This window comes from Notechis scutatus, chromosome 3 (assembly GCF_049901735.1).
Source record: "Notechis scutatus isolate UNSWTSFEM ecotype Mainland chromosome 3, rNotScu1.2, whole genome shotgun sequence".
Lineage (NCBI taxonomy): Eukaryota > Metazoa > Chordata > Lepidosauria > Squamata > Elapidae > Notechis > Notechis scutatus.
This window is the reverse complement of record NC_142011.1, coordinates 200,942,058-201,211,772: the sequence shown is the minus strand read 5'-3', so window position 1 is coordinate 201,211,772 and position 269,715 is coordinate 200,942,058. Positions and strand designations below refer to the sequence as shown.

Below are 269,715 nucleotides of genomic sequence, written 5' to 3'. Positions count from 1 at the left end.
AGCATGACTGGAGGAGGAATTCTGGGAGTTGAAGTCCACAAGTCTTAAAGCTGTCAAGTTTGAAGACCCCTGGCCTAGTGTAACATTTTTAACAGATTTAACACAACTAAACAGTTTAAAACACAGCCCTGGTCCTCCAAAATTTAAGACTTGAGAATCTTGGTAAAAAGAAAGACAAAGAGTTCAGATATTTACCTCAATAAGCTGTTTCTGTGTTTAATTCACCTGAATAAAGATGGGCCTGGCTTAGCAAGGAAGAACCCTGAACACATTTTGACACTCACATTTGTATGTTTGGTATATTGTCCACTTCTTCCAGAAGCAGTGGCACATTCCACCAGGACAAACTGACACACTCACGATAAAGAAGCACAGACCTTAAAGGACATTTGGTTGTCATCTCAGGGACTTTGGGTGTTTCCTGAGGAGCTTTCCATGACTTTGAAGGCCCGCAGAGGCAATGGTGACTTTGGCACATATGCTCCCTCAAGAGTTTCAATAGAAACATTGGATTCCTCGTCAACAGACTGACCTTGTTATTACAATGGTTTAACACCAGTTGCATTAAAATTCATTCACACGTGCCTTAATTGACCTTGATCCTTCTCAAGAAAGAGAAATGAAATAAAGCACAACTGCACGTACGATTTTCCTCTCCTTTCTGCTTCACATAACTCTTATTTATTTTTTGTATCCCGGCACATTAAAAACACACACATTAGCTGAAAACGTGGGTTACGTTTCTCCTTGTGATACTTAAGATAAAAAGGGCGAGGCATTGGGGTGATAAGGGGGTGTCAACACTCTTAGAATATTTTCCAAGTCTGTGTGAGTTCCTAACCCCCTGGCTTCGACATTTTTATAACCTTTTACTGTTAGTGGGAATGACTAAACAGGGCCAATCCTCGTGTATAATTTGGCAAATTTCAGTTAACTAAAAGGTTTATGTTGGCATTGAATCTTAGCTCTCCAGTGATTCAAAACAATGGCTTGGGGAGATAGAGAAGGAAAAGCAGGAATTCCATTACTTTCAGATAATTTCTAATGTATTGATCGAGCATTAAGTGCGTCCCTTGTTTTGGCATGCTTTTCTTATACAAGTAGACCTTGGGTTACGAACGTGATTGAGGGATCCAATCTGAATTGGTCCCTGGGACCAGAGGTTTATTCTTCCAAGCTTTTGGGTAAGTGCTAGGACTCAACGTCATTGGGTTAATGTCATTGCCCTCTCCCCTCTTTGGAAGAGCTTTATAGCTCCCACTGCTTTAAGAAAGTTCAAAAAATTCTCAAAGATCCATCTCATCCTGGGCACCTTTTTTTTAAAAAAAAAAAAACTATTACCATCTGGCAGACGGTACAGAATAATAAAAACAAGGACAAATAGGCTGAAAAACAGCTTCTATCCCAGGGCAGTAGCTTTTTTTGAATTCTGCTGTATAGTGCAGTGTTGGTGTGGTGTCGGGGGTTTTCGGTTCAATGTGTGGAGGATGAACGATGTGTGTGTTTATGGTCATGGTCATGATGTGCACTCAAGATGCTGTTTGATTTTGTTGTACGAGGTGCAATGGCAATAAACTAAACTAAACTAAGTTTCTGGGACAGTTTTGGTACAATTTTGGTTTCCCAGACCTTGATGCGTTGGGCAAAATTCTTGTTGCTGTTAGGTGATCTGTGTAATCTTGGCATCATTGGCATAATCCCATCACTGGGAATAAACTTGGTTTCAGTTGAAGCTCCATTCAAATTCCAAGAAAGAAAACCATGGACTCCATTGTTATAGAGAAAAGGACTTTTACTGGAAATTGAAGTGGTAGCACCAGAAGAAATACAAGATCTGAAGCAATAGGCGCAAAAATCACATATAGAAAGTTATCCCATGTTCCCACCCCCGATAGTTCAAACTGGCCATCCAATCTGAGGTGTGTATAATGCCATGTGGGTGCATCTTCAGGTGGCATTTCACACATCTGGTATGCCAAGACGTTTGGTCTTGGCCTAGAGCAGGGTGGGCAAACTTTTTGGCTCGGGGCCTCATTGACTTTTAAAATTTGACAGACAGGCCGCCACCTGGTGTCAAAATGCCTGTCATTACAAGTCAAAATCAAATGAATGCAATCATTCAATCATTCACATCAAACCTTAATTCTGTACCAATCTTCGGCGGGCGATTAAAAGACCAACGGGCCGGATGTGGCCCGCGGGCCGTAGTTTTCCCACCCCTGGCCTAGAGAGATAAGAGGCTACATCTGTGAAGTAAGCATAGTGAAGAAAACATCCCAACTTTTACATTTCACCAACTTAAACCTCCAGCACCCTTCCCCCGACTGGAGCCCAATTATTCTCCCCCCCTGTTTCTATGGCAGCCGGAAAGACAAGCAGAAGAAGGATTCTTGGAGGCCGACACTTGGTCTCCATCGTAATAGGCTATCGGAAATAATGAACTATCCAATTTGGTCTATTAAATTAAGATTTCACTTGTGCTTCTCTGTATTGGACTTGAGGTAATCATGGTGAGAAATGTTATTTTGCAAAGGGTGTGCGGGGGAAAAAAAAGAAACCAAGCCCCCAAAGAATTTATAGCCTCTGGCAAGAGTGGAGACAGGTATGAGATAACATTGAGATATGGACTTTTATCTCAGTATTGCCTTCATCTACCATTTATTAATATTTCATTAAAGTCTAAGATAGTTCGTGTTTGTTGCAGAGCCAATCAGGTTAGCTTTAGCTGTAAGTGATGACAGGCATATTTGAAATCGCCAATTTGTGGAATATAATAAAAATCAATCTAGTTGTCCAGGTTGGTAGAACGTAGGACGCTTTTTGGTGTTGATCAAATGTGCATGCTTGAGGAACGACTTTGGATGTAATAACAAACGGTCTGAGTCAAATAAAGATTAAATCAGCTAGGCCTATTTATCTAAGTGGAAGTGAAAGTTAGACAATGAAAGGAAAAGAAAATATTAATAAGAAGTGTCCTAGGGTAGCATTGTGGCTGTTACATCTGAAATTTCCTCTGAGCTGTTTCTGAATTGTCCTGGAGGGTGGAGTCAGTCTGTTTTTGTGTAATTTTTGATATCCTTTTGAGGTAGAAAGAGCAAATGAAACCCAGCTGAATTGGGGGGAGAGCGGGAAATAGAGTTGGTAATCTATTTGATTCAGATCTTATTTTTCTATTCTGATGAGGACTAGTGATGACTCAGGCTGAATGGCTACATGTCATTCTTTTTTTCATATGGGATGATTGCTTTTCACTGTCATAAATAAGAGCACCATTATAATAAAGACTAAAGGCATTAGCTCCCACCATGATCTTGGGTGTTGTGGCTGAATCATGTAACCTTCTAATGTTTGCAAACTTTGTCCTCTGAGCATCAAGACTTGATTTATGGTATCTGTTGGGTCCTTCTTCATGCTCCTGTATCAAGCTGCCTTTGAGGATATAGCAACAGCAGACCATGATCTAGTTTGTCTGTTTTAAAAGATCAAAGGGTTGGATGAAGCCCATTTGTCTGTAAGCTTCAAAGTAGTTGTTATGTTTATATCTCTGTAAAAACAAGATGGAAGACCTAAGAAAAATAATAAGAGGTACAAGACCAAAGAGTTGTGATAGGGGTCTTTATTATAGTGTTGGGACATCTACAAATATTCCAGAGGTGAAGATAATCTCTCTCATCCCAATCTGGAACTTCTTTGGGGACAATTACTAGTCCATTATTATACTGTTCCTTGTCTAATGTTGCTGTTTGGTTTTAAGTCTTTCCTACATTAACAGTATCAAGAAAGGTGTTAATCAAATAGTTTGAATTTCCTTTCTGTATAGAAACATAAATGCACTGCAGGGAACAAATATTTTATTGATGGTGTATTATTCCATAAAAAGAAAAAGTCTTAACCTGTATACATTATCTTAGACATATTGTCTTGATCTCTGGTCAATACGTAGACATACTAGGCAACAAACAGTTTTGCTAAATGCCTACTTTGGTCATTTTTGATTGAGACCCCAGTGTTAATTTTTGGAATGTCCTAGTAGTGTTTGAGTACCCTGATCAAGCCTCTCCTTGCTTATTTTCAACACCATCTGATTGCTATCACCTATGTGGGGCTCAGACATGCAAGGCCATGAATTAAACTGATGTATTGCTAAACAGCCTATGCACAGGAATCTTCTCAATTAATGGTAGAACCTGCCTGGAATTAGATAAGGGTCAGTGGAATTCAGGAGAGGTTGGACTTTTAGTCCTGTTTGTGGCTACGTAAGGATTCTAGGCTGATCCCTCTTTTAAAGCCGCCCTCAGTTTCTGCCACTCCTGTTCCTATACTATGTTTTGTTAACGTCCTTATTCCTGTGCCTCAGTCCTCTTTAAGAGCATACTATAGCCTCTAGTAGAAATTTATTTACTTCCATTTTGCCATTGCCTGACTCCAGAATATCTCTAAGCAGTTCATTATATAAAACAGAATATAGAAACGGTACAGGCAGAGTTTGCTTGCCAACCACCTGGTTCAGTGACTATTTGGGCCTCATCCTGGAGGGAGGGGGCCATGAGAGAGAAGTCTTGCTTTATGGGTCCTGAAAGGTGTGTTTGTTTGTTGGAGCACACCTACTCCATGGGTTCTTACCAGCTGGGCAGAAACCACAGGAGGTAGGTAGTCCTTCAAATGACAGGGGCCCATGGCTTGGTGGGTGTGGCAGGGGAAGGATACTGCAAAATCCCCATTTCCACCCCACTCCAGGGGAAAGATACTGTAAAATCCCCATTCCCTCCCCACCCCAGTAACCTGCTTTCCAGCTCCATTCTCCTGTGCAGGGCAACAAAAGAAGACCCAGCCGATCAGCTGGGACTCGGGAGGCAGAGAATAGATGGGGGCAGGGCCAACCAGAAGTTGCCCCGGCCACCAAGCCACGCCGACAGAAGTGGTAGTAAAAATTTTTTGAATCCCACCACTGCTTTGTGCCCATACACCTGAGAAATTGTATATGCATCAGAAAAACCCACACAATCCAGTCAGGAAAAACATGTCCTTTTTATTTGCTTAGCCTGTATTATAAATGCACCTCTGTAAGAAATGTCATTTTCCTGAAATATATATTTCCATCAATTTTCAGAGTGGCCTAAATCCAGGCAAAGTTAAGGGTAGAAGGACTGGGTTATAAACATTTTCTCCCGTCTTGGAAACTTTTCTTGCTTCTCTTAAACTGGACCAAGGGGTGGTGGTGGTGGTGTGTGACATGAAATTATTTAAGGATTGTACTACAAGGACCTTCTCAGCTGGAGATGGATGGCTTTACACAGCTTTTTTTCTGTGACCTTGGAGATCAAAGCAAAGATATCCTGTTTTCTCTTAGGTAGATATTCAGTTGTTGTGCACTGAATTCCCAGAAGAGGCTTTTTAGAAGCACACAGTCTTCAATATATTACTTTCCTTTTATCTGTCTGGTAGGATGCTGACCGTTCCTGGCTGGTACCGTAATTATTGCTGCCAGCAAGTTTCAGAGTGGAAGAGTCTAATTTTAAAGACGTTGGATGGAAGTTTATATTTTCTTCAAAGGGTTAGAGCAGCAATAGACGATAAGCTAACAGAAAACAGTTAATGCTCACTAATCCCGATGAAATTGTGTCAAGAAAGGACAACATCTTTGCGCTAATAATTTACACTCCTCACCAAGGAATCTAGTTTTGTGTCATTGTTTAGTGACGAAGACACATAGACTTTGGAAATAGTTTGGGCCATTTAAAGTTTAAATACAGGTAGTCTTCGACTTGAGAAGCTGCTAAGAGAGGAGTGGGGTCAAGCTATTTTCTAAAGCACCCGAAAGCCAGACAAGGAACAATGGATGGAAACTGATCAAGGATAGATTCAACCTGGAAATAAGGAGAAACTTTCTGACAGTGAGAACAATCAATCAATTGGAACAGCTTGCTGTAGGAAGTTGTGGGAGTGCCATCACTTGAGAATTTCAAGAAGAGATTGGACTGTCCTTTGTCAGAAATGGTGTAGGGCGGAGGGGTTGGACTAGATGACCTACAAGGTCCCTTCCAACTCTGATTATCTGTTATCTGACTTGCAATAGTCCGCTTAGTGACCGTTCGAAGTTACAACGGCACTGAAAAAAGCGACCCATGACAGTTTTTCACACTTATGACCATTGCAGCATCCCCATGGTCGTGTGATTTACATTTGGATGCTTGACAACTGACTCACATTTATGACGGTTGTCGTGTCCCAAGGGCACGGGATCCCCTTCTGCGACCTTCTGGCAAGCAAAGTCAACGGGGAAGTCAAAATTCACTTAAGAACCGTGTTACTAATTTAACAACTGCAGTGACTCACTTGACAAGTGCGAAAAGTCGTAAAATGGGGCAAATCTCGCTTTTACAACATAAATTTTGGGCTCAATTATGGTCGTAAGTTGAGGACTACCTGTATATCTTGGAGTCTTTCATAAGCAGGAAATATTTTTTTCTTTTTAAGAAAACCGTGCTGCTTGATTGAACTAAGTATAGAAAGTTAGCACCCACCCTTCTCCTAGAAGTACGAAATAGTCCAGGAAATATTTAAAAAGGCAGAATATTATATTTTCCCTAAAGGAGAAACACATTTCTAAAGGCATAAACTCAGAGCTTCAGCTCCCTGCTCTCCCGAGCAGATATTTTGGAGCCATCTTATCTACAAGACAAAAGACTGGCCAGCTTATGTACAAAACAAAATTATGTCACCCTCAGGACATAATAGGATTAGCCCTCTCCCCATCTCACCACGTAGCACCTGGGAAGATTGCATCACTCAGCAAGTTTCAGCCAAGCCTGGGATTCAAGACAACCTACAAGGTTACCCCTGCATGACCCCACAGGAGTCCGACGACTAATCAAAATACATGCTCTTCCCAAAGAAACAGGAAGCAGGTTCAAAGCTCAAGAGTGGGTATAAATCAGTCTCTCTCTGTCTCTGTCTCTGTCTCTGTCTCTCTCTCTCTCTCTCTCTCCCCTCCCTCCCTCCCTCCCTCCCTCCATCTTGTCCTGTCCACCATTAAACCATCTTTCCAATCAGCCTCCATGTTTCCAGTGTCTTTCTCCCCACTTGGAATTGAACCCAGATGGACATTTCTTCCAACACAAGAAACCCTGCGTATATTTGTTTTCCTCATTGTTCTCTCAGGTCGAATGAAGGTAGGATGGTTACAATCTTCCATAACGGTTGGATGTTTTCTAGAAATCGACTTTCTAAACTGCGTCTGCGGGCTGATTCATCCATCACAGAAGACTTCCAACCTCCCTGTCCCGAATTGACTCATCTCTCATCTAAGAATAAAATAATTGTATGCATCCATGAAGTTTGCCTTTTAATGTCAGGTGAGGAATCTGTTGATGCTAAATGTCAACACCGTGTGGAGAGCCATCAGGGCGAACGTTCACTGCCTCCTATCCGAAGATTAAAGAGTTGGTGTCAGAAATAGGACATAGGATTCTTTTTGCACATGAATCATCCTTTCTTGCACCTTGTTGCTGTCCCCCCCACTACATAAAGAAATCCTCTAAAATGTACACCTTTGACTTCTTTTAAAGAAACAGGAGTTGGAATATCTGCCAAGGAGAGACTGTGTATAGATCTTCCGTCTAAACCAGCTCTTCGGATGACTCAGAGGTCAGAATAGTTTTATTAAAGAGCACGTTCGTTGCGTTTATGTGCTGCTGGGTTCCACGTCAAGTCCCAGCAGTTGACAGGGATAATTTTTTAAAAATTGGAAAAATATAAAGTGGAAATCAGAATATTCAGGTGAGCAACATGCGCATTGATGTCCATCTGCTGAATGCCCGTTGGAACAACTCAAGCCTTTGGTAGCTTCTGAAAAGCCATCCACAACGGTACACATCTATATTCCAGAAGAAATTTCCAATTGGAAAGGGTTTTTATTGTTGTTGTTATTTTGCATCCATCCATACAACATTCTTGCAATAGCCTTCTGCCTTCTCCAGGTCCCTTCCAACTCTTCTTAATCTGAATTTTAACAGTGAGGACAATTAACCAGTGGAACAGATTGCCATCAGAAGTTGTGGGTGCTCCATCACTGGAGGTTTTTAAGAAGAGACTGGACAGTCACTTGTCTGAAATGGTATAGGGTCTTCTGCTTGAGCAGGGGGCTGGACTAGAAGACCTCCAAGGTCCCTTCGAGCTCTATTCTGAGTCACAGGTGACCTTTCTAAAGGGTAGATGGGTAGCAGTGTTCTTTTTTGGAGAGTAGAGTCTTCTTGCAACTCTGCCAGGAACACCATTGGTGTTAGGTATTCTGCTGATGGTAGTCTGACACTGACATAAGCCAATGCAAGAGAGGCCTTTTATTTATTTATTTATTTATTTATTTATTCATTCATTCATTCATTCATTCATTCATTCATTCATTTATTTGATTTCATTTCTATAGCCGCCCATCTCAGGAAGCAATTCTGGATGGCTCACAATTCAAGTTCCTTAGAGTGGCCTTGGGATTCTTTAAGAGGCTTTGGTCTTGGTATGTTCTTGGTTGGTTGGTTGGTTGGTTGACCACTCTCAAGGAGGATACAGTAAATAAATCCTCAACTTACCACCATCTCTTTCGTGACCATTCGAAGTTACAATGGTACTAAAAAAAAAGTGACATGACTGTTTTTAAGAGCTGTAGAGGCGCAGTGGTTAGAGTGCAGTACTGCAGGCTACTTCTGCCTGCCAGCTGCCTGCAATTTGGCAGTTTGAATCTCCCCAGGCTCAAGGTAGACTCAGCCTTCCATCCTTCCGAGGTCAGTAAAAGGAGGACCCAGATTGTTGGGGGCAATAGGCTGACTCTGTAAACCACTTAGAGGGGGCTGGAAAACAGTATGAAGTGGTATAGAAGTCTAAGTGCTATTACTATTGCTATTTTCACACGACAGTTGCAGCATCCTGGTAGTCATGTGATCAGAATTCGGCTGCTTGACAACTGATGTGTATTTATAACGGTTGCAGTGTCCCGGAGTCATGTGATCAGCTTTGGCGGCCTTCTGACAAGCAGTGTCCATGGGGCAGCCAGATTCACTTCACAACGGTGTTACTAACTTAGCTACCGTGAATAACAATTGTGGGAAGTATGGTTGTAAAATGAGCAAAACTCACTTTACAACTGTTTTACTTAGCAACGGAAGTTCTGGGCTCAATTGTGGGCACAAGTCAAGAACTGAAGGACACTTACCATATTTTGGTAAAAGAATGAATAAGTACCTTTGTTTCCATGTGGAAACCGTTTCTGAACTTTGTGCTTGAGGTGGAAACAAATGAAACTCTGATTTGGGGTTTTACAGATTAGATTGATAGATGCTTATAGAAGTGGCTAGTTTATATTATTATGAAAAAGCAAAAAAGTTGTGGTTTGATGCTGATGCATTCTTTTACTGCAACAGAGGGAGTCAGAAATCAACACTTTTTTTTTTCTTTTTCCCAGCCCTTCCTCATTTTTCTTCCTCCCCCTTTCCCCCTTGTGCCTTCCTATTTACTTTTGCATTTTGTACCTTGTCTTATAACCCAATAAAATGCTTAAAAGGAAAAGAACTATCTGTAAAAACAGTGTAGAATTTCCTCCATGTGTACAGAGTCTTGCAGGGCAGTGGACTTGCGGAGTGCAAACTCTTCGGAAATAGTTTTGGAATCCTTTCCAGCCTGTTCAACATCAAGCCCTGTTTTTTCTGAGGTCTTCAGGCATTTCCTTTGTTCAAGCCGTGACTTGCTTCCGTATAATTGTGTTGTGAAGATCAGACTTTTCTAGTGAACCCTCAGAATTATGTTCTTTAAATAAGGCAGGACTTCTCTCATACTCAACACTCATTGTTGACGCCATGTTTTTTGTGGTAGCCCTTCAAATATTGGAACACTGCTATTAAAGGTAAAGGTTCCTCTCGCACATACATGCTAGTTGTTTCTGGCTCTAGGGGGCGGTGTTCATCTCTGTTACAAAGCCGAAGAGCCAGTGCTGTCTGAAGGTGTCTCTGTGGTCATGTGGCCGGCATGACTAAACGCCGAAGGCGCACGGAAGGCTGTTACCTTCCCACCAAAGTAGTCCCTATTTTTCTTGCATTTTTACATGCTTTCGAACTGCTAGGTTGACAGAAGCTGGGACAAGTAACGGGTGCTCACTCCATTATGCGGCACTAGGGATTCGAACTGCCGAACTTTCTGATCGACAAGCACAGCGTTTTAGCCACTGAGCCACCGTGTCCCTACACTGCTATTATGTCAATAATAATTCTTTTTTCCCAGCAACTGTTCTTCATATGTTTTAGCCTTCAGCCCCCCCAATTATCTTTGTCGCTCTTATCTGCACTCTTTCCAGAGTCTCAACATCTTTTTTATATTGTGATGAGCAAAACTTGAATGCAGTATTCCAAGTGTGGTCTTACCAAGGCATTGTAAAGCGATAGTATCACTTCTCGTGACCTTGATTTCTATCCCACTGTTAATACAGCCCAGGATTGTGCAAAGTATTTCAGTGAAATTGCTAGCTTCAATTTTGCTCCCTTTAAAACCGTCTAGACAAAGAGCACTTGGGAACGGAAGTTTGCAGGATTATTTTTGTTTTTGTAAACCCCAAATTAATCCTGACCGTTTTTCTAACACAGAACAAAAGTATTTTAATCTTGACAGACAATATGTCTGTTGATCTCAGCTTGCCTTCTCCTTGTAGAATCGAGATGCCTTTTCCTATTTGTGTAACAGTTGTAAAGAACATTAATTTTCAGAACACCCTTGGAATCACTTGCCAGTCATCAAAACCATTTGTCATCTCGCAGATCATCCTTTGATAGAGTATCTTTAGTTTCTGTCTCACCTCCCTTTGTCCATTGCAGCTGTTGTTGTTGGCACTCCCTGAGTTTTGTCCTTCAGCCTCAGCTGTTTGTGTCGGCATCTTTTCGGCATTTCCCTATGATCTTTTCAGCAAACATAGTCCGTTGCAGGAAGGACTGCTTGAGGGAACATCGTACTGACTTGAAAATATTCAGTTAAATTCCTTGTAACTCAGGAGCTCAGAAATCCTATTGGGAATCTGTATACCAGAGGTCTTCAAACTTGGCAACTTTAAGATTGGTGGACTTCAACTCCCACAATTCTCTAGCTGGAGCTATGCTGGGAGTTGAATTCTACCAGTCTTAAAGTTGCCAGGTTTGGGGACCCCTCCTGTATACACCTGGAGACCTACCTTTGATCCCCCTACATCTAACTATCTCAACAGTTCTCCGTGCCTTACGTGCAAAGATCAGATAGTTGCTGAGATAGCTAGAAGGCGTCCCCAAACAGGAAGCTTTATGGTAGCATTTGCCAAGTTTTCCACACTTGTAAACCACTCTTAGCCATTGTAGCCGGCCAGCAGGATGTCATAGTTGATGGAATCAAGCCAACTGAGATTCCAGGGCACCAGGAGAATTGTAGTTCCTCTATCCTGGTCTGTCTCAAGAGCAACCAGCATATTTTCCTTCCCATCCCAAACTTGAACTCCAATGAAAAAGGGTCGCATTTCCTACTTTCTACTGGGCAAGGGAGGATCACTTGGTCATGTGACTTAGAATTTAGCGTTGGGAGAAATATCCTTCTGGGTTCAGTTCCAAGTGGGGAAGAAAGACATGGTGACTGCTTGGAAAGATGGTTTAATGGTGGCCAGGACCACATGGCTTGGAGCTCCAAAGTGGAAAGGACGGTCCCATGCTTCAAGATGTTGGGTGAAGGAAAAGAAAGAAGGGACAAGATGCTACGAGACCCTTAGTTATATACCCTCCGTTGGGCCCCACCTTACTGTTTCCTGTTCCTGTGCAAAAAATGTATCCCATTGGCTGTCAGACTCCCAGGGGCGGGGGTCTTAGCTAACTTTGTAGGCTTTGCCTGGACCACCTGAGTGCTGGCTGATGCAATCTTCCCAAGCCATGTGGTGAGGTGGGTAAAGGGCTTTGTTATGTGGAATACTCTGGCCCAGGCCTTAATGGCCCCCCTATTAACAAAGGTGGTGCTGGGGGGTGAGTTTTTGCTTCTGAGTTTCTACTTCTCTTTTAAGGGAAATATTCTGCCTTTTTAATATATCTTAAGTATTTCATTTTTCTACGAGTGGGGTAGGTTTTAACTTCCAACAGTAGAACACAGAATAATTAGAGTTGGAAGGGACCCTGGAGGTCTTTTAGTCCAACCCCCTGCTTGAGCAGGAAACTCTACACCATTTCAGACCAATGGCTTGTCCAGTGTCTTCTTAAAAGCCTCCAGTGATGGAGCACGCACGACTTCTGAAGGCAACTTCTGTTCCATTGGTTGAATGGTCTCACTGTTAGGAAATTTCTCCTTAGTTCTAGGATGTTTCTCTGCTTCATTAGTTTCCATCCATTGCTTCTTGTCCTGCCTTCAGGTGCTTTGGAAAATAATATGACCGCCTTGTCTTTGTAGGAGCCCCTCCCATATTGGAACAAAGCTATCCTGTGTCCCCTAGTCCTTCTTTTCATTAGACTAGAGATACTCAATTCCTGTAACCGTTCTTCGTATTCTCCAGCCCCTCAATCATTCTTGTTGCTCTTCTCTGCTCCTGATAATTGTTTGTATCTTTTGTCAGAACAATCCTTTGGCTTTCCAGCTTGAGACGGGGTTACCCAAGAACAAATCAAAATGAAATCCAGATAGATAGGTTGTGAAGAAAGGAGATTTATTTATTCCCCAAAACCAAAGAGGTTTGCTAGTGGGGGTAGCTACAGAGAAAATGAGGCCCAAAGGGATTGTTTTATAAAAGAGCTTGGTCTTGGTGGGTCTTGAGGGGTGTGTGTGTGTGTGTATGTGTACACATACTGGTTCTAATGTGTGGCTCTGTCACAAGGTCAATCTTAATTGGCCTTCCTTTGTCGGCTTGCCTTTGTTGTGTAGATCAGCGGTCCCCAACCTTTGCGGTTTGGCAGCCTGGTTTGGGGTGGGTGGGGAGGGAACGGGGCTGCATGAGTGGCACGCCAGTATGCACATCCATGCACACACAGCTGGACTGTAAGTTGAGCTGTGTGCATGTGCGCCAGCCTGCCACTTGCATGAGTCAAGCTGCGGCCGGTTGTGAATCGGTCGTGCCCTGGTTGCGGGCCACGACCTGGGGGTTGGGGACTCCCGATGTAGATGGTATCTGGGCAGTCTACTTGTGGGTTTAGGAAAGTGTGAATGAACAGGGTTTTTTGTCTGCTTATTTATTCTTGCTCAGGTAATTGGTTTTACTGTTTATCAGTTGATTGAGCAATCTTAGCACCTAATCTTTGTTAAAACGTACCTTTTTGATTGCACCAAAGGTGCTTTTACAAGAGGCAACTGGACTCTGGTTTTTCTTTGAAGATGTTTCGCTTTTCATCCAACTAATCTTCTTTTCCATAATGTTTTGGTTTTGCATAGAAAAAGTGAACAATCCTGTTCTAAAGACCCACGAAACCTTCACGCTCAGGCAGATTTGCTCCATACCATCTGCTTTCTTTTGTGTGAAAAATCCCTTTAACTTCCCAGGTTCTCAGTTCTAAAAATACCTTTGGGGATTCCTTCTTTGTCTTGAAAAGCTAATAAAAGTCAGTTTCTTATCCGTAACTGCGTGTAGTTTTCTTCTCCTAACCACAGCTTGGTTTCTTGTAAGAATTACAGGTGGGAGATGCTTTTAAAACAAATGTCTCTCTTTTTTATTAGAGGAATGCCAGGTGAGTCAGTGAAGGCGTCTAGCAAAACATCAGCATATGTTCCCTATCTCACATTCCATTACTCAAAATGCCATTCTAAATATTCCACACCAGGGGTGTCAAACTCGATTTTTTTGAGGGCCCCATCAAGGTTGTGTTGGACCTCGGGGCAGGCGTGGGGGTGCCAGTGGTGGCCCGAGTAGCGAAAATGGGCTCACAAGCTCCTTTTTTGGCTGTAACGGCTTCCTGCAACCCTCTGCCAGCAAAAATGGGAGCTCTGTTTTCTCTGGCAGAGGCACCACGGGCCAGTCCTTCGCTGTTTTCAGGGCAGCACCGCGTGCCAGATCTAAATATCCCACCGTCAAGTCATAAAATATTTCTATGGTCGTTTTAGAGTTGCCAACAGAAAGGGAGGGGGGAGCAGTGCAGCAGCTTGCAAACCGAAAGTGCATTCCGTAAATGTTTTCAAAGATAGTAACTAGGTGACCGAAGTTTTTTGCTGCACAAAATTCTAACTGGAGAGCATGATCGATGACTCTTGGCTATGGATGTGTCCCATTGGAGAATATGAATTATGATACACCCAGGAGGTGGGGGAAAATCAGGGTCAAGGGTGACAATGAATGATGTATCTCAGAGTTGACTACACCCAGGCAGTGCCGGACCTTGTAACTCCCATAAATCCTTTTGAAGTTTTGGAAGTTTGGCTTGAGACTCATGATTTAACTGGGGTTACGTGCCGGAATCCTGACACCCACAGGCCGGAACCAGTCCCTGGGCCTTGAGTTTGACACCCCTGGTCTATACTCAATGACTAAAATCTTTATTTAAATAAACCACCGTGCTTTATTATTTAGGCAAGGACAAATAATGGGTTCTGTTCCATAAGTTTGATTCGAGTTTTTAAAATATTATTTTTCTTGCATTTGTTAATAAGCCATCGTGTTAATGGAGATGCATCACCTGCTTAACCTTCTGGTTTTTTTTTAAAGATGATCTTGAAAATTAATACATCTGATATGAGTTCCGCCTCTTTTCCATATAGGTTTTGCACTGTACTTAACTGGCTCAATAAAGTGATGGCGACTTATTGAAATGTATTTATTTAATTCAATTTAGGCATCTTCCAAATCCGACTCCAGGCTGGTCACAATATAACACCATAAAAAACCAATACAGACCAATACCAGATGGGCTCCGGTCACCATATGGAGACAAATTGCAGGATTCAGGTATTTGTGATCAGATAATCCTGATAAAAGCTTTCCAGAAAATGCTGGATTATTTTTTCTTGGACATATTATTTGCTGTTATTTGTCTTTTATGTCTGAGGTAATAACATACTCTTGATTCAATGTGCACCATAAAAAAATCACTTTAACTTTGGAAACTTTTGGAGTAACGAAGATCTTATTTAACCAGTCCAAAGTCTTAGTGACCCAGTTCCTTCCCATCTCCCACGGGGAACACACCTGCCTTTAAAATGTTCTAAGTTGCTCTTAAGAGTCTTTGGATATATAAAATTTCCCTAGTTAAATATCATGTCCCTCAACCAAGACCATAAATTGAGTGGTGCGTTCAATATCATATCAATAACAACCACTTCCATAAATTCCATATAGGTAGTCCTCGACTTACAACAGTTCATTTAACGAACTGTTTAAATATGTTCTTTAGCATTAAATAAGTAATAAATATTTCAAGGAAGAAAAAAGGCGCCGTACCCATTTTTTTCACTGTTCAGAAAAATGTCTTCTGCTTTAAACGTACGGCAGCAGTTCATTTAATGAACGTTTAAAGTTACAACTGCACTGAAAAAAAAGTGACTTAGGACTTAGTTTTTCACACTTAGTTTACTTTATTGTCATTGCACCTCATACAACGAAATCAAACACCAACATCAGTGCACATCATGACCATGAAAATAAACACAAACACACATCCTTCACCCTTCACACACTGAACCGAAAACCCCCGACACCACACCAACACTGCATTATACAGCAGAATTCAAAAGAGCTACTGCCCTGGGATAGAAGCTCTTTTTCAGCCTATTTGTCCTTGTTTTTATTATTCTGTACCGTCTGCCAGATGGTAATAGTTCAAAAAAAGGGTTCCCAGGATAAGATGGATCTTTGAAAATGTTTTGAACTTTCTTAAGGCAGCGGGAGTTATAAAGCTCTTCCAAAGAGGGGAGAGGGCAACCAATGATCCTCTGGGCAATGACATTAACCCTCTGGAGTGCTGTCCTATCTGCCCCTGTGCAATTGGCAAACCATACAGAGGTACAGTAAGTTAAGATACTCTCTATGGTGCAGCGGTAGAAGGTCACCAGCAGTTTTTCATTCAGTTGTTGTTTTCTGAGAAGCCTCAGGTAGTATAATCTCTGCTGGGTCCTTTTGACCAGTGCTGCCATGTGGGCACCCCAGGTCAGGTCCTCTTTTAGGGTAACACCCGTTTTTCACACTTACGACCACCGCAGCATTTCCATGGTCACATAATCAAAATTCAGGCACTTGGCAACTGACTTATTTATGACAGTTGCAGTATCCTAGAATCACCTTTTGATAAGTCAGTGGAGAAGCCAGATTCACTTAACAACCAACTGAACCGCTGCAGCGATTCACTTAACAACTGTTGCAAGAAAAATTGTCAGATGGGGCAAAATTCGCTTAATAGCTGTCTCACTTAGCGACAGAAATGTTGGGCTCAGTTGTGGCCATACGCAGAGGACTGCCTGTACCAACCATTTATGCTTCCCTCGCATAGGGTAGTTGTGTTATACAGCAGTTCGATTGTGGCTGACTCTGACTGCCAGCAGTTCGATCCTGACTGGCTCAGGGTTGACTTAGCCTTCCATCCTTCAGAGGTCGATAAAACGAGGACTCAGAATTTTGGGGGCAATATGCTTATTTTGTAAACCACTTCAGAGAGTGCTGTAAAGCCCTATGGGCTATATATGAATTTAGGTGCTATTGCTATACTGTTATCAGTATGTGAGCTGAAGGAGACCTTGAAATTATGTTTTTCACCCACCTTTAATTTTCTCTTTTTCCAGATGGACCTCCCCTGCACTCCAAAGAAATTGTAGTCTGTTGTTGTAAACATCCCCGACTGGAAGCTGGAAAATGTAGCTTTCAGTCCGATGTTTGCTGCCGCCGGCTACTCATAGACAACACTGGAAAGGGAAAGATCCATCATCAAGAGGCTTTGTTTTTAAAGCTGGCAGGTACTGGGCTGCTGCCTCTAGGACCCATAACAAAGGCTTTTGGTTGAGAGGAGGAGGAAAAAAAATGTATCTGGCAAATCCTTTGAAGTTTTTCAAGCTTGGCTCGAGGCTCATGATTTAATTAGGGCAGCTGCCGGAATCCTGACAGTATGGATGATAAAAGCCTCCAGTTGACCTTAAAACAGAGGTGGGGGACGATAGCCCCTTTTATGACTTGTGGACTTCAATTCCCAGTTTAATTTATTTTAGTTTGTTGTCATTGCACCTCATACAATGAAATTAAATACCATCTTCAGTGTACATTATGACTATGAAAATAAACAAAACACACATCCTTCACATTCTATACATTGAATTGAAAACCCCTGCTATTGCATTCATATTGCACGATACAGTAGAATTCAAAAGAGCTACTGCCCTGGGATAGAAGCTGTTTTTCAGCCTATTTGTGCTTGTTTTTAATGTTCTGTACCGTCTGCCAGATGGTAATAGTTCAAAAAAAGGGTTCCCAGGATGAGATGGATCTTTGAAAATCTTTTGAACTTTCTTAAGGCAGCGGGAGCTCTAAAGCTCTTCCAAAGAGGGGAGAGGGCAACCAATGATCCTCTGGTCAATGACATTAACCCTCTGGAGTGCTTTCCTATCTGCCACTGTGCAATTGGCAAACCATACAGAGGTGCAGTAAGTTAAAATGCTGTCTATAGTGCAGCGGTAGAAGGTCACCAGCAGTTCTTCATTCAGTTGTTTTTCTGAGAAGTCTCAGGTAGTATAATCTCTGCTGGGCCCTTTTGACCAGCCAGCATGGCTGGCTCAGAGATTCTGGGAGTTGAACTCCACAAGTCATAAAGGGGCCACCGTTCCCTTAACCCTGCCTTAAAAGGCATGTCAGTTTTTCTGGACAAGTTCATGAGTGATCAATCCATTTTTCCCTGATTCCCAATATCAGTAAATGTTAACACACACACAGGTAGTTCTCAACTTAAGACAGTTCGTTTAGTGACCGTTCCAAGTTTACAACAGCACTGGAAATAGTGACTTACAAGCGTTTTTCAAGCTTACGACCATTGCACCATCCCCTTGCAGCGTCACGTGATGAAAATTCAGATGCTCGGCAACTGTCATGTTTACGGCGGTCGCAGCGTCAAGTGATCAAAATTTGGATGCTTGGCAATTGACTCGTGACAGTTGCAGTGTCCCAGGGGGTCATGCGATCTCCTTTTGCGACCTCCTGACAAGCAAAGTCAATGGGGAAGCCAGATTCACTTAACAACCACCTTACTGACCTAACAGTTGCCGTAATTCACTTAACGCCCCTGTCCAGAAAGATGATAAAATTGAGCAGAACCTGCTTGACAGACATCTCACTTAGCAGTGGAAATTTTGGGGCTCAATTGTTGTCATAAGTGGAGGACTACCTGTGTAGAGTTAGGCCATTGGTCATGATGGGCAGCCAAAGCTCACTGCAATGCTACTAGACTTGAGCCCGAGATTCCTCTTAAGGTCTGTCCATTTGTTTCTTTTCCTCTTTTTTTTTCCATGATTTTTTGCTTTAATATGTTCCCTCTCGGACTGAGCGGTGCTGTTTGTTTATTTTCTCAAATAGGGGCTCTTCAGCATTTCTGCTTCTTAAGACTACAATTTTGGACAGCTTGAGAAATATTCACCCACACGCATTCATACATTCATTTAAGTGTCTTGGCATTCCGTTGAGAACGGAACGGTTAAGGATGATGAGACATAAAAGAAGAAACATTTCAAGGTGCCTCTCTGGCATCTGTAACCCACACTCTATGCTCTTGAATGTTGGGGTGTGTCCTATGTTTTCCTCCATTTGTTTTATGTTGTCACACTTGCAGGCTGCCAACTCTTTTATAAGTTGGCTTTAGTCAGCTGTGTTACTGTCAAGAGCAGACTGAAAGGACATCTCTCTCAAATCGGTGCATCTCATCTCAGCTTAACCCCATCAAGTTTTCGTAGTAGGGGAAACAGAGAAAAATAGAAAGTGGCAACTGTCGTTGGCTCACAGCGAAAGGGAGATAATAAACGGAACAAATAAATAACGAGCCCTGTGCACGTTTGTCCAAAGGCAAAATGTTCTAGTTGCAGAAAGGTGCAATCAAGTGCATCTGAAATCCAAATTTGGAAGAACTGGTGATGACCAATTGCAAATCAGATTTGATATAAATTCAAAAGGTTAATATTTTGGGGCAGCTCCAACAGAGCCTTACTTAAATACCGTTATCATTATCCTCGTTTAGTTGGAAGGACAAAATATCATTAATATTATTCATTATTAAAGTTATAGCTCATCTTTGGGTACTTTGGAGACTCCGAGTAGCCCAAGGAAAGACCCACCGAGTTAATCATGTCTTGGCTTATCCTCATGCTTCTGTTAGCTCTACTAAATCTTTGGTTTACAGAAACCTACTTGTTTTATTTAGTGGCTGAGTTCAATTACTATTCCTTTGTTCTTGCTGTGATGTTGTTTTTTAAATATGTTCTTCGGCGTTAAAAAAACCTAATAAATAATTAAAGGAAGAAAAAAGTACAGAACCCATTTTTGCCCCGCTATTTGCAGAAGTACGTCATGACCCTGTCGGAGTTCGAATCTGAGGAGGAAGACGAACAGCTGACGGAGTGGGAGTGTGGCTCTGTTGGCTGTAGAGGAAACTGGGGAAGGGCAAAGTCTGGCTGGACAGAGCAGGGAAGAGGTAGAACAAGGGAGGGAGTTCAGAGGAAGACTCAGGCCCACCCCCTCTTCTTCCTAGGGCACGCAGGGAGGAATGAAGGAGAGAGCAACATGGGTTGCGTGGCTTACGGGGGAGGAAAGGGCCCTGATTCCCTTCATTAGCCACACCTGGGAATGAGAGTTGACACATGCTGAGTGCGGCAGCTGCTGGGAGCAAATGTGAGTTTATCTTATGTTGACTTTAGTTATCTGTGTTCCTGGCATCTTCCTGACCATGTTGAGTTATTGCCGTGTCTTCACCTCTGGAATTCCTTCTGTTGCCCTGCCAGACTAATTACCTCATTTTGCCTTGATTGGACTTATAGTTACAGTTTTTTTTTACCACATTTTGGACTTGACCACATTTCTGCAGCCACAGGCTGTTCCTGGGAGAGTTTTTCTCCAGCCTGAAGATAACCAGGACATTAGGGGCAAAGTTAGAGCTAATAAAGGGACTCCTACTGATTATCTGACTGTGTTGCCTTTTTGCCGTGCCCCGGGTCATCACAAAAGTATTTGTTGCTTTAAACATCCTCGACTTACAAGAGCGCAACCAGTGACTGTTCAAATTCTCAATGGCACTGAAAAATGTGACTTGCGGCCATTTTTCAATTACAACCTTTGCAGCATCTCCATGATCATGTGATCAAAATTCAGATGCTTGGCAACTGGTTCATACTTAACGACTGTTGCTGTGTCCTAAGGTCACGTGACACCCCTTTCATGACCTTCTTGATTGTATCCCTCTGTTAATGCAACTTAGGATTGCTAAGGATAGCATTGGCTTTTTTGGCTGCCACTGCACATTAACGGCTCATTTAATTGGCTGTCCACTAAGACTCCAAGATCCCTCTCACAGTCACTGCTATTAAACCTGATTTCTTCCAGTCTGTGTACTTTTGTTTTTTCTTGCCTAAGTGTAAGACTTCACTTTTGTCTACATCAAATTTCATTTTGTTAGTTCATGTAAACATCCTACACTCAGCTTTTATCCCATGAAATGGCTGGGGGATGGAAGTTTACTTCAACTGATTTGGAAAGACAGGCCTTGCTGAGTAGCTCATGTTGGGGACAAGGGAGAACAGCCATCTGTTTGATTCCATTCCATTTAAATGAGGGAAACCAACTACAGAAGTGATATCTCTGGCCTGGTAAAAGCAGCCATTTTGATTCTATGGATCAACTCAGAATGTGTTATGTAGGCCTTCAAACATTCCAGCTCAGAACAGTTTTAGCATTAGCATTAGATCCTCTCATGCTATGTAGCGTACCAGGCAGCAAGGGATCTCTTGGATGAATACTTCAGCGTCTTGTCTTTCCTTGAAGACGTTTCGCTTCTCACCTGACATTTCTGTCAGAAATGAAGAAGTTTCTTGGATGAGAAGCCAAACATCTTCAAGGAAAAACAAAGGAAATCCAGTTGCCTCTTGAAAAACCACCTTTGGGGCAACCATGACCTGGATGATTGGGAATCTCCATAGACACTTCCCACGTCATGTTTAGAGTCTTTAGGTCTTCTGTGAACATCCCTCGCCACATATTTTGAGAACGTCCTCTTGGCCGTTTGGCATCAGTGAGGTCCATCTCACCGCCATCTTGGGGATTCAATTGTTTTCCATCGGAGAATATGACCAGCCAGCTGGAATCTTCTGCGTGCGACTGTTATGTAGTTCGCAGGAGAAACTCTTTTGGAGCACTTCTTCGTTAGAAACAGTCAAAATAGTGAATCTTTAGGATTCGGCAAAGGCATCTTAATTGGAAGACATCATGTCTCTTGCTGATGCCCTCCAAGTCTCACTGGCACAAGTCTCAGAAAAAAATAGTATTGAATACAGATAGTATTCACTAGAGGTGCAGAAAGTAACCATAGGGTTACTATAGCTGGATTGCAACAATCCAAATGGCTGCTAGATGGCAGTCAAGAGATAAAAAAATTGGGCTGTTGGTTAATATTCAAATACATTTCAGATTTCTTTTTTTGTCTTTTAATGACCCCATAATCTCTTGCATCGGTGTGGAGTCTGCGCAGCTGAATGGAGCTGAGTGTTTACGGCCAAATGCCCTTCCTGTCACCAATGTGGTGTTTGCAGCAGATATATTCTCTTTGCGCCCAGAGAGAGAAATATCTGTCGCCATCTAGGATTGAAACTTGCAGCCTTCCGATTGTGAGGTGAGAGCTCCATCTTTAGGCTATCGCACCACTCATTCAAACATATTTCAGATACTGGTACAAAAATCTCCATACTTTGCTATGCTAACTGACTGCATGGATCGTTGCATACCAGAATGGGGTAGCCCTTATCCACACAATCAGGAATGTTGATAGTGAAAACATCAAGGTCTTCCAGTATTAAGTTGCTGCTTTTCCAATTTCTTCAAAGATGGGGTGTAGCCTTTATTCTCAAAAGGGCTCAAATGAAGGGGGTAGGGAGAGAAGCGTGACTAAAGCTTAATAGTCAATCAGTACAAACCTGTGTTCAGAACAATTGTTGAGTAATGTGCGGGCAATTCTTGCCATCGACATAGGACACTGGTCAGTTTGTTCCCTTTGAGGCTTCCTGAGTAGAATAAATTGTCCATAACCCTTTTAAATGTTTGGCTGAACCCTTTTCATATAGAAATCGATGGTGATAAATGATGATTAACTGAGGATTGAATTAGTAATCACTGGCCACATGCATGACTATCCGCATACTATGTGCTAGCAACATGAGCACACTGATTCATCAGTTATCTGCTCTCGTGTGGAGTGCATATTTGCAAGCTGCTAATCTTTGTGTCCCAAAATAGTATATTGTTTCACAGTCAACGGGATGGGTATAGAAAATGGTTTGAAATCATGCTCCTCCAGTTGAGATTCCTGTAAAATATACTCTCTCCCACTGAGTTGACTTTATCTTAAAAGATAAAGCCTTCCGCTTGACTTTGGCAAATATAGTGTTGTGCATTAATCCAGTGTGGTAGCTTGGTCGGCAAAGCAAGTTTAAGGAGAACATGACTTTGAGGTGGCTCCAGACAGTTTCTGATGGTGGATCCTGCTGTGTCAAAGTGGAGTTACAAAGAAGAGAGACTTTGTGCCCTGGGAATGGAGGTGGCATCCGTTCTGGTTGGAGGTGTTTCATAGAAGCTCTGTAGATCTGCCTATTAAAAGCAGACTTTCCTTGGAGTGCCTGTACTGAGTGCCTGTAATATGCAAAGTCTGGGAGGCTGGAGAAAAACCCAGGTAGATCTCTATAGGTAAGTTATATCTCAACAACATGCTTCTTCTTGTGCCATATCCGTCATTGGACGTTGGCGATCATGTTGACGATCCTATTTTTATCAACAGCCGCATGAAAAAAGTGCTGTTGAGATTTGTACGAATCAGTCCCTTAGATTTTGAAGCCATGATGTTGTTCTTCTACCTGGATCTTGTTTGCCTTCAGTCTTTCCTTGGATGTTTAAGTATGCCATATTTTTCCGGGTGTCTCATAAGATGTCCGAAATATTCTAACTTTTGCTTTTTTATGGTTTTGATGATTTCCCTTGGCTTTCCCAGGTGGCTTATCACCTCCTCATTTCTGATTTTGTCAACCCAGCTTATACATAAGAGCCGCCTGTAAATCCACGTTTCAAATACTTCTAGTCTCTTCAAGTGGCTTTCTGTCAGAGACCAACTCTCCACTCCATAGAGAAGGATAGAAAAGATGTAGCATCTGACAAGCCTGATTTTCAATCTTAGGCTTATGTTGTGACTGCAGAAGACCTTTTTCATTTTGAAGAATGCTGTTGGAGCTTTCTCTATCCTTGCCTTTACTTCAGTGGTCATAGTCCAGCTTTCACGTAAATTAGAACTGAGGTACATGATCCAACTTTTTCTAATGGTATTCCTTCCAAAGTTATTGGTGGTAAATTAATGGGTTGTTTGTGGACGACCATGATCTTGGTTTTTGAGGTATTAAACTTCAAGCTGTATTTTTCAGATATTTCTGTGACTGTTGATGAACTGAAGGTCTTCATGCTTACTGGCAAGCAGAATGCTTAGATCAAGGGTCTTCAAACTTGGCAAGTTTAAGACTTGTGGACTTCAACAGAATTCCTGAGCTAACATGACTGGAGGAGGAATGCTGGGAGTTGAAGTCCACAAGTCTTAAAAGTTATCAAGTTTGAAGACCCCTGGCTTAGATTCTTTAAAAGAACACTGGCTCATGATAAAACCTAGAGACAGTGGAAGCTGAAACTGAGGACAAAATAGGTCACCAGAGAGGAAGAAATAGTGAAGGTTAATTAGTAATGTCTAGAATCAACCATTGGTGTGTGATTGTGTGTGTATGTGTGTATACTCGCTTGCATGCACAAAGGATGCCAGTCTTGAAAAACTGCTGAAAAAGCCACGTTGGTCTTTGTGAAAACAGTTCCTGGTGATGTCCATTTGTCCGAGCACAGATGCCTAATTCCGTGTATTAAGAGCCGGCCTACGGAAGTTAATTACAGCCTGGGGTTGGCTCTAGCATCTTAAGGAGCCATCCTTGAACTCTGCATCCTGAATCTGGGGTGTTGGACAGACAATCCTAATGTGCTAAGAGATGGGATTTGTTGGTGGAAGAAAGGTTTTTAACATCACTGGCCTGCTTTCAACAATATTATAACAGCCTACACGCTAGTAAATACCGAGGGAGGGGCAAAATGTTTCATGGCACGACCATTCTGTGCAAGGAATAGCTGATTTGGGAGGATTCACAATTTAAGCACCTCTCTTTCATCAGCAGCCATCTGTTTGGTACTGTGGTTTCTCAACACAGTCACAACAGCTAAATAGTGTATGAATTTATTATCCTTAGCAAGGGAGAAATCACGTTGATTTGCAGTGAGGTATTGATGCTGTGCTATCAAAACCTCTTTCAATGATTGCTTGCTCTGGTCTAAACCACTGTTTTTCAACTTTGACCATTTTAAGAGGTCTGGTCTTCAACTCCCAAGAATTCCCCGGCCAGCCATTCCCCAATTCTAGGAGTTGAAATCCAGACCTCTTAAAGTGGCCAAGGTTGAGAAACACTGCTCCAAATTCTTGTTTTCGCTTTGAATTTGGGGGTTTTTTGGTTTTGTTTTGAGTAGCTTTTTCTGAGCAGGGAATTTCCCGTTAAATATGAGAACTGCTTGTCTTGCAGGCCAAAGACTTTTGGTCAGCAGAAATCAGAATCCTCAGTGTCTCTATAGTCTGGTCTCAGTGAAGCCCACATGTTGCAAAGTATGTTAAGCTAACTTCCAGCTGTAAGCTTTTATTGGAAAATTCATGAACTTGCAAAAAAAAAATAAAAAAAAAATGGCCAAACTCTTAATGTTTTTCAAACTTGGCAACTTTAAAGATGTATGGACTTCAGTGCCCAGCTGGAGAATCCTGGGCATTGAAATCTACTCATCTTAAAAGTTGCCAAGTTTGAAAAACACTGCTCTAGAGGAAGGATTAAAAAAAACAACTCTCAACCAGATCACAGTGCTATTCAGAATTGGGTTATGTTGTTGATGTACAAATTCTGTATTGCTCCTTATTTGTGTCTCAAGTAAATTTAAGAGGCTCAATAATTTGAACCTTGAACCTAGTCATTTGAACCTCAGTTTAGAGGAGCCTTAAATTTATTTTCCTTTATTTGTATCCTGTTTATATCTAAAACTGTTCTGAAAACTTTTTGTTCCTTAAGGCAGAATTTCTAATCACATAGATCAGGCATATCCAATCCGCAGCCTGCGGACCACATGGAGGCCTAGCTTGCAATAAAAGTAAAGTTTAAAATAAGAATATTTTAAAAATAAAGGAAGTTTGTTATTTATATACATTAACTATATTTCATATGCTGCTCAGGCAAGCCAAAAGGTTAGACACCCATCATGTACAAAAAGCCCTTCAGTCTTGCACTGAAACACCTTTGTGCTGGGATTGGCATGTCCAGATTTGCAGCTTAAGGAGAGAAGTTGTTCCATGTGATTCTGTCGTAAACTGTTGTAAACTATTCATCTTATCATTCTGTAGTTTTCCTTTATTAGCCTATATATTCTGGAGAATGCCATTCAGATTTCAAGTTGCTTTGAGCTTTTTCATTGAAAAGCACAGAGTTCAACTCGACTCCTGGTGCCCCACAAGGACATACATAAAATGAACCATGATCTGCATATAAATTTAATAAATGAGTATACTACATGCTGTTTCTACATAAACATTTCCAAGGCAACTCAGCTTCTGAAAGCTTGCTGAACATTTGAACGTGGGCGGTTTTTTTTGACAGTACAGAAAGGTGAAAATCCACTATATACAACAACATATAGTTGTTGTTTTGATTAAAACTACAGCCCATTCAAAGAGAGTTTGGCTCCTGGTAACTACAGAGACTCTTCCATGCAGTTTTCTTGGCATTAAGAAAGTTGGCTTGACAGATTCCTGGGAATTTCTGCTTATCACACAACCTTTGGGTCTCCTGGTGGTCCCCCATCCAAGCTTTGGGACTTGGTTCTTTTGGGAAACATGGTCAACTAGCTGCTGCCACCTGTTGTGGCCTCTACACCCTTCCTATGCCCATACATGTATTCCAAGAGTCACGTTCAGCATTCAGAGGTTTGGGGATCCCAATCCGTAGATTGAGCGCAACTTCCCTCGGGCTGAAAGCCTGTAAATCCTTCCATTCCTCCACTATCCTGTCAGAGCTGAAGAAGCTCCTTGGATGAGAAGCGAAACGTCTTCAAAAGAAAAGAAAAGTCCAGTTGCCTCCTGGAAAAAAAAAAAAAAGTACCTTTTGGGTTTCCCTCCGGCTGCTTTGAAACTTTCCAGCAGCCACTAGGTGGCGTAGCCGCGCAGGCGCACGGGGAAGGAAGAACTGGCTCCGCCCAATGACGCTAGATAAAGGGGACAACTCCTCCCTTCCCGCTCCCCCTCCGCGCGCGACTCTGACGTCACTCGAGGAAGCGCAAGCCCGTCGCCATGTCGGTCGCCGCAGATTCGCCATAATCCCCGTCCGGCAGCTTCTCCCGCCGCCATTCCAGAGCGGCCGCAATTAATATTTATAGAGGTCGGGGCCGGCTTTTTTTCTCCCCCTTTCTTTTTTTAAAGGCTCTTTCCCGCCCTTCCAGGGACTCAGGAAAGGCGCATCGGCGGACGGCGCTTTCTCGAAGGGACGGAAGTGCGCCAGTCTTCCTTTTTTTTTTCCCCTTCTCTTTCTCGCAATTCAAAAAGAAATACCGGGATCTTTTTTTTTAAAATCCGCAATCCCGGGCTGCCATGGAGTCTCCTTCGGCCGGTGAGTTGGGGGGGGGAGGGGCGGCTCGGGCCCCGTCCGCGCCAGAACCGAAGGGGGGAAAGAAGGCACGCGGCGGAGGGATCCCGTGCGGATTTTGGTGGATCCGCCACGCACTTCCGGTTCTCCGTCGACCGTGCGGGGCAAGTTGTTGAGTGGCGGGCAGATTAGACGCTGGCGTCGAAGGGGAACCGGAAGTATCCATATCCCTCCCTCCTCCCCCTCTAGTGCGCTTCTTGCCCAGACCTCTTTGGGAGGGGGAAAAAAAAAACTATTTTTCCTCAGTTCAAAAAAAAAATAACACTTGGGACTCCCGTGCCCATCATTCCCAGCCTCCTTAGTCCATATTCAGGAATATGTCCAGCCCTGCAGACGTCCCATGCCCTCCCCTCAAAGCCAGACGACACGCAGATACGTGATTTAAATCCGCCTCCCTTTCTCTGGTGTCCTTATTTAGCGGGCGACGAGCGCAGCGAAGGGGATTCCTCCCCCCTCCTTTTTTTGTGGCGCGCGGATTGTCGGGAGTTGAAGTCCATCGCGTGGCATGCTGGGGCTTGAAGTCCTGAGGCTCACCTGGACTGCAGGATGCCTCCTTCCTTCCCTCCCTCCCTCCCTGGTATAGTTAGAACATCAGTGTTGGAAGGGACCTTGGAGGTCTTCTAGTCCAACCTCCCCCCCCAAGCAAGAGATTCTACACTATTTCAGACATAGTATATATATGCATATAATGTCAGAGCTGAAGAAGCTCCTTGAATGAGAAGCAAAAGATTGGGCGATTGGACTAGATGACTTACAAGGTCCCTTCCAACTCTATTAATCTGTAATCTTAAATAAAAAAGTATAGTATAGTATACTATACATTCTTGACGAATGTATCTTTTCTTTTATGTACACTGAGAGTATTTGCACCAAGATAAATTCCTTGTGTGTCCAACCACACTTGGCCAATAAAGAATTCTATTCTATTCTAATTCTATTCTAATTCAATTCTAATTCTATTCTAATTCTAATTCTATTCTAATTCTAATTCTATTCTAATCCTATTCTATTCTATTTACTATACTATTTAACAGATAACAGATAATCTGTTGGAAGGCACCCTATAGGTCATCTAGTCCAACCGGGAGACCCTACACCATTTCTGACAAATGGCAGTCCTTCTTGAAAGTCTCAAGTAATGGCCCTCCCACAACTTCTGAAGGCAACTTCTGTTCCATTGGTTGGTTGTTCTCACTGTCAGAAGGTTTCTCCTTATTTCCAGGTTAAATCTCTCCTTGTTCAGTTTCCATCCATTATTCCTTGTCTGGCCTACAGGTGCTTTAAAAAATAGATTGACCCCCTCCTCATTTCAGATATTTTGTCCAATCTCTTCTTAAAAACTTCCAGTGTTGGAGCATTCACAACTTCTGGAGGCAAGTTGTTCCACTGATTGTTTTTCACTCATCAGGAAATGTCTCCTTAATTCTAGGTTGCTTCTCTCCTTGATTAGTTTCCACCCATTGCTTCTTGTCTTTCTTTCTAGAGCTTTAGAGCAGGGGTCTTCAAACTTGGCAAGTTTAAGAATTGTGGACTTCAACTCCCAGAATTCCTCCTCCAGTCATGTTAGCTCATTTTTGCCATTCACATTTCATTTTGTTCCCTTAATGATTCTGTTTCACCATTTTTTTCAAAATGTATAACTCTTGTCCCCTAGCAAGTTGTCCCAGATTGGACTAGAAGACCTCCAAGGTCCATTCCAACTCTTCTCATCTTCTGAACCATTATATAAATTGGAAATTAATATGATTTTTTAAAATTTCCTCACATTTTCCTATCTTTTATTTATCCTGCTGCCTGTGTCTTGTCTGAATATTTATTTATCTTACTCATCCAACTCAAACAAGTGACTCTTGATGGCTTATAACAGGCGGCTTCAAACTTGACAGCTTTAAGATTTGTGGACTTCAACTCCCAGAATTCCTCTTCCAGTCATGTTAGCTCAGGAAATCTGCGAGTTGAAGTCCACAAGTCTTAAGCTTGCCAAGTTTGAAGACCCTTGGCTTATAAGATTATATCAAACAAACACCCTCTCAAACACCTAAGACAGGAGTGCTATATTAGGGGACTGGAGACTAAAACATATGAAGAACAATTGCTGGAATTGGGTATATCTAGTTCAGTGAAAAGAAGGACTAGCAGGTGACATGAGAGCAGTCTTCCAATATCTCAGGGGTTGCCATAAAGAAGAGGGCAGTCAATCTATTGTCCAAAACACCTGAAGTCAAGAAGCAATGGGTGGAAACTAATCAAGGAGAGAAGCAACCTAGAGCTAAGGAGAAATTTCCTGATAGTTAGAACAATTAATCAGATCAATTGCCTCCAGAAGTTGTGAATGCTCCAACACTGGAAGTTTTTAAGAAGAGATTGGACAACCATTTGTCTCGAATGGTATAGGGTTTCCTGCCTAAGCAGAGAGCTGGACTAGAAGACCTCCAAGGTCCCTTCCAACTCTACAGTCAGGTAAATTACCACGGGTAAATATCCACGGAATAGTGCCACACGACTGGTACCGCAGCACCACTGTTCCGATCTGGAAGGAAAGGGCAGCCCAGCGGACTGCTCCAACTACAGACCGGTCAGGTTACTGTCACACACTATGAAGATCTTGACAACGTCCTCGATAAGCGCATTCGGGACATCGTCGACATCAGCGTCAACCAGGCGGATTCATCAAGAACTGCGGCACCACCGATGCCATCTTCGGTGTGCGGATGCTGATGGAGGCTCACAGAGAGAAGAAAATCCCGCTCCACACCGCCTTCTTGGACTTGGAAAAGGCCTTCGACCGAGTCCCGCACGATCTCATCTGGTACGCACTGCGAGATCACGGCGTGCCCGAGCTACTCGTACAATGGGTCCAACTCCTATACAGATGTCACAAAAGCCGTGTAAAAGCGGCAGCTGGGATATCAGAGGAGTTCAATATCACCGTCGGGCGTACACCAGGGCTCTGCTCTCTCACCACTGCTGTTCATTCTGGTGATGGACACAATTACACACGACCTGCACACGCCCGCCCCATGGACGCTGCTCTACGCCGATGATGTGTTCCTGGCCAACCTGCGCAAGGCTGAACTCGAGCACCTAGTCCAACAGTGGCACGACCGCCTTGAGCAGTTCGGGCTCCGGTTGAACCTAAAGAAGTCCGAATACCTGACCACTGACAACGAAACGACAGGCTCCATCCACGTGAACGGGCAGGAGCTACGCGCGCCTCCACCTTCAAGTACCTGGGAACTACTCTTGGGGAAGAAGGCCTACTACAAACTGAGGTGGCAGCCAGGATCAACGCAGCGTGGGGCAAATGGAAGTCCGTCACGGGCGCCCTCTGTGACAAGAAGATGCCGTGCGCCTGAAGGCGAAAATCTATAACTCTGTGGTGCGCCCGTGGCCATATACGGCGCAGAGTGCTGGCCGACGACCAAAGAAGTCGAAAGCAGACTCCAGGCAATGGAGATGCGAATGCTCCGATGGTCGGTAGGCCTCACCCTACTCGATCGCGTCAGGAATGAAGAAGTGCGCAGACGGTTCAACGTCGTGCCCATCCCCACGGTCATGAGGCAGTCCCGGCTAAGATGGTTCGGCCATGTGAGTCGCGCCAAGGAAGAATCCATCATCAAATCTACGATGAAGGTGATTGTCGGAGGAGCGAGACCGCGTGGTAGACCTAAGCAACGCTGGATGGACACGATCAAGGCCGATCTAGAGACCGCGAAGGCAGACCCGACATACGTGGCAGACAGAGAGGCGTGGAAGCAGTACTCAAGGACATTAGCGGACCTCGCCAGAGCGCGAGACAAACGCTGAAGAAAAAGAAGAAGAAGAAGAAGAAGTCAGGTAAATTACACTGAGCTCCATTTGACTGGTTTAATCCTCTTGAAACTCATTACCTGTAGATCCCATGGTCCCAACATATCACTTTGTGCCACCTGGTGGGCAACGTACCTGGAAACATCCCACAGACTATACATTGGCTAAAAATTGAGAGATTTGAGTTATGACATACTTTAATCTCTCTGCTCTGACAGCTTAAGGAAGCCGGCCCATTAAATGCCATTTGGATAGAACCAGAAAAATACCTGCTTTGAATGTGCATCCCTTGCTTTCTTCTTCTCCTCATAATTCCTATTATCAGAACCCACCAAAGTTATTGTAGGACACTTTTCAGAGCTTCTGGAAATAAAAAAAAATACCCCTTTCTTCCTTTCCTTCCATTTTCCCAAGCTAGTCTAGGTCTGTGGTTTTTCTCCACTTTACTAACTCCAACAGATCCTGATTTCAACTCCCAGAATTTCCCAGCCAGCATGAGAATTCTGGGAGTTGAACTCCAGACCTCTTAAAAGTTAACAGTGCCAAAGTTGAAAAGCACTGTTCCAGGTTAGCATTTCCACTTTGTTTCTTTTTGAAACGTTTTTGTTGTTGCAGTGGAGTTTTCTAATGCAGTGGCCACTAGAGGCCGCTGTTAACATTCTGAAGAGATTTCAGTTTAAAAAATCAAGACTGTTTAACCAGCTAGACTGTTTTAAACTCTTTTGTCAGGGGGTAAAATAGATGATAAGGAATTATGCTTGAAATAAGTTTGCAATATTCCAGAAATTTCAGGGTTAAGTGCATTTTTTTTAAAAAAAGATGATCCTTGTGTTAATTCTACCAATGGCTGCAGTAATAAAGTATGTAGTTTGGTGTAGTGGTTGGGCTAGAAACTGGGAGTCCGGGAGTTATAACTCCCGCGCCTTGGACACAAAGCCAGCTGAGTGACCTTGAGCCAATCATTTTTTCTCAGCCCTAGGAAGATAGCAATGGCAAACCACTTGGAGCGGTGGGTAGGTGGGTGGGTGGGACTTGCCAAGGGACTTATCACCCTGAAAATTGGACTTCACTGAATGGAAGAAGAAGAAAAAAACAAACCCAAAGAACTCACTGTCCTAATACTGCATTCATACATGCCAAAATAAATCTCGTATCAATTTATTGAAGAAAAGAAAGCACAAAGAAACACTTTTAACACTGGTATCTTTCCTGAATTAGGAAACTGCATGTAGCACAGGCAGCTTTAAGGAATGAAGGCTACTGCCTGCTTAGCAAAGCGGAAATGGGACACTTGTCAGACAGGATTTGTGCATCGTTCTCTTGGGTTTGATGGAGACAAGGCTGAAAAAATAGCTGCCCTTAAGGCCAAAAATGAAGGGTCTTGCCTGGGATCCTAAGCATTGCATTAGAACAGTGTTTCTCAAACATGGGAAAGGGATGGACTTCAACTCCCAGAATCCCCCAGCCAGCATGGGGAAATCATTGGCCTAAAATCACCTAGCTGGCTTTCACAGCTAAGGTGGGGCTAGAACTCATGGTTTCCTGGGGATTGGCCCATAGTTACCCATTTTTCACGCCTAAGACGAAACTAGAATTCACAGACTCAGGGTGACTGGTCCAAAGTCAATCAGACGGCTTTCGTGCCTAAAATGAAACTAGAACTCACAGATTCTTGGTGATTGACCCCAAAATCACCCAGTTGGCTTTCATGCCTGAGACGGAACTAGAACTCACCGTCTCCCATCTTCTAACGAAATACCTTAGCGACTAAACTGTGTCCTAGGGAGCCACAATGAAAGAAGGTTGTCAATTCATATCCTGCTTGTGAATAGTCTACTGCCCAGATGCCCTTGGATCGCCACTATATGATACAATACACTAGACTGGGTAGATCTTTGGCCTGATCCTGCAAAATCCCCAACTTTTCCGGTCTATCAGTTTGGAGTAAGAATGGCTACTTTCTACTTTAGAAGGTTATCAAAGGCTATCAAAAACAGGACGGTCACATTATTGTAATAGGTTCACAACGTTGTGAAGTCCCAGCTGACCGTTCTTTAGCTGGTGATGGCCTTCATATTCATCACGTTGTTCCCAAGAACCTGCGATGTTGTAATGACCGGTGGTTGGGGACCCCTGTTGTAATGTATCAGCGTAGTATATGTACAGATCCAATCAGTGTGTCCTCTTCAGAGGTGGCATTCAGCAGGTTCTGACCAGTTCTGGAGAACCAGTAGTGGAAATTTTCATTAGTTTGGAGAACCGGAAAATACCACCTCTGACTGGAGATTTTGCGGTATCCTTCCCCTGCCAGGTCCACCAAGCCACGCCCACAGAACTGGTAGTAAATAAAATTTGAATCCACTCCTTTTGCAACCGAAGATGAACATTTTGTCAAAGCTGGATAGCCGTGCTTTGCTATGAAACTATGTGGTTGGGCTTAGATTTGGGGAGGAAAATAAGGGGGGAAAATTATGCCTCTACCTACCAGCATCCATCGGTATTCATCTGGCTAGCATCCTATCAGTGTGTGAGAGAGTTGAGGGCTGTTTGGAAACTGAAAGAGTATTTGCTGTGTGAGCAAGAAGGAGACAGCAAGGAGCCTGGGTGTGGCTTAGCTCAACTGTTCTGTACTAAAGCTGCTTGCTGCTCTGAAACTGAAGCTCCTCTGCTTGTGTTTTGCATTTGGCACAGATTTCTTTTCAGGTGGGGAGAGGGAGTAAAACTCTTTAGCATCAGAGCGTGTTAATACTAACATACAAAATACTAATGCTCTGATGGTCATTTCGAAAAATCCGTTCTTAGTGAGCACCTAGAAGCCAAGAGGAACATATGTGCCAAATTTTAAGTTTGTAGGCTTTACGGTTCTAGAGATTTTGTGATGATGCGTGAGTGGTATTTCACATATATCCACTTTTAGAATCTCTCCCAAAGTAGGACATATGTTATTTTCTTTTACTTTTTTTTTTTTTGTCACACAGTCAGCCAGATGTTTTGGCTGGATTTGGCACTTTTGTCCACCTATTGAGTCTTTCCCAAAGAAGGACCTGGAATAGGCAGATATGGATGCATGATGGTGTTAGAAGTATGATCACAGGATTTAAGGCTATTCCAAGTAAAGTTGCCTTTTGCAATTGACTGTTGGCAAATTTGTCAATGCTGATGATGTTCAAGAGGTGCTCCAGTTGTTTTGGGATTGCACCAAATGCACCTGTTACTTTTGGTACTGCCCTTGCTTGCTTTTTCCACAGTCATTCTATTTCTATTTGTAGGTATTTGTATTTTGTTAGCTTCTCCAGTTCTCTCTCTTCTCTTCTGCCGTCTCCAGGTACTGTCACGTCCAGAATCTTATTGACAGTTGTTAAGTGTGGTGTGTTATGTGGCAGATGCTTCTCTGTTTGAATTCAAAAGTCCCAGAGCAAAGCAAAAAAAAAAAGCATTTTATCAAGGAGATGGTCAAGTCTTTGTAAAGAGGGTAACACACATTTGATAGATGTGAAAAAAATACATTTGATAGATGTGAAAAAATGCATTTGATAGATGTGAAAAATGGCGAGACACCCTTAATATATCCTGTATCTCTTCCTTTCCCACCTGGGTTTATTTCTTTCTTAACAATTGCACATTAATCAAGGACTTGGATACAGCCCTATTTTTCCTGAAAAGACTATTACTATTGATACTACCTTTGCTTTCTTTTGCCACAGTTGTTCTATTTCTATTTGCAAGTCTGTGTATATTGTTATTTTCTCTTGTCTTGTGCTTTCTCCGGGTACTGCCACATCCAGTACCCAGACTTTTTTTTTGGGGTCTTTCTTATCAACAGTTTGTCTTTTTTTTACCAATAATTTTTATTAGTGTAATTATCTTTATTGTTTCAGTAGTCATTGTGAAATTAATCTGATATTAATCTTGGTTCGGTGGCTACAGCTTCCCTGAGGTAGCAGTGTTCCAATATTTGAGGGGCTGCCACAAAAGAGTGGCTGTAAATTTATTTTCCAAAGCACCAGAGGGCAGAGAAGTAACAACCTGGAATTAAGGAGAAACTTCCTAACAGAACAATTAACCAGTGGAACAGCTTGCCTTCAGAAGTTGTGGGTACTCCAACACTGGAAGTTTTCAAAAAGAGACTGGACAGCCCTTTATCTGGAATAATGTAGAGTCTCTGCTTGAACAGGAGGTTGGACTAGAGGACCTCCAAGGTCCCTTCCAACTCTGTTATTCTATTACTCTGTATGAGGTGAACAGGGCAACTGTGTCCATCTTTACACAGAAGCGAGTGACACTCTGCTTCTTCTCTAACAAGTTTCCCTCAGGTTGTGGCTCTAGTAGAGAAAACATTACAATAATACAGAGATAGAGATAGCAAATAATTCGATTTGTTTTCCCCAAGCTTTCATGTCGTAAGGAAGTTGTCTGGAATTGTAAATAAGGCCGTATGTTTGTAGGCTATAAGAAGATTGTGTACAGCCAGGCGAAATATTTCACCGGTTCTATGTCTCCTTAGCATGTCTGTATACTTAATTGATTAACAGCTTCTTGGATCCTCTGCATATTTAATTCTTTGTCTAGTTAATTGCTCTGTTGACTTCCCTCCTAATTAATTACCCGCAGCCTCCTCATCAATTCCATTCATGCTTAATTTGGAATACTGCTTATTTGATTCTTTACCTTTCATTGGCTCTTTCAGTTATTGTCCTGTAGGTTCCCAGCCTAATTATCAGCGGATTTATCCCTTACAGTTCACATATTTATTAGGATGCTAGAGAGATCGGCAGCAACTTTATTAGTAGCAGCAATGATTATTTATGCAGTGTGTAGCAAGATTTCACTTTTTAGTTACTGTTCATCCTTGCAGCAAATCTGTAAAGTGTTCTGGCTTTTCTTTTTTCTTTTGGAATTTAGAGGCAGGGCACTAAATAGACTGAAGATGGGATACACTTCCGTGGGATAACAAGTAAACAATAATAATAATCTAGTTTTGACAGGTGATGTCTTGACTTCACTCATGCACTGAAACTGAATTTCCTTTTGGTTTTCTTCTGCTTGTTTACTCATCATTACAATCTTTAAAATCAAAATGTCTAGCAGGCAAACTGTGTTGTTTCATTCTTCCAATCCAAGGGTCTTCACACTTGGCAAGTTTAAGACTTGTGGACTTCAGCTCCCAGAATTCCTGAGCTAACATGACTGGAGGAGGAATTCTGGGAGTTGAAGTCCACAAGTCTTAAAGCTGTCAAGTTTGAAGGCCCCTGTTCTAATCAATCAGAATACAGCTGAAAGGGACCTTGGAGGTCTTCTAGTCCAACCCCCTGCTAAAACAGGAAACCGTATACCATTTCAGGCTGCCCAGTGTTGGAGCATCCACAACTTCTGGAGACCAGCTGTTCCGCTGGTTAATTGTCCTCACTGTTAGGAAATTTCTCCTTAGTTCTAGGTTGCTTCTCTCTTTGATGAGTTTCCATCCATTGTTTCTTGTCCTGCCTTCTGGTGCTTTGGAAAATAAATTAACCCCCTCTTCTTTGTGGCAGTCCTCAATTTATGGCCCTAATTGCCAGCCTCAATTATGATAGTAGGTCAACCACTACCTGCATTCCTATTTATTCAATTAGTGGAATAATTGAGTCCAGCAATAATGGTCATAAGACTGTATCACCTTCCATGTTTGCTTGGCAGCAACCAGCTTGCATTTATGACCGGTTGTAGTATACTCCTGTTATTACATTTTGTGACTTTTGGGAGCATTTTCTGGCAAAAATCGCCTATTCAGTAAGCTGGTGTAAAACTCATTATAAAACTGAGTGCCGTCACAACTTTGCAACCAGAATTCTGAGCTCAGTTGTGGCCATAAGTCAAGGACTACCTGTATCGCCATCATCATTTAACCACCCTATCATCCCTTGCGGGGTGGAGTCAAGGCAACTGAATGGAGCTAGCAGAGTGTTTTAATGGCCGGATGCCCTCCCCTGTTGCCAGTGTGGAGTTTTGTTCGGCAGATATATTCTCAGTGTGCTCAGAGAGAGAAATATCTGCCTCTACCTAGGATCGAACTCACAGCCTCCTGATTATGAGGGGAGAGCTCCACCTTTAGGCTACTGCACCACTCTAATGAGGACTACCTGTATAACTTTATAGATTCCCCAAGAGTCCCAATTAAAAATAATAATACTAATAACCAGCTTTATTTATTTCTTTTTTCTTTTGTTTTCCAGGCAACAGATCCATCTTCATGTGTAAGCTGTGTAATCTCTTTTCCCCCAACCAGTCCGAATTGCTGTCTCATGCCTCTGAGAAGCACTCAGAAGATGGGACGAAGGTGGACGAAATCATCGTTCTGCTCAGGCCTCTCACGACGCCCGCCGATCTGAATAAAAACGGAGAAGGTACCAGCCGAAGATGTGAACCCTGATTGCACTCTGGGTTGTCCTAAATTGCTTCAGCCTTCAAACAACCCAAGCTTCTGCTTAATTCATAACAGCAGCGAGCCCTTGCGTAATTCATGTGATTAAAGGTTCTCTGCGTGAGGCGAGAGGCAGCCTTCGGTGGTCTCCTGAGCGCGCCAGAATATTTGTCTTCTTTCATGAGTTAGAAGTACAGTTTGATGTCTACAGTGCCACACGTTTATCATCCCTGTCCTTTAAGGAGGGAGCGCGTACGTGCGTGAATTTAGCCATCTTTAAAAATTCAGCTGTGCGTTAGGGCAGAAGTAACAAAGCTGAGCATTCATGGTTTAATAATGGATTTTATTTCCTGCCTTTGTTACTTTTGTAAATAACTAGCTTGATACCTGTGCTTCGCTACGAAGCTATGTGGTCGGGCTGAGTTTTTGGGGAGGAAAATAAGGGGGGGGGGATGGAAATCTGCCTCTACCTACCAGCATCCATCGGTATTCATCTGGCTAGTGTCCTGTCAGTGTGTGAGAGAGTTGAGGGCTGTTTGGAAACTGAAAGAGTATTTGTTGTGGGAGCAAGAAGGAGATAGCAAGGAGTCTTGGCATGGCTTAGCTCAGCTGTTCTGTAGTAAAGCTGCTTGGTGCTATGAAACTAAAACTGAAACTCCTCTCCTCTGCTTGTGTTTTGCATTTGGAACAGATTTCTTTTCAGGCGGGGAGGGGGAGTAGAACTCCTCAACATCAGAGCGTGTTAATAATAATATACAAAATACTAATGTTCTGATGGTCATTTTGAAAAATCCTTTCTTCGTGAGCACCTAGAAGCCAAGAGGAACATACATGCCAAATTTCAAGTTTGCAGGCTTTACGGTTATGGAGATTTTATGATGATGCGTGAGTGGTATTTCGCTTTTATATATATAGGTTTAAGGCAGCAAACTTGCCTGATACTCCTTCCTCCTCCTATTTTCTCTACATCAACTCTGTCACCCAGCTGGCTTTCCACCTAAGGTGGGACTAGAACTCACAGACTCCTGGTGATTGGCCCTACATCACCTGTCGAGTTTTCATGTTTAAGGCGGGATTAGAAATCACTACACCTCCAGTTGCCTTTCATGCCTAAGGCAGGACTAGAACTCCCAGTCTCCTGGCGTGGCTTTCATGCCTATATCTTCTTCTAGAAGATTTTATATCTTCTATCTTCTTATAAAAACGTAGCCTTTGAATGTTATCACTTCTCTTATATACAAGGCATATGTTCTGATCAAGACTTCCTGAGACAGTAACAATCACACGCTATTCCCATCAATCTTTTTTTTTTAAATTTCGATGGCTGTGAATTATATGCATTCACAGCCTGTAATGAGTCCCGAACACTTTATGAATAGTCCAACAGAAGCCTGCCACAGCCTTTCGGGATTAGGCTGATAAGCTCCCACCTTTTATCTCCCTTGAAATGCTGCCAAAGACTAAATTGCCAATTAACTGTACAAGGCCAAATAAAGAACGAAATCAACACGGAGCTTCAGAGTTTAAACCGACCAGAACGAACAAAGTTGCTTCCTGCAAAGGCTCACGTCCCTTTGCTCTTCCTTTATGTCTTATGGTAGGGGCCAATCATCTCCAAGCCTTACTCCCAAATCGCCCTTTTTGTCTTAACTGTTCTTGCCTTCTGGCAGCTCTGCGCAAGCGCACACTGGGAACAGGCTCTCCCTGTTCGTCTGCCTCGCTGATGTCAGATTCTGGAGGCTCCGGAGTCAGCACATAACTCTCAGATGGCCCTGGCCCCATCTCTGTGTCAGGTGCAGATCCCTCGTCCGAGCCCTCCCCAGACTCCAGGACTGGCCCATGTCCCTCCCCACTGTCCGACTCTGCGGCCAGCTCCGCCGGCCGCCGGTGGACCACAACACCATAACGGTAGAACAAGTGTGCCATGCGGTAGCTGCCCCCTGCAAAGCAGCATGCCTTGGGATGGGATTCAATCTTGAGAGCAATACGGAGCCTCTCTTTGTAATGATAATTATCACCTCCGAGACTACAAACACATTACCAGGAACGATCGTTTGCTTCCCGTTGGTGTTAAATGTAAGCAGAGCTCTGGTTTGTTTCTAAAGCCTTTATTTTGGTGCTCCACGGTTAACTAGCTCTTAGAGAGCCATTAGGGAAATTTCCTTTGGAAAGCATCCACTGTATCAAATAAGAGGCCGCTATCATTCGGCAAATCAATTGGCCGAATGCTAACTTGGCATTTGTTTAAAAAAAAAAAAAACAATAATAATAATACTTGTGATTCATTTTATATAATAGCCCTCATTTTCTGTAAATGCAGGACTGGGGACCGTTCATAATTTATAATGGCAAATTAACACTGATGTATTAGCCCAAAAGCCATACAGCACAAAGGTTGAGTGGCTTAGCCGGTGATTGTTGTCCTAGCTAAACAGGATGACAAATACAATTTTCCTTTCACTTCTAAGAACGGTATTGTCCCCGGCACTAAAATGATCAGAGGCTGGATGGCAGCTGCTAAGCCCTTTTCTGATGTTCGGTTTTAATATTACAGCTGGGTCGAAGGGAAGGACAAAGCCAAAAAAAATAAAATAAAAGTTGCACAACTGATAAGCAAAGCCTTCTGCAGCTCAACTGTAGTGAGAGAGACAACCGATGTTATAAATCAAGCACCTCCATTATTGCAGAGCAGGTAGCCAGACAGCATCTAGCATATGTCTTGTAAGTTTTATAGACCGGCATAGAATCATACACTAGAATCGTACAATAAAGGGCCTTGGGGGTCTTCTGTGTTGTGGTTCGCTGGAAGCCAGTGCAGACGGCAGCGGAATCGGACAGTGGGGAAGAACGGGGATCAGTCTGGGGAGGACTCGGAAGAGGGTCCTGTGTCCAATGCAGAGACGGGGCCAGAACCATCTGGAAGTGGGGTGCTGCCTTCACAGCCTTCAAAGTCTGGCAGCAGTGAGGCAGAGGACCCAGGGGAGCCTGTTCCCAGTGTGCAGGTGCGCAGAGCTGCTAGAAGGTGAGAGAAGCTGAAACAAAAGGGGCAAATTAGGAGTAAGGCTGGGAGGTGATTGCCCCTCCCATAAAGGGCTAAAAGTCAGGCCTAGATGATGAAACCTTTGCAGGAAGCAAAGTAGTTTGATCGGTTCCGAGTCATCCTTGAAGCTCTGCGTGGACTTTGTACTTCGTTTGGCTTTTTATAGTTCATTTGGCTCTTCTGTTGGCAGCAATTCAAAGGAAAGAAAGGTGGGTGCTTATTTAGAGGGACTATTTGGGATTCATTATAGGCTGGGAATGAACATAATTCCCAGTGTTGAAATAAAACAAGAGTTGTTTTAACTAAGCATGTGCTTAATTACGGTCTCAGGAAGCCTTGGTCAGAACATTCTAGTCCAACCACTCGATGCAGTGCAGGAGTCTACATTTCTAAAAGCTGATTTTATTTGCCATTATTGCTAACTTACTGTACATTTAAGGAATAGATATTATAATACCGCAACACTTCTTCAGACATACATTATTATTATTATTAAACTGAGACAGGCTGTGGATCACAAGTGGCAATTGGTTATGTTTTCCATATACTGGAGGTTACAGCGTTGCTGGGTTCACCCAGTGTGTAAAATTAGGCTAAATCTAACTGAAAAGTTAAAGTTGACCACAAGTGAGAAACGCAAGCACTGTTTCTTAATGGTTGCATGGCAGCTGAACTGCCAGCTTTGCTAATTAACACTGTGCACCATTGTGGCAGGAATTGATGCAATAAATCTGTCTGGCCATTGATATGTTCAAAAGATTAGCTGTTGGAGGTCTAATTAATGTATTATAAAACTCTCAGTGGTTTTCTTTGCACAAATCAGATGGAAACTTCTATACTGTGAACATCCTGGCGGAGCCAAGCAAGGCTACGAAAGTGTATTTTAACTTCCATTTCAACTTTCTTCATATATTCTCCCATATACACTAAACTCTTGTGCTGAACGCTGCCTCTTATGAGCACAGTTGAGCCCAAAATTTCTATGTGGTAAGAGAAACACTTGTTAAGTGAGTTTCCCCCCTCCCCATTTTACAAACTTCCTTGCCACAGTTGTTAAGCGAATCGCTGCAGCTGTTGAAGTTAGTAACATGGTCATGGAGTGAATCAGGTTTCCTCATTGACTTTGCTCGTCAAAAGATTGCAAAAGGGAATCACATGACCCCAGGACCCTGCAAATGTCATAAATATGAGTCAGTTGCCAGTCATATGAACTTTTTTCATATGGAAAAAGAAAGGAATTCCTAGTGAAGTTGAAGTAATAAATAACATTTTGACCTGTGCTGCAATGGATAGGCTAACGCTAGAGATGAAAAATAAGGATGAATCGAAATATTATATAATTTGGAATAGATCGTACTATGGGTGGGGACAGAAAGGAAGGGTTGAAGTTTGAAAAGAATTGTTAAGGGGACATTTGTGATCACAAGACTTAAATTATATCAAGAGTATTGAAAGATATAAATAAGGCCAGTCCAGGGGAGGGATTCAAAATTTTTAACAACCGGTTCTGTGGGTGTGGCTAGGTGGGTGTAGTCATGTGACTGGGTGGGTGTGGCTTTTTCTGTTTTCTTTTTTTTTTTTCAACAACCCTCCCCCCGCCCAGTTTTTAAGCCTCCTGGGGGGTCGCTTTTGCTCCCAGGAGGCTTCCCTGGGGCCCAGGAAGGTAAAAAACGGAGCGCAGGGAGGGCATGTAGCACAAACTGTGCTCCGTTTTTGGGCCTTCTGGGCCTCAGGGAAGCCGCCTGGGCAAAACAGTAAGACAGCGAGCGGGATAACAACTGATCATTGGAACAGCTGATTGTTGGGAGGAGAAAAAAGAAATACCTTAAGGAGTGATTGGGCGGGGGAGAACGCAATCAGCGACGTCGCGCATGTGCGATAAGGACTGGGTGGAAAGGGGAAAGGCGGGTGGAGAGGGGCGGGGCCAGCCAGGGGCAGGATTTGCCGGTTCTCCAAACTGCAGAATCATAACAACCGGTTCTATAGAACCAGTCAGAACCGGTAGAATCCCACCCTTGGGCCTGTCATATGAATTTTTGGGGATGCTGCAGTGGTCATAGGTGTGAAAAACAGTCATAAGACACTTTTTGTCAGTGCCGTTGTAACTTCAAAGGGTCACTAAATGAACTGTTGTAAGTCGAGGACTGCGTGTATGAGAAGTATGTCTGCTGCCGCAAAAAAAGGAGGCTGTGACTTCTCTTTTGTGTGCTTTTCCACTGGCAAAAAATTGTTTTGCATGCTCTTTGTATAGGAAGGCATGCCAAATTAAATACTAATAAAATGGAATGAGGTAATTTAGCTCCTCATGTTGAAGCTTATGGGACTGTCTCTGTCTGGTTGTTTCTGCCCAGCCGTTAACATTAACGTGGGAATGTTGGTTTGCTTCATTGGATAAGCTCTGCCATCTTACATCATCTTGGAGACAATGCATTTTTGGTGGCCCCTCCAGCTTTCTGGCATAACACCCTTCTGAAATCAATACAACCCCAGCCCTATTGTGTTTTTAAAAGCCTTGAAGATAAGGTTTTTTTCAATAGGTCCTGGGACGAATGGATTGTGATCTCTTTGTGATGGATGCTTTGTATGGTTTTGTAAATTATACATGCTGTTTTTCCTGATATGGATGTTTTATCCTTATGATTGTTGCTGTATGTGTATGTGTGTTTGCTTGTTTTAATTACTACACTCTGTAAACTATCTAGAGTTTCAAAAGTGATTGAGGCAGCCTCTAGGTTTGATTTCACTTATAAATAAAATGAAATCTGGCCATCATTGGTTGTGTGAACAAGCCATCATACAAGTAGGACACATTTGTTTGAGTGTACCATGTTATGCAAATATAGCAATTGTATTTTACTAACTAGGATTTAGGGTTTAGTGTGCAGGGTCTGTTCTGGTCTGTGAAAAAATTCCTAGGTTCATGCAACACTTTTTAATTCTTAACTCCTGGTTAACAAAGCATAGTTTTTTTGTATTTATTCAGTTATGTTCCAAGAGGAGAATTATTCTCCAAGAAATAAATAATACTATGATATAATGCAATGGGCTTGATGTATATACCATATGATAATTCAATGGGTATCCATTTCCTTTTAGCCCAATCTACTGTGTGGTGCAATTCAGCCAATATTTGTCTTATCAAGAGTAAAAGTCAGTTCCTGCAAAGTGGCTGCATTAATAAACAACAGTAACAACTTCAGCCAAAATCTTTTTTTTTTTTTTTAATTTGTCTGAAAAGAAAAAAAGATGCATATACACCTTCCTTATATCCATTCTTGGAATATCCATTCAATGGAAGTCTCTGTGTGACTATGGAGAAAAATAGAAGGAGTGATTGCTAGCAGTGTTGCCCAGGCTACTGCCAGAAAGATGGGATAAAAATTTCATCAAATAAACGTCTGTGTTTGGAAGTGGCCATCATGGGCTCCAGCTTACTACTAGTCTGTTGAACATGCATAAAAATAGCTGAATCTGCTGGGGTTACGTATGATTCTGCCTGAAGGGTAACCTCAGTATGATTTTGCTATTCATGAATTGTTAGCTTGCTCTTTCAGCTTCCTCCTTCACCGTAGTTGAGGTGATATTTCTTCTTTGAGGGTGTGCTGGCTACGGTCAAGACCTTGCACCTCTCTTCTTGCACCCCCTGAGCCCCTTCTGCAACCCTGCATCTCTTCCAGGCACCATCTTAATTCCTAGGTTGCCACCAGTGGTTGTATGCTACCGGTTCGGACCGGTTTAGCTAAACCGGTAGTAAAAAAAAAAAAGAAAGCCTCCCACGATCAGCTGAGAGGAGGAAAAAAAAACATCCGACAATCAGCTTGAGAGGAGAAAGAAGAGAAAAGCGCAAGATTGGCCCCCTCCCACCCACTTTTGCACTTTTCTCCTTTATCCTCTCAACTGATTGGTGCTGCGGGCCTCCGCTGGTGTGGGGAAAGCTGCGGGCGCATGTTAGGTGCATGCATGTTAGGTGCGCGCGCATGCACAGGTGATCACTGAACTGGGAGTGGAACAGGTAAGGATCCCAATCCTGGTTGGGAAGATGCCACAGCAGAGTTGGAAAGAGTCCTACACGGGACCTCACCTCCATGCTTTGCTGCAGGGTGTCACCCTCTTGTTTGTGGACCCACGTGGAGGATTAAGTCTCTTCCATCGGGGACCTGCAGTTGGGCTAAGTCAGAAAACACCCGTCATTCTCAACTACCAAGGAGAGAAGCAACCAGAAACTAAGGAGAAATATCTTGACAGATAGAACAATTAGTCAGTGGAACCGGTTGCCTTCAGGCATTGGAGGATTTTAAGAAGAGATTGCACAGCCATTTGTCTGAAAGAAGAGACTGGGCTGTCACTTGTCTGAAATGGTATAGGAGCTCCTGCTTGAGCAGGGGGGTGGACTAGAAGACCTCCAAGGTCCCTTCCAGCTCTATTCTGATCTGATGAATGAATGAAAGGGGATAGGGCAAGGTTTCAAAGCAGGATGTCAAACCCAGTTGTATTGCGGGCCATATCACAACATATCGGGATGTTTTTTTGCCTTTGCAGAGCCGGGGTGTTAGGTGCCAGTTTGATAGGCCTGGTATAAGGTTTTCTGCTTGAACAGGGTTGGACTAGAAGACCTTCCAAGGTCCCTTCCAACTCTTATTCTACAACTCTGGGATGTCCTGCAAACTCAACTGGCGAGTCAGACTTCCCTGTTAGAAGGGAATCTAACTGGTTTGTTTAGCGGCCTTCCCCTACGCGAGATCCAGTGCTTATACGGAACCATAGTTTCCACCTCAAGGAATTCATAGAAGTGTAGTTGCTGTTTCTCTGGCAAATTTGAAGTAGCTTTTTTAAAAAAATAATTTAAAAAAATTTTTTAATTTTTTTTTTTTTACTTTTTAAAAAGTAACTTTTTTAAAGTAACTTTTACTGTACCAACAGTAAAAATTGGTGCCTCGGGGGTTGAAATGAGGGCTCTTTGGTGCTCTTTTTGAGCTTTCTTCTTGCAGATGTTTCATGTCCCAACTAGGTAACATCATCAGTGATTGTTGAAGTTGCATCTTTGAACCATACAGTTTTCCCCTCCCAAATACACAGTATAAGTTCCTAGTCTTCAGATTGAAGACCCAGTGAAATCACATTCTGCTAAGATATTTTATTTAATAGCTGGAACGGTAAAATAAATAATGGGCCAGAAGACACTGAGGTGGTTTGATTGATTGGAGAGCGCGGGGTTCTGCATGAGACAATCTACATTATGATTGGTTGCTTGGTGTAATGGGGGAGTTTCCCTTTTTCCCTGCCTTTTTTCTTCTGTGTGCTCTGTGATGATTTTACCTCATGATGTATTGATGTGTCTGATTACAATAGAAGCTCTGGTTGCGAATGCTTCTGTTCACGACCCAATCGGGCGACAACCAAATTTTTTTACCTCTGGTTGCAAACGGATGCTCGTGTGGCGACCAAACACAGCCACCGCGAATTCCCCTTCCACGTCGATTTCCCCTTCCACGTCATTTTTTTTTTTTTTAAACATGTATGCACTTCCAGTGACAAATCAGGTGATGACTGAATTTTCGGAAACGGATTACGGTCTTCACCTGAGGTTCTACTGTACTGTATCTTGTTTGATGTAAATATAGATGTGAAATATATTTATTATTTATATAAAACTACAAGTTTGGGTCAGCCTTTCTGACTCCATTTGGACACCGGCTACACAATTCCCTGACACATTCCTTAAATTATTGTGAATTTGCACAATGGCCATTCAGAGTGGCATACTAATACCGAGCCTTATAAAAATTAAAACTTTGGCAGGGTTGCAACTTTTTTGATGTTAGCAAAGCAGGTAATGTTATAGTGAGAAGCACAGCCTGCCAGTAATTCAGCAAAACTTGCTGCTCTGTGTGAGGCTCTGTGTCTGAATACACACACACACACACACACACACACACATTTCAGTCATTTATTTCCCTTTATACATTCTGAATAAATTATTGATGAAGTTCAGTGTTCCAAAAAGCAAGCATGTCTTGATAAATCACCAGGGAATAATAAAAGCCTTTAATGCAACGTCCATTATTTTGCAGTTAACAACATTTAATTCCTCACCCAACTCACCCCTTGCCAGTGTATGCATGCTAAAATAATGTAAGTTATTAGCAAATGGTTGGTTGATGCTTGAATGGAAAAAAAGTATATTTAAGGGAAAAACAGCATAATAGCTTTCTGCTTAGGGTAACTCATTCATTTTTCTGATCCCTTCATTTAAAAAAAAAAAAGTCATTTCAATGAATTGCCCAGAAAGGGATGTTTTTCTCAAATTTTTGAGAGAAGAGGCAGTGTAGCAGGACACTGAGTGAGTCAGTTTTCCTAGCAGGCAGACCAATTTTGGATGAGGATCTTTCTTCTAAGCCTCATCATGAACAAACAGTAAAAACTATTTTATTAAAAAAATGAGGGAGTCTTAAGCTAGACTGATAATGAGACGAAGACTAGCCAGGGAAGTCATAGATTGGGACTGAAAAACAGGAAGGCTGAGGTATCTCTCTTCCTTTTTTTTTAAATAATACTTTTTGTTGAAGTTTAAAATCACAAAGATAAAAAAAAAACCAATACAAACCAAGAAAACATAAGCAAGAAAATACAGTGCAAAAAGGAGAAAAGAGAGGAGGTGGGGGATGGATGGATGAAAAACCAGTACAAACCAAGAAAAACATAAATAAGACAATGTAGTGCAAAAAGGAAAAAAAATGGGCAAGAAGGGGGATGGATGGCTGGATAGATGGATGGATGGATGGATAGAACTTCCCTCTTCATCAAGAATAAGTCTAAACATTTTTTTATTTTTGATATATGTTCTGGATAACCTCTGTCCCCTTCGTATGACAGCACAACAGGCATTCAGGGTATGTGTGTATGTGTGAAGAGTTTTTAGACTCACACTGGATTTTTTGTATTTTTGTATTTTTTGAATTTTTGAGTTTATTTCTGTTGAATTTTTCTTATAACCTTGGATTGAAATATAGAGGAAAACGTATCTTCTTTGTTCCCTGATCAAGTTTCAAATTAAAATGGCTGAACACTGGCTGAAACCTAAGAAAGGAGCATGGGGGAATATACAGCTCCTAGCTAAATTTCTCTTTTAAAAATCTTGATAAGATGATAGTGATTTTGCAAGAATACAATAAGCCTAAACATTTCCAATAGTTTAACTTTAAACAAATAAATGAGTTTCATAATTCTTTTCCTTTACACCTTACTGTAATATTTTCCTCTAAATATTATATATATATAATATATTTAGCGGAAAATGTTACGGTAAGGTGTAAAGGAAAAGATACACACACACGAGACTTCCGGTTTGAGCTTCTTCAGCGACAGACCGAAACCTCGTCTCTGCGAGGCTTCGATCTGTGCTCGCCACTGGAGCGCCCCGAGCCAGCTGGTTTTGGGGCTAAGGCACCCCGTAGAGGTGGTGAAGAAGGGGGAGACTGCCTGCAGGGTTGAGGAGAGCCGCATGTCTTCTCCCCAGCTGACCATTACTCCCTTTCCCGAAGGCGGTTGCAGCGGTGGTCAGAAATGGCCACCACAAAGAAGAACTCGACCGGAAAAGAATGTGCAGGGGGAAGATAAGAGGAGAAAGTTTTGATTGACCGGGTCAAACAGCAAAAGCAACAAATAAGGTACCCTGGAATTGAAACTATTAAAAAACAATAACATTGTTCCCTAAGAAGATTTTTAAGCTGCGAAGGAGAGAGAAAATGGAAAAGATTTGTTTTTTTTTTTCTCCTTTTCCTATACTGGCAGCTAAGAGACTTAAGTAAGAAATTGGGAAAAAAATCCACTTTGACATCAATAGGCATTTAATGCTGAAAATAAAAAGTCAAAGGGATAATAAAGATTTCTGGATAATTAAAAGCTTTTGAAAATAGGAAAGGGGAGAAAAAGAATAAAAGGGTAGGATCTGGAAGGGAGGAGACTGCCTGGAATTAAAAAGAACTTACAGCAAAATCTCAACAAGACTTCCAAAAGATACATTCTAACTGAAATATCGCAACAAAAACCCCAGGAAGAGAAAGTCAAAAAAGAAATAAGAAGATATAACTCGGGACTATCTGGATTACTTGATGATTTCTGGATTCTTGGTTATTGTTTTGAATGACTAAAATCAATCGGGTGGTTGTTTAAAACTGTTTAAAATGGCTCCACTTTTAGAAGAACTGAAAATGGAACTTAAAAAGTACAAAGAAGATGCACAAGAAGGGAGAGGTTCTTTTGGCTTCGTATTTCAGTTTTTAGAAATGGAGATTTGGAATTATGAGAAACAACAAGAAATGCCTGCAGAACAAGAAGATTGCGACAAAGAAGGAACCATCTTTAATGAACAAGTAATGTTAGATGGGGGGAAAAAGGAAAGGGGGGAAAGAGAATGGAAAGTTTAAGATTGGGAAAAACAATTCCAAAAAAAAAAAAAAAATAGAGTGAAAAATAAGTATAAAATTAGAAAGCAACAGAAGAAGGAAATGCAGAAGAGAGAATTAGAAGTAGAGAGACAAAGGGAGGGAGGGAGAAGATGAGAGGAAGAAAGAAAGGAAAAGAAGTTATAAAGGACAGAAGCAAAATATAGAGAAACGGCCTATTTAGAGATAATGGGTGAAAACTTAATGGAAAAAGGGATTCTGCAAAGGTACATAAGAAAGTATGGTTATATTAGAAACAGAAATAATTTTAGAAAATATGAAACAATGTATGATTAAAATGTCTGATAAAATAGCTATCGTAATTCAGTGGAATGCTTGTCAATAAATAAATGTAATAAAAGGTATATTTAAATGATTTATAAAACATATGTGAAGAGAAATAAGGGAAAAATTAATTATGGAGATCATATGTGTTTTTAAGGAAGTATATTTAATTGAAAAGAAATGTTAAAGATTTTAAGATTTTAATGATTATTAATGATAGAACTGAGCTGGAATGGAATGAGGGTTTATAATTACATATATTTACAATTTTTTTTAAAGAATATAGTGTGTATTATAAGAATGTACCGAGCAGAATTTGATTGGAAGTTATGTATTAGGTATTATATTGAAGGTCATAACCTTAAAGTATATATTGAAGTTTAAATAAGAGTTGAATGGATGTAATTTAAAGATATAAAGGTGTCATACTCCAATTAGTAACTACAGGAGAAAATTTGTTTAATGAGAAAAGATAATATGAAATTGAAACAGAACAGACAAAAGTATAAATATAATGATTTGAATTGAGATGAGATAATCAAAATAAAATTGAGAAAATTAAAAGAGGGGAAAAACTATATAGAAAATGTAAACTAGTATAAGATATGGAATAGAACACAAAAAGCATGAAATTGAGTTTTGTGTCTGTATAAAGAAGTTCAACCCGGGACCATGCTATTTTCAAAAAAGATGTTTTACTTGTATTTTGTATGTGTGACAACCCAAATAAAACTTTATTAAAAAAGGAAAAAGAAAAGATATACACACACACACAAAACTCTTCCTCTCATGTCTTATAAACAAATCTTTAAACTTCATCTGTCAAAGTTAATCAAGAAAAAATCCATTAAGAGCCACTCGAAAGAATAAATTGAAAATATTAATCTTTAATCCCTTCAAATAATACACCACAAATTAATTTCTGATCATCTTCTTTTCATCTCCTCTGAGCTATAATATCATAGCTTTTCACTTTCTCTATCAATACAGTGAAACTCTTTTTCCTATATCTTATCTATAAACAAGTCTCATTCACTCCTATTCAAAGAAATCCCATTAAAACTGCTAGAAAAAAGAGAGGCTCATATATAGTTTAACCTCAAATAGGCCCACTTTGTAAACCTTAATTTATGTTTTAAGGGTTTTAATTATTCCTTTTAGGTAATATCCTAAAAGCTGGTATTTTTTTTATTTTCTCCTGAATTCCTTCATAATATGTATAACACATCTTTTCGTAAATCCAAAGTAAGGAAATTATCATAGCCAAGTCATTTTTCTGAGTTAAAATCCACATATCCAAGTCATTATTCTGGTTTATTATTTGCAAGTCCTTTTTGACTATGGAAATCTCAGCTAGTTTCATTTGTTAAGCTTTGTCAATATGCACGTAGCTTATTAGTTTTAAATCCATATCCAAAACACCTTGATATTCAACTATGCCCCTTCTATCCCTTTTAAGCCATTTTTATTGTATCAGTCTAAAGAGTAACTTCTGAGTACATTGTTGCCAAATATCCTTAAATTCCTCCAGTGTTAAAATAGTTTTTCTCCATTCTGTATTAGTGGCAGTTTTCTTTTAATTATAATCTTTAATTCTTTCTGGTTGCCTCTAGTAACGCAACCTCAAGGTCTGTTCTTACCATGTTTTGTTTTCAAAGAGAATATTTCTCAGGAAGATATTTCTGACTCTTAAGCTCAGATATTTTAATAAGATTTTAAAAACAACAACAACAACAGGAAATATGCTTACAACTTTTTCAAAATCTTATTTCCAGTCACTGGCCCCTTAGTTTGTTTAAACTTTAAGACATTTCTGGCTAAGAAATGCTTAGGCAGAGTTCCACTTTCAACCCCAAATGTCTGCTTCACTAAAACCTAAGCCATCTTAATCCATCATTTTTCTCCACACGTCTCCCTGAGATATCGCTTTTCCATACACTGATGGGTTCACGTGTTGCACCAAGCCTTGTTTTTTGGGGGTGTATTTTGCAAGCTCAGGTGATGAGGTTCACATAAATCACAGCTCACAGTTCTAGATCGTAGGTTGGGTTAACTCGAGATGCTTAAGCCAAACCAAACCAAACTCTGATTTTGGCTTCCTGCATTGTGTGTGAATCCAGTTGGTTTGGCTTCCAATTGTTTCTTTTTTGAAAAATCTGTTCCTGAAAGAAACCTTAGATGGGTAGTTTTGGAATAAGTGAAATATCAGCCAATGTCCCAGTTCATTCACAAGGCCTGCAACATTTTCACCATATTTTTCATTCTTTAAATAGAATTAACAGAGTTGGAAGCTTGGAGGCCTTCCAGTCCAATCCCCTACATAGCAGAAGATCCTATATTATTTCAGACAAGTGACTGTCCAGTCTCTTCTAAAAAGCCCCCAGTGATGGGGCACCCACAGCTTCTAAAGGCGAGGCATTCTGCTGATTAATCATTCTCACCTTCTCCTTAGTTCTAGGTTGGTTCTCTCCTTGATTAGTTTCCATCCATTGTTTCTTGTCTTGTGGTCCTTTGGAAAATAGGTTGATACCCTCCCCATCTTTGTGCTAGCCCCTCAAAGATTGGTACATTCTCTTACAAATCTTTATTCTTCCAGATGCAAGTGGCATATTTTTCTTAGCCATTTCCAGCCTTCACTGGTATTTGAGTCTCCATCTTCCCTTAAAGTGGTAATTGTTAAACACTAATGCTGATTCATAAGGAAGAAGCTCAGTTATTTAGATTTTACTGTGACTTGTCACTAATATAACAAATGTCTAGAATGTATAATGAGTCTTTGAGTGAAGTTGGGAAATAGTTTGGCTTGCTTCATAATTTAAGTGGCCACCCTGTAATAAATATAATCTGAAAACACTTGGCCGTATAAAATCATTCGTAGTGAGAATCTCCTGCAATATCTTTGCGGTGAGTTCATTCAATAAACACTCATTAAAGCTCAGAATAACCCTCTAAGGTGGTTAATGTTAATGTCTCTCTTGTTCCCTACTCCAACAGAACTGCTTGTAGTAAAGAGGAAGAGAGGAAGACCCAAAGGATCAACCAAGAAATGTTATGCTGAAGAAGAATCAGCTGAATGCACTACCTCTGCTCCCAGTGAAGGTGTCCAACCCGGACCTGAAGGAGGAGGAGAACTGGTGGATGTTCCTGCAGACAACTTAGAATGCCGGAAGTGCAACCGGAAGTTCTCTAATTCTCGACAGCTACGAAAGCACATCTGTATTCTTGTTAAGAATGAAGACTTGGAAGAAGAAGGAGATTCAGGTGAGCACAAGTGTGTTAAGGTGCATGATTTAAAGACAAGTGAAAAAGTAGACGCATAGAAAGCCACCTTGTTGGATTTATGTATTTATTAAGGGGATTGATATGGCTACCCAACTCAGTCACGCTGACTCTGTGCAACTTATAAAAATAAATCCCCTGTACAAAAACCTAACTCCCCTGGCAACAAAATCAAACCACCCACTTGATGGGCTTTGTATGGGGTCCCCTTGGCCCAGTGGAAAAACCATATCTTCAGGACCTTTTGAAAGAGTACCAAGGTGGGCACGAATCCTATTTCTGTTGAGATGATGTTCCACAGTGAGGGAGCCACCACAGAGAAAGCCCTTCTCCTTGGTCCTGTCATGCCCCTGTCAGAATCTGACTCGGAGGGGGAAGCTGAACAGCTGACAGGGAGTGGGAGTGTGGCTCCGTTGGCTATGGAAGAAACTGGGGAAGGGCAAAATCCAGCTGGCCAAAGCAGGGGAGAGGTGGAGCAAGGGAGAGGGAAGTCAGAGGAAGACTCAGGCCCGCCCACCCTCTTCATCCTAGGGCACGCAGGGAGGAACGGAGAAGGGATCAACGTGAGTTGCATGGCTTACAGGGGAGGAAAGGGCCCTGATTGCCTTCATTATCTGCAGCTGGGAACACCAGTGTATAAAAGAGGAAGCTACGCACAGCAAGTTGTTGGGAGCAAACATGACTTTATATTGTATTGCCATGGCTTATCTGTGTTCCTGGCGTCTTCCCAACTGTGTGAGTTTTGCCATGTTTTCAAGTCTGAAATTCCTTCTCCTGCCCTATTAAGTTAATTACTTCAACTTGGTTTGTTTGGATTTTTAGTTACAGTTTGTGTGTACCTTGTTTTGGACTGAATTTTCTACAGTCAAAGGCTGTTCCTGGGAGAATTTTTCTCCAGCTGAACCTGGACATTGGGGGCAAAGTTGGAGATAATAAAGGGACTCTTATTGCTTATCTGACTGTGTTGCCTTTGTGCCATGCCCCGGGTCATCACAGTCCCATTAGATGGATCTTTTTAGGAGAGGATCCATAACATAGCCTCCCTTCCCATTCTGATGGGTCAATTAGATATAACTGGGAAAAGATGATCCTTCAAATAATGTGCCCCCCTGTTTTGGAGCAGCTGGCCAGCTAATAAAGTAAAGTTTTCCCTGTCAGTTGTGTTCAACTCTAGGGCATGTTGCACACCTGTTTCTTGCCCAAGAGAGCTCCCAGCATTGACTCTAAGCCGAAGCTCACAAAACTCTGTTAGCTTCCCACGGAAGTGGTACCTATTAATCTACTCGCATTTGCATGCTTTCAAACTGCGAGACCAGCTAATACTTTATGCTTTTTCATCAAGACCTTTTAGTTACTAATGAGTAACTAAAAGTAGTCATTAGGAACAAAAGTTACATAGTACAAATGGCTTGATAGTTTTCAGAGCCATCATTCCCTTCTCTTTCTCTTTCTCTCTTTTTCTCTCTGTCTCTGCATGTGTGTATATGAGTATGTAACTTTTTCCCACTCCTTTGTTCTTTAGTTCATCCCCTAAACTGGCCCACGTTGAGACTTATCCCATTTTTATTTCTTTTACCTGGAAGAGCAAATGCATCATTGATAAACCAGCATTCCCTCTTGAGTTTGGATCAGATATGGCACTCTGATCTGGAATGATTTCTACAACAGGCTTTGGAGCATGTCAGCGCATTGATGTAATGCAAGTCTCCAGCTGTTTACAGATGCATCTATGCCCAGGATCACACGGCAGCACGAAGGCAGACGTGTGCTCTGTCCCTACCCCTGTCTGCTCTTATCACTTTTGGGAAATCAGATCTGAAGCCCTGCACAGCCTTAGTATATGCAGGTAGTCCTCAACTTACAACCACAATTGAGCCCAACATTTCCGTTGTTAAGTGAGACATTTGCTAAAAGTGAGTTTTGCCTGAATTCATGATATTTCTTATAAGTGAATCAGTTGCTAAGCATCTTAATTTTGATCACGTGATCATGGGGTGATGAAAAGGTCACAACTGTGAAAAACGGTCATAAGTCACTTTTTTCAGGGCCGTTGTAAATTCGAATGGTCACTAAATGAACTGTTGCAAGTCAAGGACTATCTATATCAGGTCATCTGGTTTTTTTTCATTTATGACAGCTAAGAGGCTGTGCCCCTTGTCGCTTCTGAATGCTTCCTACGAGTAACACATATAATGCTTTTTTACTTCTAATTGGGTTTAGTGCCTTCGTTTTAAAAATAAATACTCTGTGCATTAATAAAATTAGGTGTATCTTATCCCAAGTGCTTGTTAAAAACACAAAAAGTCTGAAGTAGTGACTGGGAAGGGAAACCCTGTTGTTTTGTTGTGTTTGTGTGAGTGTGGGTTTGTGGGTTTTTTTTCCTTTTGTTTCAAAAAAAGATGGTTAGCAGGTTTTTCCAGCCAAAATAAGGTTTCTCCTTTGCTAAAAGTATCAGCATCTCTCTTCCCTAGTAAAAGGAAGGGGGAAACTGCTCATCGGACAAAAGCCAACACATGATTGTGTTGTAGGGTGGGAAATTGTTAGTTTCCTTCTTCTCTCCAACGCGACAAAAATGCTTTGGCAAGGAAGACCGGAGGTTGGAAAGAACTGGTGTAAGAAAGAACTCGACTCTGTCCATGAGCAGGATAAACCTCCAACAGCTGGACAGAACTGGATGGAATTCGGTGTGTATGGTTGGGTGAGGAACCTGACAAAACAAAGACCAAGTGTGAAAATGGGCCAGATCTAGCTAGTAATTGTGAAGAAACAAACAAACGGATCAAAAAAAAGCCAGACAGGAAAGATATCCCAGAAGGAGAGGTGATCCCAGAAGTAGCTTGGAAGGTTGTTGAATGCTGAACTCTAAAATCATCTCCTCCTCCTCCTCCTCCTCCTCCTCCTCCTCCTCCCTCCTCCTCCTCCTCCTCCTCCTCCTCCTCCCTCCTCCTCCTCCTCCTCTTTTCCTTTTTCTTTTTTCTTCCTGGCCACCTGTTTCAGAATAGGGCCCACCCACTGCCCACCCATTGTGCTCATAACACAAATACAGATACACATAGACGTATCGTCAGGTGAGATGATCAGAAACACATCCAGGAATGTGATCCTTGCAATTAAAAAAAAAAAAAAAAAAGCAGCCGTAATGAAGTGCCTCCCTTTACAGAGTTTGGTGCCAACCTCTGGATTTCACCTCGTGGTTTAATAGCATGGAAGAGCGTGCAAAACATCAAGACAATTAAATGCAGAAATTTGATTGAACTCTCATGATTCCCATCTAGTGCTTCACGGCTGTATTCACATGGTAGAGAAATCCTACAGGTCTGGTTTCTGAAATTATTTCTGACCTCTTTCCCAGCAGTGGCTATAGGAGATTCTGCATTTGCTTCTGGATAGCAAGCACACACACACACACACACACACACACAAAAAACAAAAAAAAAACAAACATGCATGCATAAACATACACACTTTCTCCCTAGGGGCTAATCAGTATGCTTAGGTATTTATCTGTATAGGTAGTCTTCGACTTACGACTATAGTGGAGCCTGCCCATCCAGTGGTGGGATTCAAATTTTTTTTACTACTGGTTCTGTGGGCATGGCTTGGTGGCTGTGGCGTGACTTGGTGGGCATGGTGTGGCTTGGTGGGTGTGGCAGGGGAAGCATACTACAAAATCCCCATTCCCTCCCCACCCCACTAACCTGCTTTCCAGCTCAGTTCTCCTGTGCAGGGCAACCAAGGGAGACTCAGCCGATCAGCTGGGACTCAATGGGAGGCGGAGAATGGATGGGGGCGGGGCCAGTCAGGGGTGGCATTTGACGGTTCTCCAAACGACTCAAAATTTCCGCTACCAGTTCTCCAGAACCTGCTGAATACAACCTCCGTGCCCGTCATGGTTGTAAATCATTCTAGCCATAGGATGGGTCAATCATGTGACTGATCATTCGTACAGCCTTTCATAACGGCAGTCATTAAGCAAATGTTTGCTACGAGACAATTTTGCCAAATATCAGAAGTAAATGCTGGGTTTCCGCAAAAATATCCTAAAATATGGTCAGGTAATCCACAGGACACTGTAAAGGGCCATAAATGCAGGCTGGTTCCTGGGTGGCCAAAATGTAGTCATGTGACTGCAGGGACGGTGGCCATCAAATCTTCAGCACTGGGTCCTTAGTACCTTTTGAGGAGAGGTCCATTGTAACTTCAGACAGTTGCTAAGCAACCAATCATGTCAAGTTCTATCAATACAGGCCTTAAGCCCATCTCCTTGGCTCCCTACACCTACAAATATAACTGACAGGTAAATGCCCTGGAGTTACCACATGCATACCTTGAAATACAATCCTGCAGAGTTTTAAGGTTCAGAAGTTGTTTTGGAATGCGAAGCTTTTGTCCTTCATTAAACTCAGTCGCGTGTAAAGCTGTGCTTTACATTCTTAGGCTAGTTAAGTTTAAGCCATGTTATGAGCATATATGCTGGCTTTATAAATCTTTTATTTTAATTCCTAAGCCTTGAACGCCAGAACCTGCCAGCACTTCTCCTTCACGTGCTGAAAAATTGGCCTTGAAGGAAAGTGCGGAAGTTTAAAAATGGAAGTTATTATGTATGTATGTATGTATGTATGTACGTATGTATGTATGTATATGTATGTATGTACGTATGTATAATACATGCGTGTCTGTCTGTCTATCCACTTACCTATACATTCATCCACATCTGTCTGTCTGTCTGTCTGTCTATCTATCTACCTATCCACCCACCCACCATGTCTGCCTGTCTCTCTCTCTATCTATCATCATTTATATCCATCCATCTCTCTCTCTCCCTATCCATCCATCCATCTCTCTATCTCTGTCACTATCTCAATCCATCCATCCATCTTTCCATCTCTGTGACTATCTCAATCCATCCATCCATCTATCTTTGTCTGTCTGTCTTGTCTGTCCGTCCATCTCTCTAGATCTTTCTGTCTGTCTGTCTATCTATCTATCTATCTATCTATCTATCTATCTATCTATCTATCTATCTATCGCTTGCCCATTAGAGTCATGGTAGTCATTAAATGAGGTTCCCAAAAGATGACCTTGTTTAATGGCCACAATCTCTGTTCTCCTGCTTGTGGTCATTAAGCAGAGCACAGAAGACCTAGTGCAGGACAGGGTTCATACTGCAGCACCTCCTCAGCTCACACGTAGCTTGCCCTGAGCCTCCTAAAATTTCCTCCACCCCCCCTGAGGCATCCATTCTCCGCCTCCCACCCCCAAGGCCCCATAGGTAGCAAGTCCAAGGCCTGCAGGAACCAAGCAGGGTGGAATTGTGCGAGAAGATAACAGAGGGGTTTCTGCAGAAGGTCATAAGGGTGAGCAGATTGCCAAGATACATGACTACCTAAATTATCCATGAATTGAAATATTGGTGTAAGAAACCCTATATGTCCAACTTATAATTCCCTAGCAACATTTTGAACATGGATGTACTTACAGTCCGGCCAAGCAACTTAAATCTCTTTTCAAAATGCACTGCTTCAATTTTTCTCCTAATACTTGACAATGATGCCTACAGTTGGCAATCCAATTACAGTCAAGAGCCTGGGGGATTTGCACCTGACTACAAATTAATTTGGAGAATTAAATGTGAACTTTTGGTGTTGCGTTGACTCTCAGAGTGAACATTTAAAACTTAAGCTTGGGACCTGGGTTTTCTTTGGGGTTCCTTTTGTCAGTGTTTCAGCAGGACTAATGCATGTCTGAATGGGAAATATATTTGCTTGTAAGATAACATGTAGAATGGATCCGATATAAGAACTTCTGGGTGAGGCCAGTACATACCTCTATGTCCCCTCAATGTGCATCATTTCTTAAGTATAAGCCCACTCCTAGTTCTGGTCACCCACAGCTTTCCTTTGTGGGTTTTTGTTGTTGTTGATTCATAGAGGTGAACTGTGAAATATGTACTAATAGCCAGTTTCATCTTAAAGGTTAATCTGCTGGCTTAGAAAGTGTGAATCCGTGAGTTCTAGTCCCACCTTTGGCACGAAAGCTGGCTAGGTGACTTTGGGCCAATCACTAGGAGCCTGTGAGTTCTAGTCCCACCTTAGGCATGAAAGCCAGCTGTGTGAATTTGAGCTAGTCATACTGTCAGAGTTCTTGTCACAAAAAGAGGAGGAGGAAGTAGTATTAGACATTTACGCCATCTTGAGTTATAAAGCAACAAAAGCGGGATAAAAATCTAATGAAGAATCAAAGGAAAATCAGATCCTTGTTGTATGCCCCATAGCACAAGATAATAATTTAGCAGAGTGTCAAGAATACAACTTAGAAACATCTAGCTGATAGTCTATTTGTCTCCCGTAAAACAGATAATTAGGGAAGACAACATGTATTGTTCTCTTATCAGTAGATGGATTAGATAGAGAGTGCCTTGATTTTGCACACTAACCCAACAAAAAACATCTCCCCTGCTGCCTCATAGTTCACTCCAAGGGGCTTGAGCGGAGTTGCTCAACAGCTGTAACAGCAGGAGCGCCATTAACAGCCATTGGTAACATCTGTGTTTGTTGAAGAGGTAAGATAGACAAGCTTTGACTCTGCAGTTTTGGCCCCTGAGGAGGCAGTGCTAACAGAGGATGCTTTAGTCTTTCCTGGAAATACTGCTATGCAGGTAGTCCTCGGCTTAAGACCATAACCAAGCCCAAAATGTCTCTTGATAAGCAAGTCTAGCTACTATAATCTACTTCATGTTCTTTGCTTGCAGGGTCAGCAAAATGATTGATTTGTCTGATCGGAGTCATTTTTGGTTATGTGGTTAAAGTGGTTATGGCACCAGACTAGAAATCAGGAGACATTGAGTGCAAGTAAGACCTCTGATTTACTGATCGAGTCATTTTTGGTTCTGTGGTTAAAGTGGTTATGGCACCAGACTAGAAATCCAGGAGACATTGAGTGCTAATCCCACTTTACACATGAAAGCTTGCTGGGTGACTTTAGGCCAATTACCAGGAGACTGTGAGTTCTAGTCCTGCCTTAGGCATGAAAGCCAGCTGGGTCACTTTGGGCCAATCACCAGGAGATTGAATTCAAGTCCTGCCTTAGGCATGAAAGCCAGCTGGGTCACTTTGGACCAATCACCAGGAGACTTGTGAGTTCTAGCCTAACATTAGGTATCAAAAGCAGCTGGATGAGTTTTGGTCAGTCTCAGTCAGACCTCAAAGGGTTGTTGTTATTGGAAAAATAGAAAGAGAAAGGAGTATTAGGTATGTTCACTGCTTTGAGTTTTTTTTATAGAGCATTGAAGGTGGGATAAAAATCTGGGGGAAAAATTCTAGAAGAGGGAAAAAAAACAGCAAATATCATCTAGGTGCCCAACACCTAATTGTCATTTACCTTAAAAGGGAGCAAAGCAAATGATTCATTGAAACAGAAATCTCTTGAGTCATCACTCAGTGTGCTTTTAAAACAATCTTTGGGTTTGTACAAACCTGATCCAAAAAACTTTCCCCTGTTTAAATCGAGATGATGATCATGATGAAAACCAGTGCCATTTTTATTTTTTTAAAAAGTTAAAATCTACAAACGCACCCAAAAAGGGCATGTTGGAATCATGACAATTAAAGAGGCCAATATATGTCCTAAACATTCAGCTGGGACCTTCTCCAATTAAGAATGCATGCTAAGCAGCTGGGTTTCTAATTAGGAACCCCAAAGAGAAAACCTTGATGGCTTGATGAACAGTCTAGCTTGAAATGAAAACCGTGATTCATGTCTTTGACAGCTAGCTGCCTTTATCATCAGTAGCAATGCAGGCATCCTGCAAATGCCATCTGAATATACAGGCAGCCCAGCATCAAATTACTCTGTGCATGCTGCATTGGATTTAAATCACCTAAATCTGGGTACATGAGGTCAGTTTATTAGTTTGCCAAATCAAAGTGCCAGCTGTTCAAACTGATTGCTTAATGTTCCTTTGCAAAAGGGAGCAGAAGTGAAGACTATTCGTCTCAATCAGGCTCCTGCAAGAGGAAGAATAAAATGCGATTGCAAAACATTTATTTGAGTCCAAGCTTTCCTGATGCTGTATAAAAGCTTTGGGATTTTCCTGGCCATGTTAGCTGGAAATTATGGGTGTTTAAGACTGTCACAGCTGGTTATCCCCCAAAAAAGTTTGCTCGGGAGATAGAAGTTAGGAGACAGGAGCACAACTTTTTTTTTTTTTTTGAACAATAGGGCTTATTTTCAGGGACGTGTAAATATATGCACATAAACCACATGCTATTAGATGCCCTTTTCAGTCCAGTGTATAAACTGGTTAACAACAGAATGAAATGATTATAAAAAAGATGCTAAGACTCTAATAAGAATGCAGAGAAGAGCAACAAAAATGATTATGGGACTGGAGTCTAAAACATAATGCATTTTTATGAATGATTGCAAGAACTAGATATGTCCAGCTTAATGAAGAAAAGGACTAGAAGTGACATAATAGCAGCCTTCCAATCAGTGGTGGGAATTTTTTTACTACTGGTTATGTGGGTGTGGCTTGGTGGTCATGGCAGGGGAAGGATACTGCAAAATCCCCATTCCCTCCCTACCCCACTAACCTGCTTTCCAGCCCCATTCTCCTGTGCAGAGCAACCAAAGAAGACCCAGCCGATCAGTTGGGACTTGGGAGGCAGAGAATAGATGGGGGCTGGGCCAGTCAGAGGTGGCATTTGCCGGTTCCCCGAACTACTCAAAATTTCCGCTACCGGTTTTCCAGAACTGGTCAGAACCTGCTGAATATCACCTCTGCTTCCAATGTTTGAGAGGCTCTTAACAGACAGTGTGTGTGTGTGTGTGTGTGTGAGATCTATTCTCCAAAGCACCTGTGGACAAGACAAGAAATAAGGGATGGAAAAATTATCAAAGAGAGATCCAACCTAGAATTAAGGAGAAATTTCTTGACGGTGAGAACAATTGTTCAGATGATTGTTCAGAAATGTTAGGTGCTATATCATTGGAGGTCTTTAAGAACAGATTGGACAGCCACTTGTCTGGAATGGTATAGTGCAGCAGTAGGTTTCCAAAATTTTAACAATGGGTTCTCTGCCCGGTTGCTGGGTGGGTGTGGCTTAGATGGCCTCCTGCACCACAGCAGTGGGGGGGCAGGCGTTTTTGCCCTCCCTGGGCTCCGGAGGCTATCTGGAAACTGGAAATAGGCCCATTTCCATCCTTCCCAAACTTCCGGAAGGCCTGTTTCTCACCCTCCTCGAGCCTCCGTGTGAGCCCTGCACTTACCTGCATCCAAAACAGGCCATGTGGGGACTCCGGGGAGGGGAGGGGAGTGGTGGGCGGTGCCTGCCAGGAGTGGGATTTGGGGGTTCTCCAAACTGCACAGAATCTTAGCTAGGGGCTCTCCCGAACCCCCAGCAGCCCACCCTGGTATAGTGTCCCCCTGTTTGAGCTGAGAGTTGGATTAGAAGTCTTCCAAGGACCCTTCCAACTCTTTTTTTCTGGAATTGTGTAATCTACTACTAAAAATCGATTTTATATAGATTATTCTCGACTTAACAATGGATCTGGGAAAGGGAATTTGCAACTTAGGTTAAAGTTCCAACAATTGGCACCCCCTCCGTGGTCATGTGACCAAACTTGGGCTTCTCAACAACATGGCTGCATTTAGGGCTGCTTGGAGCATCCTGTGGCAATGTAGCCACTGTTAGAATTCCGACACTTAACCTCATTTAAATCATGAGTCTCTAGCCAAACTCCAAAAAGATTTATTGGGAGTTAGAAGATGCGGCATTGCCTGGCTGTAGCCGACTCTGAGACACATCATTCATTGTCATCCTTGACCCTGGTTTCCCCCCACCCCCCTGGGTGTATCATAATTCATATTCTCCAGTGGGACACATCCATAGTCAAGAGTCATCAATCGTGCTCTCCAGTTAGAATTTTGCGCGACAAAAACCTCGGTCACCTAGAAATTATATTTGAAAACATGGAATGAAAGCTGCCCACTGTTTCCCCTTCCCTTTCTGTTGACAACTCTAAAAAGGTCATAGAAATATTTTACGAGTTGACAGCCACATTGTACGATTGGCAAAACCTGTTCTGACCCAAACCCTTGTCCAATAAAACAAACACGAACCAAAGGGAACAGAAACCTTTTAATGATTCTTACGAATCCCCGGTTAAAAGGCTGCTGCACACTAATGAATTTTGATAAGCATGAGCCTTGCCGGAACTGTGCGAGGCTGCCAAGAATAACAGATAAGGTTACCTAGAGATATTTTACAACACAAGAGTCTTCAAATACCAACTAAGATATTGCAATGTCCACGAGGCTTGAGTTTCAAAACACCTTTGCTTCCTGCAAAGAATGTCTGCTTCACAGCTGGCTTTTATCTTCTTGAAGGAGGGGCCATTATCTTGCAGCCTCCCGAGTCACCCGTGCTGCTGTAACTGCTCCTACGAGCAATCCTGCACACACGCGCACTTAGCACAGGCTCCTTGGGAACCTCCTCATCGCTGCTGCCAGCCCCCACAATCTCTGAAGGCAGCAGTCCACTCCCTAATGGTCCTGGCCCCTCATCTGAGTCCTTGCTCTCCTCAGCTGTCTGCACCTGCTCCCGGCTAACCACAACAAAACCACAGCTACAGCAAACCATTGGTTCAATGAATGACCACAACACAAAGGGTTATAAAAGACTCTGCACAGCACTGACAGCTGCCATCTTTGCAGTGCCAACCCATTTTACAGCCATTATGGTATATGATTGTAATGGGCAGGCTTCATTACGGTCATAAGTTGAGAAGATAGTCCTCTTATGTCCAAAATTCAGCCCAAAATTCCGATTGCTAAGTGAAATATTTGTCACGTGAGTTTTTCCCCATTTTACGACCTTTCTTGCCCAGGGGAAAAAAATGTACAGGTAGTCCTTTATGTATGTCCAAAATTCAACCCAAAATTACTGCTGCTAAGTGAGATATTTGTTATGTGAGTTTCCCCCCATTTTACGACCTTTTCTGCCTCTGAAAGAAGGAACCGTCTTGTCATTTCATAAAACCGAACAAACAAATAAGTAACTTGCTTTTGTGCTTAATCTGTACAATTTCTTAAACCTTTCAAACACACTAATTAGGCATGCACTGACTACCACGTTGTCAACACCTTCACGAATCTCGGCAGACTGTACTTGCTGACTAATTTTGTCTTTGAGCTGCATTGCCAAATAGATTTGTCCCATATGTCGAATTAAAGCAATTTCTTTACGTTGGCACAGCAGTTGCACATTTATCCTGGTCTACCTAAAAAAACAACAACTGAATTTCACCTCTAGAATTCGCTATCTTGTACAAATAATCAATTATGCATACGAGATGTCAGTATTCAACTACCTCTGTCCATTCTGGCCCGTTTGTGTCACATCCTTAGAAGTACTTAATTAAAAAGGAATTAAAACAAAAGGAATGATAAGAACAAGCTATGAAATCCTTCACACAGTAATTGCTTTAACACCGTTGCACGTTGCCAATGAATGCCTTCCACAAATTAATGGACATTATTGATCTGAGGAGAGGTCCAGCATGAACACCTGATTAGTGAGAAGAGAAGCAAAGAAGGACCATTTAGGGGAAGAGATCAGGCATATCAAAAATGAAAGGATAATCCTGTGCGTAGCATAACATAGCATAACATAGCATAGCATAGAATTCTTTATTGGCCAAGTGTGGTTGGACACACAAGGAATTTGTCTTGGTGCAAATGCTCTCAGTGTACATAAAAGAAAAGATACATTCGTCAAGAGTCAAGAATCATAAGGCACAACACTTAATAGTCATAGGGTACAATAAGCAATCAAATCCATACTAGGAAACAGTCAATATAAACCGTAAGGATACAAGCGACAAAGTTACAGTCATAAGTCACAAGTGGGAGGGGATAGGTGATAAGGAGTGATGAGGAGATTAATAATAGTAGTAGTGCAGAATTTGTAAGTAGTTGGACTGTAAATTGTAAATAGATCGTACTGAGAATCATTTAGTTTCCCCTGCTAGGGATAACATTGTTTACCCTAACTGGTTTGGGTAAAAATAATAAATAAGGTATCATGGTTTGTCAGATAAAGTGTATGTGACTTTAAGCTAAAGGAATGTAATTAAGGGTGCAGCTGTAAAAGTACTATATAAGCAGCAAGGCACTCTCTGACTCTTACTGGCTGGCTTATTGAAGACTGCGTTCTTGCTGGATCGGGGAGGAGAAGAAGTGTTGGATTACTTTGAAGATATTTCTCAATGGAGAGAAGATAAGTTTTGGACAGATTTATTATATGTGTACTGACACTGGCTATTCGACACGGACTTTGCAATTAGAGTATCCTCGACAAGACTTGACTGAAATGATATATGACTAATGGACCGTTTATTTGACTATGCTATAATTCTTAAATGGAATAAACAATATTTTTGATAGCACAAGCGTATCTGTATTTTTACTGTGTGTTAACTAGAAAACTTATCTCACACATTTACCTGTCTTCCTATCTGACTTCGCTGTACGTTCTGTTTAGTTTGTTTTCCTTAACACCCGTTGGGGAATCCAGGCTTAACATCCCCAATCTCTTATATTTGTGGAAGTGGATTGTCTTCTGTGTTTGTTTGTTTGTTTGTTTATTAATTTATGAAAATTTCTATGGCCGCCCAACTCACTCTTAGTGAATCTGGGCGGCCTACAGGGATTAAAAAAAAAAAAATTCCAATATTAAAATCCTTCATTAAAAGCAATAACTTGTTATCCTCCGGCAGCAACAATCGCCTAAGCCATTTGATGGGCTTCATAAGGAGTCCAGTGGCGCTCATGGTTAAGAGGCTGGTTTGGAGGTTAGCGAACCTGTGTTTGAGACCCAAGTGCTGCCATGGGGTGGGGTAAGCTCCCGTCATTCGCTCCAGCTCCTGCCAGAAACCTGAAAGGAGCCCTCAACTGGGCATCTCCTGGGCCTTTCAACACAAGACACACCTCAGGGCTTTTGACAAGAGTGTGATGTGATGGCATCTCTGCGCTAGATGGACCTCCCTAGGAGAGGGGACCCCTGCCTCCCTTTTTGCAAAGTTTTCCTTTTGCAACAGAGCAAGGGTGAAACCTCACCATCCTGTGGATGGTAAATAGGAAGGAGAAAAAAAACTACTCATCATTCTCTTTATGTTCTTTTTTTATTTGTATTTGCCCTTTAGGTAATGATTCTGATGTTGACCTTGACAGGAGGGAAGATGAGCGAGAAAAACCGTCCAAGAGGCAGCGGGTACAAAGAACTGAGAAAAGTCTTTCTTCAAAAGAAGCAGACTCGGGAGCTAAGAATCCTATCATAAGTGTGGTTTTGACAGCCCACGAAGCAATTCCAGGTAACCATAGTTATTTCTGGGGGGAAGGGGGGTTCTTTCTTTCTTTCTTTCTTTCTTTCTTTCTTTCTTTCTTTCTTTCTTTCTTTCTTTCTTTCTTTCTTTCTTTCTTTCTTTCTTCCTTTTTCTCTCATACCTTCCTTCTCTTTTCTCTATCTCCCTTTCCTCCCTCCCACTTTCTGCTCCCTCCCTCTCTTTCTTTCTTTCTTTCTTTCTTTCTTTCTTTCTTTCTTTCTTTCTTTCTTTCTTTCTTTCTTTCTTTCTTTCTTTCTTTCTTTCTTCCTTTTTCTCTTCTTCCTTCTCTTTCTTTCTCCCTTTCTTTCTTTCTTTTCTGCTCCCTCCCTCTCTTTCTGACTTTCTTTCTGACTTTCTTTCTTTCTTCCTTTTTCTCTCATACCTTCCTTCTCTTTCTCTATCTCCCTTTCCTCCTTCCCACTTTCTGCTCCCTCCTCTCTTTCTGACTTTCTTTGACTTTCTTTCTTTCTTTCTTTCTTTCTTTCTTTCTTTCTTTTCTTTCTTTCTTTCTTTCTTTCTTTCTTTCTTTCTTTCTTTCTTCCTTCCTTCCTTCCTTCCTTCCTTCCTTCCTTCCTTCCTTCCTTCCTTCCTTTTTCTCTCCCCTTCCTTCTCTTTCTCTTCTCCCTTTCCTCCCTCCACTTTCTGCTCCCTCCTCTCTTTCTGACTTTCTTTCTGACTTTCTTTCTTTCTTCCTTTTTCTCTCATACCTTCCCTCTTTTTCTCTATCTCCCTTCCTCCCTCCCACTTTCTGCTCCTCCCTCACTTTCTTTCTTTCTTTCTTTCTTTCTTTCTTTCTTTCTTTCTTTCTTTCTTTCTTTCTTTCTTTCTTTCTTTCTTTCTTTCTTTCTTTCTTTCTTTCTTTTCTTCCTTTTTCTCTCATACCTTCCTTCTCTTTTCTCTATCTCCCTTTCCTCCCTCCCACTTTCTGCTCTCTTTCTTTCTTTCTTTCTTTCTTTCTTTCTTTCTTTCTTTCTTTCTTTCTTTCTTTCTTTCTTTCTTTCTTTCTCTTCTCTCTCTCTCTCTCTCTCTCTCTCTCTCTCTCTCTCTCTCTCTCCCCTCCATCCATCCATCCATCCATCTATCTATCTATCTATCTATCTATCTATCTATCTATCTATCTATCTATCTCTATCTCTATCTCTATCTCTATCTCTATCTCTCAAACCTTCCTTCCCTTTTCTCTGTCTCCCTTCCTTCCCTCCCTCCCTTTCTTCTTTTTCTTTCTTTTTCCTTCCTTCCTTCCTTTATTGTTTTTACAATTAACTCAAGGCACCGAGCCTATCCAACCTATCTTCCTCCTCCAATTTTACCCCCAACAACAACCCTGCGAGGTGAGTTGGGCTGAGAGAGAGTAACTGGCCCAAAGTCACCCATTGGTTTTCATGGCTAAGGTGGGAGTAGAATTGATGGCCTTCCATTTTCTAGCCTGGTGCTTTAACCCCTAGCCCATATGGTATCTCGTTCAATGACACATTTCTTTCACCTTTCCATAAAGATGATACAGATAGGCCCCCCTCATGTACTATGCAATTATGGATGTGAAAGAATCTGCATCCCTATAGTTGCATTTCAGTATAAAATATACAGCTTTTGACCCAAGAGCTAGAAGATTTTTGCCAAATCATGGAAAAAAACAGGGGCTCGCTTCTTGCCGGCTCATTAGACTTGCAAAGTGGAAAAAAATATGAAATTATGGATGACAAAAACTTAGTTGCCTATAAATAATGCAGAATTCTAGATGGCTGAGCCTCGGAGCTCGACTGTCAGCTGTAAAATAAGGGTTTGAGGGGCCCGAAAGGGTGACCCACATATAAGCATTTAATTCTTAGAGGAAGCATCTTAACTTCCGCTAATGGGCTCATGTGCATTTAGGTTAATTGCGCAGAGCATAGGAATTACATGGGTGACCTGGTCTAGGAAGGGACTTAAACTTTTGCCAGAAAGGAAGGACGGGGTGTCTCATGCTAACAGCAAGTCCTTCCTTTCAGTGTTGTGCAAATTTTGCCTTTTGACTGCACAAAATAACATCATTCCAGTATTCAACTAATTACAAAGTCTGCACTACTATTACTGTTAACCTTCTCATCGCTCCTTATCACCCATCCCCTCCCACTTGTGACTATATGACTGTAACTTTGTCGCTTGTATCCTTACAATTTATATTGACTGTTTCCTAGTATGATTTGATTGCTGATTGTACCCTATGACTATCATTAAGTGTTGTACCTGATGATTCTTGACTCTTGATGAATGTATCTTTTCTTTTATGTACATTGAGAGCATTTGCACTAAGACAAATTCCTTGTATGTCCAACCACACTTGCCCAATAAAGATAACAGATAATCAGAGTTGGAAGGGACCTTGTAGGTCATCTAGTCCAACCCCCTCCCCAAGCAGGAGACCCTACACCATTTCTGACAAATGGCAGTCCAGTCTCTTCTTGAAAGTCTCAACTGATGGCGCTCCCACAACTTCCGAGGGCAACTTCTGTTCCATTGGTTGATTGTTCTCACTGTCAGAAAGTTTCTCCTTGTTTCCAGGTTAAATCTCTCCTTGTTCAGTTTCCATCCATTATCCCTTGTTTGGCCTACAGGCACTTTAAAAAATAGATTAACCCCTTCCTCCCTGTGGCAGCCCCTCAAATATTGGAAGACTGCTATCCTGTCTATTCTATTGGAATACTCTGGATTTGAATTATAGATATGGACTTCTTTTTAATCAACTCTTACCGGTAGTGCTCGACTTACAACAGTTCATTTACTAACCGTTCAAAGCTACAACAGCAGTTAAAAAGAGTGACTTTTGACTGTTTTTCACAGTTAACGACCATGGGTGGGCTTCAAAAATGTTAGTAAGGGGTTCTCTGTTGCTGGGTGGGGCATGGCCTAGTCGACCTCCTGCACCACGGCGGGGGAGGGGGGCGTTCTCACTCTCCCCGGGTTCCAGAGGCTTTTTTCCCGAACTTCCGTGGGGCCTGTTTTTCACCCTCCCTGAGCCTCCAGGCGCACCCTGCACTTGCCTGCATCCAAAATGGGCCACGTGGGGACTCCTGGGAGGGGCGGAGCAGAGTGGGCGGGGCCAGCCAGGAGTGGGATTTGGGGGTTCTCCGAACTGCACAGAATCTTATCTGGGGGCTCTCCCGAACCCCCAGCAGCGAACCCCTATTAATGACCCTTGCAACATTCCCCACGATCCCTTGATTCAGGCAACTGACTCATATTTATGATGGTTGCAGTGTCCTGGAGGGGGTCGTATGACCTTTTGTGACCTTCAGACCAGCAAAATCCACAAAGTAGCCAGGTTCACCAAGCAACCTTGTTACTAACTTAACAACTGCAGTGATTTACTTAATAACAAGAAAGGTCTTAAAATGGGGCAAAACTTATCTAACAAATGTTCCACTTAGCAACCGAAATTTTGGGCGCTGTTGTGGTCCTAAGTCAAGGATTACCTGTATAGATACGGACATTTTAAATCAACTGTTATTCCATGAATGCAATGGAAAGATTGATAAATACCATTTCATGTGGTTAATGTATTGTTCGTTTGTTTATTGGGTTTTTATCCCACCTTCGTTACTTTATAAATAACTCAAGGCAGCAAATGTACCTACCAATCTTTCCTCCTTCTTATTTCTCCTACAATAGCTGTGTGAGGTAGGTTGGGCTGAGCAGGAGTGACTAGCCCAAAGTTACCCAGCCAGTGTATAATGATGAAAACTAGGCTGAATATTTTTGTACTTGTAATACATCTATCATAATTTTATCTTCTTCTATGTCATTTCACAATACAATGACATTAAAATGTCATCAACCTTCACTTGACCTGTGTGCAGTGATAGTTTTTAAACTTTTTGGACTGATGCATTTTGGTTTGGTTTGTTTTTCCAGCAATTTCAAAACAGATTTTTGAACAACAAATGTTTTCCTTCAGGCCAGTTATAGCCCCATAGAGACATCGCTTAAGTCAGGGGTCGCCAACCTTTTGGATCTCAGGGACTACCAAACTCATAATTTATTTTAAATCCCGCGGACCAGAAACCCTGGAAAAATCCCCCAAAAAGTCTGTGAGAGAGTGGGGGGTGGGGAGAGAAAGAGACAGACAGACAGACAGACATTTTTGGCTTCATGCAAGGAAAGCAGCAGAAACAGCAGAAGTCTTTCTTTCTCTCCCCCAAACTCCGCCAGAAAGGAGTCTTTGCCAGTGCAGCCTCTTGGAGCAGGATGCCTTGCAGGGTCCCAAAGACTCATTTCTGGTGGAGTTTGGGGGAGAGAAAGAAAGACTTTTGCTGCTTTCCTTGCGTGCAGCCAAAAGCAGAAGAAAGAAAGAAGCGGAAAGAAGCAGCCCAGTGGCCAGGCCAGGAGCATGGGGTGAGTGGGGCAAGTTCTCCCCCTCCTCCCTTTTCCCCCTCCCCTCACTACCTCGTTTTGTTTGCAATGCAAACGATGCAAGTCTTGTGTTCCCGCAGGCCATGTGGGCGGCGCAGCCTTGTGTTCCCCCACAGCCTGGATTAATTTAAGACACAGGTTAGGACTTGACCTTCAGAAAAAGATGTGTGGATACGTAACAAGTCTATAACCACATACTGTAGTTCAAGATACCTAATCTACCTTTGTTTGAGTGTATGAGTGAAACCGATTTAGTTGCATTGGTCCTTCTTTGAGTTGTACCCTGGGGCAAGCTTGAAAGTTTGCCCATTTGGGGGTACGGCAGTGTGATGCTTGCAGGCTTTTATCATTTTATGTAGCAGTCCCGCGTGTAGGTGTAGCCTGATTTGTTCATCCTCCAAAAAGAGACCTGGAAAAAGGGAGAAAAAAACGAACAACTTCAAGAACACAGCAGGAGAAAAAAAATTATCTTGTGGATTTTATGTTTTATGGTTTGGTTATGTTAAATCTTGTAAATGCAACCTCAGCATCCTTCCTGTTGCAACATTATTCTCTTGTGTATAATCCCTTTAATTTCACGCTTCTGTAATTTCTCCATTTATGTTTTGTGTTGTCTGTGTTCTTCTACATGTAACTATCTGTGCATCTGTGGGACAAAAGCTATGCCTTTTTACCAGACCCATAGTCCCTTTTAACTAGTCCCACAGAATAACAGAGTTATAAGGGACCTTGGACGTATTCTGGTCCAACCCCCTGCTTAAGCAGGAAGCCCCTATACCAGTGATGGCGAACCTATGACACGCACGCCAGAGGTGGCACACAGAGCCCTCTCTCTGGGCACGCAAGCAGTTGCCACAACGCCATTTCTCTGTGCATACGTGCCTCCCGCCGGCCAGCTGGTCTTCGTGTCTCTGCCATGCATGTGTGTGGGGGTACCCATATGGGGGTTGCATGTGCAGGGAGGGCACATGGGGGGGCACACATGCACGCGAGGGGGCGGGGCTCACACGCGAGAAGTGCGTGCATGTTGCATTTTGGGGATGCGTGCATGTGCGCTTTGGGCACTTGGTGCCAAAAAGATTAGCTATCACTGTCCTATACCATTTCAGACAAATGGTTGTCCAATCTCTTCTTAAAAACATCCAGTTGCTACTTCTTTGTCTCCAAGCAACCAAGGGCAGGGTAGTTCTTGATTTACGACCACAATTGAGCCCAAAATTTTATGTTGCTAAGTGAGACTTCTATTGAGTTCTGCCCCATTTTCTGGAGTGGGATTCTACCGGTTCAGAGCGGTTCTATAGAACCGGTTGTTATGATTCTGCACAGTTCAGAGAACCCGGCAAATCGTGCCCCTGGCTGGCCCCGCCCCTCTCCACCTGTCCCTCCCTGCCCAGTCAGTCCTTTTCACGCATGCACAACATCGCTGACTGCATTGTCCCCCGCCCAGTCACTCCTTAAGTTATTTTTCCCCCGTCCCAACAATCAACTGTTCCGATGATAAGCTGTGCCGGGATCTCCCTCGCTGTCTTACTGCTTCACCCAGGAGGCTTCCCTGAGGCCCAGACAGTGATCACATGACCCCGGGACATTGCAAACCATTCATAAATGCATGCCAGTTGCCCAGGTGTCTGGATTTTGATCATGTGACCATGAGGATGCTATAACGGTCATAAGTGTGAAAAAGACAGGTCATAAGTCACTTTTTCTGGTGCTGTTACAACCTCGAATGTTCATTAAACAAGTTGTTGTAAGCTGAGAGCTACCTCTATCCTCCACTGATTTTTTTTTTTAAATCTGTCTTTTCAAAAAAAAAAAAAAATTTTTTTTTGCCATTCTCCATATTTGCCCCGTACTCCATTGTTAACACGGAACACTTAAATATATGTTATTTCTCTAAATAAAAATGAGTAAAACTGCTTGATGGGCAATAAAGGGAAAAAATGAGATGAGCTATGGAGGGAAAAAGCACTCATTATTGTTTATCAAACAGCTTCCCATTCTGTTCTAAATGTCAGCTTTTAGCTTTATCTTTTTTTTTTCCAGGTAGTCTCTTTTTTCTTAGGTTGTCTTCTTAATTGTTTGCTACTCATTTCTCTTTGCTCTGTTTTTTCCCCATGGCCTTTGTAGATAAGCTCTTACATTGAAATTAAAATATGAAGCCCTATTGTTCACATCTCAAGATTGTTCATCTACTGCTGCACAAAAGCAGTGTTATTCTTTAAAAACAAAAACCAGAAAGTTGCTCATTAACTAAGAGAAGATGTTAGAGCTGAGCCAAAACTCAGCAGGGATATTTCAGAATTCGGGTGATAATACCGAGATGAGAAACTAGCAAAAAACGGAATTGGTGAATGATTGGATGAGAAGAAGCGATGTTTAACCGTTCCTTGGCTTGCCATTTCTTACCACTGGATGTTTCTTCCTTCTCTCTAGGTTAGATTTGCTTCTAGATTCAGAGTAGGGCTGTTTATAGGGGAACGTTAGGGATCAATCTAGATTTTCAGATTCAGAAGTTGAAGAATTGATCACTTTGAATCTCAGTTTATATATGGAGATGTTCGTTAAGCTGGTGGAGGAGTGAAGCTGGGAATTAGTCTGGAATCATTACATGGGCTAAAGAGGACAAGGTCTGAACCTCCCCTTGAATACCCGTGAATCTCAACTAGTCTTGCCCAGATACAAACTGCCAGGCATTGAGCAATAAAGTACTGATAGGTCATTTGAACTCTTCACATATGGCACTGCTTTTTCGTACCTGAAAGGAATTAGCTACAGAAAGTGTTCTTGAAGAGACTCATCTGTCTCAACCTATTGTTCAAGCTGATGTCCACTTACAAAAGAGATGACTTTTGTAGTGGTCTTCTGATGGCAACAAATGTTCAAATTCCCTCCTCATGGCTCTGACCAGATGCTTCTTGATGGCTGGGAATCTTGGACTGGAAATGGACGTTGCTTGCATTTTGACAATCTTGAGTTTTGTGCAAGGGTGGGATCCTACTGGCATAACAACCGGTTCGCTTCGCACACATGCGCACTGTGTGCGCATGCACACCACATACGCATGCGCACTACTTACAAATTACCGGGTCCAACAAACATTCCCTGCTCCAGCTGACGAGCGGCACTCAGCCGTGCCGCGCAAAGCAGCTGAGGAGGAAAACGCAGAGACTAAAGGACAACCTAGAGCCTGGGCGGGTAGGTAGACCAAACAGACGACCAGACCATCGTTGCAGTGAACCGGTTCGGGGTCAGCTGCTCTTCGGAGTTACCGGTTCTATAGAACTGGGCCAAACCGGTAGAATCCCACCCCTGGATTTGTGGTCTTCAGGCTCTTTTTTCTAAAGTAAGCTTTTGAGTTTTAGTATGCCTTGTTGTAAGATATATTACTGCAATAAATATCTTGAGTTTGTTATCAGAAGCTGGTGTGTAGCTTAGAATGCTACAAGGGTAACTTTCAAAAATTGTTTATGATGACTAGAGTAGAGAGGCCACAGTAGTGGCCTTGAAAGGCTAGGAGGAAGCTCCATTGCCAAGACAACAGTCAGATAAACAAGGCTTGAGCCCAGAGCAATAAAATGGCTTGTGAAAATGCCTTATGATCCAAATTCAGATCGTGTGACCATGGTTAACGCTGCAACAGTCACAACTGTGACTAGCAACTATTCATCAGTTGCTTTTTTTTCTCCAACGCTGCTGCAATTTCAAATGGTCACTAAACAAATTGTTGTAAATTGAGGACTACCTGTATTCTGCTTATCCTGTATAGTATTTTAGAGGCCTTTAGGTGAATTGCATTTCTGTTTTTGCTGCAGGTGCCACAAAGATAGTCCCTGTGGAAGCAGCTTCTCCCCAAAATGAGCCACCCGTCAACTCAGAAACCTCTGTGGCAGACTCATCTCAGCGAAGAGGTTATCAGGAATATGCCATTCAGCAAACTCCTTACGAGCAACCAATGAAATCAAGCAGGTAATCTCCATTTACAAATCTTAAGTACAGAAAGCAACCTTCTCTAACTTAAATTACTGAGAAGGAGCAATCATGGCATTTTTGGAAAGATGCTTGGGAGACCTGCGTTGAAGCTAAATGTATTATAGGCATCCTTTTAAAATTCCAGGACTTTTAATTCATGCTAAGGATGTTTCATCGTTCAGGGAATGCTACAGCTTTCTTGGTAAAAGTTGGGTAGCAATTAGCACATGAGAAGGCTGTTATTTGGAACATTGCATTGTTGTTTTTTTCCCTATTTAGCTAACGGCATATATAAAATTGTGTGCTTGTCAGGTGACCTAATTTCAAGAAGCTATTAGCATAATTGAGGGAGCTGTATGATGTGGTGGAATGTACTCTGGAGTCCCAGGAACGAGGGGCCACTTCCTAGAGAGCAAAGAGGCAGCTGTAGTTGGAATGTCTGGTAAGCAGGAAGATGGCTAGGATGACCCTTCCCCAGCAGTTCACAGAGTGTATCTGTAGTTATGTAGATAGTCCCTTTATTCTGGCAAGATTCTGTCTGTAGGCGAACAACAATAAAGAAAGTGCTCAGAAGGAACCCCCATGTTGCTCTGGATCCTTGGGGCCTGACATCGATCTTGTCAGACTAAAGCAACTATTTGCACAACTGTAAGATCTATTTCAAGCTACTAGGGAGTAGCCATCTTAGCTATATTTCTACCGACTAGAGATTACAAGCTCCGCTGCCTCTTTGCCTCTTCTGGAAAGGAGCCAAACGGAATTTCAAACTACCTTCCACTACAGATGATCTCTGCTGATATAGTCTGCAAGAAGAAGGCAATGAGGAATCCAAAGGAAAAAAGAAATACAAAATAGAGTAAAATGCAGTGAGTAAGTCAGCCACTACCACATGGCATCAAAATGCCAGTTGGATAGCCAGAACACTTTTACTTATCCAAGGAATGATCATATAAGCTCTCAATCAGAATTCTGGCTGAGGATTTAATTAGAATATCACTGTGTTTGTTCTGTCTTTGAATCCATTCCATATTGCCTGAATACCTCTTTCTGTTTTAGCTAGTAAGGAGGTTTATTGAAGAAAATGTAGCCTTCAGCGCTTCATCGGTGAGGGATTATATTTGAGAAACTTTACTATAAAATACATTCTGAAATTTCATGTCCATAACTCTAAAGGATGATAGCAATGCTAACATTATTAGCACTCTATTTAACATAATTTGTGTTAAACCTAACAGTAGATATAGGCCCCTAGTTTCTTTTCTGTTTCTCAGCCCAAGCCTCCATCACTGCTGGGAAGCATGGGTCAGAGTAGACTGGAAGAGTAGTCCTCATGGAAGAGAATATTTGTAGCTCAAGGCTGAATTGTGAGACCCTTGGTACTGTCTGAGCATGGTTGTTTTCTTTCAGACATTTCATCACCCAATGAGGTGACATCATCAGTGCTAGATAGGAGTGGGGGTCAAATACAATGGCTTGCCTTGTCAGTATTGGTGGAAACATTCTTGACAGTTCCTTGATTAGGCTGTTGTGTACTGTTCAATTTGGTTGGTCATTTCTTGATTAGGGTATTGTTTAGATCAGGGGTCTCCAACCTTGGCACATTCAGACTTGTGGACTTCAACTCCCAGAATTTCTCAGACAGAGGAATTCTGGGAGTTGAAGTCCACAAGACTTAAAGTTGCCAAGGTTGGAGACCCCTGGTTTAGATTGTTGGTCAAATATTAATCCTAGTGTTAATCTTTGCTTATCCAAGAGTTCAGGGTGGTGCAGTGGTTAAAGTGCAATATTGCAAGCAAACTCTGCCCAAAGTCTGGAGTTCGATCCTGATCTCAAGGTAGATTCAGCCTTCCATGCAGAGGTAGGATTCAAAGTGCTTTACCACCGGTTCGGTGGGTGTGGCTTGGAGGGCGCCCTTTGCACTCGCGCAGATGCGTTCCTACTTACCTTCTCCTGCACTGTCCCTGTCTCTTCAACAGCTGACGTGCGGCAATCTGCTGTGCCGCGCAAAGCAGCTGAGCGTCAAAAGCAGGAAATAAAGGTCAGCGTGGAGCCTGGGCAGGTGAGCCCAGCAGCTGATTGTCGGAGCAAATCGGTTCACTCCCAGATGATCTTCGGAGCTACCGGTTCGGCCAAACCGGGCCGAACCGGTAGAATCCTACCCCTGCTTCCATCCTTCTGAGGTCGGTAAAATGAGGACCCAGATTGTTGGGGGCAATATGTAAATAATGCTTACATTGTAAACTGTCCAGAGAGTGCTATAAAACGCTATGGGGCAGTAAATGCTATTGCTATTGCTACCTGGATGTTGATTGCTGGTGAGGAGCTCAGGACCAACCTGGTCTATTGGAATGGCTCTTATTCTCATGTCTGCTTTCGTGATTTATGATTCTTTTTTTTTCTCCTTAGGTTGGGAGCCACTCAGCTGAAGATTTTCACCTGTGAGTATTGCAACAAGGTGTTCAAGTTCAAGCACTCCCTTCAGGCCCACCTGAGGATCCACACCAACGAGAAGCCCTACAAGTGCTCCTTCTGCAGCTACGCCAGCGCCATCAAAGCCAACCTGAACGTCCACCTGCGGAAGCACACGGGAGAGAAGTTCTCCTGCGATTACTGCCCCTTCACCTGCCTGAGCAAGGGCCACCTTAAGGTCCACGTGGAGAGGGTCCACAAGAAGATCAAGCAGCACTGCCGCTTCTGCAAGAAAAAATACTCGGATGTCAAAAACCTGATCAAGCACATCAAGGAAGCTCACGACCTGCAGGACAAAAAGGTGAAGAACGTCTTTGACCAGCTCCGCTTGATGACCCGGGAAGGCAAGAGGCAACTTTTGTACGACTGCCAGATCTGTGAACGCAAGTTCAAGAACGAACTGGATCGCGACCGGCACATGCTGGTCCACGGGGATCAGAGACCCTTCGCTTGCGAGCTCTGCGGCCACGGAGCCACCAAGTACCAAGCTCTGGAGCTCCACGTCCGCAAGCACCCTTTTGTGTACATTTGCAGCGAGTGCTCCAAGAAATTCGTCAGCTCCATCAGGCTCCGCTCGCACATCAAAGACGCACACGGGGAATTGCCGGAGACGTCCGTTTTTAATAATTCCATCAATCAGAGCTTCTGCCTGCTGGAACCCGGAGGAGACATCCAGCAGGAAGCCCTCGGAGAGGAACTGTCCCAGACGGCTGCTGAACTGTCGCTTCTAAACTCCAACGCACTCTGTGTAGTCAAATCTATTTGCATGGGAGAAGGAGATGCCATTGAGGGAAGCTGTGAAAATAATAACCCAGCGGAGAGTTTGGGGACACCTCCTGCTCTCCTTTTGGATTTTGAAAGCCCACCAGCAGCGGCAAACACACCGGATCCCATGTGTGAGCCGCTCACCGAATTGCTGTCCCCACCCGCTAGCTTGGTCAATGCGTCAGATAGCTTTTTACAGAAAAACACTCCACCAGATCCAGATGGAGAAAAAACCTGTTTGGCCAAAGACCAGCTGCCACTTGACTCTTCAGTGAACGTCCAGTGTGACGTTGGACAACTTTTGGGAGACGAAAACTCCACATTGAACCAGAAATGCCAAGGTCCAGAGAGTGTTCCTGACACCCAAGAAGAGAGCCAGTCCGTTTGTCTTGATCATCAGGTAGTCAACGACTCAACCCTTGAAAAGAAAGAGACCTCCAGTTCCCTTCCCCTTCTAGAATCCAGTGTAGAGTCTCACCAGAATCCAGGGTCTGGTCCTCAACCTTCAGAGGATCAAACTGGAGCTGCGGCCTTTATGCAGATTTTGGACAACCTGCAGAAACAACAAATGAATACTGCCTTGTGTGAGAAGATCAGGAAGGTCTACGGAGACTTGGAATGCGAATACTGTGGTGAGCAGGATGTTGATGGCCTGTTTTCACCCAGGGCCATGAATAGCAGATGTTGGTTTCCATAGTAATCGCCAGGACAATAGGATTAAGGATCCATTTCTTAAGGCCGCCCAAGGAAGGAGTGTAGCTATTCTTCTGAAATTAATTATTTGTAGCTCTCTTGGAGAAGCAGAGTTCAGGATTCGACTCCTTCTCAAATGCGTCAGTCTGCCCTGTGAGAGGAACCTAGAGAGGGATCTGGGATTTAGAACCTTGAGGCTGTTCCTAGTCCTGCCTTAAGTAAAAAGTGACAATGTGGAGTCTGGAAAAAGCAAGAGTAGGGCACATCGGATAAAGAAGCAGCAGACCTGGTTAGACAAAAAGAATTAGGGAAAGGCATGAATGAACTATGGTACTCTCTGAGCTTGGAATAGAGGTAGTACTAGCAGCTCAAACACTTCAAACACAGTGCTGTCTGAGGAATTCTGGGAGTTGAAGTCCACAAGTCTTAAAAGGTGCCAAGTTTGGAGACCCATTTTATGCCACGCAATAAGATCTTTTGGGGCATACGTTTGTAAACCCCATTAATCTCTTTGTCACTTATTAGTTTTTCATGCTTTGGGAGTTTGGAGACCCCTGGCATAAAATAATACCAAGTGGGTAAGAAGAGAGTTAAACATACTGGAAAGTATCTGTTCTGTTGTGCTCAGTTGCTGATTGGGTGGAGCAGAATGGTAGAGTCACCAGATGATTGATGCCTCATTGAGAAAGGATAAGGGAGTTTTACTCCATTCTGCCCTACCAAATCCACCACACAGGCCAACAGAAGTGTTTGAACTTCTAGTACTGGATGGATGGATGGATGGATGGATGGATGGACAGATAGATAGATAGATAGATGATAGATAGATAGATAGATAGATAGATAGATGATAGATAGATAGATAGATAAAGAACATGATAGAGAAAAGTTTCAAGAGGCTGCAAAGACTACCATTCAACCAACCAAAGAATTAAAAGTTGGACTCTTGATTCCTAAACTCTTGAACATGATCCTATTCCAGTGCACTGGCAGTGACAGCTTATCTTTGACTGGCATTAACTGTCAGATAGAGAAACCAAGCTGTCCTTTGTTTTGATTGAAGAAGGCAACATTTTACCCTTGGAATTTTGTGCTTCTCCTTGTGGTAAACAACTGGGAAAAGCTATCTAAGAACTTGAACCTACAAAGGTTCAGCCTTAATATTAAACCTATGTTCATCTATTAACCCGGAAACCATGTTTCGTGGGATCCTTGGTGCTTTCTGTGTTGGTTATTTTACTTGATGTCCGCTATAAATATTCCCTTCTGTTGAAACCATGTGTCAACTAAAAAAAAAAAAAAATACTCCTTTAGTCTTTTTAGTTGTCAGCAGAAAGGGAGTGGGGGAAAACAGTGCATTCCTTAAATGCCTTAGATAATCGCCTTGGCAGCCCAAAGCTGTCGGCACGCAACAATACTACTGGAGACCATGATTGATGACTCTTGGCTATGGATGTGTCTCATTGTAGAATATACATCCAGGGGGTGGGGTGGAAGACCAGGATCAAAGGGGAAATGAATAATGTATTTTAGTCTCGGCTGCACCCAGCTAACGCCAACATGGCTACTCCTAGTAAATCATTTTTTTTTACTCTTGAGAAATGCGGCTAGAGACTTATGTTTGAATAGGGATGGATTTGTTTTGTCCCCATTCTTTAACTTCTCACCGCGAGACCTGCATATTACTTTATCAATTCCCCTCTTAATTTAAATCTGAGCCAACTAAACTCCTTGCTTCCTGCAGCTGTTACAGCAAAAATGCTTTCTCCTAAAATATGCCTCCCTAGGTAGTCATCACCTGATCTCCTGATACACTAATAAGGCTCCCTGATGCAAGGACTGTCTGAAAAGCGCATGTGATAATTCTGTGCATTAAGAACAGTTCAATTAGCAGAATACCTTTTGGAAATGTTTGTCATTAGGGACACAATTGGCAGAGGAATGCCAGTTAACTATGTCCAGATGAGGTTCCTGTCTTTCTGGAAGTAATTAAATCCATTTCATCAAGTCTTTTCAAATTCATTTACTGGAGAAAAAGTATATTTAAAAGGATTTTTTTTTTGCTTTGCTTCCAACAGCTGTTTTTTTTTTTCCCCTCACAACATGTTAACTTAGGATAGCTGCTATCCAAACCAAAATCCCTATCCTGTTTCTCTGAAAAACCCTATTATCCCATAAGAAGGACTAGAGGTGACATGATATCCCTCTGCCAATATTTGAGGGGCTGCCACAAAGAACAGGCGGGGATCTCAACCTATTCTCCAAAGCACCTGAAGGCAGGACAAGAAGCAATGGATGGAAACTTATCAAGGAGAGAAGCAACCTAGAATTAAGGAGAAATTTCCTGACAGAACAATAAGTGGAGCAACTTACCTCCAGAAGTTGTGGATGTTCCAACACTGGAGGTTTTTAAGAAAAGACTGGACAACCATTTGTCTGAAATGGCACAGGGCTTCCTGCTTGAGCAAGGAGTTGGACTAGAAGACCTCCAAGGTCCCTTCCAACTCTGCTAATCTGTTATTAAGGGTTATTTTGAGGGGGGACACTAGATATGCCAAAATGGATTCAATTCGGTAGGATTAGATATTTTCAGGACAGGATTAGACTGTATTCGTTGAACCAATTTAGATTTTTTTGCGGGGCTAATTTACTCTGTATGCATTAATGGACTGGGGCCTGGTGATGTTTTTTGGTGTTCCTGCAACACATCAGTCTTATGGTTAAACCAGGACACCGAGTTGTGGGAACAGGGCCATCAACTTATTAATGTTTCTCTGTATTGTTTTCAGGCAAGTTGTTTTGGTACCAGGTACATTTCGACATGCACGTCCGCACGCACACACGAGAGCATCTTCATTACTGTTCTCAGTGCAACTACTCCTCCATCACCAAAAACTGTCTTAAGCGCCATGTCATCCAGAAGCATAGCAACATTTTGCTGAAATGTCCCACCGAAGATTGCGATTATTCAACCCCGGATAAGTACAAACTCCAGGCCCATCTCAAAGTACACTCGGAATTGGTAAGCCTGGAATCTTGATAGTACCTTTGTTTAAACTTTCAATTCATTGACATATTTATCAGCTTCTAAAACTATAGGTAGTGTGATGACTATTTTTTATGTATTACGCTTAGGTCAGACTGAAGGCGGCTGTGATGACCTGGGGCATGGCACAAAGGCAACACAGTCAGATAATCAATAAGAGTCCCTTTAATAGCTCCAACTTTGCCCCCAATGTTCAGGTTACCTTCTGGCTGGAGAAAAATTCTCCCAGGAACAGCCTTTGGCTGCAGAGAATCAAGTCCAAAACATGGTCAACACAAACTGTAACTTAAAGTCCAAAGAAACCAAGCAGAAGTAATTAGTTTGGCAAGGCAGGAACAAGAATTCCAGACATGAAGGCACAGCAAAACTCACACGTTTGGGAAGATGCCAGGAACACAGATAAGCAAAGTCAACACAAGATAAAGTCACTTTTGTTCCCAGCAGGTGCCACACACATTCTGCCTTTCTTATAAATTGTCTTCCCAACTGTGGCTAATGAAGGGAATCAGGGCCTTTTCCTCCCCCTAAGCCACACAACCTACATTGTTCTCTTCTCCGTTCCTCCCTGTGTGCCCTAGGATGAAGGGGGTTGGGCCTGGTTCTTCTTCTGAACTCCCTCTCCCTTGTTCTCCCTCTCCCCTGATCTACCCAGCCGGACTTTGCCCTTCCCCAGTTTCCTCCACTGCCAACGGAGCCACACACCCATTTCCTGTCAGCTGTCTGGCTTCCTCCTCAAATTCAGACTCTGACGGGCATGACAGGCAGTCCTTGACTTTCAACAGTTCGTTGAGTGACCGTTCAAAGTTACCACAGCATTGGAAAAAAGTGACTGACAGCCATTTTTCACAGTTACAACCTTGAGGGTCACATGATCAAAATTGACACTTGGCAACTGACTCATACTTATGACGGTTGCGATGTCCAGGGGTCATGTGATCCTCTTTTGTGACCTTCTGGCAAGCAAAGTTGATGAGGAAGCCAGATTCATGTTATTAACAACTGCAGTGTTCACTTAACAACTGTGGCAACAATGGTTATAAAATGAGGCAAAACTCACTAAACAACTGTCTCACTTAGAAACACAAAGTTTGGGCTCCATTGTCATAAGTAAAGGACTACCTGTACCCATCTTCTCCCTAGGGGGATTCTGGGTGATGTCCAAATAAAATAGTAAAAACATAAAAACTATATAAAATTTGAAAGATGTAAGCAATGTTAAAAAATCAATTAACAAAAAGGGGATTTAAAACAAAATTTGCCACATTTTCTGCAGGGTGAAGCTCAAATGGAAATTCTACCATTATTTATAATTTTTGGCATTTGCTCTATAAATAGCTGTTATCAGCTTTCTAAACGTCTCCAGCTAAATAGTACTATACTACCTTATTTGTTTTTCAGTTCAGGTGTGGGAAAGTCTGCATTTGGAGACTATGTTGATTGATTGGTTAAATAAAGAGGGGGGGGGAAAGTTGTGTGCCATTGGAGCACGACAACCTCTGACTGAGTTCCCTAACTAAATACTAGGCATTTTATGTCTGGATGAATTGGTTGCATTTGGATTATTCTGCATAACTTAATTTTGGGCTCATTTTGCATAAGTAATCAAGAGAACCCAGAACCTGGGGAACATTTCTTGGCTTGACCATTGACGCATCAAAACAAGTACAGCTTATGGGAAAAGCTCCTTACTGTTAATAATTTCATTCCTTAATGATTTTTACACTAGGTGGCATGCCTGTATGGAAATAACATCTCAGTAAAGCACATTAAATCGGACAAAAATATTGAAAGATTATGAAAATTTCCTTCCTTCCTTCCTTCCTTCCTTCCTTCCTTCCTTCCTTCCTTCCTTCCTTTCTTTTCTATCGTTCTCCTTCCTTCCTTCCTTTCTTTTCTATCGTTCTCCTTCCTTCCTTCCTTCCTTCCTTCCTTCCTTCCTTCCTTCCTTCCTTCCTTCCTTCCTTCCTTTCTTTCTTTCTTTCTTTCTTTCTTTCTTTCTTTCTTTCTTTCTTTCTTTCTTTCTTTCTTTCTTTCTTTCCTTACTGTTAATAATTTCATTCCTTAATGATTTTTACACTAGGTGGCATGCCTGTATGGAAATAACATCTCACTTATACACATTAAATTGGACAAAAATATTGAAAGATTATGAAAATTTCCTTCCGTCATTCCTTCCTTCCTTACTTTCCTTACTGTTAATAATTTCATTCCTTAATGATTTTTACACTAGGTGGCATGCCTGTATGGAAATAACATTTCAGTTATACACATTAAATTGGACAAAAATATTGAAAGATTATGAAAATTTCCTTCCTTCTTTCCTTTCTTTTCTATTGTTCTCCTTCCTTCCTTCCTTCCTTCCTTCCTTCCTTCCTTCCTTCCTTCCTTCCTTCCTTCCTTCCTTCCTTCCTTCCTTCCTTCTTTACTTTCTTACTTACATACTTTTTCTTCCTTCTTTCTTTCTGTTTTTCTTTCCTTCCTTGTTTCCTTCCTTCCTTTTCTTTTTATATTTTTCCTTCCTTCCTTACATACCTCTTTTTCTTCTTTCCTTCTTTCCTTCCTTACATACATCTTCCTTCCTTGTCTCCTTCCCTCCTTCCTTCCTTCCTTCCTTCCTTACTTACTTACTTACTTACTTACTTTCCTGTTAATAATTTCATTCCTTAATGATTTTTACACTAGGTGGCATGCCTGTATGGAAATAACATTTCAGTTATACACATTAAATTGGACAAAAATATTGAAAGATTATGAAAATTTCCTTCCTTCCTTTCTTCTTTCCTTTCTTTTCTATCATTCTCCTTCCTTCCTTCCTTCCTTCCTTCCTTCCTTCCTTCCTTCCTTCCTTCCTTCCTTCCTTCCTTCCTTATTTACTTTCTTACTTACATACTTTTTCTTCTTTCTTTCTGTCTTTCTTTCCTTCCTTCTTTCCTTCTTTCCTTCCTTACATACATCTTCCTTCCTTCTCTCCTTCCTTCCTTCCTTCCTTCCTTCCTTCCTTCCTTCCTTCCTTCCTTCCTTCCTTCCTTCCTTCCTTCCTTCCTTCCTTTTCGTTCTATCTTTCTCCTTCCTTCCTTCCTTCCTCAATTGAGTTGAGGTGAATTTATTCAGCAATACATATAACCTTCCTCTCCTTACTTTTCTAAGAAAGAAGAACTGTATATAAAATTGCCTCCATGGACTGCTAATTGCCTGGCCTTATCTAGGAGCAAGAGTGCCTCCGGCCATGTCCCAGCATCCTTGACTAAATCCTTTGGCACACCAGCCATATGCCCTTCAGTGGTGCTTATCAAAGTCCTCCCCCTTGCCTTCGGCCTTAATTATCTTTTCATCTTCTCTCCTTGATACATTGGCCAAAGTCTCAGTAAGCCCATGGACAGCAGAAGGCCTGAAAAATGATGTTTTTTACTTGACTTGGCAGCTTCCTTGCACATGAGTCTTGTACAGGATTTATGTAGAGAGGAAGGTGGCTGGGACAAATTTGCTTGTGCTCTTTGTTTGCAGATATAATCAGGGAAGGAGAAGTGAGAGCCATGGGAAAATGCAACAAGAAATCCTTTTGTTGCATAGAACATACAATCATAGGGCTGGAAGGGACCTCAGAGCAGGGGTGGGATTCAGCCGGTTCGGACCGGTTCAGGGAAACCGGTAGTTCCACCGATTAGTTGGCCCCGCCCACCCGCCCCTGCCCTAGTCTGTCCTATATTTCCGTGATTTGCATTGATTTGTGTGGCACAGAAGATTGCCGTGCCTCCGCTGTTTTACTTACTGGTGCTACAGCAGAAGATAAGTTTTAGAGCTGAAAATGGGTGGTTACCAAACACTGCGCGCGCATGCGTAAAGCATACGATTGGCACAACGCGCACTTACCAAACCGGTTGTTACACCGGTTGAATCCAACCACTGCCTCAGAGGTCTTCTAGTCCCACCCCCTTTTCAAGGCAGGAGATCTCATATCACCCGGATCAAATGGCTATTCAACCTCTTCTTAAAACCCTCCAGTGTTGGAGCACCCACAACTTCCAGAGACAAGCCGTTCCATTGATTAATCGTTCTCGTTGTCAAAAAAATAGATAAGATAACAGATAATCAGAGTTGGAAGGGACTTTGTAGGTCATCTAGTCCAACCCCCTCCCCAAGCAGGAGACCCTACACCATTTCTGACAAATGGCAGTCCAATCTCTTCTTGAACGTCTCAAGTGATGGCGCTCCCACAACTTCCAAGGACAAGCTGTTCCATTGGTTGATTGTTCTCACTATCAGAAAGTTTCTCCTTATTTCCAGGTTAAATCTTTCCTTGTTCAGTTTCCATCCATTATTCCTTGTCTGACCTTCAGGTGCTTTGGAAAATAGCTTGACCCCCTCCTCTCTGTGGCAGCCCCTCAAATATTGGAAGACTGCTATCATGTCTCCCCTGGTCCTTCTCTTCACTAGACCAGCCATGCCCAGCTCCTGCAACCGTTCATGGTAGGTTTTAGTCTCCAGTCCCCTAATCATCCTGGTTGCTCTTCTCTGCACTTTTTCTCCTAGGTTGGTTCTCTCTTGACCATATATAAAAAGTGAGGAAACGTAGAATTGTCATAACCCAGGCAGCCAACTGGGAATTTGCCGGAAATATTCTGTCCCCTTCCACCTATCAGGTATTACTGAGAAAAGCCAATTTGGGAGTCTTTGAATCTACTTTACTATACCGTGTTTTAGTTATGTCATATTTCAGAAGTGGCTGACTTCTGTTTCAAAACCCTGAAAGAAGCCAGGACCAGCTAAGCCACTGTAAGCCTCCTTACAGGTTAAAATTTTTGATGCCTATATTGTAGAAGAACATAAGGAAAATTTACCAATACTATTCCCTCCCCCCCGCCCTCTGATGCCTAATTGTGTTTATGTATTTTTTTTCCCTTAAAAAGAAATGGTCAGCATGATGCATCTGATGTTTCTAGAGCTCTTCTACACTGACAGGAGATCGGCTGTTGGCCGATATCTCCAACAGGTTGAATCCCTTTGGAAAAAAAAAATGGTAACATTCAGAAGAGCCAATTTCCTACTCTAAGTGCTGTGTCTCTGAAAAACCTCAGGTTGGTTTTTCAGAAAGCAGCATGAAATTCTGACCAAATTGGGGAGTCTTTCTATAAATGCACCATAGTGTTTACAGGTATTTATTAGGATGATAAAAGCCTGAATTAGAATTCTCATCTGAATTCATTTTGCATGGAAAGCCTGGGCTTGTTTTCAACACGGTCTCGGTTTTTATTTGTAGCAATTGATCTCTTGCAAACTGCTGTGCTCTGTGTGCGTTTGTGTCTATCGCAAAGGTACCTACAGCTTCCGCAGTGCTTAAGGGCCTAGCTCATTGATTGAGTAGCAGGGTTTTCAAGAGATGCCTGAGGAAAAACAAGAGAAAAATCTAGGTAAAACTTCCAGTTACCTTTTGCCCAAATTGGATGCTACTCACTTTCTACCTCTCTTTCTACCTCTCTTGTTTTGTTTTTTTAAATAAAGTACAATACAGATGGTCCTCAGGACCATCATGGTGTCTGTCCATTATGGCTATAAGTTAAGGGCCTTCAAACTTAGCAAGTTTAAGACTTGTGGACTTCCAACTCACTGAATTCCTAAGCTAACCTGACTGGAGGAGGAATTCTGGGAGTTGAAGTCCACAAGTCTTAAAGCTGTCAAGTTTGAAGACCCCTGCTGTAAGTCATGAAGTGTGTCACCCACATGAACAACTTGGTTTTATGACCTTTTGCAGTAGTCATTAAGCGAACCAATTGTTGGCTATGGGCTTGCTTTGCCCCAAAATGCTGGTTTTCAGTAAAAACATGGTAAACCACAGTCACATGAGTGTGGACTTGTCATGCCCCTGTCAGAGTCTGAATACGAGGAGGAAGCTGGACAGCTGACAGGGAATGGGAATGTGGCTCCATTGGCTATGGAGGAAGCCGGGGAAGGGCAAAGTCCGGCTGGACAGAGCAGAGGAGAGATAGAACAAGGGAGAGGGAATTCAGAGGAAGAACCAGGCCCACCCCCGCTCTTCATCCTAAGGCACCTGGGGAGAAACGGAGAAGAGAGCAAGATGGGTTGTGTGGCTTATGGGGGAGGAAAGGGCCCTGATTCCCTTAATTAGCTACAGCTGGGAAGACAGTTGATAAGAAAGGCAGACTGCGTGCCAGGCTGTTGGGAGCAAATGTGGCTTTATCCTGTGTTGTCTTTGCTTATCTATGTTCCTGGCACGTCTGACATTCTTGCTTCTGTCCTGCCAAACTAATTACTTCAGTTTGGTTTCTTTGGACTTTAAGTTACAGTTTTTGTTGACCATGTTTTGGACTTAATTTTCTGCAGTCAAAGGCTGTTCCTGGGAGAGTTTTTCTCCAGCCAGAAGGTAACGTGGCCATTGGGAGCAAAGCTGGCGATAATAAAAGGACTCCTATTGATTATTTGACTGTGTTACTTTTGTGCCACCCCGCGGGTCATCACAGGACTGCCAGTTGTAAATGCAGGCCCCCAGAATATTGTGACGTGACCATGGCAGGGAATGAGGCCATTGGAACTTTGAAACTGGGTCATAAGTACCCTCGGGGAGGTCTGCTGTAACTTTGAAAGGTCGGTCAACAACCGGCCGTAAATCAAAAACTACCTATAAGTAACTGTGCTTAGAGAGCTACTACATGTCAATTTAATTTTGACAGAAAATGAACATTTCACACAAAGGCTATGTGGCAATAACTTTGGGTTGCCGCAGGGCTGAGACTCCGGTCTACTTATCCTAGCCCCACTTCGTTGCTGTGCTATAGTGGGTTGGTACTTACTTCTGCTATCATCTAACTTGTAGCAGATGGCTCTTTCTGCACTTTTCTCCCCCACCCCCCAAAAAAAGTCCCAGCATGTCGACTGATAATATCAAAAAGCTACTAAAACAGAAGTATCCAACCTTGGCAAGTTTTAGACTAATGGACTTCAAGTCCCAGAAAAGAGTTATCTCCCCATGGCTGGCTGGGGAATTCTGGGTATTGAAGTCCACAGGTCATAAAGTTGCCAAGGTTGGACCCTCTTGCATCAAGAGATCCAACAAGTCTAGGAGAGTCACATTGGCCCAGAACTGAAGAAGCTTCTTGGAGGAGAAGCGACACATCTTCAAAGAAAAACAAGTAAGTCCAGTTGCCTCTTGAAAAAAGCATCTTTGGGACAACCATGACATGGATGACTGAGAATCTCCATAGATGAGAGTTACATTAACACATCAGTATGATTGATGCTCTCTGTGTGCTGAAATCAGGCCTGAAATCAGACTTGAATGGTCTAGGTCAGCGATCCCCAACCTTTTTTACGCCGCGGCCCGGTATCCCCAACCTTTTTTATGGCGCGGCCCGGTACCGACATCAGCTGGGCGCCGACATCTTGTTTTGATGAAAAAGTGCTTCCGGTGAGCTTTCTACCTGGAAAAGCTCACCAGAAGCACTTTTCATCAAAACAAGATGGCGGCGCCTGGCAAGCCAGCGCCCGGTAGGACTTGTTCCACGGACGGTACCGGTCCGCGGACCGGTGGTTGGGGACCCCTGGTCTAGGTCATTCATTTATTCCTAGGATGTTGCAACCACTTTCCAGAATGTATGACATCCCGGGAGAATTTCTGCCATAAAATGTCCCAGACAGTTTGGCTTCATAGAACGTGCTAAACTCCAAAGAAAGGAGTTTTAGAAGAGTTAACTTGATTTTGGCACTTTGTTGATGCAGTCTTAAATATCATAAATATTTATCTTTATTATTATTATTATGTGTGTGTGTGTGTGTAGCATAAATATCATAAATAAAGAGCCTCGGTGGCGCAGTGGTTAGAGTGCAGTACTGCAAGCTACTTCTGCTGATTGCTGGCTGCCTGTAATTTGGCAGATCGAATCCCACCAGGCTCAAGGTTGACTCAGCCTTCGATCCTTCCGAGGTGGGTAAAATGAGGACCCAGATTGTTGAGGGACAATATGCCGACTCTGTAAACCACTTAGAGAGGGTTGCAAAGCACTATAAAGCGGTATATAAGCCTAAGGGCTACTGCTATTGCTATCATGAGAAGTTAGCATTGCTTTATATCACACTAGTGAGGCCACACAGAACATACAGTTCTGATCGCCATGTTGCAAAAAAAAGATGTTGAGACGCTAGAAAGAGCACAGTGAAGAACAACAAAGGTGATTAGGGGACCGGAGGCTAAAACATACGAAGAACTTGCAGGAATTGGGCATGTCTAGTCTGTTGAAGAGAAGGTTTAGAGGGGATATGATAACTGTCTTCTGGTACTTGAAGGGCTGTCACAGAGAAGAGATATTGACTTATTCTCCAAAGCCCCAGAGAGCAGGACAAGAAATAACAAGTGGAAGCTTCTTAAAAAGACATCCAATCTAGAAATGAGGAATTTTCTGACAGTGAGAACAATTAATCAGTGAAATAGCTTGCCTTCTGGGATTTTAGTTGCTCCATCACTGAAGTTTTTCGAAAATAGACAATTTGATCTGGATGTTATACGGTCTCCTGCCTTGAGCAGGTGGTTGGACTAGAAGACCCCTGAGGCGCCTTCTAGTCTTATGATGTTATATTCTATATGTTCTATTCATACTAGAAAATGCGTTCATATTATGCTTTTTTCCCCTTATAATATTGACATTTTTTGATAGTGAACATATCTAAATATTTTATGTCATAGCCAAAATGCCTGGAGATGTTGAAAGTCAAATTCCAAATTCTAATCTCTCCTTGACAGAAGAATTGCAGATCCATAGATACTTAAAAAAAAAATGATTGGTTGTCATTGAGATTTGCTCCTCCTGATGAATCTCAGCCCTGAAAAAAGTTTTCTAATGAGCACATATTCCAACAAGATATAAATTTTAAACTTGTTCATATTGTACTTATTACTTCGGAAAGGTGAAGGTCTCACATATAGCGATGATAATTTTTTGATTTTCTCTTTGCGGCTGGAATTTTTCTTGGCAGACCGCTCTGACTGCAAGAAAATCTAATTTTTATCTCTGAGTCTCATGTAGCATTTGGCTTTTTCCAGGAAGCAAATCTTGGCATTCGTTAGAAGTGGAACAGTCTGTCTCTTCCACGCTGTAAAAGATCCCAGGAGCCTTTATGGAGCTGGCTGCATATGTTTAGAATTGAATTAGAGCCTCCAACTCATCAACTTGGCTTCAAAATTATTAGCTTTGGAATGATAATGTACTTAAAGTTCTGCGTATTTATTTTCTGATTTCAATTCCCATAGAGCAGATATTCAAACATTGATAGAAATAATAGTTAAGGGGATTGGAATCCATTCTCATTTAGTTTTTCGTTTTCCCTACGTGGGATAAAATGGTCCCAAACATCATTTACACATAACATTTGCGGAAGAAAGCAATTTCAGTCTAGCAGAGGTAGTGTCAGTCTTCTTAAAACCTGCCATTTCTAAAGCCAGTTTTAATTTTGAATCCCATGATCTGTTAAATTCAAGGAGATTGGTCTGCCAGACTGCATCTGTCCTTTGTGAGAACTGGTTTGTAATATGTCTGTACAGTATCGGTAAACAAATTGTCGCTCACAACATGATGTTGAACTCCCAAAATTTCCAGCCATGCTTGACATAGAAATAAAAGACCTACCTACCTACCTTCCTTCCTTCCCTCCCTCCCTCCTTCCCTCCCGCCCTCCCTCGTGGTGTAATGGTTAGATTGCAGTATTGCAGGCAAATTCTGCCCAGTGCTAGCAGTTCAATCCTGACCAGCTCAAGATAGACTCAGCCTTCCATTTTTCCAAGGTGAGTAAAATGGGGACTCAGATTGTTGAGGGCAATATGCTGACTCTCTAAACTGCTTAGAAAGGGCTGTAAAGCACAGTGAAGTGGTATAGAAGTCTAATTTCTATTTCTTCCTTCCTCCCTCCTTTATCGATCTAAAGCTGGGGCATCCAACCAGGACAATTTCAAGATCTGTGGACCAACCTGTGGAATTGAAGTCCGCAGATCTTTCAAGTTGCCAAGATTGCTCCAGTCTAAACCAAAGCTCTGAATTATTTGGAAATTACCCGTGTGCTTACAAGTCTTTTTTTTTAAAATCCTTTCCATGTGGCTCATTGTGATAATGATAACTGTTTTGTCTTTTCATCCGCCAACTAAAATCCACCTTTGAGCCTTATTTTGTTGGAAGCCAGACATTATTCATTGTGTAATGAGTTTAGCAAACAGTTCAGTGAACCGATACCGTCTTCTTTTCTCTTTTCTTTCCTTTAAAGGACAAAAAGAGTTATTCCTGCCCTGTGTGTGAGAAATCATTTTCTGAAGACCGACTTATAAAAGCTCATATAAAGACAAACCATCCAGGTAAGATAAGCCACACTGATGGGTCTGAATGCAATGTAATCGTGGAGGCAAAGCGCCAGCTGAATAACATTCTGCTTTTATATTATGCCTTCTTGCTATTAGGCTTTCATTGTTGCTGCTATTATTGTCATTATCATCATGAAGAAGATATTTTTTTTTAAAAAAAGAAATCATTTGGGTGATCAAATTATTTCGTGTCCCAGCACCTATACTATGAATAGTAATTTGCCAGGCTGAAATGGTGGAGGCAAATCTTTCTTCTAAAATTGAAGATGTGGAGCATACAAGTAGTTAACAAGGGCTCCTAAGCTGGGGTGGGTCGGCCGGTACGGACTGGTTTGGGCGAACTGGTAGTTCCAGCGATTAGTTGTCCCCCCAACCCACCTCGGCCCTAGTCTGTCCTATATTTCTGTATTTTTCAGCCCAGCACAGCGGATTGCCGGGTGTTAGCTGTTCTTACTCACCGGGGCTACAACAAAAGATAACTTTTAGAGCTGAAAATGGGTGGTTTTGAAACGCTACGCATGCCGAACCAGTTGTTACGCCGGTTTGAATCCCACCACTGCTCCTAAGTGCTTCTATAACAGTGGTGGCTAACCTTTTTGGGCTCCTGTGCCAAAAATTGTGTGTGTGCTTGCATGCTCGCAGCTCACACTCACGTGCCAGCACCCAGAAGGCAATGTGTGCCCCCCCACATCCCCTACACATGCGTGCGCAATCCCCACACCCACCCACCGCCACCCCCTTACCTGCACTGCACCTCACAGCTGCTTTTCAGCCTCCCAAAGGCTTGAGGAAGGCTTCTGCAGGCTTCTACAAGGTTTGTAGGCCGAAATCTAGCCCCGTTTCATCACTTCCGTTTTTTTTTGGAAAAACAGGAAGTGACAAAACGGGGCTAGAATTCGGCCTACAAAGCTTGTAGAAGCCTGCAGAAGTCTTCCTCAAGCCTTTGGGAGGCGGAAAAAGGCCTCAAACCAGCCAAAAATCAGTTGTGAGGCGCACACATGCGCAGTGAGATAAGTTTGCCTGCAACTCTCGTGTCGGCACAAATGGCTCTGTGTGCCGCCTGTGTCACGCATGCTATAGGTTCGCCATCACAGTTCTATAGCCTTCCCGTCTCCCATCTGCCAGGCTGTTTAAAGGGCTTCTGGTTTCCAGCAAACAATTGAATAGATTTTTGGAGGCATTAGCAGAGGGGGAAGGAAATTGTGACTTGCCAGCTTCTGTCTGCAGAGGGAAAGTGGGTGTGTGAACACACATCATCTCCTTTCTCACTTCTCAAGCTGTTTCAGAGAATTTTCTTGTGGGTGGGACTCTCTTTTCTCTCTCTCTCTCTCTCGTATAGCCAATGACCCGAAGAGCGGTCTGCAAAGTGAGAAGAGAGTCTTTCAATTGGTCAGTGTTTGAATCCATCAAAAGTCACTGGGGGTCCACTCCTCGGTCTGCTTGAAAGGGTGACATAAGAGTTTAGGATGCAAGTCAACCTGGAAATTATTTTTGTTTCAAGTAGTTGTAACCAGGTCCGTATGGCATCCAAAGACATATAGTAGTCCTCAACTTATAACCATTCATTTACTGATCCTACAGAGTAACAATGACTGGGCAGCATGATGGGCCATCATCCCGATATAGGTGACTGTAAATTACGTATGCCAGAGTTGGCTTGCTGTCAGGATTCCAGCAATTGCCCTAATTAAATCATGATTCTTGAGCCAAACTTCAAAGGATTTAATTGAGGCGACATACTGGCACTGCCCTGTATGAAGCCAACTTTGGCATACGTAATTTACAGTCACCTGTGAGCCTGTTTGAGTGAGAACAATCAACCAATGGAACAGAAGTTGCCCTCGAAAATTGTGGGAGCGCCATCACTTGAGACCTTCAAGAAGAGTTTGGACTGCCATTTGTCAGAAATGGTGTAGGGTCTCCCGCTTGGGCGGGGGTTGGACTAGATGACCTACAAGGTCCCTTCCAACCCTGATTATCTGTTAATCTGTTTCCCCCTCCCCCCTGGGTGTCTCACAAACCAGATTCTCCAATTGAGCACGTTCAAGGACTGGGTGTCATCATTCACGTTCTCCAATTAAATATATTCGCAGGCAAAACCTCTGGTACTTTAGTTATAATCTTTTAAAGATAAGAGTTGGAATGTACTTCCGCTTTCAAACTGCTACACTGCTCTTCCAGATTTTCTTACTCCCCCCACTTTCTTTTTTATGGCAACTACTAAAACAGGCATAGGAATGTTTTATGAGTTGACAGTGATGCTGGAAAAAGTGACTTCAAATCGTTGTGGGAATTTGCGTCCCTTGTATGAACTCCCTATGATTGAACAGGCAGTCCTTGACTTACAACCATTCATTTAGTGACTGTTTGAAGTTACAGTGGAATTGAAAAAATGTTTTATGACCATTGTTCACACTTACAGTGACCATTGCAGCATCCCCACAGTCACATGAATTCAGAGGCTTGACCACTGGTTCATATTTGTGATGCTTACAGTGTCCCGGGGTCATGTAATCCCCTTTTGTGACCATGTGACAAGCAAAGTCAGTCAGTGGGGAAGCCAGATTCACGTAATGATGGTGTTAATAACAATTGCAGTGATTCAGTTAGCAACTTTGACAAGAAAGGTCATAAAAAGGGACTATCAGATGAGCCTTCATTCAAAATCCAAGAAATAATCCTTAGACGGCATTTTTATAGAGCAAAGTAATTTTACTGAAGTGATAGCAACAAAGGAAAAACAAGATCTGAGGCAAAAGGCATGGAAATTACATATAGAAAGTTATCCCAAGTCCCCACCCCCAAACTGGACATCCAATCTGAGGTGTGTGTAATGTCACGTGGGTTACATCTTCAGGTGGCGTCTCATACACCTGGTATGCCGAGGCGGTTGACCTTGGCCGAGAAAAGACAAGTGGCTGCATTTGCGCAGTAAGCAAAAAAGCATCCCAGCTTTTACAATTCACACAACTTCAATCTCCAGCACCCTTCCCCCCATGAGGCCCAATTATCCCTCCCCCCATTTCCATGGCAGCCGACAAGAGCCAAGCAGTCAAAGATGTCAGGAAGAATTCTGGGAGGCTGACAGGGACAAAACTCACTTAACCGCTTTCTTACTAGCTACAGAAATTTTGGGCTGAGTTGTGTTCGTAGTCAAGGACTACTTGTAAAGGTAATTCTCGACTTACGATGGGTTGCTTAGCAACAGACCCCAGAAAAGCTCCTTACGACCTATGTTCAAAGTGTTGATACCGAGCTCCGATGGCTGCCCTTTCCCACCCCCAGATCACACATACCTAACAACCAGCCTTGCAGTTATGGCTGTTTGCAGCATCCCATGGTCATGTAACTGGATTTTACAATGGTTTTGCCAAAAACCCAGCATTTCCTTCCAGTTTTTGGCATTGGTTAGCTTAACGCCCATGCTGTTGACTTGACAATTGCCACAAAACATAATGGGCGACCCGATTATGACTATCACGACTTTCAACCATAAGGGGTGGGATTCTACTGGTTCGGCCCGGTTCAGCCGAACCGGTAGCACCCAAAATCATCTGGGAGCGAACTGGTTCACTCCGACTATCAGCTGCTGGGTCCATCCACCTACCCCGGCTCCATTATTTCCTACTTTTGACACTCAGCTGCATTGTGCGGCACAGCGGATTGCCGCGCGTCAGCTGTTGAAGACACAGGGAGAACGCAGGAGTGCAGGAGAAGGTCAGTAGGAAAGACTCTGTGCACGCAGAAAGCATGCCCACCAAGCCACACCCACCAAGCCGGTGGTAAACTAATTTGAATCCCACGCCTGGCCAAGCTCCATTATAGTTGTAACTGGAGGACTACCTGTATATGCGTCCTTGTCAAGGTAGGGCACGTGCTTACGTTTGGTTATTCTCCCTCACTGAGTCGGAATAATGCATCCTTCTTTTTCTGGCAATTATACCATCCCATCTGGGTTTTTAGGCCTTTTGCAGTTGTTAACAAGGTATTTATTTAGAATTCCCATCCCTTCCGGAAATCCTGGGTGAAACCTTGAGCAAATGTTAGCAGCTCTCGGAGACTATTAAAGCTCATAAATATTTGGTTAGTGAAGCTGCCCTTGCTTAGGTGTTTACTGTTTGAGAAGGCTTCCTGCGAGAGAACACAGAGAGAGAGAGAGACAAAAAAAGCCAATTTCTGCACCAACAGCCCAACCAGTCTCTAATTTGTCGCTCAAAGAGTAGAGAAAACAGCATAATACACAAATGGATTGACCAATGCTGGGAAGAAAAAAAACCTCCATTAATGAGGCTCTTTCTTTCAAGTTCAGATCTTACCTGGGGAAAACAAAACCCACGAAAAGGAAAACTCCTGAAAAGATTCAACAAGCAGCAGTCAAAACAATCTATATTTTATTGGTTTCTGAAAGCATCTTCCCTAATGGCAAGTGCTTACCTTCTTTTTTTTTTTCCTTCCCCTTTTCTGCTTTTTTCTTTCCTTCCCCAACTCCACCTCCCCTCTCATTCTCAGAGGTGTCTATGCACACGATTTCCAAGATTGTTGGCAGGAGAGTTCAGCTCAAAGGACTTATCGGAAAACGAGCTGTGAAATGCCCTTATTGCAATTTTTATTTCATGAAGAACGGATCGGATCTCCAGCGTCATATTTGGGCTCATGAAGGTAAATGGGATGTAGCGAGGGCCTGTCTGTCCATAATTGCAGTAATTTGCCAGTGAGAAAGGCAAAAACCTGGGGAGCAAACATGACATATTCTGATAGAAATGCATACAATGAAGCTGTTCCTATTTCAGCCCTTTTATTTCAGCCCTTCAACCAGTATATAAATTAGGGTGTCAACCTTGGCAACTTTAAGACTTGTGGACTTCAACTCCCAGAATTCCTCAGCCAGCATAGCTGGCTGAGGAATTCTGGGAGTTGAAGTCCACAAGTCTTAAAGTTGCCAAGGTTGACACCCTGATATAAATGATAAACAAAATCACATCAAATCCTGCCTCAGCCATAAAAGCTGAGGTGATTTGGGACCAATAACCAGGAGTTGGTAAGTTGTAGTCCCGCCTTAGGGGAAAAAAAGCTGACTTTGGGCCAATCAACTAGGAGATGGTGAGTTCTAGTCCTGTCTTAGACATGAAAGCCACCTGGGTGACTTTGGGCCAATCACTCCCTCTCAGCTCAGTCCACTTCACAGAGTTATTGTGGGGAAAATAAGAGGAGGAAGATGTTGGATATGTTCACTGCAGCTCTGGTGGCCTAGAGGTGGAGCTCTCGCCTCACGATCAGGAGGCTATGTGTTCAGTCCTAGGGTAGAGGCGAATATTTGGAATAGACTCCCCTGCTCGAGCAGGGGGTTGGACTAGATGACCTCCAAGGTCCCTTCCAACTCTTGTTATTCTATGCCAGGGGTTCCCAACCTGGGGTGCAAGACGATATTCCAGGGGGTGCGAGAAAAGTCCAGGTAAATAATAGGATATTGGCTATATGTTGGCATTTTTATTTATTATGCAATGGATTAACTTTGTTTTCATTTTAGAGTTAAGTATCGTTATTTAGTGGCCGTCACATACATAGCTGAAAAGATTCAATCCTACCATATATTTAACGCGTTCAGTAGTTCCTAAAGTCTAAATTTCAGGGGGTGCGAGGTTCGAGTGAAATTTCTTTAGGGGTGCGGGGCGAAAAAAAGGTTGGGAACCACTGTTCTATGCTATCTATGCCTTGTGTTATTTATAAAAATAATCAAGGTAGGATATCAGTGTCACAAAGTCAACTGAAGCACGGAGAATTCAAAGCACAGTCCACATCAGGGTTCATTGGATAACTATTATCATCTGCTGAATTTGTTTTTCTTTCATATTGCATCATATAGTCAATAGCAACAGCGCGTAGACTTGGCTTATATACCACTTCACAGAACTTTGCAGATATAAACATATTTTAACTATAACAACACTTCTACATTATTTAAAAGGCTGTCTGATCTGATGCAAAATCTAGCAGGCAGCTCAGTAGCACAGGGTTAATCTTTAATTCCCAACATTGATGTTGTGTAATGCATTCTTCATTTACAGTACAGTATTTATAATACAATGTCTTCCCTAGCTCTATTTTATTGCTTCAGTATGTCATATCATCAGTTTTCAGAACTCCTTCCTGTATCCTATTTTGGAATTAACACTCTATAAATCAGTTGTTTGTGGCTCATCTCATTCAGGCTATACGTTTTGTGGTTTTCTGTCTCAGCAGCTGAAGTCCACAGTTATTCAGGAATCAATACGCTGAATCTCTTTTATTGCTAAATTAATGAATCAAGATTAGACCAGCAAGTGATTTTTTTCTTGATATGTACCTACAAACAAAATGTTAAATTAGCATATTGCCATTTGCGAAGGATTTTTAATATTCTCACATTTTTCAAAGCTGCTGGCCACACAAAAAAGGCAACAAAATTCAGTGTGCTTAGCTATTACTTCTCCCTCCCTCCCTCTCTGCATAAAAGTGCATGGCACTCTACAAATCGCAAAACAATGCACTCTTATTCAAGGAACTTGAAATCTATAATTACAGCTCAAAGAAAAAGAGATGGGTAAGAGAGAACGGTAAAGCAGAAAAGAATGACTTGAATTCACGTAGCATTTAAGTCCTATACTTAAATAAACAGAACACAATATCTGTTTATTTATCCAATTTATGTGGCTGCCCACTTGAACAAGGGACTCTGAGCAAGGAACAGAAGTAAAATAAAATAAAACTTAAAACCACTTGCATGAGTTTACATGAGTTTACATGAGTTACAATATGTCCAGAAAAATAAGCCATGATTGTTACTTTATGCTCTAGATCAGGTATGTCCAGCCAGCAGTTCACAAGCCAAAGCCCTGGATAGCAGCCACACAATATCATAAACTTTTCACATTATGTTATTTATATATGTACATTAACTATATTATATACTTTATATGTGACCCAGGCAAGCCAAAAGTTTTGACACCCGTGTTTTAGATGCTAGGATGCACAGAATCATTTAGCCTACTCAAGGATTCTGATAGAAAATAATATTTGTAGCTCAAGGTTAAACTGTGGGGTCCTCGGTGCTCTCTGAGCTTGGTTGCTTTCTTGCAGACATTTCATTACCAAGCTAGGTAACATCATCAGTGTTAGTAGGGAGTGGGGTTTGCTTTCATTTTATATGCTAGTGTTTTGCCCTGTCAAGGGTTGGTGGGAGTGATTTTGTTGGTTCTTTCTTTGGGCTGTTTACTGTTAGTTTGTTGGCACTTCCTTGATTTGCTGGAGCAACAATACTCAAAGATGTTATGCAAACCCAACCATTAAGCATCGCTCTAGAATCATTAAAGGTTGGTGTGAATGGGAGAGGATTGAGACAGGTCAAGGTGGTGAAATCAGCAGGTACAAATTATTTCTCTTCTGGCACAATCCGAAATAGAATTTTTCTTCCCCATTTTGTCTGATATTGTAGTGGTGGCAACACTATCTAATCCATGGCTTATAGCCATCAGCCTCTGTACATACATATGCATATGCTACCGTGGAGTTCCACGGTACAATTTTGCTTATTTGTTTTTTGTAAGGAGATGAAGTCCTAAAATAGTCCTCCACAATTTGATGTCTCCCCCCAAAAAAAATACATTGTAAATGCAGCCCCCAAATTGTCAACCAGCTGGATGGAATGTCCCCTGAAAACATTCTCTGTCATCCTGTTCGAGCTGGAAAAAGACTGACTGCCTAAAACGGTTTCTCTCCCTGTAGGCATCAAGCCATTCAAATGCTCTCTATGCGAATACGCTACTCGCAGCAAAAGCAACCTCAAAGCTCACATGAATCGCCACAGCACCGAGAAGACACACCTGTGCGACAGGTGCGGGAAGAAGTTCAAATCGAAAGGCACCTTGAAGAGCCATAAACTCCTTCACACTACTGATGGTGAGTAGCTCTGGGTCAGGTTTGGAAACGTTGTTCCAGATGGCAAACGAAGGTGTAATTAAAGGATGCGCATGGAAAGGCCTTGTTTAGTCTTAATTTAGCAGATGGGCCGACGCTTAGGGCCAACCACACAAGCATACTTTGAGGGACAAATGTTCTCAGTAAGACATTTCTGTCATTCTTTTGACTCGTATGAAAGGTCCTTGCACTGGCAGGTTCATAGAAAGCTTCTGTGACAATATTCATGCACCATTTGTAGAATTTGACTGCAACAGGCAGAGTCTGACAAGTTCCAGAGGGTTTGTGATGATCTGGGGCGTGGCACAAGGCAACACAGTCACATAAGTAAGAAAAGTCCCTTTAATACCTCCAGTTTTGCCCCCAATGTCCAGTTACCTTTGGCTGGAGAAAAAAACCTCTCCCAAGAACAGCCTTTAAGTGGAGGAAATTCAGTCCTAAAACAAAGTACATATAAACTGTAAATAAAAATCCACACAAACCACACTGGAGCAATTAACTGGGTAGGGTTGGATAAGGAATTGCAGAATTCAAAGGTCAACAAAACACACACAGTTGGGAAGATGCCAGATAAGCCTCAACAATAAAAGATAACTCACTATTTGCTTCCAACAAGTTGCTGTGCGCAATCTCCCTTTTTAAACAGTGTGTTCCCAGCTGCAGCTAATGAAGGGAATCAGGGCCCTTTCCTCCCCTGTAAGCCACACAACTCACATTGCTCCCTTCTCCGTTCCTCCCTGCGTGCCCTAGGATGAAGAGGAGGTGGGCCTGGGTCTTCGTCTGAATTCCCTCTGCCCTGCTCTACCTCTCCCCTGCTCTGCCAACTGAACTGTGCCCTTCCCCAGTTTCTTCCACAGCCAACGGAGCCACATTCCCACTCCCTGTCAGCTGCTCGGCCTCCCGCTCGGAATCAGATTCCGACAGGGGCATGACAGGGTTGTTGTTGGGTTTTTTTTTAAAAAAATATTCAATATATAGAGACAGAAAAGAGCAGTCAAAGTATCAGCCAAGCTTCCTCAGAGCAGACAGGTGCTTTTATTTTTTTATTTTATTTTTTTCAGTTTCACATTATAGGGAGTCCTCAACTTGCGACCAGAATTGAGGCCCAAATTTGTGTTGCCAAGGGAAACAGTTGTTAAGTGAGTTTCCCAACCTTTTTTGCCCCTGTTGTTTTTAATGAATCTCTACCGTTAAGTTAGGAACATGGTTGTTAAAGTGAATGTCATAAATGTGTGCAAATTGCCAAGAGTGAATTTTGATTACATGACCACAGGGATGCTACAATGATTGTTTAAGTGTGAAAAATGGTCATAAGTTACTTTTTTCAGGGCTGTTGTAACTTTGACTGACCACTAAAAGAATTGTTGCAAGTCAAGGACTACCTGTATTTTGTCGGTGGTTTGCCCTACTCTAATTAACTACTGGTACTCCTTGGCTTACAACTAGTTGCTTAATGACCATTCAAAGTTGCAACCTATGACCCTATTCCAAAGTTCCAACGGTTCCCCACCATGGTCATATGACCGTAATTTGGGTGCTTAGCAACACAGGCATGTTTATGGTCATTGACAGCACCTTGCAGTCACGTGACCAGGTTTTATCATTGTATGGAAAGGAACAGCGATGGAGTTTGCATAATAATGATTACAGGTCATAAAATCAGGCACAGTTACTTAATGGCTGGTACAACTTAACAACCATAATTCCAGATTCAATTAACAATAGTAAGTCAAGGACTATACTGTATACTAATAGTATACAGTAGATAGTCCTATATCTACATACCCTCACATCCTGGACATAAACTGTTTCAACTCCTTCCCTCAAAACGACGCTATAGAGCACTGCACACCAGAACAACTAGACACAAGGGGAGTTTTTTCCCGAATGCCCTCACTCTGCTAACCAAATAATTCCCTCAACACTGTCCAACTATTTACAAATTCTGCACTACTATTACTATTAATCTTCTCATCACTCCTTATCACCCATCCCCTCACACTTGTGACTGTATGACTGTAACTTGGTCGCTTGTATCCTTATGATTTATATTGACTGTTTCCTAGTATGATTGGATTGCTTATGGTACCCTATGACTATCATTAAGTGTTGTACCTTATGATTCTTGACTTTTGAAGAATGTATCTTTACTTTTATGTACACTGAGAATATTTGCACCAAGAGAAATTCCTTGTGTGTCCAACCACACTTGGCCAATAAAGAATTATATTCTATTCTGTTCTGTTCTGCTCTGCTCTGCTCTGCTCTGCTCTACTCTACTCTACTCTACTTTACTCTACTGTGTACTTGACTTACTTCACTCACTTCGATATTCTAAGCCAGAAGCATCTCCTGACATAACACCTCACTGCCTGACTTCATTACGGCTCACAACAATAGTGATGTTCAACAAAACCTGACTTTTTCTCTCTTCAGAAGGATCAAGAATATTTAAGCATCAAATTTTGTTGGGTTTTGTATAATAGGAAAACTGTCATCTTCTGCATAAGCTGCTCCCAACTTTCTGCAGCAATTTCAAATTTAGGAAGTAGTTTTCTTCACATTAGTGGAAATCTGCCTTTTTTTTTTTTCTTGCACAAGTTTTTGACAGCTCTTTCTGAAAGGATTTCAAACAGCATTTCTCCCTCCTGGTTCTATAGGAAGAGTGGGAGTAGATCAGATCTCTGTGTGGGTTTAAATATGCTCTCTAAATACTAAACCATTCTTATTCTGCCAAAAAAAAAAAAAAGAAAGAATGCTGAAAATGATGAGTGAAGAGGAACAAATTTACTTTGTGTCATAGTAGTATTGGACGCTGCTATACAGTCGAGGACTTTTTGACATAAAAGTTTTAACATATATATATATATTTGCTGGAGGGAAGAATATTAAAAATATCCATGCAGTGGAGAACCAATCTCAAAACTTGTAGTTTGGCCAACATTTCTCTTCTGTCCCCTGTTGTGCAGCTTTCGACAAATCAGGTCACTTTTTTTGGTGCATGAAAAGATGTATGTAAAATAACAGTTAAGCAGTTCAGCCTCCTCCCTGTTGCTTATCACCATCTGTCCATCTTCTCCAGCAAGCAGGTCAAACCATTTCCTTGACTTCTTTCTTGTTTTGCACATGCAAATTTGTTTCCAGCTCAAAGTGCAGGTGTGGGGGAAAAAAAACCAGTTCTTGGATGAGTGGAATCGATTACATCAACTTGATTTAATTGTTTCCACTCATGCAAGAACTGGGTATTTTTTCTTGTTTTTATCGGCATACAAGAAGTCCTTGATTTACTACAATTCGAGCCCAGATTTTTTTTTTCTCGTTTCCCCTTTATTTTTCTCAGTTTATGGAGACCTCTTTGAGAGTCTAATCCTTTATGCCTGAGAGAAATTGCTCCTCAACCGTCAACAAGTTCACTTCAGCGTATTATATTCTTTTCCCTGTTGGGATCTCAACTTCTCCACCTTTTTGTTTCAGGAAAACAGTTCAAGTGCACAGTGTGTGATTATACGGCGGCCCAAAAGCCACAGCTTCTGAGGCACATGGAACAGCACGCCTCCTTCAAGGTAAGATGCCTGTCACCGGGTCTTGTTTGGTAAATGTGATTCACTGAACTGCTGCTATGCCCGAGAGCCCAAGGTTTCAGGGTTACAATTCAACAGCCTCTCAATCAATTCTGGAACTGAAGCAGAGCAGTTTTAACTTTTAGCCAACCTGCTGGAACGAGGTAGGAATTTGCATTCTTTCATTTTGATATAGGGAGTCCTCTACTTACGACTGTAATCAGTGGTGGGTTTCCAAATTATGTCCTACCAGTTTTATGAGTGGTTCTATGCATGTGCGCTTCGCTGAGCTGTTTTTTTACCTCAGCTGAGGTGCAGCAATCTGCTCTGCCACGCGAATCAGCTGAGCTAAAAAAACAAGGGAATATAGGAGAGGTAACGGCGGGTGCGGGTGGGCGGGGCCACTCAGAGCTAGTGTTTGTCGGTTTTCTGAACTCCTCAAAATTTCTGCTACCGGTACGCCAGAACTGGTCCGAATCCGACTGAATACCACCTTTGATTGTAATGGACCTGCCCGTTATGATTAAGGATTGTAATGTGGGTCACCAGACCTTTTTTGTTTTATTATTATTATATTATTTTTATTATTACCTTTTTTGTGATGGTGGTTACCGTATATGCCGGTGTATAAGACCGACCGGCGTATAAGGCGACCCCCAACATTTCCACTCAAAATAGTTTGTTATATACTCGCCCCTCTTCCGCACGCCTTCCACTTTTGCACTTTTTTTTTTTTTTTGAGGCACTTTTGTCTACCGTGGAAAGCGAATCCGTGAAGCTGAAAGGAGCAGCCAGCCTTCTCCCAGCTCCCAAGGAAACTAGGCTCGCACCGCCCGGGCTCCGCTGAGGTATCCAGCTGGGACTGTCAGGAGTTGTTACCGCTGGCGCGGCTCAGCGCGGCTCCAGTCCGCATTGCCTCGGGAAGGAAAGGCAAAACCAGGAGCCGCTGCTGCCATTGCAAGCGCCGCCGCGGCTCTTCCTTTTGCCTTTCCTTCCCGAGGCAACGCGGGACTGGGCCGCCTGAGCCACGCCAGCAAACTCCTGACAGCCCCAGCCGGATACCTCAGCGGAGCCCCGGCGTGGGAGCCTGAGAAAAGCTGAAGAAGCTCCACTCAGCTCACGGATCCATTCCACGATGCTAAAGATGCCTCAGCCCGTGGCAGCCACAGTGCTTCCCAATTACTATTTGCCGGCGTATAAGGCGACCCGGCATATAAGGACCCCCAATTGGAGGCATCTTTTTCAGGGCAAAAAAGTCATCTTATACGCCGGCAAATACGGTAAGTAAATGGGGATGATCTTAAAGCAAACCCACAGTTTGCTAGAGGCCGCTGACGATGAACCTATGGCACACGTGCCGGAAGTGGCACGCAGAGCCATTTCTGCCAGCATGAGAGAGGTCACCCGGAAGAGCCCCACTGCGCATGCGTGCATGCCCCCTGCCAGCCAGCTGACTGTTGGGTATCTGCTGCACATGCATGGGGGGGAGACATGCATGTGGAAGATGCGTGCACATGCGCAGAGGTTTACGCCGTGCCGAGGGGATTGTGTGCGCATGCACAAGAGGCCGGGGGATTGCGTGTGCATGCACCATGTATGCATGCACGCACGCTTTTGGCACGTAACGTGGAAAAGGTTAGCCATCGCTGCTATAGGCTATTTTTACCGAAAAACGGAAGCAAATGTCACTTTTCAGCAAAAGGTCGTAAAAATGTCGTGTGACCACAAGTGCCCATAAATGTAGGCTGGTTGACAAATGCTCAATATATACGGTCATATGACCACGGAGAAGCAACTGCCAAAACCAGGTTGTAAATACTTCTGAGGGGAGGCAGTTGCACCATTGAACAGTCGCCAAGCAACAGGTCATAAGTCGAAAACTACTTGTACAGTGTTCACATTATGTTTTATATTTTAATAAAAAGGTAAAGTTGGATCCAGGCTATGATACAGGGGAGTCTGAGATACTTTGAGAATTCAAAATCCAAGAAATGTCTTTATAGTAAGTAAGAGAACTTGTGGGATGGCATTAGGAAGCTCACACCAACTGTGAACCTCTTTTCGGCTTACTATGGTACTGTTGTTAGCCAGCTTTACTGTCTAATGGAATTAAGAGTTTTTAGATATTTATTTTAAAGAATCTTCCTTTTTTGGCTGACATCCTTTCTCCAAAGGTTCAGTTGAGATCTTCACATCTATCTTCCAACTGGGAAGGTTAGAAACTTGAGGTGCTTGCTCATTTCTCTAGGGGCAAATCTGAGAATGTTTGGAAAGGAAAAACATAGCAAAAACTATTTTTACGAAGGCAACAGATAGGAGCAAGGCAGTTTATTTCATTTGGTAAATAGATCAAGGAATGTCTGTCTTACAAGCTGATCTGTGACACTTTAAAGTGCCTTTACAAAGCTACACAAGATGAAATTAAACCGCATCAAAGAAATGCATACATATATATTTATATACATATTGATAAATCTGTCAGAAGCATTTCTAAATCACACTCAGAATCACAGCTATATTCCTGGTGAAATAAGTAAGCTATTAATAGTAGAGTGTGGAGTGGCTACTACTATCAAAAGGATCCTTGTTTGAAGTCATCACTTAAATATTTTAGCAAAGGGAAAGATAGGGCCTCGATTGCTAATTTCAGCATCAGAGCAAGATTTCATTTATAATCTATTACTTATTACTTATTTATTTTAAATGTTTATATGCTTTCCTTCAAACCCAAAGTTTCCTGGGGCAGGTCGCGCCGTGTTAATGGGCACCAAGTACAATTATGAAAAATGAAAATAAAACATTAAAGCACAATAATTAAAGTAGATAACCGTAAAACGATTATAGCAACAGCCAGCATAGTTAATACATTTCTAAGCAGCAAATATGTTTAATGGATTAAACATTAATAGATTAAACATTAAACATTAATTGATTAAAAAGCCTGAGAGAATGAAAAACATCTTGACTGTCTTGTCAGCATTATGGAAAGTTTAATTCTAGGGGCACTTTACTACAAAGAATAACCCAGGATCAGGGTCTGCTACGGAATAATCTTGTGGCCATTCAGCAGAGCAGAAGGCTGTTCCCCAATATGAGATGACCGTCAAGACTTGAAACCATAATGGGCAGGCTCCGTTAGGGTTTTAAGTTGAGGGTTACCTATACACTAATAACCACTAATAAAAAAAATGTTATTTTCATCCCAAACCCTTCCTACATAGGTGCTCTTACCTAAATTATTTTCAGTTATGAATTCTATCATCTATCCCAGGGTCCCCAACCGCCGGTCCGCGGACCGATACCGGTCCGCGGAACAACTCTTACCGGGCCGCTGGTTGCTGGGCGCCGCCATCTTTTGGTAAAAAGTGCTTCCGGTGAGCTTTTCCGGGTAGAAAGCCATTTTGCCCAAAAGCTCACTGGAGCGCTGGCGCCGCCATCTTTTGCGAAAAGTGCTTCCAGTGAGGTCACCGGGCACTTTTTCGCCAAAAGATGGCGGCACCCAGTTGATGCCGGTACTGGGCGCGGCGCCCAGCTGATGCCGGTACCGGGCTGCGGCGTCAAAAGGTTGGTCTATCCTATTGCAATTGTATGGCTCCATATCACGGTGATTTTATTATGGTTTTATTTTAATTTAATGTATTATGCCCTATATTATATTGTCATCTTATATAAAAATAATATTCAATTCTCCTAGGTGGAGACTTAAAAAAATGTTAACAGAAAGAAGCAAGAGTGGAGGATTGTAAGCAATTAAAAAACCATTTTATTTATGGCTTCTACAGAGGTCATGCTTTGATACACAAATTTAGTTTAAATAAAGTGTCAGCAAATATATATATATATATATATTGGTCTCAACAGCATTTAGACTTATATACTGCTTCATAATGTTTTACAGCATTATGGTTTACAACAGCGGTCTCCGACTTTTCCAGTTTGGTACACTGATGAGGGGGGAAGAGAGGGGATGGTTTCACACTCACGCATTCACAAACGCAGGTGCGCACACTTGCCCATCACCTCCATGGCCTGGTTCTGAATGGTGCCATGGGCCAGCACCAGGGTTGGGGACCCCTTCTTTAGAGCACTCTTTCAGCATTTTACAGAGTCAGCATATTGCCCCCAACTATCTGGGTCCTCATTTTAGCAACCTTGGAAGGATGGAAAGCTGAGTGAACCATGAGCTGGTCAGGAGGCGAACTGGCAGTGGGCAGAATTACCCTGCAATACTGCATTCTAACCATAGCTCTGTGGTACCTATTTATCTACTCATGTTTTCATGCTTTCGAACTGCTAGGTGGGCAGGAGCTAGGGGGACTCACCCAGCCGAGTGATGCTCGGGTCTCGAACTTGGGCTATCAGTTTTCCAGCTAATAAGCCTAAGGTCTTAATCATTGAGCCATTGTGCTCCCCCCAAAGTGGGCTTAAACACACCAGAATCCTCTTACCTTACGACTTCTCCCATTTGTTCATTTTGTGTTCCTTGCTAATAAAATGGGAACACGAATGTCTAATATTTAGAGTTCTTGTGCACCCAGGTCATGTTTTAGAAAAGTTAAAACATGCTCAGTTTTCTCATCAGCAAACATGGATTTATTTGGGGCCTTCAAAGGGAATTTTGTAGGACATCTGCACTAATTGATTTCTGTGCAGTGATTATTTTTACAAAGTAAAAATAATTCATTTCATTTCATCTGGATTAGCTCTGAAATGAATGCCTTTATTTAGTTAGGGAGTGGGGATATTTTCAAACTTCAGACTGCTTCGCCAGTTCTAGGCAAGATGACTAAACATGTGACAATAATGAAAACAAAAATTCTGACAAATTATCTGTCTATCTATCTATCTATCTATCTAGAATTAATGGAATTGACCAAGATTTTTTTAAGATATCTTCCTCCCTCCCTCCCTCCTCCTTCCATTCTTTATCATCTATAATCTATCTATAATCTATCTATCTATCTATCTATCTATCTATCTATCTATCTCACTTACCTACTTACCTACTGGAATCCTTCCTCCTTCCTTCCTTCCTTCCTTCCTTCCTTCCTTCCTTCCTTCCTTCCTTCCTTCCTTCCTTCCTCCTTCTTCCTTCTTCTTCCCTTTATCATCTATAATCTAATCTGTCTGTCTATTTATACCAGTATGTGTCTGTCTGTCTGTCTGTCTGTCTGTCTGTCTATCTGTCTATCTATCTATCTATCTATCTATCTATCTATCTATCTATCTATCTATCTATCTATCTATCTATCTATCTACCTACCTATCTATCTACCTACTTACCTACCTGGTATCAATGGAATTGACCAAGATTTTCTTAAGATATCTTCCTTCCTTCCTTCCTTCCTTCCTTCCTTCCTTCCTTCCTTCCTTCCTTCCTTCCTTCCTTCCTTCCTTCCTTCCTTCCTTCCTTCCTTCCTTCCTTCCTTCCTCCCACCTTCTTCCCTTTATCATCTATAATCTAATCTGTCTGTCTATTTATGTGTGTGTCTGTCTATCTATCTATCTATCTATCTATCTATCTATCTATCTATCTATCTATCTATCTATCTATCTATCTATCTATCTGATCTATCACATTTTTAAACCGCTCATCTCCCTCACGGATTCATTTAGTGATCATTTGAAGTTTCAGTGGCACTGAAAAAAGCGACTTATTTATGACCTTTTCAACATCCCCATGATCATATTATCAAAATTTGGGTGCTTGGCAATGGGTTCGTATTTATGACCTTTGCAGTGTCCCAGAGTTCATGCGATCACTTTTTGCGACCTTCTGACAAGCAAAGTCAATGGGGGAGTCGGATTTACTTAACCAACTGTGTTACTAATTTAGCAGCTGCAGTGATTCACTTAACAATTGTGGCCAGACAGGTTGAAAAATGGGGCAAAACTCATTTAACAACTGCCTTGCTTAGCAATGGAAGTTTTGGAGTTCAATTGTGGTTGTGGACCATAAGGCTAGTTTGCCTCTAAGATAATTGCAGAACTTCAAACAATTGTGTTCTTCAGGAATTGAGTAAAGGGCCTGACCGCACAGCCAACTTTCACTCAAGTTCAGCTTCTAAAAGGCTAATTACTGGAACATTTAATTGCAATTAGGTTAGCCAAATAGGAAGCCGTTATTTGTAGCTCTAGATAAAGGCTGGTCATAGTTTCTAATAGCATTTCAGAATCATTAGCTGGCGGCATGCAAGAGATGAAAGAATTGCCTCTGAAATTGTTTGAAAACTCTTTGATTTGAAAGAGTCTTCAGACATTGTAATCTATCTTAAGCCCATCTTTTATCTGTTTATCTCTTCGGATGAATTCTGAACAGGTTAAAAAAAAAAAAAGTAATTTTCCAACACAATATAGAGTGCTTCGATTATTATCCCATCTTTTTTTTTCAAAAGGTGCAAATATCGGAAATTAAATACATGAATTTTTAATGAAATTAAAAGCTTAGATGGAAGACACACTTTCAGGGCTGTGAGTTATCAAAACAAAACAGAGCTTCCCTATGCAGAAGGGTAGTGATGTATGGTTGTGAGAGTTGGACCAACAGGAAGGCTGAGCGCCAAAGAATTGATGCTTTCAAATTTTGGTACTGGAAAAGACTCCTGAGAGCCCCTTGGACTGTAAGGAGGAGAGCCAATCAGTCAATCCTAAAGGAAATCCATCTTGACTGTTCTTTGGAAGGACAGAGACTAAAACTGAGGCTCAAATACTTTGGCCACCAAATGAGAAGAGAGGACTCACTGGAAAAGACCATGATGCTGGGAAACCATTGAAGGCAAAAGGAGAAGAGGAAAAGCAGAGGATGAGATGGTTAGATAGTGTCATCAATGCAATGACCATGAATTTAGGCAAAACTCCAGGAGACAATAGAGGACGGGGTTTTTGCAAGCTGTGATCCATAGGGTCGTGAAAAGTCAGGCATGACTTAGCAACTGAACAACAATAATTCAGAAGCGACACATCTCCAAGTGGGAACCACTCTATGTTGTATGACATCTTGAGAACAGATAAGTCTTGAAGTTGGGTTACACTGACTCTTTGTCTAATGAAACTGCACTGTCATGTTGGCATAGAATCTCTGGAACAATCTGAGCAGTGTCCTCAAAGAAAACTACTAATTTCAAGATGTATCTCAGTCCCCTACTAGCCTGAATGCTAAAACCTTTGGAGAGCACCATTATAGTTATGTATGTACCTATCGTTTCTTTTAAACTTCTGGAAGCTTTCCTTCATGGTGGATGGGTAATTATAATCTATGCCACACAGTCGCTTCATAAACCTTGGATATAGGTCTACAAACTCATCCACCCTTTGAACCAACGTGTCTCTTTCTGTCTAGGATCCCTACTATGCTTCATTCCCTTTCTAAGGTGACTTGTCCCTGTGATTTAAGATTAAACATCTGTAACCAATTAAGGTTATCTACATGGGGCAGATACCGGAGAGTCACAATCTTAGCTACATGGTGATTAAACTTTGGTCAGAGGTACATGTGGAAGACCAGAGTTCAGCTACATGGTGATTAAACTTTGGTCAGAGGTACATGAGGAAGACCAGAGTTCAGCTACATGGTGATTAAACTTTGGTCAGAGGTACATGAGGAAGATCAGAGTACCCTATGCTTGGACACTGACTTCCATAATTCAAGGTGGCAACATTATTATGCCAAAGACCTGATTCTTTAGAGGTTGTGTAAAGGCCACTTCCTTCCATATGAACCTGTCTCTTATTTATGATAACGATTGGGGCCTGCTATTAGATTGATGAAATAGACTCTTTTCAAGATCTAAGTGGGAAAACTCCTTGCTGGAAAAGGTGTTTTGAGTTTCTTTTTACTTGCATTAGATAAACTACACAAATCCTTATATCCCACCCAACATGAAATGCTGCGTTATGCTTCATGTCTTTCCATTTTGATGGTAATATGTGCTCAGGTTTTATTGTATGGTACAGTTATTTTCTGATAAATGCCTGTATTTTGTGGTAATTTATTTTTTATTTTTTCAAAAAATAAAAAAAAATGATAGAGAATGTTCTTTAATTTATGGGCCAGTCATTCTTTTTCAGATCTACTTCTCTACAGAGATATTATGGGGATAAAATGCTCTGGGAGAAAAGCAGGAAGTGAATGATACTAGTAGTAATAACAGCAGCAATAACAGTCTATATTCAGTCACTAATTTGTTATTATGACACTCCTCTTCACATATTGAACAAGCAAAAATCGGTCCAGGCCTTCTAAATATAAATCTTGGGTGCCAACTGCATTAAACACTTGGCATACATTAACTGAGAATGGAAACATGTGAGCTTTCTTATTTATTTGTCTTTCTTGGAGGCTCTGTGAAAGTGCAATTCTGCAGCTTAAGACTTCTTGGAACAAATGCCTTTTTTTGTGAGCAATTTCTGCATCTGGTGCATTTGTGCTCACATTAGTCCCATTTTAGAAGTCATTTTTGAACGGGTTCAACACTCTGCTTTCCCTGTCTCTTTGCGTTTGGAGGTATGCCACTAAATTAGCACAGCGCATTAATTTTATTGCCGGGTAATTTATTTAGTCAATAAAAAAGGTTGCAGTTGTTTTTCCAAATTTATTTGCTCTGGCAATCTATCCCTTTATGAAAGAGAGCAGAATTTAGCCATCATGGCAAATAAATAGTTCACTGAATGTTTGGTGCCGATAGTTTTCCATCATGTTGTAAAACTTTGCAGGGCATAAAAAGGTAATAAAATCTAAGATATGTTGCCGTTATATGTTTTGTTTTCATAATGGGGTAAGTTTACTTGTTCACATGCGCGTAGCAAGACAGATCTAAATCTGATTATGGTAACCTAACAATAAGATGTGTAGCATTTGAAGTCAGATATAATTAATTCATTTCCTTTTGTAATTGTAGCCTTTCCGTTGCGCACACTGCCATTATTCCTGCAACATATCTGGTTCCCTCAAAAGACATTATAACAGGAAACATCCCAGTGAAGAATATGTTAATGCAGGCTCTGGTGAATTTGCAGCTGAAGCCCTTCTCCAACAAGGTAACCTGTCTGTTTTGAAAACATAGATATTTTCCTTTTCTTTCACCTGTAGTTACTTTTCTCATAGAGAGAATGTTTTGGACCATTGATGAATGATGGATTTCCTTTCCTTCCCTCTCCATGGAATTACTTTGAGCATCATCTCCAGAAAAGAAAAATAATTTAAGTTGAAACTGATAAATCACATAAGTGAGAAGACTAATATGTTGTTGTTCTTCACTGTGGAAAAGTAATCCAAGTGTATTTCTGTGTGTCATCTGAAACATCTGAAAGAAACAACATTCTAATTGGCCACATATATGTTGGGTTGGGTTGAGTTGAGTTGAGTTAATTGGGTTGGGTTGCTTAAGTGTTGGGTTGGGTGAGATGGCTAGGTTGAGTTGAGTTGGGTTGGGTTTGGTCTGCAATTTCCAGATCTGAACATGGAAATCGGTTTCCATCAATCTTTGGCCTGCGAATTTCACCAATTTTGATTTCTATTTATTTTCTGTTTATTTAAGAGAATATACATGGTCAGCCACTCAATCTCAGTGACTCTGAGTGTCTAAAAAAAAGAAAAACAGTTGAAACAATAACCCCCATCCCCCTTGTGACAACAATCAATTAGATTTGATAAATCCTTTGGGTTTGTGCAAAACTTTGGAGAGACATTTTGCTTCAATCATCCCTTCAACCAAAGCACTATCTGTCCAAAATGAAACGGTACCTGGCCTCTCACCACTTCAACAGAGTCACAAGTCCTGTTAAAGCAACTGCTTCCCTGGCCTTCAACTGTCTACTTCAAGGAGCAGAGGTCATTTCTATCAAAGTGAAATGCCCTGCCTAAAATGCATCTGATTGTGTAAGCCTGACATATGATTCATTACAAGAATTACTGACCAGGTCCTTATGAATGTGACTTGGAATTAGAATCCTGGTTAGTTGCTTTTTTTGTGAAGCTCCCTGGGCCATATTCATTTCAAATTTTGTTCCAAAACAGATTTATTTCCTAGAGATGTAAAATTAGCTGGACCTTCTTCCAAAGAGCGAATTGAGCATCAGAAGATTGGCCAAACAGATGGCAGATTAAAAAGAAATACTATTGCTTTTTTTTTTTTTTTGGACATCAAAATAAGCTTTTTTTTTAAGGGTTTGGAGAACTGTAAAGTATGCAAATGTAATCTCTCAGGAGATTGTCTTTCATCTCTTAGCGGACGCTGTGCTGTTGTTCAGTTTGGCAATCTGGCCATACAAGCTAATACCTTGCAGGGTATGAAACGGATTTTAAAAATCCTGGACATTACAAAAGGATGTAACATCCCTGCCAGTGAGGAAATAAAGGTCCCCAATTTAGATTGTGGTGCTTTTTCAAACGCCGAGCCGGTTGTGTGAGATGGCTTTTCTTATTTTATTTCTGATTGTTTCCACGTTATCTTTCAACGTGGAACGATGTTATATAAAATGCTCTTTCCCCATTTCAAAGCAGCTTGGGAGGATTTAAAATTTCCCCCCGTTTTGTTACACTAGAATAGATGCCAGCATAATGCAAGGCTGCTCTGAGTAATGAATAAAACATAATTTTCCCAAGCATGACATTTTAAAGCATTGCTAAATTATTCTTTTTCTTTACTGGGTTTTTTTTTCCCTCTCCTCCCCACAAAATTTATGTCTATAAGAAGCGTGAATCTATGTTTCAGCAGCATGGAAATGGTAGCACGAGACAAATGCGTTAAGGAATTTGCATTGAGTTTTCCTTCCAGTGTCAAAGAAATTTGAGCAAGACAGACTAGCATAAAATATATGGGAGGCAATTTAGAATCCTGACCATGGTTGAGAATAACAAGAGTTTGTGATGACTTAATAGATGGATATGTTTATCACAGTATGTGCTAGGAAAAGAAATTGCTCAGGAATATGAAGTACAGGTAGTCCTCAACTTATAACCATTCGTTTAGTGAGCGTTCAAAGTTACAACAGCACTGGAAAAGGGACTTATGACCATGTTTCACACTTACAACCTGTCATGCCCCTGTCGGAGTCCGAATCCAAGGAGGATGCCAGACAGCTGATGGGGTGGGAGTGTGGCTCCATTGGCTGTGGAGGAGGCTGGAGAAGGGCAAAGTCCAGCTGGGCAGAGCAGGGGAGAGATAGAACAAGGGAGAGGGAGTTCAGAGAAAGAACCAGGCCCACCCCCTCTTCATCCTAGGGCACACAGGGAGGAACGGTGAAGGGAGCAACTTGGGTTGCATGGCTTACGAGGGAGGAGAGGGCCCTGATTCCCTTCATTAGCCACAGATGGGAAGACAGTTGATAAGAAAGGCAGGCTTCATGCAGCAGGCTGCTGGGAGCAAAAGTGACTTTATCCTGTGTTGTCATGGCTTATCTGTGTTCCTGGCGTCTTCCCAACCCTGTGAGTTTTGCCATGCCATCAAGCCTGAAATACTTGCTTCTGCCCTGCCAAACTAATTACTTCAGTTTGGTTTGTTTGGACTTTAACTTACAGTTTGTGTTGCTCATGTTTTGGACTTAATTTTCTGCAGTCAAATGCTGTTCCTGGGAGAGTTTTTCTCTAGCCAGAAGGTAACCTGGACATTGGGGGCAAAGTTGGAGATAACAAAGGGACACTTGTTGCTTATCTGACTGAGTTGCCTTTGTGCCACGCCCCGGGTCGTCACATGACCGTTGCACCATCCCTGTATTCACATGATCAAAATTCAAATGCTTAGCATGAACTGGCATGAATTTATGATGTTTGCAATGTCCCGGGGTCATGTGATCCCCTTTTGTGACTTTCGGACAAGCAAAATTTAACTTAACAACTGCAATGACTTAACAACTGTGACTGGAAAGGTTGTTAAATGGGGCAAAACATACTTAATAACCGTCTTGCTTTGGGCTCCATTGCAGCCGTAAATTGAGGGCTATCTATACATGATCCAGCTTGGGACATGGTTATAGGGTGGAGGAGTTGCTTTGTTGATTCCTCCCTATTTACAAGATACATCATGTACCAACAAACGGTGTTTTTTGATTAATCCAGAGTTTGGTTGAATGGATATCATGGCAGACATAGAGCAATAGCACTTACACTTATAGACCGCTTCACAATGCTTTACAGCCGTCTCTAAGCAGTTTACAGAGTTAGCATATTGCCCCCAACAATCTGGGTCCTCATTTTACCAACCTCGGAAGGATAGAAGGCTGAGTCAACCTTTGGCCTGGTGAGATTTGAGCTGCCAAATTGCAGGCAACTGGCAGTCAGCAGAAGTTGCGTGCAGTACTGCACTCTAACCACTGCGCCACCGCGGCTCAATAGATATGGATAATGCCATCTTAGAGCATAGAATAACAGAATCGGAAAGGAACTTGGAGGTCTTCTAGTCCAACCCCTTCCTACTCGGGCTAGGAGGCCCTCTATCATTTCAGATAAATAGTTGTCCAAGTATTCATTCCAACCCTCCACTGATGGGTCTCAAAATTTTTACTACCGGTTTCTGTGAGCGTGGCTTGGTGGTTGTGGTGTGGCTTGGTGGGTGTGGCTTGGTGGGCGTGGCAGAGGAAGGATACTGTAAAATCTCCATTCCCACCCCACTCCAGGGAGAAGGTTACTGCAAAATCCCATTCCCTCCCCACCCCACTAACCTGCTTTCCAGCTCCGTTCTCCTGTGCAGGGCAACCAAAGAAGACCCAGGTGATCAGCTGGGATTCAATGGGAGGCAGAGAATAGATGGGGGTGGGGCCAGTCAGAGGTGGTATTTGCCGGTTCTCCAAACTACTCAAAAGTTCCGTACCGGTTTTCTAGAACTGGTCAGAACCTGCTGAATACCACCTCTGCAACCCTCCTAGGATTCAGGAAAGCCACCCAATCCTGGCTGTTTCAGCAGGCCTTAGGGTGGACATGTGCTAAAGCCTTTTGCAGTAGAATGCTTCTTTAATTGGATTTTAATCGTTCCCCGGTGCATTGTGGATGCTGTTCTTCATTACACTGTTTGCTAACGCATTCTTTTTTTAATCTTAGCATGGATTCCACTGCTCAGACTCAGCACCAACTGAAGCAGTGCTATAAGCCCAGGAGAATAAAATATTATAAATCAAAATAGCACACCTATATAGGTATTCCTCGACTTATTACCATAATGAAGCGCACAATTTCATTCATAAGTCATGACTGTCATTAGGTGGGTCACCATGTAACCACACCAGAGCGTTCTGTCCTAGGCCTCCCCAAAAAGCACTAAGTCAATTCTGAGTCCCGGCAAAAACCACTTTTCTTACATTAATGTAAATTTATTTCATTCACAGTCAGCCAGCAGCTTGGCAAACAGTCTTGCAAAGGTATACTAATTAGCTCAGACCTTTATCAATCCTGGAACGCTTCCCGGTAAAATTCCACACATCGGTGCTGACAGGGAAGGGCTGGGTTATACAGACAAATCTTCACAAGGCTGGAACGAATGAACGAACAAGCGAGTTGTTTCCTGCAAAAGCCCCCTCCCCCTTTGCTTCTCTTTTAATCTTGATGGGAGGGGCCATTCATCGTCCACCTGTGGCCTTACTCCCACGTGGACCCTGAGTTCTTAATTGCTCCTTTCTTTTAGCAGCTCTGCACATGCGCAGACTGGGAATTGGTTCCAACTGCTCCCCAGCCTCACTGCTATCTGAACCCAAAGACAGCTGATGACTGCCAGCCTGCCCTGGCCCCATGTCTGCCTCTGATGCAGATCCCTTGTCTGAGCCTTCCTCAGCCTCCAAGACTGGCCCAGGTTCATCCCCAACCTCCTCGCTGCTGTCCGACTCTGCTGCCACCTCTGCCCGCCAATGGCGGGCCACAACACAGAGTTTACAACCGTTTTTTGCTGCGGTGCTTAAACAAACACTGCGTTTGTCGAGTGAAGTCACTCAGGGACATTTTTTTTTCTGCCAGAAACTGGAAGTAAAAGCCAGTTTCCAGCAAACAAAAAACAAAAAAAATAGTCATCCATCTCAGTCACATGACTCTGGGGTGCAGGCTATAAATGACCATAAATGCAGGCTAGTTGTCAAATGCTCAAGAGATGATCACATGACCACAGAAAGGAGGCCGGCCATCCGAACTTTGAATCCAGGTTGTAAGCGGCTTTCTTCAGGGTCTGTTATAGCTTCAAACATTCGCTAAGCAGCCAGTCGTAAGCCGAGGACTACCTCTGCTCATTTTGGCTAAATAGGTTATACCAATGATGGCTCACCTTTTCCACGTTGCGTGCCAAAGGTTGCGGTCGCATGCCTGCACTCCTGATGCAATGCGCGTGCGACCCCCTCACACCCCCCCCACCTCTGTGCATACTCATGCAACACCCCCCCACACATGCTGCATACCTCTGCGCATGTGCGCACAACCTCCCTGCACTGCACACCTCTGTGCATGCGCGCACATACCTCTGCGTATGCACGGCAGATACCCGACAATCAGCTGGCTGGTGGGCGCACGCAAGCATGCACAGTGGGGCTCTTCCAGGTGACCTCTTGCGTGCCAGCAGAAGTGGCTCGCGTGCCATAGGTTTGCCATCATGGGGTTATACGAACCAAAAATACTGTGGTTTAAGATGTTGGGTAGAGCCAATAGCAGAATAGAAAGTTTAAAATATTTTTTTTTTTTACTTTTGGGTCCCTTTAAGGGATCTTGGGGTCCCTCAGAGGTCCCCAAATCACCCTTTGAGAGCTGCTGGTCTAGAGAGACATAAATCAATGGTGTCTATGGCGATTCTCAGTCATCCAGGTCGTGGTTGTCCCAAAGAGGTTTCTTTTCAAAAGGCAACTGAACTTCCTTGGTGGTTGCTTGAAGATGTTTTGCTTCTCATCCCCGAAGGTTTTCCAGTTCAGTTTGCACCTTTGGGATAAATCAATGTTCCTGGATTATCAATATTTACATTTTGATGGGAGGGATGGAATGTATGTTTTGCTGCACATTTTTATGTCATATGCCAATGGTGGGTTTACTGGTAAAGTGACCGTTGTTTTTAGAGGCCAATACGTAAATGAAAAAGGAGCACTTTTTGGTCGTACAGAGGCAGGGCCTGCCAGTCTCTATAAAAATCTCCCAACCTGTTTTTACCTTGCCCCTAAAAAACACACACACACTATATATAATAGTATAATATTGCTCGCAATGTATAGCTAGGTTTGTATAGTGAAGCTCAAAGTGTGAACCGCTCCATGTAGCAAACCAATAAACTCTCTTGGGTTTCCAGCTACAGGTAAAGGCATATTTGCCACTATCGCCAAAGGCATAAATATTGCATTGTTTTCCGTAAGTGTCTTTGTGGCCACCTTCGCGTTCTCCTCTTCCCAGATTTGAGCTGCCAGGAGTTTGTAAAACAAAGTTGTGTTTTCTTGGGGCTCTCCCTGCATTAATCCTCAGAATATATTTTCCAGTCCATCCTGCAAAATAGAAATGAAATCATTTCCAAAGGAGCTTTTTTTTTTTTTTCTAAGGGTCTGGGTGGCAGAAAATTGGGCTGCCTTGCTGTTTCAGAAATGAGAAATCCTTCAATTTTATGTGTACTCCAGTGTCAGAAGCAGATAAGGTATGCCATTCAATGACCTTTTGCCTCTATATTACCACAGCAGTTAATGAATTGGAGAGAAATTAATTTTCTTTAGCTGTGATGTCAATTAGCCGCCCTGCCGAATATGCCACTGGCTCCATGGCACACTTTCATTTGTTGTTCCTTAATTAAAGTCAAGAGTGAAAAAAGGTGGCTATTTTAATTAACTAACTGTTATTGTTTCAGTAATTTTAATTTAAAAGAAAGGAAGGAAAGTCTCCATTCTAATTGAGTTTTTATTAAGAGGGGAATATGAAATGAATATTTCAATTCAGGTTTTTGTAACCGGCAATGCCTTTGTCCTGTACGGAGAGTCAGGCGCTGGCATTTAACAGAGAGGCAAGTTGGACTGAAAATAAAATCAGGGAGGTGCTTCTTCTAACAGTTTTAAAGATAACTGTAGTAGTGCTGGAGGTTTTAGAAAACCCTTCAAGAACAATCAATATATGTCAGCCAAGAACCTTTTTTTATGGATTTATTTATTTCTCCTAAATCCATGATGGCGAACCTATGGCACACATGCCAAAGGTGGCACGCAGAGCCATTTTGTGCGGGCACATGTGGCCCAGCCAAACTTAGCTGCACTGTGCATGCATATGCCTCTCAGCTGTTTTTTCAGCCCATTTGAGGCCATTTTCGCCCTTCCGGAGCCTTGAGGGAAGCCTCTGCAGCCTCAGGTAGCCGAAAAAATGGCCTTCTGAAAATACCGGAAGTGCCGAAACTGGCCCGTTTTCAGGCTCCCGAGGCTTTCCTGAAGCCTCCAGGAGGGCAAAAACGGCCTCCCCCGGGCTCCAGAGGCCTTCCAGAGGCTTCAAAATGGGCCTTCCAGAAATACCTCCTGAGGCTGCAGAGGCTTCCCTCGAGCGAAAACGGAGGGAGAAAATGGCCTCAAAGGGGCCGAAAATCAGTTGGGAGGCATGCGCATGTGCAGTGCAGATAAGGGGATGGGGTGGGGGTGTTGTGGGCGCATGCACAGGAGGACGGGGCACATTGCATTGTGGGTGCCGGCACACGTACGTGCACGCTATCACGCGCTTTTGGCACACCACAACAAAATGGTTTTGCCATCACTGTCCTAAATGCATTAGCAAGAGCACAGGTAAACCTTGAGATACAACCAGAAAAGAGCCCCAAATTTACATCGCTAAGCGAGACATTTGTTAAGTGAGTTTTGTTCCAATTTACGGCCTTTCTTGCCACATTTGTCAAGTGAATGACTTCAGTATTAAGTTAGTTGCACAGTTGAGTGGATCTGGCTTCCTTGTTGAGTTTGCTTGTCAGAAGGTTGCAAGTGGTGGTCCGTTGACCCCAAGACACTGCAACCTTCATGAATGTAATGTGAGCCAGTTGCCAGGCTTCTGAATTTTGATCCTGTTACCATGGGGATGCTGCAAAGGTCATAAAAGTGGGGGGAAAAACAATCATAAGTCGCTTTTTTTCAGTGCTGTTGTAACTTCGAACAGTTTGTCACTAAACTGTTGTACGTCAAGGATTATCATTCTCAAATGATAAAACAATAGTAATAATTACAAGTTTCTCCACTAGCAAAATGGTATGCCTCCCCTACTTGGGAGTAATCACACACACACACACACACACAAACAGTCAGAGTTTAAAAAGCAGAGTTTGAAAAGTTAAGAGAGTTTTCAAAAGAGATGTAGGTGATATGTACTCCATTAATATATAGGTGATCCTCACTCAACAGTTGCCCTGTTTGTTGACTTCAAGGCTACAACTATGCTGAAAACGTAACGTTACAACCACTCCTCGCACTGACAACCATCACAGCCACCTGCACACAGTCATATGATCGAGATTCAGGCATTTTACAACTGGTGGGATCTCCACGATCTTTCCCGCTTCCCATCACCATTTCACAGCTGGCTGCCAACGAGCGAAGTCGATGGAGAAGCCAACATTAAGTCACAAGTCACAGTTGAGTGATGTCTCGGTTAATGACCATGGCTGACTCGCATAACGACCACAGTGGGAGTGAGGTCATAAGTCTACTGCAGTCATGAGATGCTTTGCTTAATGACTGCATTGTTTAGTGACTAAGCAGCCAGTCCTATTTTGGGTGGTTAAGTGAGGACTACCTTTATATTTTTTGCATATTCATACAGGGAAGCAATATTCATCCGGAATATAGCTCTACAACAATCAATTTGCTACCATTTTCCAAAAATCCCTCTAAGAAATGGTAAATGACTGTATAGTATGGGGAAGAGAGAAATGTAGAACTCACAAAAAGGCTATTGGGGTAAGACAGATTAGGAATCATGGTACTTTTATAGTACATTTCTATAATTTAATATCTACTCACAGATTATAATCTCTGATCAGGATCTAAATATGCACTCTTTTTGTTTTTCTTTCTCTTCCTACCCAGGTGGTATCAAGTGTCCTGTATGCAACTTTGTGTACGGCACAAAATGGGAATTCAACAGGCACCTCAAAAACAAACACGGACTTAAAATAATGGAGCAGGATGCAGAGGTAAATACAAGCAGCCATGGCTGTTCTAAAACATCGCTTTTTCCTTGAAATGTTATCAAGGAAAAATTGAAGCAACATTTCCTATAAAACTTAAAAGAAATATCCTGCTTCTAATATGTTTTTATGCAGACAGGGTTATTAAGTGCAAATGAATTGTTCAATGTCATTTATTTCTTTATAATGAAGCCTCATGTGAGGCTGAAATTATACATAAGAAATTGGTGGCCATAGCAACAACGTGTGACTAAATTCCATCACAACTCCCAACATCAGTCCAGGCTTTTATCTTTTCAAGCTGAAACCCGAACCAGAAAATAAATAAATATAAATATATATGAATAGAATAGAACAGAACAGAACATGGAATAGAATAGAATTCTTTATTGGCCAAGTGTGATTGGACACACAAGGAATTTGTCTTGGTGCAAATGCTCTCAGTATGCATAAAAGAAAAGATACATTCATCAGGAGTCGAGAATCATAAGGTGCAACACTTAATGATAGTTATAGGATACAATAAGCAATCAAATCATACTAGGAAACAGTCAATATAAATCGTAAGGATATAAGCGACAAAGAGTGTGTGTGTGTGTGTGTGTGTGTGTGTGTGTGTGTGTGTGTGTGTGTGTGTGATATTGGCCATGTATTTTTTCATCTGAAGAAGGCAGGGCTCACTTTGTTGGAACACTCAATTCTGGTTGGATTTCTATACAGGTACTATGGACACAAAATTTCCATTGCAAAGCAAGACCATTGTGAAGTGAGTTTTGCCCCATTTTACAACCGTTCTTGTCACACAGTTGTTAAGTGAATCCCTGCAGTTAGTAATACGGCTGTGATCACATGATCCCAGGACACTGAAACTGTCATAAATACATACCAGGTGCCAAGTATCCAAATTTTGATCGAGTGACCATGGGGATGTTGCAGCAGTTGTAAGTGTGAAAAATGGTCATAAGTCACTTTTTTCAGCACTGTGGCAACTTTGAACGGTCACTAAATGAATGGCTGTAAATTGAGGGCCACCCGTAGTTCATTCTGTGGGCACTGCTCTCCAGAGATAATTCGATGCAGCCTTCAGTACAAAAACACACCAGCAAGGACACATATAAGATTGACTGGTGCTTTGATCACTTATTTTGCCTCAGTTAACCAGTTGATCCTAAGGCCACCGGAAGGGGCTTCAGACAATCTAGATTCAGAGCATTATGCAGGGGTGTCAAACTCGATTTCATTGAGGACCACATCAGAGTTGTGTTTGACCTGGGGGGAGGAAGGCATGGCAGGAGTGTGTGGCCAGTTCGAAGTCACTCGTGTTGGGGATTATTAATGAGGTGTTATAAGACCGCAGTCTCATTTTTCTCCTTGGAAAAAAAATGATGGAAAAAACTGTGAAGATAAATAGAAATCTTAATGACTCGTGTTAAACTTAAAAATTAGATCTTCAAAACTGCTGGTGTTTTCAGGCACAGTCTGGATTGAAAGTAATGCGATAAATTATAGTTTTCTTCCAGTCAAAAGGATTACTTTCATGCCTATAATCCTACTGATTTTTAATGCGCATGTCCTTATGCACCCACTAGTAAAATTAATGAGATTGGTAACGATCAGAGATAAGATTTATTTGATAAAGAGTCTCCCAGTTGTGCAACTGTCTCGTATATGACCTTAACAAGTCATTTCCAGATTACTTTTCTATTAAAAAAAAATGTTCTTTTGTTGCGGAATCTTTGCTTGCTTCATGCATCAAAAGATTCTTAACTTGTTTCATTCTCAAGAGCCATTTTGTGATGCTACGCTATTCAAAGAGACATACTTAAGCTTGAACTGTAGGTAAGCATTTTGGCAGCTCTGTAATACACTGGTGCCTGTTAACTCCATTTCTTCTCCAACTGCCTTCTGTTTTGCAGCAAACTGCAGAAATTTCCGAAGAACCCTCTACGCAGTACCTTCATATCACAGAAGCCGGAGATCTGGAAGGGACTCAAGCTGCTGTTGCCACCCTGCAGGACCTAAGATATACCTCAGAGAATGGTAACGTGCTTTCATTAAGACCAAATCAATACTTTGAAGAAATGTTTAGGTCATGTTTCATTCAGCTCAGTCTAGTGGTTAAGGCACCCGGTGAGAAAGCAGGAAACTCTTGAGTTCTAGTCCTCCCTTAGGCACAAAAACCCACTGGGTGTCTTTGGGCCAATTACCAGGAGACAGTGAGTTCTAGTCCCGCCTTAGGCATGAAAGCTGGCTGAGTGACTTTAAGTCAATCACTGGGAGATGGTGGCCTTGGGCCAAGCTGTTAGGCACCACATTTGAAAGATAAGAAGAAAAGACAGCAACAGCATTCAATTAATATTGAAGATGCAATAAGTGAAATTTAACACAAGACTCTGAGGGAAGATTGGACTAAGATGCAATAAAGCCCTCAAGAAGGAGAAAATAAGCACGAAAGGAGGGAGGTGAGACGTTTGAATCAGAAGACAAGAGAGCTGCTTGGCGTACAGGGAGTCCCTGGCTTACGACCACAATTGGAGCAAGAATTTTCCTTTCAAAGCAGGGTGGTTCTTAAGTGAACCGTGCCTGATTATATGACCTTTTTTTGTCATGTTTCTTAAGCAAATCACCGTAGTTCTTTTTGTGGCCGTTAAATGAATCCATCTAACCCCAATTGACTTGGCTTGTCAGAAGCTGGCTGGGAAGGTGGCAGTGGCAATCACAGGGGTCCAAAACGCTGCACCCATCGTAAATTCTTGCTGGTTGCCAAATGCACGAAATTTGAGGGTCCAGTGGGAAGTCCCTTTTTTTCAATGCCATGGTAGCTCGCTAAACAAACAGCTGTAAGTCGAGGATTACCTTTTAGCGTGTGGAGTGGTTGTGTGGAGTATGCAGTGCGGAAAGGTGAACAAAGGGAACAGCGGTCAGAATACCCCTAAAGTTTGCGTCCTCCTTACAGTGTTAATCTTAATGCTTCTCCCCCCATAAGGAGGAAGGCTTGATGCCACGGCTGTCAACATCCTTCAGCAAATCATAGAGCTGGGATCGGAGCCCCATGACGGCGCTGCTCTAGCTTCTGTGGTTGCCATGGCTCCAGGGACTGTCACAGTGGTGAAGCAGGTAAAATTTCTTTTCATTCCCAATTGAATGTTCTCTCTCTGTCTCTCTCTGCCTCTGTCTCTGTCTCTGTCTCTCTCTGTCTGTCTCTGTCTCTCTGTCTCTCTCTCTTTCTCTCTCTCTCTCTCTCTCTCTCTCTCTGAGCCTGTCATCCTGTGGAACTTCCTTTGGTTATTTGACACACAAGTGCATTTTTGAGATCTCAGCTGAAGGTGGTTGTTCTTCAGCCAAGTAACTCATTCCTAGACCAATCACCAGGAGCCTATGAGTTCTAGTTCCACCTTAGGCATGCAAGCCAGTTGTGTGACTTTGGCCCTATCACCAGGAGACAGTGAGTATGAGCTCTGCCTTAGGCAGGAAAGCCTTCTGGATGATTTTGGGCCAGTGGGGGCAGAGTCAAAAGAGGAATCAGACTAGAATCTCTACGTTGCCACAAGCAGACTAAATCCAACCCCCTTTGAATTCCATGGACCCTTATCTAACTCCAAGCAGGCGCTAACCATTAATTGGCAAGATTCCTGTACATAGACATGAATAGCAGTGTTAGTGTAATTAAACCTTCACGTCTGAACCTGATCTTTCCGGCCTGACAGCCAGTCCCTCGCTCTCAGCCCAATCCACCTCATAGGCTTGTGGGTGGGGGAAATAAGAGGAAGAAGGTGGGTTGAGTATGTTTGCCATCTTGTAAAAACATTTGTAAAAACTAACAAAAGTAGGAAATAAATAAACACAGACAGACAGACAGACATATCAAGGTACAAAAAATAGTCCAAGTGTAACAGTGGAGGAAAAGAAAACAAGCCAATGCAATCCTAGATTGCATTAACAGTGGGATAAAATCAAGATCACGTGAAGTGCTACTAACTGCTTTACAAAGCCTTAATAAGACCACACTTGGAATACTGTGTCCAGTTGTGGTCACCATATTATAAAAAAGATGTTGAAAAAGTACAAAAAAGAGCAATAAAAATGATTAGGGGGCTGGAGGCTAAAACATAAAGAACGGTTGCTGGAACTGGGTATGTCTAATTTAATTAAAAGAAGGACTAGGGGCGACATGATAGCAGCGTTCCAGTATCTCAGGGGCTGCCACAAAGAAGAGGGAGTCAAGCTATTCTCCAAAGCCCCTGAGGGCAAGGCAAGAAGCAGTGGATGAAAACGAATCAGGGAGAAAACCAGCCTAGAACTAAGAAGAAATTCCCTATCACTTAGAACAATTAATCAATGAAACAACTTGCCTCCAGAAAATGTGAGTGTTCCATCACTGGAGGTTTTTAAGAATGGATTAGACCAGGGGTCTCCAACCTTGGCAACTTTAAGCCTGGAGGACTTCAACTCCCAGAATTCCCCAGCCAGCCTTTGCTGGCTGAGGAATTCTGGGAGTTGAAGTCCACAAGTGTTCAAGTTGCCAAGGTTGGAGACCCCTGGATTAGACAATCACTTGTCTGATATGGTATAGGGTCTCCTGCTTGAGCAGAGGGTTGGACTAGAAGACCTCCAAGGTCCCTTCATCTCTATTATTCTGTTCTGTTAAGGTTTTGTTAAAGGCTAAGCTTTACTTGGTGTTGGAGCCTGTCCGGCCATCATTGCTGTAGCTATGGGAAGTCTTTTTTTTCCCCCCTCTCTTCAATGGGATTCCGACTTGGTCTTCTTCATCCTTTTCCATCCCTTAATCTCTTTTCGGAGCTCTCTTTGCTTCCTTCTCCCTCCCTCCCCTCAAAGTGAGGGTTGGTCTCCAGCTGTTAGAATGGCCTCTCCTCCCTCTCTCAGCTGCTGTCCTTACCAGCCCTCTCTGTGCGATTCCTCTCTTTGTGCAAATCTTTCTTCTTTCCTTCAATCAGTCTGGCTGCACGAGCTTTGCGGAATTGTTCAAATGCAGCCACTAAGGAGGGTAAATAGCAATAGCACTTGGACTTACATGCCGCTTCACAGTGCTTTACGGCTTTACTCTCTAAGGCAGTGGTCCCCAACCTTTTTTATGCCGCGGCCCGGTACCGGCATCAGCTGGGCGCCGCGGCCCGGTACCGGCATCAGCTGGGCGCCATCTTGTTTTGATGAAAAAGTGCTTCCGTGAGCTCACCGGGCGCTTTCATCAAAACAAGATGGCGGCGCCAACGCTTTCAGTGAGCTTTCCGGGTAGAAATGGCTTTCTCCCGGAAAAGCTCACGAAGCGCTGCGCCGCTTATCTTGTTTTGATGAAAAGTGCTTCCGGTGAGCTTTCTACCGGAAAAGCTCACGGAAGCACTTTTTTATCAAAACAAGATGGCGGCGCCCAGCAAACCAGCGGCCCGGTAGGATTTGTTCCACGGACCGGTACCGGTCCGCGGACCGGTGGTTGGGGACCCCTGCTCTAAGGGGTTTACAGAGTCGGCCTCTTGCCCCCAACAATCTGGGTCCTCATTTTACCGACCTCAGAAGGATGGAAGGCTAAGTCAACCTTGAGCCCATGAGAATTGAACTGCCGAACTGCTGGCAACCGACAGTCATCAGATGTGGCCTGCAGTATTGCATTTATAACCATTGTGGTTCATAAAATGATAAATTATATTGTTGGTTTATAAGTGGAGTAGCTAGCAGTTAAGCTTACATCAAGCTCGCTGGCAAAAAGCAGCTTATATGGACATTAAGCCAAACCTGGCCTTATATCTTTTAGACACTATTTCGGGGTAGAATGGGTTTAAGTCAGTTCTAGGAAAGAAATCTCTTTTGTGGGATCTTTGGTGCTGCTCTCTTAGCAAAGCCCACTCCCTTTTAGCACTGATGTTGTTACCCAGTCAGGTAATGAAACATCTGCAAGAAAACCTGGAGCTGTCAGCAGAGTCGGGCAGTAGTGAGGAGGTTGGGGAGGAACTCGGCCATTCCTGGAGGCTGAGGAAGGCTCGGACGAGGGCTCTGCATCAGAGGCAGAGATGGGGGCCAGGGCAGGCTGGCAGTCTTCAGCTGCCTTCAGGCTCGGACAGCAGTGAGGCTGGGGAGTTTCTGGAACCGGTTCCCAGCCTGCGCATGCGCAGAGCTGCCAAAAGGAAGGCACAATTAAGAACTCAGGGTCGATGTGGGAGTAAGGCCCCCGGTGGACAATGAATGGCCCCTCCCATCAGGATTAAAAGAGAAGCAAAAGGGGAGGGGGCTTTTGGAGGAAACAACTTGCTCGTTCGTTTGTATGTTCCAGCCTTGTGGAGACTTGTCTGTATAACCCAGCCCTTCCCTGCCAGCATTGAGCGTGGAACTATTTATCGGGCAGCGTTCCAGGATTAATAAAAGGTCTGAGCTAATTAGTATCCCTTTGCAAGACTGTTTGCCAAGCCGTTGGCTGACCGCGAATGAAATAAGTTCACATTAATATAATAAAAGAGATTTTGGCCGGGACTCTGAATTGACTTAGTACTTTTTGGGGAGGCCGAGGACAGAACAGAGAGCACCAAGGACCTCAAGTTTAACCCTAATCTCTTCTATCTTTTGATCGTGTTTGCAATGGCTGATACTCCTGTTGTAGTCTCCCCCAACAAGCCGTTGGAGACGTCCCTCCACAAATGCTTGTGAGAAGGAGCAGAGAAGGCAGGCCCGCTTTCACTGAGTGGCCATGATAAATGCTTTCAAGGCTGATCAAAAACACCTTTGCAGCCTTGGGCTGCCAGCTCGGCCCTTCCCCCAGTTTCTCAGTGCCTCTCTTCTGTTTTTTTGTTGATTATCTTTGCTGAGTTTCTTGGCTGCCTGCTGAAGGAAGTGATGAGTCAAGGAATTGAGTTGGCAAGCTGTGAACACCAAATTACCTGACATGAAGGACTTGAACAATTCCTTAGCTAGCCTTACAGAAACTCAATTAAGTTGAGCTAAATAAATGCCGAGGCTCTTCTCTGGGTTCTGAGGCTGTTCCGTAATATTGCCGAAAAAAGAAAGGTGTCTTCTCTATAGCTACCCCAGCCCTTTGGAAGAGCCTCCATGCTGGGCTAGGATGGGGAGAAATGGATGGATATGGAGCCATTATTTTTACAAGTAGTGCATATGACAGAGCATAATAGAGTTGGAAGGGACCTTGAAGGTCTTCTAGACTGACCCCTGGCTCAACCATTTCAGACAAATGGCTGTCCAGTCTCTTTTTGAAAGCCTGCAGTGATGGATCTCCCACAATTTCCGAAAGCAGGCAATTCCATTGGTTGACTGCTCTACTATCCAACACACCATCCTCCTTCAATTTTTCCCACAAGGTGGGTTGGGCTGACCCAAAAGGCATCCAGGCCGCTTTCATGCCTAAGACAGAACTAGAACTCAGGGTCTGCTGGTGATACGCCCAAGTCATCCAGCTGGCTTTTTCATGGCTGTGGCAGGACTTGAACTCGCGATCTTTCACTTTGTAGCCTGCTTCTTGCATGGGCGATCTGATTGTTTTATTGTTGCGGTCTTGGTTTTGCTGTGCTTTATTTTCTTTCCAACCCCCTATTGTCTTTTATCAGCAAGTAGTAAGAACGAAAAGACATTTCTTTGAATAATAGATAAGTACCGTCTAAATAAATTTAACACATAATTAAATAATACCATCTGAGGAAAAATTCACGGGGAGAATGGGTGGGTTTTTTTTCCAATCTCTAATCATTCTAGATTCATCCTTCTTCAACGTATGATTTGAAAGGCAGGTTGTTATTGTGTTTTTTTGCTTTGGGAGTGGGGTGGTGGTGGTGTATATTGTGTCATTCTCTCAGCCCTGTGACTGACAGTTGTTGAAACTGTAAAAAGACTGGAGGTTATTTTAATGCCTTGTGTCTCGAGTCTCTTTATCTTCATCTCTGTCATCTAAAAAAATCCCTCTAAGCAAAAGGGGATCCAAGTGGGCAGAAGAGGAGGGATAGATTTCACTCCCCCTCCCACAGCGTGAAGGAGATAATCAAACTTCATTATAAACAAATTCTACAATTAAAAAACAATTAAAAACATATTTCCATTCATTGCAGCATAGTTGTAGTCGTCTTCACTCCCTTTGACACATTCTTAAGTATGTAGAATATTACTAAATATTATTACAATTGTTTTAGATTTGATTTATGTCATCTTTTCATATATTGATGTAGTTATTGCCATATTTATACATAAGTATACACATGCCTATTTATACCAAATTATTTCATCACACCATAAGCTTTCATCCCACTTATCTCTTAGTCCTAATTACAAAACTCATCTTGAAATACCTTCTATTTAGGAGTTTTTGAAAGAGGGCCAGGACTTCCTTCTTTCCAGAAAAAATGATCAATAAAATAAGTGTGTTTCTGTTCTGTCTGTGTATACATGTGATATTACTTACAACCCATTCTTTTGATCCCATTGGGGTCTTTACAGTTAGTCCTTGACTTACAACTAGTTGTTTAGCGACTTTTCAGAGTTCTAGTGCCTCTCCCCTCCCCCCCAAAAAAGGCTACTTATAACCCAGTTCCAAAATTATGACGTTTACCCACCCAACCACCAAAGCAGTGGTGGTATTCTACTGGTTCAGCCTGGTTCTACCAAGGCGGTAGCAGGGATGAGCAGCGGAGACCGAACCGGTTCTCTCCACCACTCTGCCGTTGGGCCCACCTGCCCGCCCGGGCTCCCATACTCTACCTTTATCCTCTGAATTTGAAGCGCAGCTGCTTTGCGTGGCACAGAAGAGTGCCGCGTGGCAGCTGTTGAAGCGACCGGCATCGTGCAGGCTTGCAGGAGGCGAGTTACAATGCCTCTGCACCTGCGCAAAGCCACGCCCACTGAACCAGAAGTAAAAATATTTGAATCCCACCACTGCCCCAAAGTAATGTGACTGCATTTTGAGCACTGCATAATTGGCCCACGTTTACCGCCATTTGGACACACCCACACAGTCACATAACCATGATTTATGACGTTATTGTTATTTTTTTTGCCAGAAAACAACATTTACTTCTGATTTTCAGCAACCCACCTTCCTTAGCAAACAATGGATTTGCTTAGCAACTGCAGTGTCTGCTTAAGGACTATACTATTCACTTTCTGACTGCTGCCTTCGCTTAACGACTGCTGCATAAAATTAGAATCCAATCACTTTACGTCCTCCATCCACTTACAATCATAATTCCAGGCTCAGTGACAGTCATAACTCACAGATGACCTGTATTCCTTTCTCAAAATCGTCATGTCTGGTCTACTCATGTGCTCTTTTTTATATAGAGAAAACATTTTTCTTCTCTCTGTAGTGTGGATTTGCTATCCCTGATTTTTTAAACACACACACACAGACACAGACACACACACACACACACACACACACACACATTTTTGGCTCAGCCAAAAATGCAGAAGGCATAGTGCACCGTTTCCATAATTGTTAGAATACAATATAGGTAATCTTCGACTTACAACCACAATAGGCTTAGACAACCTAGAACTATGCCACCTTCGGTCGGACCTAAGCGTAGTACATAATATTATCCATTGCAATGTCCTACCCCTCAGTGACTACTTCAGCTTCAACCACAGCAATACAAGAGCACACAATAGATACAAACTCAAAGTAAACCGCACCAAACTCAATTGCAGGAAATACGACTTCAGAAACCGAGTGGTCAATGCCTGGAATGCACTACCTGACTCTGTGGTTTCTTCCCCAAACCCCCAAAATTTTAATCTTAGACTCTCTATTGTTGACCTCACCCCATTCCTATGAGGTCTTTAAGGGGACATGAATAAGCACACCGACATACCTACTGTATTCATTTCATGTATTCATAATCATGTTTATACTTATACCTGTTATCTAATGCTTGCTTGACAAAATAAATAAATAAATTAATTAATAAATAACAATTAATAAATAACAATTGAGCCCAAAATTCATGTTGCTCAGTGACATAGTTGTTAAGTGAATTTTGCCTCCTTTTAGGACCTTTCTTGCAACAATTGTTAAGTGAATCACTGTAGTTATTAAGTTAGTAACACAGTTGTTAAGTGAATTTGGCCCTCCCCATTGACTTTCCTGGTCAGAAGGTCGGAAAAGTCTCACACACACACACACACACACACACACACACGGGACACTGTCATAAATATGAGTCAGTTGCCAAGTGTTTGAATTTTGATCATGTAACATGGAGATGGTCCCTTATTCCCCAGTGTTGTTATAATTTTAAACAGTCACTAAACAAGTGTTTTAAGTCAAGGACTACCTGTAGTTGAACAAGAGGAAAAGAAATGCAAGTATCACTCTTTGGAGTCAGGCAGTTTACAAATTTAATAATAAATTAACACTAAATAATGCCTAACAACTGTTTTAATTGCCTACTATTTAGCAAAGTGGGTTTCTTATGTTGATGCTACCAAGGAATTCAATCAGAATAGAGCTGGAAGAGGGACCTTGGAGGTCATCCAGCCCGACCCCCCTGCTCAAGCAGGAGACCCTATACAATTTCAGACCAGTGGCTGTCCAGCCTCTTCTTCAGAACCCCCAATGCCAAAGAATTAAAATGGAAGGGCATCTCTGTGTGATTTGACAGCTGCTATGAACATGTTTCCTTTTTTTTATTTTGTCAGACAGGCATAAAATTAAATTTTTGGATAGGTGGATAGATACACTTGCATGTTTCGGTTCAACAGGAGCCACACGGAAGGAGTTTAAACACTGATCTGGTTTGACTTGAACATACCCTGAGAAACACAGCAATTTGTCATGGTAAAAAATGCCGACTGATGTCCACCAGAGAAAACAGAGCTGAGGCGTCAACAGCAGTCAGTCGAATGACAAAACTAGTAGAAAACACATGGACAAGAGCCGCTAGGAAAGCTGCTAAATTTGTTTATTGGTTATTTTCATTTCAGGAGAATGCCAAATTCAATAGGCATTCAGCTCGGTGATATTGTCCCCAATGAGATTTTGGTTTCTGCTCATTTTTACATCAGTCACCTTCCTATTCATCTTGGCTGGCCGTGTTATTTATTTGCACGGTCTCCACGGCATTTAAAATTATGCAGGGCTTTTGACTAAAAATAAAAGAAAAAAGGGCCATTTGTGTACCCATCCTGGCTATGTTATCCTTGGCTTGCAAGCCTCCCTGTACCTCCCATCCCTCTATCCCAAGCAATCCGATTTGTTGCCACGGCAATTGTATGTGCTGCAGAGTGTCATTTGCAGGATAAATTGCAGGTCGGCTCTGGGATGTTGTGACATTAAGCAACTCCTCGCTGCCATAGAACAACGGGGTTGGCGATTCATTGTCAGCGAGTCAACTGTTGTGCCAAGGCAGGGGGTGGATGAGATGGTACAATCCTTTAATTTCAGCAGCCCATCTGCTACTGTTGGGTTACCTGTTTAGAGTCTGTGCTATAAAGGATTACAAATGTGTGGCTTGCCAATTCTAAATCATTTAAGCCTGTTGGGTTTATGGGTGATGGAAACTAATCAAGGAGAGAAGCAACCTAGAACTAAAGAGAAATTTCATAACAGTGAGAAAAATTAACCAGTGGAACAACTTGCCTCCATAGGTTATGAATGCGCCAACATTGAAGGCTTTTTAGACTGGACAGCCATTTGTCCAGAATGGTATAGGGCCGTGATGGTGAACCTACGGCACGTGTGCCACAGGTGGCACGCGGAGCCATTTGTGCCGGGACACGAGCTACAGGCAAACTTAACTCACTGAGCATGTGCCCACCTCAGAGCTGATTTTCGGCCAGTTTGAGGCCTTTTTCGGCCTCCCAAAGGCTTGAGGAAGGCTTCTGCAGGCTTCTGCAGGCTGAAAACTAGCCCCATTTTGTCACTTCCTGTTTTTTTCGAAAATACCGGAAGTGACGAAACGGGGCTAGTTTTCGGCCTGCAGAAGCCTTCCTGAAGCCTCTGGGAGGCTGAAAAAGGCCTCAAACCAGCCGAAAATCAGCTATGAGGTGCAGTGCAGGTCAGGGGACGGCAGGGGTGGGAGGGTGGGGATTGCGCACACATGCGTGTGGGGACACGCATTGCCTTCTGGGTGTTGGCACGCAAGTGCGAACGTGCAAGTGCATGCACAATTTTTGGCACAGGAGCCCAAAAAGGTTAGCCATGCTGGTATAGGGTCTCCTGGTCAAGCAAAGGGTTGGACTAGAAGATGTCCGAGGTCCCTTTCGACTCTGTTGTTCTGAGTGAGCAACAGGCTGGCCCGTTGCTTATTAGATCTTTCTCTTGTTTACTCCCCATTTCTTCCTTAAGCATGACCTGAGCTGAGCACCTGTGAATTATATAGTACAGACATGCTGAAATTACTACATATGTCTTCTCTGGATGATTAGAAAGAGTGCAGGTAATCCTCGAACTTACAACCATGCATTTAGTTAGTGACTGTTTAGAGTTACAGTGGTGTTGCCAAAAAGTGAATCATTTTTTCACATCTACAACTGTTACAGCATCCCCCTGGTCACGTGATCAAAATTCAGACACTTGGCAACTGACTCATACTTACAACGGTTGCAGTGCGACTGATGTGAGCACCTTTTGCGACCTGCCAACAAGCAAAATCAACAGGGAAACCAGATTCACTTAATATCTGTGTTACTGACAAATTCACTTAACAATTTGTGGCAAGAAATGTCAGAAAACAAGGCAAACCTTATTTAACAACTGTTTGGCTTAGCAAGGGCTCAACTATGGTTGTAAATCAAATTAGCTGTATTGAAGACAAAACGTTGGGGCTTTCTTCAGCAGAGCATTAAGTTTTGGTGAAAGAATCATTTGATTCATCTCACCCGAAACTGATGAGTGGCCAACATTTGCCAACGTTTTATTTTATTTTTGTCTTTTAGCTTTTGTATAGTTTTCATCTTTTTAGGATTGTAAGCCATCCAGGGTCACCCTACGATAAGATGGCAGCCAATAAGTTTTACAAATTAACAAGTAAATAAAACATTGCGGCTGGATGCAGTTATGGTAGCCCAAGCTGACCAAATCAAGCATCATATAACTACAGTATAGCTCAATCATATAGCTCCCGCTGCCTTAAGAAAGTTCAAAACATTCTCAAAGATCCATCTTATCCTGGGAACCCTTTTTTTGAACTATTACCATTTGGCAGACAGTACAGAATAATAAAAACAAGGACAAATAGGCTGAAAAACAGCTTTTATTCCAGGGCAGTAGCTCTTTTGAATTCTACTGTATAGTGCAGTGTTGGTGCGATGTCAGGAGTTTTCGGTTCAATGTGTGGAGGGTGAAGGATGTGTGTTTGTGTTTATTTTCATGGTCATGAAGTGCACTGAAGATGGTGTTTGATTTCGTTGTACAAGGTGCAATGACAATAAAGTAAACTAAACTACAGGTGGTCCTTGAGCTACGACTGTAAATGAAGCCTGCCCGTTATGGTCGTAAGTCTTCACAGTCACAAAATATTATTGGTTTTACAACCCATAAATGATCTCCATTTTTGCGGAGCTCATTAAACAAATTCAGTGACCATAAAACAAATACCACAGTTGTTAAGGGAACCCATTGTTTGCTGTGACATAATTTTGCCAAAAAACCCAGTAGTGCTGGTTTTCATCAAAGTGGTCATACAATGCAGTCATGTGACAGAGGGATGCTGCAAACAGCCATAAATGCGGTTGTGTTGCCAAATACTCGAAGTGTGGTCATGTGATCACCATCAAAACGTTGAATATGGGTCACAAATTTCCCTTTTCATGTACATCGTCAGTTTGAATAATTGCTAAGTGACAGATCGTAAGTGGAGGGCTACCTGTATTGGCATAATAGCATTATTATTATTATTATTAAATTGTCATTAAACTGCCTGAAACATCACAACCAAAGATGCAATTATTGAGCGTAAATTGGCATCTTCAGCAAAAAAGACTCGGCGATCCTATCTTGAGATGCCAGTGGATTTGAAATCTCTTCCACTGAGCACCGAACGAGGCTTTGGAACAAACTATTCTGGGAATGGCTCATTAGTGAGCCTCAATTAACACAATTATACTTTCTCTTCTTTGCTCACTCATCTAATTTCTCCTTCGCCTAACTCACTGATATTATTTTTTTATCAGAGGCCGCCTGTAGAGACGCAGGCCATTCTCCCTCCTCCCCTGTAATGCATTCAGATAATTGTGATGTTAGTCAAGAGATGGGGAGAAATTAATTTGAGTTCCCCTGTGTTTGCAAAATTAGAAATTCTATCCTAACAGACATCTGAGCCGAGCCGCAGCTGGCCCTCCAAATTGGTATGTCTCTGAATATTAAAAAAAATGCATTTCTCTTAGCCAGAATTTCCCAAATGCAGATCCTTTGATTATAGTTATATTTATTTCTTTATTATTGCTTGTGGGAAGAGATGTGCTGGCTTTACTAGCTTCAAGATGATTATCCTTCTCTTGAGTTTAATCTACTCATCCAGCCAGATCTGGGAGACACGGTGGCTGAGATTCCCACCACGAAGAGACTGAGTGATTCCCACCTTCAGCAATCTTGGACTTCTTGGTGAGCAGATAATCTTCTTTGGAGCAGATAATCCCTAGATATTGAGCTACTCCCTGCTTACTATTTTTCTGGAGAGCAGTAAAAACATAGCTTTTCAACAACAACAAATTGCAGATGAGTCAGATCATACAAACCCTACCCAGTGCTGCTTCAGGCTGATTAATTAGATGAGCAGTTCACACCAAACTGCATTTTGTTTCCTTCTTTTTTACGGTTGTGACTCTGCCCTACTTCCTGGGGTTAAAACAGAATACAAATTAATCATTGAATATTTTGCCACACCGATAGCAAATAATCCACATAACAGATATATAAGGGACATTAGAGCTCTTCTTGTCCAACCCCCTGCTGAAGCAGGAAACCCTATACCAGGGGTCTCAAACTCGCAGCCCGCGGGCCAATTGCGGCCCGCAGGACGATATCCTGTGGCCCCCACCGTGATATGAAAGTATAATATTAGTGCGGCCCGCAGTGGGAATGAACCTCTGAAGGAAGTCCCGCCCGCCGTTCCTCGTCGTGGCTTCTTCTCCACCCTGAACTTTAATAAGTCCAAGTACAGGTCCAGACTTACTGATGATCATCTTCAAGCCATACTGAGGGTCTCAAGTGCCTCCTCTCTCAAGCCAAATGTGGCTCAGATATGTGAGAGGAAGCGTTGTCAAGTCTCTGGCAGCAAGGAGTAAGCTGGAGAAGCCATGTTCTGAGGAACTGTTCATGATCTTCATTCAATGTTCCATTCATGTGTTCAGGACAGTTCATGTATTGGAGAAATCATTTAACTGTTGATGACATTTGAGGATATTTTTTTAACAACTTTTTTGTGGAATCCCTTATGCGGCCCAGCCTCACCCAGACTCTGCCTCCAGCGGCCCCCAGGTAAATTGAGTTTGAGACCCCTGCCCTATACCATTTCAGATAAATTATTGTGCAATGTCTTCTTTAAAAACTTCCAGTGTTGGAGCACCCACAACTTCGGAAGGAGAGTCATTCCACTGATTGATTGTTCTTACCATCAGATTTCTCCTTCTAGGTTGCTTCTCAGTGTTCATAAGTGTAAACAGTTTCTTGATTCAGATGACCAGTCTTGGAACAAGTAGAGGAGCAAATCGAAGTTAGCATTTCTGCTCATCCAAGTTGTGCTAGTATTGCCATCATCCATCAACAGATCATCCTGCTGTAAGTTGCCTTTGGTGCAAAGTATCAGTACCCACACTCAGTTTTCTGATACCAGTACTTCATAGAGAGACCCCTAATCTAAGACAATCATCTTTAACGGGCAGATAGATTAAATAAAGAAAGTTAAGGGCTTTCCTTGCTCAGTCATATCCAACTCTAGGGGTTGGTGCTCATCTCTGTTTCCTAGCCAAAGAGCCAGCACTGTCTAAAACAGTGGTCCCCAACCACCGTGGCGCATTTTTTACCGGGCCGCAAAGAACTGGGCGCCGCCATCTTGTTTCAACAGCGCTTGAGAAAATGCTTCCGGGTGAGCTTGTCAGCCGTCGGTTGGAAAGCGGCGTTTGGGTGCTGAATCCTCGCATCTTAGTTTCGTTGAGGGGGGGGGGGCGGCTTCGAACGAAGAGCCGTCCCGATGGCGGTGGAGTCTCACGTTAGGAGGAGATTAAGAAAGAGCCCGAAAAGCCCATCGACAAAGGTACAAAGGAGGAGTTGAAGGTGGCGGGGAGAAGCAGGGGACGGCTGGCTGGCCATGGGACAAAAAATGTTGGGGGCCACTGGTCTAAAGGCTTTTTCCGTGGTCATGTGGCCAGTATGACTACACCAAAGGATGCAGTAACTTTCTCATTGAAGTTGTATCTATTTATCTGCTCGCATTTGCATGCTTTCAAACTGCTAGGTTGGCAAGGAGCTAGGGTAGGAATGGGAGCTCATCCCCGTCCACAAGTTACTCTTTTGCAAATTCAGGGACAACTGGGTACCTTTTCAACTTCTTTTATTTTTCTCGATTTGGGGGCATTGGCATTCTTCTGCGTCTGGACATTTTATAGCTTCTTCTCCAATGCTATACAGCATTTTTCAAGTCAATATGAGACATGGGCTCCCATGGAAATTGTTCTGACCAAGGCTTCCTAGACTGTAATTACACACACACTTATTTTAAAAACAAGACGTATTTTATTGCAACGCTGGGAATTGTTTTCATTCCCAGCCGGTAATGAATCTCAAACAGTCCCCCCGAGATAAGCACCCATCTTTCTTTTCTGTGAAGTGCTGCCAATAACAGAAGTATCAAATGAACTAGGAAAAAAAAAACCAACCAAAGTACAAAGAGCTTCAAGAACAAATCTGAACCGAAGGAACGACATTGCTTCCTGCAAAGGTTTCATCATCTTTGCCTGACCTTTAAACCTTATGGGAGGGGCAATCCCCTCTCAGCCTTATTCCCAAGTCACCCCTTTTGTTTCAGCTCTTCTTGCCTTCTAGCAGCTCTGTGCACACGTGCACTGGGAACAGGCTCCCATGGGTCCTCTGCCTCGCTGCTGCCAGACTCCGAAGGCTCCAAAGGCAGCACCCCACTCCCAGATGGTCCTGGTCCCATCTCTGCATCGGATGCAGGACCTTCATCCAAGTCCTCTCCAGACTCCATGACTGGTCTCCGTTCTTTCCCACTGTCTGATTCCGTTGCCATCTGCACTGGCTGCCGGCGAGCCACAACAGAAGTGATGGCCGTCCCGCCTTCATAAACATGCCGCTATCTACAAGTTAAGAATAAGAGAGAAGACTTTGATAGAAATAGGTAGGAGACTAAGCAAGTCGAAAACTGCCAGATAGCATTTAGAAAAGAGTTCCGACAGACCCATTCCTATTCACTGAACTGTAAGAAGAAGTCCCTCACAATTGGACTTCCAAGGTTCTGTTACAATAGCCAATCTTCCAGAAAAGTAGGTATGAATCTTTTTATGGAATTAATTTCCTGGCATGGTCCGTCTAGTGGAGTTAACTCTCCGTGTGTGCTTCTCAAGTTAGTGGATATTTGGTTGCCTCTTTGAGTTGTGTCAGTCAGTTCTAAGGCCAGCACTTTTCACAGGAGCGATTTAAGGCTCTCCTGATTGATCTGCCAGATTAGGAAAATCCCATAAGCTCTGTGATTCTGCCAGCAAGTTCATTTAAGAAGATACAATTGAACTTGGCAGTAGTTCCACCTCAGTGCCCTCAACTTTCCTTGGATGACAATGATGGTCAATCAGTTGGTGTTCTCCTTAGCCTCATGATTGCCCTCCAACTGCTTTTTAAAAGTGGTAGGTTGCCAGATTCCATTCTTGTCTTCAGAAGGCATCACGGTCCATTGGGCCTCTGCCTAAAGATCAGCAGTTAAAATAGCCGTAGATGCAGTTACAAATATAGCTATAAAATTAGCCTAGTGCAGCTATTCCTTTCATCACGCCAGGCTTCTGTATGCAGGCTCTGATCTGATAATAGAAGGTTGTTGTCACAATGATTCATTCACTCATACCTATATATGCAGTGGTGGGATTCAAATTTTTTTATTACCGGTTCTGTGGGTGTGGCTTGGTGGGCGTGGCAGGGGAAGGTTACTGCAACATCCCCATTCCCTCCCCAGCCCACTAACCTGCTTTCCAGCTCCATTCTCATGTGCGGGGCAACCAAAGAAGACCCAGCCAATCAGCTGGGACTCGGGAGGCGGAGAATAGAGGGGGGTGGGGCCAGTCAGAGGTGGTATTTGCCAGTTCTCCGAACTACTCAAAATTTCCTCTACCGGTTCCTCAGAGCCGGTCAGAACCTGCTGAATACCACCTCTGTATATATGATTTATATAGCAGCCCATATCACACAAGATGCTTATAGGATTCAAACACACAAAGGTCAGGTTGCCCTCAACTTTCAACAGTTCTTTTAGTGACCGTTCCAAGTTACAACAGCACTTGAAAAAGGCGACTTAGGACCATTTTTTTCACACGACTAAAGAAACATCTCCATAGTCACGTGATCAAAATTCAGGCACTGGGCAATTGGCCTGTATTTATGACCGCTGTGGTGTCCCAGGGTCACTTGGTCACATTTTGTGACATTCTGACAAGCAAAGTCAACAGAGAAGCCAGATTCCACTTAACAACCATGTCACTAGCTTAACAAGGGCAGTGGTTTACTTAACAACTGTGGCAAGAAAGTTAACAAAATGGGGCAAAAGCGACTGAACAATTGCCTTACTTAGCAGCAACAAAAAAATTGATCTCCATTTTGGATACTAAGTTGAGGTCTCCCTGTACCACAGATAATCTCCCAGAGCCCAAGGATAATCATTTGTCCTAAATGCCTAACGAAACAACCAGGTCATCAGTGCTTTGCAGAAGACTAACTTGGTTAGGGATATCTGAATCTCTGGGGGATGCTGTCCCTTAGGGCAGGTCCTGCAGTTGAGGAGGCACAACTCCAGGGTCCAGCAAGATCAGGGGTGGGCTTACCAAATTTGCAGATGATACAAAGCTGGCAGGAATAGCTAACACCCAAGAAGATAGGCTCAAGATCCAGATGGATCTTGACAGACTAGAACACTGGACCGGATCTAACAAAATGAAATTCAGTGTAGAGAAAAGTAAAGTCCTACACTTAGGCAAGAAACAGCAAAAGTACACATATAGACTGGGTGAAACCAGGCTCAACAGCAGTAACTGTGAGAGGAATCTTGGAGTCTTAGTGGACAACCAGCTAAATATGAGCCAGCAGTGTGCAGCAGCAGCCAAAAAAGTTAATGCAATCCTAAGTTGTATTAACAGAGGGATACAATCAAGATCAAGGGAGGTACTAATACCACTCTATAAAGCAAGGGTGGGCAAACTACGGCCCGCAGGCCACATCCGGCCCGTTGGGCCTTTTAATCCGGCCCGCCGAAGATTGGTCTGTATGTAACCGCGGCCACTTTTTGGCTGCTTTCAGACGCGTCGAGAGGAGGCGGTTGAGGCGGAGGGCGGGCGGCGGAGAGCGAGCAGGGCGCCTGGCGGGCTTGTCAGGCGGAGCAGGAAACGGGGGCAGGAGCCTGGCGGAGCGAAGAGAGCTGAAACCTGTTGAGGTCTCGCCGCAGTCCCTTCGCAGGGAGAGAGCTGCGCCCCAAGGACCGACTGGCGGCCGGAGCGGCCAGGACTGGCAGTGGTGGCCAGGGCCCGACCTGCGGGGGGGGCTGGGGCGGTTTTCTCCCGTGCCTGGCTTCGGAGCGGCCCGCCGTGCGCTCTTGGGCATCTGGCTCACTGCGCCCTGGGCGCGCCTTTCCCTCGCCTCTCAGCCAGCAGCAGCAGCAGCAACAGCAGCAGCAGCTCTGCCGCCGCCGCCTCCTTTCTCCCCTAACGCCCGCTGTTGTGATGCGTATTCCCGTAGACCCGAGCACCAGCAGGCGCTTCACACCTCCCTCCATGGCCTTCCCCTGCGGTAAGATGGGAGAGAACAGCGGCGCCCTCAGCGCGCCGGTGCCGGGACCTCACAGCCGGACCTAGGTGCTCTCGGTGGTGGATGTCCTGGCTGGGTGGAGCGGGCAGGTCCTGGGAGAGGCGCGCAGATGTTTTCTGCCAAGCGGGCTTCCCAAGCGCCCGGGAGGACTCGCGGTTTAACAGCAAAAGCGGCGGCGGGATGGGCGCTGGGCGGGCGGGGGGAAAAGCAGGTGAAAGCCCCCACACACACACACCTCAGCAAGCGGTTTGCAGGGTTAGCCAGCAGTTTCTCGCAAGAGACTGAAAGCCGGTCTGCTCCCCCCAATTAGATGTTGGTCCAAGAGGGAGGGTCAGCCCTGCTACTAATTGGTGGTTCACAGTTTATCCGTGGGCACCGGAGGAGTTATGTTTTGGGGGGTGGGCGTTTATTTATTTTTTATCTTATAAGTGGCCAACTTGTGTAAACTGAGGGGGTACATTCATTCATTCATACATACATACATACATACATACATACACACACACACACACACACACACACACACACACACAGTCGTTTATTCGTAAGGGAAGAATCTGTCTATCTATCTATCTATAATGGCCTTTTATAAAATTGGTTCGGCCCTCGAACGCAGATCTGATTTTCCATGTGGCCCCCGACAGAAATTAATTGCCCACCCCTGCTATAAAGCCTTAATAAGACCACACCCAGAGTACTGCATCCAGTTTTGTTCACCACATTATAAAAAAGATGTTGAGACTTTAGAAAGAGTGCAGAGAAGAGCAACCAGGATGATTAGGGGACTGGAGACTAAAACATACGAAGAACGGTTGCAGGAACTGGGCTTAGCTAGTCTAGTGAAGAGAAGGACCAGGGGAGACAGGATAGCAATGTTCCAATATTTGAGGGGCTGCCACAGGGAGGAAGGGGTCAAGCTATTTCCTAAAGCACCAGAAGGCCAGACAAGGAATAATGGATGGGTGTAACAAGGAACACCAAAAACTGCATCATTCTGGCTTAGCTTCCAAGAGTCTCAAAGGTGCTTATTTCCAAAAGGCAACTGGACCATGTTCTTGTTTTTTTTTCCCTTTGAGGAAGAAGAAAACATTTTGCTTCTCATCAAAAAGCTCCATCGGTTTTGATGAAGCTTCTTGGATGAGAAGCAAAACGTCTTCTTAGCCTTCCTCAAGGGAAAAAAAAAAACATAGTCCAGTCGCCTTTTGAAAAAGCACCTTTGAAGCATCCATGACCTGGATGACTGAGAATCTCCATAGACCTCCAGCTTCTCAGTGTACTTCAAAGGCAGCCGTGTGTAGAGAGCATTATAGCAATCTAAAGAAGTGACCAAGACATGAGTTAACTATGAGCGGGGCCTCCCAATCTGGTTTTTCTTGGAGACTTATGTCAACCATCATCCATCTTAGGTAAAATTTAAAGTCATTCTGTCCATAAATGATTGCACCAGACCCATAGGGAACATAATAAAGAATTAGGACAACTGGCAGCAGGAGATGCCATAGTGTAAGAAAGTAATTTTCACCCCCCATCTTGTTACAAACATAGTACAGTACAGGGACAATTTATTGTACCTATGCCATAACTGTGTGTCTTAAAATTCCCATTACTCTGACCAAGGGTGGTGGTTGTTTTTTCTCCAGCCTTGCCAAATCCACTTAGTGGAAAGTGCAAAAGGGAGAAGATAGGACACAGAGTAACAGAGTTGGACGTGACCTTGGAGGTCATCTAGTCCAACCCCCTGCTGAAGCAGGAGAGTCTATAGTACATTGCAAACAGATGGTTATCCAGTCTCGTCTTAAAAGCCACAATTTCTGAAGGCAAGCCGTGGTTATTTTTTTCTCACTGTCAGGAAATTTCTCCTTAGTTCTAAGTTTCTTCTCTCCTTGGTTAGTTTCCATCCATTGTTTCTTGTCCTCCTTCAGGTGCTTTGGAAATTAGGTTGACCCCCCCCTCCCCTCTTCTTTGTGTCAGCCCTTCAAGTATTGAAACACTGCTATCATGTCACCCCCCATTCCTTCTTTTCATTAAACTAGACATTCCCAATTCCAGCAATTGTTTTTCTTATGTGTTAGCCTCCAGCCCCCTAATTATTTTTGTTGCTCTTCTCTGTACTCTTTGCAGAGTCTCAACTTTTTTTATATATGTATACTAGCCGATAAGCCTGCGTTTCCCAGGTATTTATTTATCCCAATCCTGAGGAAAATCCGGTAGTCAGGACTCACGCTGTTGTACTGTCTGTTGTGCAGTGTCGCAATTCTCCTATTCCTCCACAAGAGGGAGCCCTGTGAAGCCGTTACCAAGGCAGAAGCCATTTTAAGGTACTCACACACCCCAAGGGTTCTTAGGGGTGTCTTACCTCCACAGTATTTGTTTCAGAGGGTAAGTGATCTGTGTACCAAGTTTGGTTGAAATTTCTCGAGGTGTTTCAGAGTTATGCTGGAACATACATATTATATATATAGATACTCGCTCAATACCCACACTTTGCTACGAAACTATGTGGCCGGGCTTAGTTTTTGGGGAGGAAAGTAAGGGGGGAAAAAAATTCTGCCTCTGCCTATCAGCATCCATCGGTGTTCATCTGGCTAGCGTCCTGTCAGTGTGTGAGAGAGTTGAGGGCTATTTGGAAACTGAAACAGTATTTGCTGTGTGAGCAAGGAGACAGCAAGGAGCCTGGGCGTGGCTTAGCTCAACTGTTCTGTACTAAAGCTGCTTGGTGCTGTGAAACTGAAACTCATCTGCTTGTGTTTTGCCTTTGGAACAGATTACTTTTCAGATGGGGAGGGGAAGTAGAACTCCTTAGTATCAGAGCATGTGTTAATAATAATAATAATATAGGAAATACTAATGCTCTGATGGTCATTTCGAAAAATCCTTTCTTAGTGAGCACTTAGAAGCCAAGAGGAACAAACATTTCAAGTTTGTAGGCTTTACGCTTCTGGAGATGTTGTGGTGATACGTGAGTGGTATTTCACTTTGATAGGTGGATGGATGGATGGACGGACGGACGGACAGACAGACAGACAGACAGACAGACAGACAGACAGATAGAAAAGGTATATAGGTAGGTAAGTAGGTAGATAGATAGATAGATAGATAGATAGATAGATAGATAGATAGATAGATAGATAGATAGATAGATAGATAGATGGAAAAGGTATATAGGTAGGTAAGTAGGTAGGTAGGTAGATATAGATAGATTAGATAGATAGATAGATAGATAGATAGATAGATAGATAGATAGATAGATAGATAGATAGATAGATAGATAGATAGATAGGTAGGTAGGTAGGTAGATAGTGGTGCGAAGAGAGCCCAGGAGAGATTCAACTTCTTACAAAATCTGTTTTATCAGGAAGATGATCTGTAGCTTTTAAAAATATAAGAGAGGTGTTGAGACACAGCTTGGAACGCGCACGTCTTGTCTGATCAAGAAAGTATGAAATGTTAGTGGGAATTTTACTTCCACTGCAGATATGAAGTGCTGAAGGGGACAGGTTAATTCTCACACATTTTAAATTATATATTTTTCCCATTTATCTTTATAATATACCAAAATAAAAGAAAAGGCAACTACTGCAAGTAGTTTGGTCCGCTGTAGCAGAAAAGCACCAGCTCTAAAGTCGCCGTACAGGTAGTCCTCGACAAATTCCTCGTGTCCAATTACACTTGGCCAATAAAGAATTCCATTTTATTCTACTTTATTTCCTGACAGTTAGAACAATTAATCAGTGGAACAACTTACCTCCAGAAGTTGTAAATGCTCCAACACTGGAATTTTTTAAAAAAGATGTTGGATAACCATTTGTCTGAAGTGGTATACAGTTTCCTGCCTAGGCAGGGGGTTGGACTAGAAGACCTCCAAGGTCCCTTCCAACTGTTACTCTATTCTAAGTCCCTGGAGGGTTTTGGGGGGGGGAAGATTTCAGAAGTGCTTTTCCCTTGCCTCCTTCCAAGGGCTAGGAGAGAGTGAATGGCTCAAGATCACCCAACTGTCTTCATAACTAACCAGGACTAGAACTCATAGTCTTCCAGTTTCTAGCCTGGCACCTAAACCACTGTAACAAACTGGCTCTCAGCTACTATCTGCAAAGTCTTCAACAGCACAGAATCTATAGGACATACCAGGCAAGGCAGTTGTCTGAATTATATCTGCTTGTCCCAAATCAAACTTCCTGAGTGAGACTGTTAGTGAATCTCTACGCCTCAAGAAGTTATGGGGTGAGAAGTGGAGGATGGATATCTTCTCAATAGTCATCCCATGCCTTGGAAGCCTACACCACCTTTTCTCTGTGCTTCAAGCTCATTAAAAATTACACTATTCCAACATATCTTTGGCCCTAATTTATGGACCAAAATGATAGGTAGTGTTGTTATGATGGTATGCTGGATGCTCTGCAGTGGATAAGAAGATGCCCCAGAGAGTTATAAGCACAGCACAAAAAAATCATCAGTTGCTCTCTTTCTTCTTTGGAAGAGATTGTGAAGACCAGACTCCTCTCTAGAGCACTAAAAATCTCCACAGACTATTCTCATCCTGGTCACTCATATTTCGAACTATTACCATCAGGGAAACGCTATAGGTGTCTTAAAATGAGGACTAATAGACTGAGAAACAGTTTCTTTTCCAAGGCAGTAATTGTCTTGAATCAAACAGTGCATTTGTGATTTAGTCCTATGTATATAGTGCCATTTTTAAACAATTTAACTTACTACATGTTTTAGATAGGTTTTAGACCAGGTTTTTTATTATTATTATTATTATTATTTTAATTATTTTAATTTTTAAATACTCTGTAGTGTGATTGGATGTGGTGTTTGGGGAACTGTGCTGGAGTAGCTTTCAAATTTCATTGTATTTGTAGAATGCAATAATAAAGGTATTCTATTATGCATTGATATTTTTCATTAAGGTACGTGCCTTGCCGTTTGTGTTTTGCTACCCAGCACCCAGAATCTATAAACACTGAAAAATAAATAAAGTTCAAAACTGCAGAACAGGAGAGATAGACACATGCAAACACACATTTACAAGAGGCCTAAAACAGCTAATGGCACTATTTTCAATTTCAATATCTCTTGACTTCTTTTTTTTGTGTGTGTGTAAATTTTATTTGAGTTTTCACAAAGAGAAAAAAAAATACAAATAAAACATCTTTTTTGAAAGCAGCATAATTCCAGGTTACATTTCTTCGTACAGAAACAAATTCAGGTTCATGCTCATTTTTATATTCTATTCCATATCTTATTCCTATTTTACATTTTCTGCATAGCTTCTCCCCTCTTTTAATTTTCTCAATTTTATTTTAATTATCTCATCTCAATTCAAATCATTGTATTTATATTTTTTGTCTGTCCTGTTTCAATTATCTATTGTCTTTTCTCATTAAACAAAATTTCTCCTGTAGTTACTGATTGGAGTATGACGCCTTTATATTTTTTCCCTAAAGTTGTAACATTCAATATAATACATAACTTCCATTCGGATTCTGCTTGATACATTCTTAAAATACACACTGTATTCTTAAAAAGAAAAAAAATTATAAATGTATATAATTAAAACAACATTCCATTCCAATTCAATTCTATCATTAATATTAATATTCATTAAAGTCTTAACATCTTTAACATTACTTTTCAATTAAATATCATACTTCTATGGAAACAATTATAAGCTTTCCATAGTTAATTCCCCCCCTTTCACTTATATTTTATAAAACATTAACTAATTAAAATGTTCCCGTTCCTTCCTAATTCAATGTTCTCATTTATTTTATTTCACTTATTTTATTCACAAACATTTCACTAAATTACACTAACTATTTTATCCCTCATTTTAATCATATGTTGTTTCCAATTTTCTAAAGTTATTTCTATTACTAATATAACAATACAATCTTATGTACCTTTACAGAATCCCCTTTTCAGTTAGATTTTCACCCATTATCTCTAAATAGGTCCTGTTTCTCTATATCTTGCTCCGGTCCTTTATAACTTCTTTTCCTTTCCTTCTTCCCTCTCTTCTTCTCTCTCCCCTTTTACCCCCTTGTCTCTCTACCTCTATTTCTCTCTTCTGTATTCCCCTTTCTGTTGCTTTCCAGTATTATACTTATTTTTCGAATTATTTTTCTTTTCTTTGGTTGTTTTTTAAGTCTTAAATTCTCCATTCTCTTTCCCCCTTTCCTTTTTCTTCCCCACATAGAATTACTTGTTCATTAAAGATGGCTTCTTCTTTGTCCCAGTCTTCTTGTTTTGCAGTCTTTTCTTGTTGTTTCTCATAGTTCCAAATCTCCATTTCTAAGAATTGAAAGATGAAGCCAAAAGAACCCTTCCCTTCTTGTGCATCTTCTTTGTACTTTTTAAGTTCCATTTTCAATTCATCCAGAAGTGGTGTCATTGTATAAATTTTTTAAACAACCACCCGATTGATTTTAGTCATTCAAATATAATAACCAAAAATCCAAAGATCACCAGATAATCCAAATACACACAAGCTGTTTCTTTTTTGCTCTTTTTTTTCACTTTCTCTTCCTGGGGTTACTATTTAGTTGCAAAGTTTCAGTTAAAATGTATCTTTTAGAAGTCTTGTTGAAGTTTTACTTTAGATTCTTTTTAATTCCAGGCAGTCTCCTCCCTCTTCCAGATCCTGCCCTTGTTCTTTTTCTCTCCCTTTCTTTATGAAAAAGAAAGTTTTTAATGTCCAGAAATCTTTATTATCCCTTTGGCATTTTGTTTTATTTTCAGCTTAATTGCCTATTGATGTCAAAGCGGATTTTTCCAATTTCTTATTTAAGTCTCTTAGTTGTCAGTATAGGGAGGAGAGAGAAAAAAAAAAGCCAAACCTTTCCCTTTTCACTTTCCTTCGCTGCTTCCAACTCTTCTTTGGGAGCGATGTTATTTTTTGTAAGTTTAAATTCCAGGGTACCTTGGTTGTTGCTTTTACAATTTAACCCAGTCAGCCAAAACTTTCACTTCTTATCTTCCTCCTGCACATTCTTTTCCAGTCGAGTTCTCCTTTGTGGTGGCCATTTCTGACCACCGCTACATCCGCCTTCGGGAAAGGGAGTAATGGCCAGCTGAGGAGGAGAGATGCGGCTCTCCTCAACCCTGCTGGCGGTCTCCCCCCTCTTCACCACCTCTACGAGGTGGCTTAGCCCCGAAACCAGCCGGCTCGGGGCGCTCCAGCGGCGAGCCCAGACAGAAACCGCGCACGATCGCAGATTTCTGTCTGTTGCCGAAGCCCTTCAAACCGGAACAGCCAATATCTCTTGACTTCTTAATTTGGTCCTGATGTATTAACAAGTTCTGAAACTCCCAAATTACTTGTTGTATTGACTAATGTCTTAGATGAGTTTAAATCTTTGGCTGATTTCCATAGACAGTTGAAAATTACTTCTAAAATTACTACTAATGTTGTTAATCTTGCAAGAGGGTTGAAAGGAAGAGTTGGACTGCCATGTTTTAACAAATCAACCCTCTTGCTTTTAAAAAAAAATGTTAAATACGTCTTTTATGGTCTTCAGATGAACAGTGTCATCTGAAAAAAGATTCTTTTTCATTATGTAAATCAGGAGATGTTGAAGAAAGATTGAGTGTCAGTATTTTCATGTTACAAGTAAAATGTATTTGAAGGGATGTTGACATAAATAATTTGGTTCTTCTCTGTGATTGTCACATTTTGGTTTAATATCCATGTTATTATTAATAGAATTTTAAGAATTCTATTTTGAGTTTTGAGCGGGATAGAATCAAGATCATGCAAAGTTATCATGCTTTACAAAGCCCTATTAAGACCACACCTGGAATACTGCATCCAGTTCTGGTCACCACAATACAAAAAGATGTTGAGACTGTTAAGCCTGGATTCAACGGGTGTTAAGGAAAACAAACTAAACAGAACGTCAGCAAGTCAGATAGGAAGACAGGTAAATGTGAGATAAGTTTTCTAGTTAACACGCAGTAAAAATACAGATACGCTTGTGCTATCAAAAATATAGTTTATTCCATTTAAGAATTATAGCATAGTCAAATAAACGGTCCATTAGTCATATATCAATTTCAGTCAAATCTTGTCGGGATACTTATTTGCAAAGTCTGTGTTGAATAGCCAATGTCAGTTCACTTACAATAAATCAGTCCAATCTTATCTTCTCTCCGTTGAGAAAAATCAACACTCCTGTTTCACTCCCGTTCAGCAAGAACGCAGTCATCAATCCTTCCAGTAATTAGGATCAGTAAGCCAGAGAGAGAGAGCTGCAATTGCCTCGCTTCTTATATAGTGCTTTTACAACCACACCCTTAATTACATTCTTGCAGTTAAAGTTACACACACTTTAACTAACAAACCATGATACCATATTTATTATTTTTACCCAAACCAGTTAGGGTAAACAATGTTATCCCTAACAGAGACTCTGGAAAGAGTGCAGAGAAGAGCGACAAGAATGATTGGGGGTGGGGGAGCTGAAGAATAGTTGCAGGAACTGTCTAATCTAGAGAATAGAAGAATTACGGGACACGTGATAGCAATCTTCCAATATTTGATGGGCTCCTACAAAGTCGAGGGATCAAGCTGTTTTCCAAAGCACCAAAAAGGCAGGACAGAAAACAATGATGGAAACTAACCAAGGAAAAAAAGCAACCTACTAAGAAGAACTCTCTTAACTGTGAGAGCCATCAACCAGTGGAACAGCTTGCCTTTAGAAGTTGTGGGTGGCTCCATCACTGGAGGCTTTCAGAAAGAGACTGGACAACCGTTTGTCTGAAATGGTCATGCTCAAGCAAGGGGTCGCGCTAGAAGACCTCCAAGATCCTGTCCAACTCTACTATTCTATGTTCCAAGAGAAGAGAAATAAGGACACGATGCTGAGTAACATTCCCCTAAATTGGAATGCATCAATTTATGAAGAATTTTTTGCAGTAAATGGAATTTGGATTGTAGGTGACAATTTTGCCATTGGGTGGTGGTGGGGGACTCCAGTCTTAAAATTTTGGAGTAAAGAAATGTGTTCACTCTCAGCTTTATATTGGCTCTTGGGGAAAAAAGAACTTTACTTCTCTTGAACTACACATTTTAATTCTGCTTTTTTTAAAAAAAAAAATTACTGGTTTTTAAGAGTTGCCTTAACTCCAGAAATTAAATAAATCATGTCCAACTAAATCTATCTAGGTATGCTAGACTTCAGTTTCCTGCATTTTTAGCTGGGCAAGACTGAGGTAGATCAACAACCATTAACCATGGCAGAGAAATTATCAAGCTTCAAGAGACCAATTTCAGAAGAAGCCTGAAGGTCAGTTACGAAAAGGGGAAAATGTTATTAGATGGACCTTCCATTCGATCTAGCAGGAGAGCTTTTATATCCTTCAGAGAATCAAAATAAAAACAATTTGGACCTGGGTGACTAGCTAATCTCTCATGCTGTAGAAGAAGAGCAGGCTGAACTGGAAGGTGAGATTAAATGTGTCACCACTTCGGAGTCATTGCATTGCCACAAGAGACTTAAGTCCAGCCACCCTCAAATTCCCTTGACCCTTATCTAGCACCAATTTAGCCTTGACCATTAGTTGATTATATTCTTATACATAGGGGTCATGGTCTCATCAGATTCTGGTTTGGAGGAGGAATTGGAACCAAGACCATCCAACAGGGAAGGCACGTCTCCCCTGAAGAGGCCAGGGGCTGAGGACAACGCTGTCTCAGGCCCCTCAGGCATTGGGGGAGGTGGTCAACTGGACAGGAGGATGCCGGCCCTCACAAACACAGGGGAGGATTAGCAGTGGGGATGAGAGGCAGCAGATTAGTGGTGGTATTCTACCAGTTCAGCCCAGTTCTGGCATACCGGTAGCGCCGAAAATCAGCTGGCAGAGAACCAATTCACTCCAAGTCCTTCCAAGGCTCTGCAGTTGGGCCCACCCACCTGCCTCTGCTCCTGGGACCTTTTTAACCTCTCAGCTGTTTGGCGCGGCGGAGCGGGTTACTGTGCTAAACAGCTGAGAGGCGCAACAGTTTAGTTTTTACTGTTTTAATGAGTGCGCAGAGCGCGTATTTCCCACAAGAGTGAGTCTCGCGTGAGTCGTGGGATCCCACCCCTGCAGCCATGCCCACCAAGCCACACCCGCAGAACCGGTGGTGGGAACTTTTGAATCCAACCACTGCAGCAGACCCCCCTCTGATGAGGAACAGCTGCCTCCCCCCACTCGATCCGAGGGCACGGAGAGTGAAACGGAGGGAGGCTCAAAGAAAATCTGCTTGGGAGGAGGTCCCCCCGGCCATCCTCCCAAGGAACACCTGGCTTGGGTTGACTTAAGCAAAGGCTGCAGGAAGGCATGTTTGTTGAAAACAATCTTTTTGCTTTTTTGGGGCCCGCATTTCTCCAGCCTTGGAAAAACCCTGCTTTGACTCATGTTTCTACCTCTACCATGGACTTGCCTTGTGGACAACTCACGGACTTTGCCCTGTGAACTTTGTGGTGGAACTAATAGAACAATAAAGGACTCTATTGAAGCCTGTCTTTGCCTATGGATCATATAATAGCAATAATAAATGCTTACGTGCTTTGAATTCAACGAGTGCTCCTGATTTTTTTATATAATAAATGTGTGAATATTTATTGAGGTTAACATGTGCCATTTTTTTTGATCCCGTAAGCAAACTACCTTCCAGTTCTTGATCTTTCCTTTGAGAAACAGGATGTCCCAAACTGAATTGACATAAAGAACAGGAATGTCTGTCAGAAGTAGAATCCCTTCTCCTGTGCAGCTCATCTGTCACTGTCTATCACTCTGACACATTACATTGCATTTTCTGGAGCGTGATACCTCCATATTTCTCCCCCTTCTTTCACAATAAATTCAACTGAATCTAGGCCTCCATAAAAGTCACACGTTTTCTGAGGCCCCCAAAAAACCAGCGTAAATCAATTTTATGGTACATGGCATGTTATGCTAAAATGTGGTGTCTTGTTGAATATAAGCATATTGTATAACGACCTTTCTGGCACAAAATGATTACCTCTGTGATCTGAAATAAAATAAGTGCACAATTCTCTTCCATTCTTTGCTCCATTTGCTGCTCATGTCTGAGACGGAAGGAAGCCTCGGGCTTACCAGTAGTTTCATTCTTAGTCTTCTGGATGCTTAACTTAAGTGGTTTATAGTTGCATTGCTGGGCCAGCTGTTCCTTTAAGATAAACTGTTATGGGAATTACACATCTGCGTAGGAAGAAAATCCACAGCATAAAGTGGTTGGACCTTTCTGAGCTGCCTGGTGGTATCTGGTGCCTTAGTTGTCTTTGAAAATTACTGTTGTGGTCATGAGAGACTAGAGTAGGGTTCCCCAACCCTTGGTCTCAGTGGTAGGTTTCAAAATAGTTTACCACCGATTCGGTGGGCACGGCTTGGTGGGTGCACTTTGCCCGCCCACACACGCTTTGTGTGTGTGCGTCAAACGCATGTTTTGCTCAGGCACAAAGGCTTTCCGACTCACCTCCTGCAGTCCTGCACTCTCCCTGTCGCTTCAGCAGCTGACGCGCAGCAATCTGTTGTGCCGCGCAAAGCAGCTGCACTCCAAAAGCAGGGAATAAAAGTCAGTATGGGAACCCGGGCAGGTGGGTGGGCCCAACAGCAGTTCTTCAGAGAGAACCGGTTCAGTCTCGGCTGATCTTCGGCACTACTGGTGTGCCAGAATATCACCACTGCCTGATCTGTGAACTGGCACCAGGCTACGGCATGCCAGAAACGTGGACACACAAGAAAGCGAAGCCGGGTGGAATTCTACCAGTTTGTCCCGGGCGAAGACCATGTGGGAGCTAACCAGTTCACTCCAATGATCAGCTGTTGTGCCTGCCTGCCCTGGCTCCATACTGACATGTATTGCCTGCTTTTGAAGCTCAGCTACATCGCGCGGTACAGCAGTTTGCTGCGCGTCAGCTGTTGAAGACACAAGGCGAGTGCAGGAGAAGGTCAGTAGGAAAGCCTCTGCGCGTGTGCAAAGCATGCCCACCAAGTCATGCCCCACCGAACCGGTGGTCAAACAATTTGAATCCCATCACTGAGCGAAGCCCTCATCTGTGGGGTGCAGATAGCTCCTTTTGGTCCATGGAAAAACCTCTCTCCATGGAACCAGTCCCTGGGTGCCTGGAGGCTAAAACATACAACGAACGGTTGCAGGAACTGGGCTTGGCTAGTCTAGAGAAGAGAAGGACCAGGGGAGACATGATAGCAGTCTTCCAATATTTGAGGGGCTGCCACAGAGAGGAGGGGGGGGTCAAGCTATTTTCTAAAGCTCCTGTAGGCCAGACAAGGAATAATGGATGGAAACTGAACAAGGAGAGATTTAACCTGGAAACAAGGAGAAACTTTCTGACAGTGGGAACAATCAACCAATGGAACAGCTTGCCCTTGGAAGTTGTGGGAGCGCCATCACTTGAGACTTTCAAGAAGAGATTGGACTGCCATTTGTCAGAAATGGTGTAGGGTCTCCCGCTTGGGCGGGGGGTTGGACTAGATGACCTACAAGGTCCCTTCCAACTCTGATTATCTGTATCTGTATCTGTCCAATAAACATGTTCTCTGAGGAACGTTCCTGCCTTGGAGTTCTGATTGGATGCGTTACTCGGAACACTGACATCTGGTGTATCATTTTTCTAAAGTCTACACTACTGAAATCTATAGCCAATAATTGGCATGTAATGGGATTTTGGTCTTAAACCAGTTTTGCTCCTCTTCATTGCCCACTCCCTTGTGCAACCTTTTTGTAACTTTCCCATTGGTTCTGACAGGTGACCGAAGAGGAAGAATCAGCTAATCACACCGTGATGATTCAGGAAACTTTGCAACCGGCTTCGATGGAGTTGGGCGAGCAGCACCATTTGGTGGTCTCCTCAGATGACATGGAAGGCATTGGGACAGTGACCGTTTATACTCAGGGTGGAGAGGCCTCGGAACTGATTGTTTATGTGCAAGAAGCCCTGCAGCCGATGGAAGTGCAGGAAGAAGCTGGAGAGGATATCTAAATCAAGTCTTCTGGGCAGGTAAGTAGGTAGGTAAGCCTCCTGGCCCTGGAGGATGAGTCTTCATTGGCATATTGCAAGTGTTCTGACCCAGCCTTAGCAGAAGCAAGAAACAGACTCCTTGTCACGAAAAACCCCTCTTTATTTACCTCTTGTGAATTAATGGCATTCACACACTGAAAAGTCCAGGCAATAGTCCTTCAAAGAGTTAACGGCAGTAACAGACCTTATCAGTTCCTTACAATAACTGCAAAGCCGTGAGCTCCCAGCCGAAAGGCTGCAAATTCTCTGAGCAAAATCTTCAGAAATACGAACCATTGTCTCCTATGACAAACACTCCCCTTTCCTTCTATTTATTATCCCAGCCAGGGAGAGGCCATTCAGTGTCCACATGTGCTTTGCTTCCCGAGTCGACTCCTTGTCCTCCATTGTTCCCCTCTCCTAACAGTTCTGCACATACACGCATCTGGAACAGGCCCCAGCTGTTCTTCCTCCTCACTCATATCAGCCTCCAAAGGCAGTTGCCTCTCCGGTGGCTGGGAAATGTCGGATGGCCCCGGCTCTATCTCTGCGTCCGATGCAGAGCATCCATCAGAGCCTTGCCCAGACTCCAGAACTGGCCCAAATTCCTCCCCGACCATTGCAGCTGACTCTGCCGCCAGCTCTGCTGGCAGCTGGCGACCACAACAGCAAGCCATTTGGGGAGAAACCCCTAAAGTTGGCATGGCAAGAGTTGGTACATTCCAATGACTCTGTGACTCTCTGCCTAACTAATTTTTCTCCACTGATAAAGTTACTTGGATGAGCAAAGAAACATCTCAGATTTACAAACTTCAGTCCAGTTGCCTTGATTCAACCTTTAGACATCTCCTGACACTGCTCAGTTATTTCCCAGTTTGACAGCAAGCATAAATGGTGCTTCCTGCAGCTACTAAATCCATGGTGTGTTTCACTCCTGGTAGATGTGAGGGTGGGCAGTTGATTGGATTTCAGGTGGTCCTTGACTTACGACCACAATTGGGACCAGAATATCTTGTCAGGGCTCCAACAAATCCACCTTCATTCAAATCAAAAAAAGTAAATTGGTTTATTAGAAATTGCCATGTTGGTGCATGGCTGGATGCAGCCAATACTAAATTACATCATACATTTCCCCCTTGACCCTGGTCTTCCCCCCACCCCCTGGATGTGACTTCTCCAATGGGACACATCCTTTCCCTAGAGTCATCCATCATGTTCTCCAATAACCTTCTTATGCTCCGACAACTTTGAGCTGCTGAGATGATTATCTAGGCATTTCAAGAAGGCCTTGTTTTTCCCCACTCCCTTTTTCTGGCAGCTAAAAAGACCAAAGGAGTATCTTTTTAGTTGACATATCTATTGGCTAAGCATGATAATTTGTTAAGTGAGCCCTGCCTGATTATATGACCTCTTTTGTCATAGTTGTTAAGGCGAATTCCTGCGGTTGTTAAGCAAATCACATGGCCGTTAAACAAATCCATCTTCTCCCATTGACTTCGTTGGAAGCCAGCTGGGAAGATTGCAAAATGGCCACCATATGACCTCAGAACATGGCAACCATTGTAAATGCATGCTGGCTGCCAAGCGCCTGAATTTTGATCATGTGACTATGGAGATGCCGCAGTAGACATAAGTGTGAGGACCGGCTGCAAGTCACTTTTCCAGTGGCTGTTCAGAGTATCGCAACATAAATTCAGCACCAGAAAAGTAAAGACAGATGACCAAGGCTTCATTTAACTTCTTTATGAACATATAAAGTAATTTTTACAATACCAGTTGTAGTTTTTCTCCAACATGGAGCAAACTCAAACCGAAGCAGACATGTTACAAGTTCAGAGCAGAACAGCAAGTCAGGAGCTCAGAAACAGACATCAGTTTCACTTTACTGCAGCAGGCAAGCAAGTCAGCCAGCAGAGGAGAGAAGCAGTTTCATTTTCAATAGACAGACCCAGAGCTTAACATACCTTCAGAGCTGCAGAGCTTAATATAGAGCCACTCCTAGGCTACTTCTAGTTTCAGTTTCCTCATTGGCTGACTTCATTGGCTGACTTTGTTACCATGCTGTATTCCAGTTCATGAATATACTCTGACAGTGGCATTGTAACTTCGAATGCTCGCTAAACAAATGAACGTAAGTCGAGGACCTCCCCCGATGGCTTTTCGCAGGAGACTTCTGTGACATGTATACTGAGCCATGCATGATGCATTTCTTTTTCTTTTTTTAAATGCCTTTTTTTTTTTTTTTCACGAATCCCCTTTCCTTTTCTCCCAAGGAACTCCAGAGATCACAGCCTCCCAATACCTTCTTCGGGGATCAAATTAGCATCCTGAACCACATCTGTGTGAGGAAACTTCAGCCAAACAAACCAGGAGGAGTGATCATCTGGCAAAGCGCCACAGGGCTCGATAAAACTATCTGGGCGTGTTGTAGGCACCTTAAGAGAAGGGTAGTGTTTTTAAAAGACTCTTTTAATCACAGTTTGAAAAGCTTTTTGAGAATGCAAAAGGACAATCAGGCAAAACAGAAAGGCCCAGGCAAGCTGCTTCTAAGGATAAAGCTCCATAGCTTATTTCTTCCCTTTGTTGGCTCCCTAGATTGCTTCGAGGAAGAAATTGCCCTTTTTTTTAATCTTCTAAAGGAGCTTTGCTTTGTGAGTTTTGAAAAAACCCAGAACGTGATTTGAGTTTCCGAAGACTCAAGAATGTTATCTTGAAGGAACTGGCTTCTCTTAGATCGTTCATCTTTTAATTTCTCCTCCTTCCGGTTTCTTGAGGATGCAAAACTGCCACCGTAGTTTTTCCCACATGCCTGGTTCCTATTAGAAAGGAAATATTTAATTGTCACCATGTATTTGAGGCACATAAATTGTAAATAATTTGAGAAGGCTGAGGAGGTTATGACCATCCCTGAATTTTTATTTTTCTCCCTGTTCCTCTTTGCAAGATTATAACAGGGTTTTCAGAAGTATAAAAAAATGTGTACTTTTTTTTTTCCTGAGCTTGGCCACTCTATCTCTGATTGATGTTCAATACTGCTGGGTTATGTGTGCCTCATAATACATAATGAATGCAATTTTGAGCCATAGAGAAGTAATTTAGCATCAAGAAAGCTGTGAAAACCAGAGTGATAAAGTGGAATTTGGGTCCTGTTTCCTTGTCTGACAAATATTTGAGCATTTCCTTCATGAAAAGCCCAGTTCTGTAGCCAAAGCTCACATCCATTATGGTTAATCTGTCTTTACAAAACTAAACAATTTGCCATGAAATACATTGGCCACCAGGGCTGGTCTAGAGAAGGCCTAATTTTTACTAAGCCTTCTTGAAGAGTGGGATAAATGGAGGCTAGGAGGCTCAAGCAAAATTGCGATGGGTATTTTGTCCATGGTTCTAAGAAGTAGTCCCCAATGGGGTGAACATTCTGCTATCCATGAAGGAAGCCAGACTGTTTCCAGCAGTCCAATATATTCTAGTTGCAATCATGCTGGCTAGGGGATTCTGGAAAGTTGGAAGTCCACAAGTCTTAAAGTTGCCAAGGTTGGACATCCCTAATTTATGGGGAAACATTGCTTCTCAGTTTGCTTAGGGGGAAAAAAGAGATGTTATGATTCGCACCCAATCACATGAAGAGTTTACCATTCAACCTCTGAGGAACAATGCCAACAGGTCATGGTTAAAACCTGAGGTTGGTTTTTTTTGTTATTCTGAGGGAGAAAAGGTGAGGGGGAAAAAACAGGAATAACCTGGCTTCTTTTATCCTATGAATGTTTACATTATCAAAGCACCCATTTGTGATTATAAGCAGAAATTCTATCATCCGACGTATGAAACAACTTAGAGTTTAATTCTTGTGACTTATTATGTCTAAGGTCTTCAAGAGACTTCTATCAAATAAAGTGGCATTTTAAAATATACAAGTTTTAAATAGGCAATCCAATTTTGGGGTGGAGGGGAAGACCCCAGGCCCTGTGTCCAAGCACACTATTGACTTTTCCCTGTAGTTTTGCTGGAAAGGAAGAATGCAACATATTAAGTCCTCATCTAGACTTAATTTGGTTTTTCCAAAAGAAAAAAGAAAAGAAAAAAAGAAAGAAAAGAAAGAAAGAAAAACAAGAATTGAAATAAATTCTTAATACCTCCCCATTATTTATTACATTAAATTATTAAATTTATTGAATGCATATGCCACTGAATCATTGAAATTCCTGCCGGCTTAAAAGCATAAATAAAACATACCCGGTAGAGAGAAAAAAATAGAGTAAAATCTTCACAGTAAGACGGGAAAAGTAATGCATAACTCCCAACACACATAACATTGCAACTCCGAATAAATAAAAAAACCAAATTATTAGGTGTAACACCAAAAAAAAAAAAATCATTGTCGCTGATCTCCAAAAAAGACTATAATCTCCTTATGTCCATCATCCTTCCCCAAAATATTCAGTGCAGCTCTCACTACTCAGGAGTTACTTCCAGCTGCCTTAAATCCTTAATATATGGAAGAGACCATCTGATCACCAAGATCTATTTTTTGTTGCAACTGAAATCTATACTTGTATATTTTCGCATCAGGTTATGCTATTTTCATCCTGCAAAGGTAATTGGCTTTAAGGTGATGCATTACTCTCCACCTTAGAGCTAGATTTTGGGAACAGAAGGAGCAAGAGGAAAGGGATCTCATTGGGAGCAAACTAGGTTTGTAACTATAATTTGGTTTAAAACAAAAACCTTGACGAGTCACTCTTTGCCACAGGAATGAAATAAAACTAACATTACAGGCTTATAAATATCCATATACATGCTTCAAAAATAGCTAGCTTCCCTCAAAAGCTAAAACTTACTTTCCTGTACCTGCTTATAGTAACTTGAATTGGTATCGAGTATTGCTGGATTAAATTAATTCTGCAAAAGGGGTGAAGGATGGATTTTAAATAAAAACCTCCAAATATTACAAACTGATGGTGCCGCTCCCTTGGAATTAAAACTTTTGCTTTAAACAAAACAGGTTTTGTTTTGTTAGTGATCTTAAAGGACTTCCTAAAAATTCCTCTGTACTCCCATTGCCAAGTCTACTTAGTGGATCTTAAGGACTGTCTTGTTAATATGTAAAAAGGTGTTTCCACATCTTTAATTGTAAATTATCTCCAGCTCAAATAAGTGTACAGACAGGAAAACAGAAAGCAAGGGAAGGTTTGCAATATCTGTGGCAACAGCTTCCCAAATGAGGGTGCATTCTTTGGTTGAAGAGAGCATGCCTGCAAGATTATTGTCATGTGCATATAGCCACAAATTCATCATTGTACACCTCCCTTATCTTGGGAGGGGGAGTGTCCACCAAACCAATAAATCCACCAAACCAATAAATCCTTTTCAAAGTCTCCTTTTGCTTGGATAGTCAGAATGCAATATACTATAACATGCAATATTATTGTGTTCTATATTGTGTATACAGTACAGGTTTAGTTAGTTTCGTTTACTTTATTGTCATTGCACCTCGTACAACAAAATCAAACACCATCTTCAGTGCATATCATGACCATGAAAATTAACACAAACACACATCCTTCACACTCCACACATTGAATTGAAAACCCCCGACACCACACCAACACTGCACTATACAGTAGAATTCAACAGAGCTACTGCCCTGGGATAGAAGCTGTTTTTCAGCCTATTTGTCCTTGTTTTTATTATCCTGTACCGTCTGCCAGATGGTAATAGTTCAAAAAAAGGGTTCCCAGGATGAGATGGATCTTTGAGAATGTTTTGAACTTTCTTAAGGCAGCGGGAGCTATAAAGCTCTTCCAAAGAGGGAAGAGGCCAACCCATAATCCTCTGGGCAATGATGTTAACCCACTGGAGTGCTGTCCTATCTGCCCCTGTGCAATTGGCAAACCATACAGAGGTGCAGTAAGTTAAGATACTCTCTATGGTGCAGCAGTAGAAGGTCACCAGCAGTTTTTCATTCAGTTGTTGTTTCCTGAGAAGTCTCAGGTAGTATAATCTCTGCTGGGCCCTTTTGACCAGGGCTGCAATGTGAGCACCCCAGGTCAGGTCCTCTTTGATGGTAACACCCAGAAACTTAAAACTGGCCACTTGCTCCACTCGGTCTCCATTGATAAGCAAGGGCTCATTGTCTGATCTGTTCCTTCTACAGTCCACTATAAGTTCCTTGGTCTTATTGGTGTTGAGGACCAAGTTATTGTCTCCACACCACGAAAGCAACCGGTCCACCTCATCTTGGTAGGCAGACTCATCCCCAGGGGTGGGATTCTACCAGTTCACACCTATTCTCTAGAACCGGTTGTTAACATTCTAAGCAGTTCGGAGAACCGGTTGTTAGAAGAAATTACTGGCCTAATCCTGTAAGGAAGGCAGGAAGGAAACATTCTGGTGTTGCTTGCAGAAACTGCCTCTCCGTTAACCCTTATTATATTCTTTGCAGGACTAGACTTCCTGTCTCAGGAACGTCTCTGGAGGTTTTTCCCCCTCCTTTGCTTGTGTGGAGTGACCATTCAAAGTTACAATGGCACTGAAGAAAGTGATTTATGACCATTTTTCACACTTACGACTGTTGCAGCATCCCCACAGTCATGAGAGGGCAGGCGAGGAGATGCGTGCCTCGATGTGAGTGATATTGAGTTGGCCACACCCAGCCAATAACACGACCACCAAGCCACGCCCACCATCTAAGCCACGCCCACAGAACCGGTTGTTAAAAATTTTGAATCCCACCCCTGCTCATCCCCCCGCCCCCAGGAGATGAGTCCCACCACTGTTGTATCGTCTGCAAATTTAGCAATAGTATTACTAGCACGAGTGGGAATGCAGTCATGTGTCAGGGCTCCAAGAAATCCACCCTCATTCAAATCAAAAGTCTCTAGCCGCATCTCAGAGAAAAGAAAATTGATTTATTAGAAGTTGCCATGTTGGCGTATGGCTGGGTGCAACCGATACTAAATCACATCATACATTTCCCCTTGACCCTGGTCTTCCCCCACCCACTGGATATGACTTCTCCAATGAGACACCTCCACCTCCAAGAGTCATCCATCACACTCTCCAATAGCCTTCTTATGCTCCGACAACTTTGGGCTACCGGGGTGATTATCTAGGCATTTCAAGAAGGCCTTGTTTTCCCCCACTCCTTTTTTTTGGCAGTTAAAAAGACCATCTTTTTAGTTGACATCATGAACCACTCTGTGGCGTACCAGTGTTAAGAATAAGGGCTGAAGAGGTATGATTAGCTAATCTGACCCTCTGTGAGCGGCCAGACAGGAAATCCATAATCCAAAAGGTAGTCCTCAACTTATAACCCTTCATTTAGTGACTGTTCAAACTTACAACAGTGCTGGGAAAAAAAGTAACTTGACTATTTTTTACCCTTATGACTGTAGCACCAACTCCACAGCCACGTGATCAACATTCAGATGCTTGGCAAATGACTCGTATTTATGACGGTTGCAGTGTCCCAGGGGTTGTGTGACCCCCTTTTGCGACCTTCTGACAAGCAAAGTCAATGGGGAAGCCAGATTCACTTTACGACCATGTTGCTAACTTCCCAACTGCAGTTATTCACTTAACGACCAAGAAAGGTTGTAAAACGGGGCAAAAACCCATTCATCAACTGCCTTGCTTAGCAACAGCAATGTTGGGCTCACTTGTGGTAAGCTGAGGACTCCCTGCATATGGTAGAACATCATACAGGTTGTCCTCGACTTACAACAGTTTGTTTAGTGACCATTCAAAGTTACCACGGCACTGAAAATGAGGGACTTGGGGTCATTTTTCACAATTATGACCATTGCAGCAATCCCTGTGGTCACGTGATTTACATTCGGATGACTCACATGTCGGTCGCTGTGTCCCCGTTTGTGACCGCCTGATGAGCTAAGACAATGGAGAAACCCAATTCACTTAACAACCGTTGTTACTAATTGATCAGCTGCAGTGATTTGCTGAATGAATATGGCGAGGAAACGTGTCACAACACAGGGCAAAACTCACTTAACAAATTTCTCACCTGGCAAACATGAATTTTGGGCTCAATTGTGGTGTCGTAAGTTGAGGACTACCCGAAGTCTTCTTTGTCGGTCGTAATATATTTTTATTGTTTGCATCGGGAGAGTTGGGGGCCAATGGCAGAGGCGGCGTGAAGCTTTTGAAAAGCGAGCTGCCAGTTCAATGAATCCGGTGGTGCTACTGGCACTAATGCCACGCATAACAATGAACCGATCAAAGTGACATCGGAAAGGAACGGCCGATGCTTTCAACGTTGAAAGGTTACCCTCCCTAAATTCCAGGTTGGCATAGAATTGACAGGAATGCTAAATCGTATTTTAGAAGACGGCTTCACGGTCAAAGAAATCCGTTGTGGTGTTTTTCAGACTTTTATTTTTCAACAATGAGATTCCTTTTTTAAAGAAAGAATAGATGCGGGGGGGGTGAAATTTAACATGAGAGAGCTATTATTAGGCGCCAACAACCAGATGCACGTGTGAAGAGTTCAATTAACAGATAACAGATAATCAGAGTTGGAAGGGACCTTGTAGTTCATCTAGTCCAACCTCCCCACCCAAACAGGAGACCCTACACCATTTCTGACAAATGGCAGTCCAATCTCTTCTTGAAAATCTCAAGCTATGGCACTCCCACAACTTCCGAGGGCAATTTCTGTTCCATTGGTTGATTGTTCTCCCTGTCAGAAAGTTTCTGCTTATTTCCTTCCAGGTTAAATGTCTCCTTGTTCAGTTGCCATCCATTATTCCTTGTCTGGTCTTTGGGTGCTTTGGATAATAGCTGGACTCCTCTCCTCTCTGTGGCAGCCCCTCAAATATTGCAAGACTGCTATCCTGTCTCCCCTGGTCCTTCTCTTCACTAGACTAGCCAAGCCCAGTTTCTGTAACCGTTCTTCGTATGTTTTAGTCTCCAGTCCCCTAATCATCCTGGTTGCTCTTCTCTGTACTTTTCCTAGAGTCTCAAAATTAGCTATGTTATTGGTCATGCTCTTTACACAGGAATTTTCCCAGACTGGCATTTTGCACCTGGACCGGACTGGATAAGGTTTAACAGCATTCAAGTGATGTTGGTCCTTGCTCGTTTGTACCTACATAAAGGATTCCAGACTAATTCCCTGCTTGACCCAGTACACTTCAATATCTTCATAAATGACTTAGATGTGGGAGTAGAAGGGGAACTCCTCAAATTTTGAGATGACACTAAGCTGGCAGGAATAGCCAACACCCCAAAAGATTAGCTCAGCATCCAAAAAGATCTTGACAGACTTTTTTATTTATTTATTTTTATTTTACAACAAAAACAACAAATAAAAACCATCTTTCAGTTATACAGCGTGTTGTCCAGGTACATATATCTTGTGCACATATTAATATTTGTATACATTTCTCATTGAGTTTACATTCACTTTATATTCTAGTCCAGGGGTCTCCAAACTTGGCAGCTTTAAGACCTGTGGACTTCAACTCCCAGAATTCCTCAGCTAGCAAAGTTGGCTGAGGAATTCTGGTAGTTGAAGTCCACAGGTCTTAAAGTTGCCAAGATTGGAGACCTCTGTTCTAGTCAACATTATGTATCATATCACATCATTATTACAATTATGGGCAATCACTTAAGTGTGCAGCAGCAGCCGAAAAAGCTAATACAATCCTTGGTTGTATAAACAGAGGCATAGAATCAAAATCACGTGACGTATTAGCACCACTTTATAAAGAGTGGAATACCGCATCCAGTTGTGATCACCTCATTACAAAAAAGATGTTGAGACTTTGGAAAAAAGTGTAAAAGAAGAGCAACTAACAGGATTGAAGGTCCTGGAGACTAAAACATATGAAGAACAGTTGCAAGAACTGGGCATGTCTCGTCTAGAGAAAAGAAGGACTAAGGGGTGACATGATAGCAGTGTTCCAGTATTTGAAGGGCTGCCACAAAGAAGGAGGTGACAACTTATTTTCCAAAGCATCAGAAGACAAGAAACAGTGGATGGAAACTAATGAAGGAAAGAAGCAACCTGGAATTAAAGAGAAACTTCCTAATAATAAGAACAATTAACCAGTGGGACAGCTTTTCTTCAGACGCTGTGGGTGCTTCATCACTGGAGGTTTTTAAGAAGAAACTGGACAGCCACATATCTGAAAAGATATAGGGTCTCCTACTTGAGCAGGGGGTTGGACTAGAAGACCTCCAAGATCCCTTCCAGCTCTATTCTGGTAGACTCCTACCCCTAGCTCGGCCAGCCTCTCTCCCTGACAGGTACAAAATAGCATCTGTACATCGAGCATGCCTAGAGGACCCACTGCTCCAATTAAATTTCCATCCTGCACACAAAGTCTGAGCTTGTTAATAAGAATTAATTAGACCATCCCTGGAAAATCAACAACCAGCTGGATCTTCAAAACCTTTTCGCATATCCAGCTGATCGTTAGAGTCTCCCCTTGGACCATTCAGGATCCAGAAATGCGTATACTACGTCGGATATCTCAGTATGATTTGGTCGTTTCTCCACGTTGGCGGCATGATTGTGTTTTCTTGAAGCCAATAATTATGGATGTGTAGAAAAAAATAAAGGGAGCTATTCTCAGCAGGAAATTGGATGCCTATTAAATGGCCCTAGATGGGGATTTTTCATTAGCATTTACATACCCGGCGAAATGTGAGGCTAACACAGCAAATGAATTTTGTGTTGTGATTCCCAATTAAACTTCATTGTTCGTTTGCAGGGATTACGCCTTGACCTAATCACAAAAACTAAGAGCAACTCCTCCAAAATATAGCAATTTTTTCCCCCAGTAAAAATCCCCTTGAAATAGCTATTCCTTCTATAGCCCGTTTGCCACGAAAAACAGCATTTGGAGGAAGGTAGTGATTGGTCACAATATTCACACTATTAGCAAAGAAACCTTCCCAAGTCAATTAAACAATTGCCTGTGTGAATATCTGGCGACAAAGGGTGGGAATGTGGAAATTTAATTTACCATGCGTCACTTACACATTTTCAAGTAAATTATTTTCAAATTGGGCTCTGCATTTCCACTGCCCATGACAGGTGTAATTTAAAAGAAAAATTCCAATATATCACTGTCACGCACACCTCTTGCAATTTAAGGCTTGGCTTATTTAGACTGATAACAGCAGCTGCAATCCTTGCTGATTGGGTGTGGAAATTAATGCCTTTCTCGGTCTAAATATGATGCCTTCTGCAACAATATAGACAAAGTGGGAGGGAAATAAGTATATTTTTATCATAATGCCATCTTTATGAGTAAACTAGGACTAGTATTTCATTTGTGTTTTACAAGCATTATATTCCCATTTTAATAATATGTGTTTCCTGCTTTATTTATTCAGTATCTACCCAAACTAACCTGTTGCCATCAAGGGACTGATTGTTTTAGCTAAGCCAACACTGTGTTCTTTGTTATCTCAGTCCTGTCATAATGTGAATCTATATCCTTCTGAGTGGATAATTATTAGCCAATGAGCTTCATAACTAATTGGGAATTAAACTCCATTCTCTTCGTGTACAGATCATCTCCCTAAACCACTGCATAATAATCAGGTTCCCACATGCTAAGGATTTTAAGGATGGTGGGTTTGTGTCAATATTTTTATTTCATTCCTTCCAATTATATGCTGTTGGGTTGGGGTGACACGATAGCAGTGTTCCATTATTTGAGGAGCTGCCTTAAGGAAGAGGGAGGGTAACTCTATTCTCCAGAGCACCAGAAGGCAAGACAAGAAGCAATGGATGGAAACTAAGCAAATAGACAACCAACCAAGAACTAAGGAGAAATTTCTTGACAGTTACAACAATTAACCAGTGGAGTGGCTTGCCTCCAGAAGTTGTGGGTACCAATAAAGGTGAATAGCAATAGCACTTAGACTTATATACATTTTACAGTGTTCTACAGCCCTCTCTAAACAGTTTACAGAGTCAGCCTATTGCCCCCAACAATTTGGGTCCTCATTTTACACACCTGGGAAAGATGGAAGGCTGAGTCAACCTTGAGCCTGGTGAGATTTGAACTGCCAAATTGCAGGCAGCCAGCAGGCAGCAGAAGTAGCTTGCAGTACTGCAGTCTAACCACTGTGCCCCGAGGCTCCTATTTTGTATGTATGTATGTTTGTTTGAATGTTTGTAGCTCAGGGTTGAAATGAGATGAGTGTTTCTTGGTGCTCTCTGAGATAATCTTTCTTGCAGGCATTTCATTATCCTAACTAGGTAATATAATCAGTGCTAGTTGTGAGTACTCCAACACAAGATTTTTAACAAAGAGATTGGATAACCATTAATCTGAAATGGTATAGGAACTCCTGCTTGAGCAGGGGGTTGGACTAGAAGACCTCTAAGGTCCCTTCCAACTCTTATTTGGCTATGGTTACTATACAGTGTTGTTGTAGAAAGGCCAAAAGGACAATAACAGTCCTCTGAACTTATAGACCCAAACTAATGTAGAAATTGGTGGGGGAGAGAAGTAGAAGTGAATCAGAAGTGATCAAGAACCCTGGGAATTATCCTCCCCCGGATCTAAACATGGACTATGGAGGCCAGAATCAGGAAGCAATAGAGCATGAGTGTCAAACTTGATTGCATCATGAGCTGGATCATGATATATCACAACTTTTTTTATTTTTGTGGAGCTGGGGTAGGCATGGTCTGCGCATGGCATATCCAGCCCATGGGCCAACAGTTTGACAGGCCTGCATTAAAGGAAAATACAATATTTTTAGCTCAGAATTGAACTGTGGAGTCCTTGGTGCTCTCTCACCTTGGTTGTTTTCTTGTAAGTGTTTCATTACCCAGCTAGGTAACATCATCAATGCTAGAAGGGAGGGGGTATCTTTTAATACTGATGGTGTCACCTACTTGGGCAATGGAACATCTGCAAGAAAACAATGAAGCTCAGAGAGCACCAAGGACCCCACAGAACCAGGAAGGCCTGCCAATCACCATGACATCTCGCTTAGCCATTCCAAAGTAAGTTATGATCTAATTCTCTTGAGATTCAGTAAATTAAAGTTACCGCTTCTTGTAGTTTATTGCTGAAAGTTTCTCATAAATAAGAATGCCTAGTTTTTGAAGATGCCTGCAATTGACTATCCAGAAGAGTTTTTAAAAAGGAGCAGGAGGAGGTAAAAAAAGAATAACCAAACATACAAAAATAACAGTTGCAGGAACCGGGTATGTCTAGTTTAATGAAAAGTGACCTGATAGCAGCCTTCCAATATCTAAGGGAGGTAAACCTATTCTTCAAGTTCAAAGCACCTGAAGGCAGGACAAGAAGCAATGGATGGAAACTAACCAAGGAAGGAAGCAACCTAGAACTAAGGAGAAACGTGTCCTCCTAACAGTGAGGACAATTAACCAGTGGAACAATTTGCCTCCAGATATTGGGAGCGCTCCAACATTGGAGGCTTTCAATAAGAGATTGGAGAACCATTTGTCTGAAATGGTGGGAGTTTCCTGCTTGAGCAGGAGGTTGGATTAGAAGACCTCCAAGGTCCCTTCCAACTCAGTTACTCTGTAAAGTAGCTCCGTCTTCTCTAATAGGCCTATGTTCAATCAACCAAACAACCAAGCTCAGAGAGCATCAAAGACCACAAAGATTCTATGTTCTTATAATATTTTCTAACTAATTGGACTGGTTCTGTCAGACTTGTGTTGGAGGCCATTTCCTCAATGAGCTGTGGAATGCATGATTTCTTCTCAGGGAAAACAGTAATTTCTGCCTCGTGCGTCAACCATTTAGCCAACATCTACCGTACTACAGTAGTTCCTTTCTCTTTTACATTGAACATACCTGAAGTAGCCTTTGGTTCCTAACATCCTCAGCTCATTATAATCTTTAGCTTTCCTGACACCACCACTTCAAAATCTGAACTACTTCTATAACCTTACTTGATGACTTCACCTTCTTTGACCCTTTCATGTACATACATTTGAATGTCACAGTTTCACCCATTTTCATCAAATTAAGTTGCCACCTCTCAAGAGGTTGGTTTTTTTTTAGCAGCAGCAGTAAAAAACAACAACGTTAAGACAGCTTATGGTTTAATAAGTGAAAGTGTCAATTCATTGTGAGAAGAATAGAGATCTTTAACATGTGTTCTTGATTTCCTGAAAGAGGTTTGGTGGGCGTTACCAAGAAAGCAAAGCATAGCTTTGTCCGTAACAAAATGTGTTTAAAAGACTTTGATGGCAAAACTCTAGGCCAGGGCTGTTAAACTCATGGCCCTGTGGCCCAGATGTGTCACAAGCTGGCCACGCACACGCCCAGTGTAGCGAAGGGGGAAAAGTAAGGGATACGTCACGTGATGACGCCATGATGACGCAAGTTTGACACCCCTCGACTAGGCAATTCTGGAATGTTAAGCCAATGAGATCTAATAAAAAGACGGATGTGAAAATATCTACAGACCCCTCACATCCTGGACATAAATTGTTTCAACTTCTACCCTCAAAATGACACTATAGGGCAATGCATACCAGAACAACTAGACACGACAGCTTTTCCCCAAATGCCATCACTATGCTAAACAAATAATTCCCTCAACACTGTCCAACTTATTTACTAAGACTGTATTACTATTATTCCTCTACTACTAGATTATAATATTAATAACACTTCCTAGTACCTTTCTCTTCCCACTTATGACTATAAGCATGTTGCTTGTATCTTTACAATTTATATAGTTTAATTTGCTTCCTAGTATGATTTGATTGCTCACCTATGACTATCATTAAATGTTATATCTTATTATTCTTGATGATTGTATTTTTTTCCTTTATGTACACTGAGAGCATATGCACCAAAGACAAATTCCTTGTGTGTCCAATCACATTTGGCCAATAAAGAATCCTATCCTATCCTCTCCTATCCTATCCCATTCCATTCCATTTCATTATTATTCTATCCTGTCCTGTCCTATCCTATCCTATCCTATCCTATCCTATCCTATCCTATCCTATCCTATCCTATCCTATCCTATCCTATTCCATTCCATTATTATTCTATTCTATTCTATTCTATTCTATTCTATTCTATTCTATTCTATTCTATTCTATTCTATTCTATTCTATTCTAATTAGTACATGGACAAGAGACCACCAGGAAATCTTACTCATTAAGGCTAAGCTAGAAAGTGTTGTTTTTTTTAAGAAAAACATAGAAAGTGAAGCATTTTCACCTTGTTGCCACACAAAACTATGTAAGGTGGTGCACTTCACCAGGAACCAATTTGACTTGAAGGAAGATGTAAATCACTGCAGCTGTTAAATTGTGTAACATGGTTGTTAAGTGAATCTGGCTTCCCCATTGATTTTGCTTGTCAGAAGGTCACAAAAGGGGATCACATGAACCCGGGACAATTGCAAACCATCATAAATATGAGTCAGTTGCCAAGTGTCTGAATTTTGATTATGTGACCATAGGGATGCTGCAATCAGTCATAAGTGTGAAAAATAGTCACAAGTCGGTTTTTCAATGCCGTTGCAACTTTTTTTTTAAACAATTTTTTATTGATTTTAAAAACAAACAAAACATAAGACATCAAAGTATAAAACCTCCTTTCTCAAAAATTACTTATAAGTTTTAACAAGGCAAATAAAGCATTATTTTTTAAAGCATAGTTCCACATTATCACATTTCCATTTAAACACATATATATCTTTTCCAAATTTCTCATTGTTTCTCCCTTCACTTTTATTCAATTATATTTCTTTCTATCAAGGTTTTATTAATTCTCCATCAAGCATAAACACACAAAATACAGAACATAAAACAAAACATAAAAAGATAAAACCTTCTTAATTATTATTTATACATGTCTTTTCCAAATTTCTCTCCCTTTAGTTTTATTCCTCCAAGGTTTTATTAATTCACAATCAAAATATAGCTAACCAAAACACAAAACATAAAACTTCTTTTGAAAAGTGGCTTAGCCCCGGGTTACATCTTTTTTTACAGACCTAAATCAAGTTCATGCTCACCTTATATACCATTCATATCTTATTAACCATTCTATATTTTCTATGTAACTTCTCCCTTCTTTTCACTCTCTTAATTATATTTTGTTTATTTCATCTTATTTCAAAATCATTATGTTTGTATCTTTTGTCCGTTCTTTTCCAATCATCTATTTATCTCTTCTCTTTAGCAAAGAATTTCCCCTGTAATCACTTTTAAGGTGTGACGCCTTTCCCTAAAGTAACACTTAAAATAATACATAATTTCTATCCTGATTCTGCTTAGTACATTCTACTTGTTGCATTTTGGGGGGAAAAAGAATAATAAACTTATAATATAGTTAAGTATATAATTTCCATTCTAATTCTAATTCTATTTAATAGTATAACTAAGCATTAATCATTTTACACATTCTCTTTGATATTTTATTAAATATTGAAATCTATCATTATAAAATATTTTAATATTTTAATATTTTGTTAAGTCTTATAGTATTCCAATAGACTATTTCAAATGCAAATACTACAATACTATCTTATGTACTCTTGGAGAATCTTTCTTAAATTATACACTATTCTTTATCCTTTATCTATAAAAAGGATATCTTGTTTCAGACCTTGGCTTTTTTTCCCTTTTTCCCTCCCTTTCTTCTCCAGTCTGATCCTTTTGCCCCCCCCCCCTCTTCTAACCTCCACATTTTTAGCTTCCCCTCTCTGTTGTATTCCTCTTTTCAATTGCTTTCTAACATTGTACCTTTTTTTCACCTTATTTTTCTTTTTCTTGGTTATTTTATTGAATCTTAAATTCTCATTTTTCCTTCCTCTCTTCCTATTTTCTTTCTTAATCAAACTTTTTTGTCCATTAAAAATGGCTTCCTTTTCTTCTTCTTCTTCTTCGTCAAGTATTTGCTGGTACGTAGAAACCGCCATTTCTAAAAAGTGGAAGACAGCTCCCAATGAATTCTTGCCATTTTGTTCTCTTAATTTTTCATATTCCATTTTTAGTTGATCCACAGATGGTGCCATTGTAAATTTTTAAGAACAACCCAGATGTTTTTAGTCTTAAAGTAATTTGCAAATGTCAAAGTTATCAAACAATCCAAACAGCCAGAGATTATTTCCTCTTCTTCTCTTTGCAACTTTTCCTCCTGGGGCAAAATCCCAAATATATTTTAAAGCCGTATTGCAATTAGTTGTTGGTCTTATAATCTTCAAAGCGTCCCCTCCACTCAGTTTTTAAAGATTTTTTTTTTTAGTCCTCTCCTTCCCACTTATAACAAAGAGCTTGTTTTTACCTCAAAGCAGCAGGTTTTTCTGTGCTCATTTGCTTTCTTCGTAAGGAAGGGGGGTGAACTTTCCTTCAGCACTTTCGCCGCTGTAGCAACTTCTTTTGGAAACAAATGTATCAATCCAAAAGTCAGGTTTCCAGGGTGTTTTAAAAGTAACTTAATGTCCTGGTTCAGCCAAGAAAACTTCTCCTTCTGTCTTCCTCCTGCACAGTCTTATCCGGTTGAAGATTCCTTTATGGCTGCCATTTCTGACAGCCGCTCCACCGCCTCAGGAAAAAGGAGTCTAGCCGCCTGGGGAAGGGGGGTGCGATATCCCCAGACCCCTGCCCGGATCTCCTCTGTCTTCCGCTGCCTCTTCGGGGCAGCGACAACCCCCAAATCCAGTTGGATCGGGGGTACCTCAGCGGCGAGCGCAGCAGGGACCCGCAGAGAAGTGGATTCCTGCTGCCACCGAAGCCTTGCAACCCAATGCCGTTGCAACTTTGAATGTATTGCGAAACAAATTGTTGTAAGTCGAGGGCTACCTGTATTCCTATCTGCTCAAAATATAGGTTGGAGAAGGAAATAATTATCCAAGCACTGCTTTTGGGTGTGAGCTTAAATTTCCATTGATGCCGTGGATTCTTTCTTTTGGTCCTTATTGATCAAGAAAACTTCACTTTCCCCATTGTCAAATGTCATGTACCTAACTGTAGCAAAGCAAGAAAGCAAGAAATACCCAGAACAGGAAGAAATACCCAGAGCAACAATCCTTACCACTTGTCTAGGGTAAAGACCTAATCTTCAAAACTTGATTTATGTTGATCTCTGTTAGAAATTCTGTTTATATATAGCACCACAGAGCAAACAAAGCACACAGTCACCATGTGCTTTACTGCTCAACTGTTTAACTGTAACAGGAAACAGGAAACTCTACTTAGAACAAAAAAACATAGAGCATATATGTGTAAACTTATAAACACTGCCATCTACTGGCTGAATACTACTGCGGTTGTTGCATTAAAAATACATTCCAACTATGAATTTGAACAATCTCATTATAGAGTCTGCATATCTCCTCCATTTCTTTTTGTCCACTCATGCCATGTTAGAAAAGATGAAGAAATAATGGGTCTTACATATGATGTCAAACTACACTAATCCTGGAGTTGGTTGTTCCCTGAGTTGTAAGCCAGCATTTCTCAACCTTGTCAGCTTTAAGACATGTGAACTTCAACTCCCAGAATTCCCCAGCCAGGTTGAGAATTCTGGGAATTGAAATTCACACATTTTAAAGCTGACAAGGTTGAGAAACACTATTATAAGCAGACTCAAGCCTGATTAGACCCATCAGCTAAGTTTAAGGTCTCAGGGTATGTTGGAGGCACAATTTTAAAAAAAGTTTTTAAAGGAATATTAGAGTTCCTTGCATGTCAACTCAAATACCATTCAGTATGATATTTCTTGGTAAATGGGCATAGGTTGTAAAGGATATGTTTTCAACCCTCCGCAAAATAGCATGTACAATTTCTAGTTAATTCCTGGGATGATGGATTTCCATCCATTACCCTGAAACTTGTTTGTTTTCCATTTCCATTTTGACACAATATTCACTCAGGATCTATAAAAAAAAGAAGAGCTTTCCTTGGCTAGCTTTTTGCAATTCTGCAGAAGACAAATAACTTGACAAGCCCTTAAAGATGATAAGGAGGCAAAGGACCTTGAGCCTTCCTTGGATAAACCCATATTATCTATCCTTTGTTAGAATCAACATCAAAATAAAGTTGCTATGGATGTTAAGACACAGAGACTATATTCAAAACAAAGCCATCTGCTTAGAATGTACATGGTCATGGGGGTGATCTGTTTTATGACTGTCACAGCTTGCTATCATAACAGGCAGGCTCCATTACGATTATAACTCGAGGACTAACTATACGAGATCTTTAATGAAAGCCTGGGGTAAATTCAGAATCCCAAAAACGCAAGAGGAAGTTGCAACCTTCCTTTGTAGTGTGATAGTCAAGGTTTTGAGTGAATTAAAATACTGGTCCGTGGGTTTCTCAGCACCTGGTAACTTTGGTAACTTTTTCTCTCAACATCTCCCCTCCTTCCATTTATTTCCTGGCCTTCCCACAGTCTCACACTGTTTCTCTCTCTTACCTCTTTTTATGTGACCTCAATCCAACACACCATCCAAAGGCTAAGTGCATTCCTTAGTCTGGAGCAGGGCTGTCAAACACAAGGCAACCTTCCAGTGGGGTGCTTAGATCTGGCCCGTGGGGCCACCCTGGAAATAGCAAAGAACCAACCCGCAGTAACTCTGCCAGTGAAAACGGAGCTTGTGAGGGCCACACACAGCCCTCCTGGGTTCCATTTTTGCTGGCAGAGGGTTGTGGGAGGCTGTTGCAGCCAAATTGCTATTGATAAGATAGAGGGAAGAGCATGGGAGAGTATTATTGCACGTGCTCTTCTGGGTTTCTATCAACAGCTGGAGTCTGGTGTTGAAGTTTATAGGAAAAGAAAAGCTGATAAGTTTCTGGAGAAGAGTGTTATAACAAGAGCCTTGGATAACTAAACAAAGTGCAGTGTGTTTTCTTGATTTTTCCTAAGCTGTGCTACCCCTCCTCTACTTTTTGAAATAGCTATTTGGATTTTTAGTTCTTTGGAACTTGTCTTTGCTCTTTTTTTTTATGCTTGTCTTTGGAAGTTAATTTTTTGCATTTGTTTTTTATTTTAAAAGAAAAGTTTTAGTATTAATGATTCCCTTCCTTTTCTTTTTAAGGGAGTAGTCTTTTTTTCCCCTCTTTTTGCCTTTCTGGTACTTTTGTTTTTCCATCTACCTCCAATACTGGTTTTTTCTTTCTTTTTATCTTCCTGGCTTTTTTTTCTTTTTCTCTTATGCAGCCTTTTATATTTGAGACCTCTTAATTGGATTAAGGTGTTGAAGAACCTGAATAATGTTTCCTTTTTTTAGCTTTTTATTCCTCACTTTTCCATCTTTTTTGGGATTTTACAACTTTTTCTCTTTTGTGTATGTTTATAGTTTTTTCCTTCATTTTTGAATTTTCATTGTCATCTAACTAATCGATTGGATTAAGGTATACAAGAACCCGAAGAAATTCTTTTTTCTTTTTTTATTATTATTACTATTTGGCTTCTTTTTCCCTACTATTGTTATTTGGAATCACAATTGGTTACTTCACAATCGGATTAAGGTCTAGAAGAACCTGAAGATTTTGAATTGTTTGAAATGAGTAGAAAATTAACAGCTCCTGGTTCTTCAACTTCTACTTCCTCCTCTCCACCATCTGGAGGACAACGTTCAATACAGACAATGTTAAAGCAAGAGAAAGAAAAAGAAAAAGAAAAAGTGACCCTGCAGATGATTATGCAAGGAATTCAAAACATTCAAACAAGATCAGAGAATATTGAAAAGAGAATAGAGAACATCGAACAAAGAACAGAGAACATTGAACAAAGAACAGGCAAAACTGATGAAAAAGTCGAGAACATCCAACAAATGATGATGAAGTATGATGAGAGACTACTAAAAATTGAAGAAGAAGATAAACAAAGAGATAAGAAGATTGGAGACATTGATACCAGATTAACTGTGGTTGAACAAGATAAAAGTGGTGTGCTGAGATGGGAGATGGACAGATCAGAATTTTACCTCAGATTCCAAAATATAGAGGAAGAAAAAGGACAAAATCTAGCTGAGATAATGATAGAAATATTGGCTGAAGCTTTGGAAATAACTGAAGAGAAGATGATGGATGGAATAGATGAGGTTTATCGAGTCTTCACAAGATACGCAATGAGAAATAGCCTACCAAGAGAAGTTCACATCAGATTTACAAAGAAAGCCATTAAAACACAAATATTGCAAGTGGCAAGAGAGAAAACATTGAAATATAAAGATAAGGAGATTGTGGTTTTGAAACAAGTACCCAGAAGAGTGAGAGAGATGAGAAGAGAATACCGATTCTTGACCAAATTGCTACTTTAAAAAGAGGTGAATTATAGATGGCTGATTCCAGAAGGTTTAATGTTCACATGGCAAGAACAGAGATACAGAATTGATTCAACTGAGAAAGCTGAATCATTTTATACAGAATTTTTCAGAGGGAAAGAGGAAGAGGCAGAAAAAGAAATTTCACTAATTGAATTCCAAGAGGACTGCCAAATGACGACTGAAAAAGCAAATATACTCTGACACTCCCCACCCCACTAACCTGCTTTCCAGCTCAGTTCTCCTGTGCAGGGCAACAAAAGAAGACCCAGCCAATCAGCTGGGACTCGGGAGGCAGAGAATAGATGGGGGCGGGGCCAGTCAGAGGTGGGATTTGCCGGTTCTCCAAACTACTCAAAATTTCCGCTACAGGTTTTCCAGAACTGGTCAGAACCTGCTGAATACTGCAGTATTGCTGCCAAACATTAATTGCAGAGAGGTTCACCTCACCCTTCTAGAGTCTGTAAGATTTTTTCAACTTTCAAGCCCCCAACAACAAAGAGCTACACAACTTTTCCTTATCCAGCAGACCCTCTTATGGTGCAGTGGTGGCGTAATGCAGTATTGCAGCCTGACTCTGCCCACTGCCAGGATGCAAAAATCCCAGCAACCGGTTCTCTGCCTGGTTGCTGGATAGGCATGGACACGGTGGGCATGGCCTAACAGAACTTCCGTTTTGGCTGTTTTTTACCTTCCCCAGAGTCTAGAGGCTTCCCTTGGGCCTCTGGGAGGACAAAACTGGCTTCCCCTGGGCTCCAGAGGGCCTCCGGAAGTCAGAAACAGGCCCGTTTTCAGACTTCTGGAACTTCCAATTCGGCCCATTTTTTTGCCCTCCGAGAGCCTCTGCACAGACCTTGCACTTACCTGCATCCAAAACGAGCCACATGGAGACTCCTGGGAGGGGTGGGGTGGGCGGGGTCAGCCGATTGGTTTAACTTCCAGTTTGGCAAACCAGGCCAAACTGGCTGAATCCCATCCCTGGCTTTAATGGGATGGAATTGCACGGGAATCCTCAGCTCCTGCTTCCTTTGTCTTGCTCATCACTTCCCTTCGGTAAAAGGTTCCTTTTGAAATAGTTTCAAGAGTTCTGCTTTCTTGAATGGGAGAGGAGAGGAGAGGCAGGTCCTTACAGGAGGACAACCAGTGGTGGTATTCTACCGATTCGGCCCGGTTCTGCCGCTGCTCTGCTGTTGGGCCCACCCACCCGCCTGGACTCCCATACTCCGCTTTTTATCCTCTGCTTTTGAAGTGCATGGTACAGCAGAGTACTGAATAGCAGCTGCTGAAGCGACCGGGAGAATGCAGGCTTGCAGGAAGTGAGTTGGGACACCTCTGCGCTTGCGCAAAGTGCGTGTGCTCAGGCAAAGTGTGCACATGCATGCAAAGCGCACCCACCAAGCCACACCCACCGAACCAGTAGTAAAACATTTTGAATCCCACCCCTGAGGACAACCACAACTCAAAAACTGCACAAACCGACGAAGCTCATTAACATTCACAGCTGAATCTTCGTGGGGACAGGACTGCCGAGCAGGTGCCAGGCATCACCAGCCATTTGTTATCAGAAGGTGCCAAAGAAGACAGCCAGTGTCACACTTATCCTCCGAATGACAAAGGCAGGACAGCAAACTATCTCCTGGGCAAATAGTCAGAAACGTCTGAGTGACAGGGCCAACGCTGTCAGTCAAATAGAATAAATCACAGTTGTCTGTTCCTTAACCCTCCCTGCCTCTCACAATTCACATTCTTATTTCAATCATGTATGAATTATTAAACAAACAGCTGCAACATCATACCTTTAAAATATCTATCTATATCTATCTATCACCTATCTATATCTATCTATCTATCTATCTATCTATCATCTATCTATCATCTATCTATCTATCTATCTATCTATCTATCTATCATCTATCTATCTATCTATCTATCTATCTATCTATCTATCTATCTATCTATCACCTATCTATATCTATCTATCTATATCTATCTATCTCTGGCTTTTCTCATTGTGCTAAAACTGTGCATCTGTGTCCTTTAGCCCAGACAATCCCAGGGGAAGCCGATGCTTTCATAAACATCCTGCAATTTCTTTAACATTTTTTTTTGTCTGGGATGTAAAAATAAAATAACATTAAAAATTAAGAAAATAAAATGAAGCATTACTCCTTAGATATTCTGCTGAAGTAATAGCAGGTTCACACTCTATTTTTAAATTAAAGTGTATATATTTTTTGCAGGCTGTTCAATTCTCCAACAGCCAAACCTGGGGTAGAACAAAACCCGAAACATTAAAGCAATTCAGTACAATTAAGAAGATTGTTTCCCACACTGTTCATAATTTCTCATTTCATATTAAAAAAAAAATACGATTTGGTGGTCATTTGAAACCTCCTGTAGTCAATCATCCTCAAACATCTGTGGTGGAAAAATATAGATATAATGTAGCTCAGACCAGTGGTGGGATTCAATTTTTTTTACTACTGGTTCTGTGAGTGTGGCTTGGTTGGCGTGGCATTGCTTGGTGGGCATGGCTTTGTGGGCATGGCAGGGGAAGGGTACTGCAAAATCCATTCCCTCCCCACCCCACTAACCTGCTTTCCAACTCGGTTCTCCTGTGCAGGGCAAGCAAAGAAGACCCAGCCGATCAGCTGGGACTCAATGGGAGGCAGAGAATAGTTGGGGGCGGGGCCAGCCAGAGGCGGTATTTGCCGGTTCTCTGAACTTCTCAAAATGGCCGCTACTGGTTCTCCAGAACTGCTCAGAACCTGCTGAATACCACCTCTGACTCAGACATCTTTAAGTTATGGGGTTGATAAACACTGACATAACAGATAAATATAACTGTGGCATCTCTGTTGCTCGCTGAAAGTGATTTCATTGCAGATGTTTAATTACAAAACTAGGTAACAACAGCACCGCTGATATTAACTAATTGGGTAATGAAACGTCTGCAAGGAACAGAACCAAACTTAGAGACCACCAAGGACCCCACGGTTCAACTCCGAACTACAAATACTCTCTCCTATTGAATAAATATAAATATACCTTATGTTTGAGTTGAGCAAGGCTCATTCAACCTCTCTCATCCTTGAGACTAGCTTAAGGCCATCTTTTTCTAGATTTTGGGATGTTACCCAGGAAAAGTAGAACCATTTGGTAAAATTAATTTCATGGTTTTTCTCTTATTTGCAAATAAGAGAAAAACCATGAAATTAATTTTTTGTATGAATGGGCAACAATTGCCAAAGAAATAGGATCCTCCTCCTTCTGATTCAGTTTCTCCTCTTCCTCCTCCTCTTCCTCCTCCTCTTCCTTCTCTTCCCTCCTCCTCCTCCTCGATTCTGTTTCTCCTCTTCCTCCTCCTCCTCCTCTTACCTCACCCTCCTCCTCCTCCTCCTTGATTCTGTTACTACTACTACTACTACTACTACTACTACTACTACTACTACTATTAAAGCTTTGGAGCATCTTTTCCCCCACTTGAAGTCCTTCAATAAGTTTGGATAGAAATTCTGATACAAAACCTTTTAAAAACAACAAACCAAAAGCGTACAGGAAAAATCAAGTTGTCTCTGGGTGTCAAGAAAGCCGAGTCTTATTTCAACCCCCCCTGCCATCTTTGTTCCAGAAATAAATGTTGCATGACAGACTATTTATGCAGAGTTTATTGGCTCCCTGACATCTGTCAAGCGTGGACTGACAAGGGCTGGATCTGATCCCCAAAAGGTGGTTTTGGAGAGCACAGGAACTCAAACGGGAGCACCTATCTCGGTCTCTTGAAAGTAGCGTTGTCCTTTCCTTTCCTCAAATTTTTGCACCAGCTGTTGCGTGTAGAGAATAAGGAAAATGACTTTGGCAGCGATGTGCAAGATTTGTTATCAAAGTGACAGAAAGTGAAACAACAGATGGAAAATGTGTGGAAGGCGCTGGACAGACTATCCTGATTTCCTGGAATATAAGAAAGGGAAAGAGGTGCAACACAAACAAACTAGTAAAGTCCTGTTATCAAAGGCAATCTCAATAAAAAAAATAGTTTTAGCCTGCCTGTACAGGTGCTTTTTTTTTCTGATCTAGTCTACCTGATGGGACTGACAGTTGAATCCTGGGAAATGGTATCAATACGAGGAGTCTTTGGTGCTCTCTGAGCTTGCTTGTTTTCTTGCAGACGTTTCATTACAAACTAGGTAACATCATCAGTGCTAGTGGATAAGGGTATGGATAATATACTGTGCAGAGTTGCAGAGCAAAATTTTGTTTGCACCCTTTCTGGAGGACCTCTATGGAGTCAAACGAGGTGCTGCACAGCCCTATAATTAATTATCTACTTTATTTGCCTCCTTATTCATACTGTTTTTTTCATTCGATGAAATTGTTCTTGCCGTCAGAAAATATCTCTTTACTTCAAGGTTGAATCCCTCTTTAACAAGCTTCTACCAATTGCTTCTTGTCCTGCCCTCTGGTGCTTTGAAGAATAAGTCTCACCCCCCACCAACCCCCGACCCCAGAAGAATGAAATATTTTGGGAAATATTAAAAAAGGCAGAATAATATGTTTTCCTAAAGGAGAAATGGAGAAACATGTTTTTTAGAGGCAGGAAGCACCCCCCCACACACACAAATCTTTCCTGATAGCCCACAGCAGATACCAGCACTTAAGAGACAATGAGCTTATTGACAGAAGAAGACGGCTGTCTAGATAGCTCTATTCATCAGTAAAGCAAATACTGCAGGCAGACATCCATTCAAGACAGGATATTTCAAAACTCCTTGGCAGAATGGCAGGATTAGAAAGCAGCCCCTCACCCAAGGGGCTTTCAACACAGGATGAAAGCCATTAAGACACAATAGGAATTGCCCAACACCCTTTCAGAACACAAGCCCCCTCATTCAGGGGTGAGATTCTACCAGTTCGCACCTATTCGCTAGAACCGGTTGTTAACATTCTAAGCGGAGAACCAGTTGTTAGAAGAAATTACTGGCCTAATCCTGTAAGGAAGGCAGAAAGGAAACATTCTGGTGTTGCTTACAGAAACTGCCTCTCCATTAACCCTTATAACATTCTTGGCAGGACTAGACTTCCTGTCTTAGGAACTTCTCTGGAGTTTTTTTCAGGAAATTTCTCCTTAATTCTGAGCTGCTTCTGTCCTTGGTTAGTTTCCATCCATTGCTCCTGCTTTCAGGGGACTGGAGACTAAAACATATGAAGAATGGTTGCATGGCTAGTCTAATGAAGAGAAGGACCAGGGGAGACATGATAGCAGTGTTCCAATATTTGAAGGGCTGCCACAGAGAGGAAGGGGTCAAGCTGTTTTCCAAGGCACCTGTGATGACCCCGGGTGGGATACAAAACCAACACAGTCACAGAAAACAGGGGAACACCCTTTTATTCCTTCACTTGCTTCCAAGCTCCAAATATCTTTGACGGAAGACAAAAAAAACCTCCCACACAAACAGTTACACAAAGAAGGAGAAAAGCCACACCAACCAGGCAAGATAAGGGCTGGAGGATGTCCACAGTTAACACACACTGGGAAGGACGCCAAACTCAGAGAGGAACTAGAGATATTTACACGCTTTGTTTCCAGCGTTCGCCAGTACGCAGGTCCAAACTCTTATTCAGTTGTCACACCTGCAGCCCATGAAGAGGATCAGGCCCTCTCCTCCCAAGTTCTCTCCTTATCCTCTCCTCCATGCATGCCCTAGGTTGGATGGGGATGGGCCTGGATCCTCCTCTGACTACTCAGCCAACCTCTGCCCTTCCCCAGCCTCCTCCACAACCTCCAGAGCCACACTTCCACTCCCTGTCGTTGTTCCTCCTCTCCCTCAGAGTCAGTCTCCACCAGGGCATGACACACTTGAAGGCCAGACAAGGAATAATGGATGGAAACTGAACAAGTGGTGTAGGGTTTCCTGCCTAAGCAGGGATGGACTTCAAGGTCCTTCCCAACACTGTTATTCTATTCTATTCTCAATATTGGAACAGTGTTGTTATTGTGAGTTGGACTAAGGAGAAATATCCTAAGGGTGAGAGCAATCAAGTTGGCCACGCCCACCCAGTCACATGACCATGTAGCCATGCCCACCCAGTCATTAGGGCAGAGAAACGGTTGTTAAATTATTTGAATCCCACCACTGGTTGGAACCCCAAATTATTCTTCTAACACTAAATAAAAGGGAGACTATGTGAAAAAGTATTTTGTAAATGTGTCTTTTCAATCCAGGTGTTCATGTCATCTGGATGGCCAGCAGAAGTTAAGCATTAAACAGAAAAATAAATATATCCACCATGAAGATAGATAGATAGATAGATAGATAGATAGATAGATAGATAGATAGATAGATAGATAGATAGATATAGATATAAAGTTAGATTTAAAGATAGATAAAGAATCCAGAAGCTACACCAAAGCCTACTTTCTTCCAAAGGGAATTATGGAACTGAAATAAATAAAGGTTAATGAAAAGCTCTGATGTCCACAGATGAACAATATCCTATTCATCAAACTTATGAAAATATGGGATTTTCAGAGGAGGAGATCAAAGTGGAAGGAAGAAAAGGCAGCTGTTATCAATGCTCATCTTAAATTGAAGAAGGGCCAGGGGGAAAAAAAAAGGAAGACGAGAAAATAATAAAGAGGGCATAAAAAATGAGAACAAAAAAAAAAACAATGCTAAAGGAGAATATGGGCTACGTGTAGGAAATCTTCGCTGCAAATTGACAATGGTTCAGGATTCCATCTGGCTGGCTGGTTCAGAGATATGTAAACAATCTGAAGAGGAGCTGGCTAAAACCTTGATTTATAGTAACTTTTAGTTTAATGAAAAGAAGGACTCGGGGTGTGTCTGTGTGAGACCTGATAGCAGTCTTCCAATATTTGAGGGGCTGCCACAAAGAAGAAGGGAGTCAAGCTATTCTCCAAAGCACTTGAGGGCAGGACAAGAAGCAATGGGTGGAAACTAATCGAGGAGAGAAGCAACTTAGAACTAAAGAAGAATTTCCTAACAGCTAGAACAATTAACCAGTGGAACAACTTGCTTCCAGAACTTGTGGGTGCTCCATCACTGGAGGCTTTTAAGAAGAGACTGGACAGCCATTTGTCAGGAATGGTATAGGGTCTTCTGATTGAGCAAGGGGTTGGACTAGAAGACATTCAATCAATCAGAATTGAGATGACCCAGGGTGGGATACAAAAGCAACAAAGTCATAAAACAGGGGAAGTCCCTTTAATTCCTTCGACTTGGCTTTAAAGGTCCAATTATCATTGATTGGAGAAAAAACTCCCCCACAAACAGTTGCGAAAAGGAAGGACTTCCGTTCAAACTCAAAATACATATACATTATAAATAGAAAAAAAAAAAAAAACAATACAAGCCACACTGAAGAATTGATGAGATAAGGCAGGATAAGTGCTTGAAAACATCCACAGATATTGAAATACACACGCTGGGAAGGACACCAGAACTCAGATAGACGGACTAGAAATATTTTCACGCTTTGCTTCCAGCACTGGCCCATGCACAATTTGTCCTTTGAAACAGTCCTCACAGCTGCAGCCCATGAAGGGGATCAAGGCCCTTTCCTCCCCCATAGACCACGCCATTCACGTTTCTCCCTTATCCGCTCCTCCCTGTGTGCCCTAGGATGAAGAGGGGATGGCCTGGGTCTTCCTCTGAACGCCTAGCTGGCCTGTGCCCTTCCCCAGCCTCCTCCACAACCTCCGGAGTCACACTTCCACTCCCTGTCAGCTGTTCCTCCTCTCCCTCGGAGTCAGATTCTAACAGGAGCATCATAGAATAGAGCTGGAAGCAGCAATGAGTTCCTACTTGTTCCACTACCGGTTCGGTGTTCTCTCTTGTGAGCACCTAATGAGCGCACAGCTTTTCACATACCCGCTGAGGCCTGCAACGCCAATCAGCTGAGGGGATAAAGAAGAGAAAAGCGCAGGGGAAGGTGGGAGGGCCGATCCTGCGCTTTTCTCTTCTCTCTCCTCTCAGCTGATCCTCGGAGGCTTTTTTTCCTCCTCCTCTCAGCGGATTGTCGAGGGGCGAGACCAGTGAACTTCAAGCTCTTTATTTCATGTATAGATCTGTACAAGATCTTGGAGCCGCGGCAGCCCTTCATATAGGGATTGCTCGCAGCTCGCCGGCCAATGACAGCTCTTTGAATCTCCCGCGATCGGCTCGGCCAATCACGGTTGATTCTTAGCGGACCAATCACTGCCGTTCAGTGGACCAATCACAATGTCGTTCGTGTGGACCAATCAGAAGCCAGTATTTGGAGTATGTTAATACAGAACAGGGCGGGGGGTTGCTATTGGTTTGGCTGAACCGGGCCTAACCGGTAGCATACCACTACTGACCGGCAGGGACGTTGGAAGTCTTTTGAGTCCAACCTCCTGCTCACAACCCTGGCCTATACCATTTCAGATAGGTGGCTGTGAGATGAGACCTGGTCCACATATGGAAGACTAAGAACATGCTGGCAACAGTTTCCTTGACATTTCAAGCAAATGACTGTAATAGATGGAAACCGACGAAGGAGAGAAGCAACCTAGAACTAAGCAGAAATTTCCTGACAGTTTGAATAATGAATCAGTGGAACGACGTGCCTCCGGAAGTTGTAAATGCCCCAACACTGGAAGTTTTAAGAAGAGACTAGAAAGCCATTTGTCTGAAATGGTACACTGTAGGGTTTCCTGCCTGAGCAGGGGGTTGGACTAGAAGACCTCCAAGGTCCCTTCCAACTCTGTTAAATCATGTGAAAGAAACACTTGCTGTTCTTAGAACTTCCTGCTATTTGCAGTGATTTTCTTCTGGAAAAGTCACAGAAAGCTAAACCAGCAGATTTTGCAGTCTGATAAACCAATTGTCCACTTGATGAGATTTTTTTGGGGGGGGAGGCCTTAAAGATCCAAGGATTTCAATTTGAAGACTCCTAGATAACTTTTTGGGAAGCAAGAACTAAGACCCACAAAATTCATCTCTGAGACAGCCTGTGCATCGAGACTCGTGGCTTGGCTTTTTCGATTCCACCTCACATCTTGGTGACATTTTCATGCTTATCTAACGCACAGAATGACCTTCTTCACTGGGGAAACACAAACACACACACACGCAGACAGATATGCTAGAGCTCAGGCTAGCATTTTGCAGCAAAGAACAGAGATTTATTTTTTTTATAGAACGGATCTTATTATCTCAGAATTCATGATGGCTCTTCTTACCCAGGGTTGTAAAAATGAGGGGAAATAAATTCCTGAAGAACAGGTACATTGAGAAAAAGGACTTTGTGGTGAGTCTATCAGCCCATTTGTGTTACCTGAGCATTTGTAACAATAGTATATGTATAGCAATGCACAGACATTCCAGCAACACATTCAATCAGTCTGGATGCATCAATGCGGAAATTCAAGGCAACCCTTCAGAATGGAAGGTGTTCAAAATATATATTTTATAGAATAATAATATAAAGAGCAGTCAGGTTGAACTGGCTATTGTTTGAATATGCATAAGGTACTTGAATGGAAGATTATTTATTTTATTTTATTTGTTTGATTTGATTTGTTTATTGCTTACAAGATAATAGGTATAAGTATAAACATAGCTATGAATACATGGATACTGTTAAGTATGGAGAATAAGGGAGACCAGACATCTGACCAGTGACTTCAACTCTTTAATAAAGTGATAGACATAACAGAACAATGCTATGGGCAGCAGTAACCCTTTTATAGGGTTAGCTGCTGCCTTATTAACCAATGAAAATGTGCAACAGGTTCAAACTACTGACCAATAAGGACAGTCCCAAAAATGGCCAATCAGGGACTGGTTCTGGCCCAATCCCAAGTTGTTGTATCAGGACCAATCAAGTGTGCAGGTTTTCAACCCCTAATTTGCATTTAGGTTATTCATTTTTATTGATTCACAACAGATACATATAAGAAAAATAAAAGAAACAATAGGACAGGGACGGTAGGCACGTTGGTGCGCTTATGCACGCCCCCTACAGGCCTCTTAGGAAAGGGGTGATTTGCCCTGATCAAGGTGTGTAGTCCACATGTTTTTGCAGTGTAAGAGTTGCAGATTACAGGAAATGAATGGAAGGTTATCAAAAGATGTAGACTAAATCAGGGAGAGAGGGAGGAAGGGAGGGAAGGACAAAGGAAGGAAGGAAGGAAGAAAGGAAGAAAGGAAGGAAGGAAGGAAGGAAGGAAGGAAGGAAGGAAGGAAGGAAGGAAGGAAGGAAGGAAGGAAGGAAGGAAGGAAGGAAGGAAGGAAGTGTCCGTCGCAAGGAAGGAGACTCGGAGCCAGTGACTTGATTCAGCTCATTTATTAGATCTCCGAGATCGGCTCGGCTCGAAAAGGGAAAAGCGGCGGCTTTTATTCTTTGGCCGCGGCGACGCGACCAATGACACCGCTTTGAATCTCCCGCGATTAGTTTCCACCAATCGCGGAAGATTCGCGGCGGGCCAATCAGCGCGGCTCGCTCGGCCAATCAGCTCGCCGCGCGTCTTGACCAATCACGGTGTGGCGTTTACGAGTATGTAAATGACTGTACAGAACAGGAAGGAAGGAAGGAGGGAAGGGATTTGTAATTCCACATGTCAAAACCAGATGAAGGTCATAGAAAATTTCAATTTCACCAAGAAAACCCCAAATTTAGTTGGAGTGGAAGCGGGTGAGGAACCAGAGAGCAGCCAGGGAGCAGCTGGGCCATGGGCGTGACTCTAGGTGAGTGAGCCAACCTAAGGAGTGGTTGGGAGGAGTGGGGCAGGGCCAACCAGGGGTGCAATCAGCTGGTTCTCTGAACTGAGCAAAAAGTCAACAACCAGTTCACCTGAACCAGTCTGAACTGGCTGAAATTCACCTCTTTGCTCATCTCCATTTCTTGGTCAAGGGAGCCAGCTTTGAAGACATTTCCCATGGTCAGGCGGCCAGCTTGGCTATACACCAAGGATCACGGAGTGCTGTTATCTCCTCGCCGAAGTGGTACCTATTTATCTACTTGCATTTGCATGCTTTCAGACTCCTAAGTGGGCAAGAGCTGGAGCAAGGAATGGGAACTCACACACACCCCTCGCGCGGTGCACTGGTCTCAAACCCAGGCTGTCCCCTTTTCCAGCTGACAAGCTCAGCTTCCTTAACCACTGAGCCATCGTGCGCTCCCTCACAAAATGTTCAAAACCTAATTAAATCACAAAATCGAGGCATTTTGCATTTCCCTTCCAGGCAGCAAATGACTGCTGTTTGTCCACCGACCCATGAAACACTCATCAAAATGGCTGCTTAGAAACAATGCGGGGCAATTATTTGTTGAAAATGAATGATTCCAGCCATCTTCTCGGTATGCATATTCAAGTCCTTTCATTCTTTTTTTTTTTAAGGCAACTCCTGACCTCCATCATTCCTCAGATTCCTCAGCTAAGCCTCATTACCCAAGGTGCTAATTTACAATGTTTGAAACCATAATCAAGTCCTTCCTTATCATAACCTGATGGTAATGGTCTCAAAGTGTACGCAACCAAGGTTCACATCCTTTGGCTCCCCCAGGGAAGCCAGAAGCTTGCAAAAGTCCTCTAAGATTAGCTGCCGAATTACAATGTTTAATGAGACAGAAGAGGAAAATCGTCAATGAAGAATGAAAATCATCAAATATAAGGGAGTAATCATTTAAACTGTGTTTAACTTAACTGAAATGTAATTTAATCAAAACCAATTCAATTTTTCTTTTAGCTAAGTTCACGGTCCGCCTTGGTTGAGTCTACTCTCTGCACCCCAGGCTCTTGATATGAAGGAATTGTGATATTTGTCTTAGTTTTCATTTTGTACGTTCATTGCACACCAGAGGTGGTATTCAGCAGGTTCCGACCAGTTCTAGAGATCCGGTAGCGGAAATTTTGAGTAGTTCAGAGAACCGGCAAATACCGCCTCTGACTGGCCCTGCTCCCATCTATTCTCTGCCTCCCAAGTCCCAACTGATCGGCTGGGTCTTCTTTGGTTGCCCTGCACAGGAGAATGGAGCTGGAAAGCAGGTTAGTGGGGTGGGGTGAGAATGCAGATTTTACAGTATCCTTTCCACCTCTGCTTGGGAGGGCAGAAACTTGAACCTGGGTCCCCTATATACTTTGTTAATTTGTCTCTTCAGCTTGGCATTTTGTAGCCCAAATGTGCCCACCCACCTTCTGACAGCTTATATGACCTCTCTACTAAAGGGTTTCACTTTATGAGCAAGAGTTGGCTGCTGATAGTTATCATTGCATTTTAACTACTTTAATTCCTCAAGGTGCTCTGGCACCCTGCCTGATTTGTAACTCTGGCTTACAGGTATTGCTTATGAAAAGGAAGGTATTCAGACCGAATGGTTTAGGTTTCCACGATGGCTGTGACTCAGAGGTGGTATTCAGCAGGTTCTGACCAGTGCTAAAGAACCAGTCGTGGAAATTTTGAATAGTTCGGAGAACCAGCAAATACCACCTATGACTGGAGATTTTACAGTATATCCTTCACCTGCCAGGCCCACCAAGCCACACCCATAGAACCAGTAGTAAAAAAAAAAATTGAATCCCACCACTGCTGCACACCCTCTCTCCTTGCATGCCAGAGTTTTGAAAATTGTATTATTACTTTCATTCACACATGTTTGTGGATAAGAAGGAAATTTCCATTAAAAGTCCCAAAGGTGTTTTTTTTTGTTGTTGTTGTTGTTCAAGAGGCAACTGGACTTTCTGGTTTTATTTTGAAGATGCTTCGCTTCTCATTCAAGAAGCTTCTTCGGTTTCAGAACAGAGATGAAGAAGCTTCTTGGATGAGAAGCGAAATGTCTTCAAAGAAAAGCCAGAAAGTCTAGTTGCCTCTTAAAACAAAAGCACCTTTGGGCAGTGATGGGATTCAAATTTTTTTTACAACTGGTTCTGTGAGTGTGGCTTGGTGGGCATGGCTTGGCTTGGTGGCTGTGGCTTGGTGGACGTGGCAGGGGAAGATTACTGCAAAATCTCCATTCCCTCCATACCCCACTAGCCTGCTTTCCAGCTCCGTTCTCCTTTCCAAAGCAACCAAAGAAGACTCAGCTGATCAGCTGGGACTCAATGGGAGGCAGAGAATAGATCGTGGCGGGGCCAGTCAGAGGTGATATTTGCTGGTTCTCCAAACAACTCAGAATTTCTGCTACCGGTTCTCCAGAACCAGTCAGAACCTGCTGAATACCACCTCTGCCCTTTGAGACAACCATGACCTGGATGACTGAGCCTTCTCAAGGCTGCCAAGCCAATTAATTATGTGGCTTTTCAGAAGGAGGAAAATGCACCCAACTTGGTTACCAAGAGCTTAGCCAAGATAGGCCCTCAGAGGAAACAGAAATGCTTTGGGCTGGAGCAGAGACTCGGGAGGGATGGGCGGGAATGGTAGTCCTCTACTTATGACCTCAAGATAGAAGCCCCTAGAAGGGAGCTTGCAACCTAGCTCGTGCTCTCTAACCTAATACGATGTCTTTGTACATTATCCAACACAGCTGTATTGTGATCTCAGAGTTTTCTTGCACATGAAGAGGCTGTACTGGCTCATCTCCCTTCAAAAGAAGGTTTAATTAATGTTTGTAGAGTTTCAGACAGCACAAGATCTGGGTTGGTGGTTTTTGTAAAATGTATGTTTTTTTGATGAGTAATAATTAAAGCTTCAATTGAGAAAACATTGTGAGAAGAAGGAATAAATGGGGGTGGGGGGAGAAAAAGAAAGCGAAAGCTATATAATGCCTTTTGTATAACATCTTCTTCCCTCCCTCTCTTCCTTCCTTCTTTCCTTCCCATTCCCATTGCCTCTTTTCTTCCTTCCTTCTTCCCTCCCTCCCTCCCTCCCTCCCTCCCTCCCTCCCTCCCTCCCTCCTATCCCTTCCTTCTTTCCTTTCCATTCCTTTCCTCCTTCCTTCCTCCCTCCCTTCCCATTTATATCACTTCCTTCTTCCCTCCCTCCCTCCCTCCTAACCCTTCCTCCTGTCAGGGGTCCAGCAGTTACTCCAATTAAATCATGAGCCTCGAGCCACACTCTCAAAACTAAAGAGGATTTATTTGAATTTAACATTCTACATCCAGCACTAACCTGGGTGCAGCCAACTCTAAGATATGTAATTCACTGTCACCCTTGATCCTGCTTCCCCCCCGCCACCCCTCTGGGTGTATCATCCAACGAAAAACATCCACAGCAAAGAGTCATCAATCATGCTCTCCAATTAGATTTTTCTGGGGCAGAAGCTTCAGCCATCTAATCAGTCTTTGAAGAAAACATGAATGGAATATACTTTCGATTCCACACTGTTTCCTGCTCTTTGAAACTCCTCCCCTTCCTTCTGTTGTCAACTATAACACGTGTATACAAAATGTTTTATAAGTTGACATCTCCTTTCCTTTCCTCCTTCCTCCCTCCCTCTCTCCCTTCCTTCCTTCCCATTCCTTCCTTCCTCCCTCCCTTCCCAAAATGAAATCCTTCATCCCCAACCCCCCAATTTTAAATGCCTACAAAATATTGATTATCACTATTCCTTATCAATGATTATTGAGTTTATCTTACAGTATAATCTATAAATACATATACATGAAGTCAGTTTGGTGTGGTGGATAAAGGCACTATGCTAGAAACTGGCAGACTGAAAGTTTTAGTCCTTCCTTAGGCACACAGGTGGTATTCAGCAGGTTCTGACCAGTTCTGGAGAACCAGTAGCAGACATTTTGAGTAGTTCAGAGAACCGGCAAATACCACCTCTGACTGGCCTTACCCCCATCTATTTTCTGCCTCCCGAGTCCCAGCTGATTGGCTGGGTCTTCTTTTGTTGCCCTGCACAGGAGAACGGAGCTGGAAAGCAGGCTAGTGGGGGTAGGGAGGGAATGGAGACTTTGCAGTATCCTTCCCCTGCCATGCCCACCAAGCCACGCCCACCAAGCCACGCCCACAGAACCAGTAGTAAAAAAAATCCCACCACTGCTTAGGCATGCAACTAACTGGGTGACATTGGCCTAGTTCCTGTCCCACGCATAGGAAAAAGCAAGCAAGGACAAGCCAATTCCTAACATCTTGTCAAGAAAATTTTGGGAGTCAACAATAACTGTTCAAAAGCCCAACTTTTAAGCAGGCATGTGACATATTATTTTTCTTAATTTGGATACTTTAACTAAGAAATATATAAACATTTTGACATGTCACTGTGACATGTATTTGCAATTTACTCAGATGCCTGTATTCTGGTGCACACATTTGGATTTGATTTGGATAAAGCTGCAGAAAACTGTTTTTTTCCACAAGTGATAAATTAGAGACAATGTTGCTTGCAATAGCCAGTCATGCCCTGCCTTGTGAATATCCCTTTAAAAAAAAAACCTCAAAAGATCAATCTTGGTATATCTTATCAACTAAACTGTACCATGGTCAAATATATCACAACACGACAACAATCACCGTTCTCATTTCCCACATCTCTATTTTTGCTATTCGGAGTGACATTCCCAGTGAGCAGACGGGAGATTTATATTACAGATGGTAATTCTTAAATATCTTTAATACCAGCAAGGCAACTCATCAATCTTAGAGCAGGAGATATAGCCAAGATTATTTATTCCGACAGTCAATCATTAAAAAACCCACAATGCTCAATCTATCATAAATCCAGGCTTTGTTCCTTCAAAGATTTGGCCTCAGGAAAAAAAAATTCTTTGGAGTCATACCGAAAGAAACATTATGATTAATACTATATATATATAATGATTTGTTTACTTATTTATTTTACTTTATATGCCACCTGTATTATTTTTATAAAGAACTCAAGGCATCAAACATATCTAATAGTCTTTTCTGCTCCTATTTTCCTCACGTTCCTGTGGGGTAGGCCGGGCTAAGAGAAGATGATTGGCTCCAAGATCACCCATGTGGTTTTCATGTCTAAGGCAGGACTAGAACTCACAGTCACCTGGCAATGGGCCGAAAGTCACACAGGGGGCTTTCATACCTGAGACTAGAACTCACGGTCACCTGGTGATAGGCCCAAAGTCACCCAGTGGACTTTCATACCTAAGGTGGGGCTATCATTAACCGTCTCCTGGTAATTGGCCCAAACTCACCAGTGACTAAGATGAGACTAGAACTCACAGTCGCCTAGCGATTAGCCAAAAGTCACACAGTGGGCTTTCATACATAAGGTGGAACTAGATCTCACAGTCCCCCAGTTCCAAGCCTGATGCCTTAATAACTAGACCAAACTTTCTCAAATTGGCTGATGGTGGCTGCAAGGGTGAGGTTGAAGCTTTAGTGTTTTTATGCATTTTTTTTTTTAATGCAGAAATTCAATTGCACCAGTTTGCCCAGCAGCACCACTTTTTAAACCATACTTAGCAGAAAAAGAGAAGATTCCTACAGCTCTTTTTGTTTCAGTTGATCTGGTGCTCCAGATCGGATCCTTGGTGCTCTCTGAGCTTCATTGTTTCCTAGCTAACGTCATCAGCGCTGGAAAGGAGTGGGGTTTTCTCTCTGTTTATTTATTTATTTATTTTATTTATTTATTTGATTTGCCAATTGTTTACAAGATAATAAGTATAAATGTATACATAGTTGTGAATACATGAAATGGGTACATATAAGAAAAATAAAAGAATAAGAGAAACAATAGGACAGGGACGGTAGGCACGTTGGTGCGCTTATGCACGCCCCCTACAGACCTCTTAGGAAAGGGGTGAGGTCAATAGTAGACAGTCTAAGGTTAAAGTTTTTGGGGTTTGGGGAAGAAACTACAGAGTCGGGTAGAGTATTCCAGACATTGACCACTCTATTGCTGAAGTCGTATTTCCTGCAATCAAGTTTGGTGCGGTTTACTTTGAGTTTGTATCTATTGTGTGCTCTTGTGTTGTTATGGTTGAAGCTGAAGTATTCATTGACAGGTAGGACATTGCAATGTATGATTTTATATACCATGCTTAAGTCAGACCGAAGACGGCGTAATTCAAGGTTTTCAAGTTCTAGAATTTCAAGTCTGGTGGCATAAGGTATTCTACAACGAGTAGAGGAGTGGAGAACTCTTCTTGTGAAATATTTCTGGACTTTCTCAATTGTGCTAATATCAGATACGTAGTGTGGGTTCAAATGACTTGTCCAGCCAGTGTTGGTGGGGGTGTAGTTTTCTCCTTGATTGTTCCTTGATTGTTTTCTGCTTGATTGTTTGTCTGGTGCTAATCCCTGCTTATCTGGGTGTCGGCTGCCTGAGAGAATGCTTTTCAGCTGTGGTGGCACAGTGATTAGAAGGCAGTAGATCAGGCTAACTCAGCTCACATTGCCCGGAGTTCAATTCCCTCAATCCTGACTGACTCAAGGATGACTTATCCTTCTGAGGTCCGTAAAATGAGGATTGTTGGGGGCAATATGCTGACTCTGTAAACTGCTTAGAGCAGGGGTCCCCAACCACCGGGCCCCGGACCGGTACCGGTCCGTGGAACATTTTCTACCGGGCCGCCAGTTTGCTGGGCACCGCCATCTTGTTTTGATGAGAAAGTGCTTCCGGGTGAGCTTTTCTGGTTAGAAAGCGGCATTTGGGTCCTGAAGGAATCCTCGCGCCTTAGTTTCATCGAAGGAGGGGGCGGCTTTGAACAAAACTAAGGCGCAAGGATTCTTTCAGCACCCAAGGCAAGGCGAGCCGAGCGACCGTCCCAAAGCCGTCCCGAAGCGAAGCCCATCGACAAAGGTACAAAGGAGGAGTTGAAGGTGGCGGGGAGAAGCGGGGGACAGCTGGCTGGCCGGTCGCTCGGCTCGCCTTGCCATGCGTGCTGATGCCGGTACCGGGCCACGGATCATTTTGTGATGCCGGTACCGGGCTGTGGCACAAAAAAGGTTGGGGGCCACTGGCTTAGAGAGTGCTGTGAAGTGGCATTGCTATTTCTACTGTTTTTGTTTTTTTCTTAACCTTTTTATTTAAAGAATGGGTACATGTGATTTATCTCCCTGTGTCCAAAGAAAAGATTCACAGCCTTTGTTCTGTTCATCTTTCCATCCCTACTTCTTGTCATCCATGAAGGAACACTAGGCTGGCTGAGGAATTCTGAGAGTCAAAGTCCATACATGTTGCTAAGGCTGAGGAACATCTGGTCATTAGGGTCTGGCCTTCAGACTTGTTGACCAAACCTAATGAGTATGTTGGGAGAAATATCCATCTGGTTCAGTTCTGAGCTGGGAGAAAGGTACTGGAAACATGGACGCTGACTGGAAAGGTGGTTTATTGATGAACAGAGCCACATGGGTTCTGTTGCAGCTGACCACATGGAGTTGAGAGTGGGGGGAGTATTTATACCTTTTGGGGGGTTTTGCACTTGAGCTTCCTGTTCCTGTGCAAGAACATGTATTCTATTGGTTGTAGTAGGGGTTATTATAGGGTCTGTAGGTTGTCTGAGCTAAGTTTGGTTGAAATTTGGAGGGTGATGCAATGTCCTTAGGAGATTGTGCCATGTGGTGAGCTCTGCTGCTAGATGGTAGTGGGTTAACCCTACTTTTGTCCAGACCTTGCTGCAGGGGATTATGGATTACCAAATCTGCATTTCTAGAGCTGTCCCAGCTCAGTATCTGCTTTGTGGCAGGGGAAGAGAGCTGAGCCTCTTGAGTTTCTGTCTTTCTTAAGATTTTTATTTCTTTTTTAGGGGAAATATTTTATCCTGCTTTTTTTAAAAAAATATTTATCAAAACATCTCATTCTTCTAGGAGGGGAATAGCTTCCCACAAGTGGAAGTTGTTTTTCTAAACTTCCTTTTATAAATGCTACTTTAGCTTAGGAAATTCATTCTAGCTTCTCAAAATCTACCATCCTTTTTTAGGATATTGAATATTTGATTTAATCATAAAAATTGTTGATTATTCTTTAAAAAAAACATTTTCTAAATATATTGCTACTGATTATTATTGCAACAGACAATAACACTCCAAAATTTCTTGCAGTGTATCCTGGGGAAGATATTATAGAAAAGTAATTACGAACAATATGATAATAGAATTAGAGTCTCTCTTAGCAATCATCTGCAGAGATTTGGTTCTGCTTTATCCAGAGTTTCCAATAATGGATTTGCACAATATTTCCCCTTAGACAAAAGGAACAAATGCTCAGCAGGGGAAAAAACTTTGCTAACATCAATTGAAATGTGATTGGGTATACAATTTTTTTTTTTTTTTTTAAAAAACACCCTCTCCAAAACACATTTTACTGCAAGTTGATTTTCATCTTTAGATGGATGGGGGTACCATTCACTTCCTTTTGAAATGCGTAATCCTTTTATTTTGGAGAAAAATATTATTTCCCTTTGCCCTGTCCTCCTTAACCTGATTATCAAGTAGAATCAGCATAAACTACATTATGGAATCTGTTGGAAATAATGATATTTAAAAACTTGGATGTGCTCTGCACAACTGAATCCCAACAGATGCTGAGGAGGTGAGGCTGGCTGTTCACAGTAGATATATCAAAGGAGCTCTGATGGTGCTAATGTCTTTTATTAGGGTTAGGAAACCTCATTCATTCAATCTAATGCTCACTTACCCTTTCCCTGCCCTTCAGGTATCACCAGGACATATGGCAAATTAGGTCTCTCTCTGTTAATGTTTCTCCTTTAATTAGCAGCTATTAAAATCATGTGGTGCATTATTTCCAGCCTGCGGTTGCACCTGTACTAAGCCAAATTCACTTATGGCTCTTGATTGATGAGAGCGGGAAAGTTATAATCAATGCCGCCTAGATAACATTTGCTAGAGTGGAAGAGGGCCACGTTGTGATGATGGAGCTCCAGATCAAAGGACAATTTAATCCATGTCTCTCTTGTGGTGAGTTTGCTCTCCTATCGGTGCGAAGGAAAATAAAATCAGAGTAACGAAAGTTGGAAGGGGCCTTGGAGGTCTTTTAATCCAATCCCCTTCACAAGCAGGAAACCCTGCACCACTTCAGACAAATGGTTGTCCAATCTCCCCTTAAAAACTTCCAGTGTTGGACCATCCACAACTTCTGGAGGCAAGTTGTTCCACTGGTTAATTCTTCTCACTGTTCGGAAGTTTCTCCTTAGTTCCAAGTTGCTTGTCTCCTTGATTAGTTTCTTGTCCTGCCTTCAGGTGCTTTGGAGGACAGCTTGACTCCCTCTTTTTTTTGGCAGCCCTTCAAATATCGGATTACTGCTATCATATCACCCCTAGCCCTTCTTTTCCTTAAACTAGAGATACCCAATTCCAGTTATTAAGCAAATGTTGTGGTTGTAAGCAACAAGGCAAGAACTGGTTTAAGTTCTGTCAACCTACAAGAAAAATATTCTTTCATTCCTTCCTCCCTCCCTTCTTTCTTTTCACCTATCACTGTTTTCTTTCCTCCCTTCCTCCCTCCTCCCTCCCTTCCTTCCCTCCCTTCTTCCCTTGCTTCCTCATATCCCGCTCTATCTCCTTCCTTCCTCCCTCCCTTCCTTTCCTCTACCTATCACTTTTTTGTTTCCTCCCTCCTTTCCTCCCTCCCTCCCTCCCTCCCTCCCTCCCTCCTTCCTTCCTCCCCCCACTTCCTTCGTCCCCTCCTCCCTCCCTCCTTTCTTCTTCCTATCACTTTTTCATTTCCTCCCTGCCTCCCTCCTATCCCTGCCTCCCTCTCTTTCTTCCCTCATAACTGTCCTGCATTCATTCCCAGGTCCTTTTGGGATCTGAAGAATCAACCTCAACGATGCTTGATTCTACTCAGGCACATAAGAACCCCAATAAATGAACTGGAGACTTCTAACCAGGTCTGTCTCAACAAAACGAACTGAATAGTCTGGCTTTACATAAGTTACACCACAGCAAAGCAAAGCAAAACCATGGTTATGGCAAGAATCTCCTGTGAAGTATGAATTGCAATTGTTTTCAGATTTTATTTCCTGCTTCTCCAGATGTCATCCAAAACCAGAAGGTGAGCCTGGGCTGATCTTCCCTCTCAATCCTCGAGAACTTTTCTTACTGTTTTATTTCCTTCTTTGGGAGCCATCTGTTCTGCAGAAAGCACAGGAGAGAGAGAGAGAGAGAGAGAGAGATTTGCTAGATATATGGACAAGTGAAGAGCAGCAAATTTATCTAGTGTTACCGCAGTGTAACAGGTCCTTGTTTTACAGCTGTTAATTCTGGGCCTGTAATAAAAAAAAAGCAGAGATTGGTTTTTAAATGATGGCCTGGGGTAATTGCTTTAGCTTTTATTTCTTTATTCTGGCCTAGAAGAAGGCAGGTTTGTCAAGGATGAAGAAGCAGAAGAGGTATTATCCAAATGTATCTGAGCTTGGCAGAGGCAGCATCTGATACAAACAATTGAACAAGTTTTCACTCAACCAGCTTATTCAAATCATGCACAGGAGGTAGCTATGCAACTTTCAAAGTGTGGGAAGCCCTTTCATTGCACAACCCCCAGAACAGTTCAAACTTCAAAGTCACAGAAACCTGTAAAGGTCCATCCATCCATTCAACCATTGGGTCAGCTGTCCCAGAATAGACTAGAATCAAATTCTTTATTGGCCAAGTGTGATTGGACACACAAGGAATTTGTCTTGGTGCAAATGCTCTCAGTGTACATAAAAGAAAAGATACATTCGTCAATAGTCAAGAATCATAAGGTACAACACTTAATAATAGTCATAGGGTACAAATAGGCAATCAAATCATACTAGGAAACAGTCAATATAAATCGTAAGGATACAAGTGACCAAGGTTACAGTCATACATTCACAAGTGGGAGGGGATGGGTGAAAGGAAGGATGGAAGGATTAATAGTAATAGTAATGCAGACTTAGTAAATAGTTTGACAGTGTTGAGGGAATTATTTGTTTAGCAGAGTGATGGCATTTGGGATAAAACTGTCCTTGTGTCTAGTTATTCTGGTGTGCAGTGCTCTATAGTGTCATTTTGAGGGAAGGAGTTGAAACAGTTTATGTCCGGGTTGTGAGGGGTCTGTAAATATTTTCACAGCCCTCTTTTTGAGTCGTGCAGTATACAGGTCCTTGATTGAAGGCAGGTTGATAATAATGGTTTTTTCTGCAGTCCTAATTACTGTCTGAAATCTGTGTCTGTCTTGTTCGGTTGCAGAACCAAACCAGTCAGTTATAGAGGTGCAGATGACAGGCTCAATAATTCCTCTGTAGAACTGGATCAGCAGCTCCTTGAGCAGTTTGAGCTTTCTGAGTTGGCGCAGAAAGAACATTCTTTGTTGTGCATTTTTTATGACATTTTTGATGTTAGGTATCCATTGTAGGTCTTGTGATATGATAGAACCTAGAAATTTGAAGGTCTCTACTATTGATATCATATGTGGTTGGTGACTCTACTTCATCAATAAATAGACTTTTCTTTCCAATTGGCCTCCAGCCTCCTTTTTATTTCCAGTATCTTTCTCCCAGCTTGGAACTGAACCAGATAGATTTACCTTCTAACAGAAGTTTCCTTGCCATCAATGACAATGTTTTCTCTTCTCTCAAAGTGGTTTGGTCCAAACTGTTTTGCTAACCGATGCTCTAGTGGCTTGTGAAAATCCAGAATGTGGGTTAATTCGAAATCAGGTTCTGGAAGTTGAAGTCCATCCATCTTAAAGTTGCCAAGGTTAAAAAAAACAAACCACCGTCTTAGAAAATAAATCCAAAGTACCCAGAGTCCTAATTTTTAGTACTAAAAAAAAGAGAAAGGGAAGATCCATCAATGCAACTATACTTTAAATATAATGTAAATTGTACCTTCTGCTCTCTAACATTTATCTAAAATGTTTAATTAAGAATCTGGAAGAAATAACCCTCAACTAGAAATCTTTGAGTTTTGATAGCTGGTGTCCTCGGTGACATATTTATTATAATTCTTGAGAATAATATAGAAGTAGTTTATGATGGCATTTTTCAGAGATGGTAAAATTATTATTTCCCAGTGCAGACTATTGCTGTAGTATATCTCACGGGTTTGGCATCTAAGGTTCAAGCAAACCTCATCCTGCTTCATTTGCAAATCCAGAGAAGGTCAACCAGTTGTTGCCCCTTGTCAAGATGTCTTGAATGTGCTTGACATTAATTAAGAAAATGCCCAGAACAGCAAACTAATAATTACCTCGCTTGGAAGACAGTGGCAAATGTTACCTAGCAGAATTGAATGTCAAAGGGAGATAGGTTAGTTCTCTCCAAAAAATTAATTCACAATAAAGTATTGAAAAATCAAGAAAAAAATGAATCACAAAGATGCAATTATGGAAATATGGTTTGCTTTTTATTTCCTCTGATACTCTAAACATACTACGAGGTCCTTATCCCAATTCAACTGTCATTTTCCACAACAGTTTTCTAGTGACATATTATTATCAGTTTTGGCACTAAACGTAAATTACTATTTTAAATTGGCATTATGGATTTTATGTAGTGCTACCATTTTCATCTTCATGTACCCTAAAGTGTTGGGAGTAATATCCATCTGGGTTCAGTTCCAAGTGGAGAGAAAGAAACTGGAAACATAGAGGCTGATTGGAAAGATGGTTTATTGATAGACAGGACCACATGGGTTTGTGGTCCTGGGCAGCTGACCACATGGAGTGGAGAGTGAGGGTTATTTATACCCTCTCTTGGGCCTTGCCCTTCAGCTTCCTGTTCCTGTGGCAAGAGCATGTATTCTATTGGCTATAGTCAGACTCCCATGGGGCTATGTGGGGTCATGTTTGTCTGAATCAAGTTTGGTTGAAGCCTGGAGGGTGATGCAATGTCCACAGGTGATTTTGCAATGTGGTGAGCTCTGCTGATAGATAAGCCTATAATGTCCTGTAGTGTCATGTCTTAATCCCATCACCCTGGAGCCAAAGGTCTTTTGTCTTGTAGATAGGCTGACCCAGTCCTTCTTAATGGGCACCAGATATCTGCCTGGGCCCGAAGCTCTAAGTTTCTGTCTCCCTGAAGATTTCTATTTCTCCTTTAGGGGAAATATAATATCCTGTCTTTTTTAGTATTTCCTAAAACATTTCATTCTTCTAGGAGAGGGGTGGGTGCTAACTTTCTACATTAGGAACCCCATTAGATGCTTTGTTTGTGGGAAGCCATTGTGACAAGTCAAGTTATTCTCCAAAGCACCTGAAGGCAGGACAAGAAACAATGGATGGAAACTAATCAAGGAGAGAAGCACCAAACTTTTTAACCCACTCCATCAAATCACCCAAAATTGAATGGACTTTCCCCCCACAAATCTTCTTGTAGATCCTCACTTCCCACCCAAGGATTATCTGAGGTTTAAGATACTCTTTTCCCAAGCTTGGCACATAATTTCTTGTCATTTTTGTCCCAGTGTTTTGTCTGCATTCTTTTCCCCACAAACACAAAACATGTTCTACTCCAACCGGAATGGGATAAGGAAAGTCTCTTTTCGTTACATGCAAAATTAAGCATCTTTGTCAGCAGAATCTTGTTTGAGACAAAAATGGGATTCTTTTTCAGACCAGGTGTCAATCTTATGAATACCAGGTGGCATCACAACAAAGACAAACTGGGTTCCAATTTTGACTCGAGGCCTCTTGGAATAAAAAAGTAAACTTTTTTATGCAGAAAGTCTCTCACGCTTGGGGTTTCTCTTGAAATGTCAAATCAGCAATAGGAAATACCTTTTTGGCCCAAAATTCAAGAAAGCTCTTGCCAAGTGAATGGACAATGCTGTATTTGTCTAGAAGTAGAAGAAGTAGAAAAATCTGGCTTATTATAAAAGAGCTTCCTTTCTTCACTTGTTGATTTGCTTGTACAAAGAGAGAGAATCTCAGGTATTCTTTTAACATAATATACCACTCTCTGGGTTCTTCTTTCCTAATTCTTGCAAGGATGTTCTCCTTTGGAAATCAGATCCAGGAACCCTTTTCAGAAAGAACAGTCATCGGGTTGAAAACTTCAAGGTTTGTTTTTTTTTGACTTAATTCTTTTTCTTGGTGGAATTTTCAGATTATAAGAATTTAATTTCTGGAATGTCCACTGTTCAATTTGTTGGCTTCTATGATCACTGCTAGAAACTCTCGCTCATTTGCAAACATAAAGAATGCACTTGTAATTCATCTTGACAATATTCATAACCTCTTCTTCTTCTTTTTCTTCAGCGTTTGTCTCGCGCTCTGGCGAGGTCCGATATCTTGACAATATTCATAACCAGATATTGAAATATAGAAAAACACAGTTAGAAGGGATCTTGGAGGTCTTCTAGTCCAACCCCCTGCTTAGGTAGGAAACCCTACACCATTTCAGACAAGTGGTTGTCTCATCTCTTTTTGAAAGCCCCCAGTGATGGAGCACCCACAATTTCTGGAAACAAGCCATTCCATTGACTGTTTTCACTGTCAGGAAATGTTTCCTTAGTTCTAGGTTGCTTCTCTCATTGATTAATTTCCGTTGCTTCTTGTTTTGCCTTCAGGTACTTTGGAGAATAGGTTGTTCCCCTCTTGTTTGTGACAGCCCCTAAAATATTGGAAGACTGCTATCATGTAACTCCTAGCCTTTCTCTTCGTTCGATCAGACATACCCATTTCCTGCAACCTATTCTTCATATATTTTCTATTTCTCACTGAAATCTGGAATGTGTTCTGATCCACGCCCTTTTCCAACAAATCAAACACAATCCAAAAGGAACGGAAACCTTGTAATGCTTTTGCAAAATAATTAGCTGTTATAAGCACAGGCCTTGCCAAACTTGCGAGACTTGCCAAAAGATAACAGACAAGAAATAATTTGCAATACAAGAATCTTCAAATACAAACTCAGGATACTGGAATGTCCACGAGGCTGGAGTTTCAAAATGTCTTTGCCTTCTGCAAAGTACGTTCGTTTCACAGCTGGCTTTTATCTTCTTGAAGGAGGGGCCATTACCTTGCAGCCTTACTCCCGAGTCACCCATGCTGTTGTAACTGCTCTTTTCTATGAGGAATCCTGCGCGCACGCACACTTGGCACAGGCTCCTCGGGAACCTCTTCATCGCTGCTGCCAGCCCCCACAATCTCTGAAGGCAGCAGTCCACTCCCTAATGGTCCTGGCCCCTCATCTGAGTCCTCACTCTCCTCAGCCGTCTGCACCTGCTGCTGGCTAACCACAACTGTCGTGTCCGGCGCAGGAAGGAGGCTCGGAGTCCGTGACAAAGTTCAGCTCTTTATTGTGCTCCAGTACATGCTTGGGGAAAGGAAGGAAAAACCCCGGCTTTTATTTCCAAGCCGCGGCGGTCCGCGGCCAATGACATCGTTTCGAATCTCCCGCTCTTGGCTCGACCAATAGCGGGAGATTCTTAACGGACCAATCCGGGCGGCTTGCCCGACCAATCCGGTTGCCGCGCGCTTTAGCCAATCGCAGCGCGGGGTTTGCAAGTATGTTAATTCTTTGTACAGAACACCCCTCCCCTCTTGGTTCGTTCCTACGCAACGTAGTCCCGTAAGTAGGCGGGGCTCCGTACTTGTCTACTGGACCTGCGCAGGTCAGTTGTTTCCTGGTTCCCGGCCTGTTCGGTCGGGGTTTTTGTTGCTCTCAGTCTATTTGATGGAATCGTCTGGAGTGTGGGCCTGCTGCTGCAGCTCCCCTCCCGGTCTACCCGGGTTGGTCGAGCTGCGGCTTTTGCCGCTCCCGCTTGGTCTTTCCGGGCTGGTCGAGCTGGCTTGGCTGCTTCTCCCTGGTGCGGCTTCGAGTTGGCTGATATCTGGTGAGTATAGTTGGTTGTGTTCTATTCTTTCTTGGTCCCCTGTATTTTCCCTCCCCCTTGGTTAGTGTTAATGGGGTTGTCTGTGTTTGCTTGCGTGTCGGTTGTGTTTTTTATTCGAGATCTTAACTGATCTATGTGGCGTTTCCATGCTTGTCCGTCCGTTGTTTGTAGTCTGTATGAATGGGGACCTGTTATTTGGGTTATAGTTGCCGGTACCCATAGTGGGTCTCCGGTAAGGTTTTTGCGTAGACTGCATCGCCTGGTTTAAATGCCCGGTGTTTGCTTGATGAGTCCGGGGGCTTCTCCGGGTTGTATGTGGGGTGCAGTCTGTCAAGTGGGGACCTTAGTTTCCTCCCCATCAGTAATTCTGCCGGGCTTTTGTTTGTTGTCGTGTTAGGGGTTATATGTTGTATTAGAAGCAGTTTGTTTATTTTTTCCTGTATATTCCCGTGCTCGATTTTCTGGATGGTTTTCTTTGTGAATTGGACCATCCGTTCTGCCCTACCGTTGGCCGCCGGATGAGCCGTCGCTGTCAAGGCGTGTCGTATGCCCTTTTCTGCTAGGAATTTTTCGAATTCCAGCGAGGTGAATTGGGGCCCGTTGTCCGACACGACGACATCAGGAAGGCCGTGGGTCGCGAACAGTTTATTTAGTACCCTGGTGACGGCTTCAGTTGTGGTGGTTTTCATGTCGCTACCTCCAGCCAATTGGAGTAAGCGTCCACCGTGATGAGGAATGTGTGCCCCCTTGTGGGACCGGCAAAATCTATATGTACTCTAGACCATGGTCCCCTGGGGGTCTCCCATTCTAATATTGGCGCGGCAGGGGGATTTGGTCTGGTTTCTTGGCAGCGTGAACACCTGGCCACCCACCCTTCAATTTCTTTGTCTATGCCTGGCCACCACGCGTAACTTCTGGCCAAGGCTTTTGTTCGTACGATGCCTGGGTGCCCGTCATGCAGAAGTTTTAACACTTTACCTCGCAACTTCTCTGGTACGACCACCCTGTCCCCCCATAACAAACAACCTTTCTGTAGCGATAGTTCGGTTTGCCTGTTTCTGAAGGGTTTGAATGATTCGTCGTTGTCTTTTTCCGGCCACCCTTTCTCTACCCAGTGCAATACCTGCGCCAGACGTTTGTCTTTATTTGTTTCTCGGGCAATGTCTGACGCGGTTATGGGCAGATCGGGTAGCGCCTCTATGCTGAGGGTGGTCGTCGTGGGTGCTGGGTCGTCGTCGAGGTCGGGTAATGGTGAACGGCTTAGTGCGTCTGCATGGGTGATTGTCTTACCGGGGCGGTGTATGAGCCGGTAGTCGTAAGCGGCGAGGAATTCGGACCACCTTGTCATCCTGGGGGATATGATGTTCGGTGTGGCCCTGTTTCCCGCCAGGATTCCTAGCAACGGTTTGTGATCTGTGATAATTGTGAATCGACGGCCGTAAAGATACTCGTGGAATTTCTTTACGGCTGCGACGATGGCAAGGGCTTCCTTGTCTAGTTGGCTGTAGTTTCTTTCTGGCTTGCTAAGTGTTCTTGAGAAAAATGCAATGGGTGCTTCTTTTCCGTCCGTTAGGGTATGGCTGAGGACGGCACCGACGCCAAAAGGTGAGGCGTCGCATGTGACGGTAAGGGGTAGAGTCTCGTTGTATTGTATGAGGACGGCGTCCGAGGTTAGCAGGTCTTTTGTTTTCCTGAATGCGGTTTCCTCACGCGTCCCCCAGGACCATTTTGTTGTTTTATCCAGTAGCCTATGCAAGGGCTCCGCCGCGGTTGCCTTTTGGGGTAAGAACACGTTATAAAAATTGAGTAGTCCCAGAAATGCCTGTAACTCTGTCTTGTTTTTGGGGGTCGGGGCTTCCTTGATGGCTTTTACTTTGTCCCTGGTCGGGTGGATGCCATGTCGGTCTAGGAGGTATCCCAGAAACTCGACTTTCTCTGTGTACAGTTGGCATTTTTCCCTTTTCACTTTTAAACCGGCCCCTTTGAATTTCTCTAGTACTTCCCTTAGGCGACCCTCTAGTTCTTCCCGGTTGGTTGCTGATACTAGTACGTCATCGAAGTAAGGGACCACCCCTTTTATTCCTCGTAGGAGTCTCTCCATGAGGCTTTGAAAAATCCCCGGGGCCACGCTGACTCCAAACTGGAGTCGGTTACAACGAAACGCCCCCGGTGGGTAACAATAGTCTGTGCTTCGGCGGTTTCGTCATCGACCGGCAGCTGCTGATAGGCTTGTGCCAGGTCGAGCCGCGAAGACTTTGCCCCCCAGTGAGTGAAGTAGATGTTGCACGACTGGGACGGGTATGCGCTTTGTTGCAGGGCGCAGTTGAGGGTGGCCTTATAGTCCCCACAAATCCTTATTGACCCGTCTGGCTTAACTGGGGTGACTATTGGGGTCTTCCACCGGGCGTGATCAATTGGCTGCAGAACCCCTGTTTGACGAGCTTGTCAAGCTGCTCGCCTATTTTCCCCGAAGCGCGAAAGGCACCCGCCTCGGCTTTAGGCGGATGGGGTTGACGTTTGGGTCTAAACTGAAAGAGATAGGGGTCCCTGTACTTGCCTAAGGTGCCGTCGAATACTTCCTGGAAGTCCTTAGCCAGCTGCTGTTCCCAGTCGGTTTCCTCAGTGCGGTTTATCCCGGTGACCCCGATGCCCAATGGCGCGAACCATTGGAGTCCCAGGAGGCTTGGTCGGTTCCGGTCCACTATTGTGATGGGAAGTTTTGCGGTGCGGTCCTTGAAGGCTACGTTGAACTGTCCGGTCCCGATGACGGGGATGCGGTTCCCTTGGTAGTCTTTGACTATCAATCTTTGGTTCTCTAGCTCAGCCTTGTGGAGATTTGGTACTAGTCGCTTGATTTCTTCCCAGGCGATCATGGAAAGGTAGGACCCGGAGTCCACCTCCATGCGGCAAAGTTCGCCTCGATGCTTACTTCCACGTAGACCTTACGGGTATCGTTGGTCTCGGCGTGGCCAATTGTGAGTGTCTGGTGGGTTTCCTCCTCTGTTGGTCTCCCCGTTTCGCCGGCCCCGCTGTCCCTATTCCAACGAGTGTCGGGTTGGTGCTCTCGGTTCCTGGGGAGGTGTTGTCTCGCTGCCGGTTGCTCGGCTCTCGGCGTCGGGGCTGTAATTTTTCCGGCCGGCAGACTCGGGCGATGTGGCCCCTCTTGTTGCAATTCGACAGGTCGCGTCGAAAAACGGCAGTCTGCTCGGTAGTGGTTGCCCCGCACCCGCACACTGGGTCCCCGACTTACGACCTCGTTGGTCTCGTCGTGTCTGGAGCCGATGGACGCCTTCTTCTTCTCCTTCGTCTGGGGTGTCCGAGGCGGAGTCCAGGTCGCCATGGTGTGTGGCGGTTTCTCGGCGGTTAGCCTCGGGTTGTCGGTGCGGTCCCCGTTCTCCGCTTTCCGTAGTCGAGCTGCCGATTTCTTGGTGGCTTCGGCGGCGGACGCTTCTGCCAGGGCGACATCGAGACTGATGTCCCCTTGCCATTAGACGGCTTTTCAGCGCCTGGTCCCGGAGACCTAGGACCACGCGGTCTCGGAGGACGTCGTCTAGTTCATGGAATTCGCACAAACCCCCGAGGTCCCTTAGAGCGGCTATGAAGTCGCTTATGCTCTCCCTGTCGCTGATTCCGCCGGTAGAATTCGTCTCGTCGGATGAGGATGGGCACGGTAGGAGCGTAGTGGTTTTTTAGCAATGGCGCAAGGTCGGCCCAGTCCATCGTCTTTACGTCGGCGGGTTTGGCGAGGGCTTTCGCCATTTTGAACACTGCGGGCCCGCAGTGTGTCAGGAAAACAGCCCTTTTCTTGTTTCCGTTGGCATCCTTCAAGTTGTTACTCTCGAGGTACATCTGGAAACGATCAGCGTACGATTCCCAGTCCTCGGCAGTCGGGTTGAATTGTGCGGGCGGAGTGAGGCCGGCCATCGTGTTGGTCTTTGTCTTCCTCCGGACACGTGCTTGGTGGTTCCTTCTTGGATCCCACCTTCGTCGCCAGTGTCGTGTCCGGCGCAGGAAGGAGGCTCGGAGTCCGTGACAAAGTTCAGCTCTTTATTGTGCTCCAGTACATGCTTGGGGAAAGGAAGGAAAAACCCCGGCTTTTATTTCCAAGCCGCGGCGGTCCGCGGCCAATGACATCGTTAATCTCCCGCTCTTGGCTCGACCAATAGCGGGAGATTCTTAACGACTAATCCGGGCGGCTTGCCCGACCAATCCGGTTGCCGCGCGCTTTAGCCAATCGCAGCGCGGGGTTTGCAAGTATGTTAATTCTTTGTACAGAACAACAACAGAGTGAGGGCCTTGGATGCAAACAAATCTTCTTAGAACAATTTAAACACTGTATGTTGCGGAGTAAACGAGTGACTGCAGTCAGGTCCTTCTTCTCCAGCCTTGCCAATCCTGTTATAGAACCAGGGTTTTGCCAAGAGTCAGGGCAGTGATCAAGTGCTCAGGCAATTGATTCTTTTGGATCCAGAGAGAATGAACATACAACACACCAGTAAAAAAAGAGAGTTAAACTTTGGATGTCAACACTGAAAGCAACTTGGGAGAACGTTATAAAAGCATTAGTTAAAGCGGTGCAAACCTATAAGAAACAGGCAACAGACAAACACCGAACCCCTCAATGACCATTCCAGTTGGTGGAGAAGGTCTTGCTGTCAGAGTTCTGGCGAGTGGCCTAATTAAATCATGAACCTTGAGCCAAGCTTCAAAAGAATCCAAAAGATTCATTAGGAGCAACATCTTGGCATTATCCCGGTTGAAGCCAACTCTGACACATGTGATTTATGGTTACCTATGGCTCTGTTTCACCCCTCCACCAAGGTTGGTCATCAATCAGATTCTCCAATGAAGCACGTTCAAGGGCTGGGTGTCATCAATCACATTTTCCAATGAAGGATTTTTGCAGGCAGAAGATCCAGTAGCCTAGTTACAACCTTTGTAAGATATGTATGGAATGTACTTCTGGTTTCCCCCCACACTTATGGCAACTCGAAAATAGGCATAGGAATTCTTTACGAGTTGACATTATGATTAGCTCAAGCAAACTGATTGAAGAGCATAACATAAAAACCATGCATACCATGCAAGATAATACCCAAGTCTCATACAAGCTGCTGGGAACTCCTTAATAAACATAGCAAAGATACCCAAGGGTGGTCAGGAGGCACAGTCCCCAGTTTCTAGCTTGGAGACGCTCCCAATTGATAACAATCCCAAGGTTTTCTATCAAAACCTGGTACCAGGACTTCATGGCCCTGCCTGTGGTTAGGAGATCGCAAGACCAGCTGTTGACTGGATGGCACCTGATTGAAATGGACAGTCTGAGACTTTTCCAGTAAGAAAAGCTATGAAGCTATGTGAAGATCCCCCTGTGGGAAAGGAGAAAGGAGGGTTGCTTTTACAGAAATTGTAGAAGGACATCCTAAACCTTGAGAAGAAAACACTGTGCATTTATCTGATCTCATAAATGTTGCTTGAGCTCAAAGATGCATGTAGGACAGAGCAGAGGTGGGCTGCTGCCAGTTCGCACTGGTTCTGGCAGGCCGATAGTTAAGATTAGGTGCAGTTCGGTGAACCGGCAAATCCCACCACCAGCTGGCCCCACCCTCGCCCATTTTGTGGCCTGTTTTTGGACCATTTTTAGTCAGTTTTTTGGGCCAAAAATGGTCAGAAAACTGGCCCAAAAACAACCTTTTTTGGTGGGGCATTTTTCAGACTGATTTTCAAGCCATTTTCAGGCCATTTTGGGGCCATTTTCAGTCTGTTTTCTGGGCCAAAAACAGCCTGAAAATGCCCCCAAAATGCCCTGAAAATGCCCCCAAAACAGGCCAAAAACAGTCCAAAAATGGGCAGCAGTGGGGCCAGCCAGTGGTGAGATTAGCCCCAACTGGGCAAACCTTACCTCTTCCTTTGAGGGGAGTGGCATCACCCACCTAGTAACTTGACCAACTGGCCATGCCTACCCAACCAGAGAAGCGGTTGTTAAAAAATTTGCAGCCCACCACTGGGACAGAGGGATGAGAGGCCCTTCATATGATCAGAATTGGTTTAGCTGGAATTTGCTGGCAAGTAGAGACAAACCCCAGAAACTAATAGCAATAGCACTTAGACTTATATACCACTTTACAGTGATTCACAGCTCTCTCTAAGTGGTTTAAAGTCAGCATATTGCCCCCAACAATCTGGGTCCTCATTTTACCCACCTCAGAAGGATGGAAGGCTGAGTCAACCTTGAGCCTGGTGAGATTCGATCTGCCAAATTGCAGGCAGCTGGCAGTCAGCAGAAGTAGCCTGCAGTACTGCACTCTAACCACTGTGCCACCATGGTTCAATAATAGTTATTAGACATAAATTGTTAATAAGGGGCAGGGAAAAATGTATTCATTTTAGGCAACTTGGATAGATTATGATGGCCTGAGTACTTAGCCAATGAGGAAATGGTGGAAGGTAAATCAATGATGGAGATTGGGAATATAAAGAAAGTATATTGATAATTTAAGGTCCAATGTAGCTGTGTGTGCGTGTTGCATCCTCTCTGCAAAGCAGCAAAATAAAATTACCATGTTTTTTTTCATAGGCTTTGGCTTGCAATCATTTCAAAACCTAGACAATGAATCCCACTCCCCTTTCTCCTTTTATTCCGTAAACAAGAGTGAAATAAACCACGCAGGCTAGCTCGGAATGTACTGTAAACTTTTTTTTTAACATGAAGGAGAAATCGCTAAATTTCTCAGAATAACAACGATCTTCCGCATTGCCACTGCTTTCCCTTTTAGGTAGATTTCTAGTTTTTGACGTTGTCTTCTTTGACTGATTGTCTGCATTCAGTATCATAATCACAAACAACCTTTTTTTATTATTATTATTGGAGCCCAGGCTTAATGCTGAACAGGAAGAGATCCCTGTTAATTCCCTGTTGTGAATACAAACATCCCATCTCTTAGGGCCAGATGGGAAGAAGCAGTAACAGAATAGTGTTACAAGGGAGCTTTATTATAATGCCAAACAGCAATGTAGGCTGTTATTATTCATAGAAGTTTGATTTATTATCTGCTTTGTGCCTGATCTAAATAGAGAGAACGCGTGTGATTTGAAAACTTGAGCTAGGGAAAATGAACATAATTTATTCCTGCTATTGGTGGTCTCAAAGTAAGTTTGGTGGGCAGAAGGCCCAAAGCAAGTCCAATATAAATTTGAGAAATAAATTTGACAAGATAATAAGAGCCAACCCAGAGACAATCACTTTATGTGAATAAATCCTGGTATCGGCTCGTGGTAACCCAGGAATCCTCAGCTTTGCAATAGGATCAGTATATAAAGGTGCATCCCCAATAGAAAACATTAAAGGAATCTATTTTCTTCAACCTTCAGAGGTATAAAATTCAGAGGTATAAAAGTTCGACTTCCAGAATTCTTAGCCATGCTGGCTGGGGAATCCTATCAGAATAGGATAGAATAGAATAGAATAGAATAGAATAGAATAGAATAGAATAGAATAGAATAGAATAGAATTCTTATTCAGAATAGAATAGAACAGAACAGAATAGAATAGAATAGAATAGAATTCTTATTCAGAATAGAACAGAACAGAACAGAACAGAATAGAATAGAATAGAATAGAATAGAATAGAATAGAATAGAATACTTTATTGGCCAAGTGTGATTGGACACACAAGGAATTTGTCTTGGTATAAATACTCTCAGTATTAGTGGAAGTTGCACAGTCTGGATTTTGCCCAGATGGAAGAAGGCTGAAATAAATCCAGCCATCAAAAAAGCGAGTGCAATGATAGGTTGCATTAACAGACCACACCTATAATACTGCATCCAGTTTTGGTCATCACATTGATTCCCTTAACAGATGTGCTACTAACTTATCCACTCCAGTGATTCCCTTATAACAACTGTGGCAAGAAAAGTCCTAAAATGGAGCAAAATCCGCTTAAGCAATATCTCACTTAAACCACAAAAAATTTGGCCTAATTGTGGCCATAAATTGAGGACTACCTCTGTATCTTTTTTACTCTCTCTCTCTTAGAGATTCACAGGTTTGCTGCTCAGGCAGTTGATCTCTGGAGGATAATCCTTCGGATGGAAATGGCTGCTAATCTGCTTGGTTTTCCACTCACTCTCCTCCTTGAAAAGGAAAGCTTTTCAATTTAGGTTCTTTCAGAAGGATGTCAAAGCTCCTGGGAAAACAGAACAGCCTCTTAATCATCCTCTAATTTAGGTTTCTTGCTCCTCATTTCGGGCACCTCTGGTGCTTCCTGGAGATGAAAGACATAGATGATTCCCTAAGGCCCTTTTAGTAGAAGATGCTGTACTGAGTCCAAAGAAAATGAGTGTGACATGGGAAAAGAACACAACTCAGGTGAACACAGAGGAGTTGTTAAACTACCTGTTTAGCCATTCGCCGAGAACCTGAACTGGTTATGTAAAAGCGATGCTGTGATTGGCTGCCAGTGCAGACTTGACGTTCTACAACAGTGTTTCTTAAACTGGGCCACTTTAAGACAGGTGGACTTTAACTCCCAGAATTCCTCATTGCTGGCTGGGAAATTCTAGGAGTTGAAGTCCAAATGTCTTAAAGTAGCCAAATTAGAAAAGTACTATTCTAGAAGAAGTCTGCAAAAGGAAGTATAATGATCAAAAAATATAAGAGTGTGTAATGATGATATCTCTTCGGGAATTAAAAATGGAACTTAAAAATATGAGAGAATTATTACAGGAAGGAGGCGAATCACTTTGCTCTGTGTTAGAAAAAATGGAAATGGCGATTGAAGAACAAGAAGAAAGAGCTTCAGAGGAGGAGGAGTCGATTCAAGGAGAAGACATTTTAAATAGACAATTAACACAAAGAACACTACAAAGAAGTGGGGAAAGAAGGAAGGTTAAAAAGTTGAGATTTAAGAAGGCAATCAAAAGGGGGAATACCTGTGAAGTCAGGAAAGGCAGAAAGACCTAGCAGAAAAGGGGAAAGGAAGATATTAAGAAAGAGAGGGATATAAACTGGAATGAGAAAAGATATGGGGAAAAGAGGGGGAGGAGTAAGAAACAGGTGCATAAAATAAAAAAATACGGAAATAGTAAATGTTGAAAGGAAATTGTTTTTTCAGAGATAATGGTTGATGAATTAAAAAGGGGATTCAATTTACAACATTTTTTTCAGTGTTCGTTAAGCAAATGTTTCAGTCGCTAAGCAAACCAAGGATTCACTGCAGATGTGGCTTTGCTGAAAATTGGAAGGAAGTGCTTTTTGGGGAGGTGAAACCATTGTAAAATGTGGACATGTGACTGCAAGAAGTTGCAAACATCTGTAAATATGGCTGTGTTGCTGAGAGCCCAACATTTGGTTACATGTCTTGTATGAGCTCAGAATTGGGGTGCTCAAGGTCTCACCCATTAAACAGTGGCACCTGAAGGGAGTAGGAAATTTGGCTTTTCTATGGCAGCAACTACCCCTTATAACAATATTCTCCTTGAGATCCACCTGCCTCCCATTTTGAGCCAGCTTCAAAAAGTCCTTAAAACCTTCTTGTTTCTGCAGGTCTTGGGTTAAGTCAAGTGGTACATCCAGTGTGTTGTATTGTTTTCAGAAGGAATGGCTTTTCCTCTTCTTTTGGAGGCGTTATAGGTTTCCTATATGTATCTCTCTTGCTTCAGTAATAAGTCTATTGTTGTATGATGTTGTTATGGTGTTGGGATGATCCAGGGGTGGGATTCTGTTAGTTCGGCCTGGTTCAGGAGAACCGGTAGCTCCAAAGATCAGCTGGGAATGAACCGGTTCACTCCAATCATCAAGGTATTTCTTTTTTTCCCCCACCAATCAGCTGTTTTCCGAAGATCAGCTGTGCCGCACGATTTAAATTAGCTAGAAAGCAGGAAATTGTTGGATTTCTTGCTTTCTAGTTAATCTATACCACGCGGCACAGTTGATCCCCCCTCGCTGTTGTACTGCTTTGCCCAGGAGGCTTCCCTGAGGCCCAGGAGGCAAAAAAGAAAAACCACACCCACCCAGTCACATGACTACCCCGGCCACAGTCACCTAGCCACGTCCACAGAATCTGTAAGTTAAAAAATTTGCATCCCACCCCTGGGCTGATCACATTGCATCCCATTTGTCTGAGAAGAACCAAAGTGTTGAAAAGATTAGCTGGTGACGTCACCTTTCCCTGAGGCGACACCAGTTGAGGGCTCCTTTCATGTCCCCAGCAGGAGCTGGAATGAAGGACAGGAGCTCACCCCACCTCCTGGCAGCACTTGGGTCTCAAACATGAGTTTGCTAACCTCCGACCTAACATTCTAACCATGAAAGCCATCATGCTCCTTGTTGGGCTGATTAATTTAATAAATAGATGTAATAAATAAAAATAAAACACTAGGAGGTTCAACTGGTTGTTAGTGGTGAGTGTGCTCACTTCATCTTTACAGGCTCAGGCTATTTGTTGATATTCTGCCTTAGTTATTTACACCTCTTTCCACTTTTTATACTTGTCCTTTTTGTCTTTCAATTTGTCAGAGAGTTCTTTATGCAGCCATGCTGGTTTCTTTTGAGAGGTGTTATTTTTCTTCTTCATTGGTATTGTGCTAGACTGGGCTTTTATAATCTCACTTTTCAAAATTTCCCAAGCTTCTTGAGTTGTTTTCCCCTTGAGGATTCTCATCCATGGAATCCTTCCCAAGCTCTCTCTGAGTTTATTGAAATTAGCTCTCTTAAAGTCCAAGATTCTAGTTTGACTTTCTTCAACTACTTGTGCGTGCATAATGTTGAATTCCAATATTGCATGATCACTTGCCCCCAAGGTTCCTGTAGCTTCAACACCTTCCATCATTTCATCTCTGTTAGTGAGAATTAAGTTCAATATGTCTGATCCCCTTGCTCCCTTCTCTACTTTTGGGGAAACAAAGTTGTCTGCTAGGTTTGTTATGAATGTGTTGGATCTTCCACTTGGTGCAGAGTTTGTCTCCCAGTTGATGTCAGGGTAGTTGAAATCCCCCATTACTATTGCGATGTGCTTCCTACATACCTTAGTTAGCTGACTAGCAAATGCTATACTGAACCTTCCTAGAGTGAGGGAAACCTTGGTTAGATATCCCTGAGATATGGGTGCTTCATCCTAGAGGTTTTCAAGAAAAGATTGGACAACCACTTGACTGGAACTGTATAAAGACCCTTGGATGCAGGTTTTGACTAGATCTGTGATGGCAAACTTATGGCACGCAGAGCCATTTGTGTAGCACATGAGCCCCAGCCAAACTTACCTGCACTGAGCATACGCGCACCTCCCAGCTGATTTTTGGTCAGTTTGAGGCCATTTTCGCCCTCCCGGAGGCTCGAGGGAAGCCTCTACAGCCTCAGGAGGCTGAAAAATGGGCCTTCTGGAAATACCGGAAGTGCCAAAACGGGCCCATTTTCAGCCTCCCGAGGCTGCAGAGGCTTCCCTCGAACCTCTGGAGGGCAAAAACAGCCTGCCTCAGGCTGCAGAGGCCTTCTGGAGGCACTTTCTGTATTTCCGGAAGGCCCATTTTCTGGCCTCCCGAGGCTGCAGAGGCTTTCCTCAAACAGGCCAAAAAATCAACTGGGAGGCGCGTGCATGCACAGTGCTGGTAAGGGGGTGGGGCGGAGGTGTTGTGTGCACATACGCAGGGGAAGAAGGGCCGCATTGGATTGTGGGTGCCGGCACATGCACGCGCGCACTAACATGCACGCACACACTTTTGGCGCACCACAACAAAAAGGTTCGCCATCATTGGACTAGATGATCTCCAAGGTTCCTTTCCAATCCTATGATTCTATGGAAATCATCCAGGTAACATTGTTTTATCGCTGTCTCAGCTCTAGAAAGAAGAAACTAGCAAAGCACTTCTGAAAAACCTTGCCAAAAACACTGCAGGGACTTGTCACGACAATCAAGTGTGATTTAAAGTCCTCTCACCCCATGTTTGAGAAAAAATTGGTAGGACCAACTGTTTTAAGGCTCACTTTTTATACACAGAAAACCTTTATGCAGAAGGAAGTAAATGGAAATAGGTCTAAAATAGCTCAGCACTCAGAGTTAAAGCTAACATTCAGAAATCCCTTCTGATACTACCTTCTAGGATAAGCTGTGTAATATGGTAGATATTTTTGAATGAAAAAACTCTGAGCCAGTACTGAAGGCAAATGATAAATTCTTGAAATTACTCTGCTCGATAAATAAGTAGCAAGTGAAATGGTGGCTGAAGGGCACCATTCCTTGGCCCACATTCAAAATTTGTAGTAGGACCCCAGTCTTATCTTCATGTGTCACTGATATGGAGTTTATTACATCCCACTGTATTATTTTAATAACCTGCTGGCAAAAGAGAGAGAGAGAGGAGAAGGGAGAGCAACTGATCAATTTACCTCAGAGCTTTAATCAATAAATGCCAACCACGCCGAGATTTATGAACTAGACTGTAATGACATTTTGGTGCCTCTGGAACCAACACAGTTGGAAGAAGGGTTGATACTCTAACTTGGCAAGACTCCATCTGGCTTCAGTTGTCAAGTCTCACAACTTTGTACAAAGTCCTATTGAAAACTCTTAGTGGCAACCATCTAAGATAATCAAAGTTGAATATATGTGATAATGATTCTGAAAGTGACCATCTTGCTTGTTTAAAGATTTCTGGGACAGCAGTTCTACCAATACTAGAGATTACAATAACAGAATTGGAAGGGACCTTGGAGGTCTTCTAGTCCAACCCCCTGCTCAAGCAGGAAACCCTACACAAATTCAGAAAAATAGGTGTCCAATCTCTTCTTAAAAACCTCCGTTGTGAGGAGCACCACAACTTCTAGAGGCAAGCTGTTCCACTGATTGTTCTAAATTTCTCTGTAGTTCTAAGTTGGTTCTCTCCTTGGAAGAAGATATAACTGACTTTCTGGGAGTTAAACATATGAATTTACCTTTCTGGGTTGACATGTTAGGTGATTTCTTTAATCTTAGTTTGTTGATTAAACCATGGTCTGCTAGTGTTACATTTCATGTTAGACCATGAGCTATATTTTGTAAGCCACCAATGTTGGGTTTGCCATCATGTTAGCTCCAAAGCAAGCAGATATCCCTGTGATTTACAGGTGGTTCTTGATTTATGACCATAATTGAGCCTAGCAATTATGGTCATAAGTTGTGATAGTCATAAACTATGTCATCTATTAAAATCAGTTCACAGATTTTATGTTTGTTTTTTTTAAAGCAGTGGTTCTTAAATGAATACCACAGTTCTAAAGCGATTTCTATGGCCATTAAATGAACCCATTGTCTGCTAAGGGGCATTTTTGTCATTAAGGCTGGTTCCTGGAAAAAGCATTTTGTGAATTGTGATCACATGACCTCAGCTCATTGCAAAGGGCCATAATGTTCTCTCATACTCTTGGTATTTTGGTGAGCATCGCCAACTTTCCAGAAATGCAGATGAGATACTTCACTCATGAGAAAAAAAATCCTAACATTTTAGTTTCCCAACACAAGGGCAGTCGCTGGATCCTTGAACCCAGCAGCTTTGGTATAATCAGTTAAGCTGACAGAGACACCCAAGAGGGAATGTATATTGTCACCACCAAGCAGATGGCCAACAAACAAAAGATCTCTACAGTTTGTGTAGCTGTGTGGCAAATTGAGCAATTACTTATTGAATTTTCCAGGGTATGAAATGATGGGTATTGATCTTTTCAGGGTTGGATGCTAAGGAGCCCAGAATCTGTCAGACAGCAACCGTAATTGCATTTTGCTTAGATGGGGCTGTTTTAGGACACATGAATTAATAAGCGCACACATCTACGCGGGCATGAAGGTTTGATAAAAGAGAAAAAAACAAATAAAACCAGGTGACTCCCAATGGATCTGAGGATCAAATCTCCCCAGCTCTGAAGTAAAAATAGCATTCATTGGTTCGAGGGTGCAACTGGTTTCTATTGTTGTTAATAGGGCTCAAAAGAGACCCAGTTTGTGTCTAGGGGTTAAGGCATTAGGCTACAAATTGGGAGAGTGTGAGTTCTAATCCCACTTTAGACATGAAAGCTGGCTGGGTGACTTTGAGCCTATCCTCAGGAGTCTGTGAGTTCTAGTCCTGCCTTACCAGGAGTGGGCTTCAAAAATTTTAGCAAAGGGTTCTCTGCCTGGTTGCTGGTGGGTGTAGCCTAGTCAGTCTCCTGTACCACGTTGGAGAGTGGTGTGTTTTTGCCCTCCCCGGGCTCCGGAGGCTTTCCTCAAGCCACCGGGAGGGTGAAAACGGCCTCCCCGGGCTCCGGAGGCTCTCTAGAAGCTGGAAACAGGACCATTTCTGGTCTTCCTGAACTTCCAGGAGGCCCATTTTTCGCCCTCCCTGAACCTTCTCATGGGCCCTGCACTTACCTGCATCCAAAATGGGCTGCATGGGGAGTCCTGGGACGGGCGGGGAGGGGTGGGCGGGGCCACCCAGGAGTGGGATTTGGGGGTTCTCTGAACTGCACAGAATCTTAGCTAGGGGCTCTCACGAACCTCTGGGAACCTCCAGCAGCCCACCCCTGTGCCTTCTGCATGAAAGCATAGTCTCATCTTAGGCATAAAAGCCGACTGGGTGACTTTGGGCCAATCACTAGGAGTCTGTGAGTTCTAGTCTCATCTTAGGCATAAAAGCCGACTGGGTGACTTTGGGCCAATCATGAGGGGACTGTGAATTCTAGTCCGCCTTAGGCATAAAAACTGACTGGGTGATTTTGGGCCAATCACCAGGAGTCTGTGAGTTCTAGTCTCATCTTAGGCATAAAAGCCAACTGGGTGACTTTGGGCCAATCATCAGGGGACTGTGAGTTCTAGTCCCGCCTTAGGCATAAAAACTGACTGGGTGATTTTGGGCCAATCACCAGGAGTCTGTGAGTTCTAGTCTCATCTTAGGCATAAAAGCAGACTGGGTGACTTTGGGCCAATCATGAGGGGACTGTGAGTTCTAGTCTCATCTTAGGCATAAAAACTGACTGGGTGACTTTGGGCCAATCACCAGGAGTCTGTGAGTTCTAGTCTCATCTTAGGCATAAAAGCCAACTGAGTGACTTTGGGCCAATCACCAGGAGTCTGTGAGTTCTAGTCTCATCTTAGGCATAAAAGCCAACTGGGTGACTTTGGGCCAATCACCAGGAGTCTGTGAGTTCTAGTCTCATCTTAGGCATAAAAGCCGACTGGGTGACTTTGGGCCAATCATCAGGGGACTGTGAGTTCTAGTCCCGCCTTAGGCATAAAAACTGACTGGGTGATTTTGGGCCAATCATCAGGGCAAAGCCAACTGTGAGTTCTAGTCCCGCCTTAGGCATAAAACTGACTGGGTGATTTTGGGTCAATCACCAGGAGTCTGTGAGTTCTAGTCTCATCTTAGGCATAAAAGCCGACTGGGTGACTTTGGGTTAGTTACTGTGTCTCACAGAATTGTCGTTGTCTTCTGGAGAAAATAAGAAGGAGTACTGGTAGTCCTTAACTTACAGCCACAACTGAGCCCAAAATTTCTGTTGCTAAATGAGACAGTTTTGAAGTGAGTTTTACAACCGTTCTTGCCACAGTTGTTAATCACTGCAATTAGTAAGTTAGTCACACCATTCTCAAATGAATCTGGCTTCCCCATTGAACTTTGCTTGCCACAAGGTTGCAAGAGATGATTACGTGACCCCAGGACACTGTGACTGTCATAAGTAGGAGCCAGTTGCCAAGCAGCCAAATTCTGATCTTGTGACCCTGGGGATGCTTCAATGGTCGTAAGGTCATACGTCACTTTTTTCAGTCCCATTGTAACTTTGAACGATCACCAAACGAATGGTTGTACATCAAGGCTATATCACAAATAAAGATGAGTGTCAGTATTCCGGCAGTTACCCCCATTTAAATCATGAGTCTCGAGCCAAACTTCCAAAACTTAAAGATGATTTATTGGGAGTTAACATGTCCGGCACTGTCTGGGTGTAGCCGACTCTGAGACACATCACTCATTGTCACCCTTGATCCAGGTTTCCCCCCCCACCTGGGTGTATCATAATTCATATTCTCCAATGGGACATATCCATAGCCAAGAGTCATCAATCATGCTCTCCAGTTAGAATTTTGCATGGCAGAAACTTCCGTCACCTAGTTACTATCTTTGAAAACATTTATGGAATGCACTTTTGGTTTGCAAGTTGCCGCATTGCGTCTCCCTCCCTTTCTGTTGGCAACTCTAAAAAGACCAGAGAAATATTTTATGAGTTGACAGCGAGTATACGTGTCCCAGGATAATGTTGCAGGATCCAATCTGGGTCGGTCACTGGGACCAGTTGGGTTGGTCTTCTGAGCTTTGGGACTCATGCTGGAGCCTGTCCTCAGGGAACTTCTCTCTAGCACAGGGGTGCGAAACGCAAGGCCTGGGGGCCAGATCCGGCCCACGGATGCTTAGATCTGGCCCGCTGGGCCACCCTGGAAACAGTGAAGGACCTGCCTGCGGTGCTCTGTCAGTAAAAACGGAACTTGCAAGGCCCATGCGTGGCCTCCTGAGCTCCGTTTTCACTGGCACAGAGTTGCAGGAGGCCATTGCAGCAGAAAACGGAGCTCGGGAGCCCATTTTTGCTGTCAGGGAGCTCAGGCCGCCACAGGTGCCCCCCCCAACATGAGTGATGTCATATTGGACATGCCCACCCTGGCCACACCCACCCCAGCCCCCCAAGGTCAAACACAACCCTGATGCGGTCCTCAATGAAGTCATATTTGACACCCCTGCTCTAGCAGAATGTACATCAAGGTAACCTGTATTAAATGTGTCGTATCTTTAAAAAAAATAAAATAAGGCAAGATATAAAGAAAGAAAGTAAAGAAAGAGCCACCAACTTGAGGTCGCAGACAAATCTGATTTATTTCTCCTGACAATTCAAGTAGAAAGAAGAGAATGGAATGAAAAGCAGTCCTACAAATAATTGGCTTATGTACAAAATGGTTTGTGAGGAAAGGACTGCAGTGAACCGTTCCGTCTGATATACTTTCTTCTTCATTTATTTGCAGTGAATGCAGCTCACACATTTGCTCTTGTGCATCGATCAGTGAAATGAATTGGTCCCACAGAAGGGAATTGGGGGGAAATTGGACCGGCAATTGTTTTCATTCTTCCCCCTTGGAGGCCACGATGCCTATCAAACCTTCATTGGAAAAAAGGAAATGGTCCTTCATCAAACTATTAGTCCTTTCGGTTCAGGTTTTTGTTCCAGGAACAAACTTATCCTTACCTATCAGCCTAAGAAAGGGGCTTTGAGAGTTCCTCACCTGCGCGAAGGCCTTTGCATCCTTCGTGCTTATATGGAATACTTATCCTGCATTGTTTCCTTTCCAGTTATTATTCAGTCTCTAGCCAAGCCCCCCCCCAACAGTTTGGTCTAGTGGTTAGGATACCAGACTAAAAACTATGAGGTGGTCACTTCTATTCCAGCCTTAAACATTAAAGCCAGATGGATGATTTTGGGTCAATCACCAGGAGGCAGTGAGTTCTAGTCCCGCCTTAGGCATGAAAGCCAGTTGGGTGACTTTGAGTCAATCACCAGGAGACAGTGAGTTCTAGTCCTGCCTTAGGCATGAAAGCCACCTGGGTGATTTTGAGTCAATCACCAAGAAACTGTGAATTATAGCTTCATCTTAGGCATGGCAACTGGCTGGGTGACTTTGGCCAATCACCAGGAGACAGTGAGTTCTGGTCCTGCCTTAGGCATGAGAGCCGGTTGAGTGACTTTGGGACAATTACCAAGAGACAGTGAGTTCTAGTCCTGCCTTAGGCATGAAAGCCAGTTGGGTGACTTTGAGTCAATCACCAGGAGACAGTGAGTTCTAGTCCCACCTTAGGCATGAAAGCCAGTTGGGTGACTTTGAGTCAATCACCAGGAGACAGTGAGTTCTAGTCCTGCCTTAGGCATGAAAGCCAGCTGGGTGACTTTGGGCCAATCACCAAGAAACTGTGAATTATAGCTTTATCTTAGGCATGGCAACTGGCTGGGTGACTTTGGCCAATCACCAGGAGACAGTGAGTTCTGGTCCTGCCTTAGGCATGAAAGCCAGCTAGGTGACTTTGGGCCAATCACCAAGAAACTGTGAACTGTAGCTTCATCTTAGGCATGGCAACCAGCTGGGTGACTTTGGCCAATCACCAGGAGACAGTGAGTTCTGGTCCTGGCTTAGGCATGAAAGCCGGTTGAGTGACTGGGCCAATTACCAAGAGACTGTGAGTTCTAGTTTCATCTTAGACATGAAAACTGGCTGGGTGACTTTGGCCAATGACCAAGAGACAGTAAGTTCTAGTCCCATCTTAGGTATTCAAACTGGCTGGATGATTTTGGGGCAGTGTATCAGCCCAATCCACCTCATAGGACTCTTATGGGAAAAATATAATGTGAAAGAGTATTAGTTATATTTGTGCCTTGAGTTATTTATAAAAATAATAAAGATGGGATGAAAACCAAATAAATAAGCAAGTATTGTAGCTCCTCTGACCGATGGATATTATCAGCTGTCGCAGAGATGCTTTTTCAAGAGGCAACGGAATATTTTTCTTTGAAGACATTTCACTTCTCATCCAAGAAGCTTCTCCAGTTCTGCTCTGACAGCTGATGATAAGCAAAATGTCTTCAAGAAAAAATAAAGAAAATCCAGTCACCTCTTGAAAAAGCACCATTGGGTCCTTTGCTGTATTGGAGAAGATTTTAGGTAGCACCAGTTCAACAAGCACACTTGAGAATGGTCCCATTGCTCTATATTTCTTGTTTGACAGCAATTCATTAAATTTATTCCTCATGATAAGTTCATTTGGGGTGCTGCTGCAATATTTCCTAGCAATTATTCATCAATCATTGCTCTGTCTTCAGTAGTAAGACCATGATTCATATTTACATTTGCTCTATTCTTGAAGTGATGAAATGGAATTTCTGCACATTTGATAAGTTCATCTTTGCTTGCTTCCTTAATTACTTGGGCTCCAACTCAATGGTGCAAACCTATATTTGCCTATTTTTAATGCAATTAGCCATCTAAGCATATCCTGAATTGTTGCTTAAATTGTCAGTTTCTGAATTCTATCATAAAACCAAAGGTTTCTACTTATTTTAAAATGAGCCGGAAGGAGCCATCTAAGTAAATAAGGTTTTTTGCTTTCTTTGACCCAAGAAAAGGAAAATATAGCATGCACAATTCTTGTTATTAAATGTGAGCAGTTCAATGGAAATATTTTGGCTACTTTTTTCAATGCTGTCTCAGATACCAAGGCAATTTGTTCTTCTGATGTTATTGTCCAAAGCAAGGTCAATTTAATTTTGCCAAACCCAGCATGCAGAATTTTCACCCTGGAAATGAGCCAACTTTTAATGTCACGTTTCCCTTGAACCCTTGTATAATTAATTGAAGTAGCGGATATTTCTTATAGCATGTGTCCTAAACAATACCATTTCCTTTTCTTGATGATATTCTCAATTCTTTCCCGGTTTTGTTTTTTGGAAGGGGAGAGAATGCCTCATTTTATAAGCATTCAACCCATGAAATTTTAAGTAATCCTCTGTAATTCAGCATTTCAAAGGCTTCTAATTCCCCAATTGTAGTGTGAGACATTATCCTTTGTCCTCCTTTACAACAAAGAACATTGTGGCATACTATCCAGCGAAATACTATATTGGCACTCTCTGATCTTCTGCAGAACAATATTTCCTCCCATAGCGATGGTATTACTGGTAGAGATCCAGATGCACAGATATAGTAGAGGTAATACATGTCTGTTGTCGCCAGTCCTAGAGTCTGGGGAAGGCTCTGACGAGTGCTCTGTGTCAGAGGCAGAGGTGGGGCTGGGGCCATCTGACAATTATCAGCTGCCTTCGGAGTCGGAGATCAGTGGGGCAGAAGAACAGCTGGAGCCTGTTTCCGATATGCGTATCCGCGGAGCTGCCAGGAGAAGGGAACAGTTAAGGAACAAGGGTCAACTCAGGAAGGTTTGAAGGTTTGTTCATGACTCTCAGAGACTCCTTGCCAAGTATTTTCTTGTACAGCATTGTGTTTGGCCTGGCAACTCTCCAAGCCTGATAAAGTCTGTGATTGTAAATCACTCTTGAAAGACTGTTTGCTGGGACTGTTTGCTGGATGTGAATGATAGCAATTCACATTAGCCTAATAAAAAGGAGTTTTGTCAGGACAAGGAGTCTGCTTCGTGATTTTGTGAAGCCTAAGTCAGACCCCTGTCTCGATAGTAGAAATTGTAAGGGGGATCTTGGAGCCCTCACTTAAATATGAGCCAGCAGTATACTGAAGCTGCCAAAAAAAGGCAGCATAGTTTTAGGCTGCATTAACAAAGGGATAGAATCAAGATCACGTGAAGTGTTAATACCACTTTATAATGCCTTGCTAAGGCCACACTTGGAATACTGCATCCAGTTTCGGTCGCCATGATGCAAAAAAGACTCTAGAAAGAGTACAGAGAAGAGCAACAAAGAGGATTAGGGGATGAAGAATGGTTGCAGGAATTGGGTATGTCTAGTTTAATGGAAAGGAGGAGTAGGAGGTGACTCAATGACACAATATCTAAGGGGTTGCCACAAAGAAGAAAGGATCAAGCTATTCTCCAAAGAACCAGAGGGCAGGACAAGAAACAAGCTACTTTTTAAAAATTGTAATGTAGAGTAAATTTCAGTCCTATCAACCATGTTTTCCTATCGATCCATCTATGTATTTATTTATTTTATTTGTCAATTGCTTACAAGATAACAGGTATAAGTATAAACATGAGTAAGAATACAGGAAATAAGTACGAATAAATGGGGGACAGTAGGACAGGGTCAGAAGGCACGATGGTGCACTTATGCACGCCCCTTACAGACCTCTTAGGAATGGGGTGAGGACAATAGTGGATAGTTTGAGGGTAAAGGAGTGGGAGTTAGAGGATGTAACAACAGAGTCAGGAAGTGCATTCCAGGCATTGACCACTCTGTGGCTGAAGTCGTACTTTCTGCAATCAAGTTTGAAGCGGTTTACATTGAGTTTGTATCTCTTGTATGCTCTTGTATTGTTGCAGTTGAAGTAGTCATTGACTGGTAGGACATTGTAGCAGATAATTTTGTCTACTATGCTTAAGTCCAACCATAGGCGGCGTAGTTCAAGATTGTCCAAGCCCAAAATTTCAAGCCTGTTGCGAGCAGAGGAGTGTAGTACTCTTCTCATGAAATACTTTTGGACTCGCTCAATTGTATTAATGTCCAATATACAGTGCGGATTCCAGACAGCTGAGCTGTATTCAAGTATTGGTTTAGCAAAAGTTTTGTATGCCCTAGTTAGCAATTCAATATTTCCAGAGGAGAATAACTAAATTTCTTAATCCATTTTATCATATAACTAAATTTTATCACATAACTAAAATTCTTAGACCATTTTATCACATGCTTTTTAAACCTGTTCTTCCATTTCAAATTTCAATGTTTTTTTTTAGCAATTACAAGTTCATCCATTGCACATAACTCGGTTTCTAATTCTATCTTATGTTGTCTGAGGCAATTGTCCTTTTGCCTAGTTTAAAATCTTTCTCTTAACGGCTCACATGGAGTCAATTGAAAACTAAATCACTCCGGAATCAATTGCTCTTTTGACTTCGATTTATATTTTCTGAGTTCTTGTTTTAACAACTCACCAGATGTTAAGCATTTCTTTTTTGCTTGTTGTTTCTTTTCTTAAACTGTTTTTTTTTTAATGCTGAGATGGCTTGGCTTAGTCTTGACAAAATTAATCTGGCTTCTGCCCAGCAATTGTTTTAGTCATGAGCGATTAATATATAATAATCTAGAGCCAATTTGGTCCAGTACTTAAAGTACCAGGATTAAAACAAAAGGAGATGGTGGGTTCTGGTGCAACCTTAAGCATGAAAGCTGGTTGGTTGACTTTGGGCCAATCACTGTGTCACTCTCAGCCCAACCCACCTCACAGGTTAGTTGTGGGGAAAATAGGAAGAGGCAGGAGTATTGTGTGTGAGTTCTTTGCCTTGAGTTCTTTGGACAAATAATAAATAAATAGATAAATAAAACCTGTGCAAAGTTTTATCTATTATGAATATTAATAATGAGCTGCAGTGGCACAGTAGTTAGAATGTAGTACTGCAGACTACTTTGGCTGACTGCCAGCTGCCTGCAACTTGGCAGTTCGAATCTCACCAGGTTCAAGGTTGACTCAGCCTTCCATCTTTATCTTTCCGAGGTGGGTAAAATGAGCAACCAGATTGTTGGGGGCAATATTCTGACTCTGTAAACTGCTTAGAGAGGGCTGTAAAGCACTGTGAAGCGGTATATAAATCTAAGTGCTATTGCTATTAAGCTAACTGGTTGCTAGTTACTGAGATCCCTTTTTTCCTTTTGTGAAAATATGAACATTTGTCTTTCTCCTGTCACCTGCAATCGAGCCTGTCTTAAAGATCACAGAAAGGAATTTTGAACTAATATGCAGAGGTTTCTTTAAGATTTTTATATATAATTGCTCCAGTCCTGGTGATTTAAGCTTATTGTTCAAAGCCAGGTGTCTTCTTACCATCCCTTTCTTACCCTTGCTTTGCAATTCTTATTTTGTGACCACTCCCTCCCTGTATGTGCAATGCATTGTGTTGTCTAGTTGAGTAATGTGTGCATTGAAAATTCAGTTTAAAGGACATATTTAATCATCACATTTTCCAAATTGTCCTTAGTTACCTAAGCAGAAAGCAACCAGTTTTCCAGTTCACAAGAAAGCTGTTACTATGACAAAACAACACATGGGCTTGAAACCTGAGATCTTTCTGTTGGACATGTTACCAGAAAACTATAATAAAGGTAAAATACATATTTAATTTTACATATTTTAACAATAGACAGGATTGTATACACGCAATATTGGAAAAATGAAGAAACCCCTACTGATGAAATTATAATCAAAAAAATATTGGAATGTGCAGAAATGGATAGGTTAACCCTAAAAATCAAAGAAAAAGAAGACTTGGAATATTTTATTATGTGGGAGTCTTTTTACAAATGGCTAGTTGATAGATACAGAAGTTAGATGAATTGATTTATGTCAAAATAATGACTACATGGGAAAAAGAAACTAGTAAATATTTTGATGGGTATATAATTGATGTTTATATGAGAGATAGTATACTTTTTATTGATCAATATAATCTAATATATGTTTGTATGTTGATATGATTATAATGATTATGATGATGTTTACGTTTGAACACTTTGGATGCCTAGAAAACACACTGTTCAATATAGAAATGGAACTTGCAATATAAAATCAATAAAAATATTTTTTTAAAAAAAACTTAAAAATAGTCTTCATTCTAACCAAGGGGAAGTGTCAAAGTTCCAAGTAACACATGCTCTTCAATAAGTTCTTGAATGTTTCTCAAAGAACATTTTATTGGGACATATCACATTGGCACAGACTTGGTTTAAAACCGGCTCTAAGTTCCCGCCAGTTTTACACCCAATTAAAAGTAAAACTTTGTCACTTCCCTCCAGAGTCTCCAGGCACATGGTCCAATCACCATGCAGTCCAGTTGCTAGGCGACCTCAGTCTCCACCTTTCGAACACCTGCATGAATGTCCTTGATTCCCAGGGGAAATAATTTTATTTTGGCTACAACACCCCAGCTATCTCTACACTCACCCCCTGGTACCTTCATTCCAGGCAGTGTCAGCCCTGAAGTAATGTGAAGAGAAACCTCCTTAGAGGAAAGTTACAAAAAGAAAATGGCCACAGTTCAGCCAACTTCAGGGTTGACAGGAAGGTAAATTGGGTTATGGAATGAAAGCAATCCACTTGCTGAAATTTCTATAGCCTTATCCCTTAATCCTTTAATAAATCTTGTTAAAGAAGATTCTAGGAGAATCCTTTTTAAAACAAAAAACAAAAACTAATTTGGCTAACCAGAGCTTGATCAACTCCATAGGTCTTCCATTCAACCCTTCCTCTATTTACTCCTGTCCTTACATTGTTCCCGTTAACCATAATTCCCTTGAAGCATGGATGAATTTTATTTTTCTGTGTAGGGCCCATTTATACTGATGACACTACATTGACAGTTAAAAATAAGAAAGAGAACACTAGCTCTTTGATAGAAATCATGTCAAGCACAAAGTTTGACCAGATACATTGCTTTCCTATAAGTTTTCCAATATCTAAGGAGCTGCCACAAAGGATAGGGAATCAACCTACTCTCCAAAGCCTCCGAAGGCAGGACAAGAAGCAATGGATGGAAACTAATCAAGGAAGGAAACAACCTAGAACTAAGGAGAAATTTCCTGACAGAACAAATTAATCTATGGAACAACTTGCCTCCAGAACTTGTGGGCGCTCCAACACTGGAGTTTTCTTAAAGAAGAGATTGGACAACCGTTTGTCTGAAATGGTATAGGGCAGGGTCCCCAACCACCGGGCCGCGGACTGTGCAGGTCCGTGGAGCACTTCTTTACCGGACCGCAAAGAAAAAAAAAATAAAAAAAATGGCGGCTTTCTTCCTTCGCTGTGAATGCTGCTGGGATCGGGATCAAGGACACAAATGAAAGAAGGGAGGGAGGAAGCAACCGAAGCCTGTCCTGCTCTCTGGCTCAGCTCTCAGTCACTCTCGCTCCTCCACCAGCCCAGGAAGAAACTGCTTCAAAGAAGCCGGGGGCAGCTTCCTCGCTCACCACTCACCCGCCGCAGCTCCACAGTGCTCCGCTCTGCCTGTCTGGTTGTTTGGGAGCAGCTTCGCTGAGAATAATAACTATTCGCCTCTTTTTATCAGCCGAAGCTGCTCCGAAACGAAGAAGGCAGGCAGGCAGGCAGGTAGAACGGAGCACTGTGGATTGAACCGCGAGCGGGCGGGCGGCGGGGTGGGGGTGAACGGGCGCTTCGGGAAGCTGTGGCGACAGGAAAAGCCACCCCCGGCTTCTTGGGCTGCTGGAGGAGCAATAGAGTGACTGAGAGAGGAACGAGGCAGACACCTGAGGGAGGGAGGGAGGGAGACACCTGAGGGATGGGGCTGAGGGAGGCAGGGCCGAGGCGCTCCCTGAACTTGGTGGAGTTTGCTGGCAGGCGTTTTATTACCCGACTAGGTAACAACATCAGATGTTACCTAGTCAGGTAATGAAACGTCTGCAAGCAAACTACCAAACTTGGATTCTCTCCCCCCACCCCGGTCCTTGAAAAATGTTTCTGCTTGAAACCGGTCCCTGGTACAAAAAAGGTTGGGGACCACTGGTATAGGGCAGGGGTGTCAAACTCAATTTCACATCAGGGCCACATCAGGGTTATGTTTGACCTTGGGGAGGGAGTGGGTGTGGCCAGGGGGCATGGCCAACTGGATGTCATTCGTCGAGGCTCCGTTTTCAGCTGCAACAGCCTTCTGCTAGCAAAAATGGAGCCTTGGGAGGCCACTTGCATGGCCAAGCTCCATTTTCAGCCACAACAGCCTCCTGTAGCCCTCTGCCAGTGAAAATGAAGATTCCTAAGCATGCATGGCCCTCCCAAGCAGTAGTGGGATTCAAATTTTTTTTACTACCGGTTCTGTGGGCGTGGCTTGGTGGGCATGGCAGGGGAAGGATACTGTAAAATCTCCAGTCAGAGGTGGTATTTGCCGGTTCTCCAAACTAATTAAAATTTCCGTTACCGATTCTCCATACCACCTCTGAATACCACCTTTGCTCCCAAGCTACATTTTTGCTGGCAGAGGCACTGCAAGCTGGTCCTTCGTTGTTTCCAGGGCCACCCTGCGGGCCAGATCTAAGCACCTTGTGGGCTGGATGTGGCTCGTGGGCCTTGAGTTTGACACCCCTGGTATAGGTTTTCCTTCTTGAGCAGGGGCTTGGACTAAAAGACCTCAAAAGTCCCTTCCAGCTGTATTGTTAAATACTGCAAGTTCATGATATAAATCTAATCAATAATATTGTAAACAACCATCACATACCTTCCGCGTTGAAAATAAAAGTACCTTGTTTGATTGGATCCCGACAAGATGGCTAAGCAAAGCTTTGACTTAAGATTTATGTTATTCAGGGTTTATCTGTTTTTTAAAAAAATCTAGGAATATGGTATCTGCAAGATTAAGGGGAGATAAACTGGCCATCTGGATGAGATGGTTTAATTGGGTATTAGTGAGCAAACAGCCTGCCTTGATGAACAGCCTGGATTCTTTTATCCTGTTTCTGCAGCTGGTAGAGATATGATAACAAATTCAGAGGAAAGAAGTTTATTGAGGATGGGTGTGGGGCTGTGTGTGGGGGGGGCTAGGAAAATGATTACTTTTGTCCCAGTAAAAGACATAATGCTATTACCATTTGACGAAGAAGAATGTTGACTGGAAAGCATTGCTTTGAGATGCGATTTTCATGGTAGCCTTTATTATCAAGTTAATTAACTGGAAGCTGTCCAGCAAAACAGCTATTTCAAATAGAGCTGAGTTTTCAGAATAAGAAAAGAGAGAGGGATATGAAAGTAACCAAGGAAATTGGAGGCTTCTTCACCCATCTGCTTTAGCTCCTAAAGTCCAAAAAAATACGGAATGGTAAAAAAAAATGTTTCCATTATTAATTTCCTAGTTTGAGGGGACAAGCATGGACCTCTTCCAATAAGGTTGAAGTCCAATTGATTCTCAGAAAATTATTCTCAGAAAGATAGTTGGCCCATAAAAGAGATTATAGAAGAGAATATTTGTAGCACAGGGTTTGAACTGTGGGGTCTTTGGTGGTCTCCAAGCTTGGTTGGTTTCTTGCAGACCTTTAATTACCCAACTATATAACAGTGCTAGAAGGGAATGGAGTTTGCTCAGAGAGCATCAAGGGCCCCACAAAAGAGATTTCTTCCCTAGCATTGACTTAAACTGTACTGATTGCTGGCATCACAACTGTACATCTCTCTTCTTTTCTCCCTTACATTTTGGTTTTCCTATTTTCCAAGTGAGTTTGATTTTAAAAATAAATAAAAATGTGCATTGGAACCTAAACCTCTTTTTGTGGAAATTTCTTTTCAAACAGCCCCATAGTATTGTCCATTATACTTAAGTTTGCAAGTAATATTTCTGAATTTAATGTGCATTAGGCTGACTGATATATAGGGTGGTGTGTGCTGGCGACATGTGAGTTCTTTTTAAATTGGGGAGCTGCTAAGCAAAATCTGGAGAAGTGTAAATTAGAAAATAAAGCTGAGTTGACTGTGGAAGTGGAAAAATGCTTCACAATTTACACAGCACTGTAGATCACACTGTCATTCTGACTTCTCCTAAATAGGAAGTTGTGATCATCTTGGCTGTCACAAGGAGTGCCTAATTATGCTTTCAAACGGGGGTGTAAGAGCTGCATGAAAGGTCTTATTTTTCTCTGTTGATTTATTAGGTACCATTACGCTATTTTCAACTCCTAGAAATCACATAGTTAGATTTTTCTCCATGTCAATCTATCCCTAACCTCATTTGGGTCTTCCAGGGGTATCATCATAACTGGTCATTGTCTTCTTCTTCTTCTTCTTCTTCTTCTTCTTCTTCTTCTTCTTCTTCTTCTTCTTCTTCTTCTTCTTCTTCTTCTTCTTCTTCTTCTTCTTCTTCTTCTTCTTCTTCTTCTTCTTCTTCTTCTTCTTCTTCTTCTTCCTCCTCCTCCTCCTCCTCCTCCTCCTCCTCCTCCTCCTCCTCCTCCTCCTCCTCCTCCTCCTCCTCCTCCTCCTCCTCCTCCTCCTCCTCCTCCTCCTTCCTCTTCTTCTTCTTCTTCTTCTTCTTCTTTCTTCTTCTTCTTCTTCTTCTTCTTCTTCTTCTTCTTCTTCTTCTTCTTCTTCTTCTTCTTCTTCTTCTCATTGTTTCCATCCTTCCCAGCATCAGAGTCTTCTCCACTGAGCTGAAGTAGGTTAATTTGAGCCTGGTCATTTATTCCTCCAGTGAGAAGTCTAGGTTGATTTGTCGGATGGTCCATTGTTTTGTTTTCTTAGTTATCCCTGGTATTCTCAGGATTTCTTCTCAATAAAAAAATTCAAAGCATCCTCAATACTTTTTCTATCCTGCTTCTTCAAAGTCCAACTTTCACTTCCATAGAATGTCACTGGAAAAGTGAGGGCTTGCATGATTGTGATCTTTGTGGGTACAGGTGCAAAGATATGTAGGCTATACCTAGGTAAAGGTTCCCCTCACACATATGTGCTAGTTGTTTCCAGCTCTAGGGGGCGGTGCTCAACTCCGTTACAAAGCTGAAGAGCCAGCGCTGTCTGAAGACGTCTCCGTGGTCATGTGGCTGCCCTGACTAAACACCGAAGGTGCACAGAACGCTGTTACCTTCCCACCAAAGTGGTTCCTATTTTTCTACTTGCATTTTTTACATGCTTTCGAACTGCTAGGTTGGCAGAAATGGGGACAAGTAATGGGAGCTCACTCTGTTACGCGGCTCTAGGGATTCGAACCACCGAACTGCCAACCTTTCTGATTGACAAGCTCAGTATCTTAGCCACTGAGCCACTGCATCCCTTGGGCTATATCTACAAATATATAAATATCTTTGTAGGTACTGTATAGCCACATTTGAATATCTTTCCCAAGGCCTTCATGGCTGTTTTGTCAAGTGCCAATCTACAGCATATTTCAACTGTTTGTTCTTTTACTACTGATGGTTGATCCTAAAAGGTAGAAGCTATCCACCACCTCATCATAGTCTTGACCGAGGGTGAAGTTTTCTTCTCCGAGCTTGTGAGTTGGTTTCCAAATGTTTCATTACCAGGTAATATGTTTCATTAGGTAATATCTTCAGCGGAGTTTAAGGGCTGTCAGTGTCAGTGTTCTTTTGTTTATAAGGGCTACAGGTATGGGTATGTCAAGTGAGATGCTTGCAAGGGTGGCCTGCTAGGGGTTCGCAAGGGTTCGGGAGAGCCCCTAGCTAAGATTCTGTGCAGTTCAGAAAACCCACAAATCCCACTCCTGGCTGGCCCCGCCCAACCCTCCCCTCCCTCCCAAGAGTCCCCACATGGCCTGTTTTTGATGCAGGTAAGAGCAGGGCATGCATGGAGGCTCAGGGAGGGTGAAAAATGGGCCTCCCAGAAGTTCAGGAAGGCCAGAAATGGTCCCATTTCCAGCTTCCAGAGAACCTCCGGACCCCGGGGAGGCCTTTTTCATCCTCCTGGAGGCTCGAGGAAACCCTCCAGAGCTCAGAGAAAACAAAAATGCCCCCCCTGCCATGGAGCAGGAGACTGACTAGGCCACGCCCACCATGGCCACGCCCACCTGGCAACCGGGCAGATAACCCTTCACTAAAATTTTTGAAGCCCACCCCTGAAGTGCTTATGATGGGCACCTCATCCCCTAAACTCCACTGAAGATGTTACTTAGCCTGGTAACAAAATGTTCGGAAACCAACCCACGAGCTCGGAGAACGAACCTTCACACTCACACTCATCGTACACCCGAGCTCCAGATATTCACCACTGTTACACAGTCTTGACTATTGCAATGCACTCTACATGGGGCTGCCCTTGAAAATTTTCTGGAAGCTTCAATTGCTTCAAGGTGCAGTGGCCCGCATGGTTTTGTGCAGACCTAGATGTGACACCTCTCCTGCAGGAGCTATTTTGGCTGCTGATCTATTTCCGGGAACAATTCAAGGTGCTAACTGTCACTTTCAAAGCCCTACATGGCTTGGACCAGGTGATCTAAAAGACTGTCTTTTCCTGGTTTGTTGTTGTTGTTAGTCACGAAGTTGTGTCTGGACAACGTTCCTCCAGGCCTTCCTGTCCTCTATCATCCCCCAGAGTCCATTTAAGCTCATGCCGACTGATTCTGTGACTCCACCCAGCCACCTCATTCTCTGTTGTCCCCTTCTTCTTTTGCCCTCAATCGTTCCCAGCATTAGGCTTTAAATTCTGTCATTCCTGTCAAACAGACAACAAATGGTCAAAATCGGGAGCGTCCTATCAAATCCAGTACCTGTCAATAGTGGTGTCCCCCAAGGCAGTGTTCTAGGACCAACTCTCTTCATACTCTACATAAACGACCTCTGTGATCATATTAAGAGCAATTAGCTTCTCTTCGCTGATGATGTAAAGCTGTTCAATACCACAGACAATACTGCTACCCTACAAAAAGATCTTGACTATGTATCTGAATGGTCAAACAAATGGCAACTTCAAATCTCAACAAATAAATGCTCTGTCTTACATATTGGCAAAAAAATCAGAAAATAAAATACAAGCTGAATAGTCAAGATCTTGTTGATGACCCAAGCTCTGTAAAGGACCTTGGAATACTCACCTCTAATGATCTAAGTGCTAGAGCCCACTGCAACTACATAGCCAAAAAGGCATTAAGAGTTGTTAACCTAATCCTCGTAGCTTTTTCTCTGGTAATATCACACTACTAACCAGAGCATACAAAACATTTGCTAGACCAATACTCGAATACAGTTCATCAGTCTGGAACCCTCATTACGTATCTGATATTAGCACAATTGAGAAAGTCCAGAAATATTTCACAAGAAGAGTTCTCCACTCCTCTACTCGTTGTAGAATACCTTATGCACCAGACTTGAAATTCTAGAACTAGAAAACCTTGAATTACGCCGTCTTCGGTCTGACTTAAGCATGGTATATAAAATCATACATTGCAATGTCCTACCTGTCAATGAATACTTCAGCTTCAACCATAACAACACAAGAGCACACAATAGATACAAACTCAAAGTAAACCGCACCAAACTTGATTGCAGGAAATATGACTTCAGCAATAGAGTGGTCAATGTCTGGAATACTCTACCCGACTCTATAGTCTCTTCCCCAAACCCCAAAAACTTTAACCTTAGACTGTCTACTATTGACCTCACCCCTTTCCTAAGAGGTCTGTAGGGGCGTGCATAAGCGCACCATCGTGCCTACCGTCCCTGTCCTATTGTTTCTCTTATTCTTTTATTTTTCTTATATGTACCTATTTCATGTATTCACAACTATGTACACACTTATACTTATTATCTTGTAAACAATTGGCAAATCAAATAAATAAAATAAAATAAATAAATTTTCCTGGTTACATCTTTCCAACCCAGCAGAGCAGGGAGGCAGGGAATGTTGCCCATCCCCTCTCCTAAGGAGGTACATCTGGCGGGACTAAGAAGAAGGGCCTTCTCTGTGGTGGCTCCATCCCTTTGGAACATCATCTGTGTGGAGATTAGATTGGTCCCCACTTTAACACTCTTTCGCAAGGACTGAAGACCATTTTGCCAATGGTCCTGGGGAACCCAGAGTATGATTGATTCCAACAACCAGCTTGTTTGATTGATTGTTGTCATTGAGGATGTGTGTGTTTTATTGTTGTATCTTGGATTTTTATTTTTGTAAGTCTCCCGGAATCACTGAGAATGAGTGGGTAGCTAACACATTTTCTTAAACGAATAAACATCTTATTTTTCTCTGGAGCACCTGGGAAATTGTTTAGAACTTAAATTCTTGCTGAAAACTCATGCTTGAATCAGGAGGGAAATAAGTCAACACAAATACCGTGTTTTCCTAAAAAATATGACCTACCTAAAAAAAAAAAGCCCTAGCCCAATTTTCAAGCCTGCGCCTAATATAAGCCATACCCCAAAATCAGCCCAGCGCAACAACCCTTGTGGCATCCTGCCATGAGTGGTGGTACTGGCATGATGCGGAAGAAGTCGGCCAGTGATACAACAGCTGCAGTGGTCCTAAGGTAAGTGGGCAAGACATCCTCCCAAAATAAGACCTGTGTCAGTGCTCCGACAAGCCATCTCCATTCAAATCATGAGTCTCTAGCCGCATCTCTCAGAGTTAAAAAAAAATCATTTATTAGGAGTGAACAATTTCCACGTTACCTGGGTGCAGCCAACTCTGAGACACATCATTCATCTTACCTTTGACCCTGGTTTTCCCCCACCCCCTGGATGTATATTCTCCAATAGGACACATCCATAGCCAAGAGTCCTCAATCATGCTCTCCAGTAATAATCTTGCGTGCCAGAAGCTTCGGCCGCCTAGCAATTATCTATAAAAATATTTAAGGAATGTGTTGCTTCCCTCACTCCCTTTCTGCTGACAACTCTAAAAGACCAGAGAAATATTTTTGAGTTGACAACCTGGTGCTTATTTTGGGGCCCAAAAGAAAATAAGACCCAATCATATTTTTTGGGAAACATGGTAATACTGCCCATACAACCATACCCTTACACAGCATAGTTCTGGGCTCTGTCATTGTCTATAGTACACAAAACTACTAGGACATCACTTCCATGTGATGTCTCTTACTCATAGACAAGCTGTCACCAAAAAAAGAAACTTTCTTGCACAGGACTACTGAGAAATCAATGTCTGATTTTCCAGAATATCAATCTTGCTGTTACACCAAGGAAATTGGAACATAAAATTAAATTGAAATGCCATAACATTATGTTGGTTATTGGGGAACAGGATATTTATGGCTTGTGAGAAACAAACTCTCTGTGCTGTAGAAGACTTGTGTCTGTATGAAACCGTTGCAGCAACACTGCAAACACCAACGCTGGGAGAATTGACTAATTGATTGACTTTCAACTGAGTCTCACCAAGGTCCTGTAATGGAAGGCATTCTGACAGTGACAACATCCATTCTTGTGGATATTTCTGACACAGCCCAAAGGCATCATAGCAACCAATCCTGTGGAAAAAAAAGTTTGTGATTTTTGATTAATAGAATAATAGAATAACAGAGTCGGAACAGGCCTTGGAGGTCTTCTAGCCCAATCCCTTGCACAAGCAGGAGACCCTATATACCATTTCAGGCATATGGCTGTCTTAACCCTCCAGTGATGGAGAATCCACAGATTCTGGAGGCAAGCCATTCCACTAGCTAATTGTCCTCAGTGTCAGGAATTTCTCCTTAGTTCTAGGTTGGTTCTCTCCTTGATTGGTTTCCATCCATTACTTCTTGCCCTGCCTTCAGGTGCTTTGGGGAGTAAGTCAACCCCCTCTTCTCTGTGATAGCACCTCAAGTACTCGAAGATGGCTATCATATCTCCCCCTTGTCCTTCTCTTTGTTGGAGTAGTCCTACCTAATTCCCTTAATCATTCATCCTATGGTTTAACCTCCAGGTCCATATTGAATGTCAGAAGGTGTAGGAATGACTTTTTAATCTATCTTAGGAGGAAACCCAATCTCCAAGGGCTGCTAGAAAGAAGAAAGATTGAAGAAAGAAGAAGCTTCAGGTTTACTTCTCCAGATACCTGAGAGGAAGAAGACCAAGTCTCAAGATGGAAAAAAAGTACCAAGGGTTGTTATAGCAAGTGTCAGATTATAGGAAAGGGTTTTGAAGAACAGCAGGCATACTGTGGAATCAAAACACAGGAGCCAAAGCAAATCATGAAGGCTCCCTGCAACAATTTATTAGACAGTATGTACTGGATAGGGTTTCCTCCAAAAAGTATAGTGGAAGACACACTCCTTCAAAGAGATGCACTCATATTTATATTTCAGAAAGGTGGGGGAAATGATGCACCCATAATTATTCATAAATAATAATGTATTAGATTTCAGGTTACTAATAAAGGAGAATATTTGTAGCTCAAGGTTGACATGAGTGGTCCTTAGTGCTCTCTGAGCGTGCTTGTTTTCTTGCAGCTGTTTCATTACCCAAACTAGGTAACATCATCAGTACTAGTACAAAATAGTTACCTAGTTTGGGTAATGAAACATCTGCAAGAAAACAAGTAAGCTCAGAGATCATCAAAGACCCCAGTCCTCCTCCTCCTCCTCCTCCTCCTCCTCCTCCTCCTCCTCCTCCTCCTCCTCCTCCTCCTCCTCCTCCTCCTCTATGAATCCCCAAACCCCACTCCCCTCTATCACTGAAGATGTTGCCTAGTTTGAGTAATGAAACATCTGCAAGAAAACAAACAAGCTCAGAGGACCAAGGACCCCTCAGTCATCCTTCTCCTCCTCCAATCCACAAACCCTACCCCCTTCTAGCACTGATGATGTTACCTAGTTTGTGTAATGAAACAGCTGCAAGAAAACAAGCAAGCTCAGAGAGCACCAAGGACCCCCTCAGATTTCAGGTTACTTCCGTCCTTCTAATCTACAGACAAGAATGGTCTTACAGTCATTAGAATTTGCACCTTCAGATTCAAGGGTTGCTATGGGAATGTTCGGATAAAAGTGATCACAGGCCGCTGTGGGCTAAAAGGTCACATTTCTTATGTCTCAATTAGTCCATTGAGGGGTCTCCAACATTTCCAGCTCAGTGGACTGATGGAGGTTCTGGCAAGAGGGAAGAAGGGATGGTTTTGTACTTGTGCCAGAAGTGAAGTACTGCTGGTTCGGCTACCCGAACCGGTAGTAAAAAATGCTACCGGTTCAGGCGAACAGATAGTAAAAAAATGCTACCGGTTTGGGTGAACCGGAATTTCTGATCATCAACGATCAGCTGTGCCACGCGATTTAGATTAGCTAGAAAGCAGGAAATCATAACAAATCATAATCTAAATTACTTGAAACAGCTGATGCCACCCCTCGCTATTGTAATTATCTCAGAAGATTTCAAAATGCTTCTTGTTTCAGTGCCCAGGAGGCTTCCCTGAGGCCCAATAGGCCAAAAACAGGGCCTGGGGATGTGTGCTGGCCCCTTCACACCCCGTATTGCTCCCCAAAGGCTTCCCTGAGGCCCTCTAGGCCAACCCCTCCAGTCACATGACCACATAGCCACGCCCACTCAGTCACACACACACCTGGCCATGCCCACCTGGCCACGCCCACACAACCGGTCGTAAAAATATTGGAATCCCACCACTGGCTTGTGTGTATGCCACTTTCACAAATAAAGCTTTGTGCACACACATGCATGTTCTCACCCACCATTTCCACCGTCTGGTTCTAAATGGGCCATAGCCTGGTGCTGAGCCATGGACTGACTGAGCCATTAAAAAGACTGACCATTCACCTGAAAACTTATTTTCAACTCGGGAGAAATTTCTTGCTTATAAGCAGCTGTTCTGGTCAAGTTATTCAGATTTATATTTGGGATTTGGTGAATTGAACAGGGGGCAATTATAAAAGCTTCTGGATTGCAGCAGCTGTGTGAAAACCACATCTGGCTGTTTAAGATGGGTGGGAAATATTACCCAGTCTTGTCACAAGTTGGCAGCAAAGGACAGAGAGAAAAGATTATCTTTCCTGCCACCTTGTGGTTATCTGGATGTTTGCAGGCCAGATCTAGCAATCTTAGTGCTACTGGAAGCCAAAAGTCAAATGACTGGAAGGAGGAACGGCTGAGAATTTTGCGATGCACAAAAAATATTAATCCATGCCACTAAGGAGCAACATTCTTATCTTCTTAAAGATAAGAATCAATTTAACAGCATGAGTTTTCCTATCGAATCCTAGCAGAACACAAATTGCCTGAGAAAAGATCAAAGCATGCGCACACATAAGCACACATAAGCACACACACACACACACACACACAGACACTGTTGTGACACTAGATGTAGCTGTTAGCTGACATCCGGCTGTCAAAATACTTCAGAGTTAACTTTTATTCCTTGGGGGTGGGTGGGTAATTTACATCACAATAGATGTAGCACCCTGTTTTGAGATAAAAAAAAGTGCAGATACATTTTCAAGAGGGCAAGACGATGAAAACAAAAAAGCTGTCCAGAAAGCTGTTTTGTGTGTGTGTGTGTGTGTGAGAGAGAGAGAGAGACAGAGACAGAGACAGAGAAACAGAGAGACAGAGAGAGAGACAGAGAGAGACCAAGAGACAGAGAGAGACAGAGAGACAGAGAGAGACAGAGATAGAGAGACACAGAGAGAAAGACAGAGAGAGACCAAGAGACACAGAGAGACAGACAGACAGAGAGAGAGAGAGAAAGAGAGAGAGATAGAGACAGGCAGAGAGACAGGCAGAGAGAGAAAGAGAGAGAGACAGAGAAAGAGAGAGACAGACAGACAGACAGAGAGAGAGACAGAGACACACAGAGAGACAGAGAGAGACAGAGATAGAGAGACACAGAGAGAAAGACAGAGAGAGACCAAGAGACACAGAGAGACAGACAGACAGAGAGAGAGAGACAGAGAAAGTGAGAGAGATAGAGACAGGCAGAGAGACAGGCAGAGAGAGAAAGAGAGAGAGAGAGAGAGAGAGAGAGAGAGACAGACAGACAGAGAGAGAGAGACACACAGAGAGACAGAGAGAGACAGAGATAGACACAGAGAGAAAGACAGAGAGAGACCAAGAGACACAGAGAGACAGACAGACAGAGAGAGACAGAGAAAGTGAGAGAGACAGAGAGAGATAGAGACAGGCAAAGAGACAGGCAGAGAGAGAGAGTGAGAGAGACAGACAGAGAGACAGAGACAGGCAGAGAGACAGAGACAGGCAGAGAGAGAGAGACAGAGACAGAGACAGAGAGACGAAGAGAGAGAAAAGAAAGAGGAGGCACAAACAGATGCTCTCATTTGCATTTCAATGTCACCATGTACAGAATAAGTAGATTATCTTTTTTTATCCCTAGAAAGGAAAAACAAAAGGCAGAAAAGTTCAGGTTTCATTTCCCAAAACAGAAGCCAAAACAAAGGCTTTGTGGCCAGCGGAAATCAGTTTTTCAAACTGATTTGATTTGCAGGCGACCTCTGCCTGTCACAAAGTCAATCACCTTTTGAGGCAACGAGGCAATCCATCTGCTGCTGTGGAATGAGCTGCAGGAATGCTTCTCAGTCAGGCAGGGATGAAACTCGCCAGGAGCAGAGGCACCCAAACCAGGTTGATTGCTTCTTCCGGGGAAACAGAGATAATAAACAGGCAGTGGCTAAGGAGGCTTAAACAGGTTACCAACGGAAGACAAAGAAGGTCAAGACCAGCAGAAATTACAGAGAGACTTCACTGTGCAATCATTTGTTTAGTGACTGTTCAAAGTTACAACAGCACTGAAAAAAATGACTTGGGACTGTTTTTCACTCTTAGAACTATTGCAACCAGTGGTGGGATTCAATTTTGTTTACTTCTGCTTCTGTGGGTGTGGCTAGGTGGGCATGGCTAGGTGGGCATGGCCAGGTGATCATGTGACTGGGTGGGCACTTCCAAGGTAAGTACGACAACAAGGGAGGGGGAATAAGCTGTGCTGCATGATTTAGATTATCTGGAAAGCAAGAAATCTGATGATTTCCTGCTTTCTAGCTAATTTAAATCGAGCAGCACAGCTGATCGTCGGAAATATCGGTCTGGCTGAACCAGTAGCATTTTTTTTACTACCGGTTCACCCAAACTGAGCTGAACCAGTAGAATACCACTACTGATTGCAGCATACTCATGACCATGCGATCAAAAGTCAGACACTTGGCAACTAGCATGTATTTATGATGGTTCCAACATTTTGGGGTCATATGAACGACTTGCCTTCAGAAGTTGTGGATGCTCCAACACTGGAAGTTTTTAAGAAGAGATTGGACAACCATTTGTCTGAAATGGTATGGGGCTTCCTGCCTGAGCAGGAGGTTGGACTAGAAGACCTCCAAAATCCCTTCCAATTCTGATCTTCTGTTCCTTTTTGTATTTTGGAACGTCTACATTACTTCATTTTCTATCTTCCATGCATTTTAACGTCACCGTCAAATTGCTAGAGGTTCAAATTGCTAGAGGTTCACATTATGGAACCGTCAAACGACAGTTGTAAAGTGGTTCATACTATGATCGTCTTTTGTTGAGATTAGAAAGATAGAAGTTGAAGCAAATCCGGTGGTCATAAAGTGAACAAGATAGTACAAATGACATCACGGCATTATGAGAACCTTTTTGTTCACTACGTTTTGCCAAAAATCATGACAGTTGTAAAGTGGTTCATCCCATAATTTTAATGATCTTCTTTTGTTGCAGTCATTAAGAAAGCATAGCAGTTGTGAAGCAAATGCGGTGGTCATAAGCCATTTTTCTACCCGGAAAAGCTCACCGGAAGCACTTTTTCATCAAAACAAGATGGCGGCGCCCAGCAAACCAGCGGCCCGGTAGGATTTGTTCCACGGACCGGTACCGGTCCGCGGACCGGTGGTTGGGGACCCCTGATCTAAGGCATTTGAGGAATGCACTGCTTTCCCCCACCCCTTTCTGCTGGCAACTAAAAAGACCAAAGGAGTCTTTTTTTTTAGTTGACATCATGATCACATGGCTGCAGGACATGGCAAACAGCCATTTATGTGGACATTTATACGAGGGAAAGCCATCAGAACTGGGTTGTAAGTACCTTTGGGGAGGAATCCGTTGTAATTTCAAACATTTGTAAGATGAGGACTACCTATAATGTTTTTCTTTATAACATTAGATATTTCAGATTGTCTGGGATAGTGTTAAATCAGTGCCTGGAGGACATTTTGGAGTAGATGAGGGAGAACCAAATGAAACTTAGCCAAATAAGGTGAGGCGCTCTAGACAGAAGTATGTTGTTAGTACAGTTTAGATTCTTCATGGCTGCGATTGTGAAAATGAGCTTTGATATTCTATTCCTTTGCTGCACTCCACGTAAGATTAGTCAGATGATTGGCAGCCTTGAGAGACAAGATCTTCTTGGTTTGCTGCACAACCTTCCAACCGAACCGTGATAATATCTACATTTACCTGTGCAGACTTTAAAATGAATCTCGTTCCTGATTATCTTTCCCCAGTACATGTGTTGCTCTTGGGTTTTTGAATTTTGAAACTGTATTTACAACGGGATGTCTCTGAATGATACATCTTAATTCATGGTAAATCTACTGTGCAATTATCCAAGTTTTATTGTTTTCCCCTGGGAAAAGTGCTCCTGTTTTCCTACCTTATTCTCATGAATATCCCAGCATTTCTTTGGCATTTTTTCTTCATAATACTTGTGTGCTAACCAGATTGTGATAGAGGGAACTACTGCTGGTATTTTGTTGAGAAGACCATCATGGCTTCACACCTTGCATTGTGTTACATGTCTTTCCAATTCTTTGACACCTGTTGAAAGAAATATTGAGGCCCAGTTCCTATCCAGGAATAAAATGGAGGCTGGTTGGAAAGAAACACACACACACAGACTGGGACAACTGACAAAATGGAGTTGAGAGTGGATGGGTTTTTATATCTTGTTTGGGCTTTGTATTTGAGCTTCCTGTTCCTGGGCAAGAAGATGTCCTTTAATATTCTATTGGCTGCTGTCATATTCCTATGGGGTCATATAGGGGTTATGTAGGGGTCATAGCTGACTCTATAGGCAAAAGAGGAAATGCAAATCCTAGATGTTTGTCTGAGTTAATCTTGTCAACCTAACTGCTTATCTGGAGTTTCTGTCTGGCCCATGCTTTCTGAATAGATTACCAAATCTGCATTTCTAAAAGCTGGCCTCCTCAGTTTCTGCTTGGGGAAGGGAGACTGGGGCTAATTTCTGCCTCCCTTAAGATTCTTTTCCCATTTCTTCTTTACGGGGAATATTCTATCCTGCCTTTTTAATATTCCCCCAAATATTTCATTCTCTAGGTGGTTGGGTGGGTGCTGACTTTCTACACCCCCTCTTAGGTTGTCCTATAGAATAAATTTCCACGTGATATATTTCACTCAGATTCATTTGCAGTATGAGTGTCTGAATATTTGGCCAAGTGTCAGGACAGTGATCAGGTGATTGAACCAGGCAAGCTTTATTATTATCTCAAAGGATAAACATCAAAAAGATAAGGCCAGAAACAAATATCTATGGAGATTCAGAGGTGAAATGCTGCTGGTTCGATCCGGTTTGACTGAACTGGTAGTGAAAATGCTACCAGTTTGGCTGAACCGGTATTTCTGACAATCAGCTGGCCAACAATCAGCTGTGCCGTGCGATTTAGATTAGCTAGAAAGCAGGAAATCGTCGGATTTCTTGCTTTCTAGCTATTATAAATTGCGTGGCACAGCTGATCCCCCCCTCACAGTTTTATTTACCATGGAAGGCTTCAAAAGGCTTTTTTTTTTCAATGCCCAGGAGGCTTCCCTGAGGCCCACTAGGCCAAAAATGGGGTGTGGGGGGTTCTATGAAAGAAAAAAAGACTTTTGACCCACCAGTCACATGACCACATAGTCATGCCCACCTAGCCACATCCACAGTACCAGTAGTAAAACAAAAAATGAATTCTATCACTGTGGAGATTCTCAATCATCCAGGCCATGGTTGTCCCAAAAGTGCTTTTCCAAAAGGCAACTCAATTGTCTTGGTTTTTTTTCCTTGAAAACATTTCACTTCTCATTCAAATTTGCACCCCAGACTTCTCAATCTTATTTCCCGAGACTTCTCTGACTCAAGTGGCTGAAAATGGACTGTGTGATTTCCTGCCACTGAGAGTCAGGAAGGGTGAAGGACTGCATAAAATATTTTAATAGTCCTTAAACTGGTTTGCTTTTCAAAGCAAAGAGGATAGAGAAAAGGCTTGGTCATCATTCTGTGGGAAGCCCTTGCTCCCCACCCCCCCCGAGAATTAAATATTTTAGAGAATATTAAAAGAGGCAGAATATTATATTTCCTCAAAGGAGAAATGGAGAAAAATCTTAACAAAGGTAGAAAGCGGATGGGATTGAGAGGAAGGCTGAATCAATCTTGAGCCAGTCGGGATTGAACTCTTGGCAGTCGGCAGAATTAGTCTGTAATACTGCATTTTAACCACTGAACCACCACATACAGCTGTGTTTTCTTACCCTTCCGGGGATACTACTGACTTCTGCCCTGGTTTGTGGCAAGCTTCCCATCTCCCTAAGTAAAATACTTCCATATATTTCTGTTTTTCCCCCCAGTTTTTTTATTTGCCTTTAGGGAAAAGAGAAGGCAAAAGCCAATGCAGTCCTAAGTTGCATTAACAGAGGGATACAATCAAGATCAAGGGAGGTGCTAATACCACTCTATAAAGCCTTAGTAAGACCATACCTAGAATACTGCATCCAGTTTTAGTCACCACACTATAAAAAGATAGAAAAAAATGCAGGGAAGAGCAACCAGGATGATTAGGGGACTGGAGGCTAAAACATGGTTGCAGGAACTGGGCATGGCTAGTCTAGTGAAGAGAAGGACCAGGGGAGACACGATAGCAGTCTTCCAATATTTGAGGGGCTGCCACAGAGAGGAGGAAGGGGTCAAGCTATTTTCTAAAGCTCCTGTAGGCCAGACAAGGAATAATGGATGGAAACTGATCAAGGAGAGATTCAATCTAGAAATAAGGAGAAATTTTCTAACAGTGAGAACAATCAACCAATGGAACAGAAGTTGCCTTCAGAAGTTGTGGGAGCTTCATCACTGGAAGCTTTCAAGATGAGACTGGACTGCCATTTGTCAGAAATGGTGCAGGGTTTCCTCTTTGGTTGGGGGGGTTGGACTAGATGACCTACAAGGTCCCTTCCTGCTAATCTGTAAAGGGGACACACACACACACACACACACACACACACACACAGAAAAGCAAATTAAAAAGTACAAATAAGAACGAAATATTATTGTTCCGCCTTGCATAACTGCTTAGCCGAAGGTTCCTGAATCAGCATAATGGGGAGGGGGGACGCTAATATCATCCTTTAGCATCTCTTCCTGGCTGAAAACTTTTTTTCAAGGCTGCATCTCTTTTTGGATACAGCTTTTAAAAGAAGGAACACATTAATCACGAGCCCGCATCTCCCCAATGCAAGGCAGCAAGGAAATGTGAAATATTGACTCCCTGAATGTGCCGAGGTAGAGGCCTTGAAGCACATTTCCGAGATGATTTTGTGCCAGCGGAAATTGGAAACAACCCTCTTATCTTCAAGGTTTATTGAGAATTGATAATGGAGGTGCCAATAATAACAACGGCAGACTTCATCATTAAAACCCACGCTGTGAGGTTGGGAGGGGGCATGCTTTGGAGATAAATCTTTAATTTTTATTTTCGGTTTCAGCAGCCTTAAGCCTCCTATTTTCAGTTCCATTGAAGTGTTCAAACTTTTCTTATGTAATATCTGCTTCAAAATGTACTTTGAATTTGGGATTGGTTTATGATCCTTGCAGCACTAGTTCGGTGCAGTGATGAAGGGGCTAGCCTAGAAACTAGAAAACTGTGAGTTTCTAGTCCTCATTTAGGTAGGAAAACCAGTGGTTGACTTTACTCCAATCACCAGGAGACAGTGAGTTCTAGTACTGTCTTAGGCAGAGGTCTCCATACTTGGCAACTTTGAGACTTGTGGACTTTAACTCCTAGAATTCCCCAAACTTAGGTATGAAAGCCAGGCTAGGTGCCTTTACCCAATCACCAGGAGACAGTGAGTTCTAGTACTGTCTTAGGCAGAGGTCTCCAAACTTGGCAACTTTGAGACTTGTGGACTTCAACTCCCAGAATTCCCCAATCTTAGGTATGAAAGCCAGGCTAGGTGCCTTTACCCCAATCACCAGGAGACAGTGAGTTCTAGTACTGTCTTAGGCAGAGGTCTCAAAACTTGGCAACTTTGAGACTTGTGGACTTCAACTCCCAGAATTCCCCAATCTTAGGTATGAAAGCCAGGCTAGGTGCCTTTACTCCAATCACCAGGAGACAGTGAGTTCTAGTACCACGTTAAGTATGAAAACAGGCTGGGTAACTTTGGGCTACTCACTTTCTCTGAGCCCAGCCTACAACAAGGATGGTCATTTGGCGGAAAATAAGAGGCAGCAGAATTATAGTTTATCTGACTTGTTAAGTTTATAATGGAAAAGGTTTAAATATGTAATGGATAATGATGACTTGTGTGTTTTGAAAATTAATAAAACTTGTTTTATAAAAAAAAGAGGCAGCAGCATTATGTACCTCACCTGAATTTTTACAAGTAAAGATAGGATATGAATCCAATACATAAATACATGTTTACTTTGGCCATTCTGCCTCCTTTGAAATCAGGATAAATTTTTCAATCATCTGTCATTAACAGAGAAAACCAATTTTATAGATATAGCCTCACTGACACTTGTGAGCTATGGAAGTTGAGCGATTTGAATATTAATAATTGTTTTTAGCACAAAGCTCCTGAACCTAGCCAGTTTTAAGTATAGGTAATCCTCAACTTAAGGGACGCGGTGGCTCAGTGGCTAAGATGCTGAGCTTGTCAATAAGAAAGGTCGGCAGTTCGGCGGTTCGAATCCCTAGCGTGGTGTAACTGAGTGAGCTCCCAATACTTGTCCCACCTTCTGCCAACCTAGCAGTTCGAAAGCACGTAAAAAATGCAAGTAGAAGAATAGGGACCACTTTGGTGGGAAGGTAACAGCATTCTGTACACCTTCAACATTTAGTCATGCTGGCTACTTGACCACGGAGATGTCTTTGTAATGGGGATGCCCCTAGAACTGGAAATATGCTGCCCCTAGAACTGGAAACGTCTACCAAGTGGAACCTTTATCTTTACCTAATCCTCAATTTACCACCATTCGTACAGTGATGGTTCAAAGCTGCAATGGCCCTGAAAAAAGTGATTTACAACTAATCCTCAAACTTATGGCCTTGGCAGCATCTCCACAGTCACGTGATCAAAATTCAGGGGCTTGGTAAATGAGATTGGTTGCAACATTCCAGGATTACCACCTGAGAGCTTTCCAGCCAACTTCTGGCAAGCAAAATCTTTGGGGAAAGCTAGATTTGTGTAACAAACGCACCGTTCACTCAACAACTCCATTGTTTTACAGTGAACTGTGGTTAAAAAAAACCTGTAAAAATCAGGTATAACTCATTTAAACAACCTCCTCGCTTAGCAGCAGAAATTCTTGGTCCCAATTCTGATCATAAGTCAAGGACAACCTGCATAGCAGCCACGAGTTTTGCAAGCCCATCATAGCTTCAAACTCTGTATCACTAGATTTCAAGAGGAAGCTGCATAAACATTTAGAACAAGCCAAAAGTTGTGGTTTTGTATTTGTCAGCTGTGACTCGGTGGGTTTATTTTTGTGCGTGGGTTTTTTTTTGCAACCAATTAGGTTTTTACATATTTTGTGGCTCCTCGTTCCTTGATAATAATTTAATTTTGTTGTACGAGGTGCAATGACAATAAACTAAACTAAATAAATACACCTTTTTGTTTTGTTTTGAGGTTTTGCCTAGAGAGTAGGTCCACAGGTGTTTGATCTGACTTTGCAAACCCAGATGAAATTTTGGAACTAAAGTACAATCTGTCCTCCTAAGCAAGGAAAAAAAATGAATTTAATTTTCCCTCAGAAGGGCAAGTGAAAAGGGAGTGGAAAATCTAACTTGTCAATGCGGTGAAAATGAATCCAGAAGTGCCTTTTTGCAAATTTTATTCCAATAGCCATTACTGATAGCTTTGCAGCTGCACCAAAACCATCTATTATCACTTAGCCCCAGCCCCCCCCCCCCCGAGTTTCTGGGACAGCCAAGTACATAATAGATACATATATATGTATGTAAGAGCAAGGCTCTTGTGTGGAAAAAAAAAGATTTCTCTAAACTTGGAGTACCATCGTTCATAGAAATAATTCAAATACAATGGTACCTTGGCACTTATAATTAATTGGTTCTGGGAGATAGGATGAGTACCCAAAAACATTTTTCCCCCATAGATGCAGGGGTCTCCAATCTTTCTGGCTTTGCGGATTGGTGGGGGAGGGGAAAGGAGATGGTTCCACGGGTGGGCTTCAAAAATTTTGAAAATGGGTTCTCTGTCAGGTTGCTGGGTGGGTGTGGCCATAGTGGGCGTGGTCTAGTCGGCCTCCTGCACCACGGTGGAAGTGGGGGAGTTTTCGCCCTCCGCGGGCTCCAGATGCCTTCTAGAACTTCTGGGAGGCCCATTTTTCACCTCCCCTAGTCTCCGGAGGCTTTCCTTTAGCCTCTAGGAGGGCCAAAATGTCCTCCCTGGGCTCTGGAAACTCTCTAGAGGCTGGAAACGGGCCCATTTCCAAACTTCTGGAGCCTCTGTGAGGCCAGTTTTCCACCCTCCCTGAGGCGGAGCCTCCCTGTGGGCCCTGTACTTACCTGGGATCCAAAATGGACCGTGTGGAGACTCCTGGGAGGGGTGAGGTGGGCTGGGTGGGGTCAGCCAGGAGTGGGATTTGCCAGTTCACCAAACCGGTCCTAAAATTAGCTACCGGTTCGGAATGGGTTCACCTGAACCTTGGAGAACCAGTAGCAGCCCACCCCTGGATGGTTCCACACAAGCAGCAGGCACACACACTTGCAAAGAAGGATCCATTTATGCAAATGGAGTTTCTCGCATGAGCCCCCACTGCTCGCATAAATGGAGCTGTGTGCACACACCACCCACCCTCCACTTGTGCAGCCCACTTCCAAAGATGCTGCAGCCCAGTCCCCGCGGTTGGGGAGCCCTAATGTAGTGAGCCACAAGGCAGCTGACACTGACAAATTCTAGCTTGTGTGTTGAGTAACAACAAACGATGAGTACTGGGACAAAATGCATTGAGTACTAAATTCTATGAGTTTCAAAGCAATTGAGCACCAAGGTACTAGTGTAAAGGCATCTTGGGACCCATGTCTGTCTTTCTGTCTATCTGTCTATCTATCTATCTATCTATCTATCTATCTATCTATCTATCTATCTATCTATCTATCTATCTATCATCTATCTATCAATCTATCAATCTATTATCTATCTATCTATCTATCATCTATCTATCTATCTATCTATCTATCTATCTATCTATCTATCTATCTATCTATCTATCTATCTATCTATCTATCTATCTATCTATCATCTATCTATTATCTATCATCTGTCTCTCCCTCCCTCCCCCCCTCAATTACTTTTGCATTTCACCTGCTGGAATCATTGTGTATCACTTCAGTTAACTGCTCTTCCCTCAATCAAGTTCATTAATGAACCAATTAAAAATCTCTGTTTCAAATAATCACCCTTGGGAAACTTCATACTACCTTCCTCCTGCCTCGAGAACGTAGCCTATGAATTTAGTTCTACTCTGCTTCCTGCTGTTTTTTTTTTCTAACTACCCATAAAAGGGCAGGAGCTTTTATCTCATATCCACTATGTTTACTCAAGAGCCTTTCATAAGGAATGTCCTCAAAGGCTTTCTGAAAATCTAAGTATAATGTCAACAGAGTTACCTCTCCCCACAAGCCTGTTGACACTCAAAAAAGACCCACAAACGAGTCAGGATTTATCTTTGTAGAATCCATGCTGATTTTCCTTCAGCAAGCTTCCTTCCCTCCCTCCCTCCCTTCCTCTTTCCCTTTTTTCTTTCTTCTTCCTTCCTGCCTACCTACCTTCCCACCTTCCTCCCCCTCCCTCCCTCCCAGCCCCTCCCTCCCTTGCTTCATCTTCCTCCTCCCTCTTTTCCCTCCCTCTTTTTCTTTCTTCTTCCTTCCTACCTACCTTCCCACCTCCCTCCCTCCCTTGCTTCATCTTCCTCCTCCCTCTTTTCCCTTCCTTTTCCCTTTCTTTCTTTTTCCTTCCTTCCTTTCTTCCTACCTACCTTCCCACCTCCCTCCCCCTTCCTTCTTTCTTTCCTCCCTTCATCCCACCCCTCCCTCACTTCATTTTCCTCCCTCCCTCCCTCTTTTCCCTTCCTTTTTTTCTTCCTCCCTCCCTCCATTCTTTCTTCCTTCCTCATCCATCCATCCATATATCCAACCATCCATTTAGAAACAAAATTTAAATTGATTGGCCTATAATTTCTCAGTTCTCCTTTTGGGTTCAGTTTTCAAAATTGGCATCCCCTTAATCATCTATCCATCATTCTACGACATGGAATCTTATTTGAGTGTCAAGTCACCTTATTTTGCTAGGCCATTGTAAATATTACATTTGAGGTTTTTAAGAGCTCCTCGGTGAAAGCTGTCAGAACTCATTGATCTGTTACTGCCTAGTTCTTCAAGATCTCTTAGACCAGTGGCCCCCAACCTTTTTTGTGCCACGGCCCGGTACCGGCATCACAAAATGATCTGCGGCCCGGTACTGGCATCAGCACGCATGACAAGGCAAGGCGAGCCGAGCAACTGGCCAGCCAGCCATCCCCCGCTTCTCCCTGCCACCTTCAACTCCTCCTTTGTATCTTTTTTGTGCTTTCTTAATCTCCTCCGCCATCGGGATGGCTCTTCATTCGAAGCCGCCCCCCCCTTCGATGAAACTAAGGCGCGAGGATTCCTTCAGGACCCAAACGCCGCTTTCCAACCGGAAAAGCTCACCCGGAAGCACTTTCTCGTCGAAACAAAATGGTGGTGCCCAGCAAACTGGCGGCCCAATAGAAAATGATCCATGGACCGGTACTGATCCGGGGCCCAGTGGTTGGGGACCCCTGTCTTAGACCCATGTTCCTCAAACTTGGCAAACTTAAGCCCTGTGGACTTCAACTCCCAGAATTCTGCAGCCCACCCCCACAAGTCATAAAGTTGTCACATTTAAGAAAGATTGTCTTACTTAGACTATCTTTTTGAGTTACCACATTTCAGTTTAGTTACTTTAAACCCCTTCCTGCAAAAATCAAAACAGGCTCTGCCTTGTAAGAGAGTAGCTGTCTAATATTCTTGCGTAGTCAAAACAGATGCAAAGAATTCATGCAATTTGTCTGCAATCTGTGAATTGTCCTGTGGGATTTCTTTCTTTCCAGTGTCATTTAATGATCCCAGCTGTTTCTCTGGCTGGTTCTCTTCTTTGAATATATTTAAATACATTATTAGGGCTCCCCTTGGTTTTTTTTGTTTTTTTTTTGACATATGCTTCTTATATTTTTGTTTCTATATTCTTCGTTTCCTGCCAGAATTTATGCTCCTTTTAGTTTTCCTCACTTGATAAAGTTTTCCAAGCTGTCAAAAGAACCTTCTTAATTTTTTAGATCTTCTTGGAGAATACTAGAAAGTTGACACAGGCCTTTTCACAAACATTAGTCCAGTGCGAATACGGCCAGAGGTGGTATTCAGCTGGTTCTGACCAGTTCTGGCAAACCGGTAGTGGATATTTTGAGCAGTTCGGAGAACCAGCAAATGCCACCTCTGACTGGCCCTGCCCCCATCTATTCTCTGCCTCCCGAGTCCCAGCTGATTGGCTGGGTCTTCTTTTGTTGCCCTGCACAGGAGAACTGAGCTGGAAAGCAGGTTAGTGGGGTGGGGAGGGAATGGAGATTTTAGAGTATCCTTCCCCTGCCTTGCCCACCAAGCCAAACCCACCAAGCCACACCATGCCCACCAAGCCACGCCCACAGAACCAGTAGTAAAAACTTTTGAATCCCACCACTGAATATGGCCCACTTGAACTAAAATTATTGTGGCTTTCCAAGCCTCCAGGCTCTGGTTGTTTGAGCTTTATATTTCATGGCAAATTCCACATTTGTTTTCCTTTATCCCATCATCATAAGGGGCATTCATATCCTCTAAAGCAGGGGTCCCTAACCCACGGTCCATGAACTGGCATTTGGGTCATGGCAGGCCAGAAACCGGGCTGTGCAAACAAGCGAAGCCTCATCCCCAGGATGCAGGCAGCATGCCAAACCACATCCTGTACAGTCTGCGGAAAAACCTCTCTCCATGGAACTGGTCCCTGGTACCAAAAAGGTTGGGGGGCCACTGTTCTAAAGTGCACTCCCAGCCTGGCTCTGCCCTGTAAATCTTCTCTTACAGAAGAAATCCATCCTAATGTTAATTCTACTATTTTCTTAACGTTTTATCTTGCTGTGCTTACTTGGTGGTTGTAGGCCACCTAGAGTTGCTGCTTGGTGCAATGGTTGGCAGCAGGAGTGGGCTGCTACGGGTTCACACGGGTTTGGGTGATTTGAGGGTTCACCGAACTCCACAGAATCTAGCTAAGATTCTGCAGATTTCGGTGAACCCACAAATCCCATCCCTGGCTGGGGGCCACGGTGCCCCACCCCTCCCAGAAATCTCCACGTGGTCTGTTTTGGATGCCAGGTAAGTACAGAGTCCATGTGGAGGCTCGGGGAGGGTGACAAACAGGCCTCCCAGAAGTTCATTTCTGGGCTCCAGAGGCCCATTTTCACCCTCCCATATGATGGCAGATGAGATTCTGCTGAAACGTTGCTACAACTTTAAAAGCACAACTATAATGACATGGGAAAATACCTGAACAAAGCTGAATATCATACATACATACATACATACATACATACATACATACATACATGTCAGACCTCAAACAAACAGCAATCAGCAATTACAGCATGGAAGCACACATGGAGAAAGAGATACCTCCCAATAGGGTCTCTTCTTATTACAGGCTCTTAAAGTGATATCAACCAAAAAACTTTGCTGACTCATTCCCAGCATTATATCATGGTTGCAGCTGGTCAGCTCTTAAATCATTACCATGACAAAGCAGTTTTTCAGTCAGACACAAGCAACCCAGAAGCTCTCAGGACAACCTTGTCCTCTCCATCAGCAGCTACTCAAGACACGAGCTCTGAACGTAGATCAGAAATTCTAAAGAACCCTGAGGACGAGGCAAATTGCTTCTTTCACGGAGGAAGAAAATATTCATGGCAGCGGCGATCAGAATCAAAACATACACATCTACAGGATCGTATATTTCACGATAGCATTTAAGGAGCTTCCTTTCTGGCACTATAGGCTACAGATGTGGTTTCAAAGGGAAAAAAAACCCAGAAAGAATGATAATGCTTTGAGCTCTGCTTTCATTTCGTTCATCAGGGCAATTTGTGTTACCCTTAAAGAAAGAGCAACTCTCATAAAATAGCCCGATTCAAGCTCTGCTCCTTCTTCCAGCAAGGCATCTGCTCTGTTCACGCTTTGTGTTTACTCTTACTAAAAGACATTTCAGGCTTTTGAGCTGGGTTGCGGGATCTGTTCCTTTTGATTACAGAGGCAGCGCTGATCCAGAAAAAGGAGGAGGAGGAGGAGGAGAAAAGAGAGAATAACGACTTAGAAAATATGGCAATTATATTCCTTCTTCCATCCCTTTGAAGTTGTCGGGATCACTATACAAATATAATTGTATACCACCATTAGCAACTACAGATCAATTGATGAAAGGGTCAGAAATGGTGTGTTGCAGCTTCTGAAATTCTATATCTTGATCTGGATCAGATAATATGAGATAAAAAAGTTTGGAAAGAAAGGAAAGTGAGAAGGTGAACTTTTAACTTTTAATGTTGAGACTTTGGAAAAAATTCAGAGAAAAGCAACTAAGGTGATTAAAGGCTTGGAAGATTAAAACGTATGAAGAATGGCTGCAAGGATTTGGGTATGGCTAGTCTAGCGAAAAGAAGGATTAGGACTAGGGGTGATATGATAGTAGTATTCCAGTGTTTGAGAGACTGCCACAAAGAAGAGGGGGTCAACTTATTTTCCAAAGCATTGAGGAAAGGAAAAAAGAAAACCTTGCCCTTTAAGGAATAGGCAAAGTTCGTTCATTTTGTGGATTCAAATTTCCCGGCTGGGAGAAATGCAAAATGATTTGGTCAGCTGCATTGAAAGTCAGAATCAGTTTATTAATAGCAAGGCAGGTAAAAAGAAATCTCACAGCGTTCCCAGGATTAATCTAATAAGTGGGTAAGAAAACCCTTTTCTTATACTTTTTCAGGTCCTTTGATTTGGAAGTGAAGTGTGCGTTGAATTCCTGTCTCTTTGAGATTGGGATCTTGGTTTTATGGTCCTGATCCTTTGTAGTTGCTTGTTTGCTATCATGGTTCCTTCCTGCCATGCCTTTTGGTTTGCTTTTCACAAATCTTTTTACAACTTGCCATCTATTTGATTTCTATGGGAAAGGATCTCAGCTAGTTTGTAGGGTTTTTCCTCTGTATCTCATGCCTTTGATTTTATCCTTCCTTTGTTGTGAAAAGTAAGCTGGCTCCAGCTATTTTAATAGCCCTACTTGACAAAGGGTGGGGACTGTTTTCCTAGAAGAGGGGGGAATTTCTAACTTCCAACAGCATCAAAGGGCAGGACAAGAACACAATGGATGGAAACCAATGAAGGAGAGAAGAGAAGCAACCCAGAATTAAGGAGAAACTTCTTAACAATAAGGACAATTAACCAGAGGAACAGCTTGCAGTCAGAAGTTTTGGGTGCTTCACCCAATGGAGGTTTTGAAGAAAAGACTGGACAGCCACTTGTCTGAAATGGTATAGGGCAGGGATCTGCAACTTGTGGCTCTGGAGCCACATGCGGCTCTTTTGGCCCTCTGCTGCGGCTCCCTGTTGGCTGATCCCACCACTGGCTGGCCCCTCCCCATCACCTCTTGCCTGGCCTGAGAAGGTAAGGGTGATGGGGTGGGTGGGTGGAGACTTGCTCCATATTCCAGAGCAGGAGGTGACTGGGTTGGAGTGAGTGAGGTCAAGTTGGCCACGCCCACCGAGTCACACAGGTTGTTAAATTATTGGCTCGCAGTGTTTTCTTTTCTGTGGGAAACGGGTCCAAATGGCTTTTTGAATGTTTAAAGGTTGCAGATTCCTGGACTATTTTATTTTTTATTTTTATTTATTTGATTTGTCAATCGCTTACAGGTATAATTATAAACATAGTTATGAATACATGAAATGGATACATATTTTACAGATAATCAGAGTTGGAAGGGACCTTGTAGGTCAACTAGTCCAACCCCCCGCCCAAGCAGGAGACCCTACACCAGTGATCCCCAAACTTTTTGACGCCGCGGCCCGGTACCAGCATCAGCTGGGCGCCACGGCCCGGTACCGCATCAGCTGGGCGCAGCCATCTTTTTGATGAAAAGTGCTTCCGGTGACCTCACCGGAGCACTTTTCATCAAAAGATGGCGGCATCGCATGCTCGGTGAGCTTTTCCGGGTAGAAATGGCTTTCTACCTGGAAAAGCTCACCGGAAGCGCTGGCGCCGCCATCTTTTTTGATGAAAATGTGCTTCCGGTGAGCTTTCTACCCGGAAAAGCTCACCAGAAGCGCTGGCGCCGCCATCTTTTTTGATGAAACGTGCTTCCGGTGAGCTTTCTACCGGAAAAGCTCACCGAAGCACTTTTTCATGAAAAAAAGATGGTGGCGCCCAGCAAGCCGCGGCCCGGTAGGAGTTGTTCCGTGGCCCGTACCGTCCGCGCCCGGTGGTTGGGGACCCCTGCCCTACACCACTTCTGACAAATCTCTTCCAATCCAATCTCTTCTTGAAGATCTCAATTGATGGCGCTCCCACAACTTCCGAGGGCAATCAACCATTGGTTGATTGTTCTCACTCTCAGAAAGTTTCTCCTTGTTTCCAGGTTAAATCTCTCCTTGTTCAGTTTCCATCCATGATTCCTTGTCTGGCCTACAGGAGCTTTAGAAAATAGTTTGACCCCTTCCTCCTTGTGGCAGCCCCTCAAATATTTGAACCCTGCTCTCCTGTCTCCCCTGGTCCTTCTCTTTACTAGACTAGCCAAGCCTAGTTCCTGCAACCGTTTGTTGTATGTTTTAGCCTCCAGTCTCCTAATCACCCTGGTTGCTCTTCTCTGTACTTTTTCTAGAGTCTCAACATCTTTTTTATAATGTGGTGACCAAAACTGGATGCAGTACTCTAGGTGTGGTCTTACTAAGGCTTTATAGAATAGTATTAGTACTTCCCTAGATCTTGACTGTATCCCTCTGTTAATACAAATTAGGATTGCATTAGCTTTTTTGGCGGCTGCTGCACACTGCTGGCTCATATTTAGCTGGTTGTCCACTAAGACTCCAAGACTCACAGTTACTGCTATTGAGCCTGGTTTCACCCAGTCTATATGTGTACTTTTGGTTTTTCTTTCCTAAGTGTAGGACTTTACTTTTCTCTACATTGAATTTCATTTTGTTAGATATGGCCCAGTGTTCTAGTCTGTCAAGATCAATCTGGATCTTGAGCCTATCTTCTTGGGTGTTAGCTATTCCTGCCAGCTTAGTATCATCTGCAAATTTGGTAAGTTTCCCTTCTATTCCCTCATCTAAGTTGTTAATGAAGATATTGAAGAGTACTGGGCCTAAGACAGAACCTTGTGGCACCCCACTGCTTACTTCCCTCCATGTAGACTTAGACCCATTAAGGACTACTCATTGAGTACGGTTTGTCAGCCAGTTGCGAATCCATCTAGTGGTGGTGCTATCTATTCCACTTTTTTTCTAGCTTACTAAGAAGTAGGTTGTGGTCTACTTTATCGAATGCCTTGCTGAAATCTAAATATATTATGTCCACAGTATTTTGCTAGTCTACTAATTTAGTCACTGTGTTGAAGAATGAAATAAGATTGGTTTGGCATGATCTGTTTTTAACAAACCCATGCTGACTGCTAGTTATTACTTTACTTGTTTCTAGATGTTGGCAGATCTGTTTTTATATTATCTTTTCCAGTATCTTCCTGGGTATTATGTTAGGCTGATTGGTCTATAGTTTCCTGGGTCTGTTTTTTTTCCTTTTTTGAAGATGGGAACCACATCAGCTCTTTTCCAGTCCTCTGGTAGTTCCCCGGTGCTCCAGGATTTTTGAAAGATATGGTGCAGTGGTTCTGAGATGACCTCTGCCAGCTCCTTTAAACCTCTGGGATGTAATCCATCAGGCCCTAGTGATTTGTTTTCATCAAGATCAGACAGGTGTTCTCTTACTATTTTTTTTTTTTGCTTATTTTAACTTTTATTTCTGGTCTGTCTTTTACAGTTATGTTTTTGGTGGGTTGAGCTATAGTTTCTTTTTGCATGAAGACAGAGGCAAAGAATGAGTTAAGCAGTTCTGCTTTCTCTCTGTTGCCTGTTACTTCCTTGCCATCTTCTCTCTTTGGTGGACCGACTGTTTCCTTGATTTTTTTCTTGTTATTTATATGCTGGAAGAAACTTTTTTTATTATCTTTGACTTTGTGGCAAGTCTTTGTTTGTTCTGAGCTTTTGCTATCCTGACTTCGTCTTTGCAGATTCTGGCTATCTGCTTGATACTCTGCCTTAGTTGTATGTCCTTTCCATTTTTTGTACTTGTACTTTTTTTCTTTCAATTTGCCAAAGAGATCTTTGTGTAGCCATGCTGGTTTCTTCTTGGATTTCTTGTTTTTCTTTCTCAGTGGTATTGTGCTGGTCTGGGCTTCTATGATCATACTTTTTAGAGTTTCCCAAGATTCTTGAGTTGTTTTCCCCTTTAGGATTTTCATCCATGGAATCTTTCCCAAGTTCTCTCTGAGTTTATTGAAATCAGCTCTTTTAAAATCCAAGACTCTGGTATATAAGAAAAATAAAAGAAACAACAGGACAGGGATGGTAGGCACGATGGTGCACTTATGCACGCCCCCTACAGACCTCTTAGGAAAGGGGTGAGGTCAATAATAGACAGTCTAAGGTTAAAGTTTTTGGGGTTTGGGGAAGAAACCACAGAGTCAGATAGAGTATTCCAGACATTGACCACTCTGTTGCTGAAGTCGTATTTCCTGCAATCAAGTTTGGTGCGGTTTACCTTGAGTTTGTATCTATTGTGTGCTCTTGTATTGTTATGGTTGAAGCTGAAGTATTCATTGACAGGTAGGACATTGCAATGTATGATTTTATATTCTATACTTAGATCGGACTGAAGGTGGCGCAGTTCTAGGTTTTCTAGGTCTAGAATTTCAAGTCTGGTGGCATAAGGTATTCTGCAATGAGTAGAGGAGTAGAGAACTCTTCTTGTGAAATATTTCTGGACTTTCTCAACTGTGTTAATATCAGATATGTAATGTGGGTTCCAGACTGATGAGCTGTATTCGAGTATTGGTCTAGCAAATGTTTTGTATGCTCCAGTTAGTAGTGTGATATTACCAGAGAAAAGGCTATGTAAGATTAGGTTAACAACTCTTAATGCCTTTTTGGCTATGTAGTTACAGTGGGCTCTATCACTTAGGTCATTAGAGATGAGTACTCCAAGATCCTTAACAGAGTTTGGATCATCAACAAGGTCTTGACTATTCAGCCTGTATTTTATTTTCTGATTATTATTTTTTTGCCAATATGTAAGACAGAGCATTTATTTGTTGAGATTTGAAGTTGCCATTTGTTTGACCATTTTGATGCATAGTCAAGGTCTTTTTGAAGGGTAGCAGTATTGTCTGTGGTGTTGAATAGCAGTTGCTCTTAATATGATCACATAGGTTAATATGATCACATATTAATATGATATAATATTAATATGATCACATAGACTAGGACTAGGGGTGACAAGATAGCAGTATTCCAGTTTCTGAGAGGCTGCCACAAAGAAGAGGGAGTCAAGCTATTCTCCAAAGCACCTGAGGGCAGGACAAGAAGCAAAGGATGGAAACTAATCAAGGAGAGAAGCAATATAGAACTAAGGAGAAACTTCCTAACAGTAAGGACAATTGACCAGTGGAACAGCTTTGCCTTCAGAAGTTTTGGGTGCTTCATCACTGGAGGTTTTTAAGAAGAGACCGGACAGCCACTTGTCTGAAATGGTACAGGGTCTCCTGTTTGAGCGGGGGGTTGGACTAGAAGACCTCCAAGGTCCTCACCAGTTCTATTCTGATTGAATTAATGCTCTTGGCTTTTGACTGAAAGATTTGCAATGTGGACACTTCCTGGCGATTTATTTTCCAGCCTTACAGGTAGTCCTCAACTTACAACCAGTAACTTGGCCTATAATCTCAGTTGTAAGTAAGGATGGTCATAAAATGGGTAACCAGGCAGCCCTGCCTGATTTTATTACCTTTTAATTTTTCAGCAGTCATTAAACAAACTTGCTATTGTTAAGCAAATGCATTGGTCGTTTCAATGAACATCACAGTTGTTAAGCAAACCCATTGCTCACCGTATAGCATTCTTTGCCAGAAACAGGAAGTCAATACAGTTTTCCAGCAAAAACATCATAAATCACAGATATGTGACTTTGGGGCACTTCAAACTTTCAAAGTCTTTCCTATCAAGAGGAGAACCAACTTATTAAGAGAGAGAGATCCTTCTTATCAAGGAGAGATCCAACCTAGAATGAAGGAGAAATTTTCCTGACAGTGGGAAAACAATCGATCAGTGGAATGGCTTGACTTCAGAAGTTATGAGTGCTGCATCCCTGAAGGCTTTCAAGAAGAGACTGGACAGTCTCAAGAAGAGATTGGCCAGTCATTTGTCCAGAATGGTACAGGGTCTCCTGCTTGAGTAAGGAGTTGGACTAGAAGACCTCCAAGGTCCCTTCCAACAATTTTTCTATTCTGCTTTCTACTTTTAATCACTATTTTATTTGGTTTGTCAATTGCTTACAAGACAATAGGTATAAGTAAAAACATAGTTATGAATACATGGATACATATAAGAAAAATAAAAGAAACAATAGGACAGGGACGCTAGGCACATTGGTGCGCTTATGTTTAATTGCAAAGCTTACACAATTTCCTGCCAATCTCAAATATGCTTTTGTGATCCAAAGAAGTAAATGACTCAGGTCTTCAAAGCTTCATGCATGCAAACCGCACCTGATGGTCTGTGTTTGACAAGCAAATCATGTTGATGCTTCCTTTATCTTGTTTTCTACAATACCTACCTTATTATTCCTTTACATTTCCCTTTTATCTCTCTGCTGGTTGCCAACAGAGATAAGAGGGAGTGCTGTAAAGAGGCTTTGAATTATTATACATAAAAAAAGCAGTGAATGATTGCATTGCATTCAGATGTGATAGCCCCTGTTCCTCATTTAACCTCCTGCTGGAAGAAAAATCCAGATCCTGTTCCAAGCCATGAATAAAATGGAGGCTGGTTGGAAAGAAGGATTCTGTCTATTGATGAGGGTATCAGCCTGTGGTTCTGGTGAAGCTGACAAAATAGAGTTGAGAACGGGTGGGTTTTTATACCTTCTTGATTCCTATGGGGTCATGTAGGGGTTATAGCTGGCTCTACAGGCACACCATTCAAAGGGTGTTCATTCCTCATGTATAGCTAAATGTTTGTAGAGATTGGGATGAACATAAGGAATGGATTTCCAGAGAGAAAAAATTGGAGACTACAAGAACCAGGAGTAATATTCAGGTGACCTAAGGACATAGATAAACCTCCAAGTGGCCTCAGTGACCCTCCAAAAAGATGCAAATTACCAGCCATCTGCAAGGAATATAAATCCTTCCATTCCTCACCATCCAGTCAAAGCTGAAGAAGATTCTTGGATGAGAAGCAAAACATGTTCAAAAAGAAAAACAAGGAAGTCCCAGTTGCCTCCTGAAAAAGCACCTTTGGGACAACCATGGCCTGGATGACTGAGAGTCTCCAAAGACTTCTTGGCATTTAGAAATAGCTGAGTGGGAGTATGTATCCTGAGTTTAGTGATCAACAGGTCTTTCCTCCCACCTGAATGACAGATGCATTCACACCATCACCAATCATGTTAGATTTAGCATGTGGATGGATATGGAGTACAGTAAGTACATGGGTAGGCATAAGCTAAGTGGGACCTGATCCCACTTGAAATATGGTTTCCACCTCCATTCAGATAAGATATGGATAAATGTATGTTAATTCAAAGGACGGGTACCCGGCTGATGATGCTTCTGGAGTCTAAACCTTATAAGGAACAATTAATAAGGATGGGGGTCTGTTTAGCTTACAGAAGTGATGACTAAGAGAGAGAATGGCAGCCTTCAGTTTTCTGATGGGTCGTCCCACAAAAGAAGAAGGGGATTTCTTGCTTGCTTCAATGGGCAGGGTTAGAGTCAATGAGTTAAAATGACAAGGCAGCAGCTTTAGAATCATCATCAGGAGGAACTTCTAAGCTATACAAGTTGTTAGCTAATGGAACAGACTACTGGTCTTCTTCTCTGGAGTTTTTTAAACAGAAGCTAGTTGGTCATCGGTCAAAGAAGCTTTAGTGAATCCTGCACTAAAAATGGGATTGGATTAGGTGGAATGGGACAACTCACCACAGGACAACTTGCTGCAGGACAATTCAACATGGAATAACTCAAGTGAAGGACAAGGAGAATTGCAGCTCACCCCAGCCTTGAGGACTTCTAAAATTCAGGGATTGCCAACTTTTTGGACCTCAGGGACCACCAAACTCATAATTTTAAATCCTGCGGACCACTAATATGAATTTTGACGGACTGTGGCTTGCTGATGTTGGTGGGAAAGTCAGTCCCATATTCCAGAGCTGCAGTTGTCACAGGACTGGCCCTTTGGTCATCCCAGAGCAGCTGCTTCTCCACCCAGGTGCCTGCCATGGACTGCCATGGACTGGAGGAGCTGCTCCGGGATGACCAAGGGGCCAGTCTTGTGACTACTGCAGCTCTGGAATATGGGACCGACTTTACTACCAATGTCAGTAAGTCACACCAAGACCGATTTCCCTTCCCCGCCATTGGTCTTACCTTCCAGTTCCAGCTCTACTCAAGGTAAGGTTTGTGCTCGGCTGAAGGGTGGGGGCCAGCAGGTGGGCGGGCCATGTGGGCGGCACAGCCTTGTGTTCCTGCACAGCCTGGATGAATTGCTTTGGGGGAGACATTTCTTTGCGGATCATCAAACTTTTTTCATGGACCACCAGTGGTCCCCGGCCCACCAGTTGACAACCACTGAGTTAGAAGGTTCAAACCTAAAGCAAGACAAGGCCCACTGCAATTCACTTGTCCTTCTCTTGAGTTATACTGTGAGTTGTCCCGTGGCATGTTTCCCTGCAATGAGTTGGCCAGGGCAAGTGGCCCACAGCAAGTTGTCCTAGACCCAGATTGGAATATTTGTTAAAGTACCTTCCAATTCTGAGCTTCTATGAGGTCAGGAATGGGCAAGACAAGATTATATATCATGATTGATGAACTTTAAGAATACCGTGGAAGCGCTCTTAACAGTGGTTGCTAAGGTCAGGAGATCAAAAGCTCAGTATGAACCAAAGGGTCCTGTGATAGATTGTGTTGGACTCTGACCAAGGCTAAGGAGATCGTGGAGGTCATGTTCAACAGAAGGGATATCCAAGAAAGAATCAAAGGTGGATTAGGGAAAGAACATAAACTCCCATCTCCTTAAACAAATCACTTATAGAGTTCTAAATCAGGACTTCCATATTCCTGTGAAAAATCAATCTGAACTTCTTCAAAGAAAATCCTCCTAGAGTTTGAGTCTTTCCACGTGTACAGAAATCATGGAACAAACTTGCCCACCTCCCTCCCTCCCTATCCCTATGCCATTGTATTCATCTCATCCTCAGATGACCTGTTGCTTCAGTTGCCTGGATTGCTGTCTGTAAATTCTCCTTATTCCAACATCCTCTGAGAGTAACCTCAGAGTTAAATCTATTAAGCTTTCCTTACTTTGAAGAAAAGCGAACACAATGAGCAGGTAGATAGTCAAATGAGGCAGGGTTGAGATCAGGAGTTGGGAATGACCGCCAGCTTTACGCTAGCATAGTTTTATGCTATTTCTAGTCTGAGTGGAGAACATTTCAAATCATCAGTGATGAAAGGTCCTATAATATATCCCTGACTATTGGAGAAGAGAGCTTTGAAGAAAGTGACTTGATTGCACTGTATTAGCTTGATTAGGAACTGCGGTGGCACAGTGGTTAGAATGCAATATTACAAGCTAACTCTGCCAATTGCCAGGAGTTCAATCCTGACCAGATCAACCTTCCATCCTTCCAAGGTCGGTAAAATGAGGACCCAGATTGTTGGGGGCAATATGCAACTCTGTAAACCACTTAGAGCAGGGGTGTCAAACTCACGGCCCATGGGCTGGATGCCGTCATGTGCTGGCCCCTGCCCCACCCAGTTTAGCAAAAGGGGAGGGAAGTGCCGATTCTCATGTGATGCCACAAGTTTGATCCCCCCCCTCACTTAGAGAGTGCGGTAAAGCAGTGATCCCCAACCTTTTTTATGCCGCGGCCCGGTACCGGCATCAGCTGGGCGCCGCGGCCCGGTACCGGCATCAGCTGGGTGCCGCCATCTTTTTTTGATGAAAAAGTGCTTCCGGTGAGCTTTCTACCCGGAAAAGCTCACCGGAAGCACTTTTTCATCAAAAAAAGATGGCGGCGCCCAGCAACCAGCGGCCCGGTAGGACTTGTTCCGCGGACCGGTGGTTGGGGACCCCTGCGGTAAAACACCATGAAGCAGTATATATGTCAGCTTTGAAAGCCATATTGAGATCCGATGCTCCCACGCTGCCACAATTGAGCCTGAGAAAGTGGGAGGGGGGGAATTCATTTGAGTATATCTAGCTAGACAAAATAAAATTCTTTTGCTGTTTCAAGGTCATGTAGTGTTGAGCATAGTGAAAAGGGAATCTTATTTTGGGACGGATGGTGATTGGGCCATTTGATGTGGTGATGGCTAAGAGGGGATGGATTTGTAGTTTTTACTTTTGCAAGGAAGCCCAAAACTTTCAGATTCGGGATTCCACAGATGTACTAGTTACTATCCAAATAAAGGAAACTTTGAGAGATGTCTGTCTTGGAGTTATTGGTTGGAATGGAGGTTTGCTGGAACGCTGACAATATAGGTCTAAATGCTATTGCAATTGCCATACCATTATACTTAACTATATGAGTTTAATTGGCTTTCTGCAACCTGCTTTGACCTTAGCTAGTGGGTTTGAAGGGCTGGGATGTTTCAGAATGTGACGGAGGTTCTATCAATGTCAACATTTCCTGCCTAGTTATGTCTCTTAAAATTCCATAGTTGTTTCCAGTTTTTAGCACATCTGTTTATATTGTATAACTATTTTCCAAGATGGTAAAGAATGAGCTTTCTGACTTTGCGTAACTTTCAGGTTTCGCAGGCTTTGTATTCTGGAAAAGTTAACATGCAAGAACCATCTTTCAGCTTCTCCCTTGCATTGCCGAGAGGAAATAATTAAATTCTCAGCAAAGCAGATGGACAATTTGAGCCCCCCAAATAGAGGCATTTATGTAAATATCACTAAGCTAATGGATGTTTAACTCCTTCCAAAGGAAGCATATGAGATGCTTTCCTTGTGTCAACAATTGTGAACATGGATTAATGCATTAATAAATGCCCACAGAGACCCATCATCCTTAGTTAAAAGACTGAGCTGAAGGGAAGGGGTTGGGGAGAGATTGTAAATCCTGCAACGTGCTGAGTTGAAAGCACTGCATAAAACAGCGATCATGATAGCAATCTTATAGTAAAACAACAGGCCCTTAGCAATAACCCTCAGCAGCTCTGTGGATTCTTCACTTAACTCCTGTCATTTTGTTTTGAACCTAGAAGTAAGAAGATCATCCTCATTTCTGACTTCCTGGCTGCAACGTGGAAGACACATCTGGTTGTCTGTGATAAAGAATGCTGGATTAGAGGGGGCTGGCCTGAAACCCTAGGACTCTTTTGATACTCTTAATCAAGTTTTAGGAAGACAATTTGAAACATAATGCTCCATAAACTTCTAACTAAGGTTAAAAGGCTCAACATGTCATGGAACCCTTTCCCCTTCTTTCATATTAACAGGATGTGGCCTTCCTTCCTTCCTTCCTTCCTTCCTTCCTTCCTTCCTTCCTTCCTTCCTTCCTTCCTTCCTTCCTTCCTGTTGTAGATTGTTTAATGCATAAGCATTAAGATGTCCATTGTAGTTTTGGAATAAATATCATTCTGGGTTCATTTCCAAGTGGGAGGAAAAAGGCACTGGAAACATGGTGACTGTTTGGAAAGATGGTTTAATGGTGGACAGGATCACATGCCTTGGGGATCCTGGGTGAAAAGGGGAAGAGATGCTGAGAGACCCTGGGCTTTATGCCCTCCTTTGGGATTTGAATTTGAGCTTGTATTCTGATTGGTTGTCAGACTCCCATGGGGCCATGCAGGGACAACTCTGTAGGCTGTCCTGAGGCCCAGGCTTGGTTGAGCCTTGCTAGGTGATGATGTAATGAAAGGGCTTTGGGCAATTCCTATTCTGGCTCTGCCTGAAGGAGGTAGACCTTTGTTATGTAGAATAGACTAGCCCAGGCCTTTATGGCCCATTAGCAAAGGTGGGAGGGGGGCTGAGTTTCTGCCTCTCTGAGTTTCTACTTCTCTTTTAGGGGAAATATTCTGCCCTTTTTAATATATCCTAAAACATTTCATTTTTCTAGGAGAGGGGTTGGTTAGAATTTCCAACAGTAGTGAAATCATGACGCTGCCAAGGAGAGCCATTCTCTCTTTCTGATCTATTATTTTGCTTTCAAAAGCTGTGGGAGCTGGGGTAAAAGAAAATTAATGGATGTAAACATACTTAAGATTTTATACCCATCCTTATGGTCTCTAAAAGGCATCAAAAAAGTTCTCCAAGATCAGTGCCTAAGAGAAGTCACCTGGGACCGACCATATCAAGTACTATTATTGTCTCTATGCTCCAGGATTCAAGCAGGTAATCTAACTATGGCTTGATTCATTGGAAATTCACCAGATAATCTATTTAATCAAACTCATAAGAAACCGGAAGAGGACCAGTAGTGGGATTCAAAATTTTTTACTACCGGTTCTGTGGACATGGCTTGGTGGGCGTGGCAGGGGAAGGATACTGCAAAATCTCCATTCCCTCTCGACTAACCTGCTTTCCAGCTCCTTTCTCCTGTGCAGGGCAACCAAAGAAGACCCAGCCCATCAGCTGGGACTTGGGAAGCAGAGAAGAGATGGGGGCGGGGCCTGTCAGAGGTGGTATTTGCCAGTTCTCCAAACTACTCAAAATGTCCACTACCAGTCCTCCAGAACAGGCCAGAACTTGCTGAATACCACCTCTGAAGAGGACTATCTTAATGGGACTCACCATTTTATGGTGGTCACTGGTGGCCATCCAAGACCCAATGCTGATACTCTCTAACCTCAGAGAACATGAGTTGCTCCAAGGTAAAAACCAAACCAAATATGTGACTTTCATAAACAACTTCTGACTGAATCAAGAGGAAGGGAAAGACCAAGTAATTGATGGTTCATTGAAGCTGAGGAGACCCTCAAAAATAAAGCAGTGGGGAGTTTTAAAAAAAGTGGTGCACAAAACTGGTGGAAGCAAAGGTGTTGGAGGTTAAATCTGGTCTGTATCCTATTCCAATCCAGGAGTAAAATGCAGACAGAGGAAAATAAGTTTGAGGCAGCTGCACTTGGAAAGGAGGTTTATTGGTCCAGTAACAGCAGTGACAACGGCAAGCATTTTGGGGGGCAGCTAGCAAATTTGTCTGGTCAGTGGATGAGCTTTTACATGTTTTGGGGGGCTTTGTAATTGAGGTGTCTGAGTCTGTGTGTCCTTTGTTATTTAATTATGTTGCAAGAGTCCTATTACGGTCTGCCAGGTCGTTATTGGCCCTAAAAGTAAAGGGGAAATGCAATTCCTAGGTATAATCTTATCAACCTAATCAACCTGTCAGTTCAGCTCCTATTCTATTCTGCCATCTATTTGGAGATCATTTTAGCCAAGTCTGGTTTTACAATGTATATATTGTTTTATGAATGTAACTTAGTTTTCTTAACCTTTGCCTGCAGGCTATTTTAGTGGAGGAAAGACCAGGATTACTTTCTATCTTCCTTAAATAAATTTTTCTCCTCTTCTCCTATAGGGGGAAATATTCTATTCAGCTTTTTTTAGATTAAAGGTAAAGGTTCCCCTCACACATACATGCTAGTCATTTCCGGCTCTAAGGGGAAGTGCTCATCTCCATTAAAAAGCCGAAGAGCCAGTGCTGTCCGAAGACGTCTCCGTGGTCATGTGGCCGGCATGACTAAACACCGAAGGCGCATGGAACGCTGTTCCCTTCCCACCAAAGGTGGTCCCTATTTTTCTACTTGCACCCTTACATGCTTTCGAACTGCTAGGTTGGCAGAAGCTGGGACAAATAATGGGAGTTCACTCCGTTATGCGGCGCTAGGGATTCGAACTGTCAAACTGCCAACCTTTCTGATTGACAAGCTGCAGTGTCTTAGCCACTGAGCCACTGCATCCCCTATCAGTTTTTCTTACTCCGTTGGAATTTATTTATTTTATTCTGGGATTCTCCCTGCAAAGGTTACAAAGCTACTGAAAAATGTGTTGATTAGTTAGAAACTACTTTTGGCTACGTTTCATTTTCTTAACTCATGACTTTAATGTCTTTGTCTTATTCATTCTCAATCCCATACATGTCCATGTTCAGCTCCTTATACTAAAAGGGAAGAACATAATTGGTATGCAGGTATACAGGTATATAGGCATGGTTATAGATATAAGGACAACATCTTTCGGCTTTTGGCTTCAAGAGTGTTCAGATGCTTGAATAGTACAGTTTATGCTAACATATCTTTCTGCTGATTTAAGTGATGGACATTAACTTTGCCAAAAGAAAGAATAGAATAGAATAAAAGACTTGGAAGCGGCAGTGGAGGTCATCTAGTAGTCCAACTTCTGCTCACACAGGAAACCCTATACCATGATGGTGAACCTATGGCACTTGTGCCAGAGATGGCATGCAGAGCCCTCTCTGTGGGCAACCCAAGCTGTCACCCCAGCTCAGCTCCTCCTTCCATCCACTTGGTCTTTGGGCCTCCGGGCGCATGCGCAGGGGATGTGGTGCATGAGTGGGGGGCAGGGTGCATATGCAGGGGCAGGGCACATACACGGGGGATGCACACGTGTGGGGGTGGGGTGCATGCACACACGCATGGGGGCAGGGCACATGGGAAGCGTGCATTGCATTTTGGGAGTTTGGGCACTGGGTGCCAAAAAGGTTAGCCATCACTGCCCTATCCCATTTCAGACAAATGGCTGTCCAGTCTCTTTTTCAAAACCTCCCAGTGATGAAACACCAACAACTTTTGGAGGCAAGCTCTTCCACTGATTAATACAATGTCAGAACATTCCTCCTTATTTCTAGGTTGGTTCTCTCCTTGATTACTTTCCATCCATTGCTTCTTGTCTTGCCTTCAGGTGCTTTGGAAAATGGGTTGACCTCTTCTTCTTTGGGGAAGAGTCTTAAGCATTATAAAAACAACGAAAAGAGGAAAGAAAACATTGGAAGAGTTCTGCTTGTCTCCTGTTTCTGCCTCTCTGTTTCATGTCTGGAGTCCAGAACTGCTTCTCCAATATCTGTTACTTTGGAGCAGGGGTGGGATTCAATTTTTTAAACAACTGGTTCTGTGGGCATGGCTTAGTTGGTGGGCATGGCTTGGTGGTTGTGTTATTGGCTGGGTGTGGCCAACTCAACATCACTCACATCGAGGCACACATCTCCTCGCCTGGCCTCTCATGACTGTGGGGAGGCTGCAACAGTCGTAAGTGTGAAAAATGGTCATAAGTCACTTTTTTCAGTGCCATTGTAACTTTGAATGGTCATTCCACACAAACAAAGTAACAGCAAAGGAGGGAAAAATAACACCAGAGAAGTTCCAGAGAGAGGAAGTCTAGTCCTGCCAAGAATGTAATAAGGGTTAATGGAGAGGCAGTTTCTGTAAGCAACACCAGAATGTTTCCTTCCTGCCTCCCTTACAGGATTAGGCCAGTAATTCCTTCTAACAACCAGTTCTCCGAACTGCTTAGAATATTAACAACTGGTTCTAGTAAATAGGTGCAAACCTGTAGAATCCCACCCCTGCCTTAGAGGCCACGATGCCTGGATCTGTTTTTGATCTTTTGACTGCCTTACCCACAGTCTTGGCCCCAGATTCCAACATCATGTTAAGCCTCCTTTTTTTGTATGGCTGTATGTGTTGCGCCCAAGGAGTCAAGAGACCATCAGACATTGTAGTTCCTCAAAGCAGCTTTATGTATTCTTGAGTAAAAACTACATCTATTTGCACTCAAGTGGGGTTGCTCGAAGTCATTCTCTTTTTCTTTTTTCTTTTTTGTTGATGCCTTGTAAAGAATTTATAATGTTCCACATTTCACTGCACTTTGGGGAACATTAAACCTCTGAACCTGCCATCGGTGCTAACAATGTCAAAAATGTATCAACCACTGCAGCTCTTTTTCTCTGCCGCACAATAAAAGGAAACAAAAGTTGCACACCCCAATTTTCCTCTTCAAACCTTGCTCCTCTTTTACGTGCATTGCTCCCCCTGCAGATACTCCTGTCCTCATGCATGAGGTAAGTTTGTGCAAACATCCAGCGTGTGTTTGCAGGGAACCTTTTTATGATCTTCATTCTGGCAAGTGAAGTCATAAAGCCCTGGGGTGTTTTCTTCAAGCCATGTGTGGGCTAATCCAGATAAAGCATGCACCCAGGAGTAGTGTTCTGACCCAGGCTTCCCAAAAGCACAAACCCAACTCCTTGTCCCAATAAAACCCCTTTTATTTAGGTTAAAAAGTGAATTCCTCTCCAGCAAAGTCCCGGCCAACACTTTAAAGAGATTTCCCAACTACAGGCCTTTATCAGGCTTCGAAAGCTGCCAGGCTGATATCTGCCAAACGCCACTCTGTAGCAGACAATACTTGGCAAGGAATCAGGAATGGATCTTCATCCTAATGAATTGAACTAATTGTCTCCTGCAAACACCACTCCTATTTCGCTCCTCTTGTATTCCCTATGGGAGGGGCCATTCACCGTCCACCTGTGGTTTTACTCCTGAGTTGACCCTTGTTCCTTAGCTGTTCCCTTTTCCTGGCAGCTGTGTGCATGCGCACACTGGGAACAGGCTCCAGCTGTTCTTCTGCCCTACTGATCTCCAACTCCAAAAGCAACTGCCCTGGTCCCATCTCTGCCTCTGATGTAGAGCACTTGTCAGAGCCTTCCCCAGACTCCAGGACTGGCCCATGTTCCACCCCAACCTCCTCACTGTCTGAATCTGCTGCCAGCTCCTCTGGCCACTGGCAGACCACAACAAGTAGTACCTCTATCTTTATTGTCACAGTTCCAGCAAACACCCCCAATGGAATCAAAACTCCAAGGCAGGCATATTCCTCAAAGCATCTATTTATTAGGCATGTCATATTGGTACATCTGGGAAAAACCGGATTCTGAAGGGCCTGAGGTTTTCCCCACCCAAATCAAACCAAAAAGTTCTTTCCCCCAGGTCACATGTCCATCACATGGTCCAACCAGATCGCATCCTCCATCCCGGCTGGCTTTAGTCCACGCCTCTCCAACACCTGATAGAACGGCCTTGGCTCCCATGGGAAAGAATGTTGTTTTGGCTACACATCCCCAGCTATCTCTATCTCTCCCCCCCCCCTCACGTTCTCACAGCTTCAACCAGCCTGGCTGTGGCAGTCCTGAAGATGCTTCCAAAATGGCTTCAGCATAAAAAAGATGGCTTCAGGGCTGACAATTGTATTAATTGAACTGTGCAAAGTTTAAAAGTACATCTCTCCCACCTTGCCTTTACAATCCAAGAAAGTAGGGAAGGTCCCTTCTGAGATGCTTCCCCTGCCCTTATGACTTCTGGGGGCTTTGTTGCCTCTTATTTGACCATTGCCCAGTTTGCAACTCTTCTTCCCCTCTCTCAAGGTCATTCTCACATACCATTACAATTTCTCATAGTTGGCAGTTGATAAAGAGCAGGAAAGGTGGCAGTGAGAGCAAGAGCAAGATGTTCTGCTTTTCTTACTAGTTGGTTGGCTGTAAGGTTGTATGGATTAGAAGATGGATGGATGAGTAAATGGATGGATAAATGAATGTATGGATGGGTGAAGGGAGGGAGGGAGGAAAGAAGGAAGGAAAGAAAGGATGGAAGAAGGGAGGAAGGAGAGAAAGGATGGAGGAAGGGACGAAGGAAGGAAGGATGAAACAAAGGAAGGATGAAAAAAAAGAAAGGAAGGAAGGAAGGAAGGAAGGAAGGAAGGAAGGAAGGAAGGAAGGAAGGAAGGAAGGAACTTGATTATGTCATCAGGGCTTACCAAAGGGATGGTATGTTGCTGATGTTGCTCCATTGCTGTTAACATCTGCTGTCCTCTCTTTATCTTTTAATCAGAATTTTAAATTTTCCTTGATCTGTTGTTGTTTTTAAATATCTGTTTCATAATTTTTATTTCATGCCGCCCGAAGTCACATTTTTCATGACAAGGGCAGCCATGTAAATATGATGAATAAATAGGTAAATGAATGGCTACCACCTCATTTTTAAAGGAAGACGCCGCACCAGTGTTTAACTGTAGCACATTTAGAACACAGACCATAGAATAACAGAGTTGGAAGGAATCTTGGATATCTTCCAGTCCAACCCCCTGTTTAAGCAGGAGACT

The 269,715-nt window shown here is 42.7% G+C and overlaps 1 protein-coding gene across 1 annotated transcript; it reads left to right on the top strand.

Annotated features, from left to right (window-relative positions):
* The first annotated feature begins 26,547 nt into the window (after nt 1-26,547).
* On the top strand, nt 26,548-158,104 carry ZFAT (zinc finger and AT-hook domain containing). Its single transcript, XM_087962218.1, has 17 exons — nt 26,548-26,895; nt 36,951-37,121; nt 51,902-52,168; nt 65,393-65,560; nt 73,774-73,927; nt 76,337-77,796; nt 80,647-80,879; nt 91,164-91,251; nt 95,767-95,916; nt 99,019-99,192; nt 102,685-102,773; nt 111,668-111,806; nt 120,759-120,865; nt 122,776-122,899; nt 123,846-123,976; nt 153,602-153,861; nt 156,127-158,104. The coding sequence occupies exons 1-16, from the start codon at nt 26,877-26,879 to the stop codon at nt 153,833-153,835; spliced, it is 3,708 nt and encodes a 1,235-aa protein (XP_087818344.1). The 5' UTR covers nt 26,548-26,876; the 3' UTR covers nt 153,836-153,861; nt 156,127-158,104.
* Nucleotides 158,105-269,715: the final 111,611 nt, after the last annotated feature.

What these genes read in the sequence shown, in the direction of transcription:
- ZFAT (XM_087962218.1), top strand. An exon ending in TCAAAGTACACTCGGAATTG is followed by an intron (nt 80,880 to 91,163) that starts GTAAGCCTGGAA and finishes TTTCCTTTAAAG; the next exon opens with GACAAAAAGAGTTATTCCTG. An exon ending in TAATGGAGCAGGATGCAGAG is followed by an intron (nt 120,866 to 122,775) that starts GTAAATACAAGC and finishes TCTGTTTTGCAG; the next exon opens with CAAACTGCAGAAATTTCCGA.